The following is a 288358-nucleotide window of genomic DNA, read 5'->3' as shown; positions in this document are numbered from 1 at the left end:
GATAACCGCCTGCCTTTTTTCAGAGCACTTGACCCTGCCCCCCTCCTTCCTCCTGCTCCTCCTCCTCCTCCTCTTCAGCACCAGCAAATGAAGTGTCCCCGCTGTTGCCTCTGATCCTGAGAATCTATGACAGCCAAAGCCTCCCCACTCTCTGAAGTAAGCCCCGCTAGATATAGGCTAGTTTACTATTCCCCACTCCTCCCCAAGCTGCAAGGCATGAACATAGGTGAGACAAAGTCTATGTGACTGCAGAGAATAGAAGGACGGAGCAATATAAGAGGAAAGGGAAGAAGGTCACTTGACCTTACCTGTCAGAGTGTAACGGGCACCTTGGCCTAAGGGGAAGCTTTCATTGTTTCTTTAAGAGTACTTTAGGAGAGAGCCTCATTCTGCAGATATTCAAGACGGGAAAGGTTTGACAATGAACCTGGCACAGCGAATGACTTTTAGCTAATAGTTTCCAAGTTTTTAAGTATTCATTAATTCATTCATTTTCCTTATTCACATATTCCTGTTCAGGGTCTGCTGGAACCTATCCCAGCATGCACAAGGTGGGTAGGAAACACGAGTCCTCAGTCCATCACAAGGCTAACAGACAGAGCCAAACAAAGATGGACAAACACTCTTATTCCCATTTACACCAATTTAAACTCTCCAGTTCCACCTGACTTGCATTCTAGAGCAGGTTTAGATATTTATTTAAGTATTTTATGTATTTTCTTTTTTTTTAGTTCAGTGAAAATATGGTAATAGACTAGATGTCCTCTGGAATTTTGCATATTGTAATATTGTGATAATGCAATATCAAGTGTTGTCTTTTCTCGTTTAAAAGGCTGCATTTTTCTGAGCTTATTAGACTGTTGTAGATGGTCTTTTATTTACACATACCTGCACAATATCAATATTGAGTTATTCAGTAAAATGTATTGTTCTGTTTGATTTTATCCATATTGCTCAGCCCTAAATGCATGTATCCAGGAGTGAGATCATTTATATCGCTCAATAGAATCATCCATCAGACAGATTCAGAATGCCAGTGTTTGGGCACAGGTCTGTGTCCTCCTCTGACCCGTCCGATAGGTGACGGTACTCTGGGCCACAGCTGAGAGCTCTGTTACCGCCTGTGTAGCCTTACAAGGCCCCTTACAAACAGATTATCATCAATCCACAATGGTAAGGCAATCATGTCTCCACAAGACAGATTGCTCTGTTAAGGTGCTCCATAATTTAATATCCTTCTCTTTCTTCATCTCCCTTCTTTCACTCCCTCCTCCCCTTCCTCTATCAGCCTGGTGAAGTCAAGCTGAGTTCTTTAAGATGTATTAAATTATGATGTGTCATGAAACTAATTCTCTCCCTGGAGTATGAATCACATGACAGATCCCTCTCCGGCCTTACCTTTGACACAGTGTATGCACATCGCGGGGTAATAGATTAAAATTAGCCTCCAGTTCCTTAAATTATTGACCCTGGCCCCGTTTTTTGGTGCCTGTCAGCAATCAGTTTACAGGGAGATGTGCGCTAAATGGAGGGAGGGAGAGGGAGTGGGGGCCCTTTTCCTCACCTTGCTGTCAAACTACGCCGTTATTCTTTCCTAAAGACTTTCGTTGAGGGAGTGAGGAAGTGAATAGATGAGGGGTAGGTAGGTAGGTGGGACTTAAGTTTCTGCGTTACAACACTACATCAATGAAATGGCTTGTTGGTGCACTCTTAATAATGTACCTTTAAAAATTCATGGATAGAATTTGAATTAATTCAATTTTTAATACCCACCATTTATTATTAAGCCATTTCCAATGAATATTTCACATTCTAATCATATTAAGAGGATAGCGTGTTAAGACTTTCTTTGCCACACAACAGATTTTTCTTAACTCATGTTTACCCACCATAAACCCATTCTGGGCAGCCACCAGTGTAATTCAGTCAGACAAAATGAAGAGACTGCTGTGCGTAGTGCTCACATTAAGAGGACATTTGTGCTGTTGCTCACTTTGTGCGTTTTAAGCCAGACTTTATTCACTCCAGTGGAATTTCAAGTCAGCCTTGGTAAGCAATAGTAAGAAATAAATTAGCACGTTTTCACGTCTTTGACCTTCAATGAGGCATACATCTGTGTGCAAGGTGGTACATTTGTAGCTGGAGACTTACTTGGCTGCTGAAACAACAATGTTGAATGAGGTTTCTTCAGATATAAAAGTCTTTAGTCACAGGTACATTCAGGCCATCTTGGTACTTGCAGGCTACAATAAATACCCTTTTCCATCACAGGAACTGTCCCCAGACCGTAGGAACTCTTTTAGGGGCCAGAAACCCTTACCCCCATTTCTACTGGAGGATCCAGTTCCTCTATTTGCCATGGGAGTTCAGTTCTGTCCTACACAACAGTCCCTGCAGCCTAAGTAGTCTTCTCTGAGTTCCCAGGGGCCACCAGGGTGGAGTTAAACACTGAAAACCCCTGATTGGTTAAACGTGTGATGCAAGCATCATGACAATATGACCTCTGCTGTTTTTAAAAAGTGAGTGTACCAATCCTGTGTTCCCTCAGCTCATTCCAGTCTAAATTAACCCCAATCCTGAACCCTAACCCTAACTGCACATAGATCTGAAGGAGTATAGAGCTTCATTTAGATGGAAATTCATGTGTTAGGGGCTGAGGGAACATTGGGCTGACACAATGAGATGAAACACACATTTAATTTTTAAAAGATTGTTTTATCAAGAGATCATTTGGATAGTAATCGTTTGTGACTGCACGCCAGGTGACAGCTGATCTCCATTACTCTACGTTAAAGCAGTTTCCTCTTTTCAGCTCTTGCATTTTAGCAAGAGCTGAAATCTTATTTTTGTCTTATTTTTTGTCCACATGCCTCCTCTCTAAAACCAAATGTGGTGGCACAGGAGTAAACAATTATGAACATAACAGGCTCTTCAACACCCTCCATGTCTGCTGTTTACTTTACTGCTGTTGTCAGTTGCTCACAGAATGACTAGACACCTACTTTATTTGCATTAGGGTAGAATGCGAATGTGTTAGAAACACAAACACACAAGAACTTAGGGTGCTGGCTTTGCCCAAGGAACTTTTCTTCTAAAGGCAAGAACCAGCAACATTGGCCCAGGAACTTTTGGGGGTAAAAGGGACATAATTAATCAGTGATATTACTCAGCTAGGTTTTTTGGGGCATTTTTGTTTTGTTTTTCCCCATCTTGCCCTGCCTCTCTGTGTGTGTCTATACAGAAGAAAATGGCCTAGCACACATCCCACCGGCTCTTTTAAAGTCCTCAGTGTGTTTGGGCTCATTTGTCTCTCCCTCACAAAACAATATCTATATTTGTGTTCGCGTGGTGATGCGCTCCTCTAAGGGCAGATCACCTGCATTTTGTGTACGAGGGTCGGATCCTCGGGGACTTGTCACAGGCTCCCAGTGTCACTAATGAACTGCAGCCGTTTGACTGACAGACGGGTTACAGGCCACCGCGTGCGAGAGTAAACTGCAGAGAGATGCGCCGAGCTGCTGTGTGTGACTGATTGGAGACAAGTTTAATGAAGCGACGCACTCGCACGCTACGCAGCCTGACAGATGTGTTTCAGGGTGAGGGGATCAGGTGTGTGTGTGTGTGTGGGCATGTTGGGCGTGTGTCACGGCTGGTTGTCTGTGTGCATGTTCCTATATATATGACCATGGTTGTGATTTTGTCAGAGAAAGAGAGAGAGAGATATCTAAATGCAGCTTTGCCTTGGGTGAATTTTCCAATGCATGTGTATTATTGGTGATTTTTTTAGTGTCCATGTATAGGCAGAGAAAATAGAAGAGTGCAAGAAAGAGCACTAACTGGCTCCCTGGACACCTAAAGAGCCAGCACAGAAACCACTTCCATTTTTGATAAAGTACGGCTACTTGGCTCAAACTCCTTGTTGTATAATGGCTACTTGGCCCCCTGCTGTTGCTTTATATGCTCTGTCTTACAGCATAAACTTTATCCACTGTGTTCAAATGCACTATTGATGGCGGATTTGGTGCATCGGACTGCTCTTGGAAATATATTCTTCATGAAAACACCTCTTTTGATATAGACTCAGGGGAATCCAACACAATACAGCACAAAATAGTCAACATCTCGCCCCCATCTCTGTCCTTCTACAATGTTTCGAGCTGCTTTTGTGTCTTTTTTTTTTCTCTTAATGATGAATACTCAAACCCCAGGTGTGTAGTACCTCGATCTGTGCGGCTTTGTTGTCTTGTCAGTGTCATGACTTTGAAGTCATATTTTATTTTCCGCAATGCTCATTTCCTTTCTTTTTTTCCTCTTTTTTATTTTATTTATTTATTTATTTATTTATTCAATTTTTTTTGTACCATGGCAGTCCAATGTCATTATTTTCCCCTGAATGAAATGAAAAAAGGATGAAATGACGATGATAAAAGAGAAAAAAGGATTCCTGCCTGTGCCAACGTTTCCGCCAATTCTTGACTTGTCTGAAAACTCCGCTATTCTTTCAATTATTCTAAACTAGAAGGATCTCTCCAAAGAGGTGACAACACTGACAAAGCTAGTGTAACATCTATCAGGTTGGAAATAATTTGATGTCAGTCACTTCTTCTTCTTTTTTTTTTTTTTTTACTTTTTTTTTTCCCATTGCATATCGGGGATAGTGGTGGGGTTATTGATTTACAGTGACACATTTTGGGGAGAAACGGGAAGCGGGAAAATGAGAGAAAGTTTTGATTTATGATGCAGCGATCCTTTTTTATTCTGTCCTTCAAGTTAATTGGAGTAGCCTAGCTAACACCTTACATAGCCAGTCGTATGTACTGCGGCAACACCAGACAATGACAGTGGGGACTTCTACGATTTTCGTCTCTCTTCATTGACAAATCTAAGACATTTCATATGTTTTCCCCCTGAAATCCACTATATTCCAGCACATCTTTAGTCCCTTTCTTCAAAATGGCAGCTGGTTTGCACAGCAGCTCCTTGTTTGGGGCCGACTGACAGGAATCCAGAGCACTTTGTCAGAGGCAGAGCGCTCAACATTGCTGCAGATTTGTAAACAGCGAGCTCCCAATTTGATTTGATGTAATCCTGTCCCAGTTCATTGTGAGGATCTGAAGCTAGCGCAGAGACAGAGCCGGAGAGCTTATCTTTGTGTCTGTGTGCTGCAGGCTCAGTTGGCACTAGTATCTGTGGTGTGATATTCAGCATTGGCCACTGAGTTGTACTGTGCAGAGATTACTCCTGTCACTCTGAAAAACAGCACCGTCTTGCTGCCTCTGCACGCGCAAATGCATGTGTACGCTGACACATCACACAGCAGGATGCACATATGTGACCCCGCATCCACACAAATATGCATACACACTCTCTTTGAGACACACTTTATATTCGCCGGTCTGACGCCTCTCTTTCAGTCTCTCTGTTCATGACCAGTTGTGACTGTGTGCTGCTGCTGCTGCTGCTATGTTAACAGCAGATAAATGGCACCGCTCATAGCCTAGATTACATTAGATCTCCAATCAAGAGGTAATGGGTGTTGTCATGGCAACCGCAACCAACATGCACGGGAGAAGGTGGGGAGGGATAAGAAAAGGGTGAAAGCTGCTGAGAATCCAAATATATCTGAAACATGTCAAGTGCAAACATGTCATATTCATATACTTTGTCCGCTGAATCTTTAATGTCCGTGTCTTTATCAGAAATTATCACAGTTTGCTTGAAGCCACCATCAGCAGAATGTGAAATCTGATGATGATGATGGCCCCTTGAGTGCCATAGTGGTGGTGTTTTACATCACTGTCCCCTTCCCCCCTCCTGCAGGAAGGAGATAGAAGGGAAGACTCATGTGAAATGTGATCATCAGGAGTCAAATTCAGGTCAGACAGTCACCTCCATACTGATTGATGCCCACCCACTGTTAGCTTGGATCCTGTCAGCTTCAGATTTTCAGCTGCGGTGCCCATTCAAAAAAACAGAAAAAAAAAAAAAAAAAAAATAGATTGAGCTAGGAGAGGTGTTTTTTATGTAACAGCTTTGGAATTTATTAATTTGGACTGTCCTAACAAAACAGCAATCTCTCTCACTTCACATTGAGTGCTGCTTGTCACTCAGTGTGTATTAATGATGGAGCAAACACTCTCCTGCAAAATACCTCAGCAAACAGCCGTTTATTACCTTTGAACATGGTGTAAAAATAACAGTATCTGTGCATTGTCCTCACGCACTTCAGCCCGATGATTCTCACATTTTCATGTTTTCACACAGAGTTGATTGATGTGTTTTAAAATGGCATACAGTGAGCAAGTGATGTAGTCAGGCTGAGAAATGAACTTTGTGGTCCACCAGTCATGAATTCTACAAGCCACTCACATTTCTCACCAGCCACCTTTTAACTCCAAGCACAGCAGGTTTTGCATGTTTTTTTTTTTTGTTTTTTTTTACATGTTTACCAAATGACCAGTACCCATAAAAATCTAGCAGGATTCAGGCTGTGCAAAGCGAGTAGGCTATTCTAGACAAACCGGCTAGCGTGATATTTTTCCCTCATGATGAGATCATATTGGCTTTCAGACAGTAAGGACAGACTGTGGATTGTCTCATTCTCTCCCTCAGCACTGCTGTGTGCTGCTTTCTTTGAGCACCGCACTTTCTGAAAATACAGACCGAGCTCACAGCATGGTGGTTAGAGGTAAGAAACTCTGCTCACAGTTAGCCTGTTAGCCAGGATATAGTAAAAACCTGCACCCACAGTTAGCCCATTACCTGGGATGTAGGATATCACTGTTTCAGTCGTTAGACGGTGCTGCGGCTGTAACCTGGCCTGCGTTGTTACTCAGTGAACAGCGAGATGTTGTATTCCTTAATGAGTCAATATGGACCATGATCTGTCCTGTATTTCTCTACTTAAGAGATAAAAATGAGAATAACACAGTTATGAATAATAATGAAACACCTTCATTATGAAATGAGACCACAGGGCAAATATGATAGAAAACATTACAGACGGCAGCAGCTCTCTCTCTCTCTCTCTCTCTCTCTCTCTTTCTCTCTGTCCTCTGTGTGCCGACAATATGTGTGAAGGTGTCATAGGTACTCTGTGTGTGTGTTCACAATGGCTGAGTCACAAGTATTGGACTCAGATTTTATATTGACAGTTTTTCACAGTTTGTTACAGTTTGTATTTGCTGATACTGATTTCACATATTGAAAACACTTCATGCTATTATACACAAAGCCAAAGTCAAAAAGGATGGATTTTTTTTTTGCCTTGACACAAAATGTGTTCAGTGCCCCCAGTTTTCAAAATTCATGAATGCTCAGTCAAAATCAACCACCACCAAAATGTTGCACATCTTTGTGAAATCCGGAGCTACAGTTTGGGTCAAAATCTGACATACAAACTTAAAGTTGACATCAGGTTAAATCCAACACAAAACGAAACATGTTTTCAGTCACACAGTCTTATATCAATTATATTCCTGCAACAAATGCCTGTATACACTGAAATGGATTGCAAAAAGCATTCTTCCACAGTGCCTTGAGAAGGAGAACATGAGACGTGATGCTGTTGAGAGCATGGTCAAATGAAAAAGCAAAATGAAAAAAGCAAAAATAAGTAGCCCTACTGTTTGCGTTAACCTTATTTTATTTTTTTTACTTTAACCATGTCAGTGTTACTGCATTTGATTGTTTCCATGACTATTTTGATTTGCATAACCTACCTTGTATTTCAGCAAAGAAAAAAAAGATTCACATCATTCTAGAGTGTGAAAAAAATATTTTTCTTCAGGATTTCTCTTGTGTGCAACTGTTTATTTGAGAGTAGTACATAATAAGATCAGCCCTTGCTGCCTTACAAGCAAAAGTAAAAGAACAAATTATCTGCAGTGCGCATGTTTTATACTGTTGAAAGATCCACACACTAGAAAAGCTGGGTATGATATTGCAAAGGGTTCTTTGTGATATCTGGGTCAGTGTGTACAGTCACACCTGAACAGATGACACTCTGTGCTGTTATCTGTGTCTGTTTAGTTGACTTAATCTACATAAGGACAGGTCTTCATGATGTTGAGAGTTTTGTGCAAGAAATTAACTTGTCAAAACAATGTCTTATTGTTGATAGTTTTGGATTTTGAAAAATTGATGTCAGTGTTGTGTAATGCTGTTAAGCAGTGGTGAAAGCTCTTCAAACCATCCTCTTTAACACAATATAGAAACTTCTGCTTACTTAGCTGGCTTAAGTCTTGTAATTCTCAACAGCTCAGGCAAGACATTTTACTTTTTGTACAGTAGAGGTGACTTTTGTCATACAAAATATAGCTGGAGAAGGAGGAGGCATGTCCACACCTTTCAGACAAATTTCTGAGTCTGTCAGTTGCTGCATTTCCATAAAACATTCAAATCAATTGTGAGCGAATAATTAAATGCCAAACAAAATCAAGCAAATTAAGGTGTGTTTACATAACATCTGTTCAAGCAAATATAACAGAGCCTCCTGTGGGTGCCAAATGTATCCAATGTATCCTACTAGATCATCATCTGGCCGTTGCTACGAGCAACCGGTTTGTTTGCTCTGCCTAGTTTTGCAAAAATAGACAGGATCTTGTCTCCCATCTTAAATCACCGTTCCATTCTTTGCCTATATCTGACACACAGGAAGGTCTTTATTATCATCTGTCAACATGTACTTGTTGACGTCACCGCCAGCAGCTGTCTGAGGTCAGAGGTCAAAGAGTAACCAGTCATATGATTAAATCCAATGCAAATGTCCTGTTTCTATTCAGAAAATGCATTTCAGTTGCAAATTATCAAATTTACTTTTATCAAATAAAAAGTTTATTCACCTCAAGCGAGTGTATAAACTTTAATTTTATTCAACATTTGCCATTTCCATCAAGCATTTTTTATTTCATGCAGCAAAATGTGCATAAAAAAAGTGTTGATGGAAGCGTGGTTAGTGACAAGGGGCAGACAATGATAGGTTCCCTGTGAATATCAGGTTAAATAAATATTATGGTAATGACATGCAAATGAAAAAGTTATAACCCATGACATGAAAATCTCACTCAAGCCAGTTGACCAAAGTTGGCAACCCTGCACATGCACACACACATTGGCTTCTTGTATCTGGGGCAAACTGTTTAGCATGAAGTGTTGAGTCTCATTTCTTTTCACACTTTTTAATTCTTTTGACAAACTCCTTCCCTCTGGATATACTTCACTGGGAAACAAAGCACATCTGAATTCCTGCTTCTTTTCAGGAAGAGCCTCTTTCACTTCCCTGCTCGCTCTGACTCTTGCAGATTGTCTCCGGGACAAAGATCTGGCACACACTGTACTGACAACATGAGCGTCTTGATGATGTTTTGCCCCAGAAAAATACAGATAAATTTCAATGGATCCCACGGCTGAAATGACCCGGTGTAATTTCACAGGAAAGGCTGGTTTTTGCATTGTTAAGTATTCAAATAACAACTTGTTTGTGATTCCAATGGGTGTCTCTTTCTCTTTCTCACTCTCTCTTTCTCTCTCTCCGGTCTGTTTTAATCCTAATGAACTCATGGAACCGTTTTGCACAATTCACATCTACTTAAGCACCTGCTGCTGCACCTCTGCCACTTCTCTCCCAGGAATCTTCTCACTCCTCTGTCTCTCGGCCACAGGAACCAACCTGTTCCCCCCAAGAGGAGGGCTTGTGGTGGCCTCCAGTATCCTGCTGCCCCTTGCTGTATCAACAGATTACATTCACAGCGGTCTCTTCCTCTATGGTGGGTCCTGACAGTGACAAATCTCTGCCACACCCCCTAAAGAGCATCCTCTTTCCCTCTCTTTCGGCGCCTCTGTCTCAGCGGAGAACATATTTCATCCTCCCAACTCTGGCTTATCTGGGTCAGAAACATAACATGCATATGTCTGATGAATTGGCTATGTCTATGGCCCTTACACAGAAAACATATCATTTCCAATTACAGCTCACAGCGTCTGCGGCCTGCAATGCTTCAGATGCTATTATTCTCATTCCCTTTCGGTCCTTTTATTGTATTGCCAAAGCGGCAGTACTACAGAGCAAATATGGCTGATTTAAAGAGATTTATCTATGCTTTTGTGTTACTTTGACTGCGTGTTTCTCGAGCAATATGTGTCTCTCCAGTGTGAGAAAATGGGTTTTAAACAATCTTTACAACAAACACAACTTCATTTATGGAAATACCCAACTGCAATGCTCTTTCTGTCTGATAAACACTTTTTTCAGACCTTCACAATCCCTGACATTTACTACAACAAACCAGTCCTTTTTTTTTTTTTTTTTTTAAAAAAGGAGCTATTGCTTGCATTTTTGTAAAACAGAGAAACTGAGATTTGTGGGGCTGCCACTAACATCTGACTTGTCAGACTTGACTCCAATGCAGCGCTGAATTTTTCATAATTTTTTTTTTTTTTTTTTTTTTTTTTTTGCAGGCAAGCGACAACGGTGCACTTACATCTCCTGTTTCTCTGCTTACCACCACTCCCACACAAATGCACTCTCCTTGTTGTCTTCCTTTATCATAGTTGTGAGGAAAATATCACCTCAGGTCTCACCTTTCAGATGTTGAGAAGATGCTTGCTGCTTTGACAAAGGCTTTAAACATTTTGCCCCCCTGTAAATATTAGGCTTTGTACGAGAGAGCAGTCTTGGAGGCAGCCAGCACAGAGCCGGAGGGCAAACATGCAAACCTTGATTAACTTGTCGAGTGCCGAGGTTTTTCTCCAGCATAGCACCAACTCTGCTGCCTCACTGATTTCTATGCATAGCGCTGGATTTTTTTTTCTTGTTTGCTTTGTTTCGTTTGTTTTTGCTTTTGCTTTTAAGTATTGTTACTAAACAACTTCACAAATTTGGAGGCAGAAGTTTTGGCAAAAACTGGAAAAAAAAATAATCGAGTACAGTATAGCTGAAGTAAATTTTAAATCTCCTTTGTAACAAGTCATTTCTTATTCAGTGTTAAAATCTTGTTTTTCTTCAAACAAGTGCGAAAAATCTGCCAGTGGGATGAGGTAATTTCACTTGTTTCCAATGCTCATCAACTTGTTTCCAGAATTTTCTTGAATCAAGTGTCATTTTCTTGATCCTAGTGGCTGATCTGCCTTATTTTGCCTTGTTTCAACATATTTATACTTGTTCCCAGAAAAATTCCTGGAACAAGTAAAGCAGCATTGGAAACAAGTGGGATTGTCTCATCCCATTGGCAGATTTTTTCACTTGTTTGAAGAAAAGCAAGATTTAACCACTGAACATGAGAGTAAGATAGATATTTTTGCTGTGTATAAACATTTACAGATGAGTATCAACATGGTTGAAATCTTATCTGGTACAGTGTAATGAGGGAGCCTCAGCATATTTCTAATATCCTGGTAAATAGATAATGGAATGTGATTTCAAGGGTTTCAAGTGCAACACGTTTACTGTGCTTGAAATTGAGAGGCACATCAATTTGCCACAGTCATTATCCTGGAACTTTGTAGTTGAAAATATTCTGTATCCGCACTGTGCTCTTGGGCAATAGAGGGCATTCAATGTGCCTCTGATCACAGAGTGAGCACCGTAAACACAAATAATGTGAAGTTGACATTTCCGCGTCACAAAATTAATTATGTGACAATGGCATGAATTTGACACACCATTTTCACCTGTCTGTCAGCTGCAAGGACTCTGTAATGACTAAGTATAGCCAAATACAATAGTTTTGGTTAGGGTTAGGTAGCTAAAACAGCTTGCTTTATGAGATTCTAAATTATAATATTAAAGGCAGAATGTGTTGGATTTTATAAAAAAAAAAACTGTGTCTAGACTCATACAAAAAGAATCCCTCTCAGTCATCACTTATGAGCCACTAGAAGTGTGTGTTGGTGTGTGTATTTGCAGGGACCCTGCCCTCTGCCTGGATTTTCTTGTTTTGCTGAGCCTGGGATGTTTCTGTGTGTCAGCCTTTGGGCAGTGGGTGTGTCGCTCCTAGCCAATAACAGCGCACAGTGCCAGATCAATAGCATGGCATCCAATAGCAAGCTGTGAAAATCATGGACGTGGGCTGTGGGAAAAAAAGGAAATCTAGCGAGGCGAAACGCCAAGCGGACAAAGCTCTCGTTCCAGAGTGAATCTGGGGTTGGCTTTCACCTGCTGGTGGGCGCTGAGGGAGAGAATGAGGATGAAGAGAGACATGGTGCTGGCCGGTTTTCTGTTGTAAGGGTAGGTGATGGCAAGCACAATTTTTTTTTTTTCCTAGTATGGTGATGGAATGTTTTAGAGGCAATTCTGTCACCATCCTAGGAAACGAAAACTCGCTGCCAGTTAGGAAGGCCCGACTGTGAATGCTGTATTTACAAACTGCAACCAACAAATCCTACTCACTCTACCTTGAAGGAAAGGGTTAAACATGTTGTGTTTACAAGGGCACGGTAACAGAGCCTAGTGATAGCAGATGAGATGTAGATGAGTGCATGTTTTCTGTTAAAATAAACAAATAAAGATAAGCAAAAAAAATAATAAATGCGTATTTGCAAGGGCTTGTGTGTGACAGTGTCTGTGCATGTGTGGGAGTCGTGTGAGTTATGGGCATGGGGGTGTTGGGGTTGGGACTGGTAGACTGATGAGGTGTGAGTGACCAATACACCTGGGATGTGATATTGCTGGGACGCCATGCAGAGGGGAGCGAGATGCAGCAGTACCAATGAGCCATACATCATATTTCAACAACATATCGACATGTCTATTGACAGTCTGTTGTATGTGTTTGCTGAATTTTAACAAACATGTCGGCCTCGTTGACATTACTGGTGGATGCCCGATGGATGATTATGGAGTGTTGAGCAAAAGGGTGAAGGGTGGTGCTCTGGTTGGGTCAAACAGACTCCACAGGGTTAATGTTAAGGTTTTGGTTGAGTTAGAGCTTATGTCATGCCTGTTTTTAGTGAATGGCCAACAGATTTTATGACCAGTCACAGTGCTGGTGGGCATATCTTTACCAGAACTCCGGTGGGATCCACAATAACCCTTTACAGACATGTCATTGAAATGTCATTTATGGCTGATAATTGATATTCTACTGAACTCTTGTTGATGTTTAATTTATTGACATACTGTTGAACATCTATCAAGGACTATCCATAGAAACTTTACTGTACCAAAAACCGAAAAAATTAAAACTTTACTCGCAGTTCAAAACGTCTTTGCAAGTGAGAATTTGAACTTAGGTTGCTGGAGTTAAAAGGAAATCTATCTGCCCATCCAATTCTTTGACCCCCATACCCTTACTTTCTGCTGCACTTTTTCAATGTCAAACTCCAGCTCCTGGCTGCGTTTCCTTCACATATTTTTGGCCTGGTGCGAAAACATATTCCCCTCACGTTTTGTGTACAGAGCACCTATTTGCATTTTAAGATATTGTGCTCATATCGTAAAATTTCAGGAGACCAGACTTGCGTAAGTGTAAGAAAAAGAGCAAGGAAGAGCAAAAATAATACCACACTAAATTCTGCCCCACAGTCTCATTTACTCTGACTCAATTGCACATACAGTGCAGGCATAAACACATTCAAATATATAATTCAGTCCGTGCATGTCTTAATTTAGCTGCTGAATAATAATTGTTATAGAGTACTGAAATTATCAAACCATAAATGAAACGCGTTTGTTTTGATGGAAAGAACTGTCACTCTTGAGATAAAATGACTCTATTACCATGTCAGCCTGTCACACAGGGACTGAACATTTCTAATCTGCACTGTCAAATCACACCCAAATGTCATACCTAGCCAGTAATGGAAAATAGGACCTCATAAACATACATAGTATTTTTTTCTGAAGGCTATTCCACTGTTTTCTCATTAAAACAAAAGGACAGGAGCGTGAACGTATGTATTTAATTTGAAGGTGTGAATTATAGAACGGTTTGAGACTTCTACAATGCCTGTATTCTACAAACACACATGCAAACACAGTTGGACTCAGTCAGGCATGGGTAGACCTGCAGAAACACACACACACACACACATTCCCCTCACAACACGTGTTCACCTGCCACCCATCTCATCAATAGCAACAGGAACAGAGCGCTCGTAATTAAAGCCTGCTTTCAAATGTCTCCCCGACTATTCCTTTGGAAATATGGTTTCATAAAGAGAAACTAGTTCACAATAGAAGCCCACTGTCTCTTTGTCCCCACGGAGAGAAATAATACCTACCTTCATTAATTATGACTTCATGGAATACAAAATTGCCCCAGGTGCTGTTTGACTGACAGCTAGTCTTACAACAGAGCAAAGTCCCCTTAAATGTATATAGGCCTCGTTGTACAATGAGTTACCCTCTAATTGGCAATTTACCACCCGCTCGATACTCCAGATCGCTTTCTCAGTGTCCACAAAGGTATTAGCAATAGTGTTTTTTAACGTCCAGATTAATTTCTTAAAAGCCCACCTTTTAAAATGTGTTGGGCTTGCAAATCAAGGGATGTGATTTAACGGGGAAAAGTGCTCGTCTTGAAGTATTCTGAAAGGGCTCCAATGAAGTGGGAGGGAGAGAGGGGTTGACAGAAAGACAGAGTCAGTGTGAGAGAGAGGGAGGGGGGATAGATAGGGAAACAGAGAAAGAGAGAGAGAAAGAGAGAGAGAGAGAGAGAGAGAGAGGCCAGAGGCATTAAAATAGAGTGAAATAAATTTGCTTAGCAGGTGCTTCTGTTGGAGTCGCCTCCACTGAAAGAGGAGATCAGTCTTGCCAGGGCCTGCATTGCCATTTCATCTAATCCCACTCTCCGTTTTTTCATGAGCCTTCAGTCATCTGGAAATCTGTCATTCACAGGCATTCATTTTTAACACACCTGCCATTAATATAGATGAGGCGGCCTCCATAATGTGTATGGTTTATACATTGGTCCACCCGGTTGTGACCCTTCCAAGTTCACTCCATTACTGTCAAATAGTGAGTGGTGGGTACAACGGTGTGTTAAACTGTCTACTGTGCTATTATTATTTTTTTCACTAGGTTTGGTTTTTAGTGGTTTAAGGAAAAAATGGTCATACAGAACGGAAGAACTTTGAACAAGACAGCTTTGATTTCAAAATATGACTCATCAGTGACTCACAGTCTCAAAAGAAACAGACACCAGCCAGGCTGGCCCTAATTTGCTCTAGGAAGCTGAACTATGATCCTAAAACTTCCTCTTTATGAAACCTGTCCTCATATTAAGTGAAAATTTGAGGAAACTTTCTTGCAGTCAACTCAACACATAAGCAACATAAGGCCGGATCTGGCCCGCATACAATTTGATCTGGCCCTCGGACATAAATCATATCTGTTGTGTAGGACTAGGTGTTGATATCCCTCAAAAGAAACATACTTAAGGCACCGATGAGACTCTGTGGAGTTCAAGTGAGTGGTGACATCCTTCGGGTTATCACGTGGGCGCCCTCTTTCACGGGTGTTTCGCTGATTGACCCACGACACCTCCAGAGGGCCCGCATACAATTTGATCTGGCCCTCGGACATAAATCATGATTTATAGTTGAAAACAACTCCCTTGTCGTAATTATGTTTGTATAGGGAAACAAAATATTTTGTTTACTTCACAATGGTGCATGCTGTGCACCAGTAATCCTCTAGATGGCAGTGTCAGGAATGAGCTGGGTTGAGCATGGCATGGTATGGTACTCTTGTACGCGCTATGTGGGCGGCACACAGCTGAAAATGATACATTCAAGTTTCATTCTCACAAAATCATAGAGATGGCACTGAAACACTCTGGGAAACACCGGGAAACTACAGGCCCCATGCGCTGTTTTTGCTTATTCAATTAAAATTGAGATGATGAACTTGAGTGTTCCCACTGAGATGTAGCATTACACACTGGTGATGAGTTCTCACTATATGAAATAGCAATAATTAATCAACTGATTGGAAAAAAAGAATTTGCAAAGGAAAACTATTGCGATATAACTGTTTTAAAACTAATCGCATTGTAGAATCTTGATTACAATAAATTTAAAACTTGGAATGTGGCCCTTCACCCAGTCTTGAACTTTATCCAGCCCTTGAACAGAAAAAGTTGTCCACCTCTGTCTTAGACAAGCCTTCTGCTCACCATTGATGGTAAACCAGTACATGTTTTAAACTCATCACTAGGTGGTGAGCTATTGTTTTGTCTTTCTGGGGGACAACGTTGGTAGACGCTTCATTTTAGACACTCATATCTGTGGCAGTAACATCCTGTGGTCAGGAGATGGTGCTATCACTGTAGCATTTTGCATACTTACGGTATCTTTAATTTGCATTTATCTCCGGTAACAATGCCTCGGATATTGTACTTTCAACTTTATACCAAAGCAGCAGGCACATTCAGGATACCTGGGTCGCCATCAGCAGATTCATCTTCCCCAAATGCCATGTTGTTATCACCCTCTTTTCTGGCACAATGCCACTAATTAGGGTTTCTCCAATTATCGAAGTGAGATGTCTGCCGCAGGGAGAGAGCTTTGGTGCCCCCTTATCCCTGCTGCTGGCTCTGACATTCTGTTGATGTGCAGTGATGCACCTCTTGGTATCAAACTCGGCATCAGACCCTTTATTTTTGTTTCCAGAAGGGCCGTGCTCTTGGAGTTAGCAGCGTTATCTGTAGCTATAACAAGCCCCCACTCAACAAACTTCTTACACTTGGTGATACCTGAACTCAGGACGCCAAAGGTCTCCAAACATTATGTCTGGCCTTGCAACCCAATCAAGCTCTTCAACTCCTTGCTCTCTGAAACATCACTTCTTAGGGTTGCACTCCAGCTGCACCATTTCCTCATGCACAGAGAACAGAATGAGCAAGAACGAGCAACTGTATTGTTTTTTTGTCATTTATGGTTGTAGGTAGTTAGTGTGGTGGGACGTGAGGAACATTTACATGGTTGGTATGCATAACCATTTAGTGTGAAATAAACACATTATTCATTCCTTGCCAAGAATTGAGAAAATCAACAATTGCTAAGGAAATGTGCAAATCACATCTAGCAAACAGCTCTAGCCACTCCCATCACTTGCTAGTGTTTTGTTAGCGGTGGACAAACTTTTCAAAGTGTGCAGTAATTAAAAGATGCAGCAATGTGGTGGTGGGAGGAAGTGTGCTGTAATATCCCCACTAAATTTTCTGTAATGGTGAGGTGAGTCGGTTGCCTTAATTAGTTTAGTCTTTCTTCTCCCTCTCTCTCGTGGAGTCATTAATGTCGACATGAACATTTTTCTCTCATTTGAATGGGTATATAATGAAAGTGGAGTGACAGTTGGGGGGTGAGCTAGTCACAACTTTTAAAGCAGCAGGAAGGCAGCAATTAACAGGATCTGACAATCCAGAGGGACACACAAACACACCCACCCACACACATACAAACATATTATTGCATGCTCACACTACTACACACACACACACACACACATACACACACACACACATATATATGTATATATTCTGTCTGCACATGCACACCAACTGTTTACATTTCCCTAACAGTACATTCCCCACAAGACAGTTTATATTATGTGTAGTGTATGCCGCTCTTGCTTTGTCTTTAGTGGACAGTGCAGGTGTATCGAGTTAGTCATACTGGAACAAATGCTGTCCCAAATTGTTGCCTTATAGCCTACCATTGAGACCTCAGTTTGGATTATTAAGGGGTAAAGACATTCACTTTGTTCCATCTCAAAACTGCATCATCCCATCAACTTGCCAGACCATTGTTCAATTAGTAAATGAAAGCTATTAATTGTTTGGGTGTTCTCCCTAAATTTAGCAGCGATAATTAATTGTAGTGAGTAAAAACACTCATCAGGGAGATGAACCATTAGAGAGAGAGTTAGGTAAACAAACCCTTATCTACTATGGGTGAGTGGCTGAAAAGGATTGATGAGAAAAGTTTCATTTTCCTCAAAAAAAAAAAAAAAAAAAAAAAAAAAAAAAAAAAAACATCTCTAAAAGTTTCCCCACACTCAATCTAAATCATAAGCATCTGCCCCGGGATCAAAATTTGAAGGAGTAATCACAATGGAGGAATAACCGAGTAGTAATATTAATAAAGTTATGTCTCTTCTCACCCCACAGTAAATCAAGACTAAATGATGTACTCGCTCTGTCAAATTAACACTGAATGTGTACCAAGTTGCTGTAGGTATTTTTTCATGGTTGATAAATATTGAAGTACACATTTGTAAATGATGAGACATTCGTTTAACATTAATATGTTGATTACTGATCAGTTTTGAATGATTAGTAAATGCTTGGTGATGCACATGTAAATGGCCTAAAAGGTAATTTAGTTAAGGAAACTGATTCAAAACTCATACAAGCATGATGTATCGACTAATGCTACATTGATTCATGTTTCATATCTACCTAGCATTTCTAAAACTGTTGCTAGTTCAGTTTAAATATCAGCAGTACAAGTAACTGCTAGGGGTCACTGCTTGGTTGTCTGGGTCCCTCCGCATTCATTATTCATCAGTGACTTACGGGTACCATGAGGTAGCTAATAACTGAGATAGACTGCTATTGCTCAACACATGCATATGCTAAACCAGTGGTGTAAAATTCAAAGCAATAAACTGTAATAATGTTGAAAAGTAAGTCTTATTATAACATGTAGCTCCATACTCCTGATATAGAACATTCTTTTTTGACCAACAGTACAATCCCCTTTTCAACAACAAGACTTATAACTCTTCCCCCTTTTCCCTTCCGCCTTTACCTCAATTTTGTGCCAGGTATGAAATTAATTCATGCTCATGAATCTTAACATCATGTCTTACAGTGTAAATTAAATATTCAGGCATCTCAAACTGAACAGACGCACCTCTGCAAAGTATGTCACCAAGAAAGAAAGAGGGCAAAAAGAAAGTGAGTGAGTGAGAGATGGGTGGCAGAGCCAGAGGGAGGACAAAACAGAACAGTGAGCGAGGAAAAATGGAGGAGTAGATGGGACTGCCTGATTGGAAAATGGATCGGTGACAAAACACCACAGCTTGGAGCTAAGATTAGGATTCCATCTGTCTTGAATGAAATATTCAAATATACGCTGGCGAGAGGAGGCATATTACTAAAAGGATGGATGTGGAGAATATGTGAAACAATGACAGGCTCTTTAGATCCAGAAGGGTCAGAGCTCACCCAGACTGTTTGAGTTAGAGAGCTCATATACTCTAGAGGGCCTGACAAAACTGTGATGGAAAGCATTTTAATGTATTACATCAAACTGGCAAGCGCTTATACAATATATTTCTGTAAACATAATGACAATGTAAACACCTGATTATACATAGAACGCTCAATATCAGGCTTGTGCTTGCCATCTGGCAATACTGTCAGATTGTAGAAAGACTATCTCATTCAGCCTTGGGCCACTGGGCGATATACTATTAGGCGATAATTATTGGCATTGCTTACTAGAAATCTTTCATCAGCATTGGCAACCCTGGAACACAGGAATTCTTTTGAGGAACCAGGAATCTCTACCTCTGTCTGCACAAAAGGAACCAGTTTCTCTCTTTGACCATGGCTTGAGGTCTTGACCCTGAGGTAATGCACTCCACGTTCCTGGGAGCAGTTAGTGTGAAGTCTTGGCACTGAACATCCCGGACAGGTAAAACATATGATGCAAGCAAGTTATTTAAAGATTGGTCCATCAAGAGATTGTTGAGTTAGTATTTTAGAGAAAAACATAGAATTTGTCTCTGTTTGCAACTGCATGTAATGTCACAGTTGATCTCCATTACACTCCCTGAAAGCAGTTTCCTGTTTTCAACTCTTGCTTTTCTAGCATCCTCAGTCTCATTTTCAACCTCAGCACGTCTCCTCTCGAAAAATCAAATGCAGCATCACAGAGGCACAGTAGTAAATAATCATGAACGTAACGACGGCTTCGACATCTTCCATGTTTACTGTTTTGCTGTTGTCAGTCACACGCAGAATGACTACACACCTCTTACATATTTGCATAAAGTTTGCTGTTCTTGGGGTGCGGTGGAAACACAAACAAATAAGACATCAGGCTGCTCACTTTGCCCCCAGAAAACTCTTCTAAGTGCACAACCTAGCCATGTTGGCCCTGGAACTTTATGGTAGAGAAGTGGCAATACAGAGTATAAAGAAGACCCAGGATGACCCACATTGAAGCTCCTATGTTGGAAAGCACTTACCTGGTTGAAATGTCGTTGAGTAAGACACTAAAGCACTACCAGCTCCAGGGTGCTGCTCTGCAGCTGAACCTGACATCTGATCCTCCCGTCAAGGTTCAAGAAGAAGAAAAATTCCCCTATAGGGATCAAATTTGGTTCAGGTTTAGTTCAAGTTCAGTTCAACTGCCAATCCACCACTGCACCAGTAGAAAACTGATTGAAATTGATTCAGTATCATACTATCGCAATTATAAACTGGATTTATGTACGCTGATAACACTGAGCCAGTGTTATGTATAATACAGACTGAATCAGATAATAGTCGTGCACATGATATGTGTTGCAGGCTCCTTTGCCCATGAGAATCAGCGTTCTACTTGTTTGTGGATGTAGTTCCCCATGATTATTGAATAGCATTTTTGCCTGAAATGCCCATCCCTAATAAATTGTACACTTTCCACTAATTCTGAAATTAATTTGATCCGAATTGACTTTGATTGGTTGATCAGAGTTAATTCTGTATCAGTGCCCTAAAACTTGTCTTTCTTTGGATAGTTTCCATGTCAGAATGATTTGTTTACTGCTCTCAGACGGACTCCAAGTTTACAGGTACTCAGCTGCTCTTTTTGCTCTGCCCTGCCCAGTAAAGCATTAAGGTGGACTGTGGACATAGCGATTTGCATGCTTTAAAGTAATTCAATAGTGACCTTCAAAGAGAAGGCAAAGAGTGCAAAACAAATAAGGGAACCAAAATGTCAGGACTGTTGTGGGAGATGGGATGTCATTGGGAAATGCACCATAGCAGATCCACCTTAATTCTAGAGAATGAGAATCTATCAAAGGAACAGGAGGCTTCATTACAAAGCAATCAGATGAGATGCATCCACACATTTCCAAAAAGATGATACTGTATGGGGGAATGCTTTGTCGATATTTTAAATGTCATAGCATTATTATTTCTTAGATAAGGTTTTTGCATGGCTTTAACTGGTTTGGAGTGTGAAGATTATCTACCAAAGTAAAAAGTCCAGTTTCATTTATTTTGCTTGATTCCATACCTTGGCGGAAATATGCAATCCTGATTGGCTTAGAGGTGTCTGACTGGGACTCTTGTGAAGCAATATTTGATTACTGGTCTAAATCAAAGCATGAGCGAGAGTAAACTGGTTAATCCATACACTGACATGTAATCAACAGCTCATATAAGTGATCTTAAAGTGGACTTCCAAAATTAAAAGTCACAGATAATTAAAAGTAGTGTTAAAATATCTTTTGCAAAAGATCATATGTAAGTAAGTGCAGCCAAGTTAAAAATAAATAAATAGATTTAGATGTAATATATATGTAAAAATGTAGAATGGATAAAATAAGTGTAAAAATAGAACATGGTAACCGTAAGCTTAATGCTTAATTTTATTGGTCAGTGTCCAGGAAAGATGCGACAGGTATTATGGGAAGAGGAGAGAGGAAAGTGGAGGAGACTGAGCGAGCTTGAGGCCAGAGAGCAGCCCTTTAAACCAAATTGTAAGCAGTGGACCAATAGACTTTGTATACATTGATTTTCTTTCAGTGGAGCCTGACTCCAAAGGCATAAGCAACGTGTTACTGGTTGCGGATCACGTTACGCAATATGCACAGGCTTTCCCGACCTGGTATCAGGAGGCCCACACTGTGATGAAAATCCATGTTGACAAGTACTTCATTCATTATAGCCTGACCGTTAGGATCCATTCGGCCAAGGCAGAGATTTTGAGAGTCATCTGATTCAAGAACTCCTGAAAATGCCGGGGATCCAGAAATTGTCAACTATCACCCCCTAGGTGACCCTCAGCCAAAGAGGTATTTTCTACATGCTTATAATAGCACCAAGTGTGATGTTAGTCTTGTGTTAGACTGTAATTTCATGGGCGTCGCTGAATTAAAACGATGTGCATGGAGGCACACCATTGCCTCTGGACTGAAGTCAGCAGACTGCGTTGAGACAGCGTGTATTCACTCGAGCTACGGACGCAACTCCAAACTTTAATAAGCAACCACTCTTTATTTTTTAGTGTTCCTGCAGGAATGAGGCAGCCATTTAGTTTCGAGCCCTTATGCACACAAGCATCGTATCCAGCATCGTAGCGTTTTGCTTTATTATTTTGCTGGCTGGCATGTTTACTTAAGCGTATGTGTTTGTGGTGTGGAAGCCATGACATTGAGGTTTTAAAGGGACAGTTGATAAATTCATTCAAGTGATTAGATATATTTCTGCTTTAACACAGATATATTGGTGTAGAGCTTGGATTCTCTGTGTGGTCCCGACCTGAATCCACTTCATCCACCAGCCACCCAACCGAATCAGGTTAATTATTTATACCTGCTTAAATTATGTTGGTCAACACAGACTTTCAGCAGGTTATATCTTCATTTTGTGTTGTATTAACATGTGTGTTTTGTTCACTCACATAATAATGTCACTGCAGCAAATATCCTGGGACATCTAAACAGCAAAACTAAAAACTGTAGTTGTGTGTATGAATCAGGACTGTTTTTGACCTTTTGGATTTGTAGAAGAACACAGAAAATTAATTAACAATTAATTGTCGTTAATTAATTAACGATCATTTATGTCGCCGTGTCTGGAGATTTAAATAATCGATGAAGTTACCCCGCTGTGCCTCCTGCGTAAATATGCACAACCTCTCTGTTAATGGGGAGACGCAGTTATCGTTTCTGCTGGGGGGATCGCTGCGAGTATCTAATAAACACATAAGAGATTTATTTTTTTTCACCCACCCGCAACCCATGTGCTATTAATCAGAATGTTAATTTTTATGACCAGAGCCGCCTCATCCGCAGCGCCTGCAGATAAAACTGCAGTCCCCGCATCACCGTGGGTCATTTGCTGTTTACTCTCACCGTCTCACATGCTGTCAGCTGCTAGTACACACACACACACATACACACACACACACACACACATACACACACAGTCAGTTTTGCATGATATTAGGCTATATGCACAATTTAGTTTACTGTTTAATTTACTTTCTGATAAACCATTTAATTTATCATTATTATTATTGTTTATTAATTATTTTTTTTTAAGTTGAAATTTGGGTTTGGTTCAGGGTTTTTTTCCAGGGTCACGTTGGGCCAGATTTTTTTGAGCCTGATCAAACCTCTATTTGAGTGTTTGAAAAGGAAAAGGAGACACAAAAAAATAAGTTCTAACTTTGATTGTCAACATTTATGTATTTGTTTGCTTTCTAAAAAGTAAAAGTAAGTGATTTGCAATTGATAAAACAGCGGACTCAGTGTTTCTCTTGTACAGGTTATAAGCTCTTACAGTCATTAACTGGTTAGTATAAATAGTCATTATTACCAATTAATGGAAAAATTTTTCCAAGGTTTAACACTGTAATACTGATTCTTCAGTGGGCTAATCCCACTGACTAGGATATTTTGTTCCTATCAAACCAACTCAGGACCCTGCCCCCACAATACTTGACATAAGAGTAGGAGTGCTCCCTGAGTATAATACCTTTCATGCTGGATGGCCCTGAGTTTCAGGATGGTCCAGTGAAAATTTTAAACATAGACCTTATCCGGCATTATCTTATCTTTTTTTTTCTGTTTTTACATAAGTAGGCCTGATGAAACCGGTGCAAACTCTGCCTGTCTCAACAGTGAAGTACTGACATAGATGATAGTATTCCATTGTTTTCCATGATTTGCATTGCATGTGAGCATTGTGTATAGGTTTACACTTGGATTTAGGATTAGAAAAAACAACTGCAAAGACATGAGCAATTGTAATTAGTTGGCCCTTTTGAAGGCCTCATGGAAATTAGGGCATTTGGGTCAAGTTGTTTGAAAAGTCTACCCCTTGTTGTCTTTGTTTTGTTTTTGTTTAGAAGTGAGCTTTTTACTCTCTCCTTTGCAAAATGCAATTAGACCAATCTGCAGTAATGGATCACACATAGTTGAATTATGTCAAGGTGAACAATTATCATTTTGAGATGAATAAATTAGAAGAACATAATTAACAGCCCACATTGAGTAGATGCCAGCTCAAACTCTGGCATTTCAGAGGTGGAGATTTAATCATGGCTCAGGGGGTTTGAGAGACCGTCCGTTTCATTGGTTGTGACAACTGTGGGCACGCGGGGAGGGGAGGGGCCTGTGGTGACGGAGAGTGATAGAAGCCTGGGCTGTGGAACTCAGTCTCTGTGTCAACCTGCCGGCTCCTGAAATAGCCCAGACAGCAATCACTCACATTTGTCCTGACCAAGGTGAGATAAAGCCAGGCCCGAGCCAGCTCTGGGGAGAGTGTACGACAGGAATGGGGACTTCCATTACAACTTGTATCACCTGCGAGATAGAGGATTCAGATAAGGGAGCTACATTTTCTCCGTTAATTGTTTTGGTTTCCTACCACTTTGATGTTGGCATTTGAAAATAGCTTTTGCCCATGTGTTTGGTCTTTTCTTCACGGCCTGCTTGCTACCGCACAACTTACTTAGAGTTTCATCTGTAGTCCTTTTTCACCAAAGCAAAGAAAGTCTTCTTTAAGCACAGCAAAAAGAGAACAGAGTAAAAACTCTCTTTATTTATTTTGTCCTCTTTCTTTCAAGTGGACCCAGATTGTATTTGGTTCACTTCAAATCTTAAGAGGCACATTTGCTCGTACTCTCACTGTTCTTGAGACCAAAGTCCATCATGGGAAAAAGAGCCAATATCAGCGTCATGAAATAAACAAGCCAATCACTGAATTGCTCTAACTGTTTTATGGGCTGAATCCAAGTATCTAATTAAGGTGCCTTTTAAAAGAGCAGTATTTTCAGACACTCGTCAATCTGAAGGAGAGAGAATGCTTGTCACTTTTCAGCTCCTTCAAAGCGATGTTGCTCTTTGTCTTTACATAATGCAAAATTAGCAAATGGTGCATTTAAAACACCAGTTTTTCTGTGCGATATTTTTCCTTCAAATGTTGATTGATTGCATCAATGCATAATTTCTGAAGCAAACTCAACCATTGAACTGGAAGCGCTTGGTGTCTACAATGCACAAATGAACCACGAAATTCTTTTCAGAGATGTGTATATGAAATATTCAAGAGTGCGCAAAAAATGCTGACTAGATGTTCCAAGTTCGTTTGAATGACTGAAGTGTGAAAAACCCCCCAAAACTGCAAGGTCAGATATACATTCACAGCTGTGGCTATGTAACTGATAATGGCACTTGAATGATGGAGGAGCAACTTGAATGGTTGAAATAGAGTTATGGTTGTCTGGGGTAGTTTGTCCTTGGAGAAAATGCAATGTACAAACAATGTGGAAACAAGACAAGAAATGAGAAAAAGGGCCTAAAAGTTTTTCAACAGTCCCCCAGGCCCAATGGGGCACTTTCCACTGCCCATGATCATAAATCCAGATCAGGGCTCTGCAGTCTCTGGTAGCTCTATGCCTACAGCCTCCAGATGATTCCTCTATGTCTCAGCACTCCTCTCTTTCCATTTTCTTTTCACCTCCGCTGTACCTGTTGGAGAAAGCAAAATATGTCCTACATATCAGCAAGGGAGGAGGGAGGGGAGCGGCAGGAGGCAGAGTCACCACCAACGCAAAGGATGTTGATCACTTGTGTCTTATCGCAGGCAGAGCCAGGCCACCCCTTGTGAATTAAAGGAGAAATAGTATCTCGCTCCCTCATTTTTCACCGCCCAGAGATGTTCGGTTGCTCCCTTTCTTCCGGCTTCTGCGCCACAGAGATAATCCGGACCCATTCCGGGCAGCGGAATCCATCTTTCTCGGGGTGTTGGACCGCTAGTCCTTGGCTCCTCTGAGGTCATCGTCGCCCAAACTAAACTGAAGTGCTCGGAGACAGACCCCTCTTTTTGGATAATGCAATTTTTCTTTCTTTTCTTTCTTTATTATTTCCACTTTGTTTGGTGCCACATGTTGTGGAGCCTCGCAACAAGGTGCACAACAGTGAATCTTTTAATTGGCAGACTTTAATAATAGGGGCTTCAAGGTTAGCCCGTCCTGCTGAATAAAGTATTTCTCTTTACACTCCACCAAGTTTCACTCCTCAGCATGGATCTCTAATTTGTTGCACCTCCTGCTGGTTCATTCCTTCACTCACTTCGCTTGATAAATGTAAGGATAATTAAGCGACCACACATCAGTTCACCTTAGTATGTACACATACACAACTTCTATAAATCTTGATTACCTGTTTTCACAAACACACACATACATACAACTCTGCACCATGTCTTGAACTGCTGACCTGTTGCCTCCAGCAAAACAACACTAAAGTACAAATAGTCCGGATTTTTGTCTAGCCATTATTGCAATTCTGTACAAAGGTTTGTTTGTGAATGATATATGGCAAACTGCAGGATTGGCTGGATATTGCTGTGTGTTGAGCTAAGCTAAGCCTCGCCTTTGCCTTTTCCTCTGACAGCAAATAAAAAGTGAGACACCCCAGAATCCTGGATATCATCGCCTATGAAGCAAGATGAAACTGACAGGATTGTGTGGGCGATATGGGAGAGAGGTAAATAAATAGCTTGAAAAATATATTTTCTTTTAATATTTTCCGCGTCTCAGAGAGGCGACACACTTTCTTTGTAAGGGGAATATTGGCGTGACTTGACAGGAGTTTAAAGATTTATGAAGCTCACATTGAGTGGTTGTGTGTTCCTTCAAGTCTGGGCTCGTTTAGTGAGTGTGTGTCGCATGTAAGGAAAGCGGTGCAGAAATCTTTCTCGCTCCGTATTATATTAACACTGGCAAACAACAATAAAGACTACAGGAGTACCGACTTAAGCCCTCAGTGTGGCAAGCACATGCGTGTATTTTTCAGAGTGTTTGCTCATACAGCTATTGATACTCACATGCAGGTACGATACATGAAGTGATGAATGTGAAGCAAATTAGAAGATGTTGTCTGTGTGTGTGTGTGTGTGTGTGTGTTTTCTACTTTCTGTGCCTGGCTTCGGACGAGTGCTTCCTGGCCACTAATTGGACAGCAGACCTTGCATGCTGAATGGCATATGTTTCTCCCACTAATGACCCTCCTGTAGTAGCTTAGTGACAGGACAGGCGGAGAGGAGGCACTGCCATCTGACCTGTAAATATGCCTCCTCTTTCCAAGTCTTTGATCCAGTATTTTGTAGTTCAAATGCTGCCACATCACCATGGCATACAGAGCGGAGACATGCATTTCAAATTGATGGAAGGGAGAGTACAAAATGGAAATGCGGGATTCTCCAGTAGCGCTGATTTACTGTATAATGGTGATGCGCTTCGCCATCCTGGATTTAACAGGGCATAATCAATGGTACTTGAAGAAAAGGACTGTAGCACGTGCCGCGGCTCAAGAATTTGCCCCTAAATTAAGAAGCTGTTCATTTTGAGAGACGGGTTTCAGTGATGGCACTCCCTGCTGTGATTTAAATGTGAAGTGTGGATACATTGTTGAAGGTCAAGAGAGTGCCCACAGTGAGTGGTCAGGAAGAAAAAGAAGGAATGAGAGAGAGAGAGCACGCAAAAAGATCTGGAGGATCTGAAGGGTGGGGGCTTTCAGGCTAGCTCAAGGATAAGGACGGCCTATTCTTTAACTGATGCTCCAGATTTTTAAAGAGTTCTCCATCAGACCACTCAAAGGTACTTTATAATTTTATTTTGGCTTCAAAAGTCAGTGAAGGACTGGAGGAATGCCAATAAAGGGTCAAGTCACAGCAGGCTAAGAGAGGACGTAAAAGAACAGAGGGCTTTTTAGAGACACCATCAAAAGGTGCAATTCCTCTTTTAATTCAGAAGGGATTAGTCTTTTTATGTTTTAGACTAAGTATACTATAGTATCTAATATTCTGGAGGTACCTCAACTTGTGTTGACCAAATGCTAAACTGGGCAGATGCATCTCAGCGTCTTCATTATTGGGGATGAGAATCGTTTAACTACCTCTTAAAGAAACACACAAACTCATACACCAGTACATATTGCACTGCTCTACTTAATGATAGCATGGCAACCAACAAACAACCAAAATAATGTTTTATGGCTAAGTCTACATCAGCCTATTTAGGTGATAAATTACATGCTTATTTGTCAGTGGAGTCTACGTGATCCTCGCACCAGTTGACCGTCAGTTTTTCACAGCACACCATCCATTTAACTCACTTACCCTTTTTCCACCAAAGAGGTTCCAGGGCTGGTTCGGAACCAGTGCCTGACTTAGCACCAGTTTTTTGGTTTTCCACCGCCCAAGAACCGGCCAAACTGGTTCCAAATCGGTTCCAAGCAAGTACCAACGGCGAGCAGGGGCTAAACGGGAGCCAAAGAAAGAACCGATGACGCGACCCACCACGTCATTGGTGGGTGGGGTTACAGACCCAAACGGGAGCAGCAAACGCTATAAACGTAAAGCTAAACGTAGTCGTCGTTCGTTCCAATCACGAATACGACGGGTAGCCAGCAATAATTGCGTTTTTCGCCTCTGGATCGCAATGTAGGCTTGTAAAGACACAAGCAGTATTTGCATTGCTATGATGGGTTGTCCATTTGTCCATGTTTGTTATTGTGATTCTGAGCGAGCGTCTCGCACACCCACGTGATCACGTTTTACACTGACGTAATGACGTGGCTCTGACTGGGCTCCGCTTGGCTCTTGGCCGATGGAAAAGCAAACCGGTTCTTTGTTGGAACCAGTTAGGCACTGGCTCTAGCACCAGCTCCGAAGTAGCACCAGATTCTTTTTGGTGGAAACGGGGCAATTGTCTCTCAAAAGCTTGGAAAAGAGGGTAAGATGGACTATTGATCTATTGTTTTAATTAGGTTGTTTTTTCAGTATAATTAGATACATACATTTGTAATCACTGAAGTCACTACTGGACAAAAACGTGTGAATGTTTGATTGTATAACTGGTGTAACTATTTTTGTTGGGCCTTGTGTATTATCATATTTGGAAATATATGTGCTGCATCTGACTCATAATTTCTGGGGTCTTGCACGGCCATGTGGGAAGGGCATGTTTATTATACATGACACAATAGTAATCAGTTAGTAATACTGATGCTTTGCTTATGGTTGGGCATTATGTCCAACAATGGCAGTCTTCTCAATAATGATGTCGCTAAACAGACACAAACACAAAAACACACTGTCACGCTTCCAAGCTAAAAGTACTTAATATAGTCTCCAGCGGTCCCTCATAAATTATCTGGAGCTCTTAGCCGTGTTTCTCACCCTGAAGCTTTTCTTCCATTTCTCAGAGGGCATCACGTTCTGGTGAGAACGGACAATACCACAACGGTGCCTCATATCAACAGTGGGGTTTGCGTTCCTCTAAGTTACACATGCTGGCACGCTGACTGATATTATGGAGCAGCAAATGTCTCCTGTCTCTGAGAGCGGCACACGTCCAGGGGGGCCTGAATCTGGGGGTGGATCTGCTGTCTAGGGGCACGCCGCTATATGGAGAATCGTATACGGCTTTTTTGAGGCGAGAGGAAATTCACAGTGAGACAGCCTTAGCCAGAGGATCAAAATAGACGGCAGACTCAGTGTTTCCCATCTAGGATATAGTGATTTATTTACAGTGTCCCAATGATTAGTGCTCAAAAAATAGAAAAAATATACAAGGAAAAATTATCTCAGCAATGTAAATGAATGAGGAATAACTTGCCTGAGGAAAACATACCTCAGGCAAGTGCTCTCAGCAACACTACACCCATCCTTTCTCCTCCCCCTGGCTGAACTATACACCGTTTCCATACCTACAGTCCCACCTGAGGACTAATCTAACCAGCCTCTTCCTCAACAGGCGACCTCTTCACCCCCAAATGTTTTATGCTACCTGCATAACACCTCATAGTCTTCCCCTCACTGACACACCTCAATACAGATCGATTAACAGCATTTCAGGAAAAGTAATACATTCATCAATACATTGATTCCCCTGCAAAGAATACAATACACAGTATTTGCCTAGTGACGTCACTGAAACCATAAAAGATGTTGGATTGCAGGGTGTCCCCCTGTACTTAAGCAGCTCCAGTGAGACACGTATGTATCAGTGGTAAAATTTAAAATATTGCCAATGTAGCTGATGTTTTACAAATCCAATAAAGTATAAGAAAACCAAAATCTATGTTTTCATTTCAGAGTGCATGATAGAAATGTAGCAGAACACCTAACATAAAATCCCAGGATAGTAAGTGTCAGCGATGTTATGTTGTTGAGTTACTAATCAACACACAAACAAACTAGTAACTTATCAGATGTATTTGCAAAAAAAAAAAAAAAAAAAAAGAAAGCGGTGTATTAATATTAATGTATGTTTGGTGAAGAGCACCAGTGAAAAGTCGCATACTATACCCGACTTTTTCACATGCACAGGAAAAAGGGGAAAAAATGCTGTCAATTACCATGGTAACAATTGACGCTTCAAAGCATACGGGTCAGCCCTCGTACATAAATGTAAATGGACAGCACCACCGTCCATCCAGCCAACAGCAGGAATAACGGTATGGACCAGTGGACAGCTCATACATCCCATGTAATGCAGCAGCAGGATGTATATAGTTGTCAGTCAGTGTTGGTGATTTTCTCTGGGCTTTTTTGCTGTTGACTGGGCTGTGTTGTTCACCAATATCAAAGCCCCAGACTCAGATAACACAAGCAGATGTGGCAAGGGAGAGGAGAACCTGATGCGAAAGAAAAGCAGGCAGTGGTCAGACAGAATTGGCAGAGAATCCCTGATGTATTTACTTCACCTTCCAATCCAACACACATATCAACTGATAAGGTTTACGTACAGCCGCAGCATCATCCATGGAGAGGACTGATGAAAACACCTCACGCAGTAACCGAAGCTTCAGCTCGAGCTTGGTTGAAACAGTCGCATTTGAGTATTCACCTGATATGACGCCTATTAACCCTTGATTGTTTGTGAATCCACATTTGGTTTCCATGCTTGTGCTTTGACACCTACAGTCTCTGTTGTTGTATGCCTGCAAACCCAAAGTAAAGTAAAGGGGAAAAAATAATTTTGTGAAAAAAGAAAAAAAAAAAATCCTACATCTTAATGTCCCAGTGTGACCTATCGCAACACATCTACCAACCAATCAGGAGCGATTTTTCCATTACAAAGTCTGTGGTTTCATCCAATGCTTGAACTTCTTAGTGAGGCCAATTCTAGACTCGACTGGTTTTGCCGCTTTTCAGATGCTAATTAGAGTCTTTCACACCTGGGCTCCGCCAATTTGCCCCCCACCCTCACCCACACACATGCACACACACACACACACACACACACACACACACACACACACACACACACACACTTGTCCTCCTCCCTCACTCCCTCCACTGCCTGTGTTTCACTCACGACCATTTAAGGCACGGGCGAACGCAGACTTCACAGGCTGTAAACACTTGTCAGTTGTTTAAAATCACAAAGTTTGCAGGCGTTCACAGGCCCAAAAAGCTGGCTCTTAATGGAGTGAAGCTGGGCTGGAGGGTAAACAGGCAAACATCATCCAGGCAGAGCTGAGCCTTCATCAGCCTTCACCTTCATCATCTACATGGCATTGGCAGCTACATTATAGCGCAAATGGAGTAGGCACTCTCATTTCTATAGGCATGACTCCTACATTTTTGTCGGTTATGATTTTTGGTCATATTGAGTACAAATATAATCTAATAATAAAGATTTATTTTAAAAAAAGTCATTGGTAATGTTTTTTACTTAAACAAAACTGCAATAAATGTAGAAAAAAAAAAAAAAGGGAAAAATCTGGCAGTGGGACGCGATAATCCTACTTGTTTCCATTCCTAATCGATTTGTTTCCAGAATTTTCTTGAATCAAGTGTCGTTGTCTTGATCCTAGTGGGCTGATCTGCCTTATTCTGCCTCGTTTCAGCATATTTATGCTTTTTCCCAGCAGTTTTCCAGAAATAAGTGAAATGAATTGGAAACAACGGGGATTGTCTCATCCCACTTGAGATATTTTCACTTGTTTTACAAAAAAAAAAGATTTTAAGAAAGAAAGATAAGTTTATGTGACTTTTTAAGAGACATTTTTGCAGTATACCTAACGCAATCCTCAGACATGCAGCAGGAGTCAGTCTTTTGAACAAGAAAGAAAGAACTGAAATATTAAGCGCTACCTTGCAAAATAGAGGGGAAAAGTCAAAGCATTTTGTGTAGTACAGTGAGTCTCATTTGTTTTTCAAGCAGAGCGTCGGACACAATAGACAGCCTTGATGTCGGTTAATGTCGTCATCTTAGCTAGCCGGGCAACTTCAGATCAAGATTTGACAGCTGTCTTATCCCCATACTGGCAGGCGGCAGCTTTTCTCAAACCACGTGCTGTCAAAACAGCACAACCAATTCATATTAACTACTACAAAAACACCATTCATCGACTCTTCCCATGCTTGTCACAAGCAGTGTACCACACACAGCACTGGCTCATGGGAATGGCTAAAGAGCTCTTGGCAAATCTCTCTCCAATGAGTGAGTAGACCTTGGCCTAATATTCCAATTCAATGACATGTTCTACAACGCTGTTCAGGTGTGAGGGAATTTTATTCATTAGCCAGCAACCATGGTCATTATTATCAACCCCAGAATTTTTCAATCAAGCCAGCTAGCACATTAACTAAGACTGAATGGACTACATTATACAGCTGAAAGACTGTAGTGAAACTCAAGATTGTATTGACTCCTTCAAATGAAGGACTGAACCCAATTACCTGGCTGCATAACCAAATTTAACTCTTGCAAGGCCAAGTTAGTTACTGCCGTATATTGAAACTGTGCAGTGCATATTGTATTTACCAGAATAAGGTTTAACACTTCCACCTCCAAGAGAAACCAAGGGCTCTTTTTTCATGGCAAAGCGTTAGACACTGAAACTCAGCAATATCCTTTCTGGGGTGTGGCCAACTTATTTTTGCTATTTTCAACACTGGCTTTATCTCAGTGATAAGCACTATCCTGTTGTTATCTGAGAAAAGAGGGGGTTGGCACAGGATTTAACACCACTAGTAGGAGGAATACATTATTAACAGGTGGAGTTGGGGCGGATTTCAGCAAAGGCCAATCAAATCAGCTTCTCTCATTCCCTTTAAAAACAGTACACTCCCTCTGGTCCTCTCCTCTGCATGTGCAGTCCATGCCGAATAGACCGGTATGACAGTACAGCACTCAAGCATGAATATATACTGCACAAATACATGGTATGTACATCCCTTTTTAAGATGCCTACGTTTCTGAAGATTGTTTCAACTGGGTCACTGTTTTCTCTGTGCATAATGATGCTGATGCCATATATCTGAAGAGAATCGTTCCCATAATAATAGTGCAGTTACAGCAAAAATTACAGAATGGTGAACATTGGTTCCGTCATGTTGTTGGTAGCGTGTAATTTATTTTCCTTATATGAGTTTTTTAAGCTAGACGCCTGTATTTACATGGCGGTGTAGTAAATTGATAACTGCCCATAATAATGCCACTTTCAATTCACCTGATGTATCAGTTTCCAGAAAGAAATGGAACTTGGAATTTACTTAAAACAAACTCACACAAACTCACAATTGTTTCCTGCCTGGCCACTATCAGATTTCACCAAAACAATTACAGCCATGATTCTGTACTATCACAGCATATTCATCACAGCTATGGGCCTTTATCTTCTGGAAATAAAAACCCGGGGCTTCAGGTGCTACTTCTGAGAGAACTGTTGGAAAGGAGAGGATGCAAGCTTGGGTGAGGATGTGGAGTTGATGTTTGTTGATGATATTTTCTACTGTATAAACATTGAGTTATAACCAGGATAGGATTGGCCGATATCACAATACCACGCCCCTCATAATTCCACGTACAACTAATGTCTCACAAACAAACTTCTTTAGCGACGATGTATCACTAGGCTACTAGACTGAAGTCTTGCGATGAAGAAAATTATTCTCAGTGCATTTACAATACATTAGTAACGTTACTAGTCCTTGACACTAGAAGGCGCTCTAAGACCACCCAGCTATCCGCTCCCAAACCAGAGGTTGATTCAGTTAAGGATTCAGTTCACCCAAGGACGTCAAAAGGAGTTCACCAGGCATCTTAGCTCCGGACGTAACGAATGTTAATGTGTGCTCAGTCTGCGAGCATGTTCAGACTTCAGAGGACCCCTTTGGATTTAATGTTCGCATAGCCTTAGACGTCTGTCCTCTGATGCATATTTAGCAGGTAAGCAGATGAATTTCTTTAGAAGTAACGTAGCCGTGAGTACTGCAGTGGGATATACTAGCGTAATGACATGTCCAACAGTGCAACGTTAGCTCTAGCTATAACCAGTGGTTAAAGTGGGATTTGACCGGTGGGGCAGCCCTAAACTTCCATTACTCCTGCCCCTCCCGCCGCATCTTGGCGCTTATGAGAGAGCCATGCAGACTGTGCATGCGAAAATGATCTGTAGTCCGCAGCGCTACTGCCAGTTTGAATTGAATAATTTATTTATTTGACTAAGGTGGCGGAGCTCAGCTCCGGAGGGCTCCGGCCCACTTTAACCCCTGGCTATAACGTTATAAAGTTAGCTGTTTGTTGTCGCTAGCCTAAGTTAGCTAGGTAAAATAATTTAGCCCTTTAGTTAAAACCTTCTTGGAGAACATTGTTATGTCAGTCGTTAGATAATGACGTCTACAGACGTCAATGGCAGCCATTGAGTTAAGGCAGAATTACCAGCTTTAATGGTATTATCGCCTTTATCAAATTAAAATCTAGTTGTTTCTCTTGCTTGGAGAATTTATAGCAGCGAGAAACAAGCAAGCATATCACTCATGAAGGTGTCCATGTGATTTCAGAGAGGTCTTTGCCACTGTGCCTCTGTCAACTAACACTGGGAAAATAGAACAGCGCACATCGAGTACACATCACATCATTTCACCGGAAATGATGATAACAACAAGATTAGCACTGCTAATCTGTAAAAGACACATTACTACACCACTCCACCCATCTCTGCTCTGGCAAATTCAGTTTAGACCATGAAAATTTGCACTTCACTGGTGTTTAGGTTGGTTAGTGCTTAATGCTGGGTTAACGGCAGTGCAAAAATAGAACCTCAAGACTTAATGTATGCTATTTACAAAACATATTATTCAGACCCGCCATGCTGCTGCTGCTGCTGCTGCACATGTACACATGTACATTTGAATCAGGGTTCCTCCACAAGCCCAATGTAACCTCTGCAGTCACCTGTTTATACACAATTTGGAGACTGACAATCAAAAAAAAAAAAAAAATGCACAAACTTAGCTCATTCCAGTAGTAAGCTGTAAAATAAGAAGCATGCTCAAACAGGTTGTCTACTGATACTCGTATTACATCTTAGTCCAGTTCAGCAGACAATTTTCCAGTCTTCCTCGTGTAGACAATATCATTGAGACACATTGTCACATTACTCAAAATTTATTTACAGTGTCAGAAAATGACCATTGATACATGGCAGTACATTGGGTAACTGACCAAATATGGATACACCAGTTGAACAGTTAGAAAAACTCATAAGAGTAACACCATCATTCATAAAGACTGACATTCAAAGCAAAACCAGTGGAACAAATAAATGAAATGTTTAAAAAAATGTAGCCCTATACATCTCCGGTTATTTTGCCTGTATCTGGAAATTCCCAAGATAAGAAAACAGGGATAGGACTCTAGTCTTGAAATGTAATATTACCATGGGTGCAATGCTGTAGCTATATTCATAACAAAGAGGATGCATTCAAGATCAACAAATGAACACATACTGAGGACTGAAAAGCAGTTATACAAGTCAAAATGAGATGACAGGAACATTTAAACCAAACGAACCCAGCTGAATTGAAACACCGTCGCTCTAATCCACAGATGCCCTTGTTTTCTAAGTCTGTCCCTTGTGACGGAATACAGTATCAGTGCCTCTACCCCCAAAAATTCATATACTGATTGCGCACTCTGCCAGAGAGACAGACACACTTGACGGTCAAAGGACAGGGCTGTCGTCGTTCCAGAGTGTGTCCTGTGATTGACAGCCAGATACCAAGTGGCAAGTTATCCATTTGTGGTTGTACCGTGTAATCAAGTCTTTACCTGCGATCTGTGAAGTGGTGTTCTTGTTCTTGTTGGCAAGCTATTACAAAAAAAAAAAAAAAAAATAGCTGATATGTCCCGTGTGACAGTTGCTCCCGTATCTTCTCATCCTTTCATCCTCATGCTCCCTCTTCTCTCTATTTCTCCTTCATTTCTTCCACCCCCTTTTTTTTTTTTTTTTAAACGCAACTACGTTTTTAATTTCAGAGCCGCCTCACATTGCAGGCATCACAAATAGCCAGCGCATTCATCATCTTTCAATTTAGAGCCTTGGGATTCACCCTCGAAGATGTACTAATGCCCCAGTAGGGAGACAGAAATTTGCATTTTGATTAGTGGGGCAATGCTCATCTCTCCTGTCTCCAGTCCCGCCTGGCAACACTGGTAACAGTGTAAACGCAGCTGGGCAGATTGAAACTGTGCAATTAAATAATGAATGAAATGGGGATCTGGAGGTTCGGGGTGGTGTGGGGTGGCTTTTTTTGAATGCCGTGTCGGAAGATTACTTTGGAGTGGTATCTCCCTGTCGCTGGGTGTCAAGAGAGAGACTTCTCATGCTCGCCTTGTTCTGTTCCACCATAATTTTCTGCAGGGTTGGATTTAGTGACACCTTTATTGTTCTGTTGTTAAAATAGGGGGAGGGAGAGTAGTTGTATGAGCTCTCTTGTGTCACTCATAAAGAGTGCGCTGGGGAAAAGGAGCTAAATTCAGACAAAGCCTTGTGGGAGTAGTTTATTGCTTGTATTAGTAAGAGCTCGCCTTTGATGTTCCATCTCCTACAAGGGCTCGGAGGGGGTTGGAAGAAAAACAACAAATGAAATAAAACAAAAGTTTTCATCTCCCCGGTGCCTAGTCATAATTCAGTGTGCCAGGAGGATCTGTGCAACGTCTCCAAATGTTTTTTTGGCGATGCATTAATTTCTCAGGGTGCCTCATGGGAGAGAGAGAGAGAACATACCTCATTTCCAATCAAGTCTGACTGACAAATCTGTGTTTGTGCACATACGTGTGCACGCTAGCTGTTTAAGCGTGTGTGTGCACGCCCATGCTTTTGGTTGCACACATTTAACAGCCAAAAGTTGGGGTAAATGAAAGTGCCACCATGCATTTCAAACCGTGATGGAGGGATCCCATTGGGTGTCAGGCGGATGGTCCATGAATCAAAGGTTGACCATCTTTCACAAGGTCACCTGGGAGCATAAACTAAATCAGTCTGACAGATGTCAATCAAAACTCCCGTGCAGACGTCCCGTAACTGTAATAGAGGGAAGTACGGCTGTGTATCAGTAGACTGAGATTGAAGTAATACATTACCATATGTTTGCATAACCTTGAGGCTCAGTAACCTTGAAAAAGACAGCTGTTTCTCGGCTTGCATGCTCACTCATCTCATGATAAGATTTCAATTTAAGTAAAAGGAGCTGTACAGTAACTGTAAAATAAATTTGCCAGATTTTTCTTCTGTAGCATTCCAGCTCCCCTCTCTGTAGTTAAACTTAATGTGAACTGAGTTTGATGCTATTAATAACATTTTTTATTTTTAATTGGAGACAACAACAGAGTTGTCTCCAGGAACTGGGTATGGCTCTCTCTCTCTCTCTCTCTCTCTCTCTCTCTCTCTCTCTCTCTCTCTCTCACTCTCTCTCTCTCTCTCCCTCTCTCTCTCTCTCTCTCTCTCTCTCTAAGGCCTTTCCGGTTCCAGTTGCTGTTTGTCTTGGGGCATTGTTTTATTACCTTCAAAACTCTTCTGGGAAGATCTTAAGACAGTGGTTGCCTAGCAACAAGGACCTGATGGTTCCGCCACAGGAGTGGAGTGAAGAGCGGCCCGGAGTGAAAGGAGTGAGGGAGGGGAAGAGGTAACACTCAGACTGGAACAGCAGCAATATCGTCACAGCTGGAACTGCAGGTTAGGACCCAGTGAAGCAGTAATAGGATGCCCACCTGTCCCTTTTGAGTTGCCAGCGGAGTGACTGTGAGGTGATAAGGTGAATGTGAATCAATTTGTCAGGGGTGAATGTCTATTTATCAAAAGGTAACTGATTCAAATGTGCTCCAAATCACTGTGTTCCACCTATAATCACAATATGCATATAATGGCAACGGACAGCGACAGACAGAACGTACAGTAGAATTGTCTGTGAGAGTCTGAAATATTTATCAAACTCAGGTTTTGACACAATGATGCAGATGTCAATGGCAACAGGGACGTTTTGAGAGAGTACCTGACAGGGCATTAAGCCAGGAGGCTTTCTGTACACCTGGGATGGAATTTGCGTCTGTACTACTCAAAGTGCCCTTGTCTTGTGTTTATCCACTCAGGCTATCACTTTTTTTGGTTCAGGTAGGTTTGATAAGCACCAGCCTGCAGGCAAATAAAAATCAGAGCTGTGGTTACAAATTGAGGTCAGGACAGCAGATAGTGTGTGTGGATGTGCATGGACGTGATTGTGGTTGTTTGTGTGTGTGTGTGTGTGTGTGTGTGTGTGTGTGTGTGTGCAAACCTGTCTGGGAGTTTATCTGTGTTTGCATGCATGCGAACATGATGAACTTCTATGCATGCGTTCAATTACATCTCGCTAAACTGACGCTGCGCTGCGACTCCTCTGACATTTGCACAATTAAAAATGAGGATGCAAAACTTGGAATAGAGAGTGCTTTCCTGGCACCACACCAAATATTTAATCATAATTAGCTAAACAATTATCAGGCTAATTGTTATTGGTGAGATATTGGAGTGCAGAGAGGAGAAATGTCAGATTTATTGGGTCTTCATCCTCTCTCTTGTCTTGACACTGTAGAGTGTCAATCTCATTCCTCACCTCCTCCGATTCTTGTGGCATCACACACATAGAAACTTTCACACATACGCACACACACACACACACACCGTGATATCTACCCAAAAGACAAACTCAAGCACACACACATATGCACCTCTGTGTCAGTGCTACATGGTTTAGCTTAGTTGTGACTGTTCTCTAAAGGAAAGACGATAAGGAGTGAAAGGCCACTTAAAGGCCAATGTGAATGGCGGGGCCTTTTGAGTACCAGCTTTGTGTAACAAAAGGGGTAGAAAAAAGAGGTCAGACTCGAAACTGTCACACTGATAAGTGTAGATGGGACGCTTTGGAGCGGTCACCCTGCGTTTGGTGCAATGGGGCCTTTGCTTTGGCTATTGATATCTTCACCAATTCACCTCATGTGGGGTTGAAATCGATGCTATCTGGCTGCTGTGGGCATCATTTGTGTTTCCCAACCAGTGAGTCACAGGTCTATCAGTGTTTATCCACTTAAACTAAGGATGAGTAAATGTTTTCAGTATTATTTTTTTTCTTCTAAAGAGCAGCTATGGTAGGCAAGGATCCCTCAGGCCATGCGGGGCAACCCGGTGTTCCCTCAGTCCCTACGAAAAGAATTCCCATCTAAATTAGGCCCCATATTCCCACAGCCAAATGTTCCCTCAGTACTGTTTGATTAGGATTTGGCCTAGAGCTACTAAGTGGTTGTAACAAAATATTAAGTGGTTATAACTACATACTAGCTCTCATATTAACAAGGTAATAAAAATATAGATTTTTGGCCATTTTTGCTTTTGCTTTACATTACTGATTAAGTTGACAAAGTTTAAACCATTTAGTCTAGAAAAGTGAGACCCTTTAGAATGAACTGAGGGAGCACAGGAGTTGAGGGAACATAGGGCTGAGGGAACATGGGGTCACGAGAAGATATTTACAGAGCTTTTGTGTAAATATCTATACTCTTTCCTGGGGTGAAGTTTGGGTCTAGCTGAATAAACAAACAACAGTAACAATGGAAACATTGTTTTGCTTTATGCAAAAAAAATGAAGTCAGTCCAGAGTTCACACAGTCAATGCATTGTGTTTTCCTGTCCAACTGAAAACTCGAAACAGAAAACCCTCTATTGTTCTGCTGTATTTGTATTGTTTTCCCTTCTACTGAGCCATTACAGTTTACACTCACTGTGATTCCACTTCCATCTGCCATTCCCATGAAACCCATAATCACTCATCTATTCATTTTGTCAACAGTCACTTAAAAAAAGTCATCTTTGGGAAACGATTTGCTAAAGCTGAGAGAACCGCAAGAGATTTTAAACATATGATTGATTTATTTTTGCTCTTGTTTTGCTGTATGCAAGATGTCAAAAGCATCAAATGGCAGTTTGTTGTCTTGTTCTTAGATTCTCTTTCTCCTTTCAGTTTTATAATTACCGATCTTATTTTCATTAGCCTTTTGACAAGCCCATTGATCTAAAAGCCGAACCGCATCCCTAGCTCCACATCACACATCACAGTTCTTAATCATTTATGTTCATTCTCGGCGCTTAAAAGTTTAAGTTTATAGCAGCAACTGACTAATTGTGAGGAGAGTGATGTGAGCGGCTGCAAACAAGCTGATGGAGGCCAATTGCAGTTCTGAGTGGGAAATGTGTGATTTAATCTTTATTATGAGTTAATACACCATATGCTTCATGCAATTAGGTGTCTGTGGATGACCCTCCTCTAATTTGTTAGAGTTCAATGTAGCATAAAATCTAGGGCAGGTCAGTCCCAAGTGTTTAATCTGTTCTTGGGAAAGGAACGGAAAAAAAATGGTGGCACTAGCCACACGGGCTAATTAGCCAAGGGGATCGTGGATGAGAGGCCATGCTCCATTGTGCTAACACCTTCATCTCTCCTACTCTGTTTTCCATTTTGGACACTTATAATGAGCCCACCAAGAACAGAGGAAAAGGTGCACAATGTTGGGAAAGGGAGAGGAAAAGTAAATGAAAGAAGACAGAAGAGTGAGCGAAAGAGAGAAGGGCAGGAGAGATTTGCAACAGAAGATGAGACATAACTCAGAAGACCAAAGCAGCTCTGCAGCCTTTCAGGAACAAAAGTGATGTCCAACGCTGTGTACATCAGAGCCCAAATGTTGCACTTTTGATGTGGATATCAGATGAACTGTATTAACCTGCATCTTTAGATCAGGCTCTTGTCTATGGGTTAGCTGTGTCATAAATGTTGTTTGCCGCTGAGCTCATCAGCTCTGGTCTTTGCCTGCCTTTTTACTTTCCTTACCTTTTTACTTTGCTTAGTAGCTTGCCGATTGTGATATTATCTGGGCCGCTTTCCCTCTCAGGTCACCGGGAATGTGTGCTGAAAGGTCAGTGTGGCTGCTATTATTTTATCTTGTTCAGCTGATTTGAGCAATTACGTACAACAATACAGCACACTCAACGCTCATCCTCACCATGTTCTAAGATGGCTGAAATCGCCTAAAACATGCAGAAATATACAGCTGTCAGACTCGCCAACCTGTCGTAAGAGTGCGACACCAGCAGCCGAGACCCCCCCACTACCCCTCTCCCACACACATACACACACACACACACACACACACACACACACACTGTTAATCAAGGTTGGGAGCTGCATTCGGTGAATTCAGAATTTCAAGCACCTCTCTACACTGGCAGTGTCTTGACTCTCCCTGATTAAAATGATAGAGGGGCTGGAAAATGTTTGATCTCCAAATCAATTTACATTTAAGATTCAATTTTGCACCTGCAAGACTTTGATTCCGGAACTTTACGCCCTCCCTAGTCTTGCAAGGATGGAGATTAATCTTCACCAGCTGTTGAGGGAAATATTGTTGATTTTTTTTTTTTCGTCTTCTACTTCTTCCTCTTCTTCTTCTTCTCTCTCTCTCTCCCTCTCCCTCCAGAATAAATTCAAATAAATTTGCACGGATGTATCACACTATGATCTGTGAAACCAATTTTTTACAACTGTTAAAGACTTGTCTTGAGAAATTCACAGGGATGGGCTGAATAATAACCCGCTGCACTATCAACCACTATCGCTGTTGTTTACGCCACATGCACACATGTACACACACAAATACACACCCACCCACCTTTACACAAGATGCGCAAAGAACAAAGAGGTTGAAATTCGTGTCCTTTGAAGCATAGAGGGAGTTAGTTATTTGGAGGGAAATCCAACGTGGTGGGAGGAAAATCAATGTCGAAAGGTGAGAGAGGAACTCTGGGTACACAAACCACAGGACCCCAGCACTAAATCACAGCTTACAGTCTTAATGTACACCTCCAGGGGGAAATATCTGTTTTAGAGCATTCTCAATGACTTATTGATTCAGGAATTAAATTACGCAAGCCCTTTACCCTTTATGAAGGCTCACAATATTAAGGCATGTTTGATGTTTTGTATGCTTTTTAATTAAACCACATCTCTGGGGAGGCGTCATGAACTCCTATTGCAACAATATCCATTTTTAATCAAGCTTCATTTCACTGCTTCATGTTTGGGAAATGATTAATAAATACAGAGTTGAAGACATGATGAAGATGGCACATGTCATTTAGGTCAAGGTTGAATTGCTTTGGGACAGATTTGTTATTTGAATTGATTGCAAAAGTTAGTTTGAGTCTTTTCAGCTCTCAGCTGAAAAAAAAAAAACAGGTTTTACTCATGGGAGTGTTTGGGGAAGCAAAAAAAAAAAAAAAAAAAAAGGTGATGTGTTTTGTCTTTTGACAGCATGGCATTCAGTCCCAAGTGCGATTAAAACAGGGAATTGTTTGTGAATTCCTGAGCTCAACCAGATGTTATCATTTTCTCATTTGATTATTTGTTCCTTACCTACGGAGCTAATAAGAATGTTCCTTATGAACCCATTTAGCCCCGTTTTTCCCAAGAGTGACAGTTAATTACAAAGTTGCTGTATTTTGAATCAGCAAAAGATTGTAAAATGTGTTTCAGTGAACACTAAAAAAAAAAAACTATTTTAGAATTCTTCTGCATTCAGTTTAAGACAGATTGGATGTGACATGGACATGATTTAGTGACTTATAACTTTTTGAAATGTATATCAAAGAATTTTTGATTGATTTTTGTATTTTCTACACTCAGAGCCAATTAGATTGAAAGGAAGCTGTCACTTCAGAATGACTGTCGCTGTCAAGCAGGCATTATAGTGATTAGATTAGATTAGATTAGATTTCCTTTCATTTCCAGTTTCACTGTGGAGAGCTGGCGAATTCATATGCCATCAGTGCTGCAATCACTTTTTTTTCGCCATTACTGTTATATCAGCAACTCATTCCATAATTATACATGATATACATAGGCTGCATTTATGTAATATATACTATGCAACCATATAAGTAGGTATACCAGTCCATGCATCAACATTGGCATCACTTGCTGTAGTCTCATTGTTTGGCATCACCTGAGCTTCTGTTTTCTGAAAATGACGGAGGCAGGAATAAAGATTGCTGTAATATTCTAAACAAGATTAAATGAAAGCATGGATGACCTTCTTTAAATCTATAGAGAATAAAAACAAATAGATTTTTGATTTGTCTCTCAATTGCACTCCTCTGCATTTGCTATCCGAAAGTCAAGCTGCTGTCAAAAATCACTCCAGCTAATTGCCAGTTACTCAGTTAAGAGCTGGAAGCCATCGTAGGTTATTTGTCCAAAACTGAGTTTGAGGACAATGCCGTGCTGATGCTACATAGCCTGGAGTTTTTTTGCTTACTGTGACCAAAGGGTCTAGCCCCAACAAAAAGAGGCCCATGTGGCAGTTTGTTATGAACGACGAAATGACTCCTGTGAATGGCAAGTCCCCATTCTCATCCTGTCTGTTAAAGTATTTTAAAATGACACCCAGTGGCAGTATTTATAAGATCTTTAAGCATCTTTGCCACACAAGCCTGAACACAACACCCTCCAGTAAACGACCTGAGCTGACTCAGTTCTCCAGTGCAGCCATAAATAGAAAGTAATGGGAGAGGTGGGCTGAACCGGATGACATGCAACATGTGTGCTTAGGCCCACATCTGTCTTGATGTGACGATAACCTTTGATGTAATGCCACTCCAAAATGACTTTATAATTCAGCAATTTAAGTTCTCTGTTTCTCGTATTAAAACAAGGAAAGACAAATTCCTGCTAGAAATCCATCACTCGCACACCACCCTGCATATTGATATTTTGACGAAGGGCTCTTCACATACTAAATTGACCAGGAGGAATATTAATTGAATCACTTGTGCATCGTGATTTGAGAGAAGGAATTGGTGGGTTTGTATCTCTCTGTCACCGTAATTGAAATGAACACATCTGTCTTTAATATAAGAGTCTTAAGAAATGCTAATCACTTCGTTTAGAAAATTAATATACTAATTAAAAGATGATGGAGCTGCGTTTGGCAAGTGAGCAAGCAATTTTAGGTATTTAATTATGCACCGTGTGATCCTGATGAATATTACAGATTAATATAGCAATGCCCTGTATTTGGGTACAACGCAACAAAAAGTTAAGCGCTAAGCTTTGTCCTCGGTGGGCAGCCACCCAACCATAAAGTTTGGCTCAATAATACTACATAATTTAGTGTTATTACTCCATAGGAACCATCGGACCATATTTTAATTTTACTTAAAATGCATAAAATATACTCAGACTAAAGCTCGGCATTTCATACAAAATCAGATATATCATATCTTTGTTCAAATGCCCCCACTGACATCATGACAGTTTTTTAGGAATGACTATTGGTGCTTTAATAAGATACACACAAGATATTTTTGATTAATAATCGTTTATAATGTGGAGTCTTGACAAATATAATCGTCTTAATAGTCAGGAAATGACATCCCTTTACTGTAATGCAACAATTGAAAGACCACACCATATCATGATGTCCAAAATGCCAGATGATATCTAGTGTCATATCAAGATATCGATATATCGCCCTGCACCAACTTATGGTAGAAAATATAGTGTCTACCGTAGTAGAGGCACCAGTTCTGTGATTTCTTTTTCTGGTAAGAATTCACTCTCAGGTCAGTTCAATTTTTCTTTGTCCCTCACCAAGTCAGGCAGTGGTTTACAAAAAAGGCAACTTGAAACCTTGATCCAAAATATGATGATCAGTGAGTTTTTTTTTTGTTTTTGTTTTTTTTTTTGTTTAGCCAAAAAAGTCAGTGTACTCCTCAGCAAGTTATTCTGAACTTGAAAACTTGATCCAAAATATGATGATCAATGGGTTTTATTTGCCAAAAAGTCAGTGTACTCCTCAGCAAGTTATTCTGAAATTCCATTTGTCAGTGGCAGACGCAGGCAGGAGGGATGAATCACTCCTGCCCTTTCTGAGCTTATATTTTCAAATGGATATACAGTATAATCATCTGAATTGAAAGCCAAGTGGGGCATCTGGCAATCAAATGATCAGCCTTAAGGGCATTATTTTTAAGCCCTTTGTGCTTTACCAGACAGTGCACAGTGGAAAATAACAGGAAAGGAAGGAGACACACAGAGGATGTACTGCAATTTTCAAGTTCATGTATTTATATAGACCTTGTCTCAAGCATGTCTCGAAGGACTACGAAAAATGAGCCTACCTAGATCTTCTAATCATCTATCACAGAACTAGAGGGAGCAAAATAAAGCACAAGGTACACAATCAGAAGATCTAGCACAACATAGTAAAGCTACATACAACTATCACCCTTTTCCACCACAGGAACTGTCCCTAGAACACAGGAACTCTTGAAAATCCAAGAACCATTACCCCTGTTTCCATTGGAAGAACCAGCCCTTGTTTGTACCTCTTTTGGCCATTGAGGCTGAGTTTCTGGGCCCAGAATCGGTCCCTGCAGCTGAGGTAGTAATTTCCAATTTCTGTCAGGGGCTGTCAGGGTCAAATTTTAGCTCTGAACATCCCTGGTTGGTTAAAAGATCGTTCAATCAAAAGATCATTCAGGTGGTTAACTTCAGCACCTTATATGTGCACTGTTTTGCTGTTATCAGTGGCCTTCCCCCTTATTTGCATTATGTTTGCTGTGAAGCACCAACACACAAGGGCTTCTCTGGCTTCTCACTTTGGTCCAAGAACCCCAGGAACTTTGGCCTCTAAACTTTTTTTTTGGATGAAAAGGGGCATTTCTGTCATGTGCAGATTGTGCTGTGATACTGAGTGCAGTTCAAATCAGGAAAATGTTCCTGGTTTTTCTGTAGTAAATAGTAAATTCTTTTAAATGTAGCTCTCACATACTGCCATTCTGTCAACCAGTTTCTTAATTAAAACAGCATCTGTCCCTACTAAATCCTATTCATAGGACTGGAGATGGATCAAGAATTGGCTCTCCATTCTTTTTCTTTTCTTATTTCTTTTTTTTTTTTTTTTTTTTTTTTTTTTTTGCATTTGACCTTAACACAGTCTGTGCAAAGACTATCCAAAGACACCCGTGAACAGTATCTCAAAAAAAAAAACTAACACCCTAACAAAATTTCCTTTTCCTCTGACTTAATCATTCCTTCTTTTTATCTCATAACACTGAAGTATATCACAAGTAAAAAGGTTTGCCTTTGACCTATCAACAACACAAAGCTGCTGTGTTTTTCTTCTTTTCTGCTGACATGGACAAATGGTGGATTTCAGCTGGGGGAGAGAGAGAGAGACTGCTGATATCAAGGGTGGGAGGGGGTGTCAGTCTGCCAAGATCAATATGTGAATCAAAACCATTGCTGATGTTTCACTCTTCACTTTCCCTCTTTTATCTATTCATCTTCCTCTCTATCAAGGCTTTCTACAACTGATGCTGCCAGGAAGCCAGAAAATGCTGACAAACAACTGCCTGGGCGGTTCCAGCATCTGGATCACAATGGTTAGTCTAGAAAATAATATAATCTAAACAAGTGCTCCTTGACCTCTTATGGTGTGTGATGAGTCATTTTCTTCATGCAGAGGATGAGAGACTCATATCAAAGGGCTCCCAAAAAAGACACACACCCACTGTAGGATGGACTGGCATGGTGTAGACTTGAGTGGCGACCATTGACACCATTGTGCCAGGTCTACTGTGTCACCACCATTGGATAGATTTAATACTCAGCTCTAAACCCAAGGTAGGTGTGTGGGAGTCATTAGCAATGGTTGATCTGATTTCCTTCAGGCAAACAACAATCACAAGCTAGTGCCAATGCCTCCCCCACTGGACTCTGCCGACTAATGTTGGTGTTTGACAAACGTGCAATAACAGTGAATCTGTTTTTCAAATTGAAATTGAATTTGTGTAAAGATGAGAAGAACAGGGGTGTCGGCCCAGCGCAAATAACTTAACTCACTCGGCTGCTCTTGGCAAGGGTGAATTCATTTGAATCTATTACAGAAGAGAGGTGAGTAGGGGGACCACACTTACAATGCCTTATGAAGTCTGCCTGTGCAGTGAACGCAGGAGTGGCAGCCCTGACTTACTGACACATAACTCAAAATTGATAATAGACAGCTGTTTGTCATAGAGATGTTTCTGCATAAAAGGAAACTTGTGCTGAAGATATCCACCATTTCAGAAAAATGATGATTGATATGAAAGTAAAACACGTGGTTACCCTGATACCAAATAGAGCTGAGCTGTAGTGTGACGATATTGTTATGACTGTTGGTGCTTTTAAGATTTTTATGCAGTGTGATTTTTGATAAACAACCTTTGATGTGGGTATGATTACCAGACAAGTTGAGTTAAATAATACAACTACAACAACCTTTAAAACCAGGAATATCACAGTATCACCGTAAAACAATGTTAGCTTATCCCAATGTTATAATAAATCCCACACAGTATGTAGTCTGATATCATAATATCGATTAAAAAAAAAACATTCCCCAGCCCTGATGCCACATCAGCTTAAGATCTTATAAGATCATTGCTAGGAGTTTTAATTTTTATACACCAGTAACACTTAAATGTTCATCATAAGGCACATCATACACAGATTATAATTTCTCCATAAATGCATCAGAAAATATTATAATGCATCAATAATCTAGTGTAACACAATTGCAAAGCTGTCTGTCATACATGGTGATACATAGTTTTGTCATACGGTGTTACAGACAATCATAAATGCATGGCAATCCCATCATAAATTTGTATTCTGCATCATAAAGCATTATGAATGACTAAGGGCTGACTGAGATACACTTTAAAAAGTATTACATAGCCTAGTTTGTATTATTCTTTAAAATGAAATTGATAGAATGATGAATTTTAATTAAAAATTTGCTGGGGGTAAAACAGGGATGGTATAATGCTGCTCTCAAATACTCAGAATAAGCTCTTTCTGCTCAGATCAGCTTATGCCTTCAAGTGCTTTTCGTTTGGAATAATAACAAAACAGGCATTATAACAAAAGTAGTTGTTGTATAGTGGCTGTTGTTTTGTTTTCTAAATCAGCTGGTACAGAGACGCTGCACCGCTGTTGACAGCACGACAACTGAATGCACAAGTCATATTAACGATTTCCAAACTCAATAGGTGCTTGTGTGCAGCACTCAAAGGTGGCATGCTGTAAGTGAGTCATCCCTGTAGCTATCTTTGTCCAGGAGGCTCTCATTGTGATTTACTATGTTGGAATCATTTCTGATTCAGTGCATGTGCCTATTGACCTGTTGAATTATGTAACACTAACTAATGTGCTATGCAACAACGGGGCACTGTTTCAGAGGTCAGTTTTGTCAGACACGACGGTACGTTGATCACCAATTACATAAATGTACTGCACAGTTGGCCCACTGACTACCTTGTTTCCCTATTAATCATGCTATCGCAGAGGTTTGGTCTACCATTAGTGCACCCGTGTCATACCTGACCCAAGCCAAATGCATAGCGGCAAGGCTAGCACACAAGAATTAATGTTTTGTAACCTCACTGCACTGGGCATTTTATTAGAATACTGCACAACTATTTTGGTACAATTTTACTTGGCTTGGCTTGGCATGTTGCATGGCAGCCTTTGTAATCAGTGTGTGAATGTGTTTGTGAATGGCTGAGTGAGAGGCAAACATTGTAAAGCACTTTGAGTGGTAGGCAGACTAGAAAAGCTCTATAGAAATGCAGTCCATTTACCATTTTACTAAAAAAATCAACGTCACCACTGCTCTTGGAGGTAGAAAGCAAAAAGCAGTCCATGATGAAATAACTTCTGTGTTGGTGTGTCAGAGGGATTTCCTTTAGTCTGGGCAGTCTGGGTAGAGATATTGCATGTATATGGCTGGATTTGTCATTGTTATTCTTAAAACCACAGAAATATGGATTGTTATATTGGCCCGTCTAGACCATGTCGATAGGCTTTGTTTTGAATCCCACTAAAATTCTGGGCAAGACATGCCCACAGTGGTTAGAGCAAGGGTCGTACAGGTGAGGGAAATCTTTGAAAATGTTTTAATTTTAACGTGGTATTTTCAAGGTTTGGAAAGTACTTGGATTTTGAAGAAAGTGCTTAAAACTGCTTGAAATTGTAATTGCATTACCTTCATAGTAAACGGCTGGGTCGGTGACACAGTTTAAAATTTGTCTCCTGTCTGTACAAAGCTCTCACTGAATGTAATTTTGGTTGTTTTTAATGACTTAAAATGCTGGAATTTGACATTAGAATAGGTGTAGGCATGCTGTTAGACTGTTAACAGTTGGGTTAAGGTTTTCGTGGCTGTGATATCAAGGCTGTTTGAGTCAATGCCAATACGCACAAATAATTTAATGACTAATTACCACACTTGTGTCACTGTATCAGTTTTGCATTGTTTGCACAAATTTTTCCCAATGAATGAGCCACACAGAGATAGATTAGGTAAGCTGGTCAGTATGTCTAAATGTTTTATATGAGATCAGCATTGCTGTTTTGGTTTATTTATTGAATTTGGTGTGAAAAGGAAAAAGGAAAGAGAGAGGTGGAGGTCATCATCTGGCCTTCTCTTTTCTCTCTTTTGTTCATCCCAGGTCGCCCAGGTTGCCTGGACAGCAGCTTTCAGTGAGCTGGAAGCCTTTGTGCTCACTTTACAGAGACCAAGGACCAACATGTGACCGAGCCATCAGCAGGTAGGGGCAACACGAAGGTCAGACCACTTTGGACTGGACAACTGGTTTGCCAGCCAATATTATCTTTGTTTGGAAAATGGCAAACGTCCAGAGTCTATTCTGAATAATGTCCCATATCTGGCTGAAGCTAACATGATCTTATCAGTTGAAAAATGGAATTAATTGCCCACACACACTCATTTTCAAAAAAAAAAAAAAAAAAAAAAAAAGCACCTTAATCAAAATGGACGCTGATATGCAAATATGAATGGGCACTTGTCGGTTTAAAGATACTGGAAAAAAATAATAATCCAAGTAAGTTGGGTTTTAAAATAGCAAATAAACAGAACAGACAGTTTCAGTCTGTGACCCTGTTTGTCTCAAATTGGCTTTTTAATGTCAAGGAGAGGCTAGCTAGTATAGCTGAAGAAGATGCACAGCAGAAAAAATGGTGGAAAAACATAAAAAAAAGGAAATCTAAACTAGCGATTGACTAGAACACCAGCCAACATTGGCTTCTCTGTTTTGTATTTTTTTTTTTTTTTTTAAATTGCAGATTGCCTGTTTTCTCACTTGCTATTTCAAGCCTTGTGGCATCTTCACAGATGCTGGTTACCTGAGTGTCTGAGGCTGGATGCCGTTTCAAGGTAGACAGCTCGTCAAGATGAGTGACAAGTGTAGGGGTAGGAACCTGCTAATAGTTGAAGCCATAATCTCAGTGTAACAAGTGTGCTAGCAGGGTGAGGAGAGCTTGCATGATTGGAACGAGTGCAACTTTAAAAACTCCACCTGTTAACACCGGTGGTGCAGTAGCACAGTGTTAGCGTACACACGACAAGTCATCGCTGAGCAGAATATTTAATTCATGCATCGGATTTACTCCCAACAGTTAGAAAAAGATCGAGCTGCATCCTGGTATGTGAATGTACTTTTTATGTTCTTTTGACAGCTTGCAATTACACTATGAACAAAATTAAAATAAAGCACCATGGAACATATCGTTTATAATAGTTTTGCAACTGTGTCAGATTGATAATACTTTATGATAATTATAATATATTATTTAATATCTTATAGTCTGACCATGATATGATTATAATGTTATTTCTTCCACTTCAAATAGATATGTATAGAATATATATAGAGAATGATGATATTAAATCCCTTGTGTGCTGAACAGTGTGATGCCATGGTCATCGACTGTTACACAATAACTTGTAGTCACTGATTCTGACAAAACAACCCTTTTGATTAATATAATACTACAGTATCACTTTATGAACCTGTAATGTACATCTAGCTGTGTTCTATAAATTGCAGCTGCAGTGCGATTTAATGAGGTTTGCAGAAGTGTCTTCTAAAAAGGGATATTAATGCACATCCCTCCCCATCCCGCTCTTCTCTTCAAACATTTATACATTTTTCCCCCTCCATCTCCTCATTTCCACTCCCTGCCCCAACACATAAATTAGAAAACAAACAAGAAGCCAAGAGGACCACCACCAAGCTAATTAGCAGTCTTTCAGCCCTTTTAATTATTTTGTGTATATGGCTCATTGCAAAAAGGCATGGTACGCATATGGAACACATTTGTTAGCAAAAATTGCATAAAAATACATTATTCCCTAATCCCTGATGTAATCCATAATTCTGATAGATGTAGAAATCATAATGGGAGACATTCTTGATTATGCAGACTGCAGCCCAAAAAATGGATATTTTAAATTTAAGAAGTGATGTGGAGTAGGAGGGTCAATTCATCTAGCATATTTGTATATTTACTGTAGGGATATCAGTGGCTCATAAATGTAATGATTTATGGTCCCATGATGGAGATAGGTATTCCCTCATGTGTATGTGTATGTGCTAAGCCCCTCACTGTAATAGATTTCACCCACAGTTTGAGACACACTGTGTTTTTACCATTGAGGGAGAATTAAATTTGAATTGACCATTAAAAAAAAAAAAAAAAAAAAAAAACCCAGCCTGAGCATGGCAAATAATTTCAGATATATTGAAGAAGCTTTGAACTGTATTGCTGTGCTGTGTACAAAGCCAAGCTGTGATGCCAGCAATATGAGCCTTGTCACTGAAGTATAGATATTGAAAAAGTAGAGAAACCGTTTAGTCGACCTATCTCTGCAAAATCCATGTCAGGTATTGAAATGTATCTTCTTAAATGAACATTTTACCCCCAACTGCTTTTATATTAAGTCAATTTCATGGTTGTACTGCATATATTCCAAGTGTTTTTTTTCCTCTTGCAAGTAATTTGCAGCAGTAACTGATGGTGCTGGCACACTTTTTTTTTTCTCCTTATTTTCTGGTCATACCCTTTGAATTTGCATTTCACAGAATGTATAGCATCATGTCTCACAGATCTGCTCCACTGTTGCACTTTTCAACAGCGATGAAATGATTTGATTGGGTTTAAGGTTAATCGGCTCCCTTCACAACATGCCACTGTATGGATATTTTCTCAGAACTTTTTCTGTCATGTGCGATGGAAATAGCAGCTAATAAAGAATTAAGTCCAACATGCTGTCAAACATTTGATAATGAGGAAAATTGATAAGAATAATGAATCGATGTGGGAAGAAGATGTACACAATATCAAGCTAGGTTAGCCATCAGAATGACTAAAATTGATTTACACGCCATGGTAGGTCAACTCTGATTTTATCATCAACCGATAACATAAAAGCACCTTTTCATGCAGATGGTTTATCACGAAGAGGTATTACGGTAATCCAAGGAATGGATTATAGTGATTAAGTTCCAATTGTGGAGCTAAAAACAGACTGCTTGAATTCGTCGACAAAAGTGTACGCTCCTGTGAGGCAGAGCAAAATGTGTGCCCCAGTTTTGTTTTGTTTTTATCAAATCTACACAGCTCTTACCACATCAAGGTTGGTTTCTTGCTCCCAGTACTCTGCTTCTCAGATTTTCCAAACATTTCCCCGAAGAATTTGACCCTTTGACCTTGTCACCAGTTCACACTTGACCTACATGGGCCCGAACCTCCATCAAAATCAACCTCATTGCTCCCTTTCTTTGTTGTCGCTTTGACACAACAAAGAAAGATGGGCCTCAAAGAGCAATGGTTGCTGAACCTGCCAGAACCTGCCTGTGGACCGTTGATGGCAGAGTTGGCCCAGGATGAGGCGCTACAATCTTGCTCCTGTCATAGAAACTGACAGATCCCTTTGTTCAGGGGCAATAGGACGACCAAAACCCCTTGCTGTGCCGACAACCTCGTCCCTATCTGCGGGACACGGGGGTCCACGTCTGCCTTGAGCTGTCGGTTTGATTGTGCCCTGGGCGCTCTGCAGGACCCAGGATTCATGCGCCGTACACAGAGTTGCCACTCTGTCAGAAAAATGTGCTACAGAGTCTACGTGAATGGTGTCTTCGGCTGCATTATCATATTTTTTCATCAGATGCGGTTCAGCTCACACGCTTTGTGGAATATGTTGAGTAGAATGTGTAGGTTGTGGGTTAAGCCAAAGTTCATGACGAAAGTCACTGTAGCCTGTCTTGATCCGTGAGCAGTGGCTGAATACTGTATCTGTCAAAACACTGCCAAACCCGCACAGTAAAACACAAAACTTATTTGTCATAGCACACTGTAACTCAGGTTAATGAATTTGTGTGATAGAGAATATAACTTTCTATACTTTAGTAGAAAATAACTGCAAATTTATGTATTTACAGTATACTTTAGGGCAGTATACATTAGGACATAAATACAAAGAAAGTGGGAAAGAAAACTATGTGGAGAGAAAAAAAACTATCCCAAAAAAAAAAAAAAAAAAAAAAAAAAAACACATAGAAAAATGTTCTCACCTCTCGGTGCTGCAGTGTGCAGCGTCAGATTCTTCACCCGGGGACTGTGGAGCACTTAACTCCGTGCTGTCGTGATTTCTCCAATTACAGGTGACAGCTTCCAATCCGCGTGGGAGGTGGATCACCCCTGGAAGTGCCAGGCAGAATACGAAGCGCGCCACAACATTAATAATTCACCGAAGGTACATTCATATTCAGTCTAAGCACTGCAGTTTGGGGCCCATTAGTGATAAAGGCGAGCAGACACTCCCTTATACCTTTCAGCTTGATATTCTTGCGCAGGTTTAAAGCCCACATGTTTGATTTTTACGAGCTTAAATGCTTTTATTTCATTGCCTTGTGACCATGAGAACAAACTTCATGAATGTTCTTAACGTTTCAGACCTGCGAGCTACTTTGTTCCACGCTCTTAGTGAGGCTGTTATAGCCTTAAATTTTTGTTTATGTTTCCTTGCATAGGAACACCCACCTAGGTAGTTGTTTTTTGATTTTTTTCGTCTATCAATGCATGTAAAACACACTTTGTTCTTGACTTCAAAACTTTCGCATAAGTTTCAGTGTAGGCAAAGAAATACAGTTCAAAGGGACAAGTAAGAGAACCTTGAAAGAGTGTGTGAAAGACAGACGGAAGTCTCATTTAAGCAAATCGGCCATTGGTGGTGATAATTGCTAGCATCCATGCCAGACGGCAGCAGTGCTCAGCAAGCACATGGTGTACCCAACCAACTGCCTGGGCTCAGCAGGCTACAGCACACACTGCTTTCCCAGAAAAAAAAAGACACACACACACAAAAAAAAAAAAAAAACAACAACACACACCACTTTCTCCCGAGAAGAAAATAAAATAGACTGAAACATTGCACAGACAGCATGAAATATGGATTACATGTGAGAGAAGGGGAGGGAAAAGCAATAATAGAGGACACAGAGAAGCTATAGGTCCACGCATGTTTTAAAACGGGTTGCAAGCCTAAACTGTGGTAACTAAAAAAACGCCTGTGAAATGGACTTTCAGAGGGGGTATAGCATACACTCAAAGTGTTAAATTGGTATTTGTAATGTGCTGGAGTCACAGCAGCACCAGGGTTCATCAGGGTCGACGGCTACAGTACGTGTATCCATGTGCACAGCAGCACTGTTGGGGCTATTGAGCCATAATATGTCCAGTGATATGTCCAGTGGTGGGGAATATTACAGTTTATCAATAGTACATGCCAAGTCTTTAATGATCTTTCTTGGAAGTGAAGTTGTTAATGCTTATTCTAAATAAACACAGCAAATATGAGTGGGTTTAAATATACAGTAGTAGCTGTGTTTGTTCAGTGTGATTATAGCCAGGTAATTGTCTTCAGTCCGTCAGTTTAGGGAGTCTATATGCTGCAGTTTTTGAGTTTCAGCAGTCTTTCAGCTGTGTAATACAGTGCACACAGTCTTTTCTTAAGTGTCAGCAAGGTAGACTGAAACATTTTTGCATTAATAATAATGGCCACGGTTGCTGTCTAGTGAATGAAACTCACTCAGATTTGAATATCATTGTAGAACATCTTATTAAATTAGAAGTTTGGCCGGGGTATATCTCTCACTGGAGAGAGATTTGCAGAGATTTCTGTCTATCTCACGAGCAAGCGCTGTGTTCATTACACTATTTCTGACAAACACGGGAAGACTTAACCAACGCAGTGATGATGAGATGTGAAAATCTGGATTTCTTGTTGTTTGTCCCACTTTCTTAACAAAGCAGTTCATTCAAGTTCAGTTAGCTGGTCCTCCAGATGCCGTTTTGATGGCAATTCATACACTGTAGATAGAGAGAGGCAGCACTCCAAAAACATAATTCCTCACATCTCCATTTTTCAAGTCTTTATTAGTCTGACGTATTAAAAAAAAAACAAAAAAACTCTGCCATAAGGCTTGTAGTTGATTGCCGAAAGTGTCAGCATGTATATGGCAAAGAGTTTATTTTTTAACATTTTACACCTGAAGAATGGACACCTTAGGTATTGCTCATTTTTTAAGTGCCACCTTTCTCCATCTGTGAAGACTATTTTATCGCTTTAGGCAGAGCAGCACACATTGTGGAAACCACTGAGAAGCCCACTTTCCCCCCCGTTTGATAGTTCTCTACAAATCTAACCACAGTGGTGACATTAACTGACATCAAGGCCGTCTAATGTGTCAGACGTTTTGACACATTGGACTGGAAACATGATATGAATATTGATTACTGAGGTACATTAACGCAACTAATCACAGAACTTATCTTGCCCACAGTTGTGCAAGTTGCAGCTTATTTTTTGACTTCTTTTCATCTTCGTACTGACTCCTGTCACACTATTCAAAGTATTGCACCAGACAGGCTGAAAGCATGTGGGTCATACTGTAAAAATAATCAGCAGGAGTGATTTATTGTATGCTTGTTTAAAGCTACAGTATGGATCCTACCGTAAGTCACCTGTCATCTCCAACTGGCTCTGTTTGACTTCTGCCTGTTACAGCACATTGCAGATTACTTAATGCAACCGAATGTATGGTTACCTTTTTGAAATATTTGTTCCTCTGCCTGATTTTAGTTTAATTCGAATGATGGAACATAGTCATTCATGTTTACTCAGGAGGCACGATATCATTTTTCCATTATCCAAAATGCTGATTTTTTTTTTTTCCAACTGCTTTGTCTGATTGCGGATGCCAATATATGCACATATTTTTTTTTCCCACCTAATTGTAGACAACATCAAGTCTCTCCTGTAATGGAATTAACATATTATTATGCCCACTCTTATTTGACGGCCCGCTGGCAAATGCAGACATAAAATGCAGTGCTTTTCAAAAGGTACGCATTCCACTGGGCAAAATAAGAAAACCACTTCAACTTAGGTTATGTAATACATGCCATATTTATTTTTATATAACATTTTCTCTCAAACAGAACTGTAATATTCATCCTCCTTGAACAGGCTTGGATGATGCTCTCCCCGAGACAATCCCGACAGCAGCCACAACCGGGGCAGATTTGACCTCGATCTCACATATTGGCAAAAACAAAACAAAAGTAACAACGGCTCATTTGACCTCTTTCTTTGGTGATGATCCCAACAGTGTCATAACTGAGCAGCTTTCTGGTGAGCCGACTGGCTAACACTGCATCAAGCTTATGATAGTCATGGTGTTTTTCTAGTGTGTACAGTCAGAGGAGAAGATATTTCATGGGATGTGTTGTGTCATGCATGCACTATAACTACAAAACCTTGTATCAATGCCTTTCCTCTTGAAAGGTAAAAAAATATATATATATGTGGTATACATTTTACAGTTATCTAACTGTGGATGCTATAAGATAATTTTGCTTACTTAATTGATGTAAGACATCGTCGTCTCATCGAACTTGGTTTTTTTTTGTGTGGTTTTTTTTGTTTTTTTAAACAGAAAATCCCGCTAGCTGCGCAGTCGCTAGCAAAGCCATGGATATCTTCTGCCTAAGGTAGATATGTGCAACTTCTCCGCCCCAACACTTGTCACTCATCTTGATGAGCTGTCCATCTTTAAACAGTATCTCGCCTCAGGCTGCGGTAACCAGCATCTGGAGAGCCCACAACAGGTGTTGAAGAAGGAGACAGCAAGCCAATCTAGAACTGAAAACAATGGCTTTGTTTACCCCTGTTTTTGTTAGTTTCACTGTTCTTTTGTCTTTGACAGTTTTCAGTCATTGTTGGTCTGCCTTCCCTGCGTTTTGTTGCTGCGGCGCAGCTCTCTGCCGGCTGCTCCTGCAGTACATTTCAGCCCAGATGCCCCAAAATGACCCAGAAATGATTGCAAGGCCACTTTCAGGCAAACAGGCTTTCCACATGTGCACACATGGTCACATATAGAGAGATTTTATTTACAGACACAGACAGATCCTGTTTACTTTCCACTGAGCACTAGACGCCATTTTAATGTTGTGTTTGTGCTTTAGCTTTTGTATAGCCCAGGTTTCTTTTGGCTACATAGAGCTCAGACCAAGCAATAAATGAATTATTACATATTTAAGTAATGCGTGAACAGCTGTTAATATTAGACAAGGATATACAGAAGTGAGAGTAAAGATTGTACAGATTAGATGTACAAATTCTTTCAGAAGACATAGTCTAAAACATAGACTAAACCAACCAAACCTGCACTTTCAAACCGTATGTAACAGAGTTTTACATATCTTTCATCATTTAGACAACTTTTAATCATTGACTCATCAAAAAATATTGAATGTTTTACTGTTATTTAGCATCTAGCTCTAAGAAAGAAATAGTGTAGAAATATTTTTATTTAAAAAAAATTCATTAAGTTATATTTGGATTTAACAGTGGGAAAAAAATGGTAACTGTCAGTGAAGAATATGTGGTTACAAAAGAAAAGTTTTGCCCTCTCTGAATTAAAAGTGTGGAGCTGTGAGGGCATTTGCGGTACGGAGCGGACACCTGCAGCTCAAGGCTGATGTGCTGGGTCTCAGCTCCTTTAAGCCTCTGACCCAGAGCTGCACTCCAGCTGGCTCCATCCAAGTATAACCCCTGCATACATCTTATTATCATTAGACTGCAAATGCGAAGGGTTAAGCATGGAATAACCTCATTTTCATAACACTGAAGGTGCATTTCTGCAGCCGATACGAGTGCCTCAGAAGTATGCTTTAGCACTGTGTGAGTCCCTGGGCCACAAAGCTCCCTCACAACTCTCTTTCAAGACGGAGGTTCGTAGCTTTCTTCCAAGACACTGGCAAAGAACAAACAACTTCTGCAATATCCTCATTCATCAGACCTGAGAAAAACGATACTTGAGCACCCTTGAGTCACAGATAAGTGAATCTGAAGCCCTGTTTTGCTCTGAACAAACAGAATAAGTAATCCAATCCTCTCTAGTTTCATCTCAATGGAATCTCTAGTAGTTTTTCATGACAACTCCGCGCTGGAGATATGAACACAATTTGACTATGAAAGGGAAAGCTCTGAATTGGTGTTTTCACCAACCAGCTGCTGAATTAGTGTTTTTATGCAAGGGCCTCTTTGTACCTACAATAAATTTTGCTCAGAAATGTCTTGTTTAATTATGTTTGGACACATTTTTTCCAGTTCAGACTGATTTATTCATAATGGCGCAGACAGAGAAAAAAAAATATCCTCAGTTTCCAATATTATAGCTGTGCTAATTTTAAACAATAGTAGCAACAAGATAAACAAATATGTGGTATTCTTCCGATAATTGTCATTTGTTTAAAGAAAAAAAAGTCCTTTGAAATTTGGGTGGGCTTCAGAATTGTAGTTTAATTGATTCTGAAAGTGTTTATTCAACTTAATTAAATATGCTCATGGAATTGTTAATCAGAAAAACCAATAAGATAAGACAGAGTGATTAACATACTCTGAGTGTGGGATCAAGGCTCTGATCTGATGTTAATAAATGCCCTCAGAGTGTCCACAGTGTTTTATCCCAAATATAAATTCCAATCTGGCCCACACAATTTAGTTGAAAGCGTCGAGGAAGTTGATTTCAGTAAACCTCTTATTGTGCTGTTGTTAACAATGCCTTACAGTCAATATCTCAGCGGCTGCTGCCTGTAAAATAAATATATAAATGAATAAATTTTAAAATCCATGCTGCTTTGGGTACTTGATGTTATTTTGTGATATTATCTAGATTAGAAGGCAGCAGAATAAATTCCTCATCACGATGGAACAAAAAGCACTGGCATGTGGTTTGCATCCCGTACGTGTCTAAATATTCTGAAAGGTGCCACAGAAAAATGTTTCGGTGCAAGTGGGCTGTAAAAAGAGTCGCCGCTGTGTGTTAAAGGTAGTGATGACATTCGGCTGACAGCAGGTGAGTGTTAGCTCCATGAAAGCCTTATGACCTTTGCTCACAAAGCCCCCTCATCACTCAGCGAGCAGTGAAAGGGGTGGAAAAAAATATAGCGGGGAGGAAAAAATATATTTCATTTAAGATTATGAACTCCATATCAATGGTTGCTGCATAGCGACACCTGATTCTTAATAACATGATTTCTTCAAAGGTATTCAGCAAATCGCTGCGCATTTACATTTCAAAAGGAGAAAAATTGCTTTCATTTCAGTCAGTCAGTATTTCCCCCTACTAAAGGTGACTTTTATTTCTGAAAGTATGTTTTTTTTAAGAGTTTATCTTTAAGTGGGTTTGTCACCTACTGATGTCACATCAGCATATGTTTTGGATGCCGTCGGACTGTCTGTGGGAACGTCCTTGGGAATCATTGTAAAACAGTGACATGAATTGCTGGCTTCCTCACAAATATGTATTGGTTCAAAACATGTCAGATGTGAACATGTATTAAAAAAGACTCAAAGGAAGGCCAAAACTGGCATGGGTAGACATTTTCCTATGCCAGGGGATTACAATTTCCAAGAATACTCTTTTTTTATTAACATTTCACAGAATAAAATGTGGCTTTATGAGGAGGATTTCTTCACCAGGCCAGAGTCTCATGATTACTTGATTCTGCAAATTTTATTCAACATTCGTATTAGCTTCAACCATGGTTTATTTTTACATTATGCAGGCATATTCTGCCCACATCTTTCGCTTACTTCAGTGTTCTCTGAAAGGAGACCGCTTACATGGGTTGGGCCGCGTTACATGTGTACTGATTACATGGTGTTCCCCATGCATGCACCAGCCTCCACGGCTGAATTCACAACACTCCCAAACAGGTAGCACCACGGCTTCTGAGCACACCTCCTAATGTGATTGCTTGAGGTTGAAGGAGGTGCAAGAAAAAGGAATACATTTAAAAGAGTAATTAATCATCTTAATCACATGGATGCAATTCTCCACTTTAGTATTTACCTCAAACGCTGCAGGCTGTTCATCAAAGCCAGCCATGTAGGTAATAACTTCCTCAGTGCTTTCACACCCCTCTTAAATTTGCATGTAGATCATAAGATGATCCAAAACAAGATCTTTATAATGTCCATCTATCCCTGCAACTATGAAGTGTGCTATGCTGCCTGCATGCATATAGACATACAGTAGTGCGCACACACACACACAGACACACACACACATTTATATTATATCAGTTAATTTGTATCATTTACTATCTACTCTTTGTTTCATCTGTACAGAATGAATGGCCCTGTTGTCCCTGTACAGTGTGTGCTTGTAGGTTAATATGTTAGCTGGCGAGATGTACCATGAAGAACCATACAAGTCCTATTGATTTTTCATTATGATCACCATGATTGTACCTGTACATCACAAATGTTACATTTATGTGTACAGAATATACTTTTGCATGGTAGAGTCAATGTTAAATTCACAAGACTTCACTCCTGCTCATGCTCAACAATTGCGGAAAAACTGCTCTGTGAAACTTAAAGCAGCCACAGCACACAGGTAAATCCATCTTTTGAATACTTGGCTGGCACGTAGTTCTCTAAAGTTCCTGTAGCAATTACTGTATTGACAATTTGCACACTTGAAACGAGCCATTTTTCCCCCAGGTGCATTCAAATTCTCCTCAGCAGCTATCTTTCGCTTTGTTTTGACTGGTTGTGATTGACAGCTCGTAAGGCAGAGCCCAAGTATAGTGGAGATCAACGATTGGCTGAATGTTGCACCACGGAGTAAGAAAAGACCTTCCTAATTCATGGAAACTAGAAACAGAGGGAGCTCTTCTTAATCAGCCTGGCGTACGTCTAAACGAAGCAGCTAGCCCACTTTGCCTACATCCCAGCAGAGCACTGAGGAGTTTCCTAACAAGTGGACCCAAAAACCTCCTCCAGCTTTGAATGCAGAACACCTTTGGTATTAATGTGCACATTTTAACTGATTATAATAGTGAAACAGCGATTTTACCCAATGTTCTTACCTGCCAAGTATTCACATGAACATGAATGAGAGTGAATTAGTTATCCTTGACTTCTATGGCTAGGAAAGTATATTCTATACACACTCTATACAACAGATATTTATGACAAACTGATATGATAACGACTTTTGACACCAAGTCAAAACGAGACCCGTGTGGTCCGTTAATAAATGTCACCAAGATTAATTCCTGTGCGTTTGTTTTGCTTGCCAGATAAAGTTAGCCTGACTTTGACCCTGAAGTGGCCGGAACAAAAGCCTGGACAAAAGGAGACGCCGCGGCCGGGAGGAGTAAACCTGCAGAGGAATTTAGAAGTAAGTGAGGGAGCACATGGAGGAATGAAAGCCAGTCCTGCTGAATAGGGAGAGTTGGCAAGCGGTTGTGCACGAGGGGTTGGTGGGGGGGGTTAGAGAGCATGATAAACACGCTTTAAAGAAATAAATAACGACATGTTCACTATTAAGAGAGGCAAGCAGCTGCTTAGAGGGAGCAGTCGACAGGGAAATCACCACTTTTAATTTAATCTCCGGCAGTTAAACACATGCGCCTCTCTTGCTCTCTTCTTTTTCGGCTGCAAGACCGCTGTTTGTCTGTACATACTCGCGCACGCAAACGCACACACTAGGGATCCCGCACTGTTGTAGGCATTAATGAAGGTCATGGTTGCTGCCTTGTGCCAGTTAAGGATTATGCCAAAGGTGTTATTTGAAAATTGATGATGCACTGCTGTTTTTGGCCCTGAGTAATATTAATATGACGGTTATTGGAGTTTTAAATAATAATGTTGAACCGTGGCTTGTTACACACGGCTCACTCCCTGCTGTATTTCTATAAACAGAAGCAGGTATTCAGTGTTAAGTGGTCACAATAACAAAGAAAAGGTCATCAGTGGTGTTACCACCTGCTTCAAGTTGAAATGCAGTAATGCCAGTGTATTAACATGTAAGCCACGCTACGGAAAACTGACAGGACACTGAAAATGTCTCGTCGCTCTTCGGTGAATAGTATGATATTTTACGAAACAACGACGTTTGCATTCGATAGCAACGTGATAAGATATGGAAAAACCAATCTTGCTCCGGCAGTGTTTGAGTCACTGTGGTCCTCAACGTGATTTAGCCACTTCATTTGCATAGGTTAATTTCAAACAGCACCTCAAATTATGCTTGAAAGGATAATTACTTAATCTCCCCCTCCTCTTCCCTTCGCCCCCCTCTACCTCACTACTGTATCTTTTTTTTTTTCCAACGCAGGTTATGTAAATGTGACGCCCAATATCTGCTGTTTTCATCTGTTTTCATGCATCATCTCTCTCTCTCTTTCTCTCTCTCTCTCTCTTTCTCTCTTTCTCATAATATTGGTTGGACATTCTGTTAATTTACTCCCACTCATGTACTCCACCTATGGTATGAAGCAGAGCAAATTGCCTACAAAAAAAAAAAAAAAAAAGCAAAACAAAAAAAAGAACAGGTAATTTCCACAGTATACCTGCAACAATCAACCGTAGTTTGACGGCATGAAGGCAATTTAATTTCCATTCAGTTGTGAACATGATTAATGTACGCTCCTGGCAGGCAAAGCATGGTTAGTTGCGGTCAGTGACAGTAATTATCTTTCTTTGAGCAATGGCCATGTAACATTCAGATATCATTTCTTTTGAGGAGATTGTACAGTACGTATATGTGGATTGAAGCATTGCAGCTCTACAAGCCCATTCCCCAGGGAACACATGAAACAGAAAATGCATTACTGCGGATGTAGAGACATTATTGATGTGTTCACTATACTTAGTACATCTCACCAGTATGGTTTTGATCTTCTCTTGATGCTAACAAGCTCGCGTGTAACACAGATATGCCGCCGCCTGAATGTCTTGTGCTGACACAAATGTCGTGTTTTGGCAAGAAAAAAAAAAAAAAACAGATCAACTGATTTTTGACTATTTCCACCTCGTGAAGACCATGAGATGACGAGCATGTAACTATTGTTATGGTGCAGCAAAGGATGGAAGGACTAAAATAAATGGCAAGTGAGGAGAAAGAACATATAACCTAATATACAAGGAATCGGGCATGGGGTGGGCAGTACAGGGTAATTTGTGGTAACAGGTTTCAACATTATATGAAAAACTGCAGCGTTTCCCACAGAATGACACTGTATGGTGGGGGGGCGGACATATTTTACAAAATTCCATTAGCCCATATGTAGCCTATTTCTAATTTCACCATTTTAATTCTAGTTAATCCTTCACCTTAATTTAGTGTTTCTACTCTGTTTTACCCTGCTCTCCTTGCCCCCCTCCCCACCCGACTCCCCAGCACACACACACACACACACACACACGGTCTCGGTCTCACTGTCTCACTGCACACACGATGGTTTGCTCCACCCCCCTCTTTTTGTCACTCTCGCCATGTGTTTTGCATCTTGGATTTTTTCCACCGTGATTCCATTTTCACAACAGCCAGATGAGCTACATTTGTTGTCAGTGACGTGGTCGTGAATGATGCTTCCTTTGTCCAATACTGTGTGTTAGTGGGGCATTTAAGGTGCCATAAAGGTACCGAATTTTGATACCCAGCTATACCTGGATGGTGTGGAAAACACTGAAATGGCTCCTCAGCAGGGGTTGATGCCTCTCTGTTGTTGTTGTAGTGAGTGAACGATGTAAGCTACATGTTAGGTTATGCAAACACATCTTCATGCTGCTATATTGTTGATATCATGATATGACACAACTTTTCCGTGCACAAATTAATACCACTATCGTTGTGAATAATATGGCACAGCCCTAATTTGGCATGTCATATGCAATGGAGGACGTCCCACGCCTGCCGCTACTTTTTGTTCTTAGAAAGCGAAGGAATGAAAGGCAGTGATCCTTGAAGTTGATCCCTTTGCATTGCGTTTAATTCATCACATGCATGCATGTATAATAAGACATATTTAAAATGATGATGTTGCAGTAGTTAAGTCTTTGGAAGGGTGTTGGGCTTTGTTGACGTCCAACCCGCATGTGTTGAGTTTTGTAAAAGAATGTTCTTGATCATTCAGGTCATCATGGTTTAGCCATCCTATTTAGCAGCAGGAGGCCACATCCAGGTCTTGAGTCCTGCTCCCTTCATCTCCACTCCCTCCGTAAGACTCCTATTTTGAGACAGAGGAAGAGTGGGGGGGAAATAAATGATAAGGTACAAGTATTTCATCATCTGGGAGGACCTGAGAACTGCTTCAACTTGCAGAATTGTTAGTATTGCAGAAACGCCACAAACACCAAATACTAATGAAATTGGCAATCGTTCCATTTGTTGGTAACAGCTAGTGAGAAAAAATGTGCTATTTTGTCAAATAAAAACTCAGCAGGAGCATTTTGGGATGGAAGACAATGCAAAGCTTTAATTTAGTTGGTTTACAGAGGTGTTTTGGCCATGATTGCCATTGGTTATTATTTGTTGAATGGCTTGGTTTTCTTTTGAGGTTTTTTTTTTTTCAAACTTGTAAATAAAAAACAATTTCCTGACTCATTAGGACTCTCCCACGTTCTCCAAAATAGCACCTTTTTAATACTATCAGTTAACACTGCAGTGCTCTGTATCTCTGTAAGAGCAGACTCTTGTGTTTTGCCCCTCAGGGGAACCAGAATAAATTAATAAATAAAATAATTCCCTATTTTTTGCTTCTCCCCATGCACATGCCCAGATTCCACGGAGCATGCAACATGTATTCTGCAGTGTTACTGTCTATATTGCATGGTTTAGTTTGTGTAATTGTAAAACCATATCCTTAGCTGGAGCGAGAGGACAATGGAAACTACCACTCAGTAGTAGAAAGGGTTGTCTCTTAACCCAGGGACTGAAGTCAGCACTTTAGCGGACAAACACCATGATGAGCCACCTGCAGCTTTCTCAGCTAATACTATCATTACTGGGTTGATACACACTCTATCACTCACCACCCCCGTAGGCACCATCTGTCCCAACATATATAAACACACATATAATCATCCACAAGACAAGAGAAGCAGTGTTCCCTATATTTGGTCAGGAATAAAAGCCTCATCACAATGCTTCAAAGACAAAAGGAAAAAAAAGAAAAACCTCAGTCTTGACTTTGTCCCTGTTACACACATTTAATCTCTTTCCTGTTTACTTCTCCTCGCCCTGGTCTCCCCGATTTGTTTTGCCTCTCTGTGTCCTTCAGCAAACCAATCTCATGCATCACGGCCGTGCCCACTTTCGGGGTGGACAGGCAACCCCTAGGATGTGTTGCGTGTTAAACTGCCACTTAGGCCCAGCAGGGTGCTGCTTCCCTGGCTTCATATGTACTCCATCCACCCTGTAATCAGAGTGTTGCTTGTCCAGACCCTGAGCGCAGGTGGTCCATACAGAGCTCTTCATCAGGAGACAAGATGGAACCCCAACTCCTGAAAATGGGCACCGCACAGCCAGGATGGTTTTTGTGTGCCCAGAGAATAGCGATGGTCATTTCAATTTCGGCATAATACAGCAGCAGTGGTTAGCGGTGGTGAGGAGCTTTAATGCTGTGAGAGCTGGCCTTTGAGAGGTGTTATGGTGGTGATTTGTGAATGTGAAACTGGGAAGGAATGATCACAAGTTTTACCATGAACCATGATCAAAAACTGTTAATTACACTGTTTCCAATTGTGTCAAGAAAATCAAGTATCACAATAACAGTTTTTGATGATTGTGTTTTTAAAAAGTTGCGTTTTTGCAGTGTGTATTGTCTAGCAACATCAACCAGTCCATTTTTCTTAAACTTCCCTGTCTAACTTGCAAGGGGGCTTTTAATAAGTCTGCTCTTGTAAACACATTTTACGTGTGCTCTTATGTTTTGTGTGTCTGCAGGCTCTGTTTGCCCAGTACATATGACAACATATTAGTTTGCTAGCTATGTCAGTGAGGTTTTTAATCATCCACCCAATATTCTTCATTCATTTAAATCCAGTGGTCATCGAATAGGTTGTAAACATGCCCCAGTGGGAGAAAAATAATTGGTTTATCTTTTTAAGAAGACCCATCTGTATTTAATTAAATTGTACACTTGTGTATTTTATAACAAATGCCATTGGTTGTGTTATTCATAGTGATAATTTATTTTCAATACAAAACATTATGAAATCATTTTAACCTCTATTAGTAATTACTTAACATTTTCAGAATATTTCAACAATGTATCTCTAATGTAAAATATTACATTTTCTGAGGCATTTTTAGGCAATCTCTCTGTTTTTCTGTTTTTCTCTTCCCTGCAGACCCATGTAATAACCATTAATATCTCCTGGTCCCAGGCTGATTTATGTGATTATGAGTTATTTGACCCACTTTGCAGAGTATGGATTTCATGTCAGGCAATGGTTTGTGCATCATTTACCTGCTCTCTGGCCTGTGGTTGGGGCAGACAGCATTTTGGACAAGCTCGCCCCAGCTGACAGTATGGGGTCCATACAGTCCCATCAGTGGGGTTGCAGGGTAAGAAAGGAAGAAGGAAAGAGGCAAGAAACAACTGCATGGAAAGGACAGAGAATAGCTATGAACAAATGAGAATCATGAAAACGAGAGAGGTAAAAAATGCAGGGGATCAATACATGGCGATCCGGAGAGCTAATTCAGATGCAAATATCACCATCAGATGTCATGGCTCAGCGAATGTGGCCTGGAATCAGGAACGAAAATAACCTGACTGAGGAAGAATACATAAAAATGTGGCATTGAAAAAACAAGCGGCCCAACCACCAGGGTAATTAGTGAAACAGACCTTTCCTCACATCAAAGAGGGCCGGCGGCCATGACTGTGCTGCCACATTATCGGCCTCCCCTTTGTCCTCTGAGGTAAACTGGCAAATTAAGTTCAGGCAGCATCAAAACTAAACTCCTAAAATCCCTGCCTCTAATGAATTGAAAACCTGTGGGCGGCCTCCAACTATCAGGTATACGAATGGGAAAATTCAGAGACATCAACAAAGACAACTGCAAACAGCAACAACAAATTCAAATGTAGAAAACGTTCGCCGTTGTGACAGCAGTCTCTGTTTACAGGCCACGTGTCTGAATAGAAATAGTATCCTTTTCTGGTGCTTTAAGATTTTCCACACATGATCTAAAGAGAGGAGATATGCTAAGTCCATTTTAAATCGTGTTCGATTTCCAGTCAAAGGACAGGTTCAATATCAATGGTCCGTTGGAATAATCAAGGCCCAGAAGGAGTGTTTATGATAAGACACTTCAACACATTGCATCCTTTCAAGGTGTATTTGATGCTGACCCTCTCTTCCCCAATTTAGCCTCAGTGAATGTTGCCCTCTATACTTCAAACACAAACCCGTTGAATGAAGACTTCACAGGGGGAGCCTTGTGTACACTCTTGAAGGCCAAAAAGGTTGGGGCTAAAAGTGCATTGAGGTGAGTTTTTTTTTTTTCCTCATTTGCAGATGACAGTTGAGGTGGAAATCACACAGGGTCTCTTCTTTGAAAATTTTACCTTTGATTAGGGACCCAGATGATTCTACCCAAGTATATCTCCCTTTTTGCATATCTTGTCCTTTTTGTACCATGCTCACATATATTTTTTAGATCTCGTTATGTCACAATCTAATGCTTGAATCGTCTTGATCAAAAGGACGAACCTGCAAGGACAAACTTCAGATACATCCGACATGAAAGAAAGTCAGTAGATCTCCAGGATGAAGACTCAGACCCTCTCTATCAAACACCTCCTGTTGCATCTGCACCATATATTTTAGAAACCAGCAATGATAATGCATCATCTAATGTACAAAGAGTTATGTCTACATTACCTTACGGTGCCTTTCCCTACCTTAACCTCAGACAAACATAAAAGAATCCTAACAGAGCATGCAGCCTGTGTAAATAATGAAAAACTGAACTGTTGTTGCCACAGTTAGTAACAATAACATTTGTGTTATTTAGTATTTGAGAGGATGCATGGGTAATTATGAAATGTTTTGAAAAATTAAGAAAGGCCTTTTTGTAGTCTTTTTTTCAAGGATGGCTTTAATTGCATTTTTTTCCGCAATTTAAATCAGGGGCATTAAAAGTGTTGATAAATTCTGGTGGCAGCAGCAATAGTAAAAATAGCGGTGGTACTTTTTGCGGTTTGCATAATAACAAACACATACACAGTAACATTAGGTTGAGCCCTACCTGTTCTTTCAACTTGGCCTACTCAAAAACAACAGCAGCAAATGACAGCACAATAGAGATCACTGATGATTTTGTAAACTCATTGCAATGTTGCACTTCATAGTCTCACCATTACCACATTGCACTTAAATACAATAATTTATACATAGGCCAACAAATCTTAGTGCAGTATTAATGAAGTGAAACCTGTGAGCTACTTCAGCAGACAACTGGAGCGGCACGGTGCTCTGGATTAGCTGATGTGTCAGCTGTGCATGCCTATTGCCTTCACCAATTGGGCGGTCTATTTAAGCTGTCAAACTCACCTGCTCGCCCTGCTGTTCCACCATGCTGGCTCTGCTGTTTATGCATCTCACATGCTGCTGCTACCCGCCCGTGCAACTTCCTGCCGCATGCTGCTGTTGTCTGGTTGTGCTCCTTTCTAGCCTGCCTCTTTAGCTCCAAACACCTCGACAGAGGAGCCGCGCTCACACCGTGCTGTTACGTCCTAACTCGGATCAATTGTGGCCACTATAGAATAGGGGCTGGCCATTTAGTGGCTTGTGTCTGATCCACACATGGAAGATCTCACATAATGCCAGAGTGACCTGAGCCCCGTTTCCTGAAAGGCTCTTGAGGCTACGATGATTGTAGAATTAATCTCACAAAGCGTCTTCAGCTTATGAGGAGTTTCCCCAAACCATCTTATTTGAAGACGCTCTTGAAAATGATCATAGATCTTCAGTTACTCCTGATCACTCCTAAACTGCTAATTGCATCTTACCAAACTCAGACACATGCAGGCATCACTACAAGCTGCATGTTTCATTTGAAGTGTGCCTGTTTTTATAACTTTGTGTTTTTATGCTGTGAATAAAAGTGATTTTTGTCGCGACATCATCCCCCAGCAAGTTTATCTTTGCATGTGAATGTACCCTTATGCAATGATTTATTTTATCAAATGTACAAAATCATAACAACACAACAGTAGTAGTTCAGAACTTTTAAAATAACCAAGCCTCTCTTGTCTTAGATCTTTGGTAACACACACACACACATGCACACATTTCAAGCTCGTGAATGTCTTATTGACTTATTCGGTCAATGTGGAATAATATCCATGGAAGTAATGATTAGATTTTACATGTTTTGTTCAGCTAAGCATCATGTTTATAACCATACACTGCTATTGCTTTTTCCATTGCTCTCACAAATATCTGTCAAGTCTTATGCTCAAAACAACTTGTTTCTGGTAATAATAGAGCATGAAGACATGTTTACCTTTTTTCCTCTGGCTGTCACCTGGCGTGATGTTCCACTTATAGTTTCTTTATGAGTTTCTAACCTCATGCTTCAGACTAACCTGGGTTGTGGTAAAGATGCCACCTTTAACTATGGTAAAAGAAATATAACACAAATGTAAGTATTCTTAATACATAGCATGGCTTGCAGATATTTGTTGTTATTTTAAGATCAATACACTGACCTGTGTTAGAACCATGGATGGCGGCCTTTATAGCAGTGTTAAGATGTCATTTGATTGCTGGGTGTGCGTTCCTGCTGCTTTAATAAGCGCACATAGAAATTTAAGACCATATGAATAATAGTTCCTAGAAAACAATCTTAAGCCCCAGGATCGATCATTGTTTGGAAACAAGGCCAAGGTCAAATCTAGAATGGCAGCTTTGTATTTTGTAATGTTGCCTCACTTCAGAGAGAGAGAAGCGGGCTATTGGCTTGGTCATATGGTGGGCGCTCCACCCTGTTGGCTTCTGACTTTGTGGTTTGTATTGTTCAGGGGGATTGCATTGATCTCTTCTTGCTCTTTTGTGTTGGCTTTAAATGTTATGCTTCACAGGGTGTGATACGAAACAGCCTTGGTGACAAAATAAAACGATTCCACATTTATTCTGATTAATATTCCCATCTGATCCGCGAGTTGACTGCCTGAAGTAATGTGATGCAATGCGTACCATCTCATAAGTTTCAGTTTTTGCTTCATCATCATCATCATCATCATCATCACATCAATATGAGTTTTTGGGCTGCTGGCTGCTGGCTTCTGTTGAGCCAAGGGTCTTTTTAGCACATTCTGTTGAATCTTCTCGCAGTGCTTTTACCAGACCCTCCAAATCGAGCATTTCATTAAGAGCTGAGCTCGGAGGGTTCGTCAGTGCTGGTGAGGTCTGTGGGTGCATCTGTGCATGCATGAGGATGTATGCTCAGGATTAGTCCCAAAGAGACACTATATATGTGGTGCTAAGACTGGACTTATGAGCACGTTGCCCCATGCCAGTTCAGTAATGCAGTTCCCTTGCACCTGCTATGAATAACATTGGAACACTTGAGTTTTAAACCACATTTTCTAGCTGCCCTTTTTCTTTTTCTGTTCTTTATTTTGTTCATAATCTGACCCAGCACTGCATCTAGAGTTCATTACATCAAAAGTTGACCAGTCACATTCTAAAACAAGCAGGGCTTTGGGATGCTCTAATCCTCCCATTAAGCTTCCAAGTGCATTTTGCTGAAACCTGGAGAAAAGGAGAAGAAAATCAGGTCATTCTAAGTGAGCTGCCATGGGAACTTTCTGCTGATGCTGATTGCAGATGAGATGCTGATGTAACCCTAACCTTGACCAAACTGTTTCACTGGCTTGACTTAACCTCAACACTAACATTAACCAACACTAACCTTAACCGTTAATTTGACAAGGGATTGAGTCAACATCATTTTCATGTCAAAAAGCTGCTGTGTGAACAGCACTCAAGGGCAGCTTCACCTCGCACCTCCAACCACATAGGCTACCACCTCTCGGTTCATGTAGCAAGTCAATTTATCAAATTACTTCATCCTGATGCAGCTAACCAGCCCACACACACTCACTAGTCTGTGAGCGTGTGGGCGGATTTAGCCACCCCGTGTACGTCTAGCTCCCATGGCTCATGGGACACCTGCCTCTTCTCAACAATGAATGCTCTCCGGTTGGCTCTTTTTTTCTCTGTTAATGATTTATTGCATTTTTTTCCAAGTCTCTGTCTTCAGAGGAGAAACATTAATGTCTTGTCTTTGCCTAGCTCGCTCACCTTTGTCCCTCGTCCCACACACTCCCCTCATCCTTAAGCCGACGCAGGCCAAAGTCAAGTTTACCAAAGTGTCAAGGCTGTGTGGCCACTGGGGACCCAAGCCAGAGACCCTATCTCTGCAAATTACCTGGATGATGGGGCACATAAGCATTCTTGTTAAAATTGAAAATGAATAACATGGGGGAAGGAGGGTTGAGATATGAGTTTGGAAGAAATGGGGGCACAAGTTGGACCTAAGGAACAAAAAGCAGGGTGCCGGTAGTGGGATCGGGGTGCTGGCGGTGGTTATACTGATATGCCAACGTGGATCTGTCCAGGGGATTGGGATCAGATACTCCGTTTGAGCAAAGCCACATCAAAGACATTCAAATGAAGTAGTCTTCTATTGCAAATTAAGCTCTAAGGGCGTGTGTGTGTCTGTGTGAGTTTCTGTGTATTTGCACTTGAGAGCCGACGGAAAGTGACAAAGGAGAGAGAAAGAAATGTAGAGCTGAAGGGGTTGAAAGAAAGGTGTTTATCAGTAGCCATATGGGGTACACACGTTTCCATGTCTGTGCACATATCACAGGGTTCTGTATGATTTTGATCTACAACAAGCAATGCATGATCATCTGTTAAAGTACACTGCTTTCATCTTCGGCTCCCTGTGAAAAATGTACAGATCTCACATTGGAAATGCATTGACAGGGGGTCGTTTTTCAATCGGGGCGTCGCATTAGATTGCGAGAGGGAGCCGTGCAGTCACACCTCGACGAGAGCGCTCTCACTCTCGCAACTGGAAAACACTTTCAATCACAGCTATCTTAAAGGCAGTATGTTCCCCCTTTGTTGCTAACCACATCATCCTGACCATGCATTTCTAATGTAGCACGTGTCACCACATTGATATATGATACAGTGAAGCCTATGTTTAAAGCATACCACCGCCTTGCTGACATAATTTGATCTTCCTTTAATTCAGAGTGTGTATTTAACATTGTGGAGGCGGGCTTTGGAAAGCCTTTATGTGGCCAAGTAATTTCCACATCCCTGCAGCTATCTCTCCCACTGCCTCCATAACAGATCAATAGGCTTTTAATTGATCAACTCTGACTCAGGCAAGAAGTGCCCTATAGGTAGTCCAGAGGATATAAAGAGAGAGTGACGAAGGCTATGCTCAAGTGTAGCAAGCATGAAGGCTATTCATAAACTTTTATGTGCAACAGGAAGTAAATTTTGACATAAAAAGAAGTGGATTCATATCCTCTTCATCCGCAGCTGTGCTGATGCCGGTCAGTTTCAGAGGATGTTATGGATCACTTTGTTTTTATTGGGTTATTGAAGCTGTCTCATCTAGAAAAACAGACAGTATTTCACCATTAAGCACATTGTTCATATCCAAGAGAGGCCTTAAGCAGGGAGTAATCTACTAAGGTGCTTGAACATTTTTGCTGAGTGTGTTGCACCGAGTACGCCTCTGCCTTTTTCATCTCCATGTTCAAAGCGAAATGTCCTCTAAATAGGCCAGAGTAATCAGTGTTTATAGGTGTACGTGACAGAGAGAAGCTTAAGAGGGTTTTTTTTTTTTTTTTCTAGAAAATGTTTATTTCCCTCCAAAGATCAAAAATAAATAAATAAATACAACTGGGTGTGTTCTGACTGGCACTCACCTTGGCTAATGCGCTCTAATCCTATGACAAAACAGCGAGTGTGCCTTCGACTTGTTACACGTGACAAACGTCCAAATGGCCAAAACTTCCTGCATGGCGATATCTAGTGCAGGTATTACCATCCTGTGACAGCTTTACTCCTTCAAAGCGCCAACGCTATCTTGTTTCACCAGAGACAATCGCAGGATTTTCGAGACGCTGCTGGGACATTTACAGTACGCGCACATACACACGCTCACGTGTGCGCACACGTAGTAAATCCTCCTTATATTTCTCACTGGAAGTTAGAGAGGAATTTTAGGTGCTTGAGGAATGCACCTCTGCGGTTTGGACCTGTAGATAAACCAGCGAAGGAACTAATCTTTTAGTAATTTACACAAAACCTTTTTACCGCCGGCGAGCATCTCCCGGCACGATTAGCGAAAGGATTTATTTTTATATTCACCAGGCTGGGAATTAATATTTAAGTCCCCCTGGTACCAGCATTGTGTCATTTCGAAGCTGATAAGTGTATGGATGTCTCTGTGAGATTTCTCTCCCCTCGCTAGTGGTGCGATGGCGGTAATCTTGTTCTGTCTCCAGTTTAAAGATGTGAATTTATTGTGCCATTTATGAGTTTTCTAATGAAAAGTCTTCTTTTTAGAAAAAAAAAAAAAAAACTATCATCAGGATAAGGAGCTGTCTTCACATTTTACTGACCTCTGCACGACGTTTTACAGGCTCACCGACATGTATTTGGTTGGGGGAGGAGGGGGGCATCTTCACCTCCATAATCTGCTCAAGTAAGCAACATCCTTTTATCAGCAGCTTTTTAGTCATGCATTAAAAGTAAACATGAGCCACATTCAAAATACCGATTTGATGGGATGTCGTCATCGGGTTGAACTACCTGTGTTTACAAAGACGCTACAATGAGAACATAGGTGCTCTCTGCATTGTTCTCTTTTTCTCTATTATCTGGCTCACTTCCACGGTGGATACACTTCTCATTGATTGGTGCATCCGCAGAACTGACGGCTTAAAGGTCCTTAGGGTGCCCTGGCCGGTGTAAGGGGAAGGAGAAGGAGGAGGATTGAAAGCCCCAGAGAGATGTGGGAAAATGTGTTGATTGAAATCAGCTTCAGGCCTGGTGCATTTCTGTACGTGGTGGTGGTGGTGGTGATGGCTCCTAGGTTTCTGCACATGTGGGTGCTTGTGTGAGTCTGTGCGGTTATGTGTGTGTGTCTACATGTGTGCGCACGTGTTGCTTGTGTGTGTAGCATCCTCGCGCATCGGTGTAATTTTAGCAATTATGCATAACTCCAAGTGTGTGATTTCATATCAGAATCATTTACATTTACACTTCAGGCATTTAGCTGCTGCTCTTACCCAGAGTGACTTACAATGAGCACATTTACCAGCGTTCTTTGCACACCCACACTACCAGGCACTTTGCTTTTTATTTTTGCCCTTGGCGGGACAATTAAAAAATTATTTGGTGCGAGTAGATGTCATAATGGTAGATTACTTGTTTTGATATTAACTATTCATGCATAGGCACACTGTATCCAAAAAGGCACAAGGAGAGGAGTTGGGGCCAGATGCATAAACAATGTGGACGCACCAAAACATGCACATGCCATTTTGCGCACAGATGTTGCTATTAATGAAAAAAGAAGGTGAGGTGAGAATGTGCGTACCTCCACGCATATTTCACACCGTGTGTACACAGATTTTGGCCGCACGCTGACAGGAAAGTGGCAGAAAATATCATCAAAGTGGGAATTTACATGACATTATTATTGTAAATTTATTCACTTGCAAGGACCACACAATCAGCGAAAGGCGTTTAAATGATTTATTGATAAGATGAGGATTGTTTGAGGTTTGAACTTGAGTGTAGTTCTTCAGATAGCAGACTGCGTGTGGGGAAGCTTTAGCAGGGAATCCACCGTAGCACCCGGGCATGACGGACCCCCCTTAGGACCCTACGGAGGAAGGAGAAGAGGAGAGAGGAACAAAAAGAGAAGAGAAATAGGGCAGGATGGAGGAGAAACAGTAGGAGAGGGTTTGGTGGGTAGTGATAGGAATGCCGAAGAGGAGGAGGTGTGGTTGAGGTGTGGTCTTGCTCCTGAAACTCCACTAGCAGCTGCAGTTATTTCAATATACAAAGTGTCATTAATATCCAATTTCATAGTGTGTGTAAGATTTTGTACAAGCCTATTCATCTATTTTATATTGTGAGGCATGTGTGTTCAATTAATAGTCATTATGAGTGCTATTAATAGGAAGAGCCATGCATAATGGCTGTGCGTAATGACACGGTGGTGGTTGTGACGGAGTTAGAGGGCCTTGCCAACGAAACACTAAGAAGATCCACAATGCAACACAGCGCCCTTGGCATCCATGCGCTCATGTATTTTGGAGAGAGGTGGAGTCCCCGCTCCTCCACTTGTAGCTCGCACACTTGCATTGTGCGCACTGATGCACTTCTTAGCCTCGCACTTTCTCGCACATCGTTTCTTTTTGTCTTCCTCCAAGGTCTGCAGCTCAGAACGAACTGAATTTATGGCTTCAGTCCCTCACCTCAGTCTGTATCGTGTTAAAACCTCCAAACAAAGCCCTCCTATTCTCAGCCTCTTCAAACATTATTTCAGTTTCACATTTGGTGAATTATTTTTCTTTGATGTCCTTTTTGTCGCCATGTCTAAAGAATGAATGATCCGCAACAGCTATATATGTAGAAATAAGTCTAATTAGGGGAGCGTCAACCTCCATTTATGGCTGATTGTGGGAATGGACATAAGGGCTTGTGCACATGTGAACAACCCCTCAGTGACTGGTTTTATAAATCTGACACAAAGAGTGCTTATTATATATTTCTGCTTTTGTGCATTTACAGATTTTTAGTCTTAGAAAGAGTTTTGTGCGTCTGGCCCCAGGAGTAAAAGTAGAAAAATGAAGAAAAAGTGGTCACCACCAGTTTTTGTTGCTGCAACTCATTTGGATCTCATGCTCATAAGTTGCCCCTGCCACGCCAGAGGCAACTCATTAAGTGTTTTAAAATAATAAAGACATTTAAAGTGGCTGTTAAAGTCAGTGCCGCATCGGATTAACGTTAGCAGACTGACAGAGCGACACAGACACTGTCGTGAACTGATGTGGCTTAAAGGATCAGCTAAATATTAATGTGGACACACACATGCTTTCATGCATACAGGCAGATAAACAACCATATACAGCAAGCCTCCTAATTTACAAAAAAAGAGTGATCCTGGTAATTAATTATTTAGCCATTTATCACCAGCCTACACTATAGAAGGACAAAAGTATTGGGACACTCCTCTTAATCATTGAATTCAGGTGTTTCATTCAGTCCCATTGCCACAGGTGCATAAAATCAAGCAGCTGCCTTTACAAACTTTTTTGAAAGAATGGCTCGTTCTGAAGAGCTCACTGAATTCCTTACTGTAATAGTAATGTAATAGGATGCCATCAGCTGGCCTTGGCCCCTTAATTCCAGTGAAGGGAAATCTTAATGCTTCAGCTTGCCAAAACATTTGGGACAATTCTCTGTTTCCAACTTTGTGGGAACAGTTTGAGGAAGGCCCTTTTCTGTTTCAGCATGACTGAGCCCCAGTGCACAAAGCAGCTCCATAAAGGCATGGCTGGGTGAGTTTCGAGTCCTGACCTCAACCCCATCCAGCACCTTTGGGTTGAACTAGAACAGAGATTGCGAGCCGGGCTCTCTTGTCAACATCAGTATCTGAACCCACAAATGCTTCTGGATAAATACGCAAAATTCCCACAGACACACTCCAAAATCTTGTAGCCCCATGCCCCTCTTGCCTCACAGCATGAGGGGTATGGGTCTGAATCTTGTCCTTGGCTGTTCTGTGTGTGGATTTTGCGTGTTTCCCCCCTTATGGCTAGACAAGCAAATGAAATGGAGTGGAGACTCTAATCTGCCCATAGCCATTAATGCGTTTGTTTGTTCTACCCTTCTCTATGTTTATTAGGCAAACATAGTAGTTAGCCTTAATGGCTTTGAATTTTTAGTCCAGCTGAAACTCTATGTATTTTAAATTTTATTTCTTGGAGCAAATCACTTAATTTCACCAACACTGTAATGTGGAAAACTGTAGTACTTCTAGATGAAGTAGAATAGGATTGTTTTTTGTTATATGAGCCTGGTTATCTAGTAAATGCATTGTCTGCAGAGTGTGTTTTCAGAGAATGTTGCTGTAGCTGATTAGTTAATCATACCAGTTGATTTGTTAAAAATTTGCACAGGAGTCCCATACATCGCAATGCCATCTGGATTTCACACATGTAGGCTTTACTGTTAGTCCTGTGATGGACTGACGACCTGTCTAGTGTGAGTCTCTGTCACCCATCTCCATCTCCTGAATAGGTAGGAGTGAGTATGTAAAATGAATGAATGAAATTTGACGAGTGGAAATAAAAAGTGCAGCGCGGGAGGGCGGGAGGGGGTTACCGTGTGAGGCTGAGCGTGCAGGTAGCACCGTGACACTCGGGGGAAGCATTTCTATGCAGGACACGTGGGCCTGTGCCACCTGAAACAGAGAGGTGGTTAAGTTAGACACAAATGCTGCAGTAAGTCTGCCAAGACTATTAGCAGTCTTCCTTACCACTGCAAAGCTGTCTGATGTCTTCTCTTCCTCTACTTACCACTGCAAAACTGTCTTCTCTTCCTCTACTTTCTTGCCACCCCTCCCTCTTTTAATCTTGTCTTCCCATCTCCCCCCTTCACATCCTCTCTTCTTCCTTCATCTTATTTCTTTGTGTCTGACTTGTTTTCTATCTCTTGCCATCCTTTTGTATTCCACACTGTATACCATGCTGCTCCAACACACATGGTATGTATACTTTCTCCCTCTCTTCCTTTCTCCCTTTCCTTTGTCTGATAGTTTCACTCATATTTTTTCCCATCTCTTTCTCATGTTATTATTTTCTTTATTCAAGACTATTTCAGTGTATGGATCCATTATGGTTACTTCAGTCTGACAGACAAACAGTGATACGTGTTTTCCTTCGCAAACCATCACACTGATGTCATGCAGGAGCGCACGGGGGTTGAGAAATAAACATGCATATTTTGACGCATGTTGGATATATGCACACAAATCCATATACACAAACACACCGGCATGTGTGAGTGTGTACGTGTTTCACTATCTGTGTGTGCATATGTGCATGCAGTTGAGCCCAGAAAAAATGTCATGCTGAATATGCATTTATCTCAACACAGATGTTCGGACAGGAACATTACAATACCACATCTGGCTCTGGCAGGCACACACTCCCACGGGTGCACATAACAAGACAGAGTGAGAGTGTGTGTGTGTGTGTGTGATAGAGGATGAGACAGAGAAAAGAAATGAGGGAGGGCTTGAGAAAGAGTGGTACAAAAAGGAGAGGGCAGATGGATATATTGTGGATGAGTGTTGAATACTTTTCCATATGTCGGTTTTGTCTGATTTCTTTTGACAAGACATTGTTTTAAGTGGATTTCAGAATGTCAGCGCTTGTGAGTGAAGGATAAAATGAGAAAAGGAGAGGCACAGACAAAAGATTATGCACATATAAATGGAGAGAAGTATTTTAAAATATCTGAAGCACTCAGAGAGACAATGTGAGACAATGGATCCAGTCATTTGACAATGTACGCTGAAGCTGCTACATGTAGCATTTTTAAACTATATATCATTGTCAGATGAATTGGAGAAGATTGGTAGCCTCTGCCTCCTGCCAGTGGTATAGCTGGCGTTTCCCAAAATGAAGTCCACACTCCTCATAACTCCCTTTGCTGCCTGTTGCAGCAAAGGTGTTCTCTTTTGCTTTGAAGAGGATAAACATGTTGGAAGTGATTTTTCTATTGGCGTTTCACTTCTTCCATCATCTGTCACTGTGAGAACCTGAAATCTTCAGCTCTGTTTGCACTGGAAGAGCACGCGTTGTGGTTTTTCCACGTAGGTAACGTTGTCTCGAATTCATCACACTTATTGCCCAATTGCAATTGTCTACATTTTATGTAGCATCATCACTGTGTGCATGCTGGCTAACGTGAGGTAATGGAGCTAACATGCCAACTTGGGAAGAGCTATCGTTAACTAACCTGATGACTTAGAGCAAACACTGCAGCGACTTGATCTCATCATCATTGCAACAAACTATTTTATTAAACAGATTGGAAGCTCAATAACAATATTTGGGAAAGTTCAAGAGAAAAACGAAGCTAACAATAATAAGTGGACTTAGCCATCAAATGTCATGCATAGCCACGTTTTTTTTCCCAGCCAAGTTTTAAGCGTCCTCACTTCAATATAAATTTACATAGTGTACCTTTAATTGTTAGCCACTGTCAGCCCTGGCTTTTCACTGCATGTCTGCAGGCTAACTTCAGCTGTTCCTAAGTTAGCCCTCTTCACTGACGTCTGCTCACAAGCTCAAACTTACTAATGAGGTGTAATAACTGATAAAAGAGAGACAATTGTGACTAGATAATGTGTGTATTGAATTCAAGACAACTTTGTAATCGTGATCTGAAGATGAGAGCTACTTGGCAAAACCACCATGTAACTGGAAGATCAGCTAAGCTCTTCCTGTTTTGTGCCACAAAGCAACCTGGCTGTGCTCCCATGAATTCTGAGCTGGCGGTACATAGTAATAAATGTAACGTACAGTATATATCGCTATTAGTTGTCTCAGCGAGGGTCTTGTCTGTTAACAATAGATGCGTCTTAAGGTCAACTAAGAACTGTCTGAGCTGTCTTAGTGTGTTAATGATTCTTTCTTGTTACTAATTCTTTAAGTTGAAATGAGTTGCCTGCTATAAATCATCATGTATCATATATTTGTGCAAACAGGGATACAAGAAAATACCCTAAAGTCGCAGCTGACTACTCATACAGTCGCTCTACCAGTGTGGGCACTGCAATGCAGCCCTCTGCTCAGCCTCGCATGCAGTGGCTACTACAACCAGTAAATAGGCCCTTACTGTGCTTCTGCTCGTTGTGTGCCCAATTTGACAAAAAGCCCCATCAGACCCCTGCCCTCTCTTTCAAAGGTCACAAGCACTTTGATTGGGAACCCCTATTCAGCAAGCAGCAGGGAGACGGAGAAAGTAAATTCCAGCGAGACAGCTTCCTGCCTTTCCCTCTGGTGTATGAGCTGTATTCAGAAGCTTCTCAGGAGGATATAACGATCTAGAAATAAAGCCTTTCGCATGACTCATACCACCAGCCAGCGGCAACCAGTGCCCCCCTCCTCCCTATTTTTTTGAGCAAATGAAAAGTGTTTTGCTTTCCATCTCATCCGGTAATAGGGAAAAAAGGAGGAGAATTTAGGGGAAGCGGTGGTAGGAAGTGGCGGTTGACCAATTAATCTGGCCGATCTCTGGCATTTTGACATAATCGGCACCAGCCCATGCCTGCACTCATGAGGCCCGGTGCTGTTGTTAAGTGCACTAAAACTTCATTCATTTTTCATTCATACATTCATTCATTCATATCCTGTGGACATTTATTTAATTGATGGCTCTTTTAAAATTGAAATAAGTGCACCGCAGTTAACACGCAGATCTACTTAAACAGAGACAATACGGACAATAGCATCAGTGTTAAATGCTCATCTAAGTTCAGCGGTTTTCTTTCTCATTCGTTATTATTAAATTGTTGTATTTTATCAGATGCAAAAGCAAAAGACAAACAACAAGATGATGTTGGCATTATACATTATACATGCTCTATAAATATCGGGATCGGCCGCTGAAAGGCCCATATCAGGCGATCAGTGGTAGGACGGTAAAGGGAGAGGCAGTGATGATGTGTTATCCGTCTATACACACTGTGTGTGGGTGGATGTCGGCATGAGTGGCTGTGTGTATACATGAGAGTGTGTGTCCTTGTGAACAAATTAACATGAATCTGACAGGCAAATGATTCGACCATAGAGAAAAAAAAAAGTAGGCAATCTCCTTTGGCGCTTGAGCTATTAAAGGAACAGTTCACCCAAAATTCCAAAAAAGCATATTTTACCGCTTATGCCAATTACAGTCTATCCATCCTGATAGTTTGTGTGTGTCTATACCATCAGCAAAATGTATCTATCTTCCTCTAATTCATACTTGTTGGGGGTGGATAGACAGGCAGTAGTTTGCCGGTGTTCTGCAGCAAGAAAAAGTTTCCAGTGTAACTCTTCACCCCTGAGGGCTGTAGACTGTGGGTACAGTAGGACTTCGATTATCCAAGCCCTGATTATACAGAATGACCTGTCAACAGCTATTTCCTTTTTTTATTTTTTATTTATTTTTTAATTTCCCTCTCACTACAAGCTGTACACAGCCTACAAGACAGTAGACTACCGATCTGTTGTTGTTAAAGTATTGTTCTCCAGTAAATTCCTCCGTTATTCATTGGTTAGTTTGCTGCTGTGTGTGTGTGTGTGTGTGTGTGTGTGTGTGTGTGTGTGTGTGTGTGTGTGTGTGTGTGTGTGTGTGCTGCCGCCGCCGCAAGTGATTTCATATTGTCACAAAGTGCTTGCAAACTGCTCTCTTACTGACAGGCCTACATATTTGTTATGTAGAGTCTAATGTTCCTGCTGGTTTAAAGGCTATTTGTTCTCCACTAAATGAGTCTATTGTTCATTGGTCATTTTGTACCTGCGTGTGTGTGTGTGTGCGCACTACAGCCACAATAAGTGATTTCTTTGGTGCTGCTGTTGTCCCAAAGTGTTTGCGGACAACTGTAATTTTACTGCAAGGCCTACATTAATTGTGGTTTAAAGGCAGTTTCTATCATAAAAGTGTTAGGGAAAACATTAATAATATATTTAATTATATGTTTTTTTTCCTAAAAGGTTTGGTGCATTTTTATGCTTGTTTCACTTATCCAAAATTTCAGCTAAACAAAACACACTATATGGGCAAAAGTATTGGAGCTTTTCTGACATCCCAGGGCCATGCGGTCCATAGGGCAGGTTAGGCAAATGCTATAGGCGCCATCATGCCAGAGGGCGCCAGGGAGTGAGTTTTTTTTTTTTTCCCTTCTATTTGAAAAAACTAGACAAGCGCCGCAGTCCACTCACCAACCCCGCGAGTTGGGCAAGTTTTGCCCATTCATCCTGAAGAGTATTTGTGAGGTCAGACACTGATGTTGGACGAGAGAGCCTGGCTCTCAGTCTCCATTCTAGTTCATCCCAAAGGTGCTGGATGGGGTTGAGGTCAGGGCTCTGTAGCGGGCCAGTCAAGTTCTTCCACACCAAACTCAGCCAACCATGACTTTATGGAGCTGCTTTCTGCTCTGGGGCACAGTCATGCTGGAGGTGCAAAGGGCCTTCCCCAAACTGTTCCCACAAAGCTGGAAGTAGAGATTTGTCCAAAATGTCTTGGCCAGCTGAAGCTTTAAGATTTCCCTTCACTGGAACTAAGGGGCCGAGGCCGAGCCCAGAAAAACAGGCCCACAGCATTATCCCTCCTCCACCAAACTTTACAGTTGGCACTATGTAGTCAGGCAGGGAACGTTCTCCTGGCGTTCATCAAACCCAGACGTCCATCAGACCGCCAGATAGAGAAGCGTGATTGGTCGCTCCACAGAACACGTTTCCACCGCTCCAGAGTCCAGTGGCGGCGTGCTTTACACCGCTCCATCCCACACTTGGCGTTGCGCTCGGTGATGTAAGGCTTCATGCAGCTGCTCAGCCATGGCAACCCATGCCATGAAGCTCCCGGTGCACAGTTTTTGTGCTGATGTTGATGCCAGAGGAGGTTTGGAGCTCTGCAGTTACTGAGTCAGCTGAGCGTAGGTGACTTTTACGCACTATGAGCCTCAGCGCTTGGCGACCCCACTCTGTAACTTTACATGGTCTATCACTTGGTGTCTGAGTTGCTGTGGTTCCTAAACACTACCACTTATAGCTGATGGTGGAATATCTAGGAGGGAAGAAATTTGGCAAACTGACTTGTTTCAATGGTGGCATCCTATTACATTACTAATACAGCACCACGCTGGAATTCAGTGAGCTCTTCAGAACGAGCCATTCTTCCACAAATGTTTATATTGGGCAGACTGCATGGTGAGGTGGTTGATTTCATACATCTGTGGCAATGGGACTGAATGAGACACCTGAATTCAAAGATTACTAGGTGTGGCCCAATACTATTGTCCATATAGTATCTACTGTATCTGTGTCAATATTTGTGGAAAACACTGTTGCTCTTGAGTTTTTTTTTACAGGTAAATTGTTGACAGTTTGAGCCCCAACAAATGAATAACCATCTAGCCCCGTTGTACTGAAGTGAAAAGAGAGTAGAAACCCCACCAAATCACGCAGAAACTACTCTGTATTTTCAGTGAAGTATCCCTTTAAGGTTTCACTTTGGACCTATATATAGCTGCATAGGTCACCAGTCTCTGTAACTTTCCCAGCCAATGTCTCCCGCTCTTCACCGTGTTCTTGCGGATATGGCACAGATCCCATGTTGCATTATTGCATCCTTTCCTTGAACACCTTAACAAACAGAAGCCAGGCACTCCAAACTGTTGCGTGCGAGACACTCGACAGAGATGTGCAGTAAGCTCACTTCCAGGCTGCTTGATCCGCTTGCCTCCTGTGGCCCTCGTCCCAGTAGAGTACGATGAAGAATTCTTCAACAGGAGTTTAATTACTGCAAATGCTGCTTCATTTACTCTTCCAGCCAACCTCCCCGTGTTTGTTGCTGCTTTTAAGGTTTTCTCTAATATTTGCTCTAGTTATTAACATCTCTATGTTATCAGCTAAGGCTAATGGCAGCAGCATTAACTACACAGGAAATCCTTCCTTATTTTTGAAAATTAGTATACTTTCAAAATGTGCCATTTCGCTGAAACACGTTGCTCAGCATCTTAACTGCCAGTGACATTGGCAGGTGAAGTCAAACGTGAAATAAAAATGAGGCATCCGCTGTGAACCTTGTACCGCAGCTATTATTAAAGGTGTGAAGAAAAGAAAGTCTGGCCATTGATTTGTGTATTCACTAATAAACTGAAACTACTTCAGTGGTAGGGAGCTGTACAGTGGCATGCAGTCAGGTGCTAGTTGCCTTCATGGGAGTGAAAGAAGCTAAATGAAAATATTGAAACCTGCTTTGTTTTATGCCGGAGCAATATTCAATCAGGCAGTTCAAAATCAGTTTTGGCCTGCACACCTCACGTAATGAAATATTTCAGTGCTGCAAATGTATAATTCAATAATATGTTCGAAGACAGGCTGCAGTCTTCTTGCCATGAACCAGTGTGTGTGTGTGTGTGTGTGTGTCTGTGTCTGCATCTGCACATCTGTGTGTGTGTCTGCTCCTGTGTGTACGTGTGTTAAATACACCTACTACATCAGCAGCCCATTTCCCGCCTCTCTATCTCCCAGTAACCCTCCCCACCCTCCTGTCAGAAGATTGGACCGCACAAGCTTCACCACAACGGGCACTGGTGTCACCCCACCCCCCCCGCCCCGCCACATCCCCACCCGTCTCTCTTGTTTGTTTTGTTTGTGTCCCTCTCCTCTTCCTCCTCTTTTCCAATAAGAACAATAGGTTATGGAACGCATTTTCCTGCGGCATTACTCACAGGCACCAGCCGCCACATGCCATTAGGCTCAGCCAAGGGAGGAGTGTTCACCGAAGCACCGGCACATAGCATGTCTGCCATCTAGTGGCGGGGATATAGAACTGCACGCTATGAGAGAAAGAGACAGGGGGAAAGATTGGTGTGCATGATCTGTGCTCTACCTGGCAAATCTCTATCTAGTTTTACTACTACTTGTTTGTGGAGTATTTTTTAGCCTGCTTGAAAGGTATGATTGCATCTAGTTCAGTCATATGCCATGGTCATATCAAAATCTGCCGTAGTATTGTTGCCTTTCCTGTCAGCAAAAAGGAGCACATGGCTTCATTAAGAGCCACTCCTCAATTCGGCATAAACCCAATAAACAACCAGCACTCAGACTGAAACTTTTAGAATTGGTTCACCTTTTATTCTCACAGTTTTCTCCCATTAAAGCAGTACAGTAACATGGTGTGCAGGAGCAAATTGTACGACTCAGCCTTCGAAACTGAGATTTATGTGAAAGGTGGATTATCCATTAATGCTACAGAACGCACTAATGATTTGTATGGGGTCTGAAAGGGCCAATAGGTAAGACTTTTCCTGTCTCGTAGCTCAAAAAGACTATAATGTGTCATCAGGGTGCTGGTAGGGTTGTTGATCAATCCCACTGAGTCTGCAGTTGCTTTGAGGTGAGAGGAGTTTTAAGGTTCCCAGCCCCAACCTGCTCCTCATTCCTCACATTTTCAGCAGCTCAACAATGTCAGACGGAGCCAAGAGCGACTAGCATAAGCTCCAAGTCCCTCAAAAAAAAAAAAAAAAAAAAAATCATCATTACAATACTCGTGAAACATGAAACCTATTCACAAGACATTTTTGCTGGGTCTCTCCCGTATTACTTACTTCTGCCATGAAAACACGACTTCAATTGTTTTCTCCATTACAAGCCATGGTAATTCACTGTAATTTGAGATTGCGTTGAAAGAGGAAAGAGGAAAGTGCTATTGATGCTGCTGCAGTTTGCGCTGGCCACCAATCGAGGTTAACATGCAGGGGGAAGTATTATGTTAGTTTTGTGAGCGGTGCATGTGCATGCACAAGCAAATTAGAAGCACTTCACATACACAATCCAAAGACATTAGAATTTTTTTTTTTACTCAAATGTATTTACACATGAATATGCAGAGAATATTAAAGTAAAAAAAAAAAATTCTCCTTCCTCCTCCCCCCATGGCTGAATTCAAATCACAATAATTAGTGTTCGTGTGCGCGTGTGAAATCAAAGGCTGAGAGAGAGAAAGCGAGAGAGAGAGAGAGAGAGAGAGAGAGAGAGAGAGACAGGAGAGGAAAAAAAAGAAATAATATAAGCAGTACCCTCAGGAGGTGGGATGGGGGGTGCAGGGGGAAGGGGGGGTTAGATTCCCCAACTCTTCGTTCTCCTTAATCTGATGGGGAGAACAATCCACAAGCGAGCAGCAGGCAGCCGGCAGACAGTGGGTGAGCTTTCTCTATCTCCCTCTGTTTTGCTCCGTCTTCCCATATCTTCTCCCCTCCTCGCTCGCTCGCTCCCTCCCTCCCTCCATTTCGTCCCTCCCTCTATCTCTTTCCCTCTTTCTCGCTTTCCATTCCTCCTCTCTCCCCTCTCTCTCTTTCCATCTTCCGCCTGCTCCTGCCGTCTCCACTGATAAATCTCTCACCCACTGCTTTTCGCCTCCTCTGTCTCTCCTCATCTCTCTTCTTCTTCTTCTTCTTTCTCCCCTCTCGGCCACTCCCGTCTTGCCTGACGCTGTATCTATTGCTTCACCCCCTCCCCGCTCCCCCTCCCCTCCTTCCTGCTCCCCTTTTGTTTCATCTCGTCCTCTCCCTCCCTCTCTCTCTTTCTCTCTCTCCTCCTCCTGCTTCACACTCTTCCCCCTTTCTCTTCCATTTGACATTCTCCCTCCTTCCCTTCACTCGCTTCCTCCTTTTCCTTTCTCGCTCTTTCTCTGCCTGCAGGACTATTCAGTAGATTAAGTTCAGCGGTGGCGGCAGTGTTGCTGATTCAGCCATATTCTTTCAAATGACCCAAATCCTCACTCTGGAGAAACCTCATCCGCGCGCTGATTGCATTTTTTCTCTCTCTTTCTCTCTGTCTGTCTCTCCCTTTTTTCGTGCGTACACAGACATACACAAATACACACTCCTTATTGATCTCTCCGAGTTAGCCTCTTTCTTTCTTGGCATGACCCTCATTCGCTGCTTCTGTGCCTTATGTGTGTGTGTTTATGTGTGTGTGTGTGTGTGTGTGTGTGTGTGTGTGTTTGTGTGCTCTTGCTCTCGCTATATCTTGGTATATCAATACCGGTAGCAGCAGCTGCTCTAAACTTTCAGGCTCATTTCAAGACTATTTCCCTTGACTGTCTACAATCTCCTTCATTTCTCCTGATCTTGGTCTAGCTGGGCTGGCATGCCGGCAAAGAAAAGGCCGTATTTTTCTTCCGTTTCTCTCTGCAGCCTCAACGTTGAGGCTGCTTGATGGAGAACGTCTTTACCGTCATGTATACAAATGAGTTTTGAAAACAGTGCATTGAATGTCATTGGCAAATTGAGGCTCTGACTACATACATTTTCGCTTTCTTTGATACGCCCTGGATTTCTCCTCTGTTCTGTCAGAAACATGGCACTGTTATTGGCAAGGCTTGAAAGGAAACAACAAACTAAATCAGAATTTGCATATGTTATTTCCTATGATCTAAGACAGAACAGTCTACAATGGGAGCGCAGGCAAGTTTTTGCCAAAGTTAGTAAAACAAAGAGACAAGATGGCATCAAAACATGTCATCAACAAATCCTCAGTCTGCACCGCTGATAATGAATGGGCAACGCTGCTCCTTTTGTTCATTTAACAGGCAGATTTTACGGTTCAGATTTCCCATCAAATAACTCTATAAATTCAAACATCAGGTGCTGATTGGATTTTAGTGGAGAAGCACCATGTTTTGTTTTGTCTGTCAATTATCGGTTCTCTGGGTTTATTGCTTTTGGCGAGTTATGCATGCTCACAGACACTGACTGAACTGTTCAATGCTGTAGGGAGTCAGGATGGTGTAGCAGGACCCAGCCTAAACCCTGTCTTCAGCAAATATTCGTCCTCTCCCCTGCAAGTGGACGGTGGCCTGTGAAAGTAGTCAAAATTATTGCATCTCCATTTTGGGAAGTAAATTCCATTTGATATTTCAAAAAACACAGATAATCACTTCTTCTAAAACAGATAATTACATCTTCTTTTTTGCAAATGACTAAAAACTTCACTAATATCCAACTGTCAGGGGTCTCCCATTTTTTTTTTTTTCCAAATACTCTATCTCATTTTGGACTGAAACTCGCACCAAGTTTGGCTGATATTCACAAATGGACTCTTCACTTTCACTATGTGATGCTTTTAGGATCCGTGCCCAGAATAGTACAGTCAAACCCTTCATCCCTGCTGCAATCTTCTAAATTACTGGATCTAGCAAAAAGGAATTATTAAAAATAATTAACCTTATGTGTTAGTGCTCACTTGTTGGGTCCCCCCATCCTTTGTGAATTAGGGTGTGAACCAAATTTCAGAAATGGGTGACCCGAGCCACCCATTTCCCAAGCCTAGGTCACAAATGTGTGTTTTTGCTAGAAGGCTGCTAATTCAAATGTCTGGATCAGTCGAGAACCTGGATAACACTTAAGTACCCCATAATAATTATTGTCAAGTTGGGCAAAGCAGTTAACCCGCTGTTGCTCAAGTGGTGCTCCATGGTGGCCAGCCAACACCTGTGATTGTAGCAGCACGGTGGCCTCTAAGTGTGGGTGTAATATGAATGCAAAGCAAGGTATTTGTGGAAGCAGAGCATGCATGATCCGCACGCTGTATTTACCCTGTTTTTGAGACAGAAAATGCACACATAAATATTTCAGATATCAAAGTAAACCTTACTATGGATGTTGCGGCCATCCCTAAACATTTTATGCACTCAAATGACTTTGGCTCCCAGGGGGAAATGCACGGTAAAGAGAGAATGCTGCTCTGCTTTCCTCCTCCTCCTGCTTGCATTATGAAGGGACAGTTCACTCATTTTGAAATATTTGACATTATTTTTTTTTTTTTACCGCCTAAGTTTTATGTAGAGCAGAAGCGATGTTGTATCCTCCTCTCATGGCTCTCGCTGTGCTGGATACTGGATGGATGGCCTTGATGCTAACTATTAACCTCCAAAACCAAAATGCACATCTGATTAGCCACTGAGCTCACAAACATAATTTTTTTTTTTTTTTGCTGAAATTGCTATTTATTATGGGTTACTTCCAGTTTGGGCGTGGTCACTTGATCGGATTTGATGAGTAAGCTTAAGGTTGCATTCCTGGACATTTCAAATCTTGAACTCTTATTTTGAAGGATGAAGTCTTATTTTCTGTTCATTCGAGTCAGCCTAACACATTGACTATATTGTGCTCGTGCCCCCAGTGTTCATATGTGCATTTTCTATTTAGACAGTTCTTCTAAAAGTGCTGTTAAATCTTGTCGGGGTGGATTTCAGTGTTTTGTTTGTTTGTTTGTTTTTTACCGCCTTGCACACGCCTCAAGGTTTATTGATACTACCTCACTCAATACTCAGTGCACAATTCCCACACTGATACTTTATTGAAGATGTATGAGGTATGTTCTGTCATTTCGATAGTTGCAAGAGACTCTCAGAAATTCTTTTTTTTTTTTTTGCATCCGCTAAAACATGACAGTGCCCTGGCAGCAGTTTGGTAGCTAACTAGTGGGACTGCTGCCAGACGCATAAATAAGCACTCAGAAGGTAACCGAAATCACATCAGATATTTCAAGATGGTGAACTGTCCCTTTAAATAACAGCAGTGTGGGCTAGTGCTCGGAGAGGCCACGCTGCAACCAGGAAGTCACACATTTGACGCCCACACGGCAGCTACTTATCTTTGCCTTGAGCGGGACGCTGAGTCACCACCTGTTCGCTCATTCACAGCCACTCTGCATATGAATATCAGCTAAATGGATAAAACGTAACGTAAATTATGTATGTATATTGGACCCCCTCGTCTGGCTCACTCTGCCGTAGTCGACTAACCCAGCGTGGCGCTCGCTCTGAGACCCAGCGAGTGCTAGGAGGCCGCTGTTTAATAGCCGAGCCTTCCTACATGGCTGCACACAGCAGGGTTTATGGCAGACAAACAATAGCCAAACAAAGTCTAACTTTCACACACACACACACACACACACACGCACACACACATACACAGTTAAATTTGCAAGGACACACTGTAAACAAAGAAGAACTGTATGCCCAAATGCACATGCCAATACACAACTGCATGGCTGTGTGCACACTCACACCCAGACACACTCAACACTCGCAGCTCTCTTTGCCCCAGGGTCCTTTATTGACATTTTGATGGGCCAGTGGGGCACCCTGTGTCTAAACGCCATGCTCCATAGCGAGGAGCAAGCAGCCTGTGATGTGGCAAAACCCTTTATAGACACTTTCTTTTAAAAAAAAACAAAACAAAACAAAAAAAAAAAAAAATAAATAAGTAAAACACGAAAACAAGAGCGTATGGTCTTCCTCACCTCCCAAGTTTTAAGATCTTCAACTTTCTTTACTTTCCGTTCATCTCCGATTTTTTTTTTTTTTTTTTTTTAATGTTGGGTAGCGCAGAACAAATGAGATGAGAAACGAGTTTCTTCCCCCCACTACCACATAAATGTCGTTTTTTTTTTTTCCCCTCCCGTGTGATATACTGTTTGGGATATTACAAAGCGTGTAGGTGTTAAAATGGAGAGGGGTATAAAAGAGAAGGGTGACAATGAAAAGGCAGAACGAGAGTGAAGAGGAGACGGAGTCTGTTAACGTGGCGTACGGAGTGCGGAAAGCGGGGCTGGAAAATATGAAAATTCCGGCTGTCCTAAATTCAATCAAGCAAACGTCAAGGAACATTCTGAGCCTTTTTGATCAATTAATCTAGCAGATGGCACCGAGTGCAATCAAGGGAGATAATGCTGAGTGTAAGAGAGAGGGAGAGAGAGAGAGGAAGAGAAGCAGGTGGAAGGTGTTAAAGTTCCCCCTTTCAAGTGAGAGCTAAGATTCTGTACTTTGAAAAGCAGAGCTGATAACAAAGAAAGAAAAGCGTCACGTGAAAGACAGTCACAGTTAAGCGCTGTGTATGCATGTGTGTGCGTGTATGTGTGTGTGTGTGTGTGTTTGCCTGTGCCTGTGTGTATGCATGTGTGTGCGCATGTTGATGTCTGTTTTTAGTGCATGCATGTTCCTGTTGTGCAGGATTCATGTGTGCGCATATACTCTGTTCTTGTGCTTGTATGGTGTGTGTGCGCATGTATGTTGGTGCTCGTATTGTGTGTGTGTGTGTGTGTGTGTGTGTGTCTGTCTGTCTGTCACAGAGCAGAGTAGCAGATTGCTAGAGGAAAGGCAGCTGAGGAGCTTAGCTGGCGGCCACAGATAGGGAGCTAACATCCAGTGATAATCAAAGGAAGAAGAAGCTAAATTCCATCTCTCTTGCAGAAGCTACCTGCTGGGCAGAGCCTGCCCTCCTTCCCTCCCTCTTTCTCTCCCTCTTTCACTCCCTCCGCCACTGTCTGCTATGTAGATTTTAGATCTGAAAGTGGTTGGAATGTGGCTGCTTTATATTGCCGCCTCATTTTTTGTGGATTAAATAGGCCCTTGAAAGAGTGAGAGAGAGGGAAAGATAGAGAAAGTTAGATAGAGCATGATAGAGGGGGAGAGCCAGACAGAGGAAGAGCAGGAGCTATGCACACATGTACAGACACACACACACACACACACACACACACACACACACTCAACAGAGAGACATCAAGGTGCATCTTTAGCTCCAAACTTCACCTGCTACCAGAGTGCAGTAAGGGCTGAGGGTCTGCCGTTGAAAATGAACAGGGCACGCTGCAAAGTAAAACAGAATCTCCATCATAACAAGGCTTTTAATCTCATATTCAGTGTTAAAATCTTGTTTTTCTTCAAGTGAAAAAGCATATGCCAGCAGAATGAGATAATCCCACTTGTTTCCAATGCTAATCACCTTGTTTCCAGAATTATCTTCAATGAAACGTCAGTTTCTTGATAGTAGCGGGCTGATCTGCCTCGTTCTGCCTTGTTTCATCATATTTGTACTTGCTCTCAGAAGATTCCTTAAACAAGTGAAACTGCATCGGAACCAAGTGGGATTAACTCATCCCACTGTCAGATTTTTTCACTTGTTTGAAGGAAAATAATATTTAACACTGAATGTGAGACTAAAGGACTTCTTAAGATAGAAGTTTTTTGCATTGCACATCCTCGCTCCACCATCTACCTCCTCCATTTGTCTCGGGTAGGAGCTCTCATAGCTTATTTCTTACCAGAAACTTCCACTGAAGAATGGAACCAATTGGGGTCAAACAGACTGTGAGTTCACCGAAATTTACACCCTGTGCATAAACAAAGACAAAGTCATAACAAAAAGAAAAGTAAAGGCACTTGCCCGGCTTTGGATTAACCACTAGCTGTTTTATCTCCTCAATAAATTGCCTTTTAGACAAAAGAACTAATTCAAGGGGTTGGAAAAACAAGGGGAACTCGTCGAGGAGCGTTCTCGCTGCGCGTCATCTCTCTCCCTCCGACGCAGCGTCTCTAATCGATGGGTATTGAGTGGCTCCCGCCACCAGCATTTTAAAGGGAGGGAGCACCCACCATCGTTCATATCTCATATTGATATTTTCGTGCCCTATTTTCTCTCTCTGCTGTTCCTTCCTTCACACTGCCGAGGTCTCAGTCAGCAGCGCCCAAAGTTTCTCAGCTCTAATAACCATGTTGGAACTTTTTAGTTCTAATAACTGTGGGTGTTTGCTCAGCGTATTTTTTATTTTTTGCTTTGCTGTGGTCATTATGAAAAGATTGGTACTTGTTATGTATATTGCCTGCAGAAAAGACTGATGGATCTGTTGTTCAGATGTTCTTTCTGTCTTTGTTTGTTCTGACAATCACTAGCTCACTGGCACAGCAAGCTTGAAGGGGTGATAGCCTCGGCCTTTTGTGGAAAACAAAGTCAAGATTTCTTGTTCTAATTCTGTAGGACTCGAATAATGATTCTGTAACCCACTTTACACACATTCGAGTTTGAAATGGGCCGGGTATTCTGAACTAAACTTGACTGTGGCTGAGTAAATTTTGTCCCAACCCAACCACCAGAGGGACATCATGAACCCAACCTGACCGATTTTGTCCGAATGTGATCTGAAACCACCAGCCAGAGCCTCAGTATTTACAGTATGTGCCTTCATATTTAACAGGCTTATTGTCAGAAGTTAGTCAGTGTAGTGCCTGCCACCCTCCAATTAAAATGGATGCATGGAAAATCTAAATTTAACATTGGGCTGTGTCAAAATCCATCCAAAATAAAGCTTAAATATCACTTAAACAAAGTGAGACAACACAGACTGTACACAGCGTCTATTAATTTAAAAATAATTAAGAAAAAACATACAATTTGAAACTGGAGGCTAAATATCGGACCTGATTTGTTGCGGATACTTGACATTTCTCTCCTGTCTGAGCTCGAATCGACAGAAACAGTCTGATCCCCTCAGGTTTGGGCTGACATCTCAAGCTTGCACGGGTATGCACAAACACCTTTGGAGACACACACACATGCACACACAGCCACAACCCAGCAACCACTGAGCCGAACCAGATAGAGCATGTACCACTGGTTAATAGCCCAATTTATTCTGAGAATATTACTTATTAATTTGCATAATGATTCAGATGATTCAGACATTTGTTAGAGGCGGAGTACCATGATTGATGGAAATTTAATTATGACACCTCTTAGTTATTAAACGGTAATCAGGCTAAGCCACTTATCTTTAATACTTACCTTTAGCACACAACGGCTAGAAGAAATTAATGGCAATCGCCAGTCTCAAACCAAAATGATATCCTCCCACCTCATCACACCTTCAGCAGAAGTGATGGTGATTTCAAACCTGGCCACAACAGCGGGGTTCCTACCAATCAGACACCAGAGAGCAGGCAGATCGCTTGCTGAATGTCTGCATTTTGGGGCATTTTTCCCACTGTATTTGTGTTTTTTTTTTTTTGTTTGTTTTTTTTAAAGAGAGCCAGTAGACTTCTCTACTTAGTTTTTTATTTCTTTGTCAAGAGACAGTGTAAAAAACTGAACGTAAAAGAAAAGCCTCAGAATCCCGGGCACTACATCTATTCTGAGCCTTGCCTTTTTTAATCTCTTTACCTCCGTAAGACGGACATATGTAATTGTAGTTTTTTAAGCGTGGGAGCAGACAGTCCACTGAAACATAAATTTCCTTGACAAATCACAGTAGACCTGAGGAGGCATTTATCTACCCGTGCGCAGCTAAACACACTCATTGTGATACGGATCCCACATCAGGCCTTCAAAATGTTAGTGGCTAAAGATAAAGCGGCATAGTCGGGGAGATGCGGCGGCTGATTTGAGCGTTTAACCGAAAGTAATTGCAAGGTAAATGCTGTTGAAAATGTCACACATATCATCTCGATGTTTACATTCTTTCAAGGAGTTTTGCAGACGGAGCTGTGGCTCGCTGCAGTGAAAAGGCGGTGGGCACGCAGCGGAGTAGGAAGAAGCAAACTTGTCTCTGCACACAGCAGCACAGCAGAGCATGATTATGGTATTGTGCTGAGAGCTGTTTGTGTCAGTGAAGAGGTGGAATGAGAAAACACCAACTTGGGCGCCAGTCCATAGTCCTTTGTCTTTCTCCAGACCTTTCCGTCTTGACAAAACCGTGCCAATATTCCGTCCCTTCTGCAAATGCCTGTCCGAAGTTGTTGTTTTTTTCTTTCGTACATTTTTTTGCATGTTAGTTTCAGACTCTTCCCATTGTCTGTGCTGATTTTATTTCTTATGAGTCTCACAATACAAAACAAAACTTGATGATACACTTACCAATAAAGGGACCAGCATAAAAACTGGCAGCAGGGGGCGCCCCGGTGGCTCACCGTGTGCCCGAGCCTCATCGGCCTGGGTTCAAATCCAGCCCAGACCATTCGCTGCATGTCACCCCCTTTCTCTGCCTTACCTTTCCCGCCTCTCTGCTCTCTGACTGTCTAATAAAGCAGAAATGCTCCCAAAAAAAATCTTATAAAAAGCAGCAGCAATACACACACCTGTAGTGCATGTAATAGTGTAGTGTTGGTGGCATTGCAGCGTTCAGATCATACGATATTTACCATAAGTGCCATCTTGTGACCTGTAAGCAATCAAGTGGGTTGCTAACAGGTTGCCAAGGGCGTGCTAACTCTAAACACTAACCACTAAACACAGGCTGCAAGCAGGACCCTGACTCCTCTCTCTTGCAATAGCAGCACACTCAAGCAGCCTCTTAATACTTTTATTATGAGCCTGTAGTCGGCCTCCACAGTTATGGGAAACCCTGATGGCAAAAAAAAAAAAAAAAAAAAAAAAAAAAATTCCACCGGCGATGGAGTCAGCTCATCAGTGATTGCTGATATATTCGTCCCATCGCTCAACCCGAGCCTACACTGAACGCAGGCTGCAAAAGCGGTATTTATATGAAAACCTACTCATTTTCCCCATTTAGAAATCGCCTATGGAACGCGAAGGCCCCGCCTATGTCAGAGCTGATTACATCACTTTCAAGGTGTATAGTTACAGTTGATGAAGTCTGTTTTTTCCTGTTTTTTTCTGAATCATTTTTACATCATCTCGCACTTTGCTGTGTTATTATGCACCTCACTGTTTTGTGTCTTACCAAGAAATTAATACATTTTCACCCTGTATTGAAGTACAGTAGCTTCCAACTTTTTCACTGTGTTTGCTCCAGGTCTTTTGGTTTCCTCCAGTGGATACAAGAATATTCTTTGAAGTCCCTCCTAGGTCTTTCTAACCCACCTGCTTTCTCAGTTCATCACACTTGGAAACCATCCCCCCTCATCCCCATTTTTCTTGTTGACTTTACTTGTGCTAGTTTCTCTCCTCAGACCCCCTAAAGAGGGGGTCTGGGGGACTAATTTTCACTGCACTTATTTACACCACGCCTTGTTTTCCCGCACTCTTGACAGCAGCTGTTCAGAGTAAACATCGACACGTCAGCTACCCCACTATTTCACCCTATGTTCTTCTGCCGTAATTATATGGATCAGTTACTGGGCAGAGAAATAACTGCACAGCACTCCTCGCTCCTTAGAGAATTGTGACGACGCCGTTTCCTCCCTGGAGTGGTGATTCTGCCGGGGCTGTGTGACTTGGGTATGGAGAGGACATGTACTGTGTGACTGACACGCCTCAGATGTGTGAGCAGTGCCGCGCGTGGACAGAATCAGTGTGTCTTTGAATAAAAGGGTGCGAGTCTGTAGAAAAAAAAACTATACATTACATTCCCCCTAAATATTTTTCCATTGAATGCTACATATAAACTACTTTTTTTTTGTTTTTAAAATATGCAGTACCACACACACTTTAAAATTAAAGAAAAATACCAGCCTGAAACTCTGAGAAGCAAAGTTGGGCATAACATAACCCAACAGGCAATGCTTACTTGTCCAGGAGACTCCAGTGATTCTGTTACCGAGTGATATTGCACTTTTTTTTACTTAGAAATAGTAAAATAATTCCCGAACCTGTGGCGGTGCCCACTTTGCAACTCTGTGATCCAATAGTGGAGTGACCTTGAGCGTGTTTGAATCATCTTGCCGTGAATCCTGTGCCGTAACACCAGCTCCTCTGTCTCATGGTGATTTTCATATGTAACCCACCAGAATCTATCACACATTGTCATCACCGTCCCCTGCCAGAGCTGCGCAATACACACACACATACACACACACTGTATAGAGTCATGCCATAGTTATAGTGGGGACTCACAGTACGCGCTGTCCTCAAAATCAACCCATTCCTAGACATACACACACATACACACACACGCGCGCACACACACCTCATTTCATGGCAGAGCAGAGGCCCATCTGGAGCCGTGTGTGGTGCAGCCTGCTGCTGCTGCGGTGAACAACGGCAGGATGGATAGCAGTGTGAGGGGCTGCAATGGTGGCATTGTGCTCCATTGACGGAGGAATTGATTATATTCAGTTGGATAGCTGCACGGCTTCTCGCTGGAGCCGTGTTAGACGTCTGATGGAGCTGTGTGATAGGGATGAGCTGGCACTGAAGAGGTTTCTCAGGGGGGTGGAGGGGGCACATGGGGATAGATAGAGGGATAGATGATAGATGGATAGATAGTCAGCACTCTACTTTTTAGTGTTTGCTTTTGATTTGTACATTATGCATCACAGGTTTTGGTCCAGCTCCACACAATAAAAGCTTTTATAATTCCTCCATCCCTGGGCTGTGCCGCGCTATTAAAAACCCTCAACTTCTCTGCTCAAGGTCAAGTGGACAGCGCGTTTCCAAAGGGCTCCTAACTAATAAAAGTGGCGATATGAAAAGGTTAGAATTATAAAGCCAATACGCCAAAATGAAGCTTTTGAGATGAACACTAGCATTCAAGACGGGGACAATTAAACGCGATAAAGTGGGCGTGCATTAAGCCAGCGAGCACAAGGGAAGCAGGATATCAGTCAAGGTGACCTGAAGTCAGTGCAGTTCAAGTAATTCTTCGCTGCCGCGCCTCGGCTGCCAACAGGTGGTCTCATCACACTGAGAGCCGCGCTCCTCAGAAGACGGTTCCTCAGTTCTGTGACACACAGAGGGACGTTTTCGTATTATTATTCAGTGATGATATGGTGCCAGAGCCGGGGAGCTGAAGTCTTGACATGTGCGCTTTTCTGACTCTTCCATGCTAGGACCCACATTTAGAGGTACTGTATTTCCAAGACCCATCCAATTTATTGAGGTGGAGCAAATTTGTCAAAAAGTAGTTAAAGACTGAATCAGCAGGGGTTTGTAAACACAACATTAACGTTAGCCCCTCCTCCCTGGCTAAGCTAACTGCCAACAGCAAGCGTACTTTTCCTAGGATGGCGATGGAAAGCAGTCACCGTGGAGATCCACATTGAAAAAGCTTTTCGTCCAAATAAAGGCGCTTTAGATGTCAGAAGTAGGTATGATGGGCATTTGATAATGTCTCTTGACAAGTTTCCATCGCATCAGTGAACAGTTTCACTTCCACAATTGGAAAGGTTGAACTGAGCTTGTGTAATTCAAAACAGTAATTTTGCAATTGTCAGAGTAAACTGAAATTTCAGACAAACAAATACAAAAGAAATCAGAAATAAATAGTGTTACCACATTCAGTGCACATAATGCAAATTCAGTTGTCTAGTGGGCCAAGTTTCCCTCCATAACATGGCAGTCAACCACTGAATGTGGAGGGAAAATTCCTGTGCCATTTCTATTTGTTATATTATTTTCAATATGTTCTTTTTGTTGCATTATGCTTGGCGTGTTCTATTCTTTGCCGCTGCAATGACCCAATTTCCCCACAGGAATCATTAAAGTTTCATCTAATCTTATCTTAATAAATTGTTAGAGTCCTAATAGAAAGATGAGAATGACGGAGGGATTAAGGATGGAAAAATGGAGCAACTACTCACAAGCCGTCTGTAGAGAATCTTTGAACTGAAGTCAAGCACCTCCCCTCACTATGGGCTGTGCATAGTGAATGGAGAATGAATGGATTTCCATCTCTGCCTTACCCTTTTTACTGTCTGCTTTTGTGCTGTTTGATTGAAGGTAGCGTAGTTTCGGGGGCTGCAAATAAAAAAAGAGAGAGAGGGAGAGGGAGAGACAGCTGCAGCTGTGTCACACAGACTTCTCTGCTCCCATTGTGTTCTCAGAGTGAAAGGAAAGTTTTAATAAATATATTGGGAGCAATGAAGGGTGTGCTGCTCTCCTTTTTTGTGTGTTCTATTAGTACTTTCATCCATTTATCTGCACCTCTAACCTCTTTCGGGGTGAACGTGCCCTTTCTGAATTCAGTATGCTTGAAGAAGAAATAAAATGGGTGACCAGCATCCTACCCTCGTCTCCGCATCCTGAGAACATCTTTCTTTATTCAGCGTGTTAAATTATTTTCTTACTCTCTTTGGCATCTTTTTGTAGCGAGCGCTGAATGTGAATCACAAGCTGTGCATAAACACTTAAGTGGAAAATGAGAGTGACTTTTCAGAATTTGCTTGTAATTTTCATTTCAGTTGTTAGCATGAAGCTGCACACCTGGGCTCACTGGGTGATCATAAAAAAGAGAATGTGTGTGCGCGCGTGTGTGTGTGTGTGGATGTATCAGTGGATGGGTGTAGAAGAAAGAGAGAGGGTGCGACAGAGATACCAGTAGCCTTTTAATGCACCCAAAGGAGAAGGGGTGTGTGCAGGGCTTACAGTGAGACAAAGAGAGGTCAGTATGCGTGACAAAAACCAATGGAGCAAAACCTGTCTGCTGACAATGGAGAGGACACTGCATAAGCACCTGTGGGATCATCACCTCTCTCTCTGCTCCTTCTGTGTGTGTGTGTGTGTGTGTGTGTGTGCGCAGGTTATGTCTTTGCGTGTCGCTCAAGAGCTCATCAGTCTTATCAATACCAATTCTATTGTTTCATTCCAAACAGCCCTGATTGCTCCTTCAGTGCACAAAACGCTAGTCAGGTCATTGTAAATTGCCCTTTGCTGGGCGTTTATCATACACAAAGCCTCCGCGGCCCTGCACAACAATGTAATTGCTTATTTTGAAGTTAAGACAAATTGAAAGAACAATTTGCAAGTCGGTGATGGGATCGCGCAAATCATCAAATGAAAATTGAGGGTGCGATTTTTGCAACAGCCAACTTGGGAAGATAACGTGTCAAACACTGTTTGTCTGATTGTGTTTGTCATTAAAGCAGCAGTTTACCTAAAAATGACAGTTTCGTCTTTATCTACTCACCCTCGCACCAGTTCAACGGCAGGTGAAGTGTCTTTGTCCATACAACACACAGGGAGGTAGGACCTGCAAACTTGTGAAATTCTGGGAGAGGATGTCGCTGACCTCATTAAAGGGTTAGATTTCGCACCTTGTCGCCTTTTTCTCTCCTCATGAGTTTGCAGGGATGAAAACAACTGAAATCATCCACTTTGTAGAGATCCAAAAAAAAAAGGGCAAAAAAACAAACAACAAAATTACTCCATACAGCTTGATCCAAGTCTTCCAAAGACAAATGATAACATCCTGAGTAGAAAATACCTGTATTTACACCATCATTTAGCCTAATCTTCACTATGTCCTTATTGTTGACAAGAGTTCTACTGTAACGCACAAACTGAAGATGAACTGTATCTCTCTGCACGATACGCACAGGCTAAGGACACATGTCAGTGTTTGCTCTGTCACCGGGCTGTTGTAGCCTCTTTCCCTAAGCACTGATGCAGTATTTTGAAAATGGTTAAAGCGTGTGCTTCTCCTGGAGGCTGAACTCCTCTTGTTTGAAGAGTTCATCAGGAGTTCACATTCTCATTGAACAGAACGTCGCTATGTGAGGCTCAGGTGTGTGTTAGGGAGACGTTTTGATATAAAGGGCTATAGGCTGCATGGAGTACTTTTGTGATCAGTTTTAACCCCTGTTGGAGTGAATCTACCAATTTCAGCTGTTGTGAAGAGGATTGCTATGGGGTATGCTGTTTCTTTAAGAAGCCTCTTGTAGCTCATAATAACATGCAGTCTCTATGTGGGTGAGATGAAAACGCATGTTAATATTAGGTGCTAACGCAAAAACAAGAAACTCTGGAGGTGGTCTGGCTCACGCTGTATCCTGGGCTCATTCAGCCAGGTGTAAATGCAAATATAGACGGTGTGTTTGCATTTGTGTGAAAGCACCGCCGGCAGGGTAAAAAGGTCGTGACTCACTCAGTCCACTGAGCTTCACCATAGGACTCCGGCATGATCCCGACCAATCCGCAATCCTCTCTCTCACATATTGCACGGCAAAAGGAGTAAGTGTTTCATTGTTCACTGCAGCCGCAAAGCTTTCAAATGCTATTGCAGCAAAAACGTCATCTTTCTGTCGCCTCCTACAAACTCAAAAAAAAAAACAACCTTTCCACCTAAAATGAAAAGTAGATACAGGCTGTACAGTATCACATCTCATAATACAACACAGTTTGTTTTGTTTTTTGTCTGCAGTGCCTCCTACCCACCTGTTCCAACCATGTAGACCATAAGGACACACATATAGAAACCAGGTGTGAATGCAAAAGTTGTGATTGAACTGTTCATTACCCAGACAGTGAATCTAGATACAGATCGCATTTTAATAGCCAGTGCAAATGGCGCCCATGTATCTTTGACCACACTGAATCTAGAACATAAATCACCCAGTGTAGAGCTCCGTCACAGAACAAAACCATACAAGTACCTGTATGCATTTATACCTTTATCTCCTCTCTCTCTTTCTCTCTCTATATATATATCTTTTCCCCTCGCCAGACACACCTGCACACACAGAGACACACAATTACACTCACACCTCCCTCAACTGAGTCAGAGAGAGAACCTGAGCCCCTCTAAGTAAATTCCTGGTGTCAGGTGCTGGCTGGGGGCAATAAATCCAGCCAGGCCTGCATAGGTGGGAAGAGGTGGGGAGCCAGGAGGTAATTTGTGGTCAAAAAATGGGGCATTTTTCCTAGCCGCTCGTAAACCAAGACGTCTGGCCTGGCACACTAATCCACAGGCCCCCAAACTCTCTCCTCACTAGCCGGGGAGTTGACATCGCTTTCGATCATGTGTAAACTATTGCAAGGGGAAGGGTCGTCATTTATTTCCCATGATCCTCTGGGAGGCTAGAGGAGGGAAGGGCAAAGATGCGGGGGGAAGGATCACACAGAATAATATCACCTGCCTCTCTCACCTCCCTCCCTCTCATCTTTCTTGTTTTTGAAAGATAGGATGGCATGAACATGTGCGTGTGTGAGTGTGTGTGCGCGCGCATGTGTGTGTGTGTGTGTGTGTGCTTAATGTGACAGACATGTGCACATCTAATCTAGATGATGATCCACGCCTGTTTTGCTGCGTGCGATTGTGTGTGCATGTAAAAGAGAGAAGAGGGCTTTGATTACGGGCAGTGTGTGATAGCAGGAAAGAGAATGAGTGTGTGGGAGGGGATGTCAGTTGAATCCTGCAGAGAAAGCAGTGGAAAGCAGTTTTTCTCATGAATCTTTAACACACATACAAAGAAACATTTAATTTTACAGCAGCACAAATGAGAACCCCTACCAGGAAAACAAGAGACACCCTTATCCCCTGGCTATAGTCTGTGTCGGAGTGTGTGAATGTGTTTGTGCACTTGTGTGTGTGTGTGTGTGCGTGTGCGTGCGTGTACATGCATGCAAGTGCGCATGCTCATGCAAGGAGGTTGCAGTTGTATTTGCACCCATGTTAAAGGCTAACACTTATCTTCCCAAGCAGAATATGTGAAGACTGACACACACAGCCTGAGCAGAGGATCTATGTATATGTATGTGCATATATACATCTCTTCGGTCAGTGTTATTGCCATCTAATAGCTTGCTGGCTGTGGATTTGTAGTCATGTGCTACTGTGTCTGTGTAGCCTGTCCCTTCATGGATCAATGCATCAAAGCCCACTGCCTTGAATACCAAACGAGGTTTTGGCTTGCACCTCCAGCGCCGCTGTGGTGAACAGATTGCACGTGGTCACTATCCTCGCCGCACTCCGATTGCCTCCCACAGAAGAGCCTTCCTCTGAGCAGCCCGAGAACGACTGTAGTGCTATTTAATAACAGCCCCAGCCATCCTCTCTAGCGCAGCACGCAGCCTGCTGAGGCTCGCACAGTAAGCAGCGCTCCCCACGCTCCCACATGCAAAATTTATGACTGCAGCGAAACACAAAAGAGAGCGGGATCCAGTTCTGTCTCACAGAGCAGATATAGGTTTTCAAATCCCATACTGCCATACCCCAAGACATTGCTCAACTGCATGACAGTGGCAGAAGGAGTGAGGGGAGAGAGGAAGCGAGCGGTAGAGAGAGAGGGGAGGAAAAGATTAAAGTGTTCCTGTCTAGCGCGTGTCTATTTTCATCCTGTTCTTCAGAGTATAAGAGTTTGTGTTTTATTACAGTTAGAAGAGGGAGCCGACTGCCAAGCACAACTGGGCCGTCCCTCCACTTCCCCTCTACCCAGGAGAAAGCTCTCATGCCGCACCTACCCTGGGCACAGGTGGGGGCTGGACCTGTTTGTTTGGAGTTGCTGATCAATGATTCGGAGGCAGCATTCCTCTTCAAAGCCATCCATCTGAGGAAATAAAGCTCCAGACACATGTATGGAGTGCATTGTTAAAAGCTGCACATTAGTAGGCAGTGAGTGAGAGTGTGTGGAAATTGGAAAAAACCTGGAAAAATGTCACGTGACCAAGGATACAAGGATACAAGGGAGTTTATTGGTCATTATGCAACAGATTGTATAATGTCGTAGTTACCAGGTATTTGTGTTCGGGCTGTAATCGAATGTCCACTGGAATGTCAAGAAGCCGAACTATCGACATCACCGACTTAAAAATGAAAACAATCAATGCCAAGGAGTAAATTATTTAAATCGCTTTTTCTTGTTTACTCATAAGATTGGTCACTGTTACAATGATTTACACACATTAGCTCTATGGGCATTATTTACCACTGACCAGGTGCATTGTTTTGACGCCAAGCCATTGCAAATTTCTGTTGGAAAATTAACCATCTGACAAGGACCGTCTGAATGCACCATTATGAATGACCAGCATCATATGATCAGACACCAATACTCATCTTACTGTAGTTCCAAACAGTCAGATTTAACTTTTGGATGCCACTGAATGTTTATCCACTATCTAGCCAATGGGCAGTGTGGATTTTCTTTTCTTATGGCACTCCTCTGCTTATTAATCTATATTCTCAACTGCCTGTTGGCCTCCCTCACATATTGCGATCTGCAGGAACAACTGATGAGATAAACAACGTGGGTGGATGAGCAGGTAATAGCTTCCCTGATTTTGCAGTCTCTCTTAGTCACTGCGCTTCAGAATTGATTGGTTGTAATGTCATTTTCGCAGGCTGAGCAGGTGCTGCAAGGAAGGACATCCGAGACGATGTCGGAGGTCCCGGTGACGGTGTGTTTTGGCAGAAGATACGAGCTTTTCAGGCCATCTTTTAGGTTGCTTCTGTTGCAAGAGAAGACAAAAGGTCTCAACTTTGCAGGATACACAGCAGACAGTAGAAAATGATTTTCTTTCACAGCTGTCACAAGTTCGTCCTACCTTTTGTCAAGGCCCCCCGCAACAACCTCCTGTCCACTAACTGATTGTATAGTCTTACAGTTCTCATTCAAGTACAGTGTTCATGCCATATCATTATAGCCATACCTATAAACCATTCACGTCTTCTTCCTAGTTGTATTCATTATATGGGAACTCAGGATTTGCTGCTTCTGCATGATTTCTCCCACTTTGCCACTTGCTGTCATTAACATGGAGGATTCTGACAAGCATGGAGTTCATCATGGAAGTGTCGCCAGTAATAATAATTGTTAAAGCTCCCTGGACAATTGCTTCTCTACACTTAGATATACATTTATCCGGTTCATACATATGACAGTTTAGTGTTGGCTGTAGCATTTTCTATTAGCATATAAATCTGTGTCGCGGTAAGCTGTGACAGTTTCAAGTCATCAAGCTGGACTTCCAGTTTCTCTTATATGGTGTGGACGCAGTAAAACTCCTAAAGTCCCACTCCTAAAAGGTGAAAAGGATGAATAAGACTCTGGGCCAATGAACAAACTCGAGGCAGGTCTTCAGTGTTTTGAACATGCGGGCCAATAATGCACAGGTATTAGAGCTTTTTCCAGAAATGGTTTGTTTAGCCTTTTTCTTTTCTTTTTTATAGACTTGCACTAAAAAAGGTTTGGGTCATATTGACTATACTGTATGAGTGAGACTTGGACCATGCCCCAAGAGACTTTGATAGAGGCATTTTCATATCCTTTTTGCTGTTGGTATTGAATTTGTTAACTCCATTCTCATAGGAATGGTTACAGTTTTTGGAACCTTTGTTCGAAGGCATGCAATTGAAAACTGTTTTTGTCAACACTCAAAACAACTGGGGGTGAGTAAATAAAACAAAATATATATATGTATAGTTTTGGGGTGGTTTATTCCTTAAAGGAATGGATATATCAAAGTGTTTTCTTGGGGAGCCAGCTCTGGAGAATGGGAGCATGTAAAATGTTATGACAATTGGTTTCCTATAGAGTGAGGTTTGGCCTTAACCTCAACATTAACACTGGTGTCTAAAACATATGTCCTTGAAATGCTATGCTCCATATAAGACTTAATGGAGGGTACTGGATTGTTAAAGAAGCTGTGAGAAGCATATAAGTCCCATTCTGGTCGTGTCCAGCCGAGGAATACTTCATCATTGTACCTTTTTGTAAAGGCTGATATGCTTGGAGACGGGGTTGCTGTTAAAGACACGGTTGTGCTCAAAGCCATGAAGCAGCAGGTTTAATCCGTGGCAAGGCCACACTCATCGCTGTTCCCTCTTTTGAGGAAAGTAACTGTAGAATAAATATTTCGACAGCTTGCATTATTGCTGCAGTCATTTCAATTCCAAACTCTGAATTTCCGATTTGTAAATTTCCCACCTGTGACAACATTGCGTTCATAGTGTTAACATAGGAAAATGGATGCCCACCTGAAGAAGAAGCTGCATTTTCATTTTCCTCAATAGAACAGCAAGTGTCTGCAGCAGTCTTTGCTCAAGTAGTGAATGGACATTATATCTTAGTTATTTGTTGATTGCTTTAATTGTCGTAGTATAAGCATCTGTAGCTTAACACATTAGCATTATTAATTTCCTTGCAAACATTTTTTATTATTTTTAATGTTTTAAAACGTGGGGAACACTGATAAGAAAGTTTGAGCTGCAACAGCAAACAAGGCTTCAACAAGAAAACGTGATGCAAATAACTTGAGATAATTTAAAAGTGGAGAGCTTGGCGTTGGGAAAATTCGCTTATTAATTTAGCCCTCTATCTCTTCCTCAGATGGATCATACCAGTACAAAACCACTTTCACTGTTTCTAATCTACCAAGAAATAATACAGTATGTCCCAATATATGTACATTATTTACACGTAAATAGATTACTTATTACGACGAGACAAATATAAATTTAAAAAGGCTCACTGCTCCATCACAGTTGTATACCACTCACAATCCCTCTCTTACTGACTGACTCACTCACATTTAACAACTCCCAGTCTGGCTCAGCGAGGCTTGCCTGCTCTTATTTTCAGAAAGAATATGTAGCGTTTTGGGAAGAGAGCTCATTTATACACACACATAAACACACAAGGGTCTCAGTAGATGCTATGCAGATAAAAAGTCAATCATTGGTTGTGGATGATGAAATGTAAATCTTATACGCAACACATAGTCTATTGAATATTCTAATGTTATCCTTTAGACAAATTGCATGCTTTTCCCACAAATCTGGATATTAATCCAAAGGGCTATCTTTTAATGCACTGCTAGCACCAGCTCCCCCTCATTACATGCTTGATCACACACCTTCGAAAATACAGAGGCCTTGCCCTTTCTCCATAGTTTAGCCCAAAATCTATTAATTATCGCCGTCTGTGACATTCCCTTTTCCCCATTTTAAATGTATCCAAAGAATATCTTCATAGGTTCTGGCAGGCTTCCTAAAATGCCCATTAATCTTAATTCCGGAGTTATCCGAGTCTCGCTTTCCCTTCAGAGTGATAGTTAGTATTTCCACTGGCGGGGAAAATAGCTTTTTAAGATTGCCATGATGTGGCAACAAATCACGTTTTGACATCACTGAAAAGGGGTCAAAATCAATCAGCTGCCCAGTGGCCTTTGATATTCAATAAACGTCAGTGGATATTTATATGCGTCCCTAAACGCTGGCTAAAATAACAGGCCACAGATGACAAAATATGATAACAATTAGACAGGCCGCAGCATGGGAGCCCTCACATCTGCATGGATCACTGGCTGAATTAGAGACAGGATGGGAAACAGAGAGAAACAGCGCCTAAAAGGAGGAGAACTAATCGTAAGAGCGATAAAAAGGAGAAGAGGGAGGATGTCGTGAGAATGAGAGAGAGACGGGGTGGGGGGGAGAAATCATCACGTTGATGTGGTCATTTACCAGAAAGCATCGTTCAGCCCACACAAACCCAAATGCCACCATCTAAATCCAGCCTTAATTAGGCCTGTGTTGAATGGAGAGGACAGCAGGCTGAGGGGACTAACAATATCAGTTGTTTACAATAACATCAACCGGCTTGTTATGGCGAGTGTGTGACAGGGTGATAAGGTCACACATGGGACTCCATTATAGCAAAGTAGATGCAGCTTTATCTGGTGGAATTGATGCCACCGCTTCTCAGCCCTGTCTGCATTAGACATCCTCCACAGAGGAATGCTTAAAGGGTAACTCAACACCAGTTTCCAGCACATCCTAGAACACTGCACAAATTGAAAAGATGCGGTTTTTGCAAGAGTTCAGTGGGGGCATTGGAGTTTTGTGCATGAAATACGGGGGAATTTGTCTCCAAGTATGTCCTGTTCGTGAAAATATTATCATCCGTATACAAGCGCAGGCTACATGTAACATTAATTACAGCACTTTTCAGTGTATTGTATGCATGACACTGCCGATTTTAGCCGCTTTCTCAGGCTGCCGCAGTCCTTCAGCCTCCTGAAACAGAAGCTGTGGAGGTCAGAACGAGACAAGTGGAGCCTGTAGTTATATTGCATTGTTAGATCGAAACTAATCAAAACAGCGTATTTAACTTATTTATTCATTTTCGTAACACCCCTATACCCAATTTGGAATCCGACTGCCATGTATTGAATTAGCTGAGATCACACAATTTAAGTTATATCGATCACAATTCTATTATATCCAGCCCCTTTGTCTTCTTTCCTTTCCCTCTGATAGGTGCACATGTTGTTATTGCACCAAACCCTCTCTCAGAGAAAATGCACGCTGTTGGGAGGTCAGAGTGAGTCATGGAGTCCAACTGAATTTTTTTTTTTTTCGTATTCAATATCTATGTATGCTGAAGATGCATACAACCCAAAGTCACTTGATGAGTCCTGTTAGCACAATTACAAAGACACCTGTGGTCAAGGAGTCCAACTGATTTATAACTATGTCTATACAATGTATTGTTATAATAATGAACATTAAGTTTTCAGGCCCAACAATAATGTACCATAATGAGCAATATTTAGTTATTTAGCAATTATTGTGCATATTTGAATCAATCCACTGCTATCACCCCACCGCTGAATGTGTAGTAGCAATCAGCACATCACATATGAAGCCTCAAGGACAAAATCGTGTCTAAGGTTTGCTCCTCACACAATACAGACTGACATTTGCTGGATTAGGGAATGAATTTCTATTTACATAGCAAATTTGACAGTAATTCCATTTGGCCAAAGTGATTTACAAGATAATAAACAGCAGTATAAAAGGCATGACTAGACATTTACTCTAACATACTGAGTGTCAGGGCCAACACTATAAAAACCAACGCCATGAAACTGGTGGGGGAAACTCATTCGTACTGTATACTGTGCTTCAGAGTCGGTTATGACTAACTTAACCTCAGTGAGTCTTCTTGGCCTGACATCAACATGCACATCTTAATAAGCCAAACATATGCTCTCAGCTAAAAGCTTATCCATGTGGAAAATCTAGAAACCATTATGGGAAAGGGGGGGTTATTTCATTCAGCGGCAGAATAAGTACAGAATATCATATTGTAATCTAAATTGCAAGTTAGACAGATGTAAAAACTTCCCTACGCCTTATATTGGATGATGCACAGGGGTGGCGAACCCTTTGCGCCTGGCTTACTGGAGTTTTGTGCGCTGGTCCTGGGGGTATTTGGGACAGCACATTGAGTTGGTGACACCCTTGTGTGCTGTCACCCGAATTCACCGTGAATTTCCTGAAGATGGAGAGCAGTAGAGTCCCTCCCACCCCTGAGACTCATACACCGCTCCACACGTCATTAGTTTGAAAGCTGTTAGATTTCAAACGATTCTTTTCATCCACTGGACAGTTCACCGAGCTTTTTGAGCCATAAATATAGAAAAAAATAGACTTTCCAGAATGCTTTTGATTATGAGAGTGTGATTTACTCAAAAACGGTCTAATAGCTGTTACAACTCAAAAAGCTCTGATTTAGCGTTTCGTTAACCTTTAAAGGTTCTCTCATAAACTTCAATTAAAATCCAGTACGAATGCCAGCATCAACAAAACATGGGTGCACACCCTGAGGAGCACAAAGGATCATTAACATCAAACCAATTTATCAGTAAACAAGTACACCAAATTGAGTAAATGAGATATCATAAAAAACATAATATGAGAAATCATAAAAAAAAAAAAAGTTGTGTAAAGGATGAAAGTAAAAAAAAAAAAAAAAAGCTATTATGCATGATTCATGACGTGCTGTCTGCATTGCGTCAAGCCGCTGAGTGGAGACATTTACATCAAGATTAAAAGAGCTTGGGTACAGCTGGAGCATGGTGTGTATTGGTCTTGATGGCAGATAATGGCTATTCTCCTGTATGTCTGACTGCATTCATATCCACACACATGAGCTATGCCCCAGCATTGTACAGAAATAACACCCTCACTACCATCATAATGGCCAGTCTCAGCACTCTCTGCCTTTTTGCCTTCCCTCGCTTTGATTGATTGTTTTAATTTTAGAAAAAGTGGAGTTATCTATTTATTTTTGGTATATTTATTTTATTGAAAGAGCTCCTATCGGTCGCCGGTGGGTCACACAATTCCAATTTCCCGTGTCGCTCGCCACCAAAAATGCAGAATGACTCTAATAATGGCCTTTCACTCTATCAGTCTCTCCCTCCTCTGCTGACACTCTTTCTTTACCTTTGGCTCCCTCAGACAGTCAGTCATTGTATCCTTTGGCGCGGGGAGATAGGTCAAATAGAAAGACATTTGGCATTTTATGTGAAGAAATGTGGCGGAGTCTAAAGATTATTTTGGCCATTCAGCCGCCTGTGCTGGAGTGAAATAAGTATTCAGGGTAACAATCGCAGGGTGTCGGGTCAGGCCTTCACATGAGAAGGTTTACAATATGTTAGCTTTGTAACAGACAATGACTCGTGATACACTGACATTAAACACGTTTCCATCACCCCTTTTTTATCCGCATTTTGCTGTATTGAATAAAAATGCTTGATGGAAACAGAAAAATGTCAAATAAACTAAAAGTTTATACAGTCACTTGAGGTGGATAAACTTTATTCTATAGAAAGAAATGCGAGAATTTGTGGTGGAAACGTATTTGCAGAATGAAAACAGGACATGCAAGGAGGATTTAATCACATGGCGGGTTGCTCTTTGATCTCTGACCTCAGAGGCAGCTGAGGATGAAAATAATCAAGACATTCTTTGGTCTCTTATATGCAAAGAATGGAGCAGTAACGTTGGATGGGAACCAGGATTATGTCCTTTTCCGTCCAAAACTAGGGACAGTCATGTAGCTCGCAAACAAACTGTTGATGCACCGTTTGATACGTCATGATTCGACACTAACAGGAGACTATGTTTTAGTTGCGTAAACAGATATCATGGAAACAGGCTTTGCTTGATTTTTGTGCAGAATTTAAATAATCCCACGTAATTAAAAATTAACTAACCTAAATCTGTGTGAAGCCTGACCTCTGAAGGTTAAAAGTAGGGTGACATCGTTACTTTTCCCTTTAATTTTTTATTTGGGTTTACCATAACTGTGTTTCCATAAAACATTTGACTTAAAGAGTAACCAAACTCCGTATTCAAAATAGTGCTAATAAATCAATAGATACCATTCCCATTGCCATTCCCAAGACAACATCCTGGACACTGAAGTAGACTCAGGAGTGGTATTGCTACGTCGTTAAGACCTGCTCCATGACGGATATTGCCGTCCAGCAGCAATATAGGTATTATGTGGAATGTTGTGCTTCTTCTGACTTTGCTGCCCCGCAATTATTACCACACAGCCAGCTAAATAGTCTCGGGGACCTTACTGAATGTAATTTCCAAGAGAAGCCCCAAGAGTCCAGGCTAGGTTGTGGGAATCGGTAAACACACAGAACGAGCTAAATCCCCGAGGCCCGGCAGCGCCTAAGAGAAAGGGTAAGTGAGTGTGGATAACACTGCTATCAAACAATGAGACAGCACAGTTGGCCAGAAAGGGACTTAAACTCATTACAGATCAGGAAGGTTGGGCCCACATGTAGGGTTATAGTTGGTGTACTTATCGCTGGGAAAATGGGCCTCTCCAAATAAGAGTTTGGAAATGTCACTCAGTGAAATGAATTGGCTTTGTATGCTTACAGAGTTAACTGTGGTCTTGTATATATATCAGGCGCATTGCATTGAGCTGTGCACACAAAGAGCCCGTGTTAGATTTTAATGCAGTATAGTGTGGCTGGCGAGTTAAATGGGGGAAAAAAAAAGGTTTGGGCTTCCAGAGTTTCAAAACATTAGGAACACCTTCAGTATATTTCCCGGCCATACAGTGTAATCCTTTATTGATTTCATCCATCATATCCACTTAGCTCATTAATAAGTGATGTAGATGAACGGGAGATATCTTAAAGAGGGACATTTAAGCCTTGAGCCAAATGAGACGTGGATTTGTGCCCAAAGGGTATGCAACTCAACATTACCAAGGTGCGCCTAATGGCTTGTACGCTTGGTCTATTTCTGCTTTCCATATAATTTTCAGTTTCACCAGGTTCAAACATCACAAAAAAAAAAAAAAAAAAAAAAAAAAAAAAAAGAACTTGAAAGCAATTTGCACAGTTTCCACTTGTACTTTGAAAATAGGTCGGAGGCAACATAAAGGCGAGATCACGCTGTTTTGCAGTGATCTAAAATCCGGTATTCAAACACAGAAATATAGACTAAGGCAACTTTCGTAAGATCTCAGGAACACTTACATGTTAATTAATATTGAGAATGCTAATTTAACACTAATTAGCAAACACGAACATGTAAATCCTAAAACCAGAAAAACAATTTGTCCTCATCACAGGTGTAAATTTTCAAGCAACACAAGGTCGACAGAATTGACATCTTATGTATTAATAGATAAAAAAAGACGAAGCATAACTAATTCAAACTCAAGAATGATTATTTTTTAATTCATGTCAGCCTTATTATTCTTTAAGGATAATAAAAACATCAACAGGTACCATGTTGTTGCTTTCTTTCCAATTAATGAATACAATATTTTGATAAATTGTCAGCATTTCGAGTTAGCTAATAATAATCTGAGTATGTTACAGCCGGCTTGCTCTGTAATTGCTCTCTCAGAAACCTCTGCTCTGTGAGACTTACCCGGCCTGTCAGGAGGGCTCTCGGGGAGGGGACGGCTTCCCTCCTGTCAATCACGCCTACATGCGTTCTGATTCATGGCAGTGCAGTTGGAGGCACTGCGGTAGAGAGACGGCTTTTAGTGTGTGAGAAAGTTTTTTCTTGCATTTTAACTGAAATATAATCTTTTGCAGAAGTTTTTTATGATGATTCTTCATACTCACTTAACCATCGAGGGGAAAAAATGTCACTGTATATTTGTAATGGTCATCAATGGGCTTCTCTCATAAAATAGACGGATAAATGTCTAGTCCAACATTCAGAAAGCATACAGAAACTACACAGCAAGCATGAAACAAAACACCATGGTTATCATGGTGACACATCAAGATTTAACCATTTTGTGAAAACTAATTATCACAAAATAATTATTTCACAGGAATAAAGGCTCTTTTTTGTTGAAGGTTAACAGCAGGTTAAAGCAATCACTTTGAAAACTTCATTGCGGATCTGTGAGGGTTTGCAGTGCACACGTCTGTCTCGTGTTGGATTTTAAAGGTATGCCATGTGAGATTGCCTCCTCACCTGCAGGCAGACAGATGAATAAAAAATCTAAATCAAAACAAAGAGAGGAAAAAAAAAAAAACGCTCACCCTCAGGCCTCCACTCCTCTCTTCTAAACATTTCCTACAGAGAATAGAGAATATGCTAACAACATCACTGACACACAAACACTGTAGTGCCACCCTAGGGCTTAGGAAGTGTACATTATCATTATGGCTAATAATTTTGCTATGGCACATCAAAACAGACCGTGTTGACCGACCAATGCTGCATGTTAGCGAGGCTTTTGCCAAAAGGCCAGATGATCATTATGAACAATCATCATAAACAGAGCAGAGTTGGCTGTGATAGCTGATGTTGATACTGTTATCTCGCCCCATGCACTGTGGGAGCTCGCTCTTCTCTGCACATACAGTATATTTACAGAACAGAACAAAGAAGACAACATTAAATTACCGCAATCGTAAACCTTTGATTTTCTGGTCAGCTAAACTTAGACACATATGCTATAGCAGATTAACATCTTACATCGGTGGCAGAGTCATGGCAACAAACACAACACTCACTCCGTAGTCTGCATAATGAAAACATACTATGAACCAACTGGGCTTTGTTTTCATCCGGCTCAAATATAGATTTTTAAAAATAAAGATGGGGCACCGGGCGCCATCTTTGAAATGGGTTGCGTACATCCAGTGTTCTGGTATGGGCATTATTAATGCGGTGCATATTTAGATACCCTGTTAAATTCTGCACAACATGGAGTGCTAATATTTGCTCTGACAGACATTAGTCACGCAGAAAAATATTTTTCCCCTCACCGAGGCATATATGCTATCCACGGCCCCCCCAAAATAGGAAGATTACCACATTCTCCTTTGTAGCAGCAGGAGATGTTGCCATTGTAACTGTAAACAGTCATGTCAGACATGTAACCGAGCGAGAGATTCTTTTAAAAAAACAAAAAACAAAAAACGCATGAATTAGTGTTTAAAGTGTATCAGTTGCCTGGCCTTGTCTGGGCTCGCAGCACTGTTGTCACTGGGCTACCTGCACAGTCGCTCCAAAATACCACAGTTGTGCAGCTACACCCATATCTGAAAGCATGATTAGCAGGTAGCAGTGCCGTGCCATTGGTCCACTGGGCCATTATTCTGAAGGTCAAATAGTCTGAAAAATGTCCAACTGGCACGGAAGCCCATTAGTCCGACGGCCTGTGATCCCGAAAACAAACACCAGCTATTCCAAAGGCCTGGTGGTCTGAAAAAGGTGGTCGTGTCAAAAAACTTAGGCAGGAGTCCTGAGACGTGCTGCTATCCATGGGGGATTGGACAGGATGCCACCCCTTTTCTCAACTGCATCTCTGCTGCTGTGACTTTTATTAACGGTCGTTTCATGCAGTTTGCAGTTTTAATAGGTGGTGTTGCCCAAGTAAAGCTCTTACCGCTGCTGTGCCACACCTCGCTTCTTGTCCCCGCCGTCTATTAACCACAGTAGGTAAGTGTGACTTGACTTCCACACTGCAAGCAACATCGCTGTCAACGTCGTCATTCACTTCTTTCTTTGTTTTTTGGGGATAACGGGCTGTTGGACTAATGGGCTGTTAGTACGGTGGGACATTTTTCGGACTGTTGGGCCTTCAGAATAATGGACATTTGTTTTTAGGATAACAGGCTGTTGGACTAATGAGCTTTCAGTCCAATGGGAAATTTTGCAGACTATTGGACGTACGGAGTAATGGGCCATCGGACCAATGGCACGGCAACACCACCATCTAATCATACTTTCAGATATTGTGTGTTAAGTTCTCGTTGACGCCATCTTTCAGGTGCTTCCATTGTAAACTGAAGAGTTCCCCATCTACTCCTGTTTTCCTCTCTCTGGCTCAGCCCTGCACAGCTGCACTTGGCCTGGTTCTGAGTGATTGAAATGAGGTTTCATATCTAGTTAGGAGGGCCGGACCAGTCTAGCTAATGAAAGTTAAGGTAATGTGAATTGTGCTGACTTGTCTAGGAGAAAAATGTCAAACTCGCGCATCAGTTTTCACTGGTTTAGAAAGCTTTTTTTTTTTAGGTCGCCTTTAAGCTTCTGCAATAGCTCCACTCTGCCAAAAGCTGCATGACCCGCATTGCTATATCACAAAGTTCTACATAATGCTTACAGTACACAGACAACTAACAAATTTGGGACATTGTGAGTCAGGGCCCTTGGGCTTCGGCTCAGGTAAGCCTGAGCATTTAATCCATGTGTGACCATTACCTTGAAGTTAAAATTCTAATTTAAGTTTTAACTCCGAATAAGAAGCACTGGCACTTCCTAAATTAGACCCCTGTGGCCATGTGTTTGGAATGAACAAGGAAATGAGTCCAGCGAACAGCAAAAAATAAAAAAAAACACTGCTCAGCATTTCCCACTAACATTGTGTCTCAACGTTTAATAGGCGCCCTCTCTGGCCACCAGAGACCATCCCATAACTAAAAAATCACATGCTCGCCCCTCCCTCGCTCCCAGAAACATGGTCCTAATTACACTGTGCATGAAATTCTCCTTCAAATTGCTCGAAAAATTCTCCAAGAGCCTATAAACCACAGGGTAGCGTCCAGCATGCCACAGCATGGACTTCACAGTGGGTCACGCACTGTTTAGGTTTGTCCTCTTTGGGCACCCTTATAAAACCATCAAATTTGACTTCTAGGGTTTCTCTTTGTGTTAAAAATACCGTTTGAAATTCATCATTCAATATCTCAACAACCCAAGCAAATCAATCTGCAGTCATTAAGAATTTCATAACATAAAGGTCTAAAGTTTGCTCATAAATGTGGTAGCCCATAATTTGCTCTACTTTCATGACCCAAATCATTCTGTAAGAGTGGACATGATTATTATGCCAATTTATATTCTTTCAAATGGTGGATATCTCAATTTGTAATGAAGTTCCTCATATATTCCCCTTCATTGGTGCATTTCTGATGAATACCTTGACAGATTAAAATGTCTAAAGAGGATATCAAATTCTGTAAATTGTAATAATGACTATGGTAATTTACCCAGAGGTGTAAATAATTTTAATTTGCTTCAAATGATGATAGTTCCCACCAAGAAAGGTATAAATTCCTGAGGGTGCATAGAAAGGTTGGACACTGATTTCATTTTTTTTTTTTTTTTTAAACTTGATTTTCCCTATGTTTTTTATGGTTTTCTAAAAATGTCACTGGCTTCCTGTTGTCGTGCTTATACTCCAGCTGATGGCAGTAAATGGACTGACTTGCGGGCGAGTTCCAGAGAAACCGTTTCAATCCCTATTGACCTGCACCCGTAACACTAACAAATGCCAACAGGCTGCCGCCGCTTAGTTGGAAAGGAAAACACTGACGAGAGAGTATTTTGAATGTCCTAAGAGAGGTCTTGACTAGTGATACATTAGATAGGTTGAGAAAAATCCTCAACTTTCCATTTCGTATGCTACTTGATAAATGTCAACCATTCTTCACTGGAAAGCAATATTATACCAGGTTAAAGAGCTCTCTCCACCCATCCATCTCTCTCTTTGCCTCCCCTCGTTTCTGCGTGTACGTGTGGGCTTCTCTCTCCTGCTCAACACATTACAGAATGAAGTGTGTTTCTTGCACTTCCTCACTTCTATTCACCCTCACTTTCTTCTGTCCCATACACAATATTTGTTCTTTATCTCTGTTTTCTCTCCCCTCTGCCATTCCTCTTTGAGCTCGTCACCAGACTCCCCTCTCATGCTCTCTTTATCTCTGTTTCTCGTTCTTCTCCTTCTTAGTTTTTCTTTCTCGCCTCTCTGTCTCCACTGGAGTCCATCTTTTCCTCATGCTGGCTGGCTCTTCCACTTAGTTACATTTGTTTTGTTTTGTTTTCCAGCCAAGTTTGCTCCTCGTTCAGCTCTATATGTCATGTTAATGTTCTTAGTGACTATACGAGCATTTAGTGATATTGACTCACAACATTATACAACAGTTTTCATGTTACTTGATTAGTTTTGCGCACACTAGACTCACCCTCAGTGTTTAAAGGAACAATTCAACCGAAAATGAAGACTGTGTTGAAAGCTGAAACCCAGGCCAGGTGTTTTTGTCCATACAACTCACAGGGAGGTAGCCAGCACAGCTCCATGGCAGCCACACAGCTGAACAAAACTGAAGTCAGTGCCAAATAATGTAAAAAGTAAAGGAAAAGGAAAAAAAAGGAAAAATGTTGGCTGTATGTTTCTGCAAACTAAACATGTGTTGCGATGTTTTGTGATGTAGCCTTGTATAAAGTGAGTGAAAAACATCGCGTTAGGAGGCAGATGGGGTGTAGGACTTTTCTTCAGGCTGGTGTTTGAGTCCCGTGTCAAGCAAGAGTTGTGTTTGATAGCTGTTATTAGCTAACATGGTAACACTTTACAATAAGAGTACAACAATTAACATTAGTTAATGCCATAATAAACATTAAGTAACAGTTAACTAACCGTTAACTAATGTGTCTAAGAATCATGTACTAATGCTGTTCATGCTAAGGTATTAATTTACATGTTATTTAAGGGTTATTGTAGATATTATCAACATTAGTAAATGCCATAATAATCATTAACTAACAGTTAATTAGCCATTACGGCATTAACTAACATTAACTAACGTTAATTTTACTGTTATTGTAAAGTGTTACCGCTAACATTTTGTAACGTTAACCATGACCTTTTCCTAACCTCAACCAAGTAGTTTTAGTGGCTAATGAAGCTAAGACTTTTGGTGCCCATACATGTTTCTACCGCACCCTCACATGTACTTTCACAGTTACCTTACATTTTTTCTTCACGGTGTTTGGTCTTAATATGTGAAATAAGCAAAATAAAATGATTTAATACTTTTCATTTAGGTGATGCAGGCTTTATTATTAACTCGCTGACTCTCCTCTTGAAAGGCACAATAAACTTGGAAGCAGCTTAATTATATCAAGCAGCCTCTTAACTGACCCTAAGACTTTAACTATTTTTCAGCATTGGAAAAACAAGTGGCTTTTTAGAATAGGACCGGAGTTTGGTGGTGGTTGTTTTTAAACTTCACGGGAAGTGAGGAGTGCCTGCCGCTCTGGAAAGAACCTGATTCCATCATTTTAGTAGGTGGCCCAGTTCAGCCTCCATCATTGGTCATGGCCTTTGGTTACTGTGAGGACTGCTGACGATGAAGAGCTATAATCTAAAACAGAGGACAGTTTAACACTCAGAGCTCAGTAACCAATCATCAAGTTTTGGTAGATGACAGAAACTTTCCAAGGCCATATCTCTTGAAAGGCACTTGTCAAAAAATGTATGAGAGAGCGTTAGATCATTTTGGGGCCTGTTCTGTGTGCAGTGGCCCGTCCTGTGTAATTTAATGCCTGTGACCTGTGTGATGGAGTGTAGGGGCCGGCACCATTAGGTGGCCACTGTGGTCCTGTCCTCTTCATCTCTATGCCTTGTCCTGTGAAATCTGCCATTACTTGCCCATAGTCATGTTTATCTTTGCATGCATTTAGCACAAGCAAAATGATCAGAGTGCTATTATTTACAATGTTTGGGAAAAATCCAATTTCTCTGACAAATCCTTAATCCCTTCTTAAACTTGTTGCTTTGTGACAGAGGAGAGCTTGCATTTCAGAGTTTGAATTTCAGTGCCTTTGGATTTATTTAGACTGTCAAATATCATATATACACAGATAATATTAACATAGTGCCGTGGTAACGCCATTTGAGATTCTGGGGTTAAAAATCTAATCAAACTTATGAACATGATGTTTGCTTTAAGATGTTTTGTTGTTTATTTTTTGGCAAATAGAATGTGGCAGTGTATTTAAAGTTGATAGAAATTAGCCTGAAGCATCATGTGGAGTCATTTTATTATTTATCAATGGGTAACTTTCCAGTAGAGGCTAAATCGTTTTGTGTACTGTCCCGGACAATTACAGGTCAGGGCCGCGCAGCAGAGGAAACAGCAGCAGGGCGCACAGGTCACGACCCAATTATGGCGCTGGACAGGACATAGACGGCACAAATTATGTTTTCCACAAAATGCAGCTGTCATTGAGCCAACATAACTTTGTTGTGATTCAAATGGGGATTTCCAGCCTACACTACCTTCACCTTGTCAAATGATAATTATCATGAGAATAATTGTGTCATTTTTGTCAGTAAAGTCCCACTGTGCGAATCAGGCGTTTTTAATTAAATCAGTTATATTATGAATAAAATCTAGCAAATTATATGATAAAAGGTGATCCGAAGGCATTGAAATTCAGACTGGAAAATGGCGGAATTTGCTCCGTAGGCAATCAACGTCGGCGATTGCAGCAGTGTTATATTTGCAATCTTAGAAACTTTTCATGAGACGGCAGCCAATACAGGCCCAAGCTGTAACCCAAGCTGCTCAGACCCTCTCTTGTGTGTAACATAGCCTCCATTTCTCTCACTTAATCATTATCTTTAAGAAGCTGCATTTGAAAATTGCCTTTGATCTCCTCTGCTGTTGCTACATCTAATAAAAAACAAATCTCATTTCATTGTATGGACAGTGAGTCTTGATCTATTGCTGTAACTATGCCATGTTTTATTAGTTTTCCTTTACGGCTCAACCGTTTTCGTACTTTATGGAAGTGTTTACATGGTCTTTGTTTGGTGGGTGTATCTTCTTGGAACTATAGTGGAGCCTCGTCTCAACTTCAGGGCTCTGAATCAACTATTTCTCCAAATGGAGGCTATAGCCTAAGGAGAGAGAAGCAGCCTTGTGAATGGAAGGTCACATGTTTCACTGGCTCGGAAAATGAATGATTACTGCTCCCCTCTCACTTAGAGGAAGGCACACCACAAAACAACATGCATCTAATTTATTGGGTCCTTAGGCGAACATGGCACTGTCAGTGCGACCAGATCTGCTTGGGGATTTTGTGTTTCTATAAGTCTGACTTTCACGAGTTTCATGCCAGTGAAGTCTGCTCGTGTAAGAAACCTACAGCTGCAGAGAGGAAAATGTTCAAACACAGCTTTTATCCACGTCAGTTGTATTTGTATCAATTACAGTACACTACACTGCTGCCATGATTTGTGTACTCATAACTGGGCAACGGCCAAGGGACTGGCATGTTCCGTGCTTTTTTATTCTTCTATACATTTATAGATCTCCCTGCTAACTATTGCTAAGGCAGGCTGGCTTAATTAGCCAGCTCACTGTGCTCGGTAATGCTCTGCTTCTCTCTGCTACTCCACACTGGTCATTTTCATCTAGGGGAGCAGTTTGTTTTCACTGTAGCATGTTGGGAAACATGTTGGGAAACTGGTCAGATATTGGCAGATTATTCCCAGCGTTTGACTATACCAGGTCTTTTCTGTGAAAGTCTGTACCCTCTGGTTGTGTTGTATTCAAAAAGCATTCATTCGCCATCTCAGGAGGCTAAACCAAACATCAAGACAATGCAAATATTGCTTTTTTTTTTCAGGGTCATAGCGCACACTTGGTATATATAGCAATACAGAAGAGACTGGCACGAAAGAACTGTTTCCATCCAGCTTCCAATTTTTACATACCTGCTTCATTAGACCATTGGGTTTTTTCTGGATGTTTCGAGTCTGCAGCTTAATGCCCACTCTTGTTCAAACGGAGTCATGAAGCACAGGAAGGGGCAGGATGTAGGAATGCTCAATGGGTCTATACATGGGCCCCTAAATTACCTCAATGGTGCCACTATTGGAATTGAATTGGCTTCCTTAGTGATTTAAGGGCTGCTTTATGGGAATGCTGCGAAGTAAGTGCAGTAGCGTGGTGCAGCAAACAAAGAAACAAGCGCATAGCAACAAACACACACACACACACACATATATGTCTTTTATGCATAAACATACAAAACTATGTATTAGCTGTTCTTACACTCGAATACCTTCTTATAAACCCACATATGGCACACAGGAACAAATGCATTGCGTGCATGTACGCAGGAAAGCACTTTTACTAAATCTTACAAATGGATGCTCGCACAAATGAATAGATGCCCACAAACTGCTGTGCATTTGTATTTGCATTTGCATTCACTTAAGGGCCACAGTCACTGCAAATAGTGTGGGCTTGTTGCATGCCGTGCACACACCCCTCCACCTTCTGCTCTGTCTTCCTCTACGTGCCACTTCCTGCCAGAGCAGACCAGGCATCTCAGGCCATGCTGCACCAGCCCTTGTATTTTCTAGGTTATGCCATGCCACCGTGCCAGCTAGAGCGGTTCAAGTGGTGCCAGCCAGTGTTTCCTCCTCTGCTCTTGGACGCAGTACATCAGAGAGGGTGTGGTGCACTCACGGCCCCCCTTCTCCCCCACATGAACGTATGTGGGCGCCTTTGTGTTGATGTGGGCATGCTGTGTGTGCATCACCACTATTATTACCATTTTCTGTATCATTTGGAAATCATTTCACCCTGTCATTTTTGGTTTTTATCGAAAACTGCAACTTAAATTATCAACACTGTGAACTGCCTGCTGTAAAATAATAACAACCGATGCCATATGTTCACATAGGAAATTCATAACACAGGCATATCAAAAGCATTATTGATGATTAGCGCCGTGGCCACGAGACGTCTGCACCTTGTGCACATGGCAGATAAGAGAGAACAGCACCCACTAAGACATTTATAAGTTTCCTTGTGCAGAACACAACACATATGTAAAGAAATCAGCTGTGCATCGTGCATATAAGAGGAGCACAACAGCAGCATTTAGGAGACTGATAACTGAAAACTAGTATCCCTAGCAATAGTGTTATTTTTTTCTTCTCAGCCTGTTCCTTCTTTCCACATTAAGTGTACTTTTCAGAAACATCACTGCTCATCCACATCAACGTCCTCCTCTTGTCTCCCACCTCTTCTTTTGTTTTCCAAACCACCTCCTCCTCCTCCGTTGAAACTACATGAATTGACCGTGTAGCAGCTGTATCTCTGACAGGACTAATAAGGCTGATATTTTACCTTGAATAAAGGCTGAGGCTGCATTGTTGCTTCACTATTCTTCGGTTGCGGTGTGAGTCGAGGTATGACACCAAACTGTGAAAGGCAGCGCTCATACTGAGTGTTCACATTTGAATCTGCTGTTTCATTGAAGATGAGTATTCACCACTCTGCATTTACCATTTGGTGGATGTTTTTATCCGCACCACCTCACGATACCATGTGCAGTTCTATCACGGTTGGCCTCTGCGGGAATCAAACCACTAACTCTGCTAGTGTTACTGTCACGCTCTACCTACCGAGCTATACGGAACAACTTCTACTAGCATGGGATTATTCAAAAATATTCTGCAACGGGGGACCCAATGCTAACACAAATTCCTCGACTGCCTCGCCAGTTCATGAAAAGTAGAACTCTTTTTCCATTTTTCACACCGCTCTGAAGTGCGGTGCAGTCTTTGGTGCAACCGGTACCCACTCTCCGTGTGCAGTCAAAGGGAATGCTAAACACGATGATTGGTAGGGAATGGCATGTTTTGATCAGGACATTTTTCAGTTCACGGACTGCAGAGGGAAGTTAGGATTTTTAGTGGAAGCAAAGTTTCTGAGGTGTGTGATGTGGAAAAATACAGGTGTGCGCATACATAGGTATGGAGCCCAGTTACACATATCCACACACACAAACACCAAAAGCCAATGTAAATAACACCATGTAACAAAGCATTTAAAAAAAAAATAAAATAAGAAACCTCATGCAAACATCCAGCCACTTTCAGTTGATTTACATGATATTAGATTGGCATTGCAATACTTTTATGATCAGAAAGCAATGCACCAAATGGAGCGAATAAATACACTACTTCTACTATGAACACAAGATGGAAGAATTTTAAATTCTTTCTTCCAAATGCAGCAAAACTTATGTGATGTCATGAAGGTGCCCCGCTAATAAATTCGAATTGAGACTGTTTGACATTTGACATAATGTAGATCAGATAAGATTAAATTTTAATCATCCCCATGGGGAAGAGGACAAATTCCAACCTGAATACAAGTTTCATGAGTTCAACACTGTTTTCTGGTGTGCCTGACCTCAAAACTAAATACAACAGCCATGAGGGGAAAAAAAATGTTCACCCCTCTCTCTCTCATTCTTATTCGCCCTCTCTCATACACACACACACAGAGGTGGTGTGGATACGATAGCCAGCCATGCCGATTGTATTAACAATGAAGAAAGTGAAGAAAGGTCTGGTGTTATCTCAGGCTGGGAGCCAGAGCAAGTCTGTGCAGTGCAAGTCTGCCATCTACTGAGAAAGAGAGAGACGAGAGCTTCACTTGCACACACACGGTGTGCACTCACTAGTAGACATAAAATCCAAATTGGGAGTGCAGTTTGATTTTTTTCGTAAACACAAGACTCGGCGTCTGAGACTAAGAGGGATATCTCACTTAAGGAGAAGATGTAGTCCCCGCCAATGTTTTTGTAACATGTTGCAAAACTGCATGCGTAATAACTGGCAATTCTATAATCTAATGAAGACCAAATGGTATGAAAATACAGACAGGTGCCAAATGAAAGGAAAACATAACTACTAGAACTCCAGACCAGCTTTGATCCTCCTTTTTGTAGATCCTACAAGTCTCTGGACCTCTACTGGAGGGATGGAGCGTCATTCCTCCAAAAGAAAGCCCTTCGTCTTTGAGAGTTGAGTGGCACTGGTCCACAAAGCTGTGGAAAACAGTGACGTGGTCAAAGTTATCCCTCGCCATATTCTGGACAAATAGATGAGTGCATGTTCAGGTGTCCACCAAGAGAGCGCTACAGGCCTGAATGCTGGACCCCAACATTGAGGGGGTCCACCAGCTCTCTTAAGACATGGGGGGGGACATCTTCTTGGCATGGTTTGCCTCCATTTGTGCCCTTAGAGGGAAGGCTTACTGCAAATCTATACAGTTATTCTAAGTGATCACCTGTGATGAAGTATTTCTATCCTGATGGGAGTGGCCTCTTCCAGGATGACCATACCGCCATTCACAGTGAATGGTTTGATGAGGACAAAAGTGATGCAAGTGGCCTTTGCAGTCACCACATCTCAACTCATTTGAACACCAATGACAGATTTTGGACCGACGCGTGAGACGGCGCTCCCCACCACCACCATCATCAAAACACCGCATGAGGCACTATCTGGAAGAATGGTGCTGCATCCCTCCAGTGGAGTCCCAGAGACTTGGACTATCTATACCAAGAAGCACTGAAACTGCTCTGGTGGCGTGTGGTGGCCAAACACCTTTCTAAGACACTTAATCTTGTTTTTTTTCCCCTTTCATTTTTCACCCATCTGTCGTTTCAAATTGGTATACTATCCCACTGCTGTTCTGCATCAGTGGTTTTCAAAGCGGGATCCAAGGACACACAGGGGCCCTTGAGGGGCTTCCAGGCGGTGCTTACCAAAATGAGGAACACTTTAATTACACCATAATTTAATTCAATAGAAATTGTTACAATACCAAAAAATAATTAGACAGTAATTTTACATTACATTGAAGTCCCATGACTTTGAATCTATTAGTCAGTGTGACACGCATGATATCTAAACATCTTAATACTTAACACAGACCAAAATATAGGTCCTTATAGGGCAAAAACACTTAAAATGGGGGTCTGCATCTTGAGTCTGCACTGGTAAAGTTTGAAAACTCCTGTGCTACTACTTTTTTTTCCAAATCAAGACTATGTTTTTGATTTGACTTGATCAGAAACCTGACCCAGCTTGATCTTTTTTCTCAGTGCCAGGGAACTGGGAGAAAGTTATTAGAGAAAGTTAGGTTCAAAAAAGTTGTAGATGGGGTTTTCACAGTTCTGGGGCAACATTGTTGATTCCATGATTCCAGGCAAGATCAGTCAGTCCACGAAAAGAAAGTAAATCCATTTCAGAGTCTAATTTGAGCCAGTGTGGCTTTAGAGCACACCTAAATATGACAGAATGTCACCCATACAAAGCCTGTAATGGCAGTGCAAGTGAAACTGTGGATTAAAGAAGAATCTATATGTTGTATAATTTTCACCCCAAGTCTTCTTGATCTCCATATACACAATACATGTATTTGCATGCATATGGCCGTAAGGATTTGCACATGCTTTGCATAGCAGATAAGATAAAATCAAACACAATCTATTTTTCATAGGAAAACCTAGTATAGTGCTCTCTTTTTCTTTTTCTCTTGTATTTCTCATCTGTTTTTCTTTCTTCCCATTGTCTTTCCACTCTGCATCATTCTCTTTCTTTCTTTCTTTCACCGTATCCATCACAAACACTAATCTCGTGCACTTCCCTCATTGATCCACTGCACATGTATGTACTGCACCAAAACATACATATATATCGATACTACATACTTGGGTGTGTGTGTGTGTGCATGTGTGTGTGTGCAACCATCCATCCATGCACCGATCCACCGCTGCAGATATATAAACTTCATCTTTTCTTTTTCATCCTGCACAGGAGTTCCTGCACTGTGTCACCAGTGAGCTCAAAGGGGGGAATCTGTGACTTGATAAGTGTGGGTAACATCAAGGGGAGGCAATGTTTTATTCATCGGCACAAAGCTCCCGAATTCACTCAAATCAAATTCGCCCGCCTTTGTTTGAGAGATCAAGCCCGGAGTTTGACACCTATAGAAATGATTGGATTTGTTTGACGGAGAAAAGGGCGAAGAAAGAGAAAGTTGTGTGTGTTGTGTGAATCTGGAGAGTTGGAGAAAAGAGAAGAGAAAAGAAAAGAAAGAAAAGGAATATCTGCACCAAACATGACTTTTATACAGCAAAGGAGAAAAAAGTTTGGTGATGGTGGGGTGGTGGTTTCTGGGGCATTTTTCTGTGCATGTGCTGAGAAAAGTGCCCTAAGGTTGGATGAGTGCAGTGCTCATGGGAAAGATAAAGGATCACATGTTGCATGGATGTATTTAGCTGTTTATTTGCTGTTCCATTAATCCACAAATCCCTTTCAAGCATTCAGCAGCTAGCATGAGCAACCGTCGTCCCCGAAGGCTTGCATGCTACCTCCGAGTATTTTCTCCCTCACTCTCAGCTTTTCACTCTTTCACACAATCCGCCCCGCCGCCGCCTCTCCGTAAGTCAGCAGCTCTCACTTTCGGGTGACCTTGGCACCCTGCTGATTCACTTGTTTTGTTGTGATTCTTTCATCCTGTTTTCTCTCTCTCTCTCTCTCTCGCTTTTTCAGATAGCATTTTTCCATCCCAACTTTTTTTTTTCCCATTTTGAATCCCCGCTGTTACAGAAATTCAAATACATGTAAGTAGCACAGACCCAGGTCAAATCCAAATTGCAAAATGTGTGGTTTTGTTTCTGCAGCCTGCTATGGTGCTGTATGGGTGTGGACCGGGCAGACAAGAAGTGCCAGAAAGTTCTCCTTCAGCGGTGAGCGCTTCATAAAACCAATTCAGACCCTGCAGGAATTTGAAATGTCTTTGACCAAGTATTTTTTTTTTTGCAAATAACACTCAGTGCTAGTAGATTTTCTGAAAAGCTAATGTGTCCAATAGGTGACATTCTCTGTCTTTAGTTGCGGAAAAATCCCAGCCCTCTCGCACTCAACGCTCCTCTCTTATTGAGATGTGTTTTATAAGCACCTCTGGGTTTTTATATCCCCTGCTCAAATTTGTATTTTTGTATTTTCTTTTATCCTCTTTTTATCTTCTGCTTTCTGAGACAAGTCCTTTGTACACCTGCTCTTAGCTTTGATGCCAGTGGGAGACAATGAGGTCAAAGTCTCGCACAAAGTTTCACATAAAATCCTGCACACTGCACTCGAGCTGTTAAAGACTCTCTGACATCGCAGTGTTTCAATCACTCTGATGGTTTTAACGAGAGCAGTGCAAAAAAAAAAAAAGATACAGCTGAGTATCGCTGAATTTTATTTCGCACTTCTGTATCGATTCTGTGGCTCTTTTTATTGACATGCATCATTTATACGCTTCATTTTCATATGATGTTACGACATCTACATTTTAGCACACTGTGATGAGTTAGTGAACTGTGCTAATTCTCTTTTCATATCTTGGAATGGAAATTTTGAAGTGAATTGAATCAGTTTATCACCTGATTTCTCATATAATCTGTTGTATAGTTTATTATCATTCCACTGTCTGGGTGAATTCTCTATCCTGATTGGCCGGCAGGTGTGCATCAAAACCTCATATTGCTCCGCTTCAATCGCCTAAATTCAAGCGCTACCCAACTTGTAGCCATAGCAACATTAAAAAGCGCCCCAATCAGAACTTACTCATTATCAACTGTGGCAGTATAGAGCTGAGTTATTGATGAACCAACGACCGGGAAGGAAAACACACCAGTGGAATTTTTTATATAGTTTCCTCCTTTTTCCTTTATATTGTTGGTAAATGACCACGGTCTAAGCACGCTAATCAACTCATACATGTGTGTTAAACAGTTTTAAGGAACTTAAAACTCCTCGATTATCCTTTACTTAGTCTACCTAGGTGTTAAAACTATCACTACTTTTGCTGAAAAATAAGAAAAAAATCACTAACTCTTGAAAAGCCTGCCAAGTCCATACCTTCATTTTCTCTCTGAATGACCACGTCTCATAAATTTTACCAGTATTTCCTTTTTTTTTTTTTTGGCCCACAGTGAAGTATTGGTCCCACGAGCTACACATGACCACTTGTTCCATTTTATTGGACACTTGTATCCGAGGCCCCATACAACGCAGAGGTACAACACACTCAGCTATTCATTATTTCTTGATTCACCTAAAAACATGATGCTGGACGCTGCAGGGGAACACCTGGAAGCAGGCTGTTTTCACCCTGTACCTGTCATTTTTTAAACTCCGTAATCTGTTACTGAACCATGCATATTCATGAATAGCACGTCTGCAGGAAGCAGCCTCATTTTTTAATCCGGGCATCTTGCACAACAAAGGGTGGATGAATGATACAGCGGATGTGAAGTAGATACGGAGGGAAAGGAGCGTTAGAGACAGCTGGGAAGAGAATGCACACCGTTGCTGTTGGTAAAAAAATACAACGCCAGCAACTCTGTGCTCAGTGCCTCAATTTGCAATCACACATCATTACCTACGGTGCACCTCTTCTCCCCACTTTGGCCAAATGTTAAATATTATTCCGAAACAAGGCACAGTGGCAGTGAGTCTTGCGCTCATTACTATTGGTTGCTTGTAGCGCTGGTGATCTAGGAGCTTAATCTCATCCTAGTCTTGCACTTACTGTAAGTCAGTCCGGACAAGAGTGTCAGCTAAACGCCCAGAATGTAAAATGTAAGGAAAGTGGGAACGAAGGGTAAAACTCCTCTGACACGGCTGATTCACCCCTCAAATTGATTCCTGCTGACATATTTTCAAAACCGCGTTGGGGGAGAAGTTGAGCTCCTCTCTAAGTGGAGGTGTCCTTGTTAATCTAATAGGTGCTCCAGTCAGTCGGCGGCACGTCATGTCTTTTCGACCTCACCGCGGCTCAACCCTAGCAGGCACGGCAAAAGTGCGGTCTTCCCAGCCCGGCCCGGCTCCTGTGAAGCTCTATTTGAACCTCACCACCTCTTCTGACAGAGCGTTAACGCTAACGCCGAGGTAATTGCCTATGAAACATGAAACAAACTCCGCCGCCTGCTAGAATACCCACACTCCCTTGCTGCTAGTATTAACTGCTGGAGAAGGCTTACTTTCAGGTCTTAGTGAATTTTCAGGAGCGTAGGAACGTTGACTCGGAGTCAGACTCGATGGGCTCGTCCTTAAACGTGGATGTCAAGCGGAGGGAGACGTGGCTAACATGGGAGCCACTGCGGGGCCTTCACATTGTGCTCCGTAGTCACATCTCAGTCACTGGGGCCGTCACTCAAAGAGCCCGGCTCTGACTGACAAGCATAATTTATTGAATGTTGGAGCTTTGACTGACATTCAAAACACTCTGCTTGTCAATTAGGACTAGGGTTTTTGTGAATCATCATGACAAACATTACATTTGCTCTTTGGCTGGACTCAGACGGGGGCATCTGGTGTTCTGCTCTTTGGGACACTTCCTGACCCTTGTGTTTTACCCCGATGGCAAAAATGAATAGGGATTTTAAGCAAATCGCCCTTTCTTTTCAAACATATTGAGTAGTATAGTCTGAAATGACATATAATGGGGTTATTACATATTTTAGAGTATTAAACTCTTCAATCATGCTGGTCCCATTGGTGGATTCTTCACTGCTGCACAGCCCAGCTTTGTTCAAATCCACAGAACTTTATTTTAAATTCTAGTGAAGATCCTGAGGTTTCCAAGATACTAAATATGACCCATTGAATTACAGGGAAATGTGCATAAAATGCTCCACAAGACATCAGATATTTTCTATTTGATGTCATTTTACAGCCATAAAACAATGGCATCATGGGTTTGAATATTTCACTCAACGTAAGTGTGATGTAGCTTCAATGAAGCGTTGCATCCAGCAGATACAGAACATGCGGTGTGTAATCTGCGACTTGCCCGGTTCGTGGAGGCACACGAACGTGAGGCGGTGATTCGAGTTCATTTTCGTATCGGACTGGGACGGGACGGGTCTGAAATCCCTCACAGCGTTTGGGCGTGCTGCACAAACCCTTTACAGGCCTGTGCAGTGTCGGAGACGTCGAGTGGCAAGAAAGTGCTCAGCAAGTGGAGGCTCAAAGGGGCTCAGTGACAAACACAAAAAATGAGAGGAGATCATCCTCATATAGTAGAAGAGTCTTTTTACTGAAGTATCACCAAATGAAACCACCATGGCTTTTAAAGCACGATACCTCTTCAAAAAAAAAAAAAAAAAAAAAAAAAAAACTTAAGGCCCCCCCCCAAAACAATATTGAAAACTCCAGCCTCTTGACTCATCTCAGCCATGAAGGCTCTTCTTCTGAATTCTTGAACTATATGAGGATGCTCTTCTGGCTTTTTGACATTTTTTTTTTTTTTTTTTGTGTGTGTGTGTGTACAGCATAGCAGGACGGTTGTAAGATGCTGGACCTTGTATCTCCAAAGGGTCAACTTTTTGGGAGCTAAGAAAAACCGCTTTGATTTGACGCGCATGTTTGAGTGTATTTAATCGGATTTGAAATGGCCTCACGAGTTTCCCGACCCCCATGTTTTCAGACGGCTCTAATCTCAGAGCGACAATATGCATAGCTCGGTTTCATCTTTGTCGTGATGTTCAAATGTTCTTATTGCGGCTGCAGGCACACTCAGGCACACACTGCTTTTAATCATAAATTAAAAGTAGAATTGCCCTTTGGCCAATTCCCCCTTTGGCGATTTAGTGGTTGTGCGGAGCGTGACGCCTACAAGGATGAAATGAGTGTTCGGAATATGATTTGTATTAAATATGTACACATTCCTGATACTGGAAGCTGCCCGCCGTTGTCTTTTACGAGCGCCTGAAGAATTTGAGCGCTGCATAAAATCATACGCAGGGACCGAAATGTTTCAAAAACTTGAGGGCAAGGAGATGAAACTGAGTCACATGCAAGTGCTAAAAATGAGAAATAAATGGGTGTAAAGCGTCGGGCCACAAAGGGGTTATCCTGTGCGATGAAGTCACGCTGCTTACTTTTGTGCACTGACGGGCGTGGAGGACTAATGTTCTGCCGACGCGATTGCTGGGATCACATATGCAAATCTGATTATGCCCTGTTTAATCACACTAAATCAATCATAGCTGTGTCATTCAAGTCAAAACACATTTAGGTGACTCCACTCCTGACAAACATTTTTATGATTTGTTCATTTATATTAATGAGGCCTTTGATCTATTTCAGCAATTTCGGGGCAGGGAAATTAAACTTATAATTGTTCAATAAAAAAGATGCGTGCGCCGCTAAAGCATCGTCCTATTTTTAGATGCAGTTTTAATCGGGCCTACCTTTGCAGCTAATTCGAGATGAAATTCAAGTGGGATATGCAGTGTTTTTGGTGATTGAGGCCCCAGTTTTCATTCAGCGCGCATGCAAGCTGTCTCAAACTGCCTCTGGACACAATATGCAGTGTTATACATACATAATGGTGTGTGTGAACAGCCCCGCTAAAGATTATTTTTTTGTCACCGGCCTGGATACACACCTCTGTAGGGTGATGAAGCCAACATTATCAACCTCGCAAACCGAGATACACTCTCAACTTTTGAGTGTTTGTACCAAAGCTGTAGCACTTGAGAACTTTTTTGACATCTTGGACTCGTCTTGGTATCTTTCCCCTGCCTACCTAAATGTTTTCAAAGGCTTGTTTTTCTCAGCTTTCTTCTCAAACGTCTGTGCTTTAATTCATTGGATGTGTGAAGGGTGAAGCGCAGTACAGAGCTCCTGCAGATAGATCTACATCTCACTTTAGAGTTGAGAAACTCCAAAAGGATTTTTTTTTTTTTTTTTTGCATTTGGAAAGAAAAGTAGACTCTATATGGCCTGTTTTTGTTGTAGTCTTGGATCGGAGTCGATTTTTGTCTCACAGTAGGACTTGATTTGCTCAGATGTCAGTCTTGATTTGGTCTTGACCCCCTATGGACCTGATCTTGGACGAGGAGTTGACTAAGCTGATGGGCTCCTCCAGGAAACTAGTTTTTTTGTGTAAAGGTCCCATATCATCAAAATGCATGCAGTTTGTTTTGTATATTTTTTTTCGACTCATAGGTGTAAAATAAAAGCTGTGAAAATGTGAAGTTACTTACAAATGCCATTCCTGTTGCTCTCCCACAGCAAAATGTCCTCCCAACTTTACAAGTGGCTCAGAAGTTGAGTATCTACATCACAACCGGATAACCAATAGTCCAATTTTTATAACCCGCTTCCCAAAATCTGTCCTCAGGCCGCCATGTGGGTTGATCTGCCCTTAGCCAATCAGAATGCAGTGGCCACAGCTCCTTGCAATGGCGGTGGTGCACATAAAGATGGCCGCTGCTCTGACCATGCTGTGTTGATTTGAATAGCAAAGTTCATTCTGCTCAAATTCAAGATGTGCATTAATACAGATATTACTGAAGTGTGCAATAAGTCATTCATAAATTTTGCAAATATGTTAAAATGTGGGACCTTTAAAGCCGTGCAACACTGCTTTTTTTTTTTTAAAGAAACCATGATTTACTTTGATTGTACAAATGGTTCCTCCATACTGAAATCCAAAAAAAGCCCCCAGCTGGGTAAATCTCTCCAGCGTCAGTGTTTTGGATTAGCACCAGCAGCGGCAGGAACACCAAGGTCCATATTGAAATGGCTTCATTATACCATACACTTGCTGCAAGTCTCCTTGGCAGAGTTTTAGAGCAGGAACATACTGCACAGTCATTTACAGCGAGCGTGCTCCGTGCCAAAGCTGACTTTGTCTATCCCAGCCTGGGTAAACATGGCAGCCCATCATCTGGACCAGCCTGGACTGTTTAGCAACCAAACTCTCGGCGGCTGTTTATTATAATGGTTCTGTACGAGTGTCTGCGCGTGTATGTGTATGTGTATGTGTGTGTGTCCACATTTTCATTTGCTCTCCTGCACCTCCAATATTCGTAGCTCCTCTCTCAGATGGCAAGGTTAAACAGCACTAATTGCCATGGCTAGCTGCAAAAGTTTTGCATCGCTGTATGTTTTGTTTGTCTTCTGCCTTTTTCTTTCTCGGTAATGCTACCCTTTCATAATTCTCTCTGTATTGCTGCCCTTTCAAAAACACTCCACCTTCTTTTTTCTTTTTTTTCTTTTTTTTTTTTTTTTTTTTGCACAGGAAAAAAGGTAGACAGCAGGCCCCAGTAGGTCACAGTGCATTAACCACACTAATAAACCCATTACACTGCAATGGAATGGGATCGGAAAGAGAGAGAGAGAGAGAGGCTGTTGAGTGATGGGGATAAAGAAAGGAGAGAGAGTGATTCTGGCAGAGAGAAGAGGAGCGATAGACAGAGAGAGAGAGAGAGAGGGAGAGAGAGAGAGAGAGAGAGGAGAGATGAAGCACAGCCTCAGTCTGGGTAAAAGCCTCACAGATACATAGCCACTCTATGTGTGCATTTAGGCCCTTTGTCTATTCATTACCTTCTCCACCACCATTCATTAAGAGGAGGATCTGCCATCCGCTGCCAGAGCATTGCATTACTCTATATTCCCTTCCTCTGCTACACCGCTCCTCTTTCCGAGCATTAGCATCATTGTGGGGCCAATTAGAACGCTGCGGTGCCATTTGGGGCCATAAATATCCACAACGGGTCTCAAACCTGCATTGCTCCTGTGAGGGTAAGAGAGGAAGGAGAGAAGAAGAAAGTAGGGAAGGAATATGGGGCAGGGTGGCTGCTGAATGCTGAAGTTTACAAGGACTGCTCCACAGTAAAGACACCAGTGATGTTGCAGAGGGCATGGTCGCGCAAGTGAAATGCTGGAATGACCAAAAAAACACAAATATGAATTACCAATTGAAAATTTCACACAGCAAAAAATGTACCCTCCCATACAGAAATCTAACATACAGGATATATACCTACTCTATAGCACAGACATGTTGTCATATGTGTACTCATGTATGACCCAAACATAAACATGAACCAAAGGCTATATATGTTGAAAATATACATTTAACTTATGTGTGCATAATGTATGTGAAAACAGTATTGCCCTTATATCGTCATATATACAGATACCTGCTCATTATCCATATAGTGGATTGTGGAGGCTGTTGTATTTCTCATCATTGTTAGACACATAAACTACAGGGACAAAAGTAATGGGTCACCTACACGGAGCTACAGGACCTTTTCTGACATCCCTTTCTAAATCTATAGGCATGAATATGGAGTTGGTCCCCCTTTGCAGCTAGAACAGCTTCCACTCTTCTTGAAAGGCTTTCTACAAGATTTTGGAGTGTGTCTGTGGGAATTTTCATCCTGAAGAGCATTTGTGAGGTGAGACACCGATGTTGGACTAGAGGGCCTTGCTCGCAACCTCTGTTCTGGTTCATCCCAAAGGTGTTGGGTGGGGTTGAGGTCGGGGCTCTGTGCGGGCCAGTCAAGTTCTTCCACACCAAATTCAGCCAACCATGCCTTTATGGAGCTGCTTTCTGCTCTGGGGTCATGCTGGGACAGAAAAGGGCCTTCCCCAAACTGTTTCCACAAAGTTGGAAGCAGATATTTGTCCAAAATGTCTTGGTCAGCTGAAGCATTAAGATTTCCCTTCACTGGAACTAAGGGGCCGAGGCCGAGCCCAGAAAAACAGGCCCATAGCGTTAGCCCTCCTCCACCAAACTTTACAGTTGGCACTATGTAGTCAGACAGGGAACGTTCTCCTGGCATTCGCCAAACCCAGACTCGTCCATCAGACCGCAAAATAGAGAAGTGTGATTGGTGGCTTCACAGAACACATTTCCACCGCTCCAGAGTCCAGTGGCGGTGTGCTTTACACCGCTCCATCTGACACTTGGCGTTGCGCTCGGTGATGTAAGGCTTCATGCAGCTGCTTGGCCATGGAAACCCATGCCATGAAGCTCCTGGTGCAGTTTTTGTGCTGATGTTGATGCCAGAGGAGGTTTGGAGCTCTGCAGTTATTGAGTCAGCTGAGCGTTGGCGATTTGTACGCACTATGAGCCTCAGTACTCGGCAACCCTACTCTGTAACTTTACATGTTCTACCACTTGGTGGCTGAGTTGCTATGGTTCCTAAACGCTTCCACTTTGCAATAATACCACTTACAGCTGATAGTGGAATATCTAGGAGGGAAGAAATTTGGCAAACTGACTTGTTTCAACGGTGGCATCCTATTACATTACTATTACAGTAAGGAATTCAGTGAGCTCTTCAGAACGAGCCATTCTTTCACAAATGTTTATATTGGGCAGACTGCATGGCGAGGTGCTTGACTTTATACATCTGTGGCAATGGGACTGAATGAGACACCTGAATTCAAAGATTAAGAGGCGTGGCCCAATACTTTTGTCCATATAGTGCATGTCCATATATGAAAATGTGCCAAATTCATATACAGTATGTGTATGTATGTTTCTGGAAATACATTTCATATACAGAAATCCACTATATGTACATGTATTGCATTTCTATATGGGGTGTGTATATTTTCAGTGTAATTGCTAATTTGAAAGCTCTGAGTGGCACGTAGTGACAAATTCCAATTAACTGATAAAAATGTTTGGATGCCTGTTATTTGGATAAAGGAGATGTTTTGGCAGTGAAATAGACATGACATACAAACAACACAACTCATTTGCCAGTCGTACACTGCAAAGAATCTCCGTTTTAAGTCATTTCGCTTGGTATTCAGTTTTAAAATCTTGCAGTGCTGTTTCTCTTGTTTCACGGATTCAAGAAAATTGAGCAAAAAAGTTGATTACCTTTGGAAATAAGTGGGATTATCTCTTCCCACTGGCAGATTTTTTCACTTACTTGAAGAAAAACAAGATTTTAAGGCTGAATATGCGACTCAATTATGCGACTTGTGTTAAATCCTGATATTTAGACCTCAGTTGTAAGAGATGAAACTAAGAGCACAATGCAATGCTGATCAGGTTGGTCAGTGGATCGATTTGAATTCCTTCAGCTGTGCACCTCAGTATGAATCTGCAGCACCACAACACAACATTCATATGCACTTCCTGCACTTGACTAATAGCGTCTGATTGTGTTTTGTTGACATCATCGTGTAATTTCAGCTTTACTGCAGGCTGTAGGGTTGCTTCCTGTGCTTCCAGTCACCTGTATTAACACTGTGTAGATGCCACATCAGGGAGTGGCTGATGTGGTTCGTTTGCCGTGATACATCGCTGACACCATGTGGCCGCCGTAGTAATTGCATCTCCAAAGCGTGGGCCAATGGGATAGGCCGGTGTGGAAAGCTGGGATTTGTTGTTGTGTACAGTAGTAGCCAAACAACACATTAATCACCGGCAGACGTCCCTGCTCCTCTCCCCGTGTGCCGAATTGATGAACCGTCAACACAAGTTTCATCACATTCACTTTATATTGATAAAGCAATCATGCATGCTTTTCTTGTGTGTATCACAGTTTCCCCACTCCCAAGACAAATGGGGTGTCAAAAAGATATTTTCCCCCACAGTTCCCCGCTCTGCTCGGAGCAGAATGTGGGCTCCAGACAGAGGGTCAGGACGGCCCCCTGGGGAACCAGTTTGGCTGCACAGCAAATGGGTCAGAGCCGAGACCCCCGAACTCTTTGCAGAGCACATGGGCCGATGAATATCCACTATTTGCAAAAAAAAAAAAAAAATGATAGAAGAAGAGTGAAAAGTTTTTAAAATGCTGTTAGTAGTGACTTTAAAAGGTGGCACTGGTGTAAATTAACTTTTCATTTTTTTCATCATTACATCCCAACTTAAGTCTAACCCACCGATGTGTTTGCAGCAGTACTGTTGGTTTTCCATATCTCCTAACATTTCCATATTCACGAGTCATTTAGCCTCACTTTCAGTAATGAAACGTGTATTTTTCTTAAAAATCTGCCAGTGAAATGAGATGATCCCACTTGTTTCCAGTGCAGTGACACCTGATTCAGGACAATTCTGGAAACAAGTGCGATCATCTCATCCCACTGGTAGGTTTTCTTACTGGTTTGAAGAAAAACAAAATTTCACACTGAAAATGAAACTGTTGAACTGCACCATTGGATGCCGTTATCTTTTCAAGAACATGCATTAAATATAGTGTGCATTAATAGCAGCGTTTCACTTAAGTATTTTATTTTTTCCCACAATCACTGGATTAAAAGTAGTTCAATTTTACCAAAATGACCATATTTGGCCTGGACTCTGCCTTAAGTTTTGCTCTTTTTTCTCACCAGCCATAATGGTGCACAGTGGAAACACTAATAAGGGAAAGAAAAAGTATAAATAATCCCCATTAAAGGCAACACTTAGCTGTGTGATAAAATGAGACTCGGGATAATGGCAATGCAAACACTGTTCAACATTATTCATTACATTAGTCAAGGCAGCAGTGCGTCTCCGAGCTGTTTTTGATGTATATTTGGTGTTTAATGTGAGCGGCAGTGACCTGGCGTCTGCGATGTGAAGAAAACCTGCAGCAGTCAGAGCTTTTAACTGAGGCAAATACTTCCTTCAGTGTTTTTAGACTCTTCATGGGTATTAACAGCAAGAGGAAAAAAGTAAAATGACACTGCTGTTATGTGTAAAGCCTTTCAATGACTAAATAAAAACAATTCCACAGAGAGGATGCATTTTAGTTTAGATAGTGCATAACAAACTTTAGGTAATGATTTCTGAAACAAACAGACAAAATGAATGGTATAACCCGATTCACAGGGCAAGCACAACTCTGAAACCAGTCTGTTATGCCTCCATTTTTTTTTATTAATTCTTCTACAGTATACAAATATTCACACACCAAATGTTCTCAAAAAATCCCTAACGTTTCGTAAACATTCAGATTTTCTTCTCGCCTTACAGTTCTGTCTTCTTGTTGCTTTGTTGTGTGCTATACTGTACATGACCTTCAAAAAAACCAAAACAAAAAAACAAAAAACAAAAACAAGACGCCACTGAAACCGCGTCATCATGTTGTCGTGCTGTCGCCCGGCAATCACACCCTGACATCGTGCCGCGTCCTCGCTGAGGCGGCCGTCACGTCTAAGCTCATGTCGGACCCAACGAAGGAGGGACGGCGATGCGTGAGTGACAGCAAGTCCAGGATGAAGGGAAGAGGGTGGAAATCACAGTGTGAAGCAAGAGCTCTTGAAAACAGAGCGCTCGGTCGAGGCCCACGGGTCACAGGAGGGGAGGGGGGGGCGTCAAGCTGTGGCGGGCCGTATTGCATGGACACGCTGGGAGCTTTAGTGTGAGGCTGTGGCAAGTGGCAAGTTTTCACAAGGAATTCTGGGCTGTAACCTGCCCGGGAAAAACCAAACTGGAGGTGAACACATCCAGAGATCATAAAGGAAGGAAAGGACGTAGCATGTGAGCCCAAACCGGTGTCAAGTCTGCAAACTTTTGGGTGCGGTTTGCATCAACTACCGCAGATTTCATATATTATCTCATGTAGATACTCTTTTGACGGAGCTAACAGTAACTCAGCTCAGACAGAAGTGACTCTCGACTCCACATACATGAAGGGGCGAACTTTGCAGCAAACCCGATCAAATAGCTATTCGCCCGACTCCAACAGATTAACACTGAGCCCTACAAGCTATCCAGTCAGATCAACATCCTGCCAGACGACATCCATTTTTCCGTATCCAGCTCTCAGAGTGCACGGGGCTGGAGCTGGGCTTGTTGCAGCGGCTGGACTGAGCCCTGCTGTTTTGATGCTGGGCCTGAACAATGAGCTGAAATACTGTCAAAATCACAGTATGGTCAAGAGCAGGGCCCCCATTTGCAGGAGCTGCTTTTTTTTTTTTTTTTTTTTCCCCATCCAGGTAAAATGTGTGATAAAACACCTTTACAAAGGAATTGCTGTGAAGCTGCAGAGACGCTCTGACTCACAAATCGGATTCTCCAAATGTAAGAAAACACGTTTGTTTGCGACGGACCTCATGTAGCCAGAATCACATCATCATTTTAATAGTTTTTCAGTGAAAGTGGAAATTACGAAGCGAAAATGATCGTTCTCACTAAAATCGTGACTCAAGTCAAAGTAACAATGTCATTATTTTTAACCGTATCGTTCAGTCCTTTTGAGACCCATAACAAGGAGAGACTTCAGTATTAGTGGCACCAATGCAAAGTTGGAATGCTGTTGCTATGATGCAGTTTCCTTTCCTTCATTTATGTTCCTTTATTACAAGGATAATTCACATAGCATTAAGTATGTCGTCAATCACAGAAAGCATACTTCACTCGCTTTCCCGTAATTGTCAAGACGTTTTGGTACTTTTGTATTGTCTCATGTGGCAATCGCCATGCATATGGTATTCAAAAAGACGATGAGAACTATTAAATGCACATGGAATTTGACCACAGTCTGATATGGACACAGGGTGTTACAAACAAATAAAGTAAAAGGGTATCGGTATGGCTGCAGTTAATCAAGTAATAAAGGACGGTTACACATTGGGGTTTGAGTGGGTTAAATCTGCATAATCGTTAAACTTTCTTCAGTAAAAATCACTCCTTATGAACCCCCACCAATAAAAATCTATTTAAAAACATCTATAAGAACATAATAATGTAAAAACAATGTATATTTATATATACCGAGAAACGCATAGACAGCGGCACTGAAGACACGTCACATAATTTTGGCTCTGACATTATGTGCTGCATCTCCACTGCCGCTGGCCATGCCTTCCTCTCATCTCTAAGTCTTTATTCAGTATGTACTCCGCAAGCAGCGGCCCTTTCCCAAATACCAGGAAAGCAGTAGTGCAACAAACTTTAGCAGGCTTTTTCAAAGGAAATTAATCATGTACATGAGCTCGGGAGCTTCCATAACTGGAGCTCACCTAAAGCAAGAAAAGCCCATGACTGAAACACTTGACAAGATGCAATCCATAATCTGAGTGGGGGAAAATGTCTGGGATGCATTTAGAGAGAAACTGTCATAAATGTAATTCAGAAATCTCTATTTTCCTATGCCGCTCTCACTACTGAAAGTGTCTTTTCAATCCTTGCAGTAGGAGCAAAGAAGACATGGCTGCTTAAGAAGGAGGTTTACATGATCAGGTACAGTACAACAGTGAAACACTACACATGACAAATGGTTTGTACAGTCACAATGTGTGCTAAAAACTAAACTTATGGATTGCACCTTTAGACCTTTTCACTTAGTGGCTTTTTGGTTCAAACTCAAAAAAAAAGATTAAGAGAAGACAGTGTGCAGGTCATGCGCCTTGGCTGTGTGGAGGACACCTCGGCATGACTGCTGACCCTTTGACCTTTCGATGACTTTTCCTTGACCTTTGAAAGTTCCCCTGTGAGGCTATGAGTGAACTAAATAAAAAGGCATTATTGAAAAATAAGGCTACCAATCTGGGGGGTTCGAGGCACCCAGACTGAGCTACATTCCATCTCTGACAAAAAAAAAAAAAAAAGAAAAAAAAAAAGACAACAATGAGAGAGAAAATGAAAAAGAAAATGTTTTAGCTTAAGATGACGTCCATTTTTTAAAAAATTTAGTATTAGGGCTAAAACGACTTTCTCTTTATATTTTATCCCTCCCTCTCTCTCTCTCTCACTCTTTCCCCCTCAAGCGAGTTTTATTTTTTCTTCTTGAACAGGCTCTTAATTTTCGAAGAGGAGCGCTTGATTCTCTCCCCGTTGTCGCTGGAGTCCTGGGAGGAGGTGCTCTGGAGCTTGTACTCCTTGCCCACGCTGCGGCCCTCCGAGTCCAGGGAGGTAAGAGACGGGTAGCGGCCCACGCCCCCGCCGGGCAGCATGCTCGCGGGCAGCTGGCCAAAGCTGTAGGACTTCTCCAAGATGCCGTTGTTCATGCCCTTGCCCGTCGGGGTGGTGGCGTGCCCCTGGGAGAAGGGTATACTCTGCGACTCGGGGATGATGCGGGTGAGGTCGGGTGAGCCCTTGTGCGCGAACGTGTGGTGCTCCAAGGCGGGAGACGGCGAGGTGGAGGGCGGGCTGGACGGGGTGGTGGCCGGAGTGGGCGGCAGAGGAGGAGGGGTGGAGTCCCTGAGGCTGCTGCTGCTGGTGTGGGTGGTGGTGGAGGAAGAGGAGGAGGAGGAGGAGGTGGCGGCGGTGGCGGGGGCGGACGCGGGAAGCTCCTGACACTGGCTGAACAGCAGCAGCTCCTCGCGGGAGATCTTGCGGTAGGGGGTCTCTGTGCTCTGCAGCTGCTTGCGCCCCACGGAGGAGTTGAGAGAGTCTGTGTCGGAGCAGCTCTCCGGAGCCGTCTCCCTGAGAGAGGAGGCCACAAACACAACTGTCACAAGTCAGAACACACTGCTGATCCAGTCAGCACACATCCACTCTGCTCTCGTCTCATGTCGCCTCACAATCTCCGCAGGTAAAGACATTTCTTTTACTCCTTTTTTTAAAATGGGAAAGTATGACAGTTATTTTATTCCCAGAAAGAGCCCATTTGTGCACAAGATATCAGTTTGTGGCCTCGAGATATAAAACATTATTGACAATTATTACACGGCTACGTTGAATGCTCAATTCTGATTGTTAAAACAAACAGTTACTTCTAAATAAGTGACGTCAAGCTGCAACCTCATCACCGTACATGCTTTGCTGCTCTGTGTCGTATTCATTATAATACAACACATATGCAGAAAGAAATCTGTTAAGTAGCTCGCTGGTGACCCCCAGATGTTACAACCAGCATTGGTATGGACGCTGCTCTTCAAGCCATGTGGTAAGTGGGATAATCCACTCCAATCTGCAGCCTGTTATTGAAAAATGTCAGCCGCTTTTGTATCAGACATTATTTCTTGATAGAAGACCACCTCGTCATGATCAGCCCAGATTCACAGATACGGTGTTCTCAAATTGAGTCATTAATTTCCACTGTGTGCACTCCAGCGACCCCATATCAATGCCTGTGGATTTAGAATTATGCAGGTCGGTGTGAGAAAAAAGGTTTTGTCAAAGTATCTCCAAAACAAAAATAGGTTTTAAATGGGATTCGCCATTTTCATTCATTAAAACGTCATGTGGGCAAAACTCTGAGAGAAGAAACTTTTGATGTAAAATACCACAAGAGTTGCTGGTAATGTATTATATCTCAAGGCCATGAATTTAAATGATTTACACAAATTATTATTCATGGGAATTAAACAGTATTTTTTTTTTCTCATGTTACTTCCTGTGCTCCATATGTACCTAAATCCATGAGGAGTGTGTTCAGCTTTTGCTAGAACTTGTGTTGGGCTCCTACCTCTCACTGAGTTTCATGACATTTTGAACAATAAAATCTACTAAAATCTTGTTAGTGAAGGGAAACTTAAGCATTTTTGTAGTGCTCATTAGATAGAAATTGTCTTGCCAGTCAAAAACATACAAAAAAAATACAGCAATTTAAAACAGTAGCACCTAACACACGGCCACTTTCTTCAAAGGTACAATATGTCATATTTTGCTTGTTCAAAGGTGCAGCTGACCATCAAACACTGATATAAGTTGTGTTGTGGTATAAAAATACAGCCTGTAACTATGATAAATGAAATACTACTAAACCTGTAACTGAGTCTGTCTTAGGATGTTTTGGTGGCACATAGTGTGCCTTTTACATATTTTACATAAATACTGCCACTTTATTTCTATAGAATGCAGGTAATTTTATCTCCTTGGTGTTTTGTCTTTATTTAAATTAAATAACTTGATCAGACTCATCAGACAGTGATGCTGTCTGGATTTAACACCTGGGAGTCCAATCTATAAAACCTATCCAAATCTACGTACCCCCTCCTGTCTGAACTGAAGTAGATATGTTCCTCGTCTGCCTCGGGGTGGTAGGAGAGGGGCGAGCTGGCCATGGACAGCAGGTCGGGGTCTGGAGACATCAGCGAGGACTGCGGCGAGCTGAGCAGGCTCCGGCGAGAACGACACAGGCTGCTGCTGCGCGTCAGCGGCGGGCGGATGAGTGTTGACGCTGGGGAACGGACGAGGGAGAGAACAGGTGCTGATAGGGCACCAGAGAGAACCATGCACACTGTGACACTTTTCACACACAGGAATGTACACTCATAAACTAAAATATACGCTAATCATTTATTTAATTACATTCTTTCCATTTATACATGCATTTACAGCAACACAGACAGTCAAGGGATGTTTAAAGAATTAAAGGCCAGTTTAACAGAGGACTGTTTAGACCCAACTCACAAGAACACTAAGAATAAGCTAATAATGTATCAGTCAGATGTTTTCTTTAAAGACATGGACTATCAAATCTTTGCTGCCTGACTCACTTGTGAACTGTGGAATGATGGGAGGTGTGTCCTCATCCAGGTCATCCACTCCTCCGGCGATGGGGTAGGGGGGCACCGACACGCGGGGCATGACCACCCAGCTGTGGTCCGAGTACAGGCTGGCCGTCAGGCTCGGCAGTCCCGAGTTGTTGACCACGGGGAAGCCGCAGAGCTTCTCGATCTGCTGCCAGCGGTGAAGGCGCTCCCTCAGGCACGCCGTTACCTCAGACAAAGCTTTCCTGAAAAACAGGTGAAAAGGTGACTGGCATCAGGCCAGATGGCAGTCAAGTTGTTGTGCTGGGTCAGTAATGAGATCCTGTTTCTAATTCTGGTGTCGTTCTAAAATTTTGGCCCACAAACTTGACGGTTTGACACTGGACTAGTGCCTACTGAGGTGCACAAGTAGTGGATTTTACTTTCACTCTTTCATGTTACTTTGTTTGTATTTTGCACCATATTTGTATGTACTTAACAAATGTTAACATTGTTAGATGAAATTTCAAGAAAACCTGTCAGCTTAAGAGACAGCCTAACATGTCTGTGCAGGTGCTCAGTCATCCAGGTCACGCTTATCCACGCAGGAGTGAATCGAGTTCAGCTAGACTCTGTAGATGAACTGGAGTCTTGAAGATGTTTCACTTCTCATCCAAGAATCTTCTTCAGTTCTGACAGATTGGTGGGGAGTGCCTGGTATTTAACCTGCGGGTCGTTATCCAGGTCCTAGAAACGACGACCATCATTGGTGTGGGTGGAGTCACCTGAGGTCAGGAGTGAGTGACGGGCGTTAGGGTCGCTGGGGTCACAAGAGGTCAAGGGTGAATGGCTGTTGTTGAAGAGGCTTCTTGGATGAGAAGTGAAATGTCTTCAAGAATCTACAAAGAGTCCTGTTGATCTCAATTCAACCCTAACTTACAACACCATCCTGTCATCCCTTCCCAGGAGGTTGAACCCTTGACCTCTTGTGACCCCAACAACCACTGTTCACTCTTGACCACAGGTGACTCCACCCACACCAACAAGGTAGTCACAGCAGGAAGGGGTACTAATGATCCAGTAGTTTCCAGGACCTGGATACCTGGGACTCCCCACCGGTCTGTCAGAACTGAAGTTTCTTGGATGAGAAAAGAAACGACCTAAAGAAGCTACAAAGAGTCCAGCTGATCTCCATTCAGCCCTGTGTGGATGACAGCCTAACGGTTAATCTTTCAGTTCCACTCTTGACAAAATACCTTTATCATCAAGAACAACTTGTGACTTTGTTATTAATGGAACAGAACTGTGTTGCCAAGTCTGTACAAGAACACAATGTACAGTCAGCAGTTAAAAAAAGTGACCACTGTCATTTTTGCCATCAGTATTGCCAACAGGACAGTTTCTGTACTTTCACTTTGATAGCATGCCTCCATAAAACAAACTGATAGTCCACGTGACACAGTGACCTTCTCTGTAATTTATGTTGCTCTGCAAACCGTGTGGCTGATTTGAAATGAATGCAGATCAATAGGCAAAATGTCAATGGATCTGACAGACAAAATATACTGTGCACAGACAGTTATGGACAGTACATGTGTGTGTGTGTGTGTGAGCATAATGTTCTTACTTTGCTTCTAGTATCTTGTGGTCCACCTCGTCCAGTGATGAACTGTGGGCCACATGAAGAGTACCAAACACAGAACTCCTCTTCTTTTTTATTTTCTCTGCCTGAGATGCACAACAAAATAAAGGACATTTTAAAATGCTTCTTTGGAATATTTTTATCACTTCTGCTAGACTCTCTTTCAGTTTTTAGGTGAAAGTTTATCAGGGCTAAACGGGTGGCTTTTTGAAGGCCTGACAATGGATGACACTGTGCCAATATTCTGTGTTTTTATACTTGACTTTACAAGGATTCAGTGTTTCCTCCACATTTTTATTCATGTCAGCGTAGAAAAGCCTCTGACCATGAAAGCCTTCAGACCACCAAACACTAAAATTCTCAGTTGAAACTCACACTGATGGACTTCTTTTAGGTTTGTTCGCTGCTCTTCTAAATATGGTGAGGCAGGTTTGCCTGTGGGCCATTTGGGACTCGTTACTGAGGGCAAATGCCAATAAGGCTGATGTCACCTCATCAGTCAGCTATTCTGTGTTGTTTGTCATCAATAAAGCTCTGGAGGGTTTGACACGACTCTACACTGTGAAGAGAGCATCTCCTGTTTCAGCCTGTGAGCTATCAGAGACCCCAAGTGACGCAGGTTTGTAGACGAGGCTCCTTCCAGCTGCAAGTGATGAAGGCAAAACCGAGCACTGCAGTTAAACCATAATTTGGACACATCATTAACAAGAGCAAATTTGACAAATTGAGGCATTATTTGTCATCCTAAGTTTGTAAGAGAATTCAATTCAGCTGCTGTTGTGTAGTTGATTACAGAAAAAGATCAGATCCAGAGGAAATTGTATCTGAACTGCATAAATTTGAATTTCTTGTGCTCATGTTGAACTGAATGCCATGGCTTAATAATGTTGATATTATTTAACTTTAAAATTCAGGTTTTGTAAATTGAAGTAGAAAAATTAATTTCAGCCAGCTTTGTGAAAGTAACATCTTGTCTAAAAGGGCCTTTGGTCCCCTGAAGCCCTGATTTACAAAAGCCGTCCAAGTGTGCAACAACCTTCAGGATGTGCAAAACCAAAGACGTGACCTCTGATTGGTCAAGAAGCCTGTCTTGCACCACTGTCTCAGTGCTGATGCTGAACACTGAGAACATTTTAGTACCCGCTGAATAGTTTCCGTAAATCTGTGTGAGTGTTGCCTGGAAGGCAGCTGCCTCCTCTAAGGCTGCCAACAGCGGGATAACACTCCTCATTTAGCCAAACACAAACAAAAGACCTGCAATTCTTTTCACTTGTTTTACATAAGTGAACATCATATCAAGCCACTGCAGCAATTATGCATGTATCATTTCAGTAATATTCCACTAAACTGCACCACTGTTAAATATTCAAATATGATGATGCTCCAATCAACCATAGGCCTTCTGCTAAACAATAGTAGATATCTGCAAACTGATGTACTGATTCTTCTATAGATCCCAGTATCAGCAGTTTGCACCTGATCTGCAGCATGTTCACTGAGAGTATGAAGGGAATCGATCTCTGGCTGAGCAAGGCTCGATGCCACGTGGCTTGTAATTGACCAAGTGAAAAGCTGGGTGGAGCTGCTGTTGAAGCCTTTGAAGAGGCAGAATCTGAATTGAGAAAGCTGAAACTGAATTGTAAAAACTGCATTTGAAATCATTTTTAAAAATTACCTGAAAAATAATTTAATTAAATTCCATGCCAGGTGCCTGCACGGTGGCCTCATTCATACAGAGATCATCCTGCAACTACAAAAGTCCAAGCCCTGCGTCCTGTCTCTGACCAAGACGCTGCCCTGCCGCCTGCCCAGACAGTCAAAGTTTCTCAGAGCAACACAGCGACGTGACTAAAACCCGGCCCTAAAAACCAAAGGCGGTTACCTCGTCCTTGGCGACAGACAGCTGGAGCTCGGCGCTTTGTTTCTTGATGTTGTAGTACTGCACCTCCACCTCGTGGGTGAGCTGCAGCCACATCTGAAGGGCTTCAGGCACCGACCACTCGGACTGCATCTCTTTCTCTGCTCGCTTCAGAGCCATGCGCACCTGTACGGACATGATCAGGTCAGGGTTGGGCTCAAATCACTCTCAATTTGGGAAGTGGAATTTCCTCAAAACGTGGATTCTGACAAACTTCTTCCTTACAATGGTGGATCTAAGCATTTTATAACAAATAACTGAGGGTGAATATGAGGTGGCAAGGTAGTTCTGTGGTCGGCATCGTCACCAAAATAGTAAGGTCTTGAACCCTGCGATGGAGTAGCGACCCGTCCAGAGAAGTGTTAAACAGTGTTTCTGTGGCCAACGCATGCTTGTATAGATTACAACCCCCCTTGATTCTGATTAGTGGGTTTTGAAAACAGATGAGGGTGAATTCTCTATCAACAGCAAATGAACCGCAGTCACTGTTCACATTTTAAGTTAACTGTTCTAAAGTGTTCTGTGCCCAAGCCTGGCGCACACACTGGCATTATTATAAAACTTCTCTCAAAGCAGAAATCTCATTACTTAGAGGAAGTCACAGATATATCGGCAGTGAGGTTTTTTTTTTATATATGTGAAGGGAAATGGGGCAATCTTGTGGGTATGCAAATGAGATCATTTGATATATACAAAAAATATACAATCAGTAATTTCTCACTCATTACTGTTGTTGAACTGCCTGGATATGTTTACATGCACAGAATATCGTAGGTACCAGCTCCTATGCTGCTTTAGGCCAATTTGGGGATGTTTATATGCGTCTGCGTATCCTGGCCATAAAAATGCATGCATACGTGAATCAGCACAATGTTCCAAGTGTCTCCATGGAAACAGAATTTATGCAGAACATAAATACCAGCTGCAAACAGATTTATATGTTTACATGCTCCAGGATTGTAGACATGTTCAGATTTCTACTGAACGAAAAACGCCCTTTTCCTAGAAACTGCATGTGGGAAATCCTGTTTAAAACACAAGTATCACAGAGGATATCAGATATCTCTCCCTAATCAACACACTAACCTTCTGCCTTTGCTGTAGACGGTGAAGAGACTGTTTTGCATGTAGCCTTTAAAGGGAAGAAGAAGTAGTCAGCGTCACACCCTTGCTGGTTAATTCCTACCTGTACTAGTTCCTCCTCTGCGTATTTGAGCCGGCTGAGCTCACACTCAGCCCCCTGCCGCAGCTCTCGAAGCCGGTGAGCCTCCTTTTTAGCCCCGGAGATCTCATCCCTCATCTTCTGCTCCAAGTTCTGCTTCTCCACGGCCACCGTCCGGTTCTCCTCCTGGGCCTTTTCCAGTCTGGGAGGAAGAGCAAAGAGACAAAGTGGTTTGGAAAATGATGCCATGTGGTGTCAAGTTTAGTAAGGAGCTCAATAAATGTTACAACTGCAGTTCACACGCATCGAAAAAAAGTCTCCATCTTTTCAAATCACTTCGTCTCATATTAAAATCTTGTTTTTTTCTGTTCTTCAAACAAAGTAAAAAAAAAAAATCTGCCAGTGGGATGAGATAATCCCACTTGTTTCCAACGTGGTTTCACTTGTTTCAGGGATTTTTCAGGGAACAAGTATAAATGTGTTGAAACAAGGCAGAATCAGGCAGATCAGCTCACTAGGATCGAGAAAATGACACTTGATCCAAGAAAATTCTGGAAACAAGTTGATAAGTATTGGAAACAAGTGGAAGAAAAACATCTGAATACTGAATATGAGGCTATATGACTTGAAGATGGAGACTTTTTTGCAGTGTGGTGATGCAAACTGAGATTGAAGGATTATATGCAGTGAAAGTCTTGTGCCAATTTATGCATTTTTCTGTACTCGTGTGCCTTAAAGTAGTAGCAGCACACAGCTTCCCTTGTTTATGTTAGGAAACGAGGAGTCACTTGCATCGACATATCTTGCATCAGTCCAACAAAAACACAGTGAGTGTTTGATGTAATTGCACCAATGATTCTTGTTGACATCTCTGAATAAGTTACAGGCTGTAGTCCACTTTCATTTCTTATTTTTTCCCTGAAGATAACACGTCTTGTGCGTCTGTGTCCGTCTCTCACCGGCTCTGCAGATCCAGCAGGCTTTGCTCGGCGTTCTGCAGGCTCTCCAGATCCCTCATCATCTGGGAGATGTGCACCTTGCTGGACTTGTTCTGCACGTAGGCAAACCAGCAGCCCCCGACGCCGATCACTATGGAAACCATCAGGATGAAGTCTTTCATCCAGTTATGCTGCGGACCTGCAGAGGGAGGCAGGGGAGGCGAGGACAGGAGGGGGAAAACATTTTAGAAAGGTTCCCTTGTTAACAGACGAGAGACAAACCAAACTATCAGTGCAGCTGCAGGCTACAGCACTTTATACTGTAGACCTGACACTTCTCCTCAAAGCTAACATTAATCTGTATTTCCCTTTAATGAATATTGACCATTTTTTATTCAAATAAATCAAGTTACTGCTTTTTTGGTCTTGAAGTGTACTGTAAATACTTACGCAGAGGAGGGCCAAAAAGCACTGCGTCTAGCGCCTTCAGGTTGAGCTTTTGTTTATGCCGCTGGTCTATTATCTTCAGCTGCATCGACATAAATGACGGTTCATTGGCTGCTATTCTGAAATGTGAAAAGGGAAATAAACAGTGCATATTAGGGATGTTTAGCACACACAGAAATAACTTTCTACACAGATTTGTAATGTTTTAGCTTCACATGAGTGTTATATTCATGTATCTGTGTGCTTAAGCGTAAGCAAGAGTTTGAGTTTGACTATTTCATATTTAACATATTTGCACATATGAGGGCATTTGGCTGGTTATCACCAGGGAGAAGGACTATTTTAGGGTTGAGGTTAGGGTTTGTTATATAAAGGTATGGATTATTGTTCATTTTTTTCAGACTTCCCATGTCTTTGAAAAAGCAACTTGAGGAGTTTCTAGCCCACCTAAAACATCTTTTTAATTTGCCTGGTTTTCAGTGGAGAGTTTAGTTTTTTTATATTGTCAAGAAAAAAATAGAGGGAGTGCTTGAGGGAAACACTGAGTATTTGTAATTTTCTGAGCACAAAAATCTAATTTCAATGATTTAAGTCGAAAAATATTGATATTGGCCCTAAATTTCCCCCGATATCAAGTATTTTATCCATCTTCTATAATATCAGTCAGACCAACTGTGAACTACAAGAATGTCAAGATCAGAGTATATGGATGTGTACCTCTTACTGTACGTGACACATTTGCTGTGTACAGGCAGACACACAAACACTGACATGTCTGTTGATCAGCTCGGTGTGTGTTGTTGTGTTGTAGTGTCTATACCGCAGGGCAGGACACACACTGCTGCCTGTTTTGGCCTCTAAATATGAAGGAGATTAATGCGGCGGTACATAACGCTCAAAGCAGGTATCACGCGTGTGCGATCCCTACTTTGACCTTTGTCACACCACCGTCACCTTGTTTTTTCTTCCCACGGGGGCGTCTGCATACCACCACCATCTTGAGCGGATCAGACAACATGGCAGCCGGTGGAAACCGAACCCCCGCGCCGTGACATCACCTCATGAGTCAGCGCCCGTCGGCAGAATGGGCGTAAGGCGACACCCTCCACCCGCCCCGTCCCCTCACCCACCGACTGACATCTCCACATCTCTTCATGCCTTACATACAGTTAGCAGCCAGTCCCATTCCCCAAAGTGTCCCACCCATGCCTCGGTGTCTTCTGCATGTCACCCCGTCACATTGCTCTGTTAATAATTTCATCTGCAACGTGCCGTAAACTGCGCTTAACGTCTTTTACAAACTGTTCATGAAACAAACACAACTGCAGTTTAAAGGATTCATCATCAAGTAAAACTATCCATAATTACAAAGCCGCTTATTGTGCCTACAAACTGTGATGATGCTTTCATTTTACATCAAGAAATGTCAGCTGATTTAGCTGTGAGACATTTCTATGCATTTTCTCAACAAGAGGCTGTAATGTGGAAAACATAGAGGCAATGTGACATAGCCTTAGGACCAAAACATGATATAATGGCAGATTTTACCCTTTTCTGTGACAACCCTATAGAGACTTAAGCATTTAAGTACAAAAGGCAGTGGTGATAGTGGGGGAGTATGTGTTTTTTTTTTTTTATCGTTTTCCCCTGTGTTGCCTTTTACAACCAGCAGTGGGCAGCATTTAACAGAACAATGAAAACAAAAGGTCCCTCTGGGTGTTTCACCCAGGACCATAATAATGTTATCGTCCATAAACCCACTTCATAAGTCACCACCGGCAAATCAAAACGAGCTGCCATTTCACAGGCGGAATAACCCAATTACAGGACAGGAACTGGCATTCGGCGCATGTAACCTTTCAGCGAGCATCACGCTTTATCTGCCATCTCAGCTTCCCTGAAATAAACACGGTCATGTGTTTCTGAATTAAGGCAGACAAAAGAAAACAAGTCGCTGGGTAAGAGGAGGTGAGCTGTGCTGACCGTGGTAAGGTGTTCCCTGTGACCCGGAAGTCCCGGAAGTTCCTCTCGTACTGAGGCAGCTCCACCGACTCCTTCAGCCACTGCACCGCATCCTCCATGGTCCAGTTGTGGACTGACAGAGGAGAAGAGAGGAGAGGAGAGTCACTGCATTGCATCTGAGCCACTTCACCGATGCTCACAGAATCCCGACAATGAAGAAAGCAACGGCTTAAAATAACAGTGACCAGGCGGAAGACGTAAAAATAACTCCACTGTTCATGTATCATCGGTAAGTGTTATGTATCGCTGAGACCTGAGGATCATCAAAGGAAAAATCCACCCACGGACACTCTAACACCATGATACATCATCGGTCTGTGATGTTCAGTGTGGCTGCTCTGCACTGCAGTTAGTCAAACACTGGTATCTCTTCCTCTTTCACAGCAGATTCCTGCCTAAATGATGACTGAATTTAGGTGTGAAATGGTGAAGTGTACAAAGACGCACTTCCTCTTTCATGTTGTTACCTGCTGGAATAAGGAAAACACACTCCAGATCAACCAACTGCTGTTTAAAATCTACCACTTATTCATGTATTTTTTCTTCACAATAAGGTGATCCTGTTCTGTTCCAATCCCTTTTCACTCTTCCTTCTCTTGTTCCTACCACCCGACTGCCCCCTCGATCCCTCCTTTTCCACCTCAGAATAACTTTGTACAGTAATTGGACAGGAATGTGTGTTGGCGACACTCAGAGAGCCGTTACCTTCGGAGGTCTTCCAGCCCTTCCACAGCTCCTCCACGGTGATGTGCTGGTCCTCACGGTGCAGGTTGCTGTGTTTGTTGGTTTGCTGCTGCTTCATGTCCTCTATGATAAACTAAAGGAAAAAGGGAAGACACACTGGATTGAAGTTTCCAGACTTTACAGACAGTCACATCAGACACATTTTGGGGTTGGCTCGCCACATGTTGAGCGAGCCTCTTTTTTTTTTTTTCCCTTCAGGTTTTCATTGAGCACTCCGGGGGGGTTATACAAGGCTGTGCTCATCTGTGTATGTGTGAGTGTGTGGTTTTGACAGAAAGGGCTGCACAGAGTTGGCTTTGCCTAAAAGTCTAGCTTTGGATCACACACACATACTCCTTCTCTTCCCTCTCCTTTCTTCCTTTTAGGGACTTTGAAAAGAGAGAGAGAAAGACTCATGGAGGAGGCAGCACTTCCACCTGCGTGTGTGTGTGTGTGTTTTTTTTTTACTTTCCGGATGTCCTCCTTTGGTAACTCAGAATGAAATGCCCCAGCAGAGAAAGCCATAGCAATCAAACCAGCCAATGAATTGCCAGTACACCACCGGCATTACCAAGGAGACGGGTAATAGCTCACCACCAAACCCTACAAAGCCCTTTTGGAACAGTGTATGTGTTTGGCCCTAGGACAAATTAAAAACATCATAAAACCTCATCTAATTTGTACCTGCATGTGGTTAGCATGTGGTATTACTGCAATACGGTAGCGAGCACTGCAACTGCAAAATTAGAGCAGCTTATCTATACTTGGAATGAATAATTTTGCTGGGCAATCGCCTCAGTAATGTATCTGCATAATCAAATATGTATAAAAGAAGCTAGCAGATATGTGCAAAGAGCAAGCAACTAGAAATTAAATGAAAGCTAAACTTTGCAGCAGGCTATTACAAACATAATGTGCAGAGCCAGGATGAGGACCAAAATATCACCCCCAAGTAGAAGCACTGTTACTCAGTGGAAATGTTGCTAAAGTAAAATTGTGTGAATTACTTAAGTACTACTTTAGTAAAAGTAAATAAGTAATAAAAATGTTAAGACTCTTATAGTGTTTCCCACAAAGGAAGATTCCTTCATGCAGCACAGAAGACATTACAAAACTTTACAAAATATAATACATACAAAGTAAAGCTCAAGTCCACAGAAAACTGTAGGGATGTGTGAGTGCTGGTTTCTGTGCATACCAATCAAATGGCTCAGTGTTTTCAGAACTACGAATCCAAACAGGCCGAGGCCGCGGCTGAGGGTCGGCCAGCTGATTGGGACGTGATGACACTCGCAGACTGACCTTCATTCACTGCTTCCCTCATCAATCACTTTCACTTTCTCATCAGGCCCCTCAGTCTTTCCCTCAACTTTTCTAAAAGGCCTCTGTGTGCAAAGTGGCACACTGTTAGCGTATAAGCGCCCATGCAGACTGATGCAGGTTGATGGTGTGAACTGGAGGGCTTCATACTTTTGCCGAGCATGAATTTCTCCTCTTGCATCTGTCTTGCAAAGCATTTGCATTCCTCTGAAAAACTTCTACGGTGGAAGAAAAATACAGTTTTGTGTATAAATGCCAAACTACTTCAAGTACGACAAGGGATGGCTTTACGGTTAATGTTGCCTAAGGAACTGTCATGGACTAAGGAACTATAAGATTTAATGCAGGTTTGATGCGGATGATGTTTACAGCTAAATGCCAAACCTATGAATGTACAGCTCAGTTACAGAAATGAGGGTAAAACTGTAATTAGTTGTTTCCTGTGTGACTTGGAAGTTTCATTGCCTCGTTATCAAAGTTTTACTTGAAGGCAAAGTGGCACAGCAGCTTTACATAATGGTCAGAGAGAGCTTTGTAGAGCGGTGAATAAGTGGTGAGTTGGTCACATAAACACAATCCTTGTGTTGGTGCAATGTGGCTTCTGTGGTCAAGTGTTAAGATAGCATGACAGCTTTGATAACTGCTCATGCTGTGGACTCTATTGAAATTTTACAGGCGGCCCGCTGCCAACCAAAGGTGTGTTCAGGATTTAGCTGGAATGAGCAATCCTTCTAAAGAAATTATGAAACCGTCTGACTGCATAATTTCTACACTGTAATGATGAGCGTAAACAACTCTTTAGCTCAGTAGCAACTAGTTAAAGTCATGTGACAACACCCTCAGGACACTGGCCTGGAAATGAGAATAACACTTACACAAGGTCCAGATACACAATGAGACTCACACACACACACACACATACACACCACCAACCCCAGGCACAGACAGGGTATGACACATGCTCAGACACAACAGACAGAGACCGGCAGACTGATACTCTCGCACACTCACACACACACTGTTAAACAAAGGTCTATGTGTTCATGTCAGATTCCAGATCGGGGGACTGAGGTTGGGGATCCTTTCCCATGAGCCACTGCTCTCTGCAGCAGTCAGCTGTGAATCTGTGATCCCTGATATCTCCTCTCTCTCTCGCTCGCTCTCTCTCTCTCTCTCTCTCTCTCCCCTGCTCTGTCTCTCCATATCCTCTGATTGGAATCATCAGCTGAATGATAAGATGCTCCATGTGCTTTTTCAGGTGTTCAGAGTTAATTTGCTCTTATCTGCACATTAAACAGCTGCTGAAGCTGTCAACCAGCCGCAAAACAGAGATTTCAGCTGTTCAGATTCTGTAAGACCATGTATATATCAGGGTCCATATATACATCCATATATATCCATATGTCCATCTTCAAAGCAGAGGAAGTCTGCACCGTTTGACTACAGAATGAACAAATACACACAAACACACACAGAAATCTGCAGTGTCCTCCAAAGATGACACGCGTCTGGCTGTTCTTCGGGCTCCAAGCCGTTCCAAGACTAACGTTCCTTCCCACAGTGGTGTTCCTCCTAGAGCGTTCCTTCAAGAACTACTCCAGACTTCTGGTGTTCCTACAATAGGAAAGTTCCCAGACTTCTGTTCTTTGTAGAAGAATGTTCCCACACTAACTTTCCCTCTAGAACGCTCTCAGAATGACGTCCGTTCTAGTGCATTCAAGAACATTCCCGCACTAATGTTCCCTCTAGAATGCTCAAGAACTAATATTCTATGTAGAACGTTCCAAGATGGTTTCTTCTGGAATGTTCCACAGTGTTCCCAGAGTGACATTCTCTTCACAATGCTCGTTCAGAATGTTCCCCAACCAGTGTTCCCTCTAGAACAGCAACAGTCTGGAAGTATTCTTGAAGGAACATTCTAGAACTGGGGTGTCCAATCATGTGCCATGGAGGGCCAAGAGGCTGCAGGTCTTCATTCCAACCAAGACCTCAACCAGGTGATTTCACTGATGGGTTCCTCCTTTCTGATTGGTTGGAATGAACACTTGCAGCCTCTTGGTCCTGCATGGCACACATGATTGGACACCCCAGTTCTAGAATGTTCCTTCAAGAGTACTTCCAGACTGTTGCTTCTAGAGCACTCATTAAAGAACATCCCCAGACTAATGTCCCTCTCAATTGTTCCTTTAAGGAACATTCCCGGATTGATGAGGTCAGACAAACACCTTCTAGGAAACTTTCTAGAATGTTCCTTCCAGAACGTTCCCAGACAAGTCAAAACAAACACCTGCTGGACATTTCTCGGCTCCTCCATCTATAGAGACAGCTTAACACTCCAGCAGCCTCCTCAACTTCCCTCTGCTCATACCAGCCTATACAGAAGAAAGACACATATACAGTGTGCTTGCATAGACAAAGAAAACACTAACACACACACACACACACACACCTATTTTTTTCCCTAAGTTGTTATGCATGGGCTGTCAGGAACTAATAAGAGTGCACACACATACACACGCAAACAGCAGCCGCCCCACCACCCCCTGTTGTGACGTGGGTTGGGTTCTTGTAATTTCAAAGTGATGCAACCTGATCTGACGGAGCGTCTCCTTGGCAGGGAGACAGCACGCAGCACAGCGCCCTGAGGACCTGCACCTGCCGTCCCCGGCGACCGTCCACAGCAACAGACACCCCGACGTCACTCAAAACCCCCGCAATTGTGGACAAAAAGAGCGAGAGGCTGTTATCTTTACTGGATTACAGTAATTCCGGAAAAATCTTTTACATTAACGAATTAGACGCTTGTGGAAAAACTGTATTTAAAAAAAAAAAAAAGGAAATTTTTAAAAATATACTGAAACTACTCCTGAGACTATAAATAAACGCTTGAAACTATAAATGCTTTTTTTTTTTAATTTTTTTTTTTTTTTTAGCAAAAGTGTTCAAGCTGTTGTGTTTATTTAATTGGACATGTAAAGCAGAGCGGGAGACAGGAAAGCGGAGCCACAGGAAAGAGGGCTCTGGCAGGATTTGATCGCAGGCCAGCAGGGCAAACATGCAGCTCCAAGGGGGGGACGACTTTATTACTTGGTTATCTCAGGGCACAGATTATAAATACACACCGTTTTACATAACTTCAAATATTATATAATTATGATGTTGGATGACAGCGTTGTTCAAATTACACTGTGTAACTCGAGACAAATTGTTCGTTTTAAGCGCCGTTTTTGTTCCCAGTGTTCCCATCATAATCGATTCTGACCAAAATCTCATAAACTGCTTTTACTACAAAAACTATAGGACATAGACATTCTAATAAATCAATCAATAAATAAATCAACCCTATAAATATCCAAGGGCTGTATTTTCAGCGCACTAAATGTTCCTTAATGAGACATGTCAATAAAAAGCTGTAAATGAATATGAGCTTATCATACCTTTTGTGTATATTTTTCATGCTTCTGTGGCTCCCCCCCTTGTTTACTCTCACTGTTTCAACACTCAACGTGGTACAATGAAGTTTCTTGTGTGCCACCGCCGTGCAAAGTAGTGCCAACTTAAATATTCAAAGTTGTCGGGCTCGGAATAAACAAATATACTGATTAGTGTAATGCAAAAAAATGGCCCTATTTCATAATACGGCCATGTTAAAATAACCCCAGTGTGCTTTAACGTCACATTCGTAACATTTTTTTTTGGAAGTAACTGCATCCAAAAGCAGATTACATGTGATCACGTTACATTACTGAGTTGTAGCGGCCCAACTGAATGGCAGTGATGCAAATTAGTATGTGATGGCAATTTAAATTTTCTTGGATGACAGTCATTCCATTCCATTGTGAAAGAAAGAAGCACTGGCCTCCATATCCACCGCCCCAGTCGACACCAGTGACACATCATCAGTCGGTGTGTGTGTGGGTGTGTGTGGGTGAAAGGAAAGGTGAGGAAGCCAAACAGAGGCAGAGGAAATGCCAGTGCTATTCTAAGCTCACCTACTCTTTAAATATCCTGCCTACTAAAGTCCACTAAAGGACCCAAATATGCTTTTTTTTTTATCTACTGCATTTCACTCCTTACAGCAACAGATTAAAAAGTGCCTAAATGTTTCTGTCTATGGCTAGAGAAGCAGGTAACAGGTTCTTTGACAGTCCACAATAGACATTCAATAGAAAGTCAATTGATATTAAGGTTAAATATCAACACGTGTTCAGTAGAATATCAATAAATCACAAATGACATTTCAACAACAAACTGTGACTATGGATCCCACCAAAGTTTTGTGCAACACACGCCTACCTGCGCTGTGATTGGTTTGCAAGATCTGCTGACCTGTTGCCCATTGGCTAAAACAGGTTTGACCTGAGCCCTGACTCAACCAGAGCCCTCACCTCAACCCTGGGGGAGGGGGGCGTGTCCTGCCCAGAACTCCAGTGGGTTCCATAATAACGCAGAAGGCGTCCAAAATCCTGTCAACTAGGCCGAAATTCACAGACTGTAAACAGAAATATGTTGTTGAAATTTGATATATGGCTTACTGTTATTCTACTGAACTCTTGTTGATATATAACTTAAATATCAAAAAAGCGAGACAGCAAAACAACACAACGTCCTGTACAGTATATCTATGTGTATTTGGCTGACATATAGCTATATAAAATATACAAAAAGGTATATCAATGTGACATAATAAAATTTGGTTCAAGTCTATGTTGAAACATCTCATTCGTGTTCTTAATTATTATACATTAAAGTGGCTCTGGAGAATTTGCTGTATCTTCCGAGATAATTTAACTTGAGCCTACATTTGCACATTCTTCAGAATATATACAAGACTGACTGAGTGAACCAAGGCAGGGGAATAAAAGTGTGTGTGTGTGTGTGTGTTTATGTGTTCGGGGGTGGTGTGGGAGCCAGGGCTTCAAGAGCTATTGTCAGGAATGTGTGTGTTGACGGGAGGGAGGGAGGGAGGGCAACCGTGTTTTTCAGATATCCGAATACCCATGGATCCTGTAGCTGTTGTGACTAATGCAGCAGCACATGTCAATGACTCAGCGAGCTGTCATTCCCTCAGTAAATTATCTCCTCCGTGTGCGTGTGGGGGTGTGTGTCAGTGTGGGAGGATATGTTTTGTGTGTGTGTGCGTGTGCGGTGATGTGGTGAAGTTGACTTTGAAGGTAGAACAAATTTTACCTTTTAGTACATTTGCATGAGATGCTGACAGGGTGATATAGCTGTGAGGTTTGAGCCCGACAAGCATATTTTAAATTTCAAAGCCATGATATATAGCCTGATCGTGTTCAGGAAATGATGGGTCATGTTTACCAAGTGAGATGTTAAACTAGGAGGTGGATGGTGCTGCATTCAGGATGAGCTGAACAGAAACCACATCTATGGACCGATCCTGCGGTGTTTACTTATTTACTTATTTATTTACTCCTCTTGTTGTTGTAGGATGCAGAGAGCTGAAATTGCCTAATCCACCACTGACCTTTTGCTACATGTTTTTTTTTCCACTCACCATGTGCTACATGATAAGGCAGGACATAAATTCTTTCAAAATCAGCACACAGGAACACAATGCAATTTTTGTGCTCATGAGGAGGAAGCCATTCCACGTGACACCGGTCCCTAGCAACAGGTTTTCCAGTGTTTGATGGAAGGTCAGAGTCATAAATCATTCCTTTTCATCTGGCAACATTCTGCACAGAGCAAAAGAGGTGAACGTTAATGGGCAGCCACCTCTCTTGACACCGCGAATCTCCACTATGTGCCCGGCCGCCGCGCGACAGCAAAAATGCAAGACATCTCGATGCACCAGAACTGCAGAGAATCTCTAAAATGCACGTCACTGAAGAGCCTGGCTACAGTATTACAGGTTTGACCACAGCCGTAATCCTGGTCTTAAATTTTGGACGGCTGAGGGAGGCGCGGGGGGCATGAGAGGCGAGGCCGCGGGCAGAGTTTGAAGAGGAGAAGGTGTGGGAGGAAGCGGCAGCGAGATCGATGTCACATTGTGGTGCTGCTGGTCGGGTGTAAGGTTTCAGCCAGCGGGGGCAAAGAGGTAAGGAGGCGAGGACCTTTATCCCCTCGCGGCAGATGCAGAGCGACACCTCACCCAACTCCCGGACCGCTCATATCACCTCGACATGCCGCTCTTTTTAACTCATCACTGCTGGGAAGAGAGATTGACACTGTGATGGCGCTGACGGAAAACAGAGTTAGTCACAAGTGAATAGCTCAGCTAACGAGTTTAGCAAAATTGACTTCACTGAGCCAAACAAAGAGCAGAATGCATAAGATTACGGAGCCCCAAAAAGGCCATGGGGAAGAAAATAAATCGAAAAAATGACAAGAAAATATATTTGCATTCTCTTGCAAGATGTTTGTCACTGTAAAGCGATTTCCCCACCAGTTTTAAATTAAAAGCTTTTTAAATTCAACTTAAGTGTGGCCTTACAAAACTTTTTTGTTCTCCTGATAAATTTTTATTCTGGGAAAAAATATACATAGTTTTGTGCAGAAATGTCGAACTTCTTCCGGCACAAATGTTAGCATGCTATAAAAAAGTTTTTTTTTTTTTTTCCTCCCCTACCTAAGTTTTCTTTTTTCTCCTTCTTGTTAGTCTACTTGCTGCCTAGTGTAGCAGAAGTGCCATAAAAACATAAGCCTGTATGAGCAAAGTTGTGACTTAACTGAGGTAAGCATTAACATTATTAATTTTATTTATTTATTTTTCATTTATTTAGGCAGAATTTCAGGCTTTTGTCTGCATGTATACTTGCATTTTCAGTGTCATCGCCCCCCCTCACCAAAATGCACATCCAGCAGCTGATGCTGCTTGGTTAGAGTATCACTTTATTCACAGTCCACGCAGTACATTGTAAAACTGATATGACATATGACTTTCCTATAATTAACCATGAATGTGAAGAGATATGCTTTTGGGTTCAGGCAGTCCAGGACAGAACAAGACATTGCAGACCTCAGCACTGCATTGATGTTGAACAAGCCACTTCTGCCACGTACGGGGAAATCTGGGCAAATGAAAGGTATGATGTGAGCTCCAGCTACGGCCAGCTGACACTCCTCAGTACTGAGACAGCAGAGGAATATGCAAAGCTTTATGCTCATTTCATGGTATCATCTTCTAGGGAGAAATTTGCTCATAAAGCCCATGACTTTGACTTTTTTTAAAAATCAAAATTCAGTACAGTCAAGTCTTCCAAATCTGTGGAAAAGAGACACTGTTGAGAGATAGTTTAGTAAAATGTTGTGGCTCTCACATGATAAAGGCATAGTTTTTTTAGGCATCTTTCTTGATCATAATCCCAACAAGAGCCCTGTGTTTGTGTGCGACTCTGCCGGTGAAGACAGTGAAGAAAAATCCAATTAGAGACAATGCTATAGTGCAGTCGTACACTCCTGGTCACAAGACAATGTTTTTCTCATGTAAAGACGGCTTCTAATTTGGCAAAACGAGCGTCGATCATGTTACGGAGGCCTGCCCCGCCCGCCTGCCCGCCCGCCACCGGAGCCCCGAGAAGAAGCTTGGAAATCCTCAGTAATGAGCGGCGGCCAAAAACAACTCCCGCTTTCTGCCGGCGATAGAGACGGACACGTCTCATTGGCCTTATAAAGCCAACCGCTAGAATCAGGAGGCTCACACATACATACACTCATTCAGTCTTATACAGTATGTACACACACACACACACACACACACACACATACACGTATACAGACACACACACACAGGCCGAGATCCAGTTCCAACCCTCTTTACACAGGAACACACAGCCTCCAACTCTTCTGAAGCTGCAGGGTATAACTGTTTCTCACACCAGCACTGCTCACCCAGTTATAAATGACTCCTGTAGACACACACACACACACACACACACACACAGAATGTGACCGTGGTCCTGAGTGGTTTCGTTTGAACGTAAGAGGCTGTTGATTACCAAGAGACACAGGGCACGGTAGGTCAGAGTGCTCTCAGATGTCCATCCAGCCCCTTGTCAATCACTCATCCCTTCTCTCTCTTTCTCCCCCCCGCTCATCCACACACACACACACACACACACACACACACACACAAACTATCAGTGTCTCTACTGCCGTTCAAAGTTTTCGATCCCTACCAAAGATCTGCAACAGGCCCGTGGCTCTGTAAAGGTCTTAAAGTTTTGTCTTTGTTGTTTGTTTTTGTTGATGAATCTCTGTACATCTGCGGTGTTTCTGCTGACATGTCGGTACGTCTGAAATGCTGACACAAAGTTGACTGTCACCACTGACGGCTGACTGCTAAATAACAACAATTAAGGTCATGGTACAGCTGGGGAGACTGGCTGGCAGTGCTACGTTCTCCTGGCTCCTGGTGAGTCTTTTGTGGATCTATGAACAGGCTACAACATAAAACCTGACCTCCCTCGCCTCCCCACATGAATCTGCCTCTCGTGCCCCCACCCCTCCCATATCTCACACCGTCGTCTCCAGTTAATGAGGAGTAACTGGGTGGTGTGAGCCAGGACGCAGTGAAAAAACTTTCTAAAGCGATGTGAAAGAGCACAACGTTAGGAGAAATATCTGGCTCTCAAAGTCTCTCGGTCATTAAGAGAAAGTTTCATTTTGTCCAGCAGGGAGAATTATTATGACTTTGGGGATTTCTGGAGTTAAATGACCCATCTCTGCCAGCTAATGAAGAGCTTGACAAACAAATGAATGCGAGAATTAATCTCGGTAATAACACCCGCTATTGCACGCTCTCGTTTAGTTCGCTGGAAATGACTTTATTTTGAAGGGTTACTAGCTTGTGTACGTTCATTTAAATTTTTTGTGACACACACACAGGGCACTATCTTAACCACATCTGTCCTTTAAGAGAAATATGTTCTCAGTGTTGTTCATAAAGGTTAAACCAAAGTAACACAGCATTACATTTGTTGTGCTCGGTCTGCGTATTGTAAGGTTTACTGGTCTGGCAAACCGTTCTGTAACCAGCAGCTCACAGGTTTGATCCTGCAGTCCAAGTGTGTCCGTGAGCACAAACACAAACACGGCTCACCTCCACGCTCTCGTTGACCTCTATGCCCCCGTCATTGTCGTCGTCCAGCTGTTTGTGGATGTGGCGCAGGGCCTCCAGGCTGAAGCGGTCGGCGTCGCCCATGCATGGCGGCATCACCATCAGACAGGGGTCTGAACGGCACAGAAAAACATCACAGGTTAGAGATTAAGGCTTGGACAAAAGTTAAAAAGGCCGTCCCGGGATGTGGGCATGATAACTATGGCCACATCCTGGGGACTGGCAGGCGTCCTGGGGACTGGCAGGCGTCCTGGGGATGCCTCGCTCCTGTGTGTCAGGAGCCAACAGCGGAAAACAGAACATACACAATATTATGACGCCTGCCAAGTCTGTGATCCTTTACCTAGTCCACCTTAACACACAAGTCCCAGGTGGAAGAGAGCTGCAGTCTCTTAAAGCAACAGTTCACCCAGCAGCTTAAATTCTGTCATTATCTGCCCGGTCTCCTCACTGCAAAAACACAAAATCTTACCAAGATTATTTGTCTTATTTCAAGTCAAAAATGTCTTATTTCAAGTCAAAATATCTCATTACACTTAAAGACATGATCACCTCAAAAGTAAATTGAAACAAGTGAAAATTTGCTTGTTTCATTGGCAAAATTTGCCAGTGGAAAAAGTGAAAATTCACTTGAAATAAGTGAAAATTAGCTAGAAACAAGAAACAAATTTTGCCAATGAAACAAGCAAATTTTCACTTGAAACAAGAGACAATTGTCTAAAAACAAGTTACTTCTGAGGTGATCATGTCTTATTTTAAGTGTAATGAGATATTTTGACTAGGAATAAGACATTTTTGACTTGAAATAAGACAAATAATCTTGGTATGATTTTGACTTTTTGCAGTGCTGTGCCAGCTGAAACACAGGTGACATGTCTTTGTCCATCCAGCACACAGGCAGGTAGGCAGGATAACTCCACAGCGGCCTTCAAAACAAAAACAGAGGTAAAAATGACAACAAAAATCCCTCCATACAGCTTGTGCAGCATAAACCAAGCTCTTCTGCAGCCAATCACATCCTGACAGGAACAGACTTGAATTCATGGCCTGATGTTATTTCTCACAAACATTAAATATAGCCATTGTTAGCAAAGAGGTTCATGCTGACAAGGGCTCAAGTGTTTTGTGTCCTTCATCAGCATCATCAACATCCAGGAGAAAGCACAACCACAACCTCCAGCTTGGTAGAAGACCGAGCTCTCTGAGTTGTGTGTTGCTCGCTTGTTCATAGCAAAGCGGGCGCATGAAAACACGCAGGAGAGTTCATCGTGAGTTCATACGTTACGAGACAACTCTTCCAAATTCCTGCTGAAACGAAAAGGGCCGCGTGACGGCGAGCGTTAACATAAATTATTCTGCCATCAAGCTATAATGCTATAATGAAGATTTGTGCTAAATAAAAGTGAAAACAGGTCTTTTTCTGCTGCAGATGCGATCATTTTGGCTGTGGAAGACCCTCCTCATGCTGCACGAGACGTAGGGAGTAATTCTGTTGTCGCTGTTCGGCCTTTTGGAAACCGTAAAAAAGCCGTACCCGTTGACTTCAGCTGTTTTAGAGAGGGCTGCTATGGAGGAGTGCGAGCGACCTCCCTGTGTGTTGTTTGGACAAAGACACTTCACACACGTTTCACCTGGTGCTGGGCTGAGTAGATAAAGTTTTCATTTTCGTGTGTGACGTTCATGTCAGCGTGGGATTCTGAATTAAGTGATCACAATTGTGTCGCCACTGAGACAGACGTCACAAATCCTGTCCTGAGGAGGGCTATAACACCGCCTCACAGCGACACACACTGCATGCCAAAGGCTCTTTATCCACCCGGAGCTGCTGCTGGACCGTGTCGTGTGCTCTTGTCACCCCTGTCGTGTTCCCAGGCATCCCCCTTTGTTTTTTATTTGAATCCAGAGGCTCTCCTCCCCAGAGAAATGAACCCATTATATCCAGCCTTCCTAGCAGTGGACAGTTTGAGCTGGCCGAGTGCCAGAGTCTCTCAGTGGGAGCTGCACAACACACACGCACACACACGCACACACTAGCACAGACAGGACAGAGGCAAATGCGCATGCAATCACTCACAATGCAGACATACTTAAAATTACAGACAGGTAGTAACACATGAGCTTTAGTTAACAAACTCCCACAAAAAAAAGCACCAAAACAGAGAAAAATAGCCGCTCCGGATACAAAGATGTGTCGTGCCACGCTGAAAACCTACAGCAGCTTAGTGCAAAAAGGCCCAACAAGGCCAGCCCTAACAAGTAGTGACGCTGCCAATTTGGCAACTGTTTCAGACAGAGCACATTAGGGCAGCGGCTAATGATTATTTTGGTCATCGACTGATAATCCCATTCTATTCTACCGATTATCCCTTAATCAAGTAATCAGGTAAGAAATACTTTTGTGTTTCAGCAAAGCACAACAGTAAAATACAAAACAAAAAAAATAAGAAGGCCAGATTTCTTAAAATGAACAATTACTTTGTTTCCTTTTAGAATGATGCAAAAACATCTTTCCAAACTAAACCTGTTTAATGCATACAGTGCCATATTACATCCATGTATTATAAGCTGTTGGTTAGAATTAGTGTTAGGAAGTTAAACAGGTCACACTTCCCGATATAATATCTGTTCATATTGCTGTGAAAACAAATTTCTCCTTCACACAAGTGTATTTATCCAAGTTTCCTGTGTTGGCGGTCGGTTTGTGTGTCATCTGCAGCGGTGCCTCCGTTTATTCTTGTTACGTGGCGGGGAAATGGTCATGACCTCGGGGACATTTCAGAATAATTGCATTTATATTACAGTTTATATTACATTATATTATTTTATAGTTTCACGGGACGGCCTCTGATTAGCAAGGGAAGAGGCGCTCAGTTGCTCGGTGGTGGGGTGGAAAACACTGGTTGTAGCTGTTAAAGGTCCTAAAGTTTGTACTAAATAAAAGTCGAGGTGTAGATGAGCCTCCCTCTTGTCTCCATCACGATACGATAGTTCACAGCTCACAGTCACATCACGCTTGTGTCACAGTGATTATCCTCCGTGCACTCCACAGGCCGCTGTATAGAGCTTTATAGATGAAATAAATCTTAAGAGGCACAGAGAGTTTGAATGGAGGATTTTTAGTGATGGGATTATTCCTCGAGGAATCGTTTCACAGCGACCAAGGAGATAACTTCACCCAAACAATATGTCATTTTATTATTAGACATCACCTTCATTGCCCTTACGAAAATTAATAATAGTAGTTACACACCTGAAATACATGTTAAAAATGCCAATCCACAACCACGTACAGTACATACAGTGTGGCATTTTCTGTGGGTTTTTGATGTGGGATCCATTTACTGAAGCAAGGCCTGACACGTCAGCTATAGAGTTTCCCCCTTGGCAATCTACAGGCAAATGGAGACATTTGATTGGACCAGAGCCCAGTCTAAGTTTGGATGAGAGGACGCTGGGGAGGATGCCTGTGTCAAATGGAGAAACCGGCGTTGGCGAAAGGCTGTGATTGGACTACGCCTTGCAACAATTAAATGGCAAAAAGTGAATGATGCAGTAGGTTGGATGAGATGGTTTTTGCGTAAACGAGTGTTGGCGAAGGTTAGGGTGAGAGGCATCGATGCCGACTCGAAAACGTCAACGTGCTTACACCAAAGTGCACTGGGAGCACAGGGAATCGCTGGACAAAATATTTAATTTGTCTGTTATGTAGCCACAACAGCTAGAAAATCGAGTTACCCTCTGGTATGTGGATGTACCGCGCAGCAACACGGGGCTGATCACGGCTGTGTGACTTCTAGCGTAGCACCCAGTGTACAAGCGCACACTGTATTTACCTTCTGCAGGGCACTAGGGGGAGTCAACAGAGATTACCATAATTCCTCTAAGCAATGGACGTTGTAAAAAAAAAAAAAAAAACGCTACACAAAAGCTAACAAAACAAGCAACAAACACAGCGGCCCTGGCTCTGGATGAAGTGCTCCTCCCTGCGACCTGGTCCCCGGGGCAAATATGTCAATATTTAAATTATTACTGTAGTTCCTTGTCTCTGGGATGTTTTGACAAGAAGAAAAAATATATATCCAATGTATCATCTGTATCTACACAATAAGGCTGTTCCAGATTATTTCATCAGTGCCCATCTGTCCGCTGTGAAAAGCATCCGATGTCGTATATGTTACATAATGTATTTGCTTAGTTCACGGGGCCAGTTTACATAGTCTGTCATTTGCATATCTATTTGGCTGTTTGGTTACTTAAACAGGCACACAGCTCAAATACTTCACTTGGGTTTTACATACACACACGCACACACACACACACGCACAGACATCCTATTGTGAGGCCTAGTTTCAGTTTTTTTTTTTTGTTCTTTGGTTTGCAGAGATGTCAGAAACAATACCGGCTCACTGTTTTAAACACCTTTATGTGATGTTCATCTCTTCGTTTGTCACTTCTTTCCATACTAGTGCCCTAATTCTGTTTTGCGCCTGTACAGAACCCTTCATGAACTGACTCGTCTTCTGAAGCCTCGTGACTAAAGGAGAAGAAAAGGAAAAAAATTGTCATTCACTGACAGCGTTTAGGCAGGGCCACCCGGTGTGCAAATCAGAAATAAAGAGGCACATTCGCTTCCTCCCAGGTGTCATCTTTTGGGTGCGTTTGGGACAGTTTGCGAGCGCCACAATGGGGAGCCATGTGACAGGAAGTGTCTGACGGTGACCCCCGTGTTCTTGGGGGGGGGGGGCGCACGCAAAATCAAAACAGCCGGCAGAAGCAGTCCCGAAAGACGACAAAATTGGAAAGCACGATTATTTTTAGACCACCGGTCTCCCAGTTGTCAGGATGTGGCTTATCTTGTAAAAGCTCCACAATGGCAGAGGTCTCCCTAGCTCATGCAGATGTGAGTACACACACACACACACACACACACAGCATGCATGCACAAGCAGAAAAGCAGGCGTACAGTAACTCACTCTTGCAAACACACAAATGCACGCGAGCTGTCACAAGGGCAACAGTTTGCTTCAAAAGAATCTCGCAATGAAAGCAGTCTGTCAGCTGGTTACTTTAAAGTGACTGCAGACACTTCAAATTTGGATCTAGTTTTTTTTTTTTTTCTCTGCACAGTATATGCATGTCATTATGAAGTCTCTGTCTTCGTTTTTCACACAAAGCTCGTCTCGTCACCGCGAAGTGTTGGAAACCGGGTGACAGCAAAGGCAGACAGGAAGCAGTGTGTTGGCTGTTTGGTGTGACTTATTGGGGACTTCCTTTGTGTCATGTGTCTGTTCCCTGGTGGCATGCGGTCCTCTTGTTTATACAACTAAATCAATACAGCCCGCCCGGCTCCCTGGCCACAATGTACTCTTGAGTGAGTGGCGAGTGGCTGATGGGAGTTTAAATGGCGGGGAACAACATCCGCGAGTGATACCGGTCACATAACATCTCCCGGCAGCTTTGATAGCGTCGCTCGATCCCTTTGATGGTTTGGTGTGCTCATGTGATAGATACTGAAGTGACAGCGGAGGCAAAATTAGCGTGTCTGCGCTCAAATTCATAATCAGCGGTGTGACAGTACTTTGTGTTCTGTTAATGCAATAGAGGCTGCTAAAAGTCCCAAAGAATGGCTCTTGTCTTTGCAGTTGAATCAGACAGAAAATGAGAAGCAAAAAGTTAAACAAAATACCAAAATACCTGCAAAAAGAAGATGAAATGATGGAGAGTATAAGGCCTAATTGCTGGTTCACAAATGTAAAAGGTGCACTATGGAAAATGGTGGGCTGAATTAAGGACCGGTTTGACTCGACTGACAAAAAAGTAGAAAGAGAAAGAAAAGAAGTGAAATTTCATGAGATAATGCAGTGACGCAGTGATGGAGGAGCTCTCATTTTTCACAAGAACCACACCGCACAATACTGTAGTTCCTGTACAGACTGTGTTTCTCCACTTCCCTGTTCACAGATTTAAGATTTGAAATTTACATACAGAGAAAAGCAGAAGTAGCAGGATGTCAGTAATTAGCTGACCATGTTAATCCAAAAGCCCTGTAATTTGTTTTGGTCCTACAGATGCAGTCGCCTGAGCTGTCAGCCTTTCTTCTGTCCACCTGAGAGGGGGTGCAGGCCGGGCTGCCCCCTCCCCCCCATCTGACTTCCACCCGTATCTTGGATGAGCAGCCAGATTCAGTGTAAGAGAATCCAGGCGGTGGGAGGGAGTGAATGGGCGGGGGGGGGCGCAGACGACGTGGAATTAAGATGGGAGGATATGATGGGTTTGACATGCGACTCCGGGGAGCCAAGAGGGACAAGGGGGCTGAAGTGGCCTCTTCTGACCTGCAGCCAGCTCAAGATGTCTCCCTAACACACACACACACACACACACACAGGATAGACACCTAACACAAATGGACACATACAGTTCATATTCGTGCACACTCAGGTGTCTGGGATAGCGATGAATGGTGGTGCAGGTGGTGGCGGGCTTCAGCGGCAGGTCGGGATGAAGTGGTGAGAGGGGGGGATGCTGGAGATGAGAGCAATATGTTCAAATGCCACATGCTAAAATGGATGCGCGTGAGCACCCACACAGGTTCCTCCTATTCGGGTTTCAGTGTTAAGACACAGATCACATCTCAGACGGTTTCATTAGAGAGAGAAGCTGCAAAAAGCCAGCCTGGGTTGAATAGCATTTGCCATTATTTTCCATGTTTTGTTTAATTTTTTTTCATGTAATTGTAATTAGGTCCCCGAGTGGGTAGAGTTTTCACCATATATCAACTGAATGAGGGTGAGAAAGTTTGGACAACCACAGGAAAATATTTAAAAGCCAAATAAAGACACTTCTGCGAGTGACAACTTGCTTAAAACTGAACTGCCTGATGTGGTAAATCCCACTCACTGGGTGCTCCATGCAAACCCTATTTAAAAGTATCCTTTGACCTATGTCTAATTAACAACCACATATTGTATATGGTATATACTGCATTGACAGATTCAATTACTCACTTAAACAAACCCTGGGGAAACTCGGCTTCCATTATCCTGAATCCAATCTAAACTCAGGCCAAAGATAACTTTTTCAACTTTTTTTTTTACATTTTTTGCCTAATAGCAACAGCTGAAAGTGGAGCGAGACTGGAAGAATAATGACATGCAGTCTCAATTTGAACCCAGGATGTTACAGTTTCATGGTCTGCACCTTGGACCACTGGGCCACCAGGATGCTTCTCAATCCAAATATTATCTTGGCATAGTTCTTACAGTCTCTGTGCCCGGCTCGAAACATCTGTCCAAGGATATGTCTGCCTTGAGATATGTTTCACAGCATCCACTCAAAACATACTGACCTACTCAATATCTAGTGACAAATTAGGTCATTTGGCCACAGGTAAACATAATACTATTGATCCTGTAGGGATTTTTTTTCTTCTTTTGCACCCATCGGCAGGCAGGTTGGAGGTCAAGGTCAGGGTCTGCTACAGCTTCAGTCTTACTCAAGGACACTTTACCAAGGTGAATGCTCACCAAAACTGAGCCTTGAATCTGTTTCCTCTTGGTTGCCAAGGGGAAAAAAAGCAAAGGGACACTCTCCCTTTTCACTTTACCACCCCGGTGCCCCCATGCAGCAACAATCCTTGCTGACATTAGTGACGGAGCTATCCTAACTACAGAGGGAGACAGCTAAGTGCAATCAGCAGCACACCTAAATCTTTCCGCAAGTGTTAACATGCCTTCCCAGTCATGGAAGCACTTCATTAAAATCACTGGCACCGCTCCAGTCTGTGATCAGCTTTCACATCACGATGATCAATGCACTTTGTACTGTCTCGTAAGTGAGATATTAAAAGCACATTTTCATAAATTCTCATATTTTATTGATTCCCTGACCATTACGACTTGGAGGTGATCATGGTCTAATTATAGCATGCATATTTTTTAAATGGTTTTCGCTGACACACTACTGTCAAAAAACTCCTCTGGCTTCTACATTAGGGCTGCTGGATTACATCTTAAATAACAATCTCCATTAATTTGTTAAGAATTGTGAATGTGACTATAATTCTTGATGATGTGAAAACAAAACCACTTTACAGCACTTCTGCACGCTGCATCAGCATCTTGATAACTGTGGATGAAACGATGTTACGTTGTTCAAGATTTTATGAGCCGGTAGATTACGAGTTTGTGAAGTCGGAGTTGCTCTGAGGAGAGACAGTGTCACTGGGTGGAGCCCACCGAGGTCATGTCCAAAAAGCTTTTCGGGTGAAGTAACAAAAGACTGAAGCCTTGTGAAACAGGCAAGGGGCTAGAGAGGGGGCTCATATTGGAAAGCCTTGCACTTTGCTTACAAAGTGAAAAAATTAAATCAAGCCACCAGAGTTAGCTGGCTGGTTGGTCACAATCATTCATTTCTGGACCAAAAAGTAATTGCCATTTATATTTTTATTTATATTTTCACCATAGTTCCATCTTTGCTATTCCGTTTTAGCAGCCAGCAAACTTGTGACCTGTGGGTTTAGCTCAAGCTGTGAAGGTAATTTGTGTCCAGGCCAGCTCTGCCTCAAATTAATGTTTGTATAAATGTCTGTATAACTGTAATGTCTACAGACAGAGGATGTTGTATAGCTGTAAGGCCCTTTGAGGCAAACTTGTAACTTGTGATATTTGCCAGTACAAATAAAATTGACATGATCAAAAAATAAAACCTGCTGTTAATTATGCCTGCTATTTGATGTGGTCCTTTTGTTAAGACAGACCAAAGACCTCTGTGACAGTCCCATGCCTTACTGAAATGCCTTTGAGCAAGGCACTCGCTCCAGGGGCCTCTCATATGCCTGGGCCTTTCCTCTGATCCGCTCTGCTTAATCGTGTCCACAGGAAACTTGTTCCCGCCGCCTCAGAGAATACAGGAATAAACTGAATAATCACACTGGATTCAACATGGCGGCCGGATGTTCCATAATTTTTAAGGGGCGGGGTGGGGGAGGAGGGACAAGGATGTGACGTCAATGTGAGCCAGACTTGTCCCCTGTGCAGAGTGCCCATATGGCAGTGTCATAAGTCAAGCTGACGGGTCAGTATTAAAGTCAAGTAAATAAAGCTTCTCGAGAGTCTACCATTTCAGCTCATCAGCAGCCATTAATAAGACACAAATATCATTAGCTGCCTACGCCACCAGCTAGAGCTGAGTGAGAGAGAGAGAGAGAGAGAGAGAGAGAGGGTGAAAGAAAGAGAGGCAGTTAGTTGAAAAGGAAGAAACAAGATACAAAATGTATTTTATGGTACTCTCACTTTGCACAAGCTGTTAGACCTGATGTGTCACAAGCCAACATTTAAGCAAACATTTGAAACTGCCCTCCTCCACGTGGATTTCTTTTTCATCTGGTAGCATATACCGAGGAGGATTACACAAGAGTTTTTTAAGAAACGCTCTCAAAACTCTTAATATAGGCAGTCAGACTGAAGTTGGGCAGCATTTCAGAAGCGTGACACCGAACAAATTCACGGCTTTCCACTCATTCATTCTTGTAAATCTCCTGGAGGGGAAGAATCCAACAGAAGACAGCGAATTTCTCCATCTCACTTCCCCTTATAAATCAAACAGTAAGGGAATTCTCTATCTGCCAGACTTTGGGTTTTTGTCAAGTTTGAGCGGCGGCCAAGATTTGAGTTTGCATGAGCTACCGCTATTGCTGACAGGTGGGTTTTCTAGTTACCCAGAGTGCCCTCGGGGAGTGGTTCCCAAACTGAGATCCAGGAACCACCAGGGGCCACAGGGGATCCTCAGCAAAAACAGAAACAGATTAATTTGCCTGTTTTCTAAATAATGTTGTATTAAGTGTCAGTACAGCTTCATTAGCGATGTAGATTATTGAATAAAATATCGTATTTCATGGAAATTCAATGCAAAGTATGAGGGACTGGCTTAAGCAGACTGGTCTGAGACTTGATGCTGGACTGCAGCACTCAAAGTCAAACAGCTGAAAACATTCAACAGGGTCAAACAGTCCATCCACTGATTCCTACCATCTCAAAATCTTAAATTCTACGTCTACATGAAGTTTATGATGAAAGTGGTGTGAAATACTTAACCATTTCACCAAACAGAGTATTAAAAACCTGTAAAAGATCAAGTACAGGTACTGCAGTATTAATGAATTTTCATAAATCAAACTTAGATATTTAAGGCAAGACAGAGACAAAACTACAGGGCAGCACATAAGGATTTTGGTCACAATGAATAGTGATACCAGTGTGATCACACTTAGACTACACCCACTTTTGTTATGTCCCCACCTATGAACAAAAAAGGGGATTCCTTGGGACAAAATCCTTTCAAATGGGGATCTGTGGTCTTTTGTGTATTTAAATTGTGAACTGGTGACTGTAAAAACAAAAACAACAACAAAAAAAAAGTGGGAATCCCGGCTCTAGGGTGTGGCAAAAAGACATATCATGTGGCGTTACGGCGAAATCATCAAGAGCAAACACAAACACAGCTGGAGACGCGAGGGCACGATGCCAGTGACTCAACGGGCGTGGACAAACACACCCCCAACAGGATTCAATGCTTCACAAGCAAAAACAGAAATCCAGATTTCAAGTGCAAGCTATATAGTCAGAGGTTTACATTATTTGCCAATCAATTCTTATGTCAACCACACACACACACACACCCTGAGCTCGACACAAAGTGTAGGCTTTGCAAGGCTCCAGGAGTTGGTGTTTCAGCAGGTATAAACAAAGCCTGACCCACAAGCATTTCAGTGATGTTTGTCGAGGTGTAAAACAATGAAGACAATACCGGTTACACTGGCTCCATGTGAAAAAAAAACAAACAAAAAAAACGCGTGTTTTGAGTTTGTCCTTGAGTCATTTGGGCTCTTCACCCTGTCAAGGTTGGATTGTAGATTTTTGACTTGTGGACGTTTGCTGCAAAGGAGAACTCAGGACAGCTCAAACCTCTGTACCTCCCTGTCTCTGCTGTAGCTAATGATGCAGGCCTCTTCATCTCCGACATGCTGAACCCAGTCATTTCCATCCAACCAGGGACATACCTTACCCATCTAAACCACAGTAATCCTCTGCTTGGGCCACAGCTTACAGAGAGAAAGGTCGAATAAGGGAGGGGGGGGACAAGAACTAGAGCAAAAAACGCGTGGAGGCCCACCAAGTCTGATCTAAAAACTTCCAGAAAAGGAGACACTCCTTGCGCCCGGGCGTCCCTGGAATGCCTCAATAAAAGCTGGAGCACAAGATGTGTGATGTATGTGGCTGGCCCACGGAGGAAGCAGGGGGAAAGGAATATAAGACAAGAGGCCGAGCACTCGTTTAATTAGCTCACTTGCCCTCCGACATGCTCTTCTGGATATGAGGTTAATGGATTTTATGTCTACCACGAGAGAGAGCGACACAGAGAGAGGGGAGAGCAAGAATTATTAAAAGAAAAAGGCAAGAGAAATACTGTTGGGTTATACGAAGCACTTGAAAAAAAAAAAAAACTGCAAGAGGCAAATAACATGATGACAAGTCACTATACTGGCCATATGACATTTCTATGGGATCCAACATTATCATTGGACCCCTAGTGAAATTTATGAACAGCAGTGACCACAAGACAAGATTAAAAAACATTCATCTAACACAGCACTGCACAGAGAATATGTTCCAGATACCCTGAAAGAATTGGGATTAAGTGTTTCAGAGAGGAAGGGCTGAGGTTAAGATTTTCCCACTGGACTCGTGAGAAAAATCTCTCATAGGGGACAGGATAGCGTCCTGTTTTCTCTGATTTTGACACAGTTGGTGCAAACCAATGCCTGACCCAAGATCTCCCCAACAGGTTGCATGTCATCGCTGCCGAATCACAATTATGTCTTTCAGTAGGAGGGATCCGTTTACTTAGGATGGCAAGAACATTGTCATCTCGTATGTAAAAAAAAAAAAAAAAAAAAAAAGTCTGACTTCAGTCACATGCTCAAAGAATATTCTTGTGTTTGTTCCTGCTATCATTTTTGGCAATGTAAAAGGAAATCTCTATCTTAAACTTTAAAATGCTCAAAATGGAAGTGTCTTGGTGCCAAATGGGATTGTCATTTACTGGTAGCTCAGGGTCATGGTAATCAATGGCCACAAAACAAAAAATGAAGCCAGTGAATGCTGAGTAGAACAGTTTAGTTATAATCAGCTCTGAAGACTTGGATTTCAGCTCTACTTGACTGCTGGCTAATTTCGATGATACTGTCCGACACTCTCACGCTGCTTTAGCATGGACATGTCTTGGTCTTGCTGCCATCCGAGAGAAAGTTTATTACTGACAGCAGACGACAGATTTTCCTCTCTGCCATCACTCAGCATGAACTTCCTATGCAAGTGTTACAACTTCCTGCTTGACAGGACATCATTGTTTATTTTTGTTCCTAAATATGGAAGCTGGTAGGGAGGCTAAGAATAAGTGGCACACTTCAGAGAACAGCAATGTAATTATGTGGAGTTTAATCTGAATTGAGAAAACAGAGACTGGTCCCATCTGACCAACACGTGAGAGCCATTTGCCCGTGTGATGTGACATCGATGCGAAGGACAAACATGCAACAGTTGCTTTCCTCCACACTGCGGCGACTCAAAGAGAAAATGTCAGCATGCTCAGCTCACAATGCCTGTTAGCATCGAGATACTCCTAAAGGTGACGTTTCACTCTGTCTGTTGTCTCCAATGTGAAGTAGCCTACAAGCCAAACGAATGAGGTGCAGACAGAAAGACTAAAGCTTTAGCACACCTTTGACCCCTTTGCCTCTGGAGAGACAGGAAGAAGAAGCAAAATGAAGGTCATTCTGTTGTTGTGACCGGGTCCTTCGATGTGTAATACGAACTGGGCTCGTTTTGGACCAGATCAAGAGGCGGTTAAGTGGCTCCTGAGAACCCACCTGTTGGTCCGGACACACACCGCTGTTTGCAGTGCTAAAACAGATTAGCGGCCTATTTTACTCACAATGCCTCGCAATGACATGGGAAAGAAAAATGACTTGCTTGATAAGAGTGTGATACACTTCCAACTGTGCTCCTCTTTTTCCCAAAATGAGGTGTAAAGGCTGCATTTCAAACTAAAATCAACCAAAATTATCTAGCGCTTGCTATTACTTATTCCTAATTTTTGTGTTCCACAAAAAATTCAAGCTGGCTAAGAGTGCAATATCCTGTGAAGTGCTCAAAGATTCATGGATACTTACACTTTAACTTGCTTTAACACAAGCTTAAAGTTGATTTTTTTCAATTCTGTTTTTCATTTTTATTACATTACATCGATGTACATATAAACACGATGGACGCACAACTCTTGAGTATGCATCGCTACACTCTTTCTCCCACGTTCTTCCTTGATTATGTTTGCCTCTATGTCTGTGTTAGGCTTAGTTAGGCTGCTAGTAAATGAAGGTGTTATAACCACAGTTTGGAACATGAACTTCAGTGGAGACAGAGTAGAGAGCATACCAAAGAAATCCACACCGCTCGTTGCCCCTCTTGCCCGGACCACGACATCACGTGCCCCCTGCCAAGGGAAAGTCCCTGAAATCAGAGGGGACTGCTACTTGCATCCAACATCTAACTTTAAACCCCACTCAAACATACATCGACACATTTGCCTAAATTTGAATGGATAGCCAGTCATAGACACATTCCTTGGCTCACTGTGTGTTCACTCAGTGAAAATGCCACTGAATGAGAAAGATGCAGTGATTAGACCTAAAAGGGTGAAATCAGCTTAATTTCCTCATTTCTAGGTACTCGGCCTTATGCGTCGCTATAACAACCACCTTATGTGATAAGTGAATGACTTCCTCTGTAGTCATGCATGAAAACAAATCAAAGCTGATGAAGGAAACCTTTGTAGCTCAAATCTCTGGGAGCTCATAATAAATAGAATTTACCACTTTGGTGTATGGCACTGAGAAAACAATCAGTTCGAGATGTGAATCTTAATAGACAAATGTGGTTCACCAGGAAATGTCACACAATGGGAGAGCCATGGCAACAATTTTAGGCTTCCGTGAAGGGCACGGCATTGGCTTCTTCCTGTGTTAACGTGATGAGTATTATCACGCCAAAATCCCTCCCTCATAACAGGACAACACTGGACGACGCCGTGACCCCTACCAGCCATCTGCTATAAATGTGTCGAGGGAAATGGTGAGTTTGTCTCTGCTTTTGTGCCTGACAATGTTAAAGAAACAAACAACAAAGATCCAAGGACAAAGGCAGAGAAAATGAAGGAGAAATAATGGAGTTTTTTTTAGGTTCTTTTGCATGTTTTTTCCCCTCTCCACTGACAGTGTTTTCTGGTTTGCGTGTATCTGTCAAAGCTTGAATCCGCATGATAAGCAGCCAAGAACCCTTTGCATTGCCAGCTAGGGGATCAACACCTTAAGCTGGCAGTATACTTCGAAAGACAAGACGTAACGACGAATAACAGGCCGATGGACACGTCCTGGAACACCGAATGCAGTTGTCTCCATGAGAACCGTATTTCTTTTTGAGCCACTCCGTGCCAGGAGGAGGTGCAGAACGGTCACGAGTCACCTGTTGAAAGCCAGCTTGACACTGGAAACACGACACAACACGGAACAGCGACGGTGGCGGTGATCGCAGTTGGACGTGGCTATGGAGTAGGTCGCAATGAAAGGAAGATATTTTGAATTCTTCCCAAAACCCGAAGGACGTGTCCGCTGGCAAGAGCGTGTGATGGAACGCAGTTTCGAAACCGTCCTAGGAACAGCGCCACTCAAGGCTGCAACTGCGATTGGATGAAAGCTGTCGAAATATCCAATCAAGAGTTCCTGAAAAGGCATAATTTCACAGCTTTTGTGCCACTGTGTGTTGTTGTGCAAGCCTATAAATGCTGTGAAAGGTGTACAGGCTAGTTGAAGGCCGTAATCATTTTTTTTTGTTTCACATTACAGTGGTTTCCCTCCCAGTTATTTTCATCATTTTCATGTTTAATATCACCATACTTGGTTGTCTTCTTTCCAAAATCATCTTGAACATAGTGAATTTGGAATCAGAGGTACCAATAAAATATTTTGACTCTGTGAGGGTAGAATTGTAAGAGCTTCATTTGCAAAGCCTGTCTAGCCATTTAACTAATTTGACGTCTTTTAAGGTTAATGGATTTACGTAATATCCAGGGACAGTGGACGGATGTGTTCTAAAAGTTCAACCCTAAGAAAGGCACATTAGATTATACTTGTTGTGCACCAAATATAGGTTTCTGTAAGTAGTAGCCTAGTCATAGTTAGCAGCTGCTGTTTCAGTTAAGTGGCACAAATTTGAACCATTCGAGGTAGGGAGAGGAAAACAATGTTGGCTACACAAAGCCCTTTAATGGCATTATACACAGGCTGTTTACAACTGCCCATTTGTTGTTCCCTGCAACACCGGAAGCAGCGGATAAGCCAGTGACCCACCTTGCCACATGGCATCAGGACCAACCACGGATAGAAGGAGGTATCAGAGGCAGAACAGACAAAAGAAAAGTTCATTGGTGGGAGTTTGCCAAAAGAAGACCAACAGAACCCGACTCACCACAACTGGCGTCCAGTTCAACTTCATATGAAGTATACTGGGGCTTTTAAAGTGTGTCTAAGGGGGACAACAGTAGCCCCCACTGGCCTGGTTAGAGGGGAGACAGTTCTGGTGCCATGGTGCTAATGGGCCGCTCACAGCAGTACATACAGTGCAGCTGGTTACAGTGACCTACATCTCCCGTTGAGACACTTTCTGCATGAGTGAATCCGCTTAGTGGCTGCAAATGTTGTTGGGTTATGAATGAATTATCTTGAACAATGTGGTGTGCACATTAGCGACTGGAGAATGGATATGAGGGACACATAGTTGTGTGTTATTAGACACTGATGCGGTGCTGGAGGAGAGAATAGTTTGAGTGACTTCATGATATTGACTTGAGAAACTGACAAATATGCTATTCATGTGGGCTAAGTTCATTGCTCTTGATTAACTGTTGGGAATTACTGTAGTTAAAGGGCTACAGACAAAGGGGGCCGGCATCTTGACCAACGACAAAAGAATAATAAATCCAGACCTAAGTGCAGACCCTATACTGGGATTAACTTGTTAACAACTTAGGGCCTACTCACATTGGGCCCAGCGGTTGCAGCAGCACAATGGACAACGAAACAGACAACATGGTTGATTACTGATTGCGCGAGGCGGCGTTTCGCAGTTAATCGAGCTGCACGCATAAAACAATTTTTGCAGAGGCAGGAGGAAACACGGGAGGGACGGTCGCATGATTTACGTCATATCCATGTTCGCAAGCTGCGTGAATGACAGTGCATGTGCTCGTGCATGAACACCCGTACCGCACTGAAGCACACCTCCTCCAACCATGCCAGAGTGGAGGAAGTGTACCGTACTGAAGCACGGAACAGAGCACTCACACTAGTCAAATAATACGGACTTTGGGGTTAAACTTGGGCACGGCACGAATGGGCTAATGTGAGTAGGCCCTTAGTGTAGCCTGCATGCCAATGAACTTGGCTAGTGGTTTTCAAACGAGGCTCTCAAGACCACCGCAGATCCTTAAGAGCTGCAGCAGGTTCCTGGCAAAAGGAAGAATTTGCTAATTTAACGTATGACATTTTATGGAAATTAGAATAGTAGGGTAATGTATCAAAATGGCCATTCTGATTGTAATTTACAGTGATGCTAGTTTAATCAATACTTGCCTTCAAAGACTTTTGTTGTCAGAGGAAAAATCTTGTCAGAGGGGGATTCCTCTCAATGGATGTACATGACCTTTAGTGCATCTATTCTGGGGTCCTTGACATGAAAAAGTTTGAGAATCCCTGAACGAGGTCAGTGATGAAGTCTCAGTGCATGTGAACGCACATTCTTATACCCAACCTCTGTATTCTGAACAGATGGTAGTAACTGGGAGCAAAAGGGAGAAAACCATTAAATAAAGCCTCATTACGTCCCTGGTGAGCCTGGCTGAAAACTGAGCATGGCTCACTGCTATGAAGTCAGATCAGAGTTACAGGGAAGACACTGAGCCTGCGACCATGTCACTGTCAGGTCAGTGGCGACCACAAAAGTGACCACAACGGAAAACACACATGGAAAACTTCACTAGTGGTTTTATAAATACACCGGCGGGTATCTGCACTCTGTTCTGTTTGGTGACAGGCCCCATTAAGAGTGGATCACATCCCCAAAGCCCCTGATTGAGATGAGCAGCAGCTGTCTGGTGAAGCAGACAGGGCACCCGAGTGGCGTCAACAGGACGACGCAACACCAGCCTCCCATCTGAGACGAAATCCTTGGTTAATAACCTCTGAAGTGGGGCTCGTTTGGAAATGGATTTTGACCTCGTGCCATAATGTGTTGAGTACTGAAATGGGAGCAAATATTTGGGAGTGGTAATTGAGCTGAAAATGTATTTAGCTCACTTCTAGACATCAGTGGTCTGAAAGTTGGATGCAGGGTTTCGGCTGTGGCTGATTTTAAGGCTTCTGGAAAGCCACCAAACCATTTTGATCTTTTTTTTTTTTTTTTTTTTTTTTTGGTCATGAAGAGCCCTTCAGAACAGACTGTTCTAGTCCCAGAAAGGGAACGGGGTTTGCCTGTTGAGTCTCTGAGCTCAACTCCACAGAACCAGGACATTATGAGGCAGTTCACGTTCACACTATCACTCTGTCATTTGTAGCTGCAGAGAAAACCCCAAAGTCATTCGGAGGCCCCGGCACCACACTAAGACAGCCTGGCTTTTCTCAAGCATGTGTGTGTTTGTTCAAAAGAACAGGGGCCAGCAGCAGAGGAAGTATCCCAGAATGAAAATTCCTGCACTGTCCACTGTACTTAAGCACAGGGTCAACAAGCACTTGGGGGACAGGCAAATGTTTACCCTCCTTTTCAAACAGATCCCATTATTGATGCGGTGGCTCCTTTTTTTGAGATAGCCATGTCACTTCTGATTTAGCTATAGCATACCCTGTTATAGATACAGTAATATGCAGTGACCTTTCTCCAAAACCTACACATGCTTTTAGTAAAATCAAATTAGCTATTTATGATATACTGAATGTACACAAATATAGAAAATGAGCCCTGCTGCAGGGTGGTAATGAATCAAGTCATGCTCGTCTTACAACATATGTGTCAATGTAATGCAAGTGGAAGTTATGTAAAGCTTATGCTAAATGGCTGCCCTATATCTGAGATGGCTATCATCTTGCAGGCACATCACTTGAGAACTGGATGTTCCTCGCAGTCGGAGGGAAGGGCTTTGTTTGTTGAAAGGACAAACAAGCTAAATACACAACGCCATTAAAGCTGGAGGAAGACCACGTTCACATTGCCACTCGAGCAAGCCCCTTTGCAAATCACTCGCTCCCTTCCCCACTCCTTTTCGCTTCAGTCCTGCTGACTGTCAAAACATATGTTTGCATGTTCAAGGAGCAACAAGGCAAGTTACGATTTTTATGGCTCATACGTCAATTGAATTGTGCATAAACTTATCAGATGCTGCCCAATTTGATGCATACTGCAGTGTGATTAGATTTAAAATAAACCAGATGCTGCACACTGATAACAAGGCCCATGAGGAGGCATAAGCTTTCAGTGTATCGGGGGGTGAATTGAATGCTGGTTTTGGGGAAAAAATATCTTTTGGAGGTAGGTTTAAAGGTTAAGCACTATATATTCAGACATGACTCCTTTAGTTTAGACAGCACCTGCTGCTGGAATAAATTCATCTAGGTTTATTTATTTATTTATTTAAACACAGCACTTGGGATAGATGATTCCAGCAATTTCTCTACACAGATGCAAACTTAAGTAATTTGGTTTCTTGTGTGCACATAAATGTAATATGCACCTAGGTAGAAAGTGACTGAGGTTAAACTACAACATTTTCCCAACAGGTTAAGTGTTGCAGGTCAGTATAAAGAAAGTATCAGGTTCAGTAGCAGGTTTAGAGTTTGGCAATATCAGAAATGTTGACTTTCATACATCAGAGTTTGACAAATTTTGATAAAAAGATATAAAAAAAATTGATAAATTAAGTTGGATAAAATGCTTACGAGGAAATTAAGACCTCAAAACCTCAATTTAAGACATTTTCAGACTGGACCTGAAGAACCAGAAGGGCCTGCAGACACCCTGATATAGGAAGCCAAGGCAGAATATAGAAAAATGTCATACTCCCAAAGGACTGAAAGAAGTCATTTCACCTTAACTAAGGAAAACTGTGAAATGTGCTCAACACCAGCACAACACAATCTCTCGAATTTAGCTTTCCTTGCACAAAATCATGTGCATATTGTGTTATGTAGCACCTGACTAAACACACAGCAAAAATTACACAGCCCAATTCATCTTGCTCTTTGTTTGCGGATGAGTTCCTGGAAGACAAACATCAGCTTACTCTCCAAGACAATCAGTCACTTGGAAAGCAGAGAAACTGTCTGCAGACTTACTGCAGCAAATGGTAGCCCCCCCCTCCCCTCTTTCCCTTTCTCACCCGTCTGTCCCACCAGCTGACCTTTGACAGCATGGCAGAAGACACCTCCAACCCTGAACAGTTTAACCACAGCTGTGGCTGTAATTTCCATTAACAGAGACAAGAAATTCCTTCATTAGTGAGTTTGCTGAAAATATGGCAGCTAGCCTAGATGTAGCTCATATAACACAGGAAACACTGTATGCACCTGCATGCACACATACAAACTCTTGTCTGTCATCATGTCTGACACTGAGACTCAATGAAAAGGCAGATGACCTTTGCAGGGGGCCAGCTGGGAAATGGGTAATGCGGTCATGTCTACTGACACTGTATTATCTCACTGCGATCTCTGCATCCACTACATGTCACTGACCACTGGGAGGGGAGCCTGACATCGGCGCTGGGCCCACTTAGCTCCGGTGGAAAAGGGCAAACATGCTTTTGCATGACTGATCGAAATTTATGTGCCCACTTTGTTTTCAGGAGCTGCATAGCTCATGTAAACAGCCATAAATGCTTTGCAGCTACCTGAGATAAGAGTTTATTACTTTCTCCAACAGAAGAGGATGTGTCAGACATAAACCTGCCCCAGTTTCAACGTTGTGAGCATTTGTTCACATGTAGGTCTTAATTACCTTCTGTCAATGTTTGCTGTGAAACAGCATTTATCAATATTATACTTAATACAGACAACAGAAGATTCTAATGACACAATAAATATTTGATACTAACATTTTTTTATATTTACCTTAATTTTTCCTGGATTTCACTACAAACCATACTAAGGACATATGTTAAAAAAGTCAACATTTTACTATGTGACAGTAGGGGACACAGAGTATCTTTAAAATACTCTTAGCAACTAACCTGGGGCTGTTTGATCTGGATAAATGTGCCTCTAAGTGAGTACTTCTGAATCCTGAAACTAAGAATAGTTTTGCTTTTTTAGCCAAATCCTCATCCTTAGCCATTAGCACTTCATCTTAATGACTCAGAAAACAAAGAAAGGTGGCTCACGACAGGCTATCCAGCAGCCCAGGTCAAACAATGGAACCTGACTTGGAAAAGACGCCTGCCTAAATTAATAAAAAGCAGGAGAAAAACTACAGTAAGCATAAACAAATCTGGTCAGTTTATGGCTGTTGGAATAAAAAAATGTGAATGTCCTTGTTGAAAGTCATTCATATGGATGAACTCCAATCATATTCCTGTTGCTTATTGCTAAATAATGCCTCCAGTCTTGCACCACGTCTCTGTCCATCCCACAGAATATCACATGAATCAGTCTAGATCTAAAGTGACCTTACACCACTGATAACCAACATACGACTGAGCAGATCAGCAGCAGGAGGTTGCGCTTACTCACCCATCACAAAGACCGTGTAGGAGGGTTAATGAAGCCTTACTCTGAGTACACAATTCATTTATCGATGAGACAGCGAGAGCATTTGATATCATTCCCATTCCCATAATGAAACCTCTCTTCAAGCATGGGTCTGTGTGGACTTTTACATTAGGCCTTGATTGCCTGATGCCTTGATTTATTTCACTTTGGCAATTAAGACACAGTATTTTCCTTACAGCTGGTCAGTATTGCCTGAGAGGGAGAGCTGCAACTGGCAACATCTGGACTGCAGTTTGGAAATAAAAGGTAAACTGTGACCTTCAAGCTGCGATCCTCCTGTCATCACACAATGAAAGGCATGCATCTCTTCTTGGAAAAAAAAAAAAAAAAAAAAAAAAAAAAAAGGCACCCATCCATCCTTACATAAGAGTGATGCTGCCAACTATAATGTGTGACTGGCATGGTGTCTGGCTCACAAAGGTGGATGGGCTCTACCTTGTGGTGACAAAGGTGGCCCAGCTGTGTTTTGGATGGGGTTTACCCTGCACACTACGTGCCCCAATACACGATTGGTAGCATTACAGTAAACACTCCTGCCCTGTGTGTGAGGATGCATTGGGCATTCCAGTCATGCCGGCATTCCTCAGCAATGTACAGAGGAGAGGGAGAGAGAGAGAGAGAGAGAGAGAGAGAGAGAGAGAGAGAGAGAGAGAGAGAGAGAGAGAGAGAGAGAGAGAGAGAGAGAGAGAGAGAGGTGACGACGAAAAGGCACGACTGTCTCTGTAGGTGCTATCAGTTTCCATTAAGCACTGCGCTAGGCAATCCTCGGCATTCCCTAAGAAAGCGACAGTGTGTGTGTGTGTGTGCATGAGCGTGTGTGTGTGTTATGTGTGTGGTGCGCAGGGGGGGCATGCGTAAATATAATTAGAGACACTTGTATCCGACATGAGCTGCGCTTACCTGTGGTGGCTACATTTGCAGTATCAGACGAGTGGTTGGGTAGATCATTCGAGTAAGTGCTCTCCAAGCCCAGTACCGCATAGATGACGAGTCCACGTAGCAATAGATTCACTACCTTATGGATGGTGTAACTCATGGTGGAGATGAGCTGAAATGTGACAGTTCTTATCCGTAGTGGGGGGGGGGAATGGAGATTTAAAGCCCAAAAAAACACAAAAACAGAAAAACAGAGAAAGAAAAGACGATCCAGATGAAAATATAAATATATAAGGGTTTGACTGGACACACAACAACAATGGACAGTCACAAAATTTCAGCCTTATTGGTGCTGAAGTGACAGAAACGTGTCGTGTCCCGCGGAAAGAAAAAAAAAAAAAAAAAAAAAAAAAAAACAGAAAAGGACAACACAGCTGGAAAATGCACCAACTTCAAAAACCCGCAGTAGACTAGTTTGTGGAAAAGCCTAGATCTTTGCAAACCTACCGGCTCTCACACAAAACAGGAGCAGTCATATTTATTGCTACCTTACAGGGGGGAAAAAAAGAGGGAGGATGGTTTATCTACACAATAATACTAATGCTAAATATTCACCCGGAAGCCAAATTAGTTTATTAGCAGATCAAAAAAGAAACTCCGCTGAGCTCTTATGGGGTGGCTGGCTGTTCCAGTGGGGTGTCAAGCGTCAAGCAGCACCCCTCCATGCCTTTGATATCTGATTTTACAAAATGGAAAAATTGAAGCCCGACCTACAAAAAAACGACTGGTTAATTCATACAAAGAACTTCTACAGAGAAGTGCACATGCAGCCTATGTGAAGGAATCCCCCATCCAAAACAAAATACAAGAAAGCGAAAGGGGGGAAAAAAAAAAAAAAAAAAAAAAAAAAACTAGTATCTCGCTACCGTGAAAAAAAAATCCGTAGGCTATCACCCGCAATAGCAAGTGCTGTAGGCTATTAAATCCTTATGTAGGCCTGTGAGTTGGAACAAAATAGTCTCTGTACTTCCACGTACAGTATGCAAACATCGGAGATAGCTTCAGCATATTGAACACGCAACGTCTCGTAGGTCCGCCTCTTCAAACCCAAGTGGCAAATCCCATTGCATTTAAAAATAATAATATTAATAATGAAAAATTAAAACATTTGCGCTTTTCCTTCGTCGCTCTCAATCCTTGTCCGACCTGTTATCAGCTGAGCAGGACGTCCGCCTACTTGTCGCCAAATGAAGTTTTTTAAGTGAGGTTTTCGTGACTCGCCGCGGTGCTGTTGTATCCTCCTGTCATAGCGACTGCTCGCCGGCTGATGCAGAAGGAAGGGGAGCCTCGGGGCGGAAGTCAGCATGCGAGGTTGTTTGACATCAGAGGAGGGACGGGACATTAATTTCGTCCCCGCTGTCGTGTGTAAGCAGCCACTTACGCGACGATACCGTGGGGATTTGTCATTCCTTTAAGAGGGGGGCGACTCGAGTCCGCCTGGTTTGTCGCTTTGCGCCGCATCACAGCCCCCCTCCCTCCCCTGCTAGTCCGCGTTGCATGCGGAGGCAGTGAGGCGCACAGCTCCCTGGCACCGGGCTCTCCGGCCGGGCACACGCTTTGACTTGAACTGCATCCAAAGCGGAGGGATTTTCCTCAGAAACTTCCAGGGGGTGCTCTTTATTTATTTATTTATTTAATTTTTTTGGGGGGGGGTTCTTGTCACAGTGACGCGGATGCTCCCCCGGCTTATTGTTCTCCACTTCCCCTCACCGGGCCATCCTATAATACCGCCGTGCATCCAAGTTTTCCTCCTTGCTGAGCGCCTCCATTGGCCAGAAGGTCCCAACATGGCAGAGCGTGATTGGCTGCCCCGCTCAACGCTTTTTGTCTGTTTTGAAGACACCAACCGCGGGAAATAGCAACATTAAAGTGCAACAATAATGTATTTCTAGGTTTCTAGTTTCCCTCTTTTTTTTATATTATTCCCCGTGGTGTCTGGAGATTTTCTTTTCTTCATAAGAGGCCAGTCGCTGCCATTTAACTCTGTGCCGCATGAAAAACAGCTTGCACAAGCTTGAAAATTGCCAGAGCAACGTAATCCATCACAATAAACACGGAGCATTACTTTGGTTTTGTCGATGCTTATGTGTAATAGCTTGAGTTGTGTTTTCATATCAGTGTGCTGAGTCTCCACCAAGAAATAATACCTCTTAAAACTTTACTGCCAAATCCATGTCTTTATTTGGGGCATCTATTTGCCAGAACAGCAATTTAACTGCAACCTAGGTACCACAATGCTGGTATTTAAAAAAAAAAAAAAAATCTAATCACACATGGTATGCATTGTGAAATAATTGGGGAGAAATATAATATAGACAGAGGTTATAATTCTAAATGTCACCCGTTATTTTACTGTAAAGTCTAGGGTTGTCAAAGCTGGCTATCGGCAATGTGAAACAGGTAGATAGGCAAATACTGCTATTATTGCATTTCTTAGATGTTCACATAATGAAAGAATGTGCATGAATGATAATTAGGTTCAAAGGTTTCACTTACAACACAAGTAAGGTGATGCTAAATAAAGTTATATCTGCAAAACAGTCTCAGAAGTTTGTGAAGCCTGGCTCTAAGGGTAAGGGTTCTGACATTTTCATGCCACAACAGGCCACAGATGGCAATGATGCTGCTTTTGCTGCAGAGGTCACAAAATGCCCTTAAAGACCCCTTTAGTTCCTTGATCCAAATTTGAAAATCATTACTCTTGTTGCTGTTCCAGATGTGGACAATCATGAAAAGTCTTGCACCTATCATAAATTTAATTGTCTTGAGATCGTAGCCCATGAGGCAGAAAAAAATGAATAACAGTTTCTGAGTTTTCTTGCTTCAGAAACTCCTTTAGAAACTCTCCGAGGTGTTTCCTCTGTGTCTTGGGAGCAAAAACTCCCTGGCCCTGGAATGTCATGACACTCTGAATCTCCCCACCTACTCACATTTTCAGTGGCTCGACAACAGAGGTTGGTGCCACGAGTGAGCCAAGAGCATTGTGCTCTGAAGCCAAAGACGCAAATGACAAGAATTACTAATTCAGTGTTTTGCTGCACTGTGATACACAACACCATCTTACGATGACACCATCTTACCCACAGTGCTCTCTATCCATTCAGATAGTTTGTGTGTGATCTACTGAGGTTTTCAGTCTGCTGTAACCCTGCCTGTCTCCCGGCACCCCAATGCAGTTTGGCTGGATTATTTACTTTACTATTTCCTGTAAAAGAACACCGGAAAAGTGTTAAAATATTCTGCTTGCACCAGTTGAATAGTGATCCATTTTCTCAGATTGCTTCCTGAATATTTTTCTTAGGGTTTCATCTGAAGCTTTTTATGACACCTTTTTCAATTTTCCAATCAAAGCAAGTATTTGATATAACTAATCTAAAAAAAAATAAATAAATAAAAAAAAAGCCAACATATTAATATGCATTTAAAAACACATGAAAAATGACATCTTGATTGAAGATAATTGATATCTGTCAAGATACATTTGTCAGCCAGGAGCAGGGTGACTATAATATAAAAAGGGATGTGCTTCTGTTTTATATGGCATGGCTGGAAATCCGTTGAAGATCGCGAAAACTGACCAAAATTTAACCTCATAGCTGAGGTGTCATTCTATATCCTGAGTAATGAGAGCACGGAGCCAAAACATCAAACAATGTACCGCAGCCCAAACACACTGTGAGGGTGGCACTGAAGTAGATGGGCAACCTGATACTGCTATCTACAAGAAATCTTTCAGCGATGGCCAGCCTCAGACTGATGACGGACAGACGGGATATCGCCCTGCAATGCAACACATCAGCCACCAGGAGGGACTGGTGTTTGGTTTGGGATGAACTACACAGGAGGTGATGGTGGCTTCAGAAGGAACAGACTTCTGGGGGCCCAAAGGAGGTGGATGACTGATAAAAGAGCCAGCCGTGGGAATCCTGGTAAACAGGTGGCAGATGTAGCGGCAAGCATCATGGGAGAGGGAGAAACAGAGAGCAACGAAAAAGAAGAGCAGCATAATTCGATACGAGCCCACAGAGGGGGCAGCAGGGAGGACGGCAGCCAACAACGAAGGAGGAATAGAGCAGATGCTAAGAGGAGGGCTGAGGGGGCAGACTATCAAGTCCCTCAGTACTGCTGCCTGTCAATTACACATTCTGCCTGCTAAAGTTCAACGCCTGTGGTGAGCTGCCAGACTACAGTACGCCCTGTCCAAATATTTACCCTATCACATAAGGAGTGATATTCAGTTAATGAGTATGCATGATCAAACAATTACTACAGCAGCATCAAAGAAACCTGGTTTTACACAGTATGGCGTGCGGGAAGAAGGAATAATTGTCAGGGAAATGTTCAAGAGACAAAACTGGTTTATTTGAGTTCAAAAATCAGTTGTGTTATCTGAGGGTGCGATGAACAGTGGTTGGACAAAAAGAGTGATATTGGCACTGACTGGCAAAGAATACTGTTAACAATAAAAAAAGAAAAAAAAATGCATTTGAACGCATTCAAATCAAAGGTCATGTTTAGTGCAATGCAGACACAGGCATCAGTTCCTTAAATTAAAAATGAAACAAAACACATAAAATCCCCTCAGTTTGATAAAGTAACATAATAAATAACGGGAATGAAGGAGCTAATTCTTCCCCCCATGAAATACAGTCATGAACCGTTTCTTTGTGTTTCATTTATGTACAAATACAGCAGCTTCAAAATCTATCATTACAGTAGTTACAGATAAATTAAAATGTGGCTTTTGACTATTTGCCTCAACGTGCTGGTGCAGGGTAGAGCCTCCAATCTTCTCCTTCATCAGCAGTAGCATTATCTAACAAGCGCCAGCCACTGAGCAAAATATCTAATTAACACTTCATTAGCCAAGCTCAAAGACATTACTGTTATTCTCTCACACATGGCTATCACAATACAATTACTGCTTCATGCAACTCATCTCCTAATGAGCCTCTCAGCTCGAGCGTTGCTGCACGGATCATTTTACTTACAGGGCATATGGCTTAAGGAGGTTAGCTTAGCCTGCTCGTCTGCAGGCTATACTTACATACTGTATAATATCTAATAACATGATACAGGCTATTCACTATTTATGGATTATGTGTACTGAGGGGGATTTGGCTTTTTGCTTGGCCTAGTGCAAGACTAACTGATGATGAACGCAATTCATGTAATGTATATGTCATCCCTTAGCTACATGTTAGTTAGGCTGGCATCTCTTGATGGATGATGGGTGGCGTTGGCGTGGGTACAACATGGCAGAGTGGCATTTTTGTGGTCTCTTTACCCGCCCCGACTCGTCTGCGCGGCACGAACGTGTGCACACGTACACACGTACACGATCACCAGGGTCCTCAGATGGCAGTGGCGAATAGGAAGATCTGGATTAGCGGCATGACCTTCAGAGTTGAAAGGTCGGCGAGGACAGCCTGCGGTGTGGTTGTTAAACAAAACGCAAATCAGAAGCCATCAACGTTCACACCCCCACTGAGCACAAGCGACCTCCCCTTTGCCCACAGAGCTCTGGAGCACATGACAAGGTCTCTAAAGTTCCCTCCTGAGAAACATGTTTAAGGATTTAAAAAAAGAAACACACTGAAACGCATGCATATTGATGTTGATGATGCAGGATCCTTGGGAAATGGGAGTCCGCACCTAGGAATACGCTGTTCCCCACCCTGGCCTTTTGGGATTGGTGGAGATTAAATTTAGGGGCCCTATCATGTTAAGAGAGGGGGTCTTATATTTCAACGCTGGGCTCAAGGCTCTAAAAATAAGAGAAGGAGCACCATGTTATGATATCTTCTCTCCGCTGGGCCAGGTGGTAAATGAGCAAGCAAATAGTGCGGGCCATCAGGTCAGCTTGACGCCCCATGCGTCACATCATGGATTAACCCCCTCAAGGAGGAGGGAAGGAGCAAGTCATCATATGGTTTACTGTTGCTCTCAGTCATTTGATAGCGAGCAGGGCCACAGTATGGGAGCTGATGTGGTATACAGTACATGACATGAGACTCACGCTTCCAAGGCATGCAAAAGAATTACATTACCAGTTACTGTAATAATGCCACACGAATGACAGTGCAAAACCCACTGTGGTGTGTATTCAATCAGCCATGATTCAGTAAAAGCTGTGATTAGTTGCATAAGTGGCAAAATGGCATAAGTGTTGTTCGTCTGAGCGTACAGACACATGTTGGGCTTTGTATAAGAGCAACTTTGTCCCTTTCAGCACAGGTAGTATCTGGATGTGGATTTGGTGGTGTTTGGGAGTGTAAAGGGAAGTGTTGGCGTTTGCGGAAGAGGGGAGCGCACAGGGCTGGGTAAGAGGGTATGAGCTCTTGAGTGTCCAGCCAGCGTTTTTTTAGACATGCGCATGCAGAAGACTGGGTTACTGGTACTGGATGGTCATCAACAGCTATTTCCAGACTTCCAGGGCTATGTGGGGGAGGGGACTGGAGGGGGGGGGGACTGGACACATGCACACACACACATACACCCACACACATAAGTCCAGTGTGAAACAAACTTACCTCAGCTGCGGCCAGTGACGTCACCTCCATCAGGTTCTCAGCACGGAAGGCAAAGACAGCAGCTGCTAAGACTGAGGGCGGTGGGTGTATGGAGCGGTGGGGGAAAGAGAGAGAGAGAGAGGAACAGGATATAAGAGAGTGATAAAGGGAGAGAAAAGTGTCCACTGGATGAAAGCAGTGTCCTATGAAATATCAAGGTCATTTACAGCATAGTGCCTAGCTGCAGTACTCGCCTACCTGCAACAATCTCCAGCGAGTTATAGCCCAGGATTCGGTCCCACAGCAGGAGGAGCTGGTCAGTGGACAAATAGCCAGAAAAGGCCCGCACCATCCACTTAAAGGCTATACGCAACCTGGGGACACAATAATTAAGTTTGTAGGTACAGTCAATGCAACAAAGACAGCCTCTTCTAGAAGTGGAGGCCATCAGTAAGCCAATATATTCCCCTAAGAACTGACCATGGAAATTTATAGGAATTCATATCCTGGGGCAGTTAAGTCATGCGCCGCTCTTGATTAAATCCTAGAAACCAGAAAACTGAACCCTGAGTTTGTAGTGTTACTTGGATGTAAAATATGGCACTGCACTGTAGACAGTAAATGGAGCACTGACAGTGTTGACCCATAACATTTATACTGTGACTTCCTACACCAACCAACATTTCAGTTCTGGTTGGCACCTGTAAGTTAATACCAGAGCAAGAAATGCATTTTGGTGTGACAATTCCACTTTGCATTTTATGGTTCCTCTATGTCACTGTTCCATTCACTGTCAACACAACCCCAGTTAAATAATTAGTTAAATTATTAATGGTTTGATTTTTTGGAAATGCCCTTGTCTACAAAGATGCTGTTTGCTTCCTTATTAGACTCAACTAATACAGGCGATTTCATTTTGAGGAGATTGTGATTTCAGTAATCCACCACAAGATGGCATCAACCTTCTAAAATACTTCACTGCAGGTCACATCACAGCAACAACCTTCAACCAAGATTAACACACTGAATTTACTCCTAGCTGGTAGGTCCTTTCAGGTTTACCATCAAAGATGGTATTTAATTGCAAACCTAATGGTAATAAAATGGAAATGGCAATCTTACAGAGGTCACTCAAACGTTGGGACTTCATTTGACCTTGGATTATAACCTGTGGTCTACTACCCATCTCAGTTTCTTGTTGGTAAAGAAGGTTATTATGCACAGGTATAATCTCTGAATTGTTTGTATTTAACTGTGGGCAAGGTTTCAGTCAAATGACTTTTTTTCATGACGTCTCTAAAGAATAAAACCCTGTGTTTAACTTTCTCGGAGTTCTCTGCAGAGGTTAACTACAAGAAAAACTCTGTGCAGTGTAGTTTAGGTAAGGATAGCTGATACTGATGAGGCTGCTCGCCGTTTTCATCTGCCGTGATCAAACGAAGGGGAAGGGAACAGATATCAAATGCATACCAAATGAATCTGCAGTAGCCTCGCAAGTCTTTTAAGATCCTCAATATTTACATGAACTGACTCCTCTGACCTTGATGTCTCTGTGGACAGATGGCTCCTATGGCAGTGAACCATACAGCCAATGTGGAGCACTAACCAGGATTTAATGAGTGTTAATTCATATGCAGTGAAGAATCAAAGTAAAGGAAATGCTACAGTCTCACTACATGGTTAAATAATGCTTGCTCACCGACAACAATATCTGTTTGCAACAACGATGGCTGGTGTGTATGATTTTTTTTTTTCCATTAATATTTTAGGTAGATTAAGCAGTTTTGCATAACATGGAATTTATTAAGTTTGGTCAAATTTCATTCAAGCAATGGGCATGAGACTAATGGAGGATGCAATATTTTTACACCAAGGTAAACAAAATGTTGATTCATTTATTATTATTGAGGTCAATGTGACCATAAAGGAAGGAGGCAGTTTAGGTGATATGACTAGGCCATAGTAGGTTCAGTCATTGGGCCCTTGTGGAGTGCCATAGTAAAATAGGAAAAAAAACAGGAGCACATCAACAAATGCTTGGTGGCACCTGGCAGGACCATTAGTGAATTTATTCTGTTCCAGCAGTCAATGAAACCAATGTTAACACTATATCCTGCCAACTGAACTGGACAGAACCACGGAGGGATGGTGCTGAAGCAGTGCACCGGTTACTCACGGCTGCGCTTCGATCTGACGGAGGTGGTAGAAGAGCTGGGGGAGGTGGGTCTGGAGCAGCCGCTCAAACTGCAGGCACAAAGACACTATACCCTGCAGGAGCACCAAAGGCAAAAAAAAAAAAAAAAAAAAAAAAAAACCATGAAGTGTGCACATGCAGGCACATGTCCCGACACAATGCATATGCAAATGCACACACGCACTGACACACTCACGCAATCCAAACATTCACACACCCACCACTGAATACCAGATACAACAGAGCACGCAAACAGAAAATTCACACATCTAACACATAACAAAAGATGCAAAATTAGATTACACACACACACACACACACACAAACATATATTGTATGTATCTATACATCTATACATAGATAGATACATAAACAGATAAATAGAAAGATATAGATGTGTACATATATAGTAAAAGGCACACACACACTCACACACACACTCCTCAAGTGCTTACCGAAGGAGAGGAGGAGATGGAGTGCAGCCTGAAGAAATAGCGGATGTACATCTCCCTGAATACAGTGTACAGCTTTGATGGCTCATTGTACAGGAAACACAGAGGGGCCACTGGTGGGGGGGGGGCAGGCATACATGTGTACTCCTCTTTATGTCTTACTCATATAATTTGCATGTGTACTGTGAATGCTGAAGGTTAGCATACTCACCATACATTGAAAACCCATGGAAAGGTATGACACCTATGCAAGGGAGATTTTCAAGTTAGCGCACTTCCAACACACAAGCATTCTGAGCATGTCGTCCATTATAGTTTTACAGAAGTAATATATTTTGTTAGCCTCCCGTAAAAAGATCAGACCTCCACACACTTTTTTGGGGTTGGATATTATAGTAAATACACCACGTTTGTGGCATTATCCTCCCACTGAATACATTTTCACCACAAACATATCTGCATGTATTGGGACAGTTCTTAAAATGGTATTTTTAAGAGTCTGTATGAGCTTCTCATGACTGAATACAACTGCTATGGGATTTCTGTGGTACTATCATGTGACAGTTGGCAGAAGTTACACCAGGGTAGTGTTGAGCAGGTGAAATACTGCTTCACGACATGTTTCACTATATTTTCAGTCTGTTGCTAAGATAGATTTTAGTGGAATGTCTTTGATCGTTTGCGCCAAAGAGATGGCACGTTGTCGCTTTTCGCTGTCCCTAAAATCGTGTAATATGATGTGAAAGTCAAGATGAAGGCTCACCGTTAGGAGGATACACCACGGCACACTCCTCAACTCCCACTTTTCCTGTGAGGCAGACACAGAGGTCTTGATAACCAGGATTTATAACAGCCTGTCTGAGTTGTTTAATTGCTATTCCCATGTATGTACACATACGTCTGAGTCGGTGTGTATGTGTGGGCGAGTGTGTGTGTGTGTCCTTGATGAAGGGCATGGCGTCTCACCCTGGATGTAGGATTTGGGAGGAGTGGCGCTGTTGTAGCTGAAGTGCTCCAAGACAGCGGTGTCTCGAGAGAAGCACAGCAACACCTGTGGACACACAGGTTTAGCACGCCAACACACACACATGCACACTTGCACACTTATTTGGCTTGCTTGTTTGTTAGTTTTTAAATTTCGAGTTTTTCTGGCAATCAGAAAATTCATTGGCACAAGTTTCACGTGAATAATAATCAAAGCAATTAAAATCACTCATAATCAACTACAACAGCCATACAAACAAATCTGATTATTTAAAATCGAAGCCAGCTGCATAAAGATTAAATTTAGCTTCTATAATTAACTTCTGTATTATTTAAACATGGAAATTAAAACAATTATTATTTACTAAACAGCTTTGGCCTAAAGTTCTGGTCTTTTAAGCAACATACAGCGTACACATTTTCAACAACAACCACACTATTGAATTACTTTAGAAATATAGCAGGAATACTCTAGACAGCAGTGTGGGCACACATCACTCACTCTGTCTGCAATTACACAATGCTATTTGTCACTGTGATCATAAAGTCGTGTCTTGGAAAAGATTGGGCTACATTTTACTTTTATTGTGGCATTGCCATGCACACTAACTGTCTTAAAAAAACAAGAACAGAAAGTTTGGCTCAAAATTCTAACAGATGATTCAAATCATCAGCTTTTAGGGGGCAGCCTCAAAAACTAACATGGTCTAATGTTTAAAAAAACATTTGATTCTATTCAGACAGGCATTTACATCAGTATCAGTATCACCTGTCATAGATGGGAAGAGATCTTATATCGTTATCAGCCTAAAAAACAAATATCATTCCACCCTTAGATCTCATCTTACATGGCTGTATGAATAAATCTGATACTAAAAAAAGATTGTCAAGTACACACTACTCTAACCCTGGTATCAAACTGGTGAATAACCCTTTATATTCTGATAAAAACATACATAAAATATATATGTAGATATTATGTACACACATACACACACACAAACTCACAGATAACCAAGTATACATGCGTAATTACAATGTTATGAAAACATACACACAAATGTAGGCCCTTTCCAACTCCCATTATGTTTCACACACATACACACACACCCAGGGGTCGGAGGGGGCAGGAATTAAGAGTGCCACATGCATTAGACACACACATGTCTATACGCAGCAGGGATGTCTGTTGATGTTCTCGAGTGGCCTCTGTTCCTCTTGGCGAAGGAACTCTATTAAAGCAGCGCACCTGGAGCCAGCGTTTCAGGATGTACTAAAGCAGGCAGTAACAGGGCTTCAAGTGGCTGCTCGTTTCGCAAAATGACCACGGGAGCAGGGGGTTCATTTTCACCGGCCACTTCAGGTGAATTACATCCGGGATGAAATGATCTATCGGTGCAAAAATGAGACCTGCAGCGCTTTGGATGACCTCATTACTGGGAGATTACTGACAATCACAGCAGATGAGGACTGCAGCAAACGTCCAGGCAGCCCCCCGGCTGAGCACAAGTACTATTTGGTGATTAATTTCCAGACTTTTCCAGGCCTACATTTCCAGACATCTCAGGGGATTTTTTTCAGACTATGTTTAACATCTCAGGCTACTGATAGCTACATGTTTGTCATGCATTTAATTACTCCCACTGTTATGTGTGCCGGCGGCGGCTTCATCACTTGTCGGCTTTGCGTTGGCGGGTTGAGCAAAAAAATGATGAGACGCCAGGTGCTGACGATGCTTTAAACAAGATCGCCATGTTTTTTTCCCTGCCATATGATCAGTGACGGCTGCCTCGCTCATGTTAAAGATGTCAAATGATTTCCCACAGAGTTTGCACCATTCTCTTTTCTCTGTTTTAGAGTCCTTCCCCAAACATTTTTATATTTTGAAAGAGTAGCCATTTCTCAGAAAACTGGCATTTTCCCATCGTGTGGCCTCGGCCGGTATGGCACAGCAGGTTCCACCATTGATTTGTGCACCGTAATATGGACAGCGGTTTGAATCGCTGTGCCCCTCTGACTCAGTGGAAAACATATTCAGCGGGCACATGTGAACAAAATCAAATTACGAGGCTCGTATGACTCATTAATTATTGCAATTCCTGAATTACGCTTTTTATAAAATCGTAAATACAAGCATTTGCCTGGAAACGCAAATAGTTTTCCATACTCTGTCCTCTTTTTCCATCGTTATCCAGACCTGGAAATGATCCAAATTATGTTTTATACTTTTACAAATGGCATAGGAACCCTGAATTTCAGAAGTGGGTTGTCCACCATCCTGCTTCAAGTACTACAGTATTTTTGTTTGTCCTGGACTGTGTACTCATTCCCAACGAGCCACAAAGAGCAAAATCGATAAGTTGAGGCCCACCACACCTGAGGACAGATTCACAAAACATTTTTAGGAAATAAAGTGTAATGCTGCTTTCAAAGTTTATTAATACAAACATTTTTAAAGTTAATATTCATAAAAATAGTTTCAAGTATTATTTTTCCTCAGTTATAATTGTTTCAGCTACTAAACGATACGCCTCATCAACATAAACACATTAAGACAATTAAGTCGGTATTTCAAAGCATTAACAGTTCTACTTGCTGTGTTAAACTCAGCATGTCTCTCAATTTTAAATTTTGGCAAATGTCTCATAAAAGCAAGCTAGCAAATTAGACAGCTGCATCAAAAATGCCCTCAAGCAAAAGTTCCCAATTTCTGAGCCTTTTTGTATATTTGAAGTTATGTTAACCATGAAGAAATACACCTTAAATAACTGTTCTAAATTGATTGACAGATGGAAGTAGATTAGGTTGCAGCTAAAGTGGAAAATATCACTCTACTGTTTAAGTTGTTTATAATGCATTTACAAGAGGGGGGCCTTTTTGAAAGTAAAAACACAAAGAGAAGTTTGAAAGAGATCAAACTAATCAAGACAATTTTATCTTATCTTATCTTAAATATCTCTTCAGAACTTCAGTCACGTCTTGAGCTCTCTCATCCCGGCCGTCAACATGTGAATTTTTCCACTGCCTAGCGAGTTCATCATCAATCAATATTGACAGAGATGTTGCAGCTTTATTCTCACCACACCTGTGTACCCTTTGGTTAACCACCTGGAAGACGATGTGAGCTGCTGCTAAGCAAAGAGCTTGTCGAGTTTACCGTACTCCTCCACCAGTCAAACAAAGAGAGGGCAAACAGAACTGTGTCTGTTGGACCAGCTACTGATAACAGGTCAGACTGGATGTAACCCTCTCTTGGTGCTGCCTGGCCTCTGAATGTAACAGGAGATACACAAGGCTGTTATTATAACTGTAGAGCTGACAGAGGCACTCAAACAATTCAAATACAAAGATAAGAACCCCGACCCATACTCACACACTCTTATCTGGTGGTTAGATTCAGACAACATAGTTAGTTCTGAAAAGACAGTAATTATATTTAACCTGCAGACATTGTGCTGCAGAGAGCACAACCTGTCTGATGTTTAGAAAAGCAAGAAAAAAATCCATTTAGAAAATGCAAACGCCTGCCGGCAAGCAAAGACACTGAAATGCTACCTTCATTAATAACCCATCTCTTTTCATTTTCAAAAGTGAGAGTAAATATTTGGAATAGATTTCATTCATTTTAACTCGCCTATTGACTATATTTGATTTGAGCTAGTAGATGTAAACTCTTTTCTACGGGCCTCTACAGTAAATAAGGGCCATAAATACACCTGAATTTGAACCTAAAAAGCCTGAATTAAATTGTTAAAGACGTGGATTTCATAAAAAGTCAAGATCACACCTTTCTTCTGGACCTTTTCGTGAAAATGGGAGCATTTGAACAAGAATACTGAAATGGGAGGATGTTGTGTGTGTGTGTGTGTGTGTGTGTGTGTGTGTGTGTGTGTGTGTGTGTGTATGTGTATGTGTTGGGGGAGGTATCCCACCTGATAGAGGTAGTCTTCAAACACAAAGTAGTAGTCGTCGTTACTGGCTGTGAGCTTCACATCCTGGTGGACAGGACATTTGTTACAGGAATTGAATTTTCTCCGGTAATGCTAAGAGCACATCAACATTTAACTGCTTGGAAATAGCATTTCACTGGCAGTGGGATAAAAAGTGATATGAAACTTATTAGTAAACACATCAGACACATTTTACCAACTAAATATACTTTACACAATAGAGTAGGGTGTCGGAACAATGACTGAGGATCTAACAAATGGGTTTGGTTCCAGCCCCATGCAGTTTCATAAACATGAACGCTGAACATGTAGAGGAAGGTACCTTGTAAATCAGGTTGTCCACTAACAGGTCGTGTTGTATGACCCCAGCCTTTAGCTGCTCATAATGCATCACATCCTGAAAGAGGCAGAGAGCAGCAGTCACTGGGTGAACCATCTGGAGCACTGACTTTGCACAAAAACGGACAAAAAGTGGATTGTGTTTACTAAATCTTTTGTGTGAGCAGTATCTTCTATGAAAACCATATCAGGCATACAGTTTGTGTGTGATGACACATACAGTACTGTACAGGAAAATAATTAAAGGTTTGTAGACATAGCTGGCGTCTGTAATCCTTTGGAGTGCCGTTACCTGGACAAAGCCGTACATTCAGCTTTCCAAAAATGTGTCACTGAGGAGGAATGTTCGACTTCTTTTATTATTTATAAATCCATAAAGCACCTCAAACTGCTAAATCAGGTTTATGTATCCTCGCTGACAACAGCAGGATTCAGGTTAACATATGGCTCCTCTGTCGTTTCCGACAACATGGTTAAACTCAGAGCTGTCTCCGCTGTTTGAGACAAGTTATCATAAAAACAGGCAAGAACAGGCAACCGGGTGGACAGGGGAATAAAAATGTTCTGTGTGACTGATGTGAGGCAATGACCAGCGGATGTGAAGAGGAGAGAGGCTGAGATGGTCATTCTGAGTGCTGAGGTAGGGGCTTTGAGTCCTACTTCCAACAGAATGGATACACTTGGTAATCTGGACAGCATCAACTGGAGAGATAAAAAAAAATAAAAAGAAGTGTTCTGCTAAACTGATTAGAAGTCGATTACCAGATCTATCTCTTATCAAGGGGTTATCAAGGGGATGTGAGGGGCATATCACTTCACAGTGGTTATATTTGTGGAAAATGAAAGCTTCCTCTTGTGATGCAGCAAACAAACGTTAATTAAAAACTTCATAATGGACAATGAACAGTGGACGTCTTAACAGGGAGCTGGTTAAGCTGCAATACATTTGCGAACACAAGGCAAATGGGACAACCCACACTTGTGTATTTGCGTCAGTGTATTTAGCCAAAGAGGAACACATATTTACAATCACTTGCCTTCCAAGGAAGAACAACTGCGTGAGAATACGTCTGTTTGTTGAACAGGGACAGCCCGTTATGTCATGTCTAGTTTGTAATGTCTGAGTTAAAACGCTAAGCTGTTAATAAGATACAAGTCGTGCAATTTGCCCTGATTGTAACTGCGGGAGCTTACACACAGCCGGCCAACTCTGTAAAATGTGTTTGGCCCAGCACAGTCTGAGGCCGTGCTAACACTGTCCAGACCTCCATCAGGTTCCTGTAACTCTCCCTTGGAGATCCATCTTCCCGCTGCGTGCATTGTTGTATCAGGTAGGTCAAAACAGGAAAGCAGGGGGTCTTTGGACCACAGCGTTTATACAGCGCTTTGCCACACAGGGAGCCAGCCACTCTGTTTGCGCTAGCTGTGCTAAATTGCCACCATTTGATTACATTAGCGTTTGTGCACGCCCGACAATCCACAGTGGGCTTGCATAAACACCAGAGGAGCTGATATACAGCTTATGTACAACTTGTAACTGAGGCCAGGTGGGGCTCCATCCGAAAAAGCGACCATTTCATACTGGAAAGCAATGGCGGTTGTATGACATAATTAGAAGGGATGGCTATAATGAACACATAAATATTCATAAATCCGTACGCACCAAATTTAACCTCTTTAACACCAATCACAACGATGGGTTTGTCACTGTTGTGTGACTAAGCTTTGTTCAAACACACAGAGCTTTATTTCAAATTTGAGTGATCCCAAACTTTCCAAAGATACCAAATATATCCTGCTGAGTTACAGGGACATGTGTATGAAATGATGCAAGACAAGACATCTAGATATTCTGTATTTGTTGTAATGCTGCAGCTATAAAACAGCTGGGTCTTGGGTTTGACTATGTCACTCAGTCTAAGTACGATGCAGCTTCACTGAACCGGCAGACACAGAAATGTATGTGACATTGTTATTCATTATAGAAAAAAAGATTTTCTCATTTTTAATTTAGGGGGAATTTAATAGAGAATCCGAATTCAAGGAGTTAATGACTACCTGAGTGTATGAGTGTATGGGCATGTGTACCATCAGGCAGAGTAGACTAAACAGTGCACAGTGAAGCTTGACAGACACAGATACAAAACAAAGTCTTCAAAGCTCAATCATTAAATTTTGACTCTGGTTGGTTGTGCGGAAACGGCAGCGGCTGAAAAGTTCAACTTGTAGAAAACATGAAGTTTGGGAATCACTGCAGCTGTGTGTGCATGGCAGCTTTATGACAAACACTGACAGCTGACAGCCGCCGCCACTGTGTGTGTGTGTGTGTGTGTGTGTGTGCTACCTGGGGCTGGTTAGTGGAGTTGAGGATGAGGGCCCACAGGTCTGCCCGCAGCCCCGTGGGACAGCCCTGCCTGCTGTACTGCTGCGCTGCTGCAGTGTCCTGCTCCAGCACCACTGGGGAGAGAGAGACAGACAAGGAGTGAGACACAAGAGAGACAGACAGATATAGAAGACCTAGGCAGAAAAAGAAAGTTAACAACACTGAGAGACATGAACTCAGAAAGACAGTTCTTCGTGTTCAGTTCCAACACAAAATAACGTCAGAACACAGGACAGATAACATCCTGGAGTTTTAATTGCCAACTAGGAGTGCATCTGATGGAGACTCGGTGGAGGAGAAAGCATTTGAAGCCCCAGGATTCGTAACGAGAGTGGCACATCACGAACAAACAGCTGAGTCACGCAGCTCAGTTTGAATCAGCTGGGAGAGTCAGCACCTGCGTGTCTTAATTGACGGCACAACATCGAACACAAAGGGCCCTAAAACTCGTGTTGAGGTTGTTCTCTCCAAGGCGCCTCACACTCTTCTTTAAGACGCGACTATCAACTTTGCTTTCTTAGAATGAATAATTACGTAAAGAAAGAGAAAATCCATTCGACATCCCTTCTGTTCAACAGGTACCTTGATGCGTACAGCTCAAAGATTTTATCTTACATTAAAAAATATCATGTTAAGTAATTGCCCTGTTTTCAATGGTACAAAGAAACAGGATTCAATTGATCGGGCCCACAAATAAATGGCAAATAATTGCAATCTATTACCTATCAACCCATGAAGACTATGAGAACTATAACTTTTTGGTGTAAAATGTGTTTAAATCTATGAAATTAGAGACTTAGGTTTTCACTGTAGGAATTTTAAGACAGGTGAAGGGTTGTCTTAAAGTTAAATTTTCTTGGGAAGAAACATAAGAATGTTAAAAAATAGATATATAAATTTTTGAACAAGACTAAAGAAAAAAATAGCACTTGAGAAGATTTATATTCCTCAGAAGGTTTCATGAATCTAGCCTCAGGCGGGTAAAATCACTGTCCTGTTTCAAAAACTTCATGTGCTGTTAATACTTTTTAGAAGATCTTTTATTCTGCTCATTTCATTTTTTAACTTTATTGATTTTATTCTTTTCTTCTTTTAATTTTATTTATTTAACCTTTATTTAACCAGGCAAGTCATTAAGAACAAATTATTATTTAATTAATTCAAATCAATTATTTAATGTTAATGGAATTTTATTAAACATGTTCACATATTGGAGTATTATTGTTTTGGTTTTTCAGTGATTCACTTTGGAAATGCTGTTTCAGAGAGGTATTTTTATTTATATGATCCTTCTTATTATTATTATTTATTTATTATCTAAACTGACAGATTGTAGGCCATAGTCAGCCGCAGTGCAGTGGCTCTACGTTTGGGTTTCACTGCCTTGCTCAAAAGCAAAAACAAGCAACAGCAGTGTCGGTTCACAATTCCATCACATCCATGTGACAATGTGTAAACACAAAACGTATAACGCAGGCCCTCCCATAAAGGCAGTTATTGCATAACCTCTCCAAATCCACTCAGATGCGCGCTGTCAACAGCGACGCTAACGCAACACGCTCTCAGACGTCTCCATCCTGTTCTCAATCTCCCTTCAACCGTCGTGACAGCAGCCAAAAACACACGGCCCTTGACTCGAGGTGTTAGCCAGCCATAACATAAACTAACACACTCCTCTCCTCTTTATTTCGCTTTTTGAGTGCACTTAACACTTGGCCTCAGATGTCCCTGGCAAATAGGGTGCCAACGCACAGCAACCCGGGGGTGAAAGAAGTGGACACGGGCCTTGAGACTGTGTATATAAAGTAGTGCCTGTGTTTTTAAGACTCTCATCGATTGATGCCCGACTGGTGTCCATAAGAGGCTGAGTGTTTACACTGTGTCATAGCATGTCAATGAGTTCAGAGTTAAAGTGTCCCGCTCGTCTATTAAGCCATCCTGCGGGGACTAGCACCTGAGAGGACCAAGGAGAGGATTAATTAATGGGAGGTGCCGACGTCAGGGAATTTCTCAGTCGGTGGAAAGAGGACGGGAAGTCAGTGAGAATGAGGGAACGCGAAGAAGAGAAGACAAGGAGACATTTTTATGAAAACATTTTAAAATAGCAAACCAAACACCTTGTCTGTCTTACCTTTCTTCCCAATTTGAACGTACTCGCTTTCAAACAAATCTGCACAAAAATAGGAAAGAATTAACAAAAAAAAAAAAAAACATACATCAGTAGTCAGCTTGTAAGTGGCTCTATTTAAATACAAAAAAGTTATCCTCCAAGTGATAACTAACATTATCGCTTTGATTTACAAACACAGGGCCAATGCTATTTAAAGCCTGAGCAGCAGACTGTACCTCTGTTAATATCTGGACATACAGAGATATTGCTTGAGAGATCCCAGACAGCCATGTGGCATGGCAGAGGGACACAAGCTGATAGGAGAGCCCCAAAGCTCGTGTGGTTTACACCATTTGAGCCCAGTGTTCAAAAGGTAAACAACTCTTTATCTGGGTGTTCCCAATGAATCGCTGCTACAGTAGACAGACATCCTTTTTGGTCAGATATAGAGCACAATGGTTATTGTTGGAGTCGTCCATGTTATTTTCTGAAATATAAAAAGCGTAATTTAGGGGCTATCCACACCGGGTGACAATCAGATTCAGTTATATATTGTATAGTGTATATTTAATAAGACGGCTTATCAAAAAATATATTAAATATTGCATCTCCCACCTCATTATCTCCATGTAAATAAGAGTCACCTCGCAAACAAACCTTTTAGATCCAGTTTTAATCAGAGAGAACAGATATAGATTTGATTAACATTTTTTCTACATGACTTTTAGTGCGAGTTCAGCTTCCTTTTAGGGTTAAAAGTGGGTCGGTTCTCCTTTTTCTTCTTGTGTTTTGCCTCTCTGGGAACTCTTTGCCCCCCTGCAGTCCCTTCATGGTTATAATTACCAGAAAATAACTCACCCTGAACGTGTTTTACAAAGTCATTACTACACTTGAATGCCCTTTGTGCAAAAATCACCATAATAAATCAATCCTCAACGGTTATGCTCATTAGATCAACATGAACACACACTCATACGCCACTATGACAACATACTGTGCGACATACAATGTACAATGATGGCAGGTCAATTAAATTACTTGAGAGGGTTTGTTTTTTTTTAGTCGTATTAGTATTTGATTTCTACTGAACCTCACTGTAAATGACAGCTTTAGCCTGTATGATGATTCTAGTTTAAATAAAGACATGTATGATGCTGTATGTACCTGGGTGGATGTGAGTGTTGTCATCAATGCCCAGCTGCCCGGTGGTCAGGCTCAGCTCTGAGTAGGCCTCTCTCTGCCGGTTCAAGAGAGAAAAAAAATCCTAAATCCAGTCCATTCTCTACATTGTAATGGTGTATTTCAATGTCTAGGGTAGCTAAACAGAATATCCTCCTATGCATTATAACCTACAAGGGCAATGATGGACTCAACACATGCAGACGTGCACACACATGAGCACATCCAACCAGACCCACACCGGGGTTCCTACCATCTGTGGGATGTCCCTGACATTGAGGGGGACCTGGATGAGCCCCCAGTGGCTCCTGGAGCTGATTTCATCGCTGCAGTCGTAGTTAGGGTTCCGCAGGCCGATTAACACCTGGAGGGGACGGGGAATGTAGTTTTTGAACACCAGACGTCTTTCTTCTCTAGCATGAACAGCTTTGAATACTCCCACTGCTTACCTCCAGAAAGTCTTTGGGGGCGTACACAGGCCTGAAACGGCTTAAATCTGCAAAGGGCATACAAAACATGAATGTGTCTAAAAAAAATACATCAGATGATCGTTTCATTTCAGGATGACAGTCTTCCTATTGAAGTGCGTGGACACGATGTTTGCGCTCCCTCAGAAAAGGTTTAAATATATGCTATCTAAACTGCACAAACATATCCAACCATCAAGTTCACTTCAACAAGTGGAACCTGAATATTACTCAGCGCGACTTTGTGACACCAGTCATCAATCTGTGGGGACGGAATAAGAAGTAACAGAACGGTGCGGAACAGCCGACGCAGATTCAGCCGGTCTTAAGTGGGACTTCCAGCTGTCGTCCGTATAGCACAGCAGTAAAGTCAAGTGCTTCGTCAGCCGCAGAACGAGGGCACATTAGGGTTTGGACAGGGGTGCTGGAAGGTTCTGCTTGTTATCGTAGTTCAGTCCAAGGAGTCTGGATAGCTTCTATACTCACAGTCCCGAGTGTTTACAGCATAGGGACGGCACACAGTCCTAAATGTTATCATACCCCACTGTGCTCAGATAGCACTGTTAGGATACAAGGTTACACCGTGTGCTTTGTACATGTACGGGTTTGAAAAATGAACGTGGGCTGGCTTGCCAAGCACTAGCCCCTAAATACTATAAATAAACAAACCATTACCAACTACCTGGAATTTAATGCCAATATACAGTAAAATCTAATGACAAAGCCAATACTGAAAGTACAACACAATCCCCACAGCTGACACACACTGAGCACGTAACCCTCAGCTATTCTAATGCAGTTACTAAGTGCATAGTAACGAGTTCTGTGGTTTTGGTTGGCAGCTCAAGGTACCAGTATGTCGAAGTCAGTGGTTACCAAGTCCTGCTCGCCCATTCTCTAGTCTAAAGGGATTGAAATAAATGCGGGATGTCAGGTGACTGCAAGATAGAAGCGCGCCCTGAGGCCTGGAGATGGTTTGGTCTAGCTGGATGAATGGTTAGCAAATTACTGAAAAGCACAACGCACACTAAGAAAACCTTCCCTGGACAAATAAAGGCTAAAAAAAACATTAAGTGGTATAGCTAGTCGACAATTGTGTGATGCTATGTAGAGTCCCTGGATAATATGTTGAGACCTGGCTCGTCTGTGCCCATCTCGTTCCATTTGTTGGTGAGCTCCTTCTGCTCCACTGCAGGCCTCTGTGAAGCAGGCAGACATATGGCATGTCATTTACTAAAGTGCATACTGCCAAAACAGAACCAATATCAAAAATGACACACACAAACCGTGCTTCTTGGACCACAAATAAAACCATCTCTATGTAGGGGCTTAACCCATTGAATGTGGAGTTTCCACTAAATTTAATACACCTAGACTGGGTGAAATACTCAAACCAATGGTTGGCATTGTTTTATGACTGCAATATTACATCAATATCTGAATGTTTGTGCATAAATACACACTTCCCTGTAACTTTGGTATCTTTGGAAACCTTCAGATCTCTGTGAGTGTTTGAAACAAAGTTTAAACTAACATTGGGCTAAAGTAAAACTTAGACCTCCCTAAGCTCAGAATAGAATGATGTTGGCTAAAAAATGGTCTAGAAATATCAAAATATGATGATAGGTGCATTGCCTGGTGACAGCTATTGTAATTATTCTTAGCCTAGATTGAAAACATTTTAGGTACCATGCGAGCCAGGGGGACTCCCAGCTCTGTGCACATGCTGTTCAGGCTTTTGAGGATACGCTTCTCCCAGCTGGCCTGTGTAAGAGAACACACACACACATACACACACACATACATTCAGATACTGTGTTACAAATGCCCAAGTGGTAAAAAATGGGCCAGATCTCTGAATTCAACAGGCCAATAATAAAGAGAAGAATCACAGAGGTAGAAAGGGAGGGAGGCAGAGTGATGGAGATGGGAAGAGACAGACTGACCTGAGCTTTGCGCATGTAGGCCAGCGGCTCTTTGAGATGCTCTGGAGGAGCTGCGGGATGGCTTGGAGGGAGTTGGCTAGACCAAGCACACACAAGAAAGGGGGTGGGGAGGGGAGACAGGATGGAGGGTTGATCAAGTAAATCCATTAAAATGCCACAGTGTTTCGGGAGCTGCCGCATGTCATCCCATCTTTCCTGTCAATGTCTATTGTCCTATCGATAAAGATGAAAAAGCCACAAAAATAATAGCAGAAAAACAAGCTATTTTTACCAAGACAGTGACAGCTTTTGACAGCTTTGAGGCACTGAAGACACTAAATACAGTTCACACAGTATAAGATAGAACAGAGTGTAAGACAAAACGCCAGCGTTTGAAATTGAACGGCATAAAACTACATGACAGCCTAATTCTGTCAAGCAAGAGAATGAAACAAAGGGGAAACACTGGCAATGAGCCCAATAAAGTTACACATTTTCTTCCCTTATACACACACACCAAAAAAAAAAAAAAAAAAGTCACCATTAGTGCCCTGCACATAGACCTCAGATGAATCAGTGTCTGCACCAGAAACACTTGTCTCATGTCTGTTCCCCACTTACACTGTTCAAAGCATATTAAATGGCTCGAGGTCTCCATGTGCTTCGCGACATTCACTCCAATCTAAACAGCCATAAGAGCACATACGGCTGAGTAATAGCCAAAAGCAGGAGGCATTACTCAGTGTTATATGTCACCCTTACAAAACAGCAGCACCAGCCGTCCTGTGTTCCAATCTGTCTGAGCAAAGTAAAGACACCGCTGTGTGTTTTCCTTTAAGGTAAGAGATCAACAATTCAGTCGCGAGAAGAAAAAAAAAACACTTTTCAGAGCTATTTGTCAATTTGATTCTCAGAGATTCAAACAAAAAAGTGTCAGGGTGACTTGGGAATAATTCTCTAGATTGTTGAATATTTCTGGAAAGAATCTAACTGCTCTTTGTCATATTCTAAGATATAATAAGAATCAAATAACACTTAAAGGCGCAAGTAAATGACATTATCTTATATTTATTAGCGGAATTAATAAAACAGGTCAAATATAAAACAGACATGGTTACTACTGAGGTTAATTTTATGGTGACAGCGGCCTGGGTTCAATTCCAGGCAGGCGCTTTGCTGCATGTCCCCTGTCTCTATCCTGACTTTCCTGTCTCTCTCTCCACTGTGGCTGTCCAATAAAGCAGAAAAAAATAATCTTAAAAAAAAAGAGAGAGAGAGAGCAGAAGAGATCGCAACTGATGGTGGTATGGAGGTCTGCAGGGTTCAATTTGTGTCCCAGTGGTTACAGAGAATGTCCCTGGATTTAATGGTCAAAAACTCATATGCTAAACCTGAGCACCAAATTGTTCCAGGGGCAGAGCAACCAGCGGGATGTGTGTTATGATCACTCTGATGAAACACAGACATGTTCTCTGGTGTCTCAGAAGACTATCTAAAGAATTCTCAAAGCTAAACCAGGCGACTTGGAGGGTCGGGGGCTCCAACTTGCAACGGGATGTGATTGTTTCTTTTTTTTTTTCAATTTTTTTAACCAAATTTTGTTGTTTTTTAAGTACAAGGCAATCCAACAGAAGCATCTTTTAGTGGCACAGTCAGAAAACTGCAATATACTGAAATGGCTGCGCTTGAGGATGCATCCTCGTGCATGGGACACGTGTGGGAATGTTCACACTTTATGCAAACAAAATTTAGCCTCTGTAATTATCCATATGCCACCCAGAGAGGGAGATTTACAACTGTGTCAAGCTCCATGCTATATAATTAAAGAGACCGTGCTATTTGTACAGTTAATTACAAATAGTGCATATATGTGATACAACCACAACACCATGCTTGTGCAGCTTGACCACAAATTAATAACCACCCTGTGTCTGACCAGGGAATTATTCTGGAAAGCCCCTTGAAGACTTAAATACATATTTTTATTCTGTTTAGGGCTGGTAAATATTAGGAAATTAAATTAGGACACTGTGCAAGACCTTTAATTTAAAAAAAAAAAAAAAAAAAAAAAGTTATTACCATAACTGCAGATGGTAAGGAATCAGCATTGAATCACCTCATAGGATGTGTGATCTTATGTGTGTGTGTGTGTGTGTGTGTGATAAGGCATAAGACAAATATTATAAAGACACAAAGACTAGAAAATTACTTACATATGCAGTTCTCTATACACTGCATTCTGTAGCTTTCTCTCCCAGCCTGTAACACACAGTAAAATGCATTAAACTAAATCACAGTGGCGGCACAATAATAACAATGAATTTGAAGTTGCTGTTTTTTTAATTTATTTTCATACATGACAGGGGGAGTTAGCTACGTGCGCACCTGATGTTTTCAGAAAATTCCGCACGTCCTCTTTAAGAGACTCCAGTTTTATCTCGGGTTGGTGTAAACACTCCTAAACAACATTTGGAGAGTGGGAGACAAGTCAGGCATACTGTATCTGGTGTCTATGCTTGTGTTTAAATAAGAAATGTAAAAATTATAGTGGTCTTTGTATCGCCACAGTGTGTGCCGGGCGTCGCTAGCTAAAGGCTAAGTTACTCACTTTGGCCTGCCTCTCTATCTGAGAGTGTAAATGGCTTCCTTTCAGCCGCTGGACGATCTGAGAGATTGTCAGCGATAACTCCGTCCCCTCGTCCATCCTTGTCACAGCTCGTTTTGTCCTCAGCTACAGCGGCACAGCTTGGTCTCCCTCCTCCATGGAGCATCCGGCGATGCGGCAGCCTGTCTCCCACCCTGCAGAGGTTACTTAGCAACTGAGGAGGGCGCGTGTGTCTTCTGCGGGGGAAACACGAATCGGACAAATTGGTTCCTACCTTCCACTCCGACGGCAGATTGAGGCAGTTAAGGATTTGAAAACTGCTGTTAAATATCTATCTATCTATCTATCTATCTATCTATCTATCTATCTATCTATCTATCTATCTATCTATCTATCTATCTATACATACATATAGATATAGATATAGATAGATAGATAGATAGATAGATAGATAGATAGATAGATAGATAGATATAGATATAGATATAGATATAGATATAGATATAGATAATCCCATTTATTTCACACCTAGGAAATAAATTGCACTCAAGATTGGAAATGATAACAACAGTCACTGTGTCGTCTACTAATGTGGGTTTTATTAAATTCAGTTTAGCGGCGGTAAAGTCACTTGTTCATGTATTGAACAAGTGAACAAGTCGTTCATATATATAAATGTGTGTGTGTTATCCACCATTTCACTCTGCATAGCCTACTGATATCTTTATTTTTATATAATTTCATGCATGCACCTACCCTATAGCGCATATTTCTAACCAATCTAATCCCTATATACATAATTTATCAACTGTGTCATCATCTCCTGAACACACAGGCCAGGTTTTCGGACAACTCTTATTTATCTCTTGTTGCAAAGAGTTTAGACCCTGTATTTACATTAACCTATATCTTATTGAACACAATTAACAGGCTCTTGAATATTGTACAATTGATTCAATATTCAATATTCATACGCCTGCATTTGCCCCTTATATTCTGTAATCCCAGATTGGTTTATCCATATTTTACTGTGTATTTATTGTTATGGAAATTATGATCATATTGTCATAATTATGTAGTTCTCTGTCTGTTCACACTGACACCATAACTGACCACTTAGTTATGTCACAGTAATAATGATCTTTGCTATGTTATAACATAATCTACTTTGAGGTTTTATAATTTCTTCTTGTTTCATAATTTATGATATATATCATTATTATAACAAATATTTAGTCATAACGTAGGCTCATGATTTTATAATTTGGTAGTTAAGTTAAAGTGGGTGAAAGCTGAAGGGAAAACATATTTCAAACGAGATTACAGGTGATGATAATCCCTTGATTGAGACTGGGATTGAAATTATGGTCAATAGTGATGCGCCCCTCACGTGACGGGTTGCCAGGTGTTGAAGCGGCTCCGTGCTCACATGCGAGACAAACAGGTGTGACTGTAACACTGCAGGTATGAGGAGTTTACTCCTCAGGAAAATAACACTCGTCTCACACTGCGCTGCTCCGTGAGACGACACGACACACACAACACACCCAAATTGCACTTTAGAATAATTTGATCAGGAGACACAAACCGCGTCCATGCCAATGTTTGTGTTATAATTTTGCGTGCTAAAATCAAAGTGGAGATGGATAGGTGTCACGCAAAGACAAAATCAGCTTTGTTGTCATTTTTTATATAAAGTAGCGCAGTGTTAGAGGAACTGTATGATAAAATAAACACTCCTGTATTTATTACATTCCTGTATTCAGTTATTCTGACTCCGCAGACTTGTGGGGGAAGTGACAGCGCAGCCAAGCCAACCCTGAACTTCAACCGCCCTGCAGCATCTTAACGAGTCTGGCTGTTTTGCATACTGACTCTTGCTGACTGTACAGGTGGGCAGAGCTCTGAAGAATGCGCTCCGTCTGCTCGTCCCCGCGCTGAGATATTGCCCGTCAGGCAGCCGAGGAGCGCGCTGCGCCACACCGGGAGCGCACGGAGAGCCAACAGACCACCTCTCCTTCTCAGACTCCTGTCTTCACCCTCAACGCGACTTAAATGAAGTACACAGGTTTATAAGACACTTTCCCACATCCGGAGTGTTTTATTGATTTCAACAAGAGCATGGTCCACGCTGTTCCGGACTGATTTGACTTGGTTTCTCCACGTGAGGAGCCGTGTTCTGCGCACGGGAGACGGCGCGATGGAGACTATCACCATGCATGAAATGCTCGTCAATTCAACCGATTTAAACAAGATTTTATGCAACTTTGGGATTAGAAATGTTTCAGACTGTGAGGGTGAGAAGGACTCTCAGCCCAAAGGTAGGCAACATGTTTTTTCTTTTTTTAATTTAATGTAATATACCTCACATTTTCCATTCAAAAACGAAAGCCCATATTTTTAATGTTTCTTAATCTATATCCCGTGTTATTAGTCTTGCTTAAATTAGATGATTACTGATGTTTTTTTGCCTGTTTTGTTGAAATTGAAACTGAGCTGAAAAGGCACTCATTTGGTTTCAAGTTCACGCCTAACTCAGGTCTTCCTCACATACATCGCTCTATGTCCATAGAAACAGAGATGCTGTCGTTTTCTATTTTTTGCCAATGTCAAGTGCTCAAGTGCGGGGACAGGCTGCACGTCATCGGCACAGGCCACTGATCACAATTAATACCTATAGAGGAAAATAGCTGTGCAAATAGAACAGCACAACTACAGGATTGTTAGGGAGTTATTACAGTGATGTAGAGATGCCACAGGAGACAGGTACCTTATGTCACCATAAACTCACTTACAGTGCTATGTACAGTGGTGAGAAGTGTGTGTGTGTGTGTATGGAGGGGGGTGGGGGGTGGGGGTGGAGAAAGAGAGAGAGATTAAGACTTTGAGTGGTTTGACAAGGCGAGGCAAATGTCTGATGTCTGTCTTCTGCTGACCTGTTTTATGATTTCAGTCAAAACGGTATGCAGACTGTGAGGATGACATGAACATAACTCCCCTATGTGAGCTATATGATGTCAGCACTTATGTCTTCCCTCTTTCTTCTCCTTCTTTTTCTTTGCCACAGACATCAACGAGACAGTGCGGATCGTCCTCTACAGCCTCATCTTCCTCCTCAGTGTCCTCGGCAACAGCCTCATCATCGCCGTGCTGGTGAGGAACCGGCGCATGAGGACGGTCACCAACCTCTTCCTGCTGTCGCTGGCCGTCAGCGACCTCATGGTCTCCCTGGTGTGCATCCCCTTCACCCTCATCCCCAACCTCATGAGGGACTTCATCTTCGGCACCGGCATGTGCAAGCTGGTCATGTACTTCATGGGTGAGTGGAGAGAGGAAGACTTTTTTTTTTTTTTTGAAGTTCAAGACGGCAAACTTAGCTTTAGTTTCTGTCCCCGTCACTGACAGCAGCTGGCACATCCCTGAATCCACTTTCACAGCACTCAGACTCATGTTTGGGAAAGAAAAAAGCCTCCAAATGGCTCAGTATTGGGATACATTTCCCCAAAAAACAAATTTCCCACATTAGTTGAGTTAAAGTTATCAAAACTTGTATTGACCCCCTTTACTAAAACCATGCCTGTTGGTCCTGAGGAAGATTATTTACTCAGTTCAACTCTGCATGTTCATGTTGAGTAATTATGGTTTCATTTTATTCCAAATGCACGACCTCCCCTTTAAACATTTATATAGTGATTTCTAACATACTGGTAGACACATAAGAACAACTTTTTGTATTTATAAACAGTGTATTCACAATTTATTAAGTATTATTTAGCTCTCCAAAAGTGTGAATTCATTATTTACAACATGTATATGAATGGTAATGATATCTTTAGATGGTGTGTGCTTGCCACTGGATAATAACATGATTTTCTAACCATTTATACACAACATGCTTCATTTATACACACATTCATTGTCTTACTGTAGTTATGTGTTTTTTTTTAATTGCTCTGTTAATGGTATGATGTGTTGTCAGATGCCAACTTCATCCCATTCCTGTCTCCAGGAAGGTGAACTGGGTAAATGCCACTAGTGATTTAATGTGGTTGAGTCAGACGCCAAATAAATAAATAAATAAATAAATAAATAAATACCTGCCTGGTCTTTGGGGAAAAGTGCAGGAAATGACAGAAAAGGTGGCTGCCATTGAAAAGTGTCTGATTTACCTGAAGCACCCCACTCTTTCACCCTCTGTTGGCCCACAAAACCGATTTGTGGCTTAAGAGCGTTTCAATATCTGGAAACTTGTGTGAATATGCCTCTGTTTTCCTTTTTGTTTCCCAACGACATTCATGCCATTCTCTGTAACTGTAACTGAGCCTTTTATAGCCCACACACAATCGGTCCGCCAAGTCAGGTTGAGGAACCCCAGGGTGCCCGGCGAGATGATGGATGTAGTCATTTTTCCGATATTTCATTTAGTTATTTCCTCCAATTATGGGTTCTTTGGGAGCATAATTTTCATTGTGTCACTGGATATTTTTGCCCCAATTTCCTGTCGGCGCATTTAGCCGTGCAGAGTGATCACGGCGCTGTCGTCCAGGGTCATTAGCCCATCTGTCCACACGCAGGATAACCTGTTTATGTGTCCCTCCTACAGGACCGTCCACCACCGTAATTTGGATGTATTTATAGGTCGCTTGTTATTATTTCTGAGTTTGTTGACACTGAGTGGTCACAGAGCCGAATGCAGGATGTCCTCTGTCTCTACTCAGCAGTAAAAATCCAGCGTGACACATCATTAATGTGCCATACCGCAAGTATTACAGTGGGCATAGAGACATGTGCTGTGTGTGATACAAAGCCCACAGCACAGCGTGTACCCACTATCTGACAAAACTCGGCCACTTGAGGGGAAAATAACCCCAATTATTAAGAGATGATTGTTGGTGATTGGCACGATCAATCAAGAAATGATTGGTGCGGTCAATTCAGTATTTGTGAGCATGACCAATCACCCACACTGCCAGAGCTACACATTTGTAGTGTCAGCAGGTACAAGTTGTGTTCCAAATACATTTACTAATAGTAGCACAAGAAACTCTTTAAACCCCATGGATTTTTATCATCCATCTGCCTTTACTGTCTTTGCACCAAACAATGATAAAAATGTTCTGAGTGCTGTATATTGTAGTTTAGAAAATAGACTTGGGCTTAGAAAATGGACTTGTGAAACCCTTTATACTACCCGTATTTTCCTTGATTTGGATGCTTATTGCATCGATTTTTCAGCACATTGTCATTTATAGTGGCTGTTTAGGTGGCTTTAGCCTGTTTTTCATTGTTAATTTTAAGCACTAAACTAAGAAGCCACTCTTTAAAGTGACTGTGGCAAACGAATGAGTTGACCTGATTAGTTAGCATTACTAATATATATCTACTAGTATATTTGCAATTTATTTATTACAACAAATGTTATTAAATGTATTAGTATTTATATGGCAATAGCACTACTACTATTAATAGTGGTAGTAGTATTTTAAGATTTGCTATTATTATTTCATCAAGTACCATATTTGAAATGATTATTTGTACAGGGCCTTTGTTCTAAGGGTTTTGAACATACCTCCATCTGAAGCAGTCTGGTTTGTACGTCATGAATGAGCTCTTTTTGGATCTCATGTGCGCAGGAGTCTCTGTCAGTGTGTCCACCTTCAATCTGGTGGCCATCTCCCTGGAGCGCTACAGCGCCATTTGCAACCCGCTGACTTCCAGGACGTGGCAGACCAAGTCTCACGCTGCCAAGGTCATCTCTGCCACCTGGGTGGCGTCGTTCATACTGATGCTGCCCTACCCCATCTCCAGCACCCTGAAGCCCTTCATCCGCCTCAACAACAGCACGGGGCACATGTGCCGCCTGGTCTGGCCCAATGATGTCATCCAGCAGTCCTGGTGAGCATCAGGGAGCGTCTTTATGCTGTATCCACTCAGTGTCTCATTACACTCAGACCCACTCAGATGGCATGGCAGAGAAAGCAGCCTGTCACCAGTTTCAAATGGCTTCTTGCTGATTTTGTTGTGTCTGGTGCTGCTGGTGACAGACAAGGGAGGTCCACTGAGATGACACATTAAAGGTTTGTTAATCCCAGCAGACCTGGCCCTTCAAAATGAAAGCATTTAACAAACTGAACCCTCACTTGCTGCTGCCAAGAGGAATACACATTCATATATATAATAAAGATACACTGAATTAGACTTGGGTGAATATCTTACAACACTGAATATCATATTTTCAGCCATATGCAACATTGCTACAGTACTGAATTTAATATTATCATTATAGTATCGAATATCGTGATTCTTCTGTGAGGCCATGTTGTGATACAAAATGTTTAATATTGTCCAAGCCTGCATGAAATGCTTAGGTAACACTTTACAATAACAGTACAACAATTAACGTTAGTTAATGCTGTAATAAACATTAAGTAACAGTTAACTAATGCTTAACTAATGTGTCTAAGAATCATGTACTAATGCTGTTCATGCTAAGGTGTTAATTTATATGTTATTTAAGGGTTACTGTAGATATTATTTACATTAGTAAATGCCATAATAATCATTAACTAACACTTAATTAACCATGATGGCATTAACTAACGTAAACTAACGTTAATTGTTGTACTGTTATTGTAAACTGTTAACAATGCTTATTTCTGTTCACTTATTCCTAAGAATTACGTGTCCCGTCCTGTCCAGGTATGTGTCTCTGCTGTTGCTGCTCTTCCTAATCCCTGGCATCGTCATGATGACGGCCTACGGACTGATTTCCATGGAGCTCTATCGGGGCATCAGGCAGGAACTGAACAGCAGGAAATCCAGCCGAGGTACGGAAAGGAAACAGTGGATACTGGATTAATGTTAAATTTTCTTGACCTAAGTACTAAAATGTGCTTTGGAAACCCAGCTCCGACCTTTATCAAATTCGTCCATCCATAGTTTGTTTCTGGCACTCATGGCCCCAACTTTCATTGTGACGAAGGCTTTGTTTCTGTATTTTTGGATGATCCTGATGAAGCTATGATGATTGTACTCATGCTGGCTGATTGTTAATGGTATTCTTACGGTTCCACCCAACAGACAGACAGTCCAGCACCGGCAGCATCAAGCCAGGCGACAGCGACGGCTGTTACCTCCAGCCATCTAAAAAGAGGAGTATGACCGTAGGCACGGTTAGTTTTGCCAGCAGGAGCAGCAGCAGCACCACCACCAAGACCCAGCTGGGCCGTGTTTACAGCAACAACTCCACGGCCAACCTGATGGCCAAGAAGCGCGTGATCCGCATGCTCCTGGTCATCGTCTTCCTCTTCTTCGTGTGCTGGACTCCCGTGTTTGTGGTCAACGCGTGGCAGGCTTTCGACCGCCGCTCGGCCTACCGCCTGACCGGTGCGCCCATCTCCTTCATCCACCTGCTGTCCTACACCTCAGCCTGCGTCAACCCCATCATTTACTGCTTCATGAACAAGCGCTTCCGCCAGGGCATGCTGGCCACCTTCACCTGCTGCAGGTGCTTGAGGAGCAGCAGTGATGGAGGCGGCGGCGGCGGCGGCGGCCAAGGGAGATTCGCAGGAGATGGATTGGCTAGAGGAGAAGGGACCATAGCAAGGGCGCCACCAAGGAACACCCAACAGAACGGTCATACCCCGCCAAGTGGAGCTAGCACGCGCTTCACGTACAGTGGCATCCGGGCGTCGGCTTGGAGCGAGCTGACCTAAAGTGGATTGATATTTTTGAATGTTAAGAAAACTGGCTCAAGTGCAAAGACCTCAAGTGTAACTGATCTACAATTTTGTTTTCATGAAAGGCTTACATGACTAGTTGATGACCACACACGCTGCTTTAGCTTGGAGTGTTACACAACGCGAATAGTTCATGTGCTTTCACAGCCGACCAACACACAGCCTCTCAGCAAATTGGCGCCGCCAGATTTTTTTTTTTTTTTGTACTTTTCTCCTACATCCCTTTCCAAAGTTGCAACACCAAACAGGTCTCTGTCTGGTGTTGCCCTAGCATGCCCCGGCAAATATCTGATCAACACTTAGAGCTTTGAAATATCTCAAGTCTTGAGTGAGCAAGGAGCCGCTGCTTTCTTCAAGCAGAATATCGACCCATGCTCTGGATAATCCTTTACATGCTCTCTCTCTCTAGACACTCTACCACAACGGTCCCTACAATGAGCATTTTCAACTTTTACAGAGACCTGAGTCAGGAACTCTGCCCAAATAATTAACAAGAGTTACTTCAATCTGCCTGGATCACAGGATGAGTGAGGTTCGCCACACACAATGAGTGTCAAAGTTTAGATAAGAGAGTCAGTTCAGGTGACTTACTGTACGTGTTATGCACAGTTTAGTTAAACTATAACAATCTAATTGACGTGGTTAACCCCAATCATGTTGTAGTACACAAGTTAAGACAAATACTAAGGATAATTTGCGAGAAGTGCTTGCTTGTAGTGAACTCAGCTGATGCAGCAGCAAAGGAACATGTCATTTTTGTAAATAGGTATTCGAGTGGCTGCACTGCGCCTCGGTCAGCAGCCTCAAAACAATCGAGTGTGGCGCACAAACAGTTCACAAACTGTTCTCGTCCTTGACCCAGTGCGTACACCTTCGCGGCTGTACTGTGTGTGCTGTGGGAAGTGGAGAGGCCTTATCACTTTGTGGGAGCCCCGACACCTGCATCCCCTCTGTCCAAGAACAAATTCCCGGCAGTACGTGTGAATCTCACATGATGTCCACTGATTCATGCGGTCGAAAACAGCACTAATGTAGCATTTTTTGTTACCTTGTTGCAGAATGTTGCTGTGTAATTAAACAACATTACTATTGCTCTGTAAATTGTTACTTGTATGTTTGACATGGCATCAATGGAAAACTTTTGATTTTAGATGACTTTTGTGTTACTGTTTGATCCTTTAGCTATTTTGATAACAGCATATCATTTGAACATGAGCTCAATTCTGTATGTGGCGCCGCCCCTGCAAGTACAGACATTTAACTCTTAATACTCTGCCAACCTGTCACTCAAAAGGAACCATAGAAGTGCATTGTCATTTATACCTGTAAGTGTCCTGAAAATGCTCTTAGACTAACAAACAGTATTGTGTTCTCTTGGTAATGTATACAGACGCAACCCGACCACATAGCCCACCTATGAATAATCGGCCTCTGGTTGCCCAAATAAAGGCCTTTGCACGAGTGTCCTATGTGCAGCTGTCCCTACAAAGACTTTTACAGAGCAACTTGGTGCTTTTAACGGCTTTAATAAAAGTGGATCTAAAAGGACAGAGGGCATTAGTTCCCAGACAAGTGGCTGACAGAGAAGGGGACTCCACTGGGACTTCTTCCCAGGCATAAAAGCTCCATTTGGCCTTGGTGGGAGCCTCCCAGCCTCACGCACTGGGAGATGCTGCTGTGTCACCTGAGGGGGCAAAATGAAAATGGTTTTGAAAAGAAAATGCAAACAAGAAGACTCTTGTGGTAGGTGTTGATGCTTTGTTGCACTAGGGCTGGGTGATATCGATATTATATAAATATGTGATTATATAATGATTATATAAATCATGTGAGGCTAGATATTTTCTGGGATTTTGGATCTTGTAATATGTGTTGTCTTTTCCTGGTTTTAAAGGCTGCATTACAGTAAAAGGATGCGATTGTTTTGAACTTTATAACTATTATAGCTGTTCTGTTATTTGCTTCTGCTTGCTTGGTCATCATATCCACATCACTAATGATTGTTTATCAAAAATCATCCCTTGTGTGTAAATATCTTTGGAAAGCACCAACAGTCATCCCAATGATGGTATAATATTGATAAAGGTATTTAGTCTAAATTTTTGATATTTTATTTTTTTCCCACATTGCCTAACCCCACTTGTTAAAGCGCTGAAACCAGAACAATCTTCACTGGAGTAAAATCTAAACAACATTACATCATCTTCAGAGTGAAAAAAAAGTAGAACTATACACAAACTGAGATTTTATATCACTTTTTTATTTCTCATTTTTTATGCCAATATTGCAAGTTTTTTTCATGTTTTTTTTTCTTTTAATGACATACAGATTTGAGCATGATCTGGAGCTGCAATATGTACAAAAAAACAAACTATTGTATGTTATCAAAAAACCGTCCCCTTGTTTTGACGTTATTGCTAAATGTTACAAACGGCACAGGTTTCTACCATCAGCAACCCTTTGAGCACTGAGTATACTACCACAATGACACCTCTGCTTACCATTACTAGAATAATACACAGATACAGTGAGAGTGAAAGATAGTGAAAGGAGATATGAAGAAGAGGGGGAATATGACAACAAAAAAAGTGATCTGACTGTAGCAAAGCTAAGCATAACAAGCTGCATGTACGAGTACGGGGGTCGGGGGGGTTCAAACGTACATACATAGACATGTAGGAGAAAAGAGTGAGAATGAAATGTGTGAGAGAAAAAGAAAGATTAGCGCTCTGTAGTGCAAACAGCCAAATAGTCTTAAGGAGAAGTAAGGCTGAGTGCGACAGAGAAGGGCTCCACACTCCTTTTTTTTTTTTATTTGTTTAAAGCTGCCTCTCACTCTGCCCTGTTTTGTTTAGCAGTGCATGAAAACTACATTATAAAAAGACATTTGGCATATTAGAGGATACATACATTGTTCAGAGCTCATTATAAAAAAAAAAAAAAAAAAAAAAAAAAAAACAAACACAACATCAGCTGCTTTTGGAAGAGTAAAACAAAAATGACCAGACACACAAATAGAGAAAGAAACCAGTTAAGTACAGATATTTTGTAACAGCAACACAAATGCTAATGAGATGGCATGTTTTTCTTTTTTTTTTCCTCTAAAAGCTTTGTTGCCAGGTTAATACAGCATGCGTATAAGAAGGCATGTAACATCGCTGACCCCCTTTAACAGTTCTTCCCCTTTTATGAGCGGAGAGGCATTGACGCGCATTATCAAGTTATTATTCTGTATTATCCTCCCTTTTCTCTTCGAACGCAAGAGAAAACAATAAACTGTAAACTGTGAACCAGCTCGGATTGTCAAAGGGACGTTTTCTTTTTTCTTTTTTTTTTCTTTTAAAGAAATAATAATAATAAAAAACACAGAAACCCCTTTAGTAGTTTGAACAAATGTGACAAAACCACCGTGTTCAGACTGGAACAAGCATGAACGATGAGGAAAACGGAACATGTAAACAACAACCCAAAAATATCCAAGCTGGGCGAAAAAAAAAACAAAAAAAAAAACAAAAGAGGGGCCTGATGCTTTTACAGAGGCTGTGTTAAAACTCAAATTGAATTTAGAGCTCACCCTATCGGACATAGAAAAACACCTACAGTTAAAAATCTACAGTAAGATTTGGTGACCTCCATCCTGCAGAGTAAAGGGTTCAGGTTGACCCGCAGCTTAGATCAACTTTCACATCAGTGTGAAGAAGAAGCGCATTTTTTTTTTTTTTCCCCCTCGATGCTACAACACCAACATAGCACCTGTTCTTTGACGACAGTTCCAGAACAGACAGGAAGTGGCCTTTTCAAAATACACTCCCAGGCCAAAACTAGGCAGCATGGGCAATAATGCACTTAATTATTATTTTTTTTTTTTTTGACACTGAATAAGACAAGGGGAAACTTTGTACCAATAATTTAAAAAATATCAATCTTACAATATAAAACATTTAACATCAATGACGGACAGTGGGGGGAAGGGGGCGAAACATGGGGCATAACTTAAATTTTTCTTCTCTCTCTCTTTTTTTTTTTTTTTTTTTTTTTACATTGAAGGGGTGCAAGCGAATCCTTTATTGTTCCTTGCCTGTTTCAAGGGTTTGTGATAAAAGTCAAAAATACTTCATTATGCAGACATTCAAGTTACAGTATTGTAGTTCTTTCCCGGAAGAGTATACAGTTGCACTGTAATACTAAGATCAAAAGTATTGCCTATGAATGTTTATCCACAATAATCAGACAGTGGGACAGAATCACCTCTTTCCGTTTGGATCACGGTGGAAGACAGCAGAACCAAAACAAACCTCAAGTAAATTGGTTTGAGAGCAATGACTTGTTGAAACACAGAAATGGAGCGAGTCTGACTCAATATTCCATTATAGCGCCTACATATATATAGCAAGACATGACAGTCACACACCTTAAAAAAACACACACACACACACATACGCTCACACATACTTGCTGGCTGGTGAACTAGTGGTCAGGCAGACAAAACGATGACACACACACAAAAAAAATGACCTGTACAATATTGCTGTATGTTTGGAAATACACATCTTCAATAATACACGTATAGAAGGCCTTTATACTTCTACAGGAGACTCAATCGCCATGAACACGGACGAGTGCGACTACTCTCTTGACAGTGAGTTTACAATGCACACACACTTGTTTCTGCAAAGTAAAAAAAAAAATCCCACAGATTTTTAAAAATGCTAAGAAGGCTGAGAGGAGCTTACAGCGCTCGCGAGACGTTGTACCAAAAGTGGAGGGTGCTGAGCACCGTGAGATAATAATAAAAAAAAAGGGAGTTGGGATGGGTGTGGGCGGGCCGGGTTTGTACTTGTTCACCAGAATGAAGGCCAAGAGCTCCTCCAGAAGGCTGTGATTTTGGAGCCGCAGCGCGACGACAGGCTTTGCGGCTGGTGCGAGGTCAATTGGACACGAGCTCCTGCGACGGGAGGCGAGGCGGTGGCTGTTTCGGGGCCGCGCACAGCTTCTTCCAAGGTGAGTAAACAGGAGGTTATTTTGCAAAACAGGTGAAATCAGAGTTGTCGATCGGTAAGGCCACATCAAATCGGAAGTGTCTGTCTTTTGACGCTTTTGGAAAACCGATGAGAGTTTAAATGCCACCAGGAACAACAGCACACACTGGAAGACACCTTGCGAGGCGCAGTGGAGCGAAGAGTACAATGACAGGTTTCACTACATCGTCTGATACACTGACAGTGACCAATAGAGCAACATGATCCAGAGAACAGATATGTGATATTAGATATGTGAGTCTTATGACTGTGTACACAGTAATAATATACAGTACTAAGGCTATCCTTTAAGTCAATGACTACACTTATTACATTGTTGTGAAAATGACAAACTGACTTTTTTTTTTGTAACCGTGGAAGTCTAGTTTTCAATGAATTCTGCAAACGTTCCTATGGCTCCATGTGAGATGTACTGACGTGTATACTTTAAAGGAGACATAGCGCACATAGAGTATTGCAGGCAAGGCAGAGGCGTTGCTTAAAGCTTTTCTTTTTAAAGACTTCATAAAAACCAATGATAAAAAATAGGCCCTCTGAGGTTATTTCCCCAATTAAAAAACAAAACAAAACAAAACAAACAAAACAAACTTCGATTATGTAAATAAAATAAAATAAAAAAAAAGAGATCTCCAGACTTCAGATTCCACAACAGAAGATGTGAGGGTATTAAAATAAAAGAAAAGAGGAAAAAAAGGAAGTGTTCCATCCAAAGACTGAAAAAGCAGGCATTTGTAGTAAGGTCGCAATAATATACAGGTTGGGATTTTGGACCTCAAAGGGGGGAAAAAAGCCCAAGCTCAGAGGAAGAATAGAAACTATTTGGTAACAAAAGTGTACTATATGTTTAATACAAAAAAGGTATGGAGAAAATGTACCTTTACTAAAGCTTATACAAGATCCTTGGTCCATAAAAACTATGTTATCAACGTCACGTTTTATGTGTGTCCCTCTGCATCCTTGTGCTCCCTCCAACAACAATACATCCAGCCCCCTTTCAGATACCACAAACTAATGAAAAAAACAAAACAAAACAAAACAAAAAAGAAAAGAAAAAAGACATAATAAACCAAGTGGAAAAGTGGGGAGCAAGGTGGCGCAAAAATATACTTTTTCTTCTAACGCAATTTTTGTACACGGTGGATGTACTGTTGTTGTGGTTTCCGTTCTCACAGCCGTAAAAAGGTGCTGGTGCTCTGAACCGGCAGGAACTCCTCTCACTCCAAACACCAGAACAGGACAGGCAGGTCCCTACAGAAACCACAGGAGCAGGTGTGTGTCAAGGAGCACTTTTCTCTTATTCCCGTCGGCTGACAACATGTGGTGCCGCTCCTCCTTCAAATTTCCCCTGCATTTGCTCCTCTGTCCCACCAATTTCTTTTTTTTTCCATTTCAGCTTCTTTGAATCCAAAAAATTAATATGCAGCACTTTAGAGAGAGTCGAAAGTTTTTGTTTTTTGTATTTTTTCCCCATAGTCTTTATATACCTCGTGGTATATTTGCTCTCAAGGCGTATTGTATTGTGTGGTAACTGTGTGCGTTAGGAGACCACGGCTGCGGCGGTGGAGGAGGAGGACGTGACTCCTGCGTTGGAGGTGCTGTTGGGGCCGTAGACGCCGGCGCCGGCCTCCTGGCTGTTGTTGTTGTTGCTTAGCAGGCTGGTGTTGCCGGCGCGCAGGATGGCGCCGGCTGCGTTGCAGTGCGGCCGCGGCCCCGGCTCCGGCGTGTAGGTGAAGGTCAGTGTGGTGGAGTAGATGATGCCGTCGTTCCTCACCAGCGTGACGGGCACCTGGACAGGCTGCCGCACCCAGCGCCAGCCCTCGCGGAAGGCCGAGATGTCGGGCACCACGCACAGCATGCTCTCCGCACACCTGCAGTGTGTGTGTGTGTGTGTGTGTTTAGGAGGAAGAGGGGGTAAGGAGGAAACAAACACAAAAATGTAAGGATTGCTGTCTGAGTAATCTGCGATTGTCAATGAGACAATTTGGGTGATTCAAAGCAGGTTTGTCCTGTTCAGATGTAACTTGGAAATATCAATCATTCGACACCTATTGTTGCACAATGGCAAAAAAGGAAAAAGAAAAAAAAAAAAACGCTTTCAAAGGGTAACTGATGTCCTTTATTCAAAATATTTCATTAAAACACTTTTAAAGACTGGAAATATGGTATTGTATAAAGTATGAAGAAAATAAGTACTTGTGTGCAAAACTTCTAGATTTTATTAGTCAAAGAAACACCATGTTTCAGTCAGGGATCCTATGAAGGTCCCTGAACAAAACATTGCATTTTACTGTTAATAAAATCTGGGGGTTTTGTAAATTACCGCAGTGTACAGGACTACCTCTGTTGTTCATGGGGCCGGACGGGGTTATGTTTTTGCCCCACTGAGTTTGTCTACCTTTTGGATTGTTTTTTAGCAGAGTATCTTCAGAAATTATGAATGGATTTCTATGGAACTTAATAGAAAGTTTGGTCATGGGCCAAAGAAGAACTGATTAACTTTTCCCCACCAAATGGCCAAAGTAGAGCGTGGCTTCCCATAAAAATGCATGTAACTTCTGCATAGATTCACAAAACATCATTGGACTTTGTAGGAAGTTTGGTGATGTGGCAAGGAGGAACTGATTGCCTTTTGATGCTGATTGGCCAAAGGTGAGTTTTATTTACTTTGGTGAATATCCATAACTAGTGTGCACACCTCCACAGTGTTGGCTGAAGTATGCACACTACTGAGCGCGTTCTAGTTTTCTCTATTTCTGCTCCTATGCCCCTGCATTAAGACAAATTTGGTGCACAATAGTGTTTTTTTTGCTTTTTACTGGAAATTAAATGGATGAATCCAGTATGTGCATACATTTATCATGTCCATTTTAAAAAGGACCATTGTGCAATTTTGTAATATAAAGCTCAAACAGACATGTGTTTGCCTGACACAATCTATCAGTTAAATCAGTCCAGAGGGAGACTCCATACGTGTTGACAAATCTGCACGTGATGTGCCAAAATATTTCAGTCAACAGTTTCTCTCAGAGGGACTGGAGAGCCGGGCAGCGTCACACTGAATTCAGCGTGTTGTCTGGGAGGTCCCACTGTTTAGCTGACAGAGGTCACCAGGGTCTTTCATGTCTGTCCTGACGTCTATGACTTAATTCTAGTTGGGTGGCACTAATAAACAGAGAGAAACTGATCCGTCTATAAAACTGAGCATGACAGAGCAACACTGGAGCACCTACAGGTTTTCACAAGTGTCTTTTCAACACGGCAGTACATGAGCTCTTAAATCAATTTGTAGCTCATTCAAAGCTAATTAACCACTGGGTAATGTTGATGAGGATTGCTATTACACAACCTGATGGGGCCAATCCTAAACGGACCCAAGTGCTTTTAGCAGAGGCTAAATGGGCCAGACAGAATCTGCACGGGGGGTCTCGCTAAAGCTCAGGGAAGCTTGGTGTTCATGTGATGCATGACGTGATTCAGGCATTCACAGCACTGGCAGAAAAGAGTGCATTTTACAGATAATTCCTACTGGAGCATTTGCAAGGCTGCTGTCCATTTGCAGCTGGATTAAAATACCAAGATATGCACACTCTCACTACGTTCATTAAATTTAAAACATACAATTTTCATCAAAAAGCAGCACTTCTTCACGGGACAGAGGTAGGAAAAACACTTGCAGTGACATGCAAGCTTTTTTCAAAGTGTTGTTATCTGATCTTAGCCTGACTCATCATGTTGCCAAAGAAAATTGAGAAATACCTTCACATAAACAAGAAAAATATGTACCGCAAGGAAGACGGACAAGTAATAATAATATATTTGGTGAAGAAGAAAAGGGGTAGAAACAGCTCACGGGGGGGTGTTGAACACAATTCAAACCGCTGCAATATATCTCATTCAGTATCAATATACCATAAAATAGATCAGAAAAAGTCGACACAGATGACCTCTAATAAAAAATTAAAAAAGGAAGAAGCAGCAGCAGCAAAGGCTCACCTGTACATGGTCTCAGCCTCGACATCTCCAAACCAGACCCGCAAATTTGGAGTGAAGTTCTGTCCTGTCAGCTCCAGCATGGCCACGTCCCCACCACCATTTAGCTGTATGCAAAAAACAAACAAACAAACAAACAAAAAAAGCAACTTAGTTATGTCAATAACATAAAAAGGTAAAACACTTGCAAACAGTAGATGTATGTTTTTTATCCCCTCATAGCAAATAAGATAATTCCTGGAATTAAACTGAAATCTCCCTTTGGAAATGATTGGGAGCTACTGCATGTGTCCAAAAATCCTGAACTAATGTGAAAAACAACACCCTTGTGCACTTGTCTCTTTGCTGCGTACCTGTAAGCTCTCCACCACAGGCACGGGGGTGACAGGCGTGTGGACAGGGCCCATGCCCTCGTAGAAAGTGTATTCAGCCTTGTCTGTGCTGATGATTGTCCAGGAGGCGCCGTCGTTGATCATCTCCTTGTTTGGTTCCTTTGGGCATGGAGTGGCCTGCCAGGAGCAAAGGAGGACGCGCGCTTGGTTACATATCAAAGGCTGAGATAAGCATCAAGAATTTGAGAAAGTTTATGAGGTTACAGGAGGAAAATATGCATATTAAGAGTCTGAAATGAGACAAGTGGTTAAGTCTGATGCCTCACAGCAAAAATCTCCATTTCATTAAGTCTCACTCTCATGTTCAGTGTTAAAATCCTGTTTTTGTCAGCGGGCTGAGAAAATCCCATCCGTTTCCAATGTAGTTTCACTTTTTTTCTGGGAACACTTATGTTTCAGGAGAAAGGACTCCTGCTGCTTTTGTTGTCTTTACTTTGTCTGCTACTGTGATTTCTTCTGTAATTTGACCGTAATTTGCTCCCTGAGTTAGCAACTACCGCACATCTGTCTGCCGATGAAGAGGTCTCCTCTCTAAGTGGTCCTTCTCAAGATTTCTTCCATTTTTCCCTGCTCCACCTCTGGGTGTTTTGGGGGTGTCGTTCTGTTTTATCTGTTGTATACTTGTGGGCCTGAGAAGCCCTTTGAGACTGTAAACAGTGATTTGTGGCTCTTAAACTTGACTTGAACTTGTTTCAACAAATTTATACTTGTTAGTACTGGCAGTTTTTTTTTTTTTGCACTTTTTTGGAAAAAAAAAAAAACAAAGCAAGATTTTAACACTGTGTACAAAATGAAATGGCTTGTTAACATGGATATTTTTGTATCGCTATTTGCTTGACAACTGTCTAAATGAGCGAATTCCTGGTTTTATATAAAAATATTACTTACTTTTCCAATATTTATATTAAAAAAAAATTGTGTGTCTACATCATTACATAAGGGAGCATCATGCAGCAGGATAACACTAGTATCTTCCAAAATAAAGCATAACTAAATAAACAAACAAACATCTTCAGGTAAGACTGTTTTTTATGGGTAGAATATCAATGAGTTTAAGGGCAAAACTAATCTCCTCCACATTCCCATGTTGTCTATGACATCTGATAAATGTGACGTCATGTTGGAGCAGCAGGGCTGGACTCAAATTCACTCTCAAATTACGTTCACTCAAGCTTCAATGGACTTCAAGCTTCTAAAGCAATCACTCTCAATCATTTGTCAACGTAGTAAATGAGATAAACTATAATTGAGAGAGAATTGACCTCAGCCCTAGCAGCTAGACTAGACAAGTGGGGAGCAGGCAGAGGCCGAGGCACTGACTTGAAACTGGATGATCCTTTCTTGGGAAAGGCACAGGTACATGCGTTCTGTGTCCTTCAGGTAGAAGGCACACTTGTGGAGCTGGGAGACGGGGTCGTCTGCGTCCAGCAGCGCCGTCTGCTTGTCCACCTTACGGATGATCTGTGTGTGAGGGAGAGAGAGAGAGAGAGAGAGAGAGAGAGAGAGAGATTAGCCAACTGGAAAGTGAACAGAGGAATGAAGAGATGGAGACATGAGGAGGAAAAGAGGAGTCAAAAAGAGGGAAATAGGAAGGAAAAAGGAAAGGAAAAAGAAAAAGGACAGAAGAAAGGAAAGAAGGAAAATGAATTTGAAGAATAAAGGAATAAAGAAAAGAAGAAAGAAAAACATAAGGAGAGGGAGGGGAGGAAGGAAGGAACAAAGGAACAGAATGTAGCAATGAAAAATGAATGAAGGAATAAAGAAAGGAACGAAGAAAGGAATGAAGGAATGGAGAGAGAAGGAATGAGGGAAGGAAGGAATGAAGCAACGACAAAAGGAATGAAGGAAGGAATGAGGAAGGGAATGAAGGAATGAGGGGTGGAAGGAATGACAGAAAGAACGAATGAAGGAATGGAGAAAAGAGGGAAGGAAAGAACAAAGGAAGACAGGAGGGAGGGAAAGAGGGAGGAAGGAAGGGGAACATGGAGGGGAGAAAGGATGAAAGGAAGAAAGACAGGGAGAAAACTGGGAAAGTCACCTAAGAGCCGGAGGAAGAAAAGAAGGAGAGAAACACAAAGGAATGAAGAGGACAAAGAAGGAAGGGAGTGAGGAGGGAAGGAAAGGTGTAAGGAAAGAAGGATGAAGGAGAGGGAGCGAGCATGTCACCAGCTCAGTCACCAGTTCAACAGTGGGGGCACTGAGTCTATTCCAGATAATGAAAACTGCCAAACACAACATTTATGTTTTTTTTTCTATGTTTTACTCTATTAGCAGCTGCCGTGACAACCAAATTTCCCCAGCAGGATCATTAATGTTTCATCTAATCTAATCTAATCTGATCTAATGTTGCTGGTTCTGTTACCAGTCTGGGCAGGGCCATGCCGGTGACGGAGCAAACCAGCTTGACTGTCTGGCCGTAGTGGATGTAACCGTCTCTCACAGTGAACTCTTCTCCTTCTGACTCCTCGTCATCCACTGGAAGAAAAGAAAGAAAGAAAAAAAAAAAAAAAAAAACTGTCAGTGCCAGAGACAAAACTCAAACAGGCTCTACTTTTTCCAGAAACTCTAACCCCTAAAATATTAGTGGACTTCCACAGACAATCAATCTATCACTCTCTTAGTCTATAATCAATCACCTGTGTAATGGCTTTAGTAAGGTGAGGGGTTACAACTACAATGAACAGAGAGAGGAAGACGAAGAGTATAAGCACAGTATGAGTGAATGTGTGTGTGGGTGTGTGTACACTTAATTCTGTTACTTCTCTGCTGTAAGACCTCAATCAAACCAAATGTCATAAAGTAGGCGTTTCAACCTGGTAGAAAATTTAGTCTTTTAGGATGAAACCAAGTAAATCGATAAATTGACAGAATCTCTAACAGAAATTTTGGTAGTTCATACCGCTATTAGTGAAGTTCTGTTATTCGTTATGGCTGATTTGACACCACTGCAAAGACAGAACTGCAAGACAATCTTTGTTTTATGAGCCATTTAGTCTCATATTCAGCGTTAATGACTTTGTTTTTTCGTCAAACAAGAGGAAAAAAAATCTGTGATAAACTGCGATAACCACACTTGTTTCCAGAACTATCTCGAATCGGGTGTCATTTTCTTGATACTAGAGGGCTGATCTGCCTTAATCTGCCTTGTTTCAACATATTTATACTGAAGTGAAGCTGATTGTCTCCACACACTAGGAGATTTTTTTTTTTTAAATTGGTTATAAGAAAAAGAAGATTTTTAACAATGAGTACTAGACTGACTGACGCGTTAAGATGGAGATTTTTTTGAAGTCGGCATATACTCAAACACCGTTCAAACACTTTGTATAAACATGGGCAGGTAAACAGAAACTTAATGTACTACGGTGTGTAACCATTAGCATATACAACATTAGCATAAGAACACTGAGTTACACAGGCAGGTGTTGTTTGTGATGATAGTAGTGATACTAAAATATTTGTACTGGTAACATTTTCAAAATTTTGGTGTTGACCTGGTGCCTAACTATCGATTCTTGTGCTATCCGCAGTGTGCTGGTGCAGGCACACAGCAGATGTAGTTTCACATTGAATAATGGAGACTCACACAGGTGGATGTAGAAGGCGCCCCATTGCTGGGAGCTGGCGTGGAAGTTGCCCCCCTCCACGTGCAGGTAGCGCGTGCTGACCGTTTGGGAGCGCAACCGGTTGAACAGTGCCACCTTGGTCCCTGATGCAATACACACTGTGGACGGACACAAAGAAGAACACACACACACAGAGTCGGATTACACAATGACACTGAGGTGACATGCCGTTTAAAGGTTAACTGTGTTGACAATGTGATAAGGGGTGAGAAAGCAGCCATGAAACAAATCCTACCAGAGGAGGTGTTGTGTTAGCAATAGGTGTGTGTGTGAGATGGTATACTGACTACTGACTGGACTACACAGCCCTCTAGTGGCAACTGTTGGCATTAACACATCTTTTAAACTGCAGCTGGATGAATGGTGAATTACTTTGATACACGCCAAAATGTTGATCTTCGGCATGACGCCCACTGCTGGCTCTGTTTAGGCCATCACAGTGATCTTCTATGTCTGAGCTACTGCTGCCTGAGCTGAAATCTGATGAAATGTGCTTTTCATATGAGGACTGCCATGATACGGCAGCTTAAAGGGAATTTTACATGTATTTTGAAGAGGCACAAGTTGGTATTTGTGATGTCTGTAATCAGTGGGATAATAGAGAGCTGTGTTTTGAGTTCGGAGTGGTTTGGTTCTAATAAACTTTCACTTTCCACTGACTCTTCCAAAACATACAATACGTGACTGGAACCAAAGTGTCCTTGTGAGGAGCGACTTTTAAACTGGTAACAGCTGACAAGGATCACAGCTACTGATAGAGAAATGTTACAGGAAATACAAGAGAGGCCGACTGATTATCAGTTGTACTGATATTTACTGGCCAATATTCATCAAAAACAGATGCATTGTTATCATGCTTTAGTGTGTCTGTATGTGTGTTTTTTTTCCATGCAGAAAAAGTGCAGGGAAGCCTTGCCTTGTGGCACACACAAAACACGTGTACAACTCACAGTCAGCGTTCTTGAGGGACTGCTTCTTTTTGGAGGGTTTGGAAATAACTTTGATCCTCTTGCTGAGGAAGACACCGATGTCGGCGCTGTTGCCGTAGAACATCTTGACTGACAGCATGAAGTGCTTTCTCTTGTCGGAGTCGGATATGTACAAGGTTTTGGCTGTGCAATAGTTCTGGATGTGCAGGCGGAGAAGAGCGGGGAAACAGAACAGAGCAGAGAAAGAGATTAGGAACAGACAAATGCCAGACATCTGAATGGGATTTTTATAATGCAAGGGAACAAATAAATTATCTTAGTCAAGTTACAGATACACACAGAGAAGTAATGAATAAACCTCAACAAAACAAATGGATTTATATAAAACATGAGCATCTAACATTTGTAATTATGCAATGCTACAACAAATACAGAGACTTCTTGATGTCTATGGCACCTTCCAGTGTGTATCTTCGTACCTTTTTGTGTGGGTAAGTGTGTGTGTGTGCGTGTGTGTGTGTTACCTTTCCCTCTAAGTTAAGCTGTTGCATCTCTTGGTCGCTGTTGCCGATGCCGATGAAAGCGCAGGGCTGCGACTCCTGCTCAGAACAGCCGTCTCGCTCCATCTGCTCCTTCTTTTTCTTCCAGCCGCTGCCCATCAGGTACACACAGGGAGGGGGGCAGAAGAACCTGGACACACGCCCAGACATACATGACTTGTTAGAGAAGTGGGACTGAATGTTGTTGGCTTCGAATTCCCAGACCACCTGGCAAAAATCTGGGTGCAGGATGAGATACCGTCTCCTTTTTCGTCAGTAATTATCAGTGACGCGCTCCTCAACAAGGCACTAAGCCCCAGTTGCTAAATTGGAGCCGCTCAGTGGCCAACAGTACAAGACTGTGGCTGTGCTGAGAAGCTCCCACATGAGAATCAGTGTGTGAATCATCCTCCATCCTCCAGAAACTAATCCCTCAGCCAGTTACTGTAAATGTGAATGTGCTCTCTGTCAGCCTGCCTCATTAAAATATATATCAGCTTCAAGATAAATCATAAAAATGTAAAATAAGAAATATATAAATTTACATATAGTACATATAAATGTATATGAATTAAAAACAAAAAAAGAAACGACATGTGCATGGTTGGCAAGTGTATGACAAAGTGGTAAGGATGAACTTGTGTTCAATTTTCCTTAAAAATACTGACCCTAGCTGAGAAACTATATTAATTATGCTTGAAACCTGTTTCAAAAATAAAACTGGCTTATATTATGGAAATTCAGTCCAAACACAAACCACTGACAAAAAAAAATCTAATACCCATGTTTAATAGTATGGATGGTGCATCTTTCTTTTTATACCACTAGAGGGCAAAACTGCACCAAGCTACAACCAAAGAGTCCAACTATCTATGAACATACAGTATCTACAACTTAACTAAACACTCTGTCCCAATCTGTCAGGTTTAATTTAGCAGATGCTACTGTGATCAGTTCAGCATGGAAAATCTGTGCATAACAAAAGAAATATAAACCAGTACCACAAATAAAATGTACAAACAGGGTTTCTTCAGATTTTCCACTCCAAGATGCCATACTTTTCCAATCTACTTGCTTGAAAAATGTTCTCATAATTTCTTGCAGAATAACAACTACATCAAATGTGGCTGACACAGAATATTCTATAAATTCATTTTTTAAAGTTGTATTACTTTAATATTTTCCAGTTTAAGACTTTCAATGTGCAGATAACAGGGATTTTTGATAAACCAAGCAAAGACATGACACTGACATCTTACATTTCAGCCAGGACAACTTGTCTTGTCAAGCAAACTAAAAAGGGAAGAAAAAGCGTGTAAATCAAATTTGACAGAAATCCCCTGCATTTCAAAAGGAACAAAGGGAGGGAGGCTGATGTAAAATCAACTCATCACAGAACTAGCAAACTTCAAATGACTTTCTGTGTGTCAGTGTAGAACGGGAAAGTGACCCATTTCGCAACACCAGTCTCTGTGGGTGTTTGTCTACTTTCACCTCCTATAAAAAGAGAACAGAGAGAGACAGCGAGAAAGAAAAGACAGAAAGAGAATGCCTACCTAAACCCTCTACTCACTAGGTTTGCCATGCATAGGCTCATGTGTGGCACACTGCCATAATATCAGCACAGCCACCACAAAAGTGGTTGTACATAGGCTATAGATGTATAGAATTGATCTAACTCAAACTAAAACAAAAAGCTGGCCACACGTTATGTTCTCTGTCACATCATAAACTAATGCAGACTCAGCTGTGAAACAAAAGTGAAACTTAAAATTCTGCAGTCGGCTCACAACTGGCACATGTTAATGCCCTTTTCCACAGCACAGCAAGAAACAAGAACTAGCCCAAATGGGAGCGCACACAGGAACTGGCGCTAGATCCGGTTCAATTTATCATTTCCGTTTCAACCAATTTCAGTAGGAACCTGTGACCGTTCCATTTATGACAATTGATGAGTGACAATTGATGACTTAAGTGGAGAGGACACTTACGCTTCCACTGAATGTCATCATCTGACAAAATGGCCATGAGATCTTGGACGTCGTTGTTACTCTATGGTGTTGCGTTTTTCTGCATTTGGATTGTTTGTATGCTCAACGGGTTACAACAAATTGCTTCTGCTTCGATGCAAATTTACTACCAGCTCTCAGCAACGCAAATATGTATAACCAATCATGTTAAGTTGTCCTGCCCACAAGGTCCTACTGGTTCCTGTGAGTCCCAGATGTTGAGCAGGGACCAAAAAAAAAAAAAAAAAAAAATCAACTGGAGCTGGACCCTTGGTGAACGGGAAATCCAAAGTTGCTGTATTTAGTGCCAAAGAAAAGCCAAAAGGTTACTTAATGTTGTAGTGGAAAAGGCCTTACTAACTGTAACTGGGAACTTGAACACTTTTAAGCTACATGTAATACTGCCCAATACCCAGAATGAAATTTTACATGAATGCAGTTCAAATAATAGTATATTGTCACTGTTCACCATTACATTCAACCGTACACACTACTGTCACTGTAAGTAAGGACAGATCATTAATTCATAACCAACAACAGGCTCTGATATATTGAAAATCCTGGAATCTCACCAAGCTGTTAAGCACAGGGAATAAACAGAGATGAAGCAGATGAACTGCAGTCCAACTGTGTAATACACAGGACTGAAAACAGTGAAAGCTGGAACTGGGAGGCTGAGCAGATAATAGTTTTGGACAAATGGACCTTAAAAGTAAAGCTCTGTTTTATTTGACTGCAACTGGCATGGATGGAAAAAAAAATCTGTAGTTGTGTGTTTGTGTATGTTTGTGTGCGTGCATATGAGTGTGTGGAAGTGTCTGCAAGTGCGTGCATTTCCCAGGAGTGTCGAGCTGGCTAACCCTCACTACCCTTGGCCTCAATGGTGTCACTTTAACTGGACGAGACAGCCGACATCAGCTGAGGAATTCAGCTCGATCTCAACCGCTCGCTCGCTTTCTCTCCCTCCATCCTTCCTTCCCTCCTCTTGTGCTCCAACTCTCTTAGGTGTCTCCGAGTTGGCCCGCAACAGCTGATTTACCAAGAGATAGGCCTGATGAGATTGCAGGCAGGGTTACAGCTCGGCCAAGAAAACAGGGGGAGGATGGAGGGAAGGAGAGAGTTAAAGAGTGAGGGAAGGTGGGGGGCTGGACAAAGTTTGACAGAGAAAGAGAGAAAGAGTCAGAAAGTCAGGGTAGTTATAGAAAGAGTCTGAGGGAGAAAGAAAGAGCTGGAAAGTTCAAGAGTGCAGGAGAAAGTGTGTTACAGAGGGAGAGTAAGAAGGAGAAAAGTTTGAGATAGAAAGCAGTAGCTGAGACTACTAACCAGGGTCCACCAACCCCCCCACCAGTTACACCAGTTCATCAATTTACCAATATATCATGCCACTATCTGCCTGTTTTTAAACATCATGTCTGTCTCTAGCTCTTTTTCTTTTCTTTTTTTTTTTATTTAAGATTTTTAATATTGTTTGGCAAGAACTGTGTTCCATCAGCTCTTTTTATTATGTGCGTTTTGCCATATCAGATGAAAAATGCTTGATGGAAAACAGCAAATGTTGAACAAAATGCAAAAAAAAAGAAAAAAGAAAAAAAGAAAAAAAAAAGTGACTAAAAGTTTAAACTCTTGCTTGAGGGGGAAACTTTTTATTTGATTGAAAGAAAAAGGATAATTTGCAATGGACAGTTGACGAATAAAAATGGGCCATGCGCACAGAATTTAATCACATTACTGGTTACTCTTTGACCTCTGACCTCACACACAGCTGCTGTCATGGCGGACGGTGGCAGCATCAACAAGTACCGGTGAACAGATGAAGAAATGAAGACATTCCTTTGATTCATACATGCAAAGAATGGAAAAGTAATATTTGAGATGGGAAACAGCAGTGCAATGTGACTACTTATCAAGATTTGGGTGAAAGGTTTGTCTGTCCTGTCTTCAAACCGTCCTGTGCACCTCAGAGGGTTTTAAAAAGAATCAAACCTGTGCTCTTTTGTCCCTGAACCTCTGCACCCGAATCCTCTAATCTCCCCTCCTTCCGGCCCTCTGCGGCCTTCACCTGAATGATGCCCCTGTGGAGAGAAGACCTCCACTCATTTCCTCCTCTGACCTCTGCGGGTATGGAAGGCCAGAGGGGTCAAAATACCCACACCACATGGAGGCAAGCAGGAATGTGTGGGTCTCTCATTCGGTCTTAAGTTCTTTTTCGCCTTAGCCTGATCCCTTTTGACGGTTCATAAATAAAGAAGAGTGGGAGGAACAGCATGAACAAAAACAGGGAAACAGATTCAGGACAGGAATAAAGGTTCTTGCATGATTTGATTCTGGGTCAGTGTGGACGCATATGGCTCCAAGGGCAAAGGTGTAAAAAAAAAAACGCTAAGAGTCATTGTGTCCATGCAGGCACACCAAATACATTGACAAACACAAACACTTAGCTAGAAGCCTGAACACGTCAGTATTGATTGTTTGGAAATATCACATCATGAGCCTGGTGTTTCTGTGCACAACTGCCAGCACAGACAAGGAGCTGCTGGACAAGGTTAGGCAAACAAGGCAAAGTTATTTGTATTTTTGCTTCACATTTCTGTTAGTTCACTCCAGGGCAGATCTGTGTGCAAGCAGTGTACTAAACCAGGGATGCACCAATTGCTTTTTTTTTTTTTTGCTCTAATCCTGACGACCAATTTTTAAAAAACCTTATCAAAATTTTTGCCTGTCCTATTATTTAAAGATGTCACATTAAAAAAAAAAAACTCTTTCTTTTCCAAACAAAAATAAAGTGCAAACTCGAACAAACTCAAAAGTCTGTTTTTTTTTGGGGGGGGGGGGCACATACATTTAGTGGCAGACTGGACAAAAGGTTGTCACCAGTCAACTGCTAAAATTGTCCTGTTTCTCTCGATCAGCTGATGCGTGCCCATACTCAACAACAGGCCTGAGAGTACTGGTGTTGGTGGATACCAGGAAGGAGCCAATGTATGTAATTCACCCACCTTTTCTCATTGCCGTAGGATTTCTGTGCAACTTTTGCATGCAGGATCAGGACAGTCTGGTCGCCCCGCTCCTTCAGGTAATTCCTCATTGCTTCTCTGTTGGCAGACAATAAGGAAAAGAGGGGAGAGAGAAAAGAGTGGAGGAACAGGAAGACAGGACAGAGAAAAAGTTTATTAACAACAGGACATTATGCGATCAGGCAGATGACATGAAGAGATACTGGGTGTGTCGGGCCTTAAAGATAAAGCACAGGGAGACGGAGGGGGATCATCTAGCCGGGTTTTTAAAAAGGCAGCAATTTGGAGTGGATGGGCGGAAAATACAGCGGCATAAGTGTGAAGTATGGATTGAGAACTTACACAAATACGTGTACGCACTCGTACACTCGCAGTGACCCCTGCAACGCCCTGGAGCCTGCATGGTCTGCTGGCCAAAAAGCTGTATTCTCCCCAGCTGGGTTCATTTGGGGGGTTTGAACTGTTAATGAACGGCTCAGAGGGACAGCAAGGAACACGGGGAGGAACACTGGGGGAGTTGGGGGGTGGGGGTGGGGGTAAAGGCGAGAAGAGGAAAGGAAAAAGAGAAAAAAAAAAAAAAACCCAAAGCGCTGAGCTCACCACCAAAGAATCCTCATGTCAAAATGTTGCAAGGTCTGTGCTCCAATTACTTCTGTCAACTAAGCCAAAACCTCCCGCCACCCCGCACCTCACTCCCGTAGACACACACACACACACACACACACACACACGGGCAGAAATTACTTCAACATTTCTGGAACCAGTCGAGCTCATGATGGGTCGAACAGCAGGGGTCAATGCGCAATAAAGACACATCACACGCATGGAGATAGCACACATTCACCCGTTCACCCTCCACACACAACACTTGCACAGATGTCAGCGACACCTGACACGCCGGGGTGCTCTGAGGGTTCTCCACTCAGACACACACACACACACACACACACACACACACACACACACACACACACACACACACACACACACACACACACACACACACACACAGCTTTCCACTTGCCATGCAATAGCGAGCCGCAGGCTCGGGTTAGACTGTCCTTTGTTATGGAAAGCAAGGGCCCCCAAGACACGAGAGGGATGGATGGGGAGTGAAGAGGGTGTGTATGTGCGAGTGTCTGTGTGTGTGTGTGTGTGCGAGTGTCTGTGTGTGTGTGTGTGTGTGTGTGTGGGTGGGGGCTGAGGTGGGTGGGTGGGGTTGGCAGCAAGGATGAGGAGGAAGGCCGAGAGGGGTTATGGCTTATCCGTCTGGCAGAGAAGGGCCGGGAAATGTTTCATATCCTGTATCATGATGTGGATGAGAAAATGATTTTCCAAGTAAAACCTGCTATTTGAATCTCTTCACAGAATTAAAACATGCGCTGTAATAATTCTGTATTTTCTAAATTACTGAATCAGTTTGCAAGGGTGAGACAGTGCAGATATCATTATAGGAATGCAACAGTTTCAAAGCTATGCACTTCTGCTAAAACCATTTCAACACCTGGAGGTGAAAATTAGACTGTGTACACTGATCGAGAAAGAAAAGGGGCGTGCGTGACTCGACTCAAAGCCAGATGCAGAACCTTTATTTGATTCCAAACTTTCTGAATTATTTGCATGATAGTGTTTGAAGCTGAAATCTGTAGCTATCCACATGCTGTCTCCAAAAGCATCAAACTACAACAAAGATATGATAACATCTTAGGTCTAGCAGAATGAAAATGTCATTGGCCAACCAAGTAGTGCAAAAATTAATGGATTATTTATTGAAGTGTTGAAATCTGAAAGTAATATAGCTTGGCATGATGTAAATATGTCAATGTGACTGCAGGTTTACAGAAACAAGGATTGTGTGTTTCATTCAGGTTGTCCAAAAATGATTTTTCCTGTAGCAACAGCTAATCTCCCTCTATCTGTGTGTAACTGGAGCATTTGCAGTTGAGGTGCAACAGTGGACAATGACATCCATCCAGGGGCTTTTTTAGGGAGTTGTTCCTCATCCGATGTGAGTGTCTAAGGACAGAGGATGTTGTATTCCTGTAAACCCCCGTGGGACAAATTTGTAATTTGTAATTCTGGGCTATATAAATAAATAAAATTGAACTGAATTGAATTGAATCCATTATCGGTGATGAATAGAATCTATGGTTGTTCTGCGGTGCCCTGGCAGCTCATTGGATAAGAGCACATACCACATACTAAGGCTGAGTCCTGATCGCAGCGTCCTGGGTTTGAATCCAACTTCAGGCCCTTTGCTGCCTGTCCTGTCTCTCTCTCTCTACTGTGACTGTCAAATAAAAGCAGAAATGCCTAAAAAAAACCAATAAATAAATAAATAAAAATCTATGGTTATTCTGCAGATTCTTCCAGAATGTTTTTTTTCCTCAAGCCAAAATAGAACCATAATGCGCCCTGAGAAGCACAATTTCCTTGGTCAATAATGCCCATTTTCCTCCTAGATAAAAGCCTCTATTTAATTTTTGATGTGAATGACATGAATTATGCAGTCAATCGCCCAACCGTAATCTGCTGCTGATTAATCTGGTTTATGCTGTAGTGTCTCTGTTCTGAACAAACTTTATTGACACAGTCAACCAGGCCAGGTGCCACTCACCCGGCATGCAGTTTGATACTTTCAACACGTCTCAATAGCGTATGGCGAATATGGAGTCTCCAGCCACATTAGCAACATTTGTTCTTCTTTGATTTAATGCAATAAAATGAATAGTCATTGAAGCTTGGGAACCTATGGTTGTTCTAATAAATAACAACCTGCCTCTGATGCTCAAGGGTAGGCTCAACTCACAAGCATCCCATATGCACACAAAAACACACAAAAACACAAAAACACACACACACACACACACACACACACACACACACAGCCCAGGAACACCCCTGAGCCCATATTCTGACTGATTACTTAGGGAACACACAGTACAAACCCAGTGATGTCATACCTGCAGGGCACATGTCATTGGACACCTCTGACAGCGCCTGTGACCTGCCAACCGGTGGCATCACAGATGGGGAAAAACAGAGTGTGCGCGCGCGCACACACACACACACACACACACACACACACACACACACACACACACACTTATACACTGCAAACGTCTAAGAATGCTAGACTTTTAACACAGCCCACTAATATTCCCATCAGGCCATCTTCCAAAGTGCAGATACTGCCTGCACACTTTTCATCAGGTTTCATCAAGTATCAAGTCATTTACCTCATATCATTAACTGCTGTCTCTTCCAAAGTACCTCAAACAATAGGCGCCTATACAGCATCCCCTATTGATCTAATGAGACATGATGAAGGTGAAGGAAGTACTACAACAATAAGGGCGGTTTCTGTATAATCAATGTCTGAGCAGGAAAATGGGCCACCATTAACTGTCAGAACAGCTTCAGTGGACCTTGGCAGACACTGTGTCTAAGTATCCGATACCACTGGAGAAAAATCAGACATGCATAAAATCTTTATGGAATTCCATCTCAGGTTTTACAGCGACAACATTATTTCTGGATAAATTCCCTCATTTGCAACCGCTTGAGAATCTGTGAGATGTAAAGAAGATGGACTCCTGGTCAGACGTAAGAAGTAGCTGTAGGTACACAGGCTCAATTTAAATAACTGTATCAGGACCAGTTCAGACAGGTTTAGCTTTAGAGGGGGCGTCAAGCAATTTCATGAATCACAAACATCACTGGTCATATTAATCCCATTCGAATCGACCATGTGTTTGTTTACTTTTACTCAGACGACCTTAGTGATAATTACAGCGAATTACCTGTTTTTTGTAAAATTCAGGACCTCTGATAGTTTTAGCCCCATCCAAAAGGAAACCTATTTAAGAAACTGAATGAAGGTGTTTTCAGGAGAAAAAAGCATCCTTAAAGAATACTGTGTGCCCTATTTGTTCACTTATTCGACATGTTTTCAGCTGTCTTCGAGTCATCATGTGGCTGTGTGTGACGCATATATCAAGGGACTAGCAACTCCCGGTCTCTGTAATATTGAGCAGAAATTCCCGAGATTCTAATCCCATCCAAATGGATATATGAAATTACAGACCTCCTGTGTCAGTAATTAAAACTCAGACACTGTTCAGGAAAACAATCCTCAGAAAATGGGGCTTAATTCAATATGTCAGAAGACCAACATTTTTACCACTGCAGAATATCCCAGAACTGTTGAGGGTATCTGACACAGCCCTGGCCTGTGATTACCGCTGCTTTCATCAGACCTCAAATCATTCAAGACCACTGTGGATAGATTTGGGTTAGGGTGGGGTTAGAAACCAAGACAGAGAGGCTTCACCACGAGATGAAGCCATCACTCACAGTGAATCTTTATGTAGCGTCATTCACTTTGCCCTGTCAGGCCCCGATACTCATTTCACAGCTCCCTAAAATAACTCCAGGATCGATAACCAGCACAGCCTACAGTCTGCAACAATCAAATTAAATTCTAGCAGTCCATTTCTCAGGCAGTGGTTGATGCTGATGTCCCAGCTTGGGAAAATTCTACGGTAGGGGAAACGCACTTGTCATGGATTTGCTGTAATGGCCCAGGCTTCAAGTTATGAATGAGCCTTGGCTGTCAAGCAGGCATGACAGGTTGTTTCAAGTCTAGTCTGTTCAACACTAAAGGGAAACAGACAGAGATGCAAGGGCTGAGAATTGACGGCACATACCAAAGTCATCGGGATGATGATACAAGTGGAGATAAAAAGACAAAGGAGGACAAAGACTTGTTCTTTCACTCTGAAATACTAAAGTACGAAAAGTACGATACAAAGTACAAAATAATTCCTGATGACATCTATAAACAACACTACTGACTGAATGTGTTAAACAATGTGCTGGTTTTGAGCAAGTTAGGCACAAATTATTAATATTTACTTCTAAGGCTAATTTAAATCGCAGCCATATATGGAGCAGCGATGTCTGCTAACAAGATGTGCTGCTTTTTTTTGCTGAATATCGGGAGTGACCACAGGTATAATAAGTGTTAAGTGTCATGGCTTAACAGTCAGAGAGGATTTATCTGTGGCAGTGACGAGCTGATAAAGAGATTATCCAGATGACTGGCTTTGACAGTAAATAAGTAAAGCAGGAGGAAATGCGTCAACAGCATTATGCCAAAGAGGAAAAATGATTTGATCAGCAATTGACAGTAATGACACACCAAATATATTAGGTGCTGATTACTACAATTTAAACCTACATTAAGCAATATTACATGCAGTTTTTTTGAGAGTGGTGCAATATCCAATGCAATTTATAATACTGCAATGTGAGAGTCATCACTGTGGGTGCTCTTTCCACCACATAGCCAGCCTGTTGTAATTTCCTGGTTTTAGGCCTGTATCGACCTGAATGAGCTTCTCTGCCCTCCACTTCATTCAAAGCGGCGTTGAAAACCACACATTCAGCAGATAAATGTATCTAAATTTTAGATCAGTTGTGCGAGTAACTCTGTCACTGCAAACAGCACTGCAGCGACAGAAAATTTTCACAAAATAATGCAACCATCCAGTCCAACAAGGCCCTTGTTGGAGTATTTGGGTCTTGGATTACCAAGACCTAACAATTGTTATGAAATTTGCCATAGTAATGATGACAAAGTTTAATCTGATCAAATAATTTTCAGGTTTTTTTTGTTATTTTTTTGAATCTCCATAGAAACATGCAATGCATACAATGAACTACATAAAAAAAGGCTCAGAGATAAACAGCAAGAAAAGCCAGCAGAAACAGGCTTCGGGGCAAGTTTGAAAGTTGGCCTCGATGTTACCCCTGAGAAACCACTGGCTGGTGCTGAAAAGGTCGGTAAGGCCAGCGATGCAACTCAAGATTTTTTGAGCGAGGAAATGCTTGCAGAAATAAACAACACAGTGAGCCAAAAAGTCAAAAATCTATTAAGATGTTCCTGGAAAGAATTTCTTTTGAGATGAAACAATACTGGTGCAATAGTGAGGACACTATTCCCTAAAAAAAAAGTTGCCTACTGTATGACTCATGCGATCAGAATATACAAAACATCGTTGAAGATGAGGCTTTGATGTAAACTATCAACTTGAACGAGAGTTTCTGAGAAGACAGAGAAGGCACACAGGATTAAACTAATAATATTACCAAAGATCAGTGACGGTGAAGGGAGAAAAAGGACATCTAGGTGACCACCAATGTATTAAAACACTGACACATACAAACCACTTGACAGAAAATAGGACTTTCCCTCAGGCTTTAAGGAGAAGTGAGAGAGACGGTGACCAGCGCAAAGCTCAACTTCCTATGTGAGAGCAGCAAGCAGACACACACACACACACATACATATACACAACAAGAGAGCACACACAGATGTGTCTGGCACTGCCCAATGCCCACTGTATAAAAACAAAAGAGAAAGGATAACTTACACTCATAGTCAAACTAAAACACCAGTGAGATGACAAATTGTGAAAAACAAGGAATCAACGCTGTGAATCAAGTGATTTGAGGCAGGATGTGACAAATATTGGCATTTCACCCTCCAGTGAATCAGACGAGCAGACACACGCACAAAACCGCATCCACAGGCATTATGAAATCCAGCACGCAACACATGATCAGCAAAGAAAGGCGAGGGCAATGCAGCTGAGCAACCAGAGCAGAAAACAAACTTTTTATCTATGGTCCTGGTGGTTCACCAGTCACTTTGAATATTTCACCAGCCATGTCGATTTTTAAGAATGGAGTAAAGATGAAGCTCAAGATGTTGTTTGCCACAATTGCAATTACTCAGCTTTTGCTCGGTGGTTGGTGTAACCAGCTGAAGAGCAAATTAGGACACAGAGCAAGCATCAGAAGAGCGAGAGCAATAAGTAACAGGTTCATTTTTACTGGCATTTACTTTGACAGAGAAATCCTCCTAAAGGGTATTTATTGGTCCCATGTGATTGTTAGGTGTCAAGACTGTTTTATAGTTCTGCGTCAAAGTGTAGCTGCACCTTAGTTTTCTACGGAGTTTAAAATATTTGTAGATCTGCACTGGTGGGTCTGCACATAGACTGACAGCAGTGCCAAGTTTTAATTAATTCTGTCCTCGCAAAGCACATAAAAACTGAAACAATCGCATTTACAATGTTTAAAAAAAAAAAAAAAAAAAAAAAGAGCATCCACTGGTGGAGAAACTGCTGGGGTCCAGAACATTTTGGGAAATTTCTTGCCATCAATTTTGTGACATCTGGCTATATTTATGATTTTGATGTGTTGTAAAAATAAACATATTTGCAAACCTCCTCAGCTTGTCTCTCCTCAGCTGGCTCCATTTTGTCTTTACTACGAGTGGAAATCAACCACACACTGAACATCAAAGCTCCCACAGTAATTATTATGCAATGTTTCAACTGTTAGGGTCTCCGTCAAGCTAAGTTCGCCTGATGGACAGCTTTGATATTCAGTGTGAGGATGATGTTCTTCCAGTAACTTGTATCTGTGTCCTGCTGTGTCCTGCTGTGTCCTGGGCCCAACGTGGGTTGGATGTGCACACGATTTTGAATCTTCTACCTTGGAAATCAACCGCAACTGGTGCTGAAGCAATCAATAGCCCTCTGACAGAAAATTAAGATTATAATTTTAATAAGTGGTTTATCACTTCAATAAATTATCAAGTAAAAATACCAAAGAGTTGCTGGTCACAGCTTCATAAACACTGAGGTTTGCTTGCTTTCTTCTATTTCATATTATTATAAAATAAAACTTTGGGGTTTTATGGCTGCTGGTCAGGCTAAGTACATAATTTTGAAATTTTGGTTTTGGCCCTGATAATATGTGATTTGTCATTATTTTTAACATATACCATTAACATAACCTAAAAGTGGATTAATCAAAGTAATGAAATCAATAAGTTGCAGCACTAACCACAACCATGGTGGAAGGACAAAGAGGTCAAGTGGACCACAGTTGTTGCGGCCTAGCATCGCCCTGCATCTACGCACAGTTTCATTTTTGGAGAGATGAATGTGAGCTACAGCGGAGGCCTTGGTGTGATGCACAGGAACCACAGACACCTGCTGCAACACTTTGATGAAGTAGGTGTGAAATGGCATTGACTTCAACTGTTACAAGGCCTAGGTACCAGGTGAGAAGAAGCATACATCGTTTCCTGGTAATGGCATTATGAACAGAATAAATTTGGCCAGTGCTAAGCTAAATAGTGTGGATGGTAATCACTGATCCTGAGCTACAGAGGAGACAGAGACAGATGGGAGACAGACAGATACAGATAAAGATGACAGAGAACAAGGAAGGAAGTGCTTGACAAGCAAGATACAAAGAGTCAGACAGATTTCGAAAAGGGAAGAAGAACATTTAACAGGCAGAGTGGGGTCAAGGTATGTGCAGAATGTGTGTGTGTGTAGCAGGGTAGAGGGACCGAGCTAAGCTGGACTACAGATGCAGCAGGGCAGACAGGCATCTGTCATGTACATCTGGCACAGCATCTACAGCACAGAGGTCCACCAAAACACACACACAGAGCAGGGGCACACAAATACACGTGTGCACAGTGAAACAGCTTAATTAGGATAATCAAACTGCGCCCCAGTGCATCACAATAGGTAGATTACACACATCTGTGGTGCACAGCTTGAGTTAAGACGTCAACTATCAAACACTTGGGATTCCTCACTCAACCTTTTTTTGTACTTTTTTTTTTTTTTTTAACGTAAGGCACCTATTAGTATGTTGTTTTTAACAGAGTAAATACATATGTTTTAACTGCCCTGAAGATCTGTAATCTCTTCTGGATATTCTTTTTTTTTCCTTTCATTTAACTTATACCGGTGTGCAAATAAGCTCAAACTGAAACTTTCAGATCTAGGACAAGAGGTCAACACGTAAGCCACTGTTCAGCGTTTAATGTCTAACTTCCTAAAGGAAGTTGTAACCCTGTGAAATTCTGATGAAGAAAAAGTGGTCTAGAATTTAATGACCTGATGCATAATAAAGTACTGTCAGCAAAATCAAAATTAAAGCAGGCGAGGACATTTTACTACATTTAAAAAACAGTGCGAAAACAAAGTGCTGCATCTTGTCATTTTGTGCCACAGGTGTGGGATGCCTGTCTGCTCAGAACATCAATGGTCCTTGGAAACAATGAGCAAAGTCATTTAAAATTCAGCCAACTGAATGTCAACAATGAGAGCAGACAGCAAATTGTGAATGTACAGCATTGTGACAAAATTTTCACATGGGGAAAACAAAATCTACCTATTACACAATCCAGAAACTGCAAAAATGTACAAAACACGTGAATGCTAAAACATATTTTGGAATCATGACGAGAATCCCACACACTGCCTCTCGAGCTTCCCAACTTTATTAAAACAGACATCTTGATCCACTCAGGATCTTCCTCATTTTAAAACATTCAAATGGAGGCTGGCAGCACGCTGCCACGCTCCAGACCAAAATAAGTCGTTAGAGTTGCTTATCAGTCGGGCATTAAGGGTTTTTGACAAAGAAGTTGATAACTGACAGGCAGTTTCTATGGAGCTGCTCCTACTGAGGCGATGGATTCTGCAGAGCTGGTCCTTCCTCTGTTCCTCTGTTCGGGGAGCCGCCCCTTCAAGGGTTTATTCTCCAAAGCAACAGAGGAGGCAGCGGATCCAGCCAGTGTGCATGTTCATGTCTGGCTGTTTTTGTTTGTGCATGTGTGTATGTGTCAGCATGCATGTGTATTAATGTGTCTGCCAGTCTGTGCTCAAATCTGTGTGTGTTTATCTGCGTGCATGTGCATGTGCGGTCGTTTGCCTATGTATGTGTGTCATGTATTGTATTTCCAGTCGAATAGCCTTCCTGACAGGGCGGCCCTGCAGGACCCGGAGCTTTAGCTGCCCTAAAAAGCCCCTACAGGACCTTGCAAGATTTTAGCTGTCTCTGCTGCTGCCAGAGAGAAAATCACAGAGCCACTGCCTTGGGAGGGGCAAAGGGGGGACAAGTGGGTGTGAGTGAACGTGCAGACATGAAGACACTGAGCCTGATAAACAGAGATGAACACAAAGAACAGAGCACCATGACATACAGGGGTAGAAAGACATTCACTCACACACACACACACACACACACACACACACACACACACACACACACACACACACACACATTAAAGCAGTTTTGTTCTGTGCCTTTCTGCTGCTGGGTAAAAAGTGTTTTGTGTCTGTCATATTTCTGGCCATCAAAACCATCAGACAAATGGAGGGGCCGGTGCAAGCCAGCGGACTGGCAGCACATGAATGAAGATGGGGACACATCAAAAGGTGCTGGGGCCCCTTTTTCCAAAAACCATGCTCGGCTGTTCCAGGCAATATGCAACCACTCATTTTCCCTGCTGAGCGCCACGCGCGAAGACGAGCACACACACATGCATGTGCATGCGCGCGCGCGCGCATACACACACACACACACACACACACACACACACACACACACACACACACACACACACACACACACACACACACACACACACACACACACACACACCAGAGTGGCGAGATGAAGCTCTAACAAAGAAAAAGACCAACACGCAAACAAGTGCATATACACATATACAGACAAATAATTCCCCCCTAAATATGCACACCAAGCCCCTTACCAAAACACTTGCTTTGACAGTCTGACATACGCATGTGCGCACGCACACACATACACACACACACACACACACACACACACATACAGAAATGCACAGACCTCCATAAGCAAGACCAATCAACTGTCTATGTTAACCCAAATGACTTGGAGCATACATGAGAGCACTGAGTAAAAATCAAAAAGCTTGCTATGCCACTTGTCCAGACAGTGTGTTTGTGTACTGCAAAGCAAAGTTTTGTTCCACACTAACATGTCAGTTACCTTAACCTCTATCAGGGCTGCAATCATAAACAGGAAAACTCTTAAATCAGAGATCCTGGAAAAAGCTTAAAAAAAAAAAAAAATCACATCCAGCCTCACTTGGATGATCTGTAAAAAGGAACAGCGAGTCTTTTTGCTCTGATTCAGTTCATTCATAGAGCAGTGCAACAATATAAAGGACTGTGGAGGATATTCACTCTAAGACACCAGCATATGGCTGCGTCTCTGCCGAGAACTTCCTCTTAGAGCGCTGGCACAAGACACAATGGAAAGGACATTTTTACACATTTCTAGCATTTCTGAAATCAAAGAATATTCTAAAATGCAAAGCACAAAAGCCTATAAGTTAAAAAGATTTCAACTTTAAAGTCATGCGGACTGATGTGCTTCAAATCTCATAGTAAAAGGAGCACCAGTTAAATCCACTAGCTTTCTTGATTCCTAATCACCGAGTAAATGCATTAATATTCATTTTTCAATTCATTTTTTTCCACATTGTTCTTGTGTCGTACATGGAACTCATTATGGACTAAAGTTTTATAGCAAAGTTGAAAAAAATTTTTTTTTTCTCAATATTGATATCTGTGAAGCAAGGTGTTCTTAATTCTTATCAGATTAAGTGTTAGTTTCTGTCATGCATTGTTGTTGAGTGACTGTGAGGAAAAACAAACAAAGAAGAAAAAAACACAAACACACTGATCTCACCAAGACAACATCATGCCCGACATACCATCAACCATGGTGATAGGACGTTAAATGTGCTCTATGCGTGTGCGGGTGTGGGTGGGTGTTTGTGAGAGTGTGTTTTACACTACCTTGTGAGGCGCTGTGGCTGAGGGCGCTCACCGAACTTCCTGCAAAGACATAAGAGCGAAAAGAAAACATGAGTGGGCTGGTTATCAACCACAAACACACACAGTGTAAACATCACATTAACACAATGGGAATGGTATGCTGCGCTCACTCTTTCTCTCTCTCTCTCACACACACACACACACACACACACATACACACAAAGGTAACTGTGGCCTTGACAACTTGCAGTGGCAGAGAGCTCAAACAGAGGCAAGCGACAGGACGTGTAGGTGTGTGTGTGTGTGTGTGTGTTATCATCACTGCAGGCACATTAAAGCAGGTGTAGAGCCACTGAACTTTATTCTATCTCCTCAGGCAGGTCAAACACAGGTCCTGCCTCGACAGTTATAATCTTGTCTTGCCGGTTGCCTTTTGGCTGTTTAATTTATGCAGAATTCAGAGCAACCGCTAGTGTGCAAATTAACCAACAATTCCTAGATCACAAAAACCACAACAAGCCAACAGTAAAGCGCATGAGGGTCAAGACTGTCACAAATTAAAAAGGCATCCAGTGCAGTTTGTGACCACTAGTGGCGTTATAGGGCAAACGAGGAAAACGGGCTTCCTGTTTTGTTTACATAACATGCTGTTGTTCCTGCATGCCATGAGCATGGGGGCGACGTATTACACATACCAACATAAACAATGCAACTTTCAAAATATTCCAAAATAAAGCTTTGCAGATGTGTTTTGAGGTAGGAAATGCATTCAGCATGTTTATTAGGCCTCAGACACACACAAACACACAAAACAAAGCGTGTTTACAAGGAAGGAAAACTAGATTGGGTATCTTTAACAGCAGAGTGGACATCAGACCGACGAGTCTATGATCTAACAAGATCAAGTACTGTTGGTGGTGCAGATAAATACCAAAGAGTGTACACCACAAATACACAGATTAAAAAGGCACCGTCTTCCTGCTTCACTTGGGTTAATGCTGACCTGAATTGTAAAAATGGAATCCAAGTGTATCTGACTTGATAATTTCCTGATGTTTTTTTCCAGTTCAGTGGTGCATAATAGCTAAAGGCAGATCTCACTTGAGCTGAGGTAATATGCAGTATTCAATACTAGAAATACCACAGGGATTTAATAGAGTAAGAACTTGTGTACTGTAAGAGAGATATGAAGTGCTGCGGTAATTCCTGCAAACAACCTGAAGAATCAAAGAGCTTGGGAGATCAACCATGGGCACTGCTGTGTTTGCCTAATGAGGAGATTGAAAATGCTACAAATTTACAATGTGACCGAAAACATGTAAAATGAAAATGTATAAAAACGATTAAAAGCAGCAGCTATGCTATGCAGCATAAGGGAAAACACTGCTCACTCAACTGTCCTCACTAATTGACTGATGGCACATTGAATGGAAGAATAATTTCAGAATTTGTAGTTCAAAAATGGTTAAGAGTTACAGTAATAGTTTAGATTTGCTGAAAAAGGATATTTTGGGCGTGCCCTTTAGTTGTTTCGTGTTCTGATGTTCATCAGGCTGCTACACATGATTGAAACAGGAAGCTCAATTTGACTGTTAGCTCATTTAGGTAACAAGGACACACAATATAGAGGTGAAAGACCATACTATTTGCACCCATCCTCTGAAATTTGACATAAAATATATCCTCTTTGTACAGGAGTCAAGACACACCTCCAGGGAGCAGCGCTTTGTGATGCTGACATCTGCAAAGATACGTACACTGGGAGGCAGACGGACAGGCATGAAGCTCCAGTCAAACATCCAGTGCAATACAATTTACAATTAAAATATTGTCAGCAAAAACAGCAGAGGTATAAATAGTGAAAAGTGAACAAATATCTGATTAGAGAGCTGAGCATGTTTAGCTGTACAATGCAGCTCAGTTTTAACTGTATTTTGCATGTCAGTTTCACCGAACTGCCGGCACGCATTCTAGCTAAATTGTGGTGTGGTAATTTAGAGGACCATCATGATGTCTGCAGAAAAACAAACTCCGCCCACACTCCTTTTAAATTATTTGCTCTGCCCTTAGGGCTCGAGACTAATGGTGTCCAGGCGTTCCAGAGATGGGAAAAAATGTGTTTGGGACATACAAACATCTTCTGTGGGACACTTCTGGGACAAAAGAGGAACCCATGGACTTTATTATCATTATTATTATTTGCCTGTCACTTGACAGGCAGATGACAAATTGGATCGATGGCACATCTATAGAGGCTCCAAACAGTGTTTTCCACTACTGAGTGCTGACTACAACTGAGCGTTTCTTCTCTTGCTGAGACTGTCAGTAATCACTGGCTGTCCCCTTTGTCGACTTAAATGTGAGACCTGTGAAAAATATTATTATGAACTGATCATCAATCATTGCCCCAGTAACGCCAGCAACAACAGTTACTGGTACAAGCTAACCGAACACCATCCTGTGGTGTTCGGTGGTTCCAACAGGTGTCTGTTGGAACAGACACCTGGGTGTCACTGAGCTCTTTAGAGGTTGCACTGACTTACATTATGATGTGTTCAAGATCTATTCAATAAATATTAATAATGGGTGAATGTAAATTATTATATTATCATGATGTGCTCAAATTAATCTTGTGAAATTTATATTTTGGCAAGACACTTGAATACACTTGTTTGAAGGACAAATACAAAAACTAATTTACTACTAATTTGAATGTTGTGTTCTTATGCAAATAATCACTACAGATGACAATAACGAAGTAAAACGGAAAATTTTAGAATTTCGGACAAACTCAAATTTGATCTGAACATATATATGCAATTATTTTTTATTGTCTGCAGTCAAACTCACTGACACTGATGCCATCATACCCATAGAAGGGTGGAGCTGACGGCTGTAAAGTATTTAAGTCAACCTATTTGACAGTTGGATTATTTGCACAGCTACAGGGAGGGCGACCGCTCTGAAACTCCACACCACAGGGGCTCTTTAACCCCTAACCCTTGAAAAATTAAAACAATAAGTGAACTATGTCATCATCACGCCATGCAAGCCCAAAACTGGGGGTTTGTTGCACACATGGTGGTCGATTTCACTCATCTAGCGTACAAAACCTTGAAAAATTTCTCTGTGCATGAGTTCTATCACTGTCCACAGCTCTTTTTAGTTTCTACTGTAGTTTACTCTACCATTGGTCATTTTAAGAACAGTATAATACACCTTTAACCATTAAATTAAATCTAACTGGATGGCCAGGTTCGTGGAAACACTAAGTGCTTGCAGTGCATGACAAATCAATCAGCCAGCACTACCTGAGTCATAGCTGAAAACCTGACATACACTGTGCATTTACCAATGACGTAATAGTCAAAAACACCACATATCACAGAGTAAACACAATACCAGAGTAAAGAGCAATACACCAGTCATGAATCAATTACTTAAGACACATTCAAGTCAAGACAGACAGCTCAGCTTCTCTTTTTTCTTGTACCAGAAATTATTTGGGTAAGGTGGTCTGGCCTATTCAAAGATCTCCCTTAGGGCTGACAGATGCAAACACTATACTCAGAGGATGAAATGAACAAACCAGAGACAAAAAATACCCCGGAAACTGGGGAAACAAAAAAAATGCCCCGGAAACTGGGGAAACAAAAAAAATGCCCCGGAAACTGGGGAAACAAAAAAATGCCCCGACAGAAAGGATGGGAAGATTCATTTTGGTAACATAGTTTGAAAGACTGCACTTGATCTTGGTTTCCTTTTATAAGAGTGAAAATTTTGTCTTTTGGAAAGTCTATGCTTGCCCTATTTCATTTCATTGTTATATATTTTTTGTTTATTAGAATATATGAAATATTTCTTAAGTCTCTTCAGCCCTTTTTTTAAATAAAATTTTTGTTGTCATTGTATTTTAGCACTGTATTTTTAATCAGTGCACCCCACTCCTGTGTTCCATCTTTGCCTAATAAGCTCAACCAAAAAAATCAAATAAAGTGCTGACAAATGCCCCCCATGTTCACTCATAAAAAGGCCTCTGTAGAAAATGCTGGCTTCCTGAGCCTGAACCGTTGAGGGAGTACAAGAGAGAAAAAAGAAAAGAAAGGGAGTGAAAAGTAAAGAGAGGGGAGGACTAGAATAGAAAAATCAATGGCCCGGTTGCTGCCTCTTTCCTCCTTCTCCCTGCAGGTTCCCCTTTCATCACATCCGTCTATTAAGGCGCTACAGTAACACTCGGCTTACAGCCCGTAGCTGGCACAAGGCAGTGGTGGAGGTGCATGAACGCGGCACGTGGAGGTGGCTGTGGGGAGGGGTGTGTGTGTGTGTGTGTGTGTGTGTGTGTGTGTGTGTGTGAGTGTGTGTGTGAGTGTGCGCGTGCACGTGAGAGGCTTTCTGCTGGTGTAGGATGTGGCCGTTTTTGCATACTGGTGCTAAGTTGCATCAAACAAAAACAGAAAGCGTGCTGTTTTAGTTAGTTTTAGGCAAGCAGAAAGTGTGAAAACATCAGGAAGGAAACAAACAGGAACAAAAAGGAAAAGGAGAGGAAAGGCAAAGACGGCGAGAGAGCAAAAGGAGAGCGAGAGAGCGCGATTGGAGCAAGAGCCAGAAGGAGGGAGTGGAGGTGGAATAATTATAGAGGAGGGCAATCAATAAGGTTCCCACAGTGAAACACTGATGCCTCAACTGGCTAATGGATTCCAGACGGCTCTCCTCTCTTTCTCCTCCTCCTCCTCCTCCTAAACCTCAGCCTCTTACATTGCAAAGGGGGAGTGATTCGGAAGGGGGGGGGCAGTGTAGGGATAGTGTCAGGGGTGAGATGAAAGACAAGGCCAAGAGGAAGCGGATGAATGACACGGAGATGAAGTGCAAAGATTTTAGAGGTGGGTATACATACAGAAGGAAAAAAGCAAGGGATGAGAGGCGATGACGGTGCTGCCGTGCCCACACACCATCACATCAAAACAGTCATGGCTGCACTGCCCTGTAATCTGCATTCGCTCACTTATTACTAGTCGCACCACCGCATCTATACATGTACATACAGATTTTCTAGCGTCGGGCCAAGTAAGCTGTTTAAATGTCTTGAAAAAAAAAACATGCATCCAAAAATCAAATGAATAAAAGCCCTGGAGCACAGGGTTTCCTCTCTGTCAAATGCAAAATTAAAACTTCCTACATAAAAATGATGGGTTTTTAACCAAAATTTTAAACTCACGTTGGATTCAGAAATCTTGTTTAAGTTAATTATTCTGTTTAATCCTGCAGGGGAATTGAAGATAACGTGAGCACAGGGCAGGACAATCAAAGGATCCATATCAGGCTACTCATGAGGACTTTCACAATATGATTTATGTATACAAAAGCATGCTGAGTGATCAAAAAGTTCATCCCACTGAACTGTATGGTAACATTAGATGTGATGTTAAAACTCTAAGTAATACTCCTTAAAACGTTTCATGTATTGTTTTGTCAGTTTTTAAATAATAATTTGCTTTGTATTGTCAGCTTAGAAAGTTGTGTCAAATTATACTATCACTACGACATCCTAATAAGACTGTACTGTTTTTTTAAACTAAGGCTGAGAAAATGTCATCATATTCCATGACTTGTCCCAAGAATTAATAACTGAATTTCATGACTTTCCAGACATTTTATGACCCGTGGGAGTCCTATCTATGCAGACGCTAGAAGAGCCCACACTGTCTTAATCTTTTGAGATATTGTTTGGGAAAGTAAAGTAACTATGCATATGCAAGTTCCTGGTCAGAACTTCAGTGGAAAATATCAAACTGTCACGAAAAACCAAACTAACACAGGCTTTCAAATCCACAGTGGCCAAAATTTTATGTTGATTATGCACGTTCGGTATGCATGGCGGTGAGCTCAGTATTCATGTCGCAAATCTCTACTGGTACTGTGAGAGGATAAGGTTGGAGAGAATCAAAGTTGTGGAGATTGAAGAGGTTTTAGCTTTGCTTTCATTCCCCGCAAGGCAAAGCTTTGATAGTGCTTAGGTGACCACTGCAATAGTAGAGCGTAGAACGAGAGCTGGAGACAGACAGAAGTGTGAAGAGATGGGTTTGCAAGTTCTGAGAAAAAACGTCGTCCACATTTCCTTTCACACCCGTGAGATGACTTCAACACACTGACACACACACACAATGTACAAACCACACCAAGATAAACACAACAAACACAGGAAACCACATACGGCATAGTTGCAAAGGAAAACAAAGGCATGTGAAGTGTTGCCTCGGCAGTTTTTTAGGTAGGCAAGGCTCCTGGTGAATTAGCATGTGTGATGGCAAAGGTCACGTTTCAGTGCAGAATTACATACGATTAAAACTGGGGTGAAACATTTAAAAACTCCAGTTGACTGTGCACCAAAACTCAAGTCACTATTGAGATTTAAACCCCTGCAGGAGGACAAATACAGAGCAGTCTCAGCAGCCTGGGCCTTGATACTCAACCAAGCACATTTTAACTATTTTTTATCCGATCATTTAACCAAGCAGGTCATTAGAGAGCAACCGAGGCTCTAAAAAAACAATAATCGGGAAGGGTTCTTCATCGTCCAGCGCCCAAGCCTTCAGACACAAGCGAAGAGTTCATTTGCAAAAACAGTTAAATGCCAAATGTTGTAGTTCTTCATATTACATATTTTCTGAATCCAAAGTCTTACTGTAAGTAATATGCCTTAATATCGCCCACTTGCATGTGACGTGTTTTCAAATTGATTATGGGCAGAGTTGCTGGCAAAGTGGCTTCAGTACTGTCCTCGGCAATTCTCCACTTAATTAATCCAATTACTTGCGTGTCTACTAGTTCTAACTACAATGTATTCCCAGTGCATTTTTGAAAGAATGTGTCTTGTTTTATTGTCATATCGAAAGAAAAAAAATCACAACTCATCGACTGCAGGGGTCTATGAGTGATGACTCCACTTACCAACATTCAGGGGGCAGGCCTAGCATGGAAAATTAAATTGGCCTTTCAATTAAATAACTATCTCATGTTCACACTCAAGAATTACCTTTTGTTCGCTGGGTGCAAAATTAAGGTGCAATACCAAAGACATATTCTGCCAATTCTGTCATGTACTAATAAAAAAAATTTTTTTTTTAGTTTTAGTAAAGATTTCTCGGCTCACTGAGGCTGACATAGGATGGTAGAAGAGAAAGCTCCCACCATCGCCAGACACACACACTGAGATACACACATATGCACGTTAGGCCAGGGGCCAAAAGAGGAAAGGGAAGCTCTGGTAAGAACAGGAGTTTTGTCTGATTTGCTTGCCATCCGTTATCCCTATTCTCTCTTCCCTTCCTCCTTCCTTCCTTCCTCCTACTCCTCACCTCCTGCACACTATCACTGATTCCGCTGGATACAATGGGGGTGAGGGACACTGCAGGCAAATAGGAGCGCTGGCTAACAATCAAGCACAGGATAGGGTTCACCGTGGATGCACCAACTTTCTCAATCCAGACGGCCAGAGAGGGAAATTATTACACAGACACGTGTGCACAGGAACACAATGGGTCTCATTTATCACCTTCAGTATGTGTAAAACATTTAAAAACAAAGCTGTACACTGCCGCTTTTAATCCCTCCTGGGACCACATTTGTCCCATAAATTAAGAACGGTCTGGTTAGTCAGATCGTCTCTGCCATCACAAAGTCAAAGGTTCACTGTCAGTGAGTTTTTGAGTGAGATGCAAACTCCCTCCAACTCCCTCAGGATAAAATCACCAACTGAATGTCTACAATAGGCATAATATAATGGAGATGCTCAGCCCTGTTTTGAATCTGCATAATACTGATTTGATTTTTTTGTGATGTTCTAGTTAGCAGTAGTGTATTTTTGAGGAGCACATGTAACTAAAATAGCACTAGCTAACTAGTCACAACTCATTGCAATGTATGATCACACTAATTTTTTGAGTGAATAATGTCTATTTTGCAAGTTAAAACACTTTCTGCTGGGGCGTACAGGTGGCCCATTGGTGTTTAACACACTGGATACTGAAAATTAGGTAGTTTTGAATTCAAGTCACCACCACTCCTCTCTCTCTTTCTCTCCCACTCATCTCTCCAGTCATTCTAAACCTGATTTTATCCTATTAGAGCATGACAAAAAAAATATGCTGGGCTGGCTACAGAGATCCTACACATTTTCTATTTTAAAATTATTTACTCATGGCCTCAAATTCCTTCATAGGTTTTGAAGCGCATAATTATAGGATGAAGGCTTATAGTAGGCAATGTGACAGTCAGCTAGGCGATATCACTCTAAAACTGATGATTCGTTCACCCACAGCTACCACAACAATATGCAAAATGCTGGTTCAATGCAAAAGGGAACTGAGCTGCCCAACCATAATCATCATGAAACAATAAACAAACAGCTGCGCTAATGTGGTCACTATGATAAATAAAGCATTTATTAGCAAATACATCTGTGCCAACACATAACATGGTTAAAACCTCTTCTCTTAAATTGTTAAGAAAATAGGTTCTTCTTCTTTAACATACAACTTTATGCAACAAGGTGCTCCAAAATCTAGGGGCGCACCAACTTACCAGTAGGGTTGGGTAATATACTGGTATTACATCAACATTATCAACATTATGAGACTTGATACCTGTGATTTTGGATATCATAATATGTTCATGTAATATATGTGTTGTCTCTTCCTGGTTTTAAAGGCTGCTTTACAGTAAAGGGATGCACATTTCTGAACGTAATAGACTGTTCTAGCAGTCATATCCTCATTACTAATGACTGCTGAAAAGAAACATTTTTGTATTTTTTGCAAATATCCTACAAAGCAGTAATAGTAATCCTTTATCCTTTATATTAACCCAATATCCACAGTTATCAGTTACTGTTTTCACAAGAATTCATTTACACAGATACGCCGGAGAGAAAGATGCCACCATGACGACACAACGTCCTGCCGACCATGTATGATGGCACTGAAACATAAAAATATGTCATTGTGCTGGACTAAGCAAATACTACCCCAGATTTTGGTGCCAACCCTGAGCTTTTCAAGCCTGACCTGTAAATGATCAAATTTATTTTCCATAATTTCTCAGGCTTTCAAACCTTGCAGCAAGGCGTCTATGTTTTGGCAGTATCTCATTAGCAACATGATGGGGCCACTAAACCACAAAGCCTACACACTGGTAGCTTACCTTGGCACTACTGCTACGGGGTGTGTGTGTGTGTGTGTGTGTGTGTGTGTGTGTGTGTGTGTTAGTGCCAAGGTCAGTGAAACAGTATGAGACAGGGACAAGCAGTCATTCCATTTAGGCCATGAGCAGTAAGAGGATGTCCTGACTCCGGGCTTTCCAGTGGGAAGTGAGAGTGATATCACTGTTGGCTCCTGTGCTACAGAGATGCACTGATTGTAACTGTAACACTAGAACCAGCGCCGATCAACCCAAGAACTGGCACTTGGATCAGCAAACCAAGCCGCCCTGATGCTGATAATTTAAGGGCATGTGTACGGTGCAATACAAACCTTTCCCAGCGACTGATAATCTTTGATAACCAGCCTGATAACCTTTGGGGCTGGCAAAGAAGACGGGTCTAAAATTGCAAACAGCAAGCTGTGCCAGGCTAAGGTGTCTGTGACAGTGTTGAAAGTGGTGGAAAAGTGATCCAGCTGTATCGAGCCTGGTCAGTCACATGATCAAAATGCAAGAAAGGCTTTTCCACTCACATTCAAGATGATACACACTTTAGTATCTTCTGGTATCTGGCTTTTTTTTTTTTTGTTTTACTACTACTGATCATGGTTACTGTCATTTATTTCTCTGAGGATTGATATTAAATAGTGACTGCAAAATTATTTGAATTGAGAACAACTAACACAGTGTAATTGTGTAATAATATGGCTCACATTTGGCATGACATGTGGCTACCAAGTAGTTTTCCAACTGGCGCTTATGGCTGTTCTCAAATAGTGTTATCGGTGCACCTCTGAACTCAACTCAACCATGTAACCAGGCAGGTCACTTCACAGCAAGCTCTCACACCTGGAGTTGCTGGAGTTGTGACTGAGATAACGTTATAGCAGGAAAAAAAAGCCCGTCCCATGTTGCTGCACATTCTACGTCCTTTTGATCAATTAATGCAGCTCTATCTTAGGAGCTATATCAAGTGCAGACATGAGTTAAATGGTGCTGACTCATCGCTTCTACTCGCCCATGTGCACACACACATACACACACACACATCATTTAGTCACAGACATTTACTAAGTGAAAGGTCTGTATACTGACAGAGCACTTTGAGATCTTCTAGACTGCAAGTTGATTGAGGTAAAACAAGAAAGGGATTAGATATTACTGAGTGGAAAAAGTGTGTTTTCTCTACCAATATTAAGTGAATTTGAGTTCTAGTAGCATTCACTTCTGTACAAGGTAGCATACTAGACCTAATGTACACATTAGTGATGGCAAGGTATTAAAGATCCATCTCGAAACAGTGTCTTCTACAAGTACTGGTTGCTGGCCCAATAACCACATACTGACATGTTTCCAGACATGTTTTAATGCTAATTTTTATTTCCTACAAAAATTGCATCCAGCTCTGCTTACTATTCGCCTTCTGCATCGGTTGCATTTCATTCAATCAGAGGACGATGACAGGCCCAATTCAACAAGAAGAAAGTGAAACCTTTGCTCCAAGTAGAATGCATCTGACAGTCTTAGAGTGTGTGTGAGTGTTTACCTCACCACATTGCCAGCGGGCATTATAACTCAGCCTAAAACTTCCTCTCCACACTGCCAGGCTACAGCCTGGAGCAGAAACTAGGCTACATGCAGTGCCAGCAACCTTTTGCACATCCAGAGGCCATACATGCTTTTTAAATCCTTTTATGTTCAATTTGTTTAGCAAGTTTGGTTAATCACTTATAATATATATTTAATAATTTATATGAAAAGATTTTTTGATTGACTCAAATTTGTCTCCCCAATAATTGTGTCTTGCTGTTAAAATGAAAATGTAAAGCATGTTTATGAAAATGTGCATCTCATGAACTGGTTAATGAAACTATAAATACAAAACATTTTTAAAAACAAGGACTAAAACAAATTGGAGTTCCATACTTAGATTTCCTGCAAATGCTACCTGCTGGATCTAATTTTTAATTCAGATAGGACAATACCAAGAAGACATCTGTTTGATTTCCTTGCCCTCTTTAAAAAAAAAAAAATTGTACCAGGCCTTGTTATTTTTTAATATTGGCATAATCTGCTTTGTTTGCATTTGTTTAGGTGCTGAAGGTGTTATTTTGTGACCTGTTTTGATTAGCAGCCCAGGGGAGCACAGAGCAACTAATGAGGATACTTCACCACCATGTGGACTCATAACAGCCATGTAACTACACAACCCAGCCCCCCAGCAAAGTTCAGTTTTACTTTCACTAAATGCTGTTCAACTACAATGGACATCCTTAATAAAGTGTTTCCATACTGATGCTGTCAATTTTCTACAATTACTGTGGACACGTGATTCCAAATATGATATTCAATATCATTTTTACAGCCCAAGTGCACACATCCACACACACACACACACACACACCCACACACACACAGCTTAGCCAGACTGACACTTTAATTTCTCAGGGGCTGAACATAACAGCAGCCAGAGGGTGACAGAGCATATTTTGGTGGTAGCTCATTAAAACCCAACACCTCTAACCAACAGCAGATACCACTCTAAGACACCGGGTGAGACTCTGCACTAAGCCCTCCCCCAGGCCTCTTTCACAGAACACACACACTCAGTGTGCATCCCTTAACAAGAACTATGTGTTAAATCCGGACCTCAACTGTCACTGGACAGCAAGATGTAGACACCCACTTCTCTGGAAATTAGAAAAAAGTTCATGTAGTGAGAGACATGCCGTGAGGTAACTTCTAATCTCCATTTTAAGCAGCATTCACACATATTTTCCATTTCAAATCTGCATTTTTTCATGCTGACTTGACTGGAACATTTTGACCAGTGGTTATTACAATGTAATTTAGAAATGGCTAAGCAATGCGGCCACTCAAACATAATCATTCTGTAGTTTAAGATTATTTTTCACCACAAAAAGTAAGCTGCACCTGCAGCTCAATATCTTATTAAAACTTTTTATTGTAATTGATTTTACACAAGAACCTTGTTATAGACCGAAATGTGGCAACAGGCCAGCACTGCTGAAATATTTACAAGGAGAAAAATAGTCAGGCAGGGTGGAAGAGAACAACCTGTTTCTAATACCTCAATGTTTAGGTATGATTTTCCTTTTCAATTTTTAGTGTTTTTGCAATTGTGTGGCGCCTATGTCCATCTAAGCCACACATGTCCGTATATGCTACTGTACTTCTATGTATTCATTTATTTTCATTTCTTTATTTTTAAACTTCACTGTAAAGGTCTATGATCTATGATTTTTAATATCACCTCTGAAAAAGAAAAAGTGTCAATAAACGGTTTTGTTACCACCATCATCATCACCGTCATCGTCATCGTCATCGTCATCGTCATTATGTGTTAACACAGGGGTTTTCAGACGTTTTCACACTCTGGACCCCCGCAAACCACAATCAGCAACTATTTTCACTCTGATGTGACAAAATATGTTTGCTCTTAAACTGTTCAGAGGTCATACTTGAACCCTGACAAAACATAACTGACATAATAATTACTCATACTTTTTTTCTGTCCTAACAATTTCAAGTGAAATAAATTATAGTGAAATTAAAATATCCCGTATTTCACTGAGGACCACTGGAAGCCCCGACACACACACACACACACACACACACACACACCTCCCTATTCACATCTGAAACTGTATGAGATACGAGCTTTGGGTGTCTCCCTGCCCGCTTGGGTGCTGTGGTAACCTTCCTACCTTATCTGCTATTCAAACCATCTTTGCCAGAAACCAACAGCAATCATTACACATGAAATCAAGCTAAAACTGATTGCTGCAATCATCTATTATCATGCATTTGTGATGCAGCAGCAAGATATGCAAAATGACTGAAAATGTTAGCAAAAAAGGTTTTGAACATATACACAACAGATGATGCGAATGCAGCTGCAGTGAATTGATACATTAGTAATACGCTGTCTACTTTAAAATAAACTTCTGTCTAGAGCACTGTCTTAACCATCTCTGCATCTGCTGTGACCGTGCCACAAAGAGTGTGTGAGGAGCGAGAGAGCGAAGGTAAGGCTGCATTCCCTGACAGGTAGCATGACATATGAAGTATTGGTGATGGATAGGGATGTCAGTTGCTATGAATAGCGCATCGACCACCCACCTCCACATGCTGACACACAAACGCACGTCGACACACATGCACACGCGACGGGGGGCTGATTGAGAGAGTGTGAACCCAGACTGCCGTTCATTCCAGGATGTGTTTGACAGCTGTGACTGACAGTCCAAATAGTGCGGAGGAAAAAAATACACACATCAACGACTGAGGGTTCAGAAGAGACCAAAATACACACTCTGACATGTCCTCAGCAACAGTGCCAAACTCCACACACTGGAAAGCACATACACACACACAGGTTCTACTCTGCTTCTCAGACATGCAGCCGATTCCTCTCTCATAAATCAAAGGGTTCAAACTTGAGTTTTGTGCACCAAATTTACAACTGTCGGTGTCACGGTGCCTAAGTGAAAACTGAGGATAGATGGATGAAAAAAGACAGATTTTTTTTTTTTTTTTTTTGTTATAAATGGTAAGGTCGCATAGCCTACAGTGGAAGCTCATTAATCTGAACTACAGGCTATACATTTCTGGCAGTTAGCTGAGTGAATTGCAACGAGTGATTAGTTAGGGGTTTTGTGTCTTTGTGGCTCAATATGGAGATGCCAGCTATTGATGGGGATTAAACCTGTAACCTTTCAGTACTGGGATAGTCTCCCTGATCACTAAAAGGCACCCAGTGCAGTTTTCAATGTAAGCACTTTTGTTTTGTTTTGTTCTATTCATAATTTGTCACTAAAAAACATGCTGAGTGAACTTCTGACTTGGGCTGAGGCAATCATTTTATAAACAGGCGATTGACGATCATAGTCTGTCACCTGCAAAAAAAAAAGTGATAAAACAAACCAAAAAAAATCCTTCTGTGAGACAGGCAGCGTAGCCACTTTGACTGACAGGAAACCCAACATCAAAATCTGAACTATCAGTGACCTCTGATTGTCTCGCTGACTGATACCAAACAAAAACCGAGAACCAGCTAATCCGGAAGAGCCAATCCGCTGAATTTGCAATAACAAGTTAAAAGCAAAACAGTAGAGCTCAATAAAACTAAGAAATCACATCAGGAGCCATCACCCAACAGCATATGCTCAAACAGACAGCAGCAGATGCCAAAGTTTGACTGAGGGAACCTGGGAGAACCTGAGGGAATAACAAAATACTTGGTGACATGACTGGAAAACTGTGAGTAGCTAGTTGTAGATGTTTAGATGTCTATGAAGCTAATTAACTGAAACCACTTTGTAAAGGTTAGTAGTTGATTTGTCTTTGGTTGACCATTTTTTTTATTTTTCCTCTAGACTTTAGAAACCTACTGACCTATTGACACCATTGGTCCCTCTGTAGCCCTTGAACAAAACAACCCACACATAAGGGTTCATACGCCATTATTCATATGCTAAAGGTCAAGGGTGAGGGCGCAACCTCTGGGATCAACTGGAAGCTGTACACACACACACACACACACACACACACACACACATTAATCTTCAAAGAAATGATATTAACATTGAAAGTTGGGTCTGACTATAACAAAGCAGTGCTGTGGCTAGCCCCTTTCCACTCTGACTCTTTCTAAAGTCTTTTTCCTCTTTCTGAAAAGAGGAAGGGAGCTACACTCTTTATTTAAACAGGCTAGCTTCCAGTTAATTTCAGCCTCAAGAACATTTAAAAACTGTTCTGGCAAAAAAAAAAACTTCAGAGCTAGCAACTTAAAAAAAAAACTGAATGTTAAAAAGTAGATGCTCAATTGTATTCTCCATGATCAATGTGAGCAGAAAGAAAGTACAGTTAAGCCACTACATGGCAAGATGCTAACTTGAACAGTTTCAGTTTCAACCTACACCTAATTAAGTCCTGCTTTTTGCATACCTGTCACAGCAACAAATCAGGGTGGGTCAGCTACACTCTCTGAGGCCCCGTGTGGCTTTGTAGCCTGACTATCTGCGATTCTGTTATATCACACACACACAACGGCTCCAGGACAGTAAACGGAAACACCAGAGTCAGGGGAGAGAACAGGGCTGGGATAAGGGATTAGGCCTATAAAAGGTGTCCTACAAGTCTCTTATCTTCTCTAAACGCAGTGATAGGAGTAACAGCTTACAGCAAATGCCAAGATGCCAACCCCAAAGAAACAAGATAAAGCAGAATGAGGAAACACACAAGTTACAGTTTCCAGCAAAAATTCCTGACCAGGGGCCACACCTGGATACTGTGTTTTACAAAAATTAAAAAGGCAAGTTACATAACGCAGTGCTTGCTGGGTCCACAAAAACATTGCCGTCTCTCAAACTCCACTTCAGACCTCCACAAGCACACAGGAGTAAGCATTTGTCAAATTTGGGACAAAGAGGACAATGGAGAAAGAGAAGAGCCAAGAGGAGAGAAAGTAGGAGATTGATGAGATAATATAGGCTTATATAATATATAATGTCATATTAATATCTCAATTCTAGGCAAAATATCTTTTTTTGTTTGGACATGGCTGCTTTCCAATTCAGGCTAAGATGTTTTATGAATGTAAACACATAAAATACAAAGTGATTTGTACTTTGTAGTTCAGATGTGTTTAGCCCCCACAAAAAACTAAATGTATTTAGAATACCTGGTACTAGTAAAGCTATCAGTGTGTGGCATATTTATCCAAACAACTGAGGAGAGTGAAATGAGTGGTAACAGCTTATCTAACCAAGCAAGTACATGCGTGTAAAGGTGTGTGTGGATGACGGGACTAAACGCAATGACAGAAATTTGGAAATGCAAGCGTGCTGGCTACACTAACCGTAGCAGCCTATTGAGAAATACCTGTATCCTGAAGTCACAAACCCCTGCACACACAGTTACACAGGCTCCACACACCATGCATAAACATCAGCCTTTCCTTAAACACATACCAACTTCCTTAACAGCGCTGTGCCAATCTGTGTGTGGCCTGCAGCATGGATATTACGCACACATCTATCAAGCACGTATTTAATCATTGAGAAAAATCTGCCTGTGTATTCCTGTGCAGCCAAGTTTGGGCACTGAAACCGTATCCTCAGGCAACCCTGGACAAGAGTGGCAGGCAGGGGGTGGAGACAAGAACGAGGGAACAGGGAAAAAGAAGGGTGAATAACGGACAGCACGATGACAGAGAAATGGCTCAAGTCAGAGGCCGCCCTCTGCTCGGTGCCTGGCATGTGCCACCCTGCACGCCAACAATCACAAGAGCAGCTGAGGGCAGAGTCAGGACAAATATTCCCACAATCTTGCCTGTTAGCAACGTCCCTGTGGAACATCTGCAACCATCCGCGGGGGAGAGAGAGGATGGGGTTGTTAGGAAACAAAGGAGATTCAGTTGAGGAGATGGAGAAGGGCGAGATGAAAGGGAAACCACTTCGGGAGGGACATGACAGGGAGAATGAGGGGTACAATGAAGGAAAATGTGATCAGAAACACAAAAAGCAAGAGCACTGTAATCCCCTGTAAGAGATGAATAAGGATTTCAGGGTCTGACACTAACTCTCTGTTTAATCAGCCACTGTCTCTGGTGGGTGAAAAAAACATTACCAGAGACATTTTTAAAATCTTAATTGTAAGGTAAAATAGATTTCAAAATGTGATCAAATGAACAAACATCTAATCACAACACTGTCTTTTTACCTTTAATGATGGCAAAGCTATAAATCAGTTGTCTTCCTATTTCTGACTGTTGTCACACTGTTTTGCACTGCTGACTAAAATTCAGAATTTTGCCTACAATTTTCAAGAAACATAAGCTGTTAGGAACCGACTCAATATCACTCTAGAAGGTGTATCATGTGGCAACAAAAGCAGACCGCAGACATGTCCAATCAGAATAGCCTAATGAATGAAAGAATTTGTGGGAGTTAAAATTTTATATTCTGTGACTGCTGTAACCATGTGGACTTAAATGTACAGTATATTATAGGGATTTTTTTTTCCGGCAGCTTGATTTCTACATGACAATGTGTCTGGTAAATTGGTTTCACGTACCCAATACTGACACACCACATTTGACGGGTCATCGGCCCCTACTTTCAGACCGTGTCCAAAAAACTGAAACCCCTGTGGTTCTCTGCTGCTAAATGGACGGAGAATTACATTGACACTGCCAGGCTTAGGGGTTTGATTTCCACTGGAACCCTGATGCTAAAATTGTTTGCACTTGTGGAAATGAGAAGAAACTAAATCTACAGAGTATATAAAGGAAATGGGAACAAAAGCACATGGGCCAGCGTCAGACAATGGGGGGTTTGATGTTGCCCAACTCTTGCATGAGAGGATACACGCATGGGCAAAAAAGCAAAACAACAGAGTCATCTTGACTAAGTTAACTTACTGCTGATGAGCTGTATGACCCGCTGAGATGACTGACTGCAGATGGCAGAGGTCTGGTAGCTGCCCTGAGACGCCCCGCTGGGGGCTGAATCAAAGGCGGGGCGCACCAGCATGTGTGTGTGTCTGTGTGTCTGTGTGTGTGTGTGTGTGTGTGTGTGTGTGTGTGTGTGTGTGGATGGTCTGTTGGGTGGGTCACATTAGTCTGGGCTTGCAAGTGCATGCGTACATACACAGACACACACACACGCGTAACTAGGCACCAGCTCCATCTGTCTTTGACATGGGAGAGCTTAATGACAGAGACAGAAAAGCCAAAGAAAAGGCTTCCTCGTTCTCCCCCCTCTCTCTCTACCGCACTCTCTAGCATGAATGCTCCATATGAAGCCCTCTGGACAGACCTTTTAAATTGGTCTTTGCCTGTCATCCATCCAATAAGACATCTACTGTAGATGCACAGTGCATAGTGACAGTACACACGAAAAGGAAACACAATAATACTATTTAAAACCTTGGTGTATCTTGTGGCGTTTTGTTGTTATGTATATTTTGTTTCTGCAGCTAACTAGTTAAAACTGAATCAACTGTGTGATATTGGCATTTAATTGAGATTTTTTTTTAAACAATCTGAAACATGATTGTCAGCTGTAAGGTTGGTCAACCTCTGCAGGGCTTATTTGTAGACTCTATGATTTGAAGAAATGTTAAGTAAACATAATGAGAGAAATCCAGTATAGAAAAGAGAGAGCTCACTTCTTTCTCCTATTAAGCTCCATTGTAGCTGCCATGTGCATTACATTTGGCCAGTCTAGCAATGGAAAAACAGAATAAAACACAAAAACAGCAAAAAGGCCACCACAAATCTATAAATCTATAAATGTAATCTGACACAGAAGCAGGAACATGCTGAAAAAATACATATTCCTTTACTCAATATTCACCATCACGCCCCAAACTTCTGGTGAATACAAAGCAATATAGTTCAAATGACTCACTACAGGGTGTGTAACCAGCTTGAAATCTCTGTGACAACGTATACACACACACCCTTGATGCTTGTTCCATCTCCTCGGTGAAACCCACAGCTCTTGATTGTGTGTGCTCTCTGTATTGCCTGCCACATGGCTCCATTCAGTCTTCAGATAACACAAGTCCTAAAGTGTGTTACCCTAACACTTCTGATCTGTCACAATGGCCCTACAAAGAGGTTGAAATTGAAGTGAACTGCCTCAATTTCAGATATTTCAAAGGGAAACTCTGTACTACAGTGCAGTAGATGAAATCACTTCACTCGTCTGATACACCTCTGCGTTACGAATCACTCCAACAGAACTGCTCATGCTAGACAAGTTTGGTCTAGATGCATTTTAAACTTAAACTCAAGGGTGATTTTTGGGCTCGCTTTTTTCTGTTCAAGCAGACTGGAAAACAGCACTGGAAAACACTGGAAGACTCAGGGGTTACGCAGCACTGCTGCATCCATAAAACTCAAACAGTCTGGTTTCTTGTGTGGGTGAAACACCAGCCAACTGCTGGTTAAATTGTGTTGTGGCCACTGAGCTGATCTCCTCCACCAGCAACTCTGGCAAGTAATGTGTACAGGTCCTACTTTGTTCTAAAAAGACTTTTGCCTGAAATTACATCTTTGGATTCTAAAAAGTGACTTCAACCCTTGCATAACACTACGGCAGTACTAATGCATGTTTTCAACGTATAAAAATGGAACCAAATCAGCACCTAATGTGTGTATCATGCCAAGCCTGTCACAAACCTGTATCACAGCACTCAATAAAACAGAGCTTCTGAAATTTGTTGTAAGTTTTGTTAATCAGTTACTCAGTAGCAATAATGATCAATAAAGTTTGCAAATTAAATAAAGACCCAATTTGTTTTTTCTCACCCTCATAGATTTCTTATTTAACATATGGACTAACATTTAAGACAGACATGGCATAAAATTGAGTTATCAGCTGTAATATGGCCTATAATCAATCAGTACAAGAAAAAAGTAAGCCCTTATTAATGATAAACAGATGAAAAAGTACAGGAAATAGTCTAAAGCTATACAATAAATCAACCACTGATTAATCGATCATTAATGGCAAATCATTAACATCCCCAGTTTTGACACATCTTAATCAAAAGCTAATTGCATGGGACTAGGATTATCTGTGGGCCTCCAGTAATTTGTGGTAATTGCGGAGGACATCTGTGATCTTAAGCCCATGCGAATTGGCTATGTCTGTAATTTGTAAAGTAAATTAATAACCAATTTTTAAGCAAACACAAAGGTCACCTGATAATATTAGTGCAAATCAGCTTGTCAGTAATTTAGTGCTGATGTTGCTTATGTTCAATTCAGGTAAATATCTGGACTTGGCTTATCCTGTGCAAATGTGCCACACAAAACACAGATGTGGGGGATCATCTCTGAATCACACCAGGTCCCCAGGTAATACTAGCCCAGTGCGAATACGGCTAAGGATGTTTGAAACTGCTCAACACACAGATTGACATGAGTGCCATGCAAAAACTTCAATATTAACCCACCACCAGCACCCACTGTGACAAGTTAATTGTCCACCTGACATCTAGAAAAACTAGATGTCAATATGATGTTTATAATCCAGGTCCCCAGGTAATACTAGCCCAGTGCGAATACGGCTAAGGATGTTTGAAACTGCTCAACACACAGATTGACATGAGTGCCATGCAAAAACTTCAATATTAACCCACCACCAGCACCCACTGTGACAAGTTAATTGTCCACCTGACATCTAGAAAAACTAGATGTCAATATGATGTTTATAATCCAGCCCTCCAAGCATGCAGTTACAGAAATGACCGCACAAACAAAAAAGGCTATGCTCACACTACCACTGGATCTTCAAAAACAGATTTTTAAGTTTGCAAGATTTCACTGTGGCTGGAAGTATGCATCTGGGCATATTAAAAAACACAATATTTCCACTTTTAGGACAAAAATCAGATCTCCAAAAAAAGGTTCCATACTTGGAAAGGTTTCTGGTGTAAAAGATGTAGGCTATCCCTCGAGAAAAAGAAAGCCACCAAGTCCCTATCAACTCACTCAGTGTAACAGGACATTTTCACACCAGGTGCACACAAATGACACAGCTATCTCATAAATATCAGACCTTAATGAACCGATCTTAAAAACCACACTTAAGTGACAAGTGTGACCATAGCCAAAAACCCACATAGACTTGCTGGAGATTAGGGTTGAGACAGGTCATGTGCTTGGGGGAAGCTGTCAGGAAAAAAGAAGGGACAAGGCAAGGAAGCCTTGAACCCTGAATGAACCACTCATTCCCACTCCCTCCTCCTCCTCACTCCAAGCTGATGGCTCACTGCTATGAGGAGAGGAGACCAAGGAGGGCAGATCATGGGGAGTCCAGATTAGCGGTGGGTAGTTTGAGAATACAATGTACACCAGGACAAAACCCAACATAATCAAGAACTTGTTAAAAAGGAAAACAACCTCAGACTTATGGCAGGCTGATGTGTGTTTGTCAGTACAAATGTAAGCTATGCCGCTTTGTTCAAACACACAGAACTACATCTAAAAATTCCTGTGGAGATCCCAAGGTTTCCAGAGATACCAAATTTGTTCTGCCGAATTACAGGGAATCTCACACTTCAAGCAGTGTGAGTTGAGATTAAATTTATTTTACCATTTATAGGTGCACTATCAAGCCCTGGACAGGAACACAGGAAATGGTAAGGTTTCACAGCATCTCTCTTGATCACACTTCACCCGGGTGGGCGCTTGCTATCACAGTGCTGGTGGTGACATTGTGGGTAAAGGTGCATCACTGCTTTAACTAACCAAGAAAAAAACATGACATCATTTGTCAGCTTTGCTCACTGAAACCACAACCACTAAAAGGTCCCTGAGACCTTGCATCTAGTTTAGACAGCAAATAACAGAAATGCTAACAAGTGTTTTTTAAGGTTGATGAATCAAAAACTCTCCAATGTCACCAACACCTGGGTAAAGGAAAAGAAAAGTGACAAGTGTAAAGATCAAACTTTCATATTTTTGGCTTGAAGATGGCATTTAGAGGGTGTGAATGTCGTGTGAATGTGGTGACCACAAGGTTAGAGAAAGGGATCCTGTACTAAAATGTTACAATAGCCAGTGTGTTACTTGAACACCTGTGTGTCTAATAAAAGTATTCTTCAGAAAAACACAGAAACCCTTAACTGCTTTTTAATCGTGAAGAGAAATGCGCACAATCTCTGTTTCAAGTGCATTCTGGTTTTGTAGTGTTTACATCATATCAGGTTTGTAGATAGTGTCATTTATGGAGTTTTTCAGGAGCTATTGCTATTTACTTCAATTATGGTTGAGCCAGGCATCAACTTGACTGCATGTTTATATTAATACTTACGGAAATAATTTCAGTCAGTGGTTTATGCATGCGGTCTGAGCCACCCTCAGACTTTATAAGGGAGTTAGCCTGATATTACATTAATTTGTGATGCTGTCATTTAGCTTTGGGCGTTAACTAGTTTCTGAAACAACATTAGCTATGTTTTGGTACCATCAGCTCACAACTGCTCGGACATTATTTTACCATTAAAACAAACTGCAAAACAATATCAAAGTATCTTCTTAGTCTTTTCTGTTACCTGTTATGTGTCAAAGCTGAAGAGTGGACCAGTTACTAATTCCACCTAAAATGTAGAGTAATTTTTCTACATCAAGACAGGCTCCGATGTTGTTTCACTCAGCACTTAATGGTCTATTATTTATCGATATAAAATTCATAAACAGGCCAGGCAGGTGGGGCATAAGTGTATTATAAGCTGCGTGAATGACATTATGCCAAAGGAAACCCTGAAAATTGAGGTTGCAAGCAACACTAATTGATGGGAAATTTATTTTTTTCTTCCTGAAAGCAGCTTGTTTAGCCAAATGCAGGGCAAATGGCCCATTTATGACAGGGAAAGCACAGTTAAATTTTGATTTATTACTATTTTTAGGTGTTTTGTGTGTATATTCTCTGTTAATCTGACTGATAAGACATTATAAGTATTTGTCTATATATTCTAAATGTACTATTTTGTTGTTATGCATGTGATTTATATATAGAAAAATTCAATAACAGCAAGTAGTGTTTCACACTGCAGACGCACATGGGCTCAGCAGAGAAATGGGCAGGAAAAGCAGTGCAGCTATACCACATCTATGGGTAAGACAGCTTTGTACTGCCTCTGACACACACACATCTAAAACCCAGATTAAAAACTGTTCTGGTGGACATTAGTCTTAAGATAACAGCCTCGGCTAAACGCATTAACTTTAAATATAATTGGCCGTAAGTAAGTGGAGTCTCGTTGGCCATCTATCAGTTCAGTCCGGCTAACCACTGCTTTGCCCTGCCCTTGCCTCAAACCACCCGAAGCACTGACTGCACTGCAACAAGAAGGAAAAAATAGAATTCCTGGCAGAGAAAGATGAGAGAGAGAAAGAGAGAGTCAGACATTATGAGAAACCTCAGTGACCTTTAGCCCACATGTTGTGAGATCCTCAGCTAACCAACTGCAGACGTTGTGGCGCACATATGTGTGTGTGTATGTGCAGCTCAGCGATGAGTTTGTCACCTCAAGCCTGCTGCCTGGTTTCAATGATGTTGTCATGACAGAAGGGGTGCAGGGTTGTTCCTGCTACTTGTTCCTCTTCAAAACCCACTGTCTCTCCCGTACTGTCTGCTCTGTCATTATTAACTACAAGTCAAAACGGCGAGCCTTCCCCTAGACAAGAGATGGCATTTCAAATCTCACCCACAACCTCACTCGAAAAAAGATTCAATTACTCTACTTTCATATTCAAAAGGATTACTTCAGGTCCTGTTCTAATAATTTAGGCTATCTGGCTGGTAAAACAGCGAAACTTTCCTGGTGAAAAATAAAAATTATTTTCCTATCAACATTCTGGAAGTACCGAGAACACCAGCGAGCAGCCACAAGTGTGAGAGACGATCAGCCACAACACGGACAACCCCTCTTTGAGGGAGAAAAAAAAAGCATTGTTTCCCCAACCACAAATCAATAGTCTAGTTCCACAAACTGACACACGTCTATTACTTCATTGTGATTCTAGGCACAAGCCAAAACCTCCTGATGTCAACAGCCACAGGAATGCCACCAGGCGGATTTTTCACAGAGACCCTCTGGCAGCCTTGATGTAAAGAAAAAAAAAACAAAAAACAAGACAATGCAAAGAAAGGAGATAACAGTGTGCTTTTCCTGAGATCCCCACCCCTCTTCTCTTGCTCGATTCTTTCCCTCCAACATTTTCCTGACACTTGTGATAACTCTTTCTTGAGCCCTCCTATCTCTTTTCTCTGCCAAAGGGATGCAGGCTGTTCGTCTCCCTGGACTGCCATCACTTGCCTGGGAAAATAGCGGCAGTGGTTCACCTCGAGGCTTGCTTGCAGAAAATCATGGGCTGAATGTTCGAATTTGGGTTTTCAACACTGATGTCAGACATGCACTGAATGCCATGAATTGTGAGGTTTTTGGGGATAGTGTTACAGGAATAGTAAACTATTTGCTTTTCCACCAGAAGCCTAATTAGTTTCACAAAAGACAAGCAACAGAAGTCAAATTTTGAGAGAAAATAAAATGGATTTAATAAGGCCGTACCCTGAGCAACAGAAAGGGATTCTGCATAGCATCCTTGTTCCTCGTCTTGCACTGCTATGCTTAAAGTAAACGTAAATGCCTCAAACAAGATCTGGAAGAGACAATAACAAAAAATGCCTTAAAAAAAATCAAAGGCCTGTAAGAGTTAATCAACGACATAGCTATGTTTTCATCAGAATCATGACCCATTTTAGCTTTTACTTTTCAGAAATAAGACATTCAGACTGTTAGCAGAGCCTTTATATGGAGTCACTTGTAGTCTCAAGGCTAGAGCTACCTTTCCAAACAGGTTAACTATGGGCTGGCTTACTTGCTTGCCACTCCCTGCTTATCAAATGCAGTAACAGTGGCCGTTGCTTATAGCCCTAGGAGGTGTGGTTGTCAGGGGCTTTCCCAACAAGGGAGATCCAGGGTATTTTAGTAGCAATTCTCTGAAACAGATGAGCAGGCCTTGCGTGGTTGCATGGTTGCAGGATAATAAAAAGAGCACTCTGACAATGGCAAGGCACTTGACAATGCTTGTGAGCTCTGACAACCACGGCTGAGAATAACAAGGCAATTATCTGGGCCAATAGCGTCAGAAAATAAAGGTTCTCCCTCTAAGCCAGTCTCTGGCAAATTCTCCTGGTAGCTTAGAGCAGCATATTCTACTCTTATAAAGACGCCTTGGCACGACTCATTCCACCCCTATAAAGAACATGACTTTCAAAAACAAATCCCCCTTTCTCACCCCTGGGGGGAAAAAAGACAACCACCATGCTCTTCATACAGAAAGACAAAGGGGGAAGGAGAGGGGAAAAGCACTCAAAAGAATAAATTGTACTCCGTCAAACTTTTTTTCCCTTCTTGTTCTCAGTTGCTCCAACATAGGAACTGGGGAACAGTTTGCTCGCCGAAGAAGCTGAATGAAAGCAAACAAGAGTCAGACGAGGGGGGATCAGTTCATGTTTTCTGAATGAAACATCCTGACTGCAGAGGGACAGAGGGGGCAAAAAACGCTGACACAGTAGAAACCATCGCTCCCTTGGCGATGCTGTAATCGTTACGAACGGCAAAGGAACAGGGGTAGGGAAGGGCAAGTGCGGGGCTGAGGAAATTCTCTTGGAAGAGCCGAGGGGAGAAAGAATGGGCTGCTCCAAAACAAGCGAGAGGTACTTCCACTGTTGTCTCCCTCATCTCGTGTTAGCTTTCTGTCTCCCCTGTCCGCTCGCCTGTCTTAGCCGTGCAGCGGAGCCAACGCCAACAACAACACCATGAGGACTTGGGCCTCTATCAAACATGATGCTGGGGCTGTTTTCAAAACCACACTGGCTTTAGATTTACATCAGAATGTTCCGTCTTGTCCTCCCCAAGCAAATAGCATCAAGGTTTTGGGAGCCCCAGAGATAGAAGTATGAGCTCAGTCTAATGCATTCCTAGCCTTGCACAAGTAAATAAATGCCCTCTCGCCATGGATCTTGCATAAGGAATTTAACCCCCTATATCAGGCCCCTGGGCTTTGGGGAATTATGACATGTAGGTCCCCTCCCTATCGTCGCATCCACATGAAAAAGGTTAATCAAATACATGATCAATACAGGGAGCCACTGGCTCCCCTCAAAGAAGAAGAAGGGGAGTCGAAGTACAGAGATATACCACAGTGGGGCTAATTCACAATGACACACACCCTCTTCAACATGCACGCATGCTGGGTTGCACACTCACAAGCATGTGGATGAGGACCCAGAGAGAGGAGTGCCCGGCTGGCAGTGAGCCAAGTCAAATTACTCAAAAATGTGCATTTTTATTCCCTTGGGTTTCTCCTGTGGCCGTTCCCCAAAGAGACAGCGAGAGAGAGACAGAGACGGAGAGAGACAAATAGACAAACAGGGAAACCAGAGAATGAAGTCGGCTAGGGCGTGTGGTTCTATATTAAAAGGCACATCATCACTCGACCAAACAAGTTCAATCTGAACCCTGAATGAAACTACAGGCTTCGGGGTATATTTCAGTCATGTGAAGTAATGGATAGGCATGAGCTTCCAATACAATAGGCTACTGTATGCATGTGAATAAATCCCCTAAAGATGTCTGGCAGTGGCACGCTTGCTTTGGTGGTTTGCCTGTGACTTGCACCCCCCTCTCCTCACGTCGAAACACACACACACACACACACACACACACACACACACACACACACACACACACACACACACAGACACCTTTGAAGATTTTCATAGCTCCTGGCTGGATATAGGGCAGCTCTGGAGACTAAGTGATCCTGAGGTGACACAGAGATCAGGTTTTTACCAGCTTGTATCGCCTCCATCGTTAACCTATCCATCAATTCTGCTGCTCAGGTAGAAGAGGAACAGCGTGTGAGAGTGAGTGAGTGAGTGAGTGTGTGTGTGTGTGTGTGTGTGTGTGGACATAGGGGGTGCGGTGGGGAATAAATCGGCATCCCTTTTAACTCTAGCCCAAGCCTCTGCCATCATAAAGGTCAGCGCTTCGACATCTGCTCCTCTCTCTGAACCTCGCCTTTCATAAAGGGGAGTGGGGAAGAGGAGAGGACCCCAGGGAATGGATGCACGCGCGCTCTCACTCTCTCACTCATAAATACACACACACACACACACACACAGTCATGTCTAAATAAAAAAAGAAGACTGACACTCTCTTCCACATACACACACTCACCCACTTGAACACTGTCAACACGGCCCCAAAGCAAAACCCACACACTCCGTACTAACAAATACAAGCGCACACGGCTCGTCTCTCAAAGCCAGGCTCAGTGGTATCATTACACCAGCGAAGAGAGGCTCGCCTTTTGGCCTGACAGACTCCACCGTTCTTTTTTTTTTTTTTTTTTTTTTTTGGCTGGCGGAGGGGTGAGGGGGAGGGAGGGCGGGGGGAGCTAAATGGAATCCCGTCCCCCTGGGGCAGAGCAGAGGCAGCACTGTGTTGAAAGTGATTCATGCTTTTATCATCCCAGGTGAACAGTGCTGCTCTTTCAGCTATCACACTCAGTTTCTCTGAAAGAGGGAAGGGGAAAAAATTAAAGCAACACTAGCTGTTTTTCTTATTTGTTTTTTCCCCGCTTACATTTAGGGCTGTGTTCAGGAGATTTTAGCAGCTTTGTGTTATTGTGGCATCCTGCAACCTTCAGTATAATAGCAGGCTATATTGACCGAGACAGATTTGTGTAGTGCAGACAAAACAAAAAAAGGCTTCATTGTGCATGTTTTGTTTGTACACACGCACGCAGGACTGCAACAATTTCTCAGTGTTATACTGGATATGTGCATTTATCAATTCTGTGCTTTCACAATCAATATGTTGTTTTGTGCATAAAATATGAGACTATCTCAAAGAGAAGCCCGGCTGTTTACTGTGCAAAGCTCCAACACTGCAGATGTATCTCATGTGCGCAAACACCTGAAAAGAAAAATCCCACTCACACAGGCTGATGCGCTTGACGGTGCTGTAGTATGCCATATGTTATTCACACGAGGTTCGCCCGCTAGCTACAGTGAGCACGCACTTAAGCAGCTGCCTTATCTTGCCTAATGACTCTTGGAAACCAACTCTGTAGCTCCTACAGGTGTGCTACAATAGCTGGGATGGTCTGTAAGCTGAAATGCAACATAGCCAGAAGCTAAAAACAGTGGAACAAGTAATCGCAAAAGCATATTTTACCGGGAATTCATCATTTAGATTAAAAATAAGACAAATTAATCAATACGAATTGTCAGCTGCAGCCCTACATGTTCAGAATTCACCTCTAAAGAGAAAAAAACTAAATTGAGAGATATACAGCACCCATTTAAGTGGTTCCAGTGTTGTTTTGTGGTGATTTTAAAGTTCTTTTATGAGTTTATAAAGCATTGTGCAGGATTGAACCTGACTGGCAGAGATGCTGCTGTTAATTTATTAACAAGAAATGACCCCCAGGTTTTCAGTGAGTTTCCTTTTAAATGTTCCTGAAGTTCAAGATGAAAAACTTTAGCGAGGCAGCATTCAATGTTTATGCCCCCAGCTGGTGGAACAGCTTCCCAGAGGACATGAGGGCATCTGAACATCATGTTTTTAAACACAGGCTCAAAACATACCTTTCAGGCCTAGCTTTTTCTTTATGTTCTTGTGCTTTTATTTCATTTTCTTAGTGTTTTTTCTTAAATCGTCCAATTGCTTTTTTGTCCTACCATTTGTTTATGTTTCATTGTTATTTCATTCAGCATCTGAAAGTATCTGCATCTTGGTCTCCATTTGTCTTACTTTTTAGTACTTTATTTCTTTGTCAAACACTTACATATTTGTTGTCACTGAGCACCTTGTACTGCATTTCTGCGCCTGAAGGTGCTACATAAATAAAGGTTAGTTGATTGATTGGTTGATATTGGCATTGCACAGCCACTGCCTGAAGCCAATAAGCCCATCATTATTAAAACTAAATGGGGTGCTAAAAAATTATAAAATGCCAATGTGTGAAGCAACATGGACCAAAAATGGCCTACAGCAAAACACTACAACACCAGAATTCAAGAAATGAATGCCGCTGAGAGCAAATGCATTTTTAAATTCAAACGGCTACAATAATTCAAAGTCATTTCAGTGCCCCCATACATAATGCTGCTATAACAAGGACACAATACTATAATATGCCTATAGCTCTGGTACCCCTCCCATTCAGAGTGTGTGTGGGGGCAATGGGCTGTGGTCAGCAGCCTCTCTGTAGCCTCCAACCGTTGCTGTGATCAAGGCCTGCCACAAGCTCAAAAAGACCCCTTATGGCACTTAAATTTTCTGTTAAACCTCTTTCGCTCAGGCACACTCCCACCCCCATCTTCCTCTCAAACACTGACCCCCACTCCCTGCAACCCACTCACAGAAAAAAAAAACACAGACAGACAAATCTGGAGATATCATCTGGACAGGTGGCCAGCCACCCAGACCTGACCCGCCTGCCCTCTCGCTTGCTCCCCCCCTCTGCCCCCCACCCCCTCTCAACTGAAATCAGTTCAGGTCTGCTGGAAAGCCCCAAATGAACATGCACAGCAACCCCCGACCCCCCCTTCTCCTGCCACTACACACACACACACACACACACACCTCCTCCAACAAGCCCAGCAAATGTCTGTCACCCACTGAGCTGTCTGCAGGGATTATTGCCTCGACAGTACAAAAAAGGCTTGTGCTTGGCTAATGTGCAGGCAAATCATTTTAATCAGATAGGGTTTACTCCACAGACTGATCGTAGTAGAAAGGACAACCCTTAAATATGCCTCAGCTCAGTTAACTGGGTACATTTATTTTGTAAATGTCTGATTAAATCACTAATACACTCCATGTACAATAAAACAAAATTAGCAAAATTATCTGCTTAAAGGGACAAGATGCCCATCACATTCTCAAACCTCCCAGTCTACGTACAGTTTAAAAATGTTCAATTTCCCATTAAAAGCCTCGCTGGCACACTTATCACTGAGGCACTGGCTGGTGACATTTACTGAACATGCACAACGCATGAAGACAGCAAACACTGTGCAATCTCTATTTAACGGAGATTAGAAAACTTCTGAGATGAAACTAACTTCCAAAAAAATGGTTGAGCGGCTGGTTATTTAATAGTCGCTGCCAGGTAGGGAAGGCGTGCAGCAAATTTCATACTCATCTGATGGGAAACTACACCAATGGCTCAGGCTCAATCGGCGATTTGTACCTGGGTCTTTTTCACTTCAGATTACACTTAATCATAAACACACATGGATGAAGGTGTTTGCTTATGATGCGAGAGATGAATTGCGTCCTTAGATGCACTCCACCTCAAGCGATAACCAGTGTTAGGATCGGTGTTATATTTTCTAGGGAAACACACCGCTGTGTAACAAACACTATTTTCTACCACTGTCGTCTGCCTGGGAAACTACTCATAAAAACTCCACGCTAAATCGTGACTGCTGATAGGGACTGAGGGCTCCGAGCGTGGTTTTTAACGTGAGCACAGCCAGTTGCATGAAAACTATCGCACGGCGTCAACAAACGCAGTCAACATTTTGTACACCACAGTGAAACGATGCCTTGCTGACAAAGCCGCAACGTGTTTCAGACAGACATCGCTAGCTAACGTCCATTATCGGACAGCTAGCTGTGAAGTGGTGGATCACATTCATAACGGCTAACTGACGAACGCGCCTCGAAAACAAAACGCAAGGCTGTGAATAAAAGGGCTATTTCACTGTAAAGTCTGTCACAAAAGAGGGAGGGTAACATGAGTTTGTTTTGCGACCAAAGCCACACTGGTTGTATTTAGCTCGCTGGCTAGCCTGCTAGCTAATGGCTCGCCGTTGTCTGGAAAAGACCACCGAGGGTGAAGTGTTGCTTAGCTGGGGCTAACCCACAAAACACCGCACCGCTTTGCAGCAACAGTCAGTTCAGTCAAGTAACGTTAACTGCTCAAAGAAAAACAGTCGTAGGCAAACACATTCAAACAAAGAAACGACTTCTAGTGACTAAGCCAACAACCAAAACACCACACGGTGTCCGGGCTACTGCACATAGTCCAAAAACAGCATATTTCATGCCCATAACTTGGATTCTCCTCAACTCCGCTCCCCACCACCAGCCCCGAATCTCAGACTCACCCTGTCACAACAGGCGCCATCTTCCACAAACTCTCACCAAAACTCCAATACTCGCGATATCCTTTCTCTCTCCCAGCCCAACAATCCGCCGAGACAACAGAAGCAGACTGGAGGTGCAGGGACGAGGGAGAAAGAGAGAAAGGGGGTGGGTGAGGAAGACAGAAAAAAGGGGAGGCGGCGGGTAGCAAGAGAGAGAGTGAGCGAAAAGGGCAGACGCCACAACAACAGGCGTGGGAAACTTCGAGGATCACGCGAGGTTTGGAAAACTCTCACAATAGACGAGCACAGAGGGAGCGCCTCTTATCGCGAGATATGCGTGAAACGGAGTAGTTGTTTATCTTGTGGTGCTGAAATACTATTCCCACGTGTTTACCGGGTAATAAATTACAGCACCGATCGGTTTGGCATACAGCGCTAGTGGCGAGGAAACCCTCAGTTTTCCCAGGCTCACACACATTTTGTCGTATGCATTGTGTCTGGCCCAATGCAGCGTCTGAAACATCCAGTTCACACAGCTGGATATAATTTCCGCCCAAAATATCCCTTTTTTTTAATTTAATTACTCTTCCCTATAAGCGCACAGATAACAAGAATTAAAGACGACAAGACTGCAAGGACACGCCGAGTTGACTTTATAGGTGGAATTAACGGAGGATTTCTGCACAATAAAATCACAATTCCCTTGGGTAGCATTGCAGTTCCTGTTAAGAATGTGGAAACAATGGTGTGAACACATGTGAATGAACCATACAGGGCAGATTAGTGCATTGCAATCACATTGGGGAGTCCCATGACCACCCTCCTCACAGCCCAAAAACCTCAGTCAAAGTACAAGGCAGGCTATTATTTAGAATTATCATACTTGGGAATAAGGCATACACTTTTTTTTCTTTCTTTCTTTCATTCTGTCTTGTAGGCTTTCTCGCTGCCAAAGTGCACTCCAAAAAGTTATGTGTTATTTACACTGTCATCCCTGTCCCAAACAGGAGATGCCTGGTCAGTCTTGTGTATCTGGGAGGGGTTGGAAAGCTGTAAACCTTCATGTAGGTCTCAATCCCACGTGTCTTGTTGTCGCTGCAGCCTTCATTTGAATGTGTTTGGACTCTTTGTTCACTTCACAATCACAATCTGCTGGGAGTTTCCCCAACTTCAAAGAGAAAGTGAAGGTATCTAAGACCATACATGACTGCCAGTGTTTATTTCTCTGCAAGGAGGGGGAAAAAAGGTGCTTGGCTGAAGCAAAAAGACCAAAACAAGTCATCGTTTGATTAGTAGACAAGCAACAAGGTTCAAATGCATCTGAGCATTTGAAACTTACAAGACTGATTGTTTTATCTTATCTTGCAAGCAATGTGCCTGACAGGTTGCTGGCAATCAGAATGAAATGCAGCTCAAGCAGTCCAAATAATTGAAATCATATTTGAATAGATTTTTGGCCACTGTCAACCTCCGTGCAGCTAAAGGTCTGAATCAACACCAAACGCCTCTTTGTATAATGTAGCAGATGTGATCTCCCCCAGTGTGCACTATATACATCTACACATTTCATATTTTTCAGAGGCATAATTCATTTTTATAGAACGTCACTGTTCTGCCAGAAAGTGAGAGGGAGAAAAAGAGAGAGGAGAGAGTAGCAGGGGTGAGGTTTTGCATGAGAGTGTGCCTGGCCCACGGCCCACACTGTGAAGACACAGAGACGAGGACCTCATCCTGCCCTAAACCATTTTTCCATTCCCTCTCTTTTTTATAGTCAGCAGAGAACCTCCAGTTAGACTCCGAGTTGAATGGGGAAGCGTAAAGTTTCCTCAAATGTTTTACAGCTGAACACAGTAAAAAAGACTACACAAGTGCAAGTACTTTTCAGAGAAAATAGGAGCGAGGAAGAAAAGGAGGAGAGGCCGTCGCTTTGAGGACATGTTAACTTTCAAATTTAGGGGAGGCATATTAGAAGTTTAACAACAGCTGGATTTGAACTTTGACCTCTTTGGCTGTTGTTAAACTCATAACATGTTTTTACGGGAACTCATACACATGATTTAAGGCTTCCTTGAGGCTCTTCTTGTAATGTTCATGTCTCTTTCTGCCCCTTGCTTTTGGAAATATGTACGTTTTTTTTTTCCAAGTGTTTTGTAAAAAATCCGCTTATGGGCTGTACAAAAAGTACACAAATTAAATGAAGATTACATTTTCCATTTTTGATGGTAATAAAAGTCATTTCTCATTTAGCTCAAAAAGCCCTATGGTGAGTAAGCAGCTTCTGCAATCATCTCAATCTTTCCCCATGCCTTCATGCCCCTTTCTCTCAAAAGGCATGAAACGATTATTTTTAATGGAGAGAGGCCATCTCTAGAGCTCAATAAAGCGAAGGTAGGCCGCCAATTCAAGTAATCGTGACTAAGCCACAAGCCTCAGGTCTATAAATCCACTCACTTGACTGCTTAAGCTCATTGCCCAGAGAGAAAGACGGAGCGTGATAGAGAGGAAGAAAGAGACCCGGCCCTTGTCCCCAGTGGAAATGCCACTTACTTGCCAGCAGATCACTTTGCGTTATCTCAGTATGGATTTGTAATGGCTGGCACACATACTATCATGTTTTTCATTTCACCTAATGCATTGTTTATCTTCTGACACCAGCACTACAATATAAGAAGGTACAAGTATGATTGAATGAAACAACGCGGTGATCAGCGGTGAGGAGGCTGATAAAAAGTATTTTTTCTTTTGAGAGCTGATCTGAAATAGTGAAATTATCAAGGAATGGGAATGTTTTGTTCTTTGCTCCAGACAAAATTCATATCCAGCTTATCCAGCTTAGCCGAATCACTATAAGGGCTTCTTATTAAGAAAAAAAAAAAAAAGCAAATTATTTTTATCAGCAGATTTGAGGACAGAAAATGGAATGAGAGGGAAATCGAACCAATTAAGGAAGTGCAGTTACAGTTTCCTGATTAGCAGCTCTTTGAAACGGACTCACTTGATACAGCTCGCGGGTTGTGAAACTTCCTGAAATGAGTAGACACACAGCAACGCAGTCAGAGCGAGAGTCGATGACAGACAGAGAAAGGTGGGCCGAGAGACACTGGGTCAAATGTTGGGTTTTTGTACAGACATTAACTAGTCAGGGACAGACAGACAGACAGACAGACAGATATGGACATGTAGATTGGGCAGAATGCCAGACACATACAGGCAGGAAGGCAGGATTCGGCGCGTCATGCCACACACACATATACATTCCCCTGGTAAACAAATTCAACTTCTCAAGCCAAGCAGCAATCAGAGCTGCTTGATAATATCGTATTCCCCCAGCAAACATCACAAGACTAAAAGTCACATATTTATCAAGTCTGGCTGGTGTGAGTCTGAGTTCACAGCAGAGGGAAGGGCGTCCCTGACTGTCCATCCGTTATGTCCATCTGTCTTGCTGTCCAGCCACACGGGAAAAACCCAGGGGTGGAAGAGGGCAGACAGTTTGACAAATGGAAAGGACGATCGGCCTGGGAGGAGCACGCCTCGCTTCAAAAGACCCTTTACTCCCCTCTTGCCCTCCGTTCAAAGGCCCCCCCTTTTTATCACATGACTGTCATTGCAATTAGGTCCCAAAGACATCACAGTGCCTGACTACTTTGTCAAAAAAAAAAAAAAAAAAATGACAGGGTGATAAGTTTGCAGACTGTCGGGGGAACTAGAGTGCCTGTTTTGCAAGCCGTGTCTTTTGAAAGAGAGGCAAATCAGAGGCGTGAGGAAAGAGACGTTTCCCCTTTCCTGGACTCACATGGTTCACACCGAGTTCACGCTGCCAAACCCTTGTGGGGTGAGAACTGCACAGGCACGCTATTTGGCAGCCACAATATATAGCCTGTATATGACATATGAAAATAAGCAACACGATATGATAGACATTTACAACAGTGGCATTGTAGACAGCTAGTCTGCTTTTATAAATGTAATGCTATAGTTTATGGTCTTAATGAGTGCCTTTATGGTCTGTTCAGTCAATCTGATGGCTGATAACACACTAGTTTATGATGAAGACGATGTAATCAATCCACACTATCCCTGTATGTATCTTTACAGCCTTTCACATTGTTGGAGTGGGTCTGGGTTACTAGCTTTCATAAGCATGACACAATCGCAAGGAGCCATAAATCAATTAGCACAGTGGTTATCAGCAGGAGCAACAGGTCCAGAAAAGATACAAAAAGACTAATATATATATATATATATGTATGTATAAAAGCACCACCAAAAAGCATTACGTTTTCTCCATTACCCAAGGCTTTGTCAGCTTTGCAGCCATAGCAATTTTCAAATAATTCTAAGGCATGTGTATGTATGTGTGTGTGTGTGTGTGTGGCAGATTGTGTTCTCATTTTCACTAGAGGGAAACTGTTTCATAAAAAGTTATATGAGTGTGGTCGGGGCTGACTTGGCTCCGTTTCTTGCCACTACCTTTCAGTTCAAGGCTTGCCTCGGGGTTTTGTGCTTTGATTAAAAAAGCAGAGATGATCATGAGCTCTGAATGCATTATGTTGTGGAAAAAAAACAAAAAACCAACAGCCTTATGGTTTTCATTTATTTATTTACCATACAGATACATAGATGGATAGATAGATAGGTTAAAGAAGAAAATGCCTCCTATCAGGAAAAAAAAAAATGTGTCAGGGGATTTGATAGTGGTTGCAGTTCAACAGAATTTGGTTCAAATTAAGCTGAGGCTCAAAAACCTTGACATGTGACTCTCTGTGTGCTCACCACTACAGTTAAAGATTTACTGGGGGAAGATGATGCCGCTTCTGCTACATTTCCGATAACACCCCGTGAAAACTGAAGCCCATAGTGAAACAAGAATGGGATATATTACTCAATAGGATACAGAAAGAAACCCCCCCCTCTTTCATTACTTGTATGTAAAGTGCACTGTTTCCTTGCAGGGATCCTAGATCAACACACTCACTCTGACAGGCTTCACTAGAACAGATGCCAGTTGCACAGACCTGCTCCCAGTTTTTCATTATGCTTCCATTGCTGCAATGTGGAAGACCGAGTGATATTTGGCTGTATAGATGAAGAATCTTGAAACTGTACAGCACTGGTCGCCTGAAAGGATAACAAAGCAGGAATGGACATGTGAAGGTTGCTGGTTCAAATTCTCAGAGCAGAAGTTTAAACCTCTTCAACCCTGCCCGTCCCATTGGTGGATTCATCATTACAAATGCACGCCGCTTTGTTCAAACCCACAAAAACTTTGATTTAAATTCTAGCGGAGATCCTAAGGTTTCCAAAGACACCAAATATGTCCTGCTGCATTACAGGGAAACGCATATAAAATGATGCACAAGACATGTAGATATTTTCTATTTGATGTAATGGTGCAGCCATAAAACAACGGCTTCTCGGGTTCGAATATTTTCCACAGTATAGCTTCAATGAAGCGTTGCAAGCCAGCAGATACAGAATATGCATGTGACATTGTTGTACAATATGGGGGGAAAGATTTTTCTTACTTTGACGCTACTTAAGAAGAAATTCAAGGGGTAAAGTTTTAGTTTAAGGTTGAGGTGAAGGTTTAAGTTTATGATTATTTAATCCTCACATAAGAATCGACACAAGGCAGCCTGAATATGGATCACAAAGTAACGTCGTCTCACGTCATGACCTAACTAATGAAAAATAGAACTTTAAAGGACAATGAGACAGTTCCATTTGGGAATAAAAACACTAGTGACTATTGATGCCCCTCCTTACCCCAGATACCAGTCCACTGCTGCCAGTTGATGCAAAACGTCCCTGGATAAATTAAGGATGAAAGCTGCTTTAACTGAAATTGCAAAAAAATGAGGGCAGCTTAAACTCAACAGGCAAAAAAAAATTAAGAATAGCCATGTAATTCACCAGAATCATAAGAGATCCATGTAGACTCAACCACCAAATCTGTGCTGATTCCATTTTTCAGCAACCGAATAAGAACGGTCCTCGCTTAAAGATACTTTATCAACAATTGCCAAGGGCCGAATGAAGTGAGGACTGCAATAAAACAAAAAATGAATTACGTGCTTATTACTTTTTTTTTTTTTTTTTAGTCAGTCTAGTCTAAACGGCCCTTCTTTCAAGTTCAATCAACCCTCAATTTTGTACAGTGTAGCTTTAAATCAACCCTTGGCAGTTTTGATTATAGCAGTTTTACTAATTTATTGTCAGTAAGTGCAAAGAGAGTCTCAAAAACCAAAAAAGTAGAGTACATTTTTTGAGTGTTTTGTTTGTATCAAGAAAAACAGGCTTTCTGAATCCATGCTGTGGGTGTTATCATTCCTCTGATATGTCAAGGTGAGGTGACACGGGCCCAAAAAGAAAGATGTCCCGGGTCACCAGTCGACAAGCGAGAGAGGCACGACGCCGGCGAGCAGCTCGGCGTTAATCACATAAAACTTACAAAGAGGAAATCTGTGCTCATCCTTGTACTTTGCACTCCATCAGCGCTGCGGTGACTCAGCTCTGATGCAGCCAGTCACTTTCACTTCTGGATTGCTTCACTCGACGCGTGTGACTGCGAGTGACATCTATGTTCCACCTCGGAAAATCTGAGTCGATGCATGCAGCCCATAAGATCTGCGAGCCCTAAACAAAAAAAAAAAAAAAAAAGAAAAAAAAAGAAAAATCTCTTGACCCCTTCGAGTGTGCATGGATCGGAGGGATGATTTATGGTAGCTATATGGGGTACACAGGCTGTAGGAATTCTTTAACCTCAACACAAGTTATTTTGTTTGTTGTCAGGATGTGGTTGAAACATCATCTTCTGAGCCTCCAGATTCGGTATCGCGGTTGGCTAGGCTGAGGTCCAATATTTTCAGAGGGGTTTTGTCCCAGCAAAAGAGGCAAGTAGAAAACTCCTCCAAAATTCAAAACCATAGAGAATAATCAGGAACAGGGTCAAAAATGTCATAACAATGAAAGCGTCCAACAAAAGTAAAGCTCTCCACTTTGTGCAAACTCTCCCGGGATATTCACATCCAGTAAACTAAGAGCATAACTCGTTTAGCTTGGTCTGCTGCCCTCGCTGTACTTAAGACTTCTAAGCCCAAAGTTGGTGAAGGCTCATAGCAGAAGCCAGATAATGTTACAATACAGAATGTTAATGTTTTTTGACAGGATCAAATGACAGGCTATATTATATTGTGACAACAAGATGGATGGAGAATTATTACCAGTTGCAAAGCGCTTTGGTCAACTCAACCCAAACCCGGTGAAACACATTTTTTATTATGTGTAGGACACTTTATTATACAAGGCTAAAGCATTGTTTAAGTGAAATGGAAGGAATTGGTTGACTGATTTTAACCGCTTGAAATCTGATTTCCATGTAAGTTTCACCTTATGTAGCTTCAAATTTAGAAAAGGCAACTTTCTATATTGTAGGACAAAATCACACACATATTCTGTATCTGTTGGTTCAACGCTTCACTGAAGCTACGTCACGCTTATATTGAGTGAAATATTCAAACCCAAGATGCCATTGTTTTATGGCTCCACCGTCAAATCAAACAGAAAATATCTACATGCCTTGTACATCATTTTGTACACATTTCCTTGTAATTCAGCGGGACACGTTTGGTATCTTTGGAAAGGCTGAGACCTCCACTAGAATTTAAAATAAAGTCCTGTGGGTTTGAACAAAGTTCAGCCATGCAGCGATGACAAAAAGGTTAAAAAAAAAAAAAAAAAAAAAAAAGAGTTTTGAATGGGATTATTGACATCTCTGTATGATTCACACGGCTTTTCATACAAGTTTATTCTCAGTGTGTGGCTCCTTGAACTCACAAACTTGTAAAACGTGATATATTGTCTATTTACTTGACTTTTTTTTTTTTACTCTGGGTTGCTAATGCAATTGTTTTGGAGATAGTGTTTAGATAGACAGCTTCAGTTTGTTAACCACAGCATATTTGGATGGTGGGGGTTTGAAGGGAACAAACCTCAGCCAAGTGAACCTCTCAAACCTTGACCTTTGCCTCTTTAACGCCCACATCTCTCTCTCTCTCTCTCTCTCTCTCTCTCTCTCTCTCTCTCTCTCTCTCTCTCTCTCCCTCTCCCTCCCTCTCGCTCTCTCTCAGCACACTCATACACACAGACACACAAACAGGAACATATTTACACCCAACAAGAAACAAAGACATTTTGCAGTGTCTGCCTCATCCACAAATAACGGAAAAATTCTCTCCTACACACACACACACACACACACACACACACACACACGCACGCACACACACATGCACAAAAAAGGGGAAGAGGTGATGCAGCAGAGGGTGCACACTTGCACACACATGCACACACACGCCCACACGTTGGAGTGTCTTACACACACACACACAAGTACACACACTCTCTAGCCAAGTGACTGCACTGCTGAGGCCGTGACCCTGTACACCCCCCACCACCCTCCTTCTCCTCCTCCATCTCCCAGGCTGTCTGTCTAGGGGCTGACAGGGGGAAGGGAGTGCGTGTGTTTGTGTGTGTGTGTGTGTGTGTGTATAGAAGGGGGGGGGAGGAAGAGCACTGGTGATTAGGATGGGGGGGGCAGGGGTAGGGTGCGCCAGGGGGGTGAACATACCCCTGACCTCTCCGTCCCATTCCTGGTAACCACCCTGCCGCTCCAGGAGAGACAGAGAAGGGGCCCTGTAAATATTTGTGATGGATCCACACCTCAGACTAGATAGCATACATCCACACACACACACACACACACACACACACAGAGATAGAGCCACATGGTGAGCTTTTTCAACCAGTGTTAAAGACACACGTAGAACGATATGCTTTTGCACAGCATATACGGCACTGAGTGAACAAGTGAGTGAGTGAGTGAGCGAGCGAGCGAGCGAGTGAGTGAGCGAGAGGCAGAGTGAGCTAACAACGTGAACAGACGGGTGAGGAAATGAGGTGGCAGGCATTCAGCGGGGGATCTTTAGAAACGCAGGTGCCTTAATTGTCCTCCAATAAAGCCTCGGCGAGTGGGCCAACCTGTGAATGAGTGTCTATTA

General features: G+C 42.0%; 4 protein-coding genes across 8 annotated transcripts; 1 reads left to right on the top strand and 3 right to left on the bottom strand.

Moving 5' to 3' along the window:
* Nucleotides 1-137688: 137688 nt before the first annotated feature.
* Nucleotides 137689-186015, bottom strand: stim2b (stromal interaction molecule 2b). Of its 4 annotated transcripts, none has more exons than XM_030076315.1 (13): nucleotides 185444-186015; nucleotides 184262-184425; nucleotides 162421-162551; nucleotides 152019-152130; nucleotides 151275-151386; nucleotides 149295-149410; nucleotides 148866-149043; nucleotides 147931-148108; nucleotides 146709-146870; nucleotides 144812-144912; nucleotides 143212-143450; nucleotides 142703-142922; nucleotides 137689-141193 (listed from the first exon to the last, which is right to left on the bottom strand). In XM_030076315.1, exons 2-13 carry the CDS (start codon nucleotides 184395-184397, stop codon nucleotides 140542-140544), a joined length of 2337 nt encoding a protein of 778 aa, XP_029932175.1. In that variant the 5' UTR covers nucleotides 184398-184425; nucleotides 185444-186015; the 3' UTR covers nucleotides 137689-140541. The 4 variants fall into 4 exon arrangements, with proteins under 4 accessions (XP_029932175.1, XP_029932174.1, XP_029932177.1 ...); XM_030076314.1 differs by lacking the exon at nucleotides 185444-186015 and adding an exon at nucleotides 185164-185430; XM_030076317.1 differs by lacking the exon at nucleotides 185444-186015 and adding an exon at nucleotides 185275-185430.
* Nucleotides 186016-188635: 2620 nt separating this feature from the next.
* On the bottom strand, nucleotides 188636-209606 carry tbc1d19 (TBC1 domain family, member 19). Its single transcript, XM_030076623.1, has 21 exons — nucleotides 209401-209606; nucleotides 209178-209250; nucleotides 209006-209051; nucleotides 206814-206889; nucleotides 206557-206631; nucleotides 206003-206066; nucleotides 204850-204896; nucleotides 204654-204764; nucleotides 204386-204458; nucleotides 203243-203281; nucleotides 201073-201185; nucleotides 198712-198786; nucleotides 198372-198434; nucleotides 194422-194506; nucleotides 194219-194263; nucleotides 193667-193699; nucleotides 193459-193568; nucleotides 192986-193077; nucleotides 191068-191183; nucleotides 190831-190901; nucleotides 188636-189726 (listed from the first exon to the last, which is right to left on the bottom strand). The coding sequence occupies exons 1-21, from the start codon at nucleotides 209494-209496 to the stop codon at nucleotides 189652-189654; spliced, it is 1578 nt and encodes a 525-aa protein (XP_029932483.1). The 5' UTR covers nucleotides 209497-209606; the 3' UTR covers nucleotides 188636-189651.
* A 1839-nt stretch (nucleotides 209607-211445) lies between these two features.
* cckar (cholecystokinin A receptor) lies at nucleotides 211446-218157 on the top strand. The gene is made up of 5 exons (XM_030075903.1): nucleotides 211446-211718; nucleotides 212465-212716; nucleotides 215031-215292; nucleotides 216097-216224; nucleotides 216478-218157. The coding sequence occupies exons 1-5, from the start codon at nucleotides 211598-211600 to the stop codon at nucleotides 217110-217112; spliced, it is 1398 nt and encodes a 465-aa protein (XP_029931763.1). The 5' UTR covers nucleotides 211446-211597; the 3' UTR covers nucleotides 217113-218157.
* A 488-nt stretch (nucleotides 218158-218645) lies between these two features.
* Nucleotides 218646-279491, bottom strand: rbpjb (recombination signal binding protein for immunoglobulin kappa J region b). Of its 2 annotated transcripts, none has more exons than XM_030075901.1 (11): nucleotides 279318-279491; nucleotides 248407-248445; nucleotides 236657-236752; nucleotides 231637-231802; nucleotides 231134-231308; nucleotides 230144-230281; nucleotides 228920-229032; nucleotides 227878-228018; nucleotides 226519-226674; nucleotides 226169-226272; nucleotides 218646-218820 (listed from the first exon to the last, which is right to left on the bottom strand). In XM_030075901.1, exons 1-11 carry the CDS (start codon nucleotides 279335-279337, stop codon nucleotides 218817-218819), a joined length of 1152 nt encoding a protein of 383 aa, XP_029931761.1. In that variant the 5' UTR covers nucleotides 279338-279491; the 3' UTR covers nucleotides 218646-218816. The 2 variants fall into 2 exon arrangements, with proteins under 2 accessions (XP_029931761.1, XP_029931760.1); XM_030075900.1 differs by lacking the exon at nucleotides 218646-218820 and adding an exon at nucleotides 220226-224043.
* Between the last annotated feature and the right edge of the window lie 8867 nt (nucleotides 279492-288358).

The sequence above is a fragment of the Myripristis murdjan genome, chromosome 18 (assembly GCF_902150065.1).
Source record: "Myripristis murdjan chromosome 18, fMyrMur1.1, whole genome shotgun sequence".
Lineage (NCBI taxonomy): Eukaryota > Metazoa > Chordata > Actinopteri > Holocentriformes > Holocentridae > Myripristis > Myripristis murdjan.
The sequence above is the reverse complement of the archived record's forward strand: the minus strand, read 5'-3'. Positions and strand labels throughout refer to the sequence as shown.

Bases quoted from the DNA above. Each gene is read 5' to 3' on its own strand.
- stim2b (XM_030076315.1), bottom strand. From the start codon at position 184,397: ATGAGTTACACCATCCATAAGGTAGTGAATCTATTGCTACGTGGACTC. The intron at 149,044-149,294 runs GTAAGTATTTAC...CTCCCTCTGCAG, and splicing joins GCTTTTTGGCCCTCCTCTGC to GTCCGCAGCATAACTGGATG. The intron at 143,451-144,811 runs GTAAGAACATTA...CCTGTTTTTCAG, and splicing joins CACAAGATACTAGAAGCAAA to GAAAGCTTTGTCTGAGGTAA.
- rbpjb (XM_030075900.1), bottom strand. From the start codon at position 279,337: ATGGCGCCTGTTGTGACAGG. The intron at 236,753-248,406 runs GTAGTGTAAAAC...GTCTGCCAACAG, and splicing joins CAGCCACAGCGCCTCACAAG to AGAAGCAATGAGGAATTACC. The intron at 228,019-228,919 runs GTAACAGAACCA...CCTCACACACAG, and splicing joins GCATGGCCCTGCCCAGACTG to ATCATCCGTAAGGTGGACAA.
- tbc1d19 (XM_030076623.1), bottom strand. From the start codon at position 209,496: ATGGACGAGGGGACGGAGTTATCGCTGACAATCTCTCAGATCGTCCAG. The intron at 209,052-209,177 runs GTGCGCACGTAG...TGTGTGTTACAG, and splicing joins GAATTTTCTGAAAACATCAG to GCTGGGAGAGAAAGCTACAG. The intron at 206,890-209,005 runs GTAAGTAATTTT...TGCTTGGTCTAG, and splicing joins GTGTATAGAGAACTGCATAT to CCAACTCCCTCCAAGCCATC.
- cckar (XM_030075903.1), top strand. From the start codon at position 211,598: ATGGAGACTATCACCATGCATGAAATGCTCGTCAATTCAACCGATTTA. The intron at 211,719-212,464 runs GTAGGCAACATG...TCTTTGCCACAG, and splicing joins GAAGGACTCTCAGCCCAAAG to ACATCAACGAGACAGTGCGG. The intron at 216,225-216,477 runs GTACGGAAAGGA...TCCACCCAACAG, and splicing joins CAGCAGGAAATCCAGCCGAG to ACAGACAGTCCAGCACCGGC.